General features: G+C 33.6%; 1 protein-coding gene and 2 long non-coding RNA genes across 6 annotated transcripts; 2 read left to right on the plus strand and 1 right to left on the minus strand.

Annotated features, from left to right (window-relative positions):
* Positions 1-45785: 45785 nt before the first annotated feature.
* On the minus strand, positions 45786-243068 carry LOC127170119 (leucine-rich repeat transmembrane neuronal protein 4). Of its 4 annotated transcripts, XM_051117912.1 has the most exons (4): positions 242957-243068; positions 226553-227137; positions 214413-215953; positions 45786-46507 (listed from the first exon to the last, which is right to left on the minus strand). In XM_051117912.1, exons 2-4 carry the CDS (start codon positions 226554-226556, stop codon positions 46286-46288), a joined length of 1767 nt encoding a protein of 588 aa, XP_050973869.1. In that variant the 5' UTR covers positions 226557-227137; positions 242957-243068; the 3' UTR covers positions 45786-46285. The 4 variants fall into 4 exon arrangements, with proteins under 4 accessions (XP_050973869.1, XP_050973868.1, XP_050973870.1 ...); XM_051117911.1 differs by lacking the exon at positions 242957-243068 and having other exon boundaries at positions 226553-227192; XM_051117913.1 differs by lacking the exon at positions 242957-243068 and having other exon boundaries at positions 46400-46507; positions 214363-215953; positions 226553-227192.
* LOC127170150 (uncharacterized) lies at positions 65303-69421 on the plus strand. Its single transcript, XR_007828318.1, has 6 exons — positions 65303-65599; positions 65998-66093; positions 66170-66243; positions 66967-67127; positions 68855-68912; positions 69031-69421. It is a non-coding gene; the product is annotated as an uncharacterized LOC127170150 (long non-coding RNA).
* On the plus strand, positions 88529-90713 carry LOC127170146 (uncharacterized). Its single transcript, XR_007828315.1, has 3 exons — positions 88529-89100; positions 89223-89290; positions 90213-90713. It is a non-coding gene; the product is annotated as an uncharacterized LOC127170146 (long non-coding RNA).
* Positions 243069-256094: the final 13026 nt, after the last annotated feature.

A 256094-nucleotide genomic window follows, 5' to 3' on the forward strand; every position in this document is an offset into this window, starting at 1 on the left:
ATTTGGTTAAATTTTCGGTTGCGCGCCAAAAAACAACGCTTAATGTCAACGTTAAATTGATGTCCAATACCAATGTCAGCTGACGCTGATATTTTGTTGTTTTTTTGTGTAACCAAAGCCTCATTAAGTCAGTGTCAAATTGAGCTACTGACGTCAATACGATTTTCATTCTCAACCAAAATGCAACATCTGTCTGACATCATGTCCAACGTCAACCTGACCTTATATAGACGTCCAGTGCCTCAATGAAGATGCAGACGTTTCAAAGGACAAATGGATTTCTAGCATTAAAAATCGCTTGCTGTAGCTCTGCTACTAAATTTATTTAAAAATGGCTATCCCTGTACAGCTATGATCAGTTGTTTCTCCATCTTGGCTGAGCTTTCAATGTTGTTTAGGGAAAGGATGAAGCTAATTGGTTGGTTCTTGTCACATGACCCGCGGTGCGCTTGCAGCATTCTGAAAAGTTGAGATGTCTTCATGTCGATGCTGCGCGGACGCGCCTGAAAAAAAAAGAGACAGCGTCGCTTCCGTTATGAGCGCGGCTGCCGCGCATCCACATTTGAAATAAGGAACTTGAGCGCGCAAAAGACGCATTATGTGAACGGCCCCTAAAAATGCATCTTCTCTAGTGAGCTTGCGCAGCGCGGCAGTTTGAACTTTGGTCCGAGCGGATAAACGGTCTGTATGGTGCGATTCAAATGAGTCGCGGTGTTTCGTTCCACTTTTGGCACATACAAATTATATCGAACATTTATCGAACTCCTCATATCGTTTTATCGAGGAAAATTGGCTGCGTCCGAAAGCTCTAAAATGCTGCCTTCGGAGGCAGCATTCCAAGGCAGGAAGGCATCAAGGCACGTCCGAATTCTAATTCTGCTTTACTTCCTGTCTCCGGAAGTTCCTTCTTCTGATGGAATTTTGAAGGCAGCATAGATGTATCCTTCGCTGCCTTCGATTTCCCACAATCCTGTGTGTGTGCGTCATATAGGCTATATAAATAAAGATATTCTGGTGAAATTAGACTTGTTACTTTATATAATAGATGAGATCTTGACCATGATATACTTTATGAATCGTAATAGTGTAAAAAGCATGATAAATAATATTGTTTGTAATAATAGTATTTAAAAAAAAATGTTAAAAGTGTTAAAATGAGTAGTGAATAGGAATAATATTTACAATATACTACCAATAATAACGAAACAGCCACTATTAACAATGACCTGTTCTGCAATATTACTTGCATCAGTGCTTTTATTTTTTTAAGCAAAAAGTCGCTGCCATTCTCAGTCGTCTTCTCCGACGCACAGACCTTCGGTGGGTAATGACACTGAGGTCTTTATGTATTATTAAAGCATTTATATATAACTGTATAAGATCGTTTTTCTACAAAATCTGCAACTTAACCGTTAGGTAACCTAGCATCTGCGTCACGTTCTGCTGCCTTGAAGTCCGTCCGAAACTGTTTCTAGAGTTGCCTTTGCAGCCTTCGAAGTCACTGCCTGATAAGGCAGCGAGGCAGCAAGTCAGCTGACAAGGTTTTCGGACGCAGCCAATATATCACGATAAATAGTTATCGAATTATCGCCCAGCCCTAGGTAAAATCATGGCGATCACTATTGATTTTCTGTGTTTTGGAAAAATATTTATTGTCCTCAAAAGGAAAGTTGTTGTGGACTAAATGTTGCTGTAAACATACTATAAACAATTAGTAATACAATAAAGACATAAAAAACAAGATAAACTCAAAGTAAATCAATATAAACTCTTGTTCAATAAACACACCGATACAGGTACAAAGGATTTCTTATATCGATTTAGCTTACACATTAGCTTACACAATGAACCCTGCTACAAATATAAATGGGATCGTACATTGCTCAACATATTAATATCAGGTTGAGTAATTTATATATTTTGTTACAAATACAAAATACAAATTCCCATGCTTTTAAGTGAGATTTCATGGAGAGATCACAGAATTTAGGAAGTAACCTCAGCCTCACAACTGAGTTTCTTCATTGATCCGATCCGTTGTAAACACTTGAGTCTGCTCTTTGAGACCGTTTCAATAGCTGAGCACAAGTGCATGTGTCCCTGTGTAAAAATAGTGGCGAAAGGCAGTTGCCTCAAGATTTGATCAGATTTCAAGTGGCCAAATCCACGGATCTCAGTATAATGGCTGAATAAGATTATTTTCACAACAAGCTCCATCTTTCAATCAGAAAGCTCCCGGCCGCTCCGCCATTTGTACCATTCGCACATGAGTGTGATTGTCTAGTGCTTGCAGAATGAATTCTATTTATGATCCCTCGCTTCATATATAGCCATTTTCAACCCACAGAAAATATGTCAGTCCGCAAAATTAGAGCTCAGCTGTTTGTGAATTGGAGAACTAATATTGAAAAGAAGATATGCCAGGCGTTTGTTTACCACCAAATGAAATGTGATGGTAATATTTGGCTTTCAATGAACAGTTTTTCTTTCTATGCCCTGAAAAAAAACATCAATGCAAGATTGTTATTTTTAATTCTCCTGGACTGAATGGCTTCGAGAATATTAAATTGCTTGCTGTCTGCACAATATATTTGTAAGAAACTTTATATTTCTTTAAACAAAACACCAACGTACTCTCATGCCTCAACATAACATGTATGAGGTTATGAAATTGCATGATATGCAAGAAAAAACTTAAGTAATTACAGAAACAGCATTAAAATGATTATAATCTATCGATTATTAACTCATTTTCATTCGTGTCATCCAGTTATTAGATTTTTAAAAAAAAATTATATACTGTGTGTAATATCCAAGGTAGACATTTCTATTAATTGAGCAGATAATTCTCATATTGTATTTTCAGAAAGTTTTGGAATATTTGTCCTCTCCCCAAATTTGTCACTACCAAAACACAGTAATATAATACAATACAGTAATTTAATTAGAAAGGTTATATTGACCTATTAAGATTTTGCTTACATCTAGATTGTAAATATATATTATTTGCTATTTTATAACATTTTTTTCAGAGGTAAATCCATAACAATTACATTTTTTACAATATGTAATTTATGAGTAATTTTATTTGTTGTATTTTGAATCCAATTTTTCTCTGTAAAAGGCAAAAAGTTGATCATACTGATTTCAAAGTTAAGGATTTATTCGTTTGAGTATACACTGAACCAAAAACTATCATAACATCTGAGTTGATAATTCAGTATACTTTATTTTTTAACAAAGCATCCCATGTTTCGATAGTGACAGTAATGCTTTGGTAGTGACCACATCACATTGCAGAATATTAACTCACATACTAAAACATACTAAAATACTAAGTAGCTTGCATAACTGTGCAAAATTTGTGTTTATTTCCCCAAAACATGAGGATTATGTGTTCCCTTTTGTCACTACCGAAACAATGACATGTTTCAGTAGTGACAATTCTATGGAATAATACCCAAAAAAACAAAGATTACTACTAAAATGCCACCAAATGTTTTACTGTCCCCATAAAAATAACTTAACATACAGCCATTATTGTAAAAACAGCTGGAAACAAAAGTGAGTACACCCTAAGTGAACTTGTAAAAACTTGTGTCCAAAGTGTCAATAGTTTGTGTTAGCACCATTGTTATCTAGCACTGCCTTAATCATTCTGGGCATGGAATTCACCAGAGCTGCACAGGTTGTTGCTGGGTTCCTCTTCAGATCCTCTATAATGACATTATGGAGCTGCTGGATGTTAGACGCATGGAGCCTCTCCACCTTCCACTTGAGGATGCCCCATAGGTGCTCAAACGGGTTCAGGTCAGATCACCTGCACCTTCCTCAGCAAGGCAACTGTCATCTAAGTGGTGTGTTTGGGGTCATTATCATGTTGGAAAACTGCCATTCGGCTCAGTTTCTGAAGGGAAGGCATCATGTTCTGCTTGTACATAAATGTACAGTACATAATGGAATCCATGTTTCCCTCAATAAACTGCAGCTCCCCAGTAGCAGCAGCACTCATACAGCCCCAGACCATGATGCTACCACCACCATGCTTGACTGTAGGAGAGACACAGTTTTCTTGGTACTCCTCACCAGGGCATCACCACACATTCTGGACACCATCTGAGCCAAACAAGTTTATCTTAGTCTCATCAGACCAAAGGACATGGTTCCAATAAATCAAGCTCTTGGACAGGTTGTCTTCGGCAAACAGTTTCTTCAGAAGAGGCATCCTTCTCGGATGACGGCAATGCAAACCGACTTGTTGCAGTGTGCAGCGTATGGTCTGAACAATGACAGGCTGACCTTCTACTTCTCCAACCTCTAAAGCAATGCTGGCAGCACTCATGCTGGTTTTCTAAAGCCAGGTTCTGCACCTGACGCACAGAACGAGCACTCAACTTCATTGATCGACCCTTGCGAGGCCTATTCCAAATGGAACCCGTCTTGAAAAGCCTCTGCTTGACCCTGGCCACAGTACTGTAACTCAGTTTCAGGTTGTTGCTGAACCTCTTATAGCCTTCAACCGTCTTTGTGGAGAGCAACAATTTTAATTCTCAAATCTTCAGAGAGGTCTTTGCCATGACGTGCCTTTGTTGAACATCCAGTGGTCAGTATGAGAGAATTGTAGTCAAAGCACCACATTTTAACTGCTCTAATACAAGATACACAACTTTGTATGGTCCTGTCAAGCAGACAAAAACATGAACATGATGAATAGGACATGTGGCTTTGCATGGTTAAATGACACAGTGCTGTTTTCACTTAGGGTGTACTCACTTTTGTTGCCAGCTATTTTGACAATAATGGCTGTATGTTGAGTTATTTTCAGGGGACAGTAAATATTTCATTTCTATAGTATTGTTCATTAAGAAGATACTAAAAACGTTACTGAAATGTGAGGGGTGTACTCACTTTTGTGAGACACTGTATGTTAAGCTTACTAATATGTGACCATGGACCACAAAACCAGTTATAAGTGTAAATTTCTCAAAATTGAGAAGCTGAATAAATAAGCTTTCCATTGATGTATGGTTTGTCAGGACAGGACAATATTTGGCCAAGATACAACTATTTGAAAATCTGGAATCTGATGGTGCCAAAAAATCAAAATATTGAGAAAATCGCCTTTAAAGTTGTCCAAACGAAGGTTCATAGCAATGCATATTACTAATCAAAAATTAAGCTTTGATATATTTATGGTAGGAAATTTACAAAATATCTTGATGGAACATGATGTTTACTTAATATCCAAATGATTTTTGGCATAAAAGAAAAATCTATAAATTTGACCCATCCAATGATTTTTTGGCTACTGTGCAACATAAGACTGGTTTTGTGGTCCAGGGTCACATATGTTAAATATTATAGTGAGTTTCAATAGATAATAGAAGGATCTTAATAAACATCTAAGATTTGAATACTTGAAAAATGTTTTTAAATGTGTTTTTTGGTTGTGGGACAGCAGTTTGCATCAGTTCTGTAGAATGGCCCATATACACATATGCACATGACACATAGAGACAACAAAAAAATGAATATTAATATTAAATGCATACACTGTAAAAAATAAAAAACACAATTTGTTGAGTCAGCTTAAAATAATTAGTTTCCCTGCTGCCTTAAAATTTTAAGTTCAGTCAACTAAAATAAGTTTAGTCAACTTGAAATGTTAAGTTGGACTATGTAACAACTTAGATATTTGTGTTTGCTAAACTTAACAGATGGGTAAGTAACCCAGCTGCCTTAATTTTAAGTTGATTCAACTCAAATATCTAAGTTGTCACAATTTAGTTGACTGAACTTAAAATTTTAAGGCAGCCAGGTTACAAATTATTTTAAGCTGACTCAACAAATTGTTTTTTACAGTGTAAGACTGGAAGTATAAAGTCCATTTAAATTAATAAAATAAAAAATTATATCACATTATAGAAATACATCAATACTGATGGGTAGAGTGTTTTGGACAAAAATTAAAAAATAATAAAGTTCACCCCAAAATTCAAATTTGCTAAAAATGTACTCACCCTCAGGTCATCCAAGATGTCGATGAGTTTGTTTCATCATCAGATCTGGAGAAATGTATCATTCCATCACTTGCTCACCAGTGAATGGGTGCCGTCAGAATGAGAGTTCAAACAGCTGATTAAAACATCACAATAATCCACAAGTAATCCACACCACTCCAGTCAATTAACATCTTGTGAACTGAAGAGCTGCGTGTTTCCAGGGAAAAAAATCTTTACTAAGTGCCGGTTCAGGCCATAATTTTGAGTCCATAATCATCTCACATCAAAATCCACTGACATGTTTGTTTAGAACAGTTTTGGCTCGTAAACGGTGCTTGATCTGCACATATTTCCCTTTAGATTCAGATTAGACACCTTTTTCACTGAACAAACCAATATTATGGATAAAACACTCCATTTTAGCCAGAAGCAATGGTTTAAAGTCAAAAACATGTTAATTGGATGGCCTGAGGGTGAGCATTGTTTTGCAAATTTTAATTTTTTGCTAAACTGTTTCTTTAAATGCTAATATTTCCATTAAAAGACTGTCATAATCTGGTTTAAAACTTCCCATTGCATGAATCCACCACTGTTAATGTCAAACGTGCTCTTGGCTCCTCAAGCCGAGGTTGATTGAAGTCTTCTGTCATGGTAATTCAAACAAGCGATAGTAACTTAAGCTTTAATTAAATCTCCAGTAGATAGACCGAGAATGTTGAAGTTGTATCGTGTTTTCAGGTGGTGCGAGCGAGCAGCCATTTAACTGCATGATTACAGTTCATAATTAGACACTGATATTGCAATTATGGGAGGAGCGTAAATCACACACATCATGGATTCACTTCTGGATTTACGGCCTTCCCTCGCGGTGCTTTGCTTCAGCATTAGTATTGATTGAGAAGAGAGGCTCGGTTATAAAAATGAGGCTTTTCATTTGTTTTTGAGGATGTTGTAAATCTGTTCGGGCAGTAACTCACTGACATCGTGCGTAAGTAAGCCTTTTAGGTGCGATTATGTAAATTGCGTCTCCGATTGTAGATTACGTACTGATATGTTATTGCTCTCCCCACGGGGACTGAAGCATCTAACGAGAAAGAAATCCTATCTGGAATTTCTCTGAATCTCATTATTGCTTAAGCAAACTTTTATCGGGTACTTCATCAAGGCTCAGATACCGGCTAATGCGTTACATTAATTAGAGATACATTTCATTAGTATCTATGGATTGCTGGCGGAGAGCAGATAATGGAGAAGGACACGATGAGCGTGCACGAGGAGCTTGTTCAAAACAAGGAGGTCTCTAATACCTGGAGAAAGCGATCCTTCGGCTTTCTCATCCATCTTGACTGGCACACAGTTGCTTCGTTTTGCTGCCAGGTTGTTTGAGCGAATCACACAAGCTGTAAATGTGACTAATCACTGTAGACCTGCAGGAAAAATGAAATTTTCAAATGCATATGTTTGATTTTGCCATTGTTAGGAACATATTGACAGAGAACAGACATTTAATTGTTTGAAAATCATAACAAGCGATAACCAACTTTGCAAACTGCTTCTCTCTCTAAATGCAGTAGAAAACAAATAAAGTAATTAATTGTAAAACAAACAAATATACACTACCGTTCAAAAGTTTGGGGTCAATAAGACTTGTAATAGTCTTTAAAGAAGTCTCTTATGCTCATCAAGGCTGCATTTATTTGATTAAAAATATAGAAAAAAAAAAAAGTAATATTGCAAAATGTTTTTACAATATAAAATAATGTTTTTTATTTTAACATACTTTAAAATAGAATTTATTCCTGTGATGAAAAGCTGAATTTTTATCAGCTGTTACTCCAGTCTTAAGTGTCACATGATCCTTCAGAAATCATTCTAATATGCGGATTTATTATTAGAATGATCAATGTTGGATAATATCAACAGTTGTGCTGCCAAATATTTTTTGGAACCTGTGATTTTTTTTTTTCAGGATTCTTTCATGAATAACAAGTTTAAAAATCACAGTGTTTATTCAAAATATAAATATTTTATAACAATGTAAATTATTTATTATTAACTTTTAATACACTTTTAATTATTAACTTAATACATCCTTGGTGAATAAAAGTATTAATTTCTTTAAAAAAAAAAAGAATAAAAATGTACTGACCCCAAACTTTTGAACGCTAGTGTATATATTAAACAACAACAACAACAACAACATGGTTACTACACTTTTACTATAATTAAACCATGGTTAGTTTTCTTAAGGGATTTGTGTATTCTTTCTTTCTTTTGTTTTTATAACTGCATTGCCTTAATGGTTTGATGTTTTAAACCCGCACTGAAGCCCCGACCTTGCAACACCTCTCTTTTTATGATGTTACTCTGAGGGGTTCAACAGATTTTTGATTTGTAGTGGTAAATAACACTTAACAAAACAAATGCTCTTTAACCCCATTTTATTTCCCCACAGGTGCTTATAAACATACCGCGCAAAAAAAAGGAGTTCATGAATAAACTCTTATGCGAATTCAAAGGTCTTTGTCTCTTAAATGAGTCAGTGACAGGATGAGAACTTATCGCTGTGATCTCCAGTCTTTTGAGTTGAAGTGACGACGATGATATAGTGAGATTTAAATCCAAAAGAAATTTAAGAGCAGTGCAATGCAATTATCCATAACACGACAAAAGTCCGTAATCAGCAGCGTTCGGCGAGTCCTTAAGGCCACGCGCTGTAACCCCGCAACCAGCGCGAACAGCACATGGTTTCCACACCCCTCGTATCCAAGAGATGCTTTTATCCAAATAGCGTTCATACAAGGAACACAAAGGTGATACGACACTAAAAGTCCTTTCTAGAAAGAAAGCAAATGGCTAACATCAATAATCCGATTATACAAATACAATGTCAAAAATACAAGACATACTTATAGTTGAGCATAAACTCAAGTGTTCTCAACAAAGGACTTTGAATGAGGCCACAGGTAGCGTGAGTTCACCACAATGGCAATGGTTTCCCTCTACCAAACGAACTGCTTACGGTAACTGAGCTTATATGCTTGATTACCTCTAGGCAATAGCGCCCTCAAGCGAGCAGCTAGAGGCACTACATGCGACCCATAGAAACACCATAAAAAATTAACAAAAATAGAAGTGCAAAATACAATAAAATGATTCGCGATCCGAAGCCTCGACCTAAATCAAATGATTCGCGAACCCGCACTGAAGCCTCGATCTAAAGTTCCGATCTAAATCAAATGATTCGCGATCCGAAGTTCTAATCTGAAACAAATGATTCGCGAACCCGCACTGAAGCCTCTAAAGTTCCGATCTAATCAAATGATTCCGCACTCTATCAAATGATTCGCGATCCGAAGTTCTAATCTGAAACAAATGATTCGCGAACCCGCACTGAAGCCTCGATCTAAAGTTCCGATCTACATCAAATGATTCGCGAACACGCACTGAAGCCCCGATCTAAATCAAATGATTCGCGATCCGAAGCCTCGACCTAAATCAAATGATTCGCGATCCGAAGTTCTAATCTGAAACAAATGATTCTGAAGCCTCGATCTAAAGTTCCGATCTAAATCAAATGATTCGCGATCCGAAGCTTCGACCTAAATCAAATGATTCGCGATCCGAAGTTCTAATCTGAAACAAATGATTCGCGAACCCGCACTGAAGCCTCGATCTAAAGTTCCGATCTAAATCAAATGATTCGCGATCCGAAGTTCTAATCTGAAACAAATGATTCGCGAACACGCACTGAAGCCCCGATCTAAATCAAATGATTCGCGATCCGAAGTTCTAATCTGAAACAAATGATTCGCGAACCCGCACTGAAGCCTCGATCTAAAGTTCCGATCTACATCAAATGATTCGCGAACACGCACTGAAGCCCCGAACTAAATCAAATGATTCGTGAACACGCACTGAAGCCCCGAACTAAATCAAATGATTCGCGATCCGAACACGCACTGAAGCCCCCCCGATCTAAATCAAATGATTCAAATGATTCGCGAACCCGCACTGAAGCCCCGATCTAAATCAAATGATTTCGCACGCAAAGCCCCGAACTAAATCAAATGATTCGGCAGTGAAGCCCTGATCTAAATCAAATGATTCGCGAACACGCACTGAAGCCCCGATCTAAATCAAATGATTCGCAAACAGGCAGTGAAGCCCTGATCTAAATCAAATGATTCGCGAACACGCACTGAAGCCCCGAACTAAATCAAATGATTCGCGATCCGAAATTCTAATCTGAAACAAATGATTCGCGAACCCGCACTGAAGCCCCGATCTAAATCAAATGATTCGCGAACGGGCACTGAAGCCCCGAACTAAATCAAATGATTCGCGATCCGAAGTTCTAATCTGAAACAAATGATTCGCGAACCCGCACTGAAGCCCCGATCTAAATCAAATGATTCGCGAACGGGCACTGAAGCCCCGAACTAAATCAAATGATTCGTGAACACGCACTGAAGCCCTGAACTAAATCAAATGATTCGTGAACACGCACTGAAGCCCCGAACTAAATCAAATGATTCGCGAACCCGCACTGAAGCCCCGATCTAAATCAAATGTTTCGCAATCCGAAGTTCCGATCTACATCAAATGATTTGCGAACACGCACTGAAGCCCCGATCTAAATCAAATGATTCGCGAACGGGCACTGAAGCCCCGAACTAAATCAAATGATTCGCGATCCGAAGTTCTAATCTGAAACAAATGATTCGCGAACCCGCACTGAAGCCCCGAACTAAATCAAATGATTCGCGATCCGAAGTTCTAATCTGAAACAAATGATTCGCGAACCCGCACTGAAGCCCCGAACTAAATCAAATGATTCGTGAACACGCACTGAAGCCCCGAACTAAATCAAATGATTCGTGAACACGCATTGAAGCCCCGAACTAAATCAAATGATTCGCGAACGGGCACTGAAGCCCCGAACTAAATCAAATGATTCGTGAACACGCACTGAAGCCCCGAACTAAATCAAATGATTCGTGAACACGCACTGAAGCCCCGATCTAAATCAAATGATTCGCGAACGGGCACTGAAGCCCCGAACTAAATCAAATGATTCGCGATCCGAAGTTCTAATCTGAAACAAATGATTCGCGAACCTGCACTGAAGCCCCGATCTAAATCAAGTGATTCGCGAACGGGCACTGAAGCCCCGAACTAAATCAAATGATTCGCGATCCGAAGTTCTAATCTGAAACAAATGATTCGCGAACCCGCACTGAAGCCCCGATCTAAATCAAATGATTCGCGAACACGCACTGAAGCCCCGAACTAAATCAAATGATTCGCGAACACGCACTGAAGCCCCGATCTAAATCAAATGATTCGCGATCCGAAGTTCCGATCTACATCAAATGATTCGCGAACACGCACTGAAGCCCCGAACTAAATCAAATGATTCGCGATCCGAAGTTCTAATCTGAAACAAATGATTCGCGAACGGGCACTGAAGCCCCGATCTAAATCAAGTGATTCGCGAACGGGCACTGAAGCCCCGAACTAAATCAAATGATTCGCGATCCGAAGTTCTAATCTGAAACAAATGATTCGCGAACCCGCACTGAAGCCCCGAACTAAATCAAATGATTCGCGATCCGAAGTTCTAATCTGAAACAAATGATTCGCGAACCCGCACTAAAGCCCCGAACTAAATCAAATGATTCGTGAACACGCACTGAAGCCCCGAACTAAATCAAATGATTCGTGAACACGCACCGAAGCCCCGAACTAAATCAAATGATTCGCGAACGGGCACTGAAGCCCCGAACTAAATCAAATGATTCGTGAACACGCACTGAAGCCCCGAACTAAATCAAATGATTCGTGAACACGCACTGAAGCCCCGATCTAAATCAAATGATTCGCGAACGGGCACTGAAGCCCCGAACTAAATCAAATGATTCGCGATCCGAAGTTCTAATCTGAAACAAATGATTCGCGAACCCGCACTGAAGCCCCGATCTAAATCAAATGATTCGCGAACACGCACTGAAGCCCCGAACTAAATCAAATGATTCGCGAACCCGCACTGAAGCCCCGAACTAAATCAAATGTTTCGCAATCCGAAGTTCCGATCTACATCAAATGATTCGCGATCCGAAGTTCCGATCTACATCAAATGATTCGCGAACACGCACTGAAGCCCCGAACTAAATCAAATGATTCGCGATCCGAAGTTCTAATCTGAAACAAATGATTCGCGAACGGGCACTGAAGCCCCGATCTAAATCAAATGATTCGCGAACGGGCACTGAAGCCCCGAACTAAATCAAATGATTCGTGAACACGCACTGAAGCCCCGAACTAAATCAAATGATTCGTGAACACGCACTGAAGCCCCGAACTAAATCAAATGATTCGCGAACGGGCACTGAAGCCCCGAACTAAATCAAATGATTCGCGAACACGCACTGAAGCCACGATCTAAATCAAATGATTCGCGAACGGGCACTGAAGCCCCGAACTAAATCAAATGATTCGCGATCCGAAGTTCTAATCTGAAACAAATGATTCGCGAACCCGCAGTGAAGCCCCGATCTAAATCAAATGATTCGCGAACACGCATTGAAGCCCCGATCTAAATCAAATGATTCGCGATCCGAAGTTCCGATCTACATCAAATGATTCGCGAACACGCACTGAAGCCCCGAACTAAATCAAATGATTCGCGATCCGAAGTTCTAATCTGAAACAAATGATTCGCGAACGGGCACTGAAGCCCCGATCTAAATCAAATGATTCGGCACTGAAGCCCCGATCTAAATCAAATGATTCGCGATCCGAAGTTCTAATCTGAAACAAATGATTCGCAACGGGCACTGAAGCCCCGAACTAAATCAAATGATTCGCGATCCGAAGTTCTAATCTGAAACAAATGATTCGCGAACCCGCACTGAAGCCCCGATCTAAATCAAATGATTCGCGAACACGCACTGAAGCCCCGATCTAAATCAAATGATTCGCGATCCGAAGTTCCGATCTACATCAAATGATTCGTGAACACGCACTGAAGCCCCGATCTAAATCAAATGATTCGCAAACGGGCAGTGAAGCCCTGATCTAAATCAAATGATTCGCGAACACGCACTGAAGCCCCGAACTAAATCAAATGATTCGCGATCCGAAATTCTAATCTGAAACAAATGATTCGCGAACCCGCACTGAAGCCCCGATCTAAATCAAATGATTCGCGAACGGGCACTGAAACCCCGATCTAAATCAAATGATTCGTGAACACGCACTGAAGCCCCGATCTAAATCAAATGATTCACGAACACGCACTGAAGCCCCGAACTAAATCAAATGATTCGCGATCCGAAGTTCTAATCTGAAACAAATGATTCGCGAACCCGCACTGAAGCCCCGATCTAAATCAAATGATTCGCGAACACGCACTGAAGCCCCGAACTAAATCAAATGATTCGCGAACCCGCACTGAAGCCCCGATCTAAATCAAATGATTTGCAATCTGAAGTTCCGATCTGAAACAAATGATTCGCGAACACACACTGAGATCCAGATCTAAATCAAATGATTCGCGATCCGCACACCGTAGTGATTCACGAACCCGCTCCGAACTTCTGATCTGAATCGCTTGAATGATTTGCTACTTCTCAAGGTACCTAGTTATTATTATTATTATTATTAACAATAGTAACTTTATTTTTCAGAACAACAGTAACATTACAATACTAATATTTACTAAATACTAAATCAAATGATTCGCGAACCCGCACTGAAGCCCCGATCTAAATCAAATGATTCGCGATCCGAAGTTCCGATCTAAATCAAATGATTCGCGAACGAGCACTGAAGCCCCGAACTAAATCAAATGATTCGCGATCCGAAGTTCTAATCTGAAACAAATGATTCGCGAACCCGCACTGAAGCCCCGATCTAAATCAAATGATTCGCGAACGAGCACTGAAGCCCCGATCTAAATCAAATGATTCGCGATCCGAAGTTCTAATCTGAAACAAATGATTCGCGAACCCGCACTGAAGCCCCGATCTAAATCAAATGATTCGCGAACACGCACTGAAGCCCTGAACTAAATCAAATGATTCGCGATCCGAAGTTCTAATCTGAAACAAATGATTCGCGAACCCGCACTGAAGCCCCGATCTAAATCAAATGATTCGCGATCCGAAGTTCTAATCTGAAACAAATGATTCGCGAACCCGCACTGAAGCCCCGATCTAAATCAACCCACCAATGATTTGCTGCGATAAACAGCACTGCAAAAGACACGTTTTTCTGTAGTATCAGTGGCGCAAGTAGTAAAAGACACAACACGTGTGCTTTTGACGCAATTGACCCGCGTTCGAAGCCGCCTTTTGTCAAACTCATGCTTCTCCTTTTCCCATCACATACCAGATCAGAAAGGCATTTATCTTCAATAAAAATAAAGTAAATATTTGAAAGGTGGAAATAAAACGCCTCATTAACAATACAGTGTTATACTGTAAGTTTAGGGAGTTTTTTGTGCCAATAAAGTGGCATTCATCTAATAAAATTTATATTTACACTCAATATGTTATTGCATACTGTTTTATAATGTACTACAGTACTGAATAATAAATAAGTTCCACCTAACTACTATTTACATGCTAAAGAAAACACTGCTATTTTAGTGTAAACAGAATTTAACATTATTTGCAGTTCTGTCCAATATGTAAAGTTCATCAACTATGAAATGAGTTCAATTGGGCAATATAGCATTGTTTACTAGTATGCAGCCTTATTAACATGGCTTTGTAAAAAGAACTGGTAGCGCATTTGTTTTATAAGGTAACAACCTTGACAGCTGTGCTGAATTAATGTTAAATGTTTGTAATGTGACAACCATACTACTCAAACGGGAGAAGGAGATGAACCAATGATATTATTATTGATGTCTTTCTCAGCTGTTTGGACTCTCATTCTGACGACACCCATTCACCCATTCACTGATGTAATGCTAAATTTCTCCAAATCTGTTCCAATGAAGAAACAAACTCATCTACATCTTCATAACCTGAGGACGAGCGCATTTTTAGCAAATTTTCATTTTTGAGTGAACTGTTCCTTTAACTAGAAGTCAAGGTATGCTGCTCCCTTTCAATGCAAACTCAATTATCTCTTTCACAATTGACTTTCACTTGCTTTGAAACCCACCCCGCTGCTACAAACCTGTTGTCGAAGCAAATTTCAAACCGCTAGCGCGCAGCATCCAAATGACAGATGGCCGTACGGCTCCCCATGTGCTCACATTAGCAGGGGAAAGGCTTTGGCATTTACGCTCTTCACAGCACTTCAAAGAGTCCCATGTCACATTTTGTCCAACAGACATTAGCTGGGCTTTGTAAACAGAGAGCACATGGGCGTCCCGCTCCCTCCTGGACCGGCACACAGCGGGTGAAAGGGAAAGGGGCAGGTGCTCTTGTGCTGATCCATCACAGATATAACAATAAACCCTCAGCGCAAATGCTGTACCTGCACAGCATCTGACTCAATGTCCTCTTCCTGCTCTCATTTTCGCTTTTCTCATATCAAGTCATCTGCTTTTCAAAGAGCCTCAAGAGGAACCCATAATCCCCCTGGGACCCACAATTCATTTTTGTCCTCTATAGAGGACATTTGTGCGTGTGTGAATTTCTCTAAGAGTTTTGTAGGCTTTTCAGAAATACCACGTTTTTAAAAAGGCTGACATCACAATGAGTTCATAGAAAGAGGAACAGTATGTTATTACGGATGAGGTACAAATATGTGATCCTGGATCACAAAACTAATCTTAAGTAGCCAGTGCTGGGGGTAATGCATTACAAGTAACGCAAGTTATGTAATATTATTACTTTTTCCAAGTAACTAGTAAAGTAACGCATTACTTTTTAATTGACAAGAAAATATCCAGTTACTTTCCCCCCATTTATTGATTAAAAGCTCTCCTGTCCCCATGTTGAGAAAAATCGGGAGTAAGATGTTAGTTCTAGAATAAATGTGAACATGCATTAATTCATCTCACTCACAAAAAACAGATTCAGAAATTCAACTCCAAATATATGTTAAATAATACAAATATCCTTTATGCATTTAATCCCATTTTACTAACTGATGTCTTTACTGTCGACCTTCGATGATCCAATTCAACCATACTAATAAGCAAAAATTACTCAATATAATCTAACATTTGTTTTCCTTATTTTTATTGCTGAAAGTTGATCTTTTTTCTTCTGTGGTCTACTGTACAGATGTGAATTTACTTTTCTCAAAGCCTAAGACTTTTGGTGTGAAAAGGCTTTTACATTTGCCAAAATGTAACTTTTATATTAAAAACAAACAAGCAACCCTGCCTAGATTTAAAATGTAACGCAACAGTAAAGTAATGCATTACTTTCCATAAAAACATAATTAGCTACTTTTTTTAGGGAGCAACTCAATATTGTAATGCATTACTTTTAAAAGTAACTTTCCCCAACACCGTAAGTAGCACGTATATTTGTAGCAATAGTCAACAATACACTGTATGGGTCAAAATTATTGATCTTTCTTTTATGCCAAAAATCATTAGGATATTATGTAAAGATCATGTTCCATTTTGTAAGCTTCCTACTATAAATATATCAAAACTTATTTTTTGATTAGTAATATACATTGCTAAGAACTTTTGGACAGCTTAAAATAAATATTTTCAATATTTAGATTTTTTTGCACCCTCAGATTTCAGATTTTCAAAGATTTTTCAGTTGTATCTTGACCCAATATTGTCCTATCCTAATAAACCATGCATCAATGAAAAGCTTATTTATTCAGCTTTCAGATTATGTAAACATGTCAGTTTCAAAAAACTGAACCTTATGACTGGTTTTGTGGTGCAGGGTCACATATATTCAATACGTATTGCCATATTCTACCACTGAGAATCAATATTTATAGTTTGATTGTATTGTATATAGTTTGAAACAAGGAATAGTATATATATATATATATATACATATAAATTATTTATTATTATTTATTTATTTATTAATTAGGGATGTCACAATACTCAGTATAATATCAAACCATTTGGTACGACATCTACGGTTCTGTTTTGCATTTAAATAATTTCCTTGTTTTATTTCTCTCGAAATTTGCAGTGTGAGTGCCTGTGATTTCACATGCTGAGATGAGAAAACGCCTCCCCGTTTATATCTGAAAAAGCAACACTTGCAGAGCATCTTTCCTTCTAATGAAATGCAATGATAAACCTTTATAAACTTGTTGTTGAACAAAAGAGAACATTATAACTTATTTTTACTTCACAGCATCAGTCGAGTGTTTGAAATAACTTCCTTTTGTGATCTGATGTGGCTTCTTATCATAGAATGAGGCAGATATATATATATATATATATATATGCAGGGGTTCACAATGAAACTGAAACACTGGCCAATATAGTGTTGGAGGTTTCATGGATATGTTTGCACAGCCTGGTGGCCTATCTTCACTGATTGCACACTGCACCAGTAAGAGCAGAGAGTGAAGGTTGACTATGTGCACCCAATGGATCAAACATTGTACCCTGAAAGTAGTGCCTTGTATCAGGATGATAATGCACCAATACACACAACAAGGCTGGTGACAGAGTGGTTTGATGAACATGAAAGTGAAGATGAACATCTCTCATGGCCTGCACAGTCACCAGATCTGAATATTATTGAGGGATGTTTTGGAAGAGCGAGTTAGGGAAAGTTTTCCTACGCCAGCATCACGTAGTGACCTGGCCACTTTTTTTTTTTTGCAAGAGGAGAATAGCTTAAAATCCTTCTGGCTACTGTGCAGGACTTATATTTGTCATTCCCAGGATGAAATGATGCTGCATTGGGCACAAAAAGGCTCAACAACGTACTAATTGTTTTTAAAAAAACAGGTGTTTCAGTTTTATTGTCCAACCCCTGTATATATTCTATACTGTATGTCAATTAGCAATGGCTTATAAATATACTTAATCATTATGAAAATACCTGAGATGGCTTGAAGAACACAGATAAACCATATATTATTGCAGACAAGTGTTTATTGTCCTTACATTTCATCATTCAAAACGTTTAACGTTACATCTTGTTATTATTCAGTTACAGCAATAGCGATGCTTTTATCCATATTAGAGATTTTCGTGGCTGGAACATCATCAGTGTTATCTCTTTGACGCAGATGTGAATTTCACTGGGATGGATCGCAGGGAGAACTTGTGGGGGATTCCCGTTTATATCATTAAACGCTGGCCATGAGCTTTTGGGGCATATTTATTTAAATAGCATAGTTTATTTTGATTTGAGATCAACTACAAACAATGTTTAAGTTATAAAGTTTAGTTTTGAAATGTAAGTCAATAACAATGGGCTGAAGCCAGAGCCAACGGGGAAAGTGTTTGCGTGACGAGACCCCGCCCCATTTTGGAGGTTCTGCCCACTTTTGGAGTTCCCGCCCCATTTTGGAGATCTCTGGTCTGCGGTTATATATACTTGTAAAAATCTGAAAAATAATATCTCTCTCAAAAAAAAAAAAAAAAAAAAAAAAAAAATTAAGCAGACATATAATAATCCATGCTTTTTCCAGTATACACAGGTTTAGAGGAGTATTTGTTGTTAATTAGACAAAAAAACAACAAAAAAAAAAACACACTGATGTGGCAAGCTATCAGAACCGAACCGAAGCGAAGACCATGGTTAAAAACTGAGGTACGTATTGAACCGTGGACAAACTGTGTTGTTGCATCCCTAATATATATATATATATATATATGTATATATAATACTATTATTTAATCATTAATCACACTTTATATTTCACACTTTTATTTTATTTATTTAAATCAAAAATATGCCAAAAAACAGTAATTTTGAAATATTACAATTTAAATAATGACTTTATTTTATTTTAATATATTTCAAAAATTTCAGCAGCCATTAGACTTCAGTATGATCCTTCAAAGGACTCAAATATTCACCATTTCAGAAAAAATGTCTTATTATTATCAATGTTGAAAACATTTATTTATTTATTTATGCATTTATTTATTTAAAATGTTATAATTGGAAACTGATACATGTTTTTAGCATTCTTTGTTGAATAGAAAGTATTGATCTTTATTTGAAATAGAAATAATTAGTAACACTACAATTGCCTTTTCTATCACTTTTAATAAATTCAATGCATTCTTGATGAAAACAATGAAATTATATTTACTCACAGTGTCTTGTCTTCGTTTTCTGAATAAATGAAATCATTTAACATTATAAATGTTTTTACTGTCACTTTTAACCAATTTAATGCATCCTCACTGAAAAATTTCTTTTTAAAGTGCATATATACACAGCTAGACACAAACACAGTGTATATATAGCCCAAAAGGAAATTAATAAATATCATTTTTAATGATGTAATTTTGTGCAGCGTTTTATGTGGCAGAATGCTGAAACACTCTTGTTTAGATAAAAGGCCTTTTAAAAACAGCGACTGAAATCACATTATAATATGAATATTACAGAGCCTGAAAGCAAAAACAGATTTCTAAATGGAAAACATATTTACCTGTAGCGTCTTGTCTTCATTTTCGGAATAAATGCGAACGGATGGTTACCGGGAGAGCCGTGGTCACGATTCCCTCTCACTGTACGGGTCTGGAACTGCATGAGAGAGAATAAATCATGACATAATTTTCATTTTAGGGTGAAAAATTCCTTTAAACACAAGCCTAAAACGGATGAAATTGCTGATCCTTGATATGGAGGCTCTGAGGGGCTCCTCAAACCTTCGGCTGCCCAGAAAATATTACAATTTCACAGCTTTATTTCATTTTGGTGACTCTTGGCACGCTTTAACAGAGGAGCCACGACACGGCTCTCTCCGGCTGATGGGGTTAGTGAGTGGTTTTTTTGAGGCTATACTCTGCAATCTGATTTCGGACTCGGGGAAGGTCATTGAGCATCAGTGGCCATCTCCAGATAAGAGCCACAATGGAGGAAAGTTAGCATAATAAAGTGAGTGACTGCTGCCAAGGACGCCTCGTATCTGCACCAGTGAGACGTGGTCCACGTAGAGCTTCATTAAGATTAATGCAATGCAAAGTTCTCGAATGAATGCGACAGACGAGAGAGATAAAGAGACAGATTCTCTGTCACGTATCCAGAATGACGTCCCGTGGTGCCAAACACTTCTTTAAAATAGATTTGACCCCTTCCTCTACGAGCGCCGCTTTGACCGTGAGGTTTAAATGTAATAGGATATAATCCTCAATATTATGAAGGTGCTTAGCTATTAAACTGGAGCATTATTTTCTTGTGCATGACACATCCTTGACCCGAAGGGCTGCTTGTCTTTGTGGAAGAATAAGAATGAACATTTTTTTAGGTTCATCTCTTTTGAGCTTGAGTCTCGTGCAGAGCGCAGCAGTAAAACCACCATTACACAATTATATACACTGATAACACATAAACTGTTCCAGAAACATAATCATGAAGCTATTTCATAGTAATAATAATAAAATAAGATATATGCTGTGGAAGCTTGCTTGACTGTTTTTATTGCATTTCTGAGATTACATCCCAGAATTCAAACTTTTTTCAGAATACAAAACAAGGCAGAATTGTGAGATAAAAAGTCACAATTATATTTGTTATTTTTTATTCTATGGTGAGGAAAAAACAGAATTATGAGATATACATTTGAAATTACAAGAATTCTGAGTTTTTGATAATATAATTCACAGTTCTTTGAAGAAAAAATTCAGAATTGTGAGATATAAAATCAGATTTACAAGATACTAATTCAGAATTGGAGCATATTCTTGCAATTCTGATAAGACTGGAATTGTGAAATATAAACATGCATAAATTACGAGAAAAAAGTCTTGAAAAAAGAACTGTGAGATAAAATTAGAAATTATTTTTTTGTTTCATTGTGGAAAAAAAAAAACAGAATTGTGAGATATAAATTTGGAATTACAAGAAAGAAAATGAAAATTCTGAGTTTTCATTTCACAGTCACAGTCCTGAGATGAAAAGTTATAATTGTGAGATATAAACTTAAGATATAAACTATAAACAAAAAATTCTGAAATGTGATAGTAAACTCAGAATTCAGAGAAAAAAAAAGTTAGAATTGTGAGATATAAATTTGGAATTGCAAGACACAAATTCAGAATTGCTATATAATCTCACAATTCTGAGAAGACTGGAACTGTGAAATATAAACGTGTGTAAATTATGAGGAAAGAGTCAGAATTGCGAGATTAAAAAAAAAAAAATCTGAGTTTATATCTTGCAATTCTGACTTTTTTCAGAATATAAGTCAGTTCTGAAAAGAAATTTAGAATTGTGAGATGTAAGTTCGCAACTGTGACAAAAAAAAGTCTGAAATGTGACAAGTAAACTCAGAAAAGTTAGAATTGTGAGACATAAACTCAAAAATGCAAGATACTAATTCAGAATTGCTATATAATCTCACAATTCTGAGAACAGAAATGCAGAATACAGAAATATGTAAAATTATGAGAAAAAAGTCAGAATTGTGAGATAAAAAGTCACAATTATATTTGTTATTTTTTATTCCATGGTGGGGGAAAAAACAGAATTATGAGATATACATTTAAAATGACAAGAATTCTGAGTTTATATCTTGCAATTTTGAGTTTTTGATAATATAATTCACAGTTCTGAGCAGAAAAAAGTCAGAATTGTGGGATATAAAGTCAGATACAAATTCAGAATTAGAGCATAATCTTGCAATTCTGATAAGACTGGAATTGTGAAATATAAACATGCATAACTTATGAGAAAAATGTCTTGAAAAAAGAACTGTGAGATAAAAAGTAGAATTTTTTTTTGTTTCATTGCGGAAAAAAAAAACAGAATTGTGAGATATAAATTTGGAATTGCAAGAAAGAAAATATAAATTCTGAGTTTACATCTTGCAATTTAGAATTTTAAGATGTAAATTCGCAGTTGCGACAAAAAAAGTCTGAAATGTGACGAGTAAACTCAGAAAAGTTAGAATTGTGAGATATAAACTCAGAAATGCAAGATACAAACTTAGAATTGCAATATAATCTCGCAATTTTGAGAAGACTGGAATTGTGAGGTATAAAATTGCTTCCCCCCCCCCCAAAAAAAAAAGTTTTGAGATAAAGTATTATATAAAATATTTAGTATTTTAAGAGGATGGGGAAAAAGAAACTGAGTTGAGAGATGTAAATTTGGAATTGCAAGAAAGAAAATAAGAATTAGATCTTGCCAATCACACTTTTCTCTTTGTAATTTTGAGTTTATATCCCAAAATTCAGACTTTTCTTCTCTCAATTGCAAGTTATGTCTCGTAATTCTATCATATTGTGAGAAAAAAGTCACTTTGAGAAATTGTGAGATGTAAACCCAGAATTGCAAGGAAAAAAGTTTGAATTGTGAAATAAGGAGTCACAATTACCTTTTTTTTATTTTTTTTTATTCCATAGCGGAAATGGGCTTCCATATATATATGCTTAGAAAACACAAGTGTATTTTTTTTAAATGAAATAAAATAAATAAATAATAATATAAAATAATACTATACTATCTAAACAGCACAGCAGCAAAAGTGTAATTTGGAGCAGGACATTCTTTTTGTCCAACTAACGGCTCATGGGAAAACACGTTCGAAAATTATTATTAGATTTGCAATTTCATTTTGAGACACTAGTAGCACTGAAAAAACACTTTTTAACTTTTACATATCTTTATTGTTATTCCTCTGAGTATTCCTGCCATTTACTAGAACCCTTTCCTGTTATTCAGCCCCGGTATAAAGACTTTTCTTTGCCTTCGTCTGTCACTATGTTTTAGCACTTACGCAATTACATCTCAAAGATGCATTGTGTGTGAAAGAGAAGATGACTTAGCGGGGCAACTAAATAGACGCTTTTGCATTCCTAAAACGAATGCTAGACTCTGCCATTTGTTCTGTGAAAAGCTGTTTTTAAAATCTTTCTCCATTAGGCCCATCTTCTCTTTTAATACTTACCTTTACTTCTCACTTTTGAAAATTTCAAAGTGTGCATTTTATGTTGCGGGAAAGAAAATCAATTCATCTTGAAGAACATGAAGTAGTTTGTTTACAGGAACAAATCTATTGACGCATCAAGGCATTCATCTCGCCTTAAAGGATGAATGATTTTGTGTGTCATACAGTATCACACCAGATGCAAAGTCTTGATAGAACAAAACTCAACTTCAGATAAAAACACTAGTAGGAAGTGAGCATGAAAAAAATCAAAATCTCCCCATCCACAATCTTATTTTTCATTTTGGCACACCGTGTCCTTTTTTACACCAACAAACAACACTTTTACTTCAGTTCTCAAAGACCCATTTCAACCCATTACAGAAAATTGTATTGGATTGATCACACTAAAACATTTTTGGGTCATATACTTTATATTATTATATTACAAACTTCTGCATGCATGTAAAATAAATGAATTAAAAAAAAAAAAAAAAAAAGTATATACATATTAAAATTTGTGACATTATTTTTATGACTAATAAACACTTTTCACTGTCACTGTTCTCAAGGATTCTTATTAGATCAACATAATCAAATAACACGGTATTTCTTTTATCATTATTTAAACTGGCATAAATTAAAGGCCGAACAACAAATATTTTACTATTAAATTATGGCAATAATTAATATATTAATATCTTAACAGGTGCACAATTTAGTTTTCTTTTTTTGGGTGAAATGCTGTTGAGAATTAAACGAGACTTCTCCACTGACTGTCACGGGTGTGTCGTTGTGTGCGGGGAATAACGCAGGAGGAGAGCGGAGATCCAACAAATGCAGCTTTATTAAATAATCCAACATGAACACAAACTCAGGGAAACACAGGGAACCAGCAACCACGACGAACGGAAGAACACTGAAGACAATATAATCACCGACCAGGGGAGTGAGGCACAAGGAACATTATATACAAGGAAACAGGGGAGTGGTTACAAACGAGATAATGAGGGGAAGTACAAATAAGGGCAAGACAAAACCAATACGCTAAACCAAAAGGGGGAGCAAACGGAACAAACCAAAAGAACTAGAAACACAGGGGAAAAACACAAGGAAAACAGAACAGACAAGACTATAATCCTGACATTAACGCCCCCCCTCCGAAAAGGCGCGTCTCGCGCCGTATACAAACTAAAGGGGGAGGGAGGGTGGGCGCCCTGGAGGCCGGTAGGCAGGGACACAGGAGACACAGGATACAGGGATGGCCTCCAGGGCGGATCACACAGTTCAGGAGGCCATGGAGGATCGGGGAGTTCAGGGAGCCATGGCCTAGCACACAGTCCATTGGGCCATGGTAGATCGGGGAGTTCAGGGAGCCATGGTCTAGCACACAGTCCATTGGGCCATGGCGGATTGGGGAATTCAGGGAGCCATGGCTGGGTAAACAGTCCAAGAGGCCATGGCTGAACAGGGGAGTAGCCCCCCCCAAAATTTTCTTGGGGGAATTTACGGTTCTGCCCGCCCTAGGGAGCACTGGATGAGGTGCTGGCTCAGGATGGCGTGCAGGAGGGCGCGCTGAAGGAGGAGCCGACTCAGGAGGGCGCGCAGGAGGACGCGCTGAAGGAGGAGCCGAGCTGGACAGAGCTCTGGCTCTGGAGGGCGAGCTGGACAGAGCTCCGGCTCAGGAGTGCACGCTGGAGCCCTCCAGGGCTGTGCGGGCAACCGCGTCAAGGACGGGGACCTGGAGAGAGCAGGGATAGAGGAGGTGGACAGAGAAAGGGGAGAAGCAGAGAATACAGAAATTAACGCCGCCTCCCTATGAGGCTCTACAGCCTGGGCTGACACCTCAGGAGGCATTGGCGCAGCTTCTCCGGCAAACGAGGTTTCGGGAGTGGACTTGAGACCAGACGAGAGTACCGCCTCAGGAGGGTGCGCTGGAGAAAGCTCAGGTTCTGGGGTGCACGCTGGAGGCTGTTCGGGCTCAGGAACCGGTCTTGTCTCAGGAGATGCACCAGGAACTTGACCTGACTCAGGAGATGTAGCCGTGACGTGACTTGACTCAGCCGTGACGTGACGTGACTTGACTCAGCCGTGACGTGACGTGACTTGACTCAGCCGTGACGTGACTTGACTTGACTCAGGAACCACAGCGGTAATGAGACTTGACTCAGGAACGCCCGCAACAACTTGGCTTGACTCATGGGGAACCGCTGTGACTTTACTTGATTCAGGAACGACAGCTTTGGCTTGACTTGACTCAGCCGCTTGACTTGACTCAGCCGCTTGACTTGACTCAGCCGCTTGACTTGACTCAGCCGCTTGACTTGACTCCGTATCTGCAGCTGCAACTTGACGTGACTCAGAAACTTGACTTAACTCAGAAACCACAGCTGTAACTTGACTTGACTCAGGAGACACAGCTGCAACTTGACTGGACTCCGAAACTTGACTGAACTCAGGAAATGCAGCTGTAACTTGACTGGACTCAGAAACTTGACTTGCCTCGGGAAACGCAGCTGCAATTTGACTTGACTCGGGGAACACAGCTGCAACTTGACTTGACTCGACTCGGGGAATGTAGCCGCAACTTGACTAGACTCATAAGATGTAGACTCTGGCGTGGCAGCCATCTTGCGTGCAGACTCTGGCGTGGCGGCGGCCATCTTGCGTGCAGACGCTGGCGTGGCGGCGGCCATCTTGCGTGCAGACGCTGGCGTGGCGGCAGCCTGAGATGCTGGGCTGACTTGGGGACACTCAGGAGACAAGGAGGGTGTGAGGTCACTGGAGTGATATGCGGAGGGCTCTGGCTGTTGGTGAGATGGGGCGATGGCATGTTTCCAGATGGGAGGAGGATTACCATCCTCCACCATGACTTGGAACGAGGAACCACATAAATCAAGAACAAAATTTATAAAATCTGCTACAGGACGGTAGCAATCATTAGGACTTATCAATTGAAACAAACTATCATCTTTGAGTCCCATCTGGAAACATGCATTAACCATCTCAAAAACTCCTCCACATACTCCTCCAGCGAACACTCACCTTGTTGCAGGTTTAGGAGGAGGTCCTCAGCCCAGGTCATCCTTTGAATTTTTGTGGTCGGTGATTCTGTCACGGGTGTGTCGTCGTGTGCAGGGAATAACGCAGGAGGAGAGCGGAGATCCAACAAATGCGGCTTTATTAAATAATCCAACATGAACAAACTCAGGGAAACTCAGGGAAACTCAGGGAAACACAGGGAAACACAGGGAAACACAGGGAAACACAGGGAAACACAGGGAAACACAGGGAAACACAGGGAAACACAGGGAAACACAGGGAAACACAGGGAACCAGCAACCACGACGAACGGAAGAACACTGAAGACAATATAATCACTGACCAGGGGAGTGAGGCACAAGGAACTATATATACACGGAAACAGGGGAGTGGTTACAAACGAGATAACGAGGGGAAGTACAAATAAGGGCAAGACAAAACCAATACGCTAAACCAAAAGGGGGAGCAAACGGAACAAACCAAAAGAACTAGAAACACAGGGGAAAAACACAAGGAAAACAGAACAGACAAGACTATAATCCTGACACTGACTTAGTAACTTTAATTTTAATGCATTTTATTTTGCAGTTTAACTATATATATATATATATATATATATACATACATATATATATATATACACACATACATATATATATACGTATATACACGTACACACATACATACAAATATATATATATATGTATATACACTACCGTTCAAAAGTTTGGGGTCAGTACATTTTTATTGTTTCTTTTTTTTTTTTTTTTTTTTTTTTTAAGAAATTAATACTTTTATTCAGCAAGGATGTATTAAGTTAATAATTAAAAGTTTATTAAAAGTTAATAATAAATAATTTACATTGTTATAAAATATTTATATTTTGAATAAACACTGTACTTTTTAAACTTGTTATTCATGAAAGAATCTTGAAAAAAAAATCACAGGTTCCAAAAAATATTTGGCAGCACAACTGTTGATATTATCCAACATTGATCATTCTAATAATAAATCCGCATATTAGAATGATTTCTGAAGGATCATGTGACACTTAAGACTGGAGTAACAGCTGATAAAAATTCAGCTTTTCATCACAGGAATAAATTCTATTTTAAAGTATGTTAAAATAAAAAACATTATTTTATATTGTAAAAACATTTTGCAATATTACTGTTTTTTTTTCTATATTTTTAATCAAATAAATGCAGCCTTGATGAGCATAAGAGTCTTCTTTAAAGACTATTACAAGTCTTACTGACCCCAAACTTTTGAACGGTAGTGTATATACAATTATATATAATTGTACAAACATACAATTATTATATATGTGTGTGTATATATATAATAAGTAATTAATTAATAATAATAATTCTTGTTTTTCTTATTTTGTAAGTGCTGTGATTATATATATATATATATATATATATATATATATATATAAAAAGTGACTAATTAATTTTTACTTAATTTGTATGTTTTTTAAAATTCTACTGCATTCAAGCGTTACATTTTTCAATTCATGCATGTATTTCCTGCAAACTGAATTGCTGAATATACAGTATGTCAATGATTGGCGTCAAGAAGATGCATTGTCTTCAAGATAATGTCACAAAATATTTCTAGTGTTAAAACAGTATACAGTAACAGCATAATTTAAATTTCTCACTTCTGTTTTTGGAGCGAAATGTTGTCGATAACTTACATGAGACTTGCCTACTGACCAACCTTGGCTCTGAAAAATATCCTGACAGTGACTCGGAGAGAACGAGGAGCCTTTGAAAGAGGACAGGGGCCTGTACAGACGAGTTTAAAAATAAACCTGATGGAAGTAGGACCGGTGTCATTCTGTAGGTCCACATCCTGTCTGTCTGCCGCCCTGCAGAGTAATCGGAGAAGGGGCACAGCATTTTCACTCTGTCTTTTTTCCTTCAGCTTCCCCGGGGAAATCAGTGGCTTTCAGAGCCGCCCTGCCTGGAGTCCCGTCCCCGCGGCTGGCTGTGACAGGACCTCGTACCCAACCATGAGGCAGCAAAGAGACTGGGGAAGAGACAGCTGACTTCCACTGCAGTACACCAACTGAAAAACAGCACCATCCACCCGGAGCTGATCTGAGCCATCAGTCAATCTGTAGATGTGCACTGAGCTCTGAACCCATCAGACTCCAACTGCTGCATCCTAAATAACTCTCAACAGCTGTTGGCGATAAAGGTAGTTCACCCAAGAACGAAAAATCAGTCATCATTTACTCATGTCGCTTCAAACACGCATGATGTTCTTTCTTCCATGAAACACTAAAGATAAAATTCTCAAGTATCTTTATGTTCAAATGTTTGGAGTCAATTTTTTTTTTAAAGAAATTAATACTTTTATTCAGCAAGGATGCATTAAATTTATTCAAAAGTGACAGTAATAACAATGAAAATGTATATATACATACAAGCAAACTCATTCTCAACTGAATTGAGTAATGGGTCGCCTATAATTTCTGTTTAAGTTCAGTCAACTTACTGCTCTTATGCACTTTACTTAAACTTTTAAGTTCACTTAATTTGTTGTTCAGGTTAAGGTTAATGAGATCGGTGATCGTTACTACATGATGATCACTACATGATGATTATATCATCAACAAGTAGCCAATATGATCTGATCAGCTTTTCCCATGCATTTGTTGTTTAAGAAACATGCTTTAGAAACAAAGTTAAAGCAGCCGCAGAAAAATTACTGTTTAAGAAATCAAGGCTGATTTCAATACTGATTTCTGTCGTAGTGACATCAAACTTTCACTACTTTTCACTAAAACATCTTAACCTTGGTTAAGTTTAAATAAGAACTTTTATGAAATAAATTCAAAATAAGTGAAGATGCTAAGATCCTAATATGTTTAATATTACACTGCTGTTTTTTTTCTTACAGACAAAATGAAGAGAAACCTGCCTTTTGTAATTATCTACCAATCAGTGCATTAGTTCCCTTGTTGCCAGGCAGAACTGCTTGCACGGCCAGAGCGAGCTGTTTTAATTAGTTAGGATTTTGAGTTGACAACACTTGAAATCTTAAAGGAGAAGTCCACTTCCAGAATAACAATTCACAAATCATTTACCCCCTTGTTTCGCTAGATAAGACCCTTCTTTCTCGGCTGGGATCGTTTAGAGCCTTTGAAGCTGCATTTAAACTACATTTTGGAAGTTCAAAATCGGGGCACCAATGAAGTCCATTATATGGAGAAAAATCCTGAAATGTTTTTCTCAAAAACCATAATTTCTTTACGACTGAAGACAGAAAGACATGAACATCTTGGATGACAAGGAGGTGAGTAAATTATTTGTAAATTGTTGTTCTGGAAGTGGACTTCTCCTTTAAGTTACACATACTTTTTGATTAATGAGACCAAAATGAAAAATGTTAAGTGATGTTTAGTCAAGATTACTTAATCATTTAAGTAAAGAAAACATTTGGGTTTACGGTTTTCCATTCATTAAAGAATTCCAAGAAAAAAAAAAAAAAAAAAAGTATTAAGCAACAACCAAAACATGAAGCAGCAGCCTGCATACAAGGAACATTCTCACAACATTTAGATGTTAGGACAAAATGCTTTTTCAGTAATGATTGTGGAACATTCTAATAACATATTCATATTTGATAAACACTCTCATAACATTGAGAGAACTTTAACATTCTAATCGGAACAAGAAAACTAAACATTTTAACAACATTTTTAGAACATTAAAAATAAACATTAAAATAAAGTTATCATTTAGGTGAAAAAGTTACTAGTAAACTGTTTTTGTAACCTTTAAATAATGTAATAATCACAGCAAGAAAACATTTTGACATTCTTAGATTCTTAAATATAAACATTCAAATAATGTTATATGGTGGGTAAAAATACAATTATTAGAATATTTTAAGAAATGTTTTCGTAGCAAGATTAACACTTTTTGAATTTCTCAGTTTTTGTAAATCCATGTGGGTTTCAGAGAATAATTTTTTTTTAATCAACTTTCATTTCACATTTGTCTAGTACAAATATGTCACTGTTTCATAATTACAGTGTATACGTTTTCATTATTTACCTCAAAAGAAATGTTATCTGATCGAATAAAACAAAATTATAAACTTTTAAATAAAATAATATTGTTTTTTAAGAATTAAAAATAATCTAATTTTGCGAAACACAGCTACACATTATAGTTCAAAAGAATGTGAATTAAAACACATTTAGACATTCAGAAAACACTCCCCTCCCTCCAAACACAGCTCTCATAGAACACGAGACACATGAATGAGCCAAAACGCTTTACATTTCTTGAAATAATAATTTCTGAACGTTAAACATCCATTGTCGGTCTTTATTCACCTGTTTATTGTGATTTCTTATTAAAATCCATAAAAGTAAATAGTGAAAATTACATCGCTAATGTCATAGAATAGCATAGCTTAATAGCGGGGCACATCATAATGCAGTGTTACAACATTCCCCATCAGCGCAACTGGAATTTAAAACTGGTTTGCTAGTTAGCAAAGCATTAATAAATCTAAACTGATAAATAACAGACTGGAGATTAAAATAATAGCAGATTTGTCTCATTTTAAATGCATACTAAAAGCTGAGATCAAAAATTTACTTTACTGAAGACTGGAGTAATGATGCTGAAAATTCAGCTTTGATCACAGGATTAAACTGCATTAAAAAAAAATTCCAATAGAAAATTTACTAATTTTACTGCATTTTTTAATAAATAAATGCAGCTTTGGTGAGAAGAGACTCGTTCAGAAACATAAAACTCTTACCAACCTCAAACTTTTAAATGTTAATGTAAATCTTTTCTGTACAACATCAGTCCAAAGAGGACTAAAAGCACCAGAAATGTAGTTCATATGACTCATGCACTATATTTCAAGCATTCTGAAATCTTTTAGGTGAGGAACAGACTAAAATGTAAGCTTTCAGATACTGATGCATGAGGTTTGACATAAAATATAGTGCACTATTATATGACGTTTTAAAAATGGATATTTTTCTTACAGAAATGCACCGATTTGCTACAGGAGGCCTTTATTCACCCCCTGGAACTGTGTGAGGCAGAAGAAGACTTGTTCAGAAACACAACAACCTTACCGAACTCAAACTTTTAAATGTTAAAGGGGTCATCGGATGTCCATTTTCCACAAGTTGATATGATTCTTTAGGGTCTTAATGAAAAGTCTGTAATATACTTTGGTTAAAAATTCTCAATGGTTGTGTAAAACAACACCCTTTTTACCTTGTCAAAATCAGCTCTGCAAAAATCATCCCATTCTGAGGGATTGTTCCTTTAAATGCAAATGAGCTCTGCTCACCCCGCCCCTCTCTACTCTCTACTGGACTGATGAGCCTGTTTACTTTAGCCGCATTTAGCGCGTTTAGCTGTGAAACTTGCTAACTAGCACATTATTAGGAAAGGTGATTGCAGAGATTCATAAAAAAAACCTTTATATTCACTTCTGCTGTAAGTGAAGCTGGATCACGAATGATTTGCACGAACATAGACGCATTTATGTAGATCGGGAGGCTCATTCCCTTCACAAACAAACGTAATCTACTGCATCTTCAGCGGCTCAGATGTCGGGAGTAAATGACGACCACTATGTTCATTATTACATCCAGCAACACAACACCTCAATCGCTCAATCTGAGATATTCTTGTCTAACTTACATCCCTGCTCCGGCATCGAAACAAAGAGGTTGGACTGTTACAGCTGATCTGAGGTAAAATGCTCATGTCAATCAACTATGGTGGGAGTGGCCTCTGTGGGTGTGACGCCACAATGACAGGCATCTGAGAACGGCTCGATTTGAAAAAGGGGATATTATTTTTACAGATTAATTAAAAACCACTGCATGGATTTTTTATCATTATAGGGTAGATTTGTACATACACTGCCAACACACATTAATGTTCAAACAACATGTAAATGTGAAGTTTTCATCCGATGACCCCTTTAATGTAAATCTTTTCTGTACAACATCAGTCCGAAAAAGGACCAGAAATGTAGTTCATATGACTCATGCACTATATTTCAAGCATTCTGAAAGCTTTTAGGTGAGGAACAGACTAAAATGTAAGCTTTTAGATACTGATGCACGTAAGTTATGTAATGTTATTACTTTTTCCAAGTAACTAGTAAAGTAACGCATTACTTTTTAATTGACAAGAAAATATCTGAGTTACTTTTTTCAAATAAGTAACGCCAGTTACTTTTCCCCCCATTTACTGATTAAAAGCTCTCCTGTCCCCATGTTGAGAGAAATCTGGAGTAAGATATTAGTTCTAGAATAAATGTGAACATGCATTAATTCATCCCACTCACAAAAAACAGATTCAGTATTCCTCAAAATGAATAAAACAGTGAAATTCAACCCAGAATATGACGCAAACCTGCAATAATTAAATGTGTTAAATGATACAAATGTCCTTTATGCACTTAATCCCATTTTATTAACCAATGTCTTTGCTGCTGACCTTCAATGATCCAATTCAACCATACTAATAAACAAAAATGACTCAAGATAATCTAACATTTGTTTTCCTTTTTTTTTTTTTTTTATTGCTGAAGAGTTCATACTTTTTTTCTTCTGTGGTCTACTGTACAGACGCGAATTTACTTTTCTCAAAGCCTGAGGCTTTTGGTGTGAAAAGGCTTTTACATTTGCCAAAAATATAACTTTTTATATTAAAAACAAATAAGCAAGCCCTGCCCAGATTTAAAAAGTAACGCAAAAGTAATGGATTACTTTCCATAAAAAGTAATGTAATTAGTTACTTTTTAGGGAGTAACTCAATATTGTAATGCATTACTTTTAAAAGTAACTTTCCCCAACATTGCTGATGCATGAGGTTTGACATAAAATACAGTGCACTATTTATATGAAAATGTTTGTCATACTGAGTTTACACCTTCATTTTACAAAAAAAGATCTGTCATTTTGTGTTCCACAGAAGAAAGTCAGACGAGGAAATTATTAATTAACAGTTCCCAGGTTACATTCCTCTAATGATCCTGGAAATGCATTTACTCATTTATTTTTTTGGAGTATATGTACATTGGCAACTTAGATCACACACCTGTAATCCAGAACATCCTGGTTTTCGCTGCCAAAGCAGCGCTTGCCCCATCTGCCTGGGCACATATGTGGTCCTAACGCGAACCTCTGCCAGGAGGAACCTGTTTAAGAAATATCCAGGGGCCGTCGAGCTGTCTTACCTCCAGCGTCCTTGAATTATTCTTAGAAAACGTCCTCATGACTTTGACATGTTCATAATAACATTTCACATTCACCAGGCATCCCTGGAGCAAACATGTCACACGTGCATATGTGAATCAGATTAGATTAACAGCATCAGTACGGCGTAATTGTTCCATATATAAACATTTTAAATGTATAACAGTGCAACTCAAGAAACAGACAATGTTTGACACCATGTGGAAGGGAATCAACTTCAACCCACGTCCAATTCATCTCATGGCAAGAGCCCGGAAACAACTTAGCCTGCAAATTAGATCTGCTGCATTCATATCTCGTAATATCTTGTAATATGCATAATATAGACTCAAATAGCTTTCGCCTCACAATTACATGATAGGACGTGTCTGCCACGAGTGTGTAGCGGAAAGTGTCTTGTCTTCATTTATATCATTTGAGCTTCCCAATTTAAGTTTTTCATATAATTACCTTGACTGATTGTAAAAAGGAGAATGTTCCAAGGCGCCGAATGAAACTATTTCTTATTGCGTTTTATGGCAAATGTAGTCAATGAAGCTGAAAAGCCAGTAAAGCATCTTGTGAAAAAGCTGTGCCCATTAAATTTCAGAACTCAGAGGAAAACAGCTGAGGCTTAATTTGGATGTGATGAGAACAGCAGAACTTACGCAGGATAAAGGAAGTTTTGATCCGACTTTAACAAGTTATAGTGCACCCAAAAAAGGAAAATTTGCTCATTATTTACTTACCTCGTGCCGTTCTAATCTGTATAACAGTATTTTTCTGTGAAACACAAAGGAGAAATGCTTAACCATCTTTATATAGATTTTGTTTTTTGTACAAGGACATAGATGAGTTCCAAAAACACAATAAAAGCATCATAAATATAATGTTCAAATGATTTTTAATAGGCTTTGTGTTAAGAACATCTAAAAATGTAAAGTTTAATAACAACTTATTTAGTATCAGCAAAGTGCAAAGGTATCATTTCTCAATCTTTAGAATTTAACTTTAAGTACTAAGATACATTTTTAAATTTAATTTAATAAAATAGTCACTAAAATAAAATAAAAAAATTTCAAATAAATAATATAAATGAGTACTATATAAACATCTACAAAAAGCAATACACAACAAAAATACTAAAACTTTAACTAAAATTAAAATGAAAACAGAAAATTTTAAAATAAAACCTTATTTAAAATATTTAAAAGACAATTACAAAATGACAAAAATGCACAACAAAAATACAAAAAACTTTAAAATTAAAATGAAAGCAGAAAAATATAAAAATTAAAAATAAAAAAAAATTAAATATAATTTTTAAATAAAAAAAAACTATTATAAAAATGACAAATACACAACAAAATACTAAATCTTTAACCAAAATTAAAATGAAAACAGAAAAATAAAAATGAATTAAAAATATTTAAAAAAAACTATTAAATCAAAATGAATTCAAAATATTTAAAAAAGACTAAAAAAGTTATTTATATATTTTCTGTTATGATTTTAATGTTAGTTAAAATCATAACAGAAAATATATAAATAAAAACTAATTAAAATAAAAACAATATTACAAAATAAAAACAACAGCAAAATACTGAAACTTTAACTATAATTAAAATGAAAACAGAAAATATAACAATAAAAACCTATTCAAAATATTTTAAAAAAACTACTACAAAATGACAGAAATACACATCAAAATACTAAAACTTTAAAATGAAAATGAAAACAAAATATAAAATAAAAACTAATTAAATTATGAAAAAACTATTACAAAATGACAAAAATACTATAACTAAAATTAAAATGAAAATTTAAAAAATATAAAAATAAAAACTAATTCAAAATATATATACATAAAAAACTATTATTGTATCTATGCATTGATGCTAAAATAACACTGGAGTAAACAATGACAATATTTTTGGTTTAACTGTTTAACTTTTCTCTAAAGATTCTGAAATGTAGTTCAAAGGGCTCAAATATGCCTGAGTTTTCTCTCTGCCAATATCTGGCACGAAACATCACTTTTTAACACGGTTACGAGGATATTTTACAAACAAACTCACTTCTAAACAGGCGCACCAGGCTGTAATGAAAGAAAGGCCTCATTTTGTAAAACTGCGATGTGATTTCAGAGTCATCCGGGAGAAAACCTGAGCTGTGTTAAAAGCCTTTACTACTGTATCAGCTTCATTTTGCTTGTGATCATCCCCACCGATATCCAAGCATTACAAACAGTGTTGAACTCAGATGAAAGTGTCAGGGTTTCAATCGGTTGCTTTTATAGAGAATAATTACTCTTGCTTTATGTTTTCCATGGTGCTGTGGGTTTAAATCAAGAAATGATAAACATGAATGGCACCAATTATTTAAGGTGGTATCTGTGACATCAATCGGCATTTTTATGGGAAGATGAAAGCACCATAAGATAAGAGCGTTTCAATCACCATCTCTACTGGTGTGAGAGCAATGCAAACTGGTGTGCATGCATAATGCAAGTAGGAACATGAGGAGAAAAAATCCTGCTGAATAAATTAAAAAAAAAAAAGAGAAAGCCTTGATTTTTCCCTGTTTTATGTCATGTGAAGGGCTAAAAGAACAGAGAAATGAAATCAAACAGAACAAAACTAACCTTGTGCTATACATAACCTTTCCATCTGACAAAAATATTTATTTTTCTGACCAAAATAAACTTTAGATATATGATAAATGTATATTGTAAGCAGTGCAGTTTAAAAAATATTTGAATGTTTTTTTAAATAAGCGTCTTCTGCTCACCAAGCCTACATTTATTTGATCCAAAATAGAGCAAAAGCAGCAATATTGTGAAATATTTTTAGTATTTAAAATAACTGCTTTCTATTTAAATATGTTTTAAAATGTAATTTAATCATGTAGTCAAAAGCTAAATTTTCAGCATCATTACTCCAGTCTTCAGTGTCACATGATCCTTCAGAAATCAGTCTAATATGCTGATTTGCTGCTCAAGAAACATTTTTTATTATCAATATTTAAAACAGTTGAGGGGGGGAAGAAATTATAGAAATTAATACTTTTATTTAGCAAGGATGCTTTAAATTGATCAGAAGTGATGATAAAGATATTTATTGTGTTACGAATGATTTCTATTTCAGATAAATGCTGTTTTTCTGAACTTTCTATTCATCAAAGAAACCTGAAAAAATTCTACTTGCAACATAATAATAATAATAATAATAATAATAATAATAATGATAATAATAATAATAATAATAAAAAACAATAATACATTTTTAACAATTTTTAAAAATGAATTTTAAAAATTCAGCTTTGAAATAAATTACATTTTAAAATATATTAAAATAGAAAACAGTTATTTAAATAGTAAAAAAAATACTTAAAAATTGTATTTCCTTTTAGGGGCAAGAAAATACTTGTACAATTTAAGAATAGCAAACAATTAGGCTAAATATCAAAACTAGATAAATAATTTGATAATTTTTTTTTTTTTTTTGCATAAATAGCATATCATTTAAAAAATATTTTAGCCAACATATTTCTGCCCATTTTTGGTATATTTGGAAATATTTTTTAAAATATGCTTGAAAACTGGCATATAAAACATACATTTTTAAATGCAAAATAAATGTACAACTGATTATATCTAATCCACCTTATTCCCACCCATAAGCTTACTTCCGGTTCATTAGCCGAATAACAACGTACAGTAAAAGTAAAACAGTTTGCACTACAAACCATAATTAAGATAATACATTAAAATAATATAAGACACACCAATTTGCAATATCAAGCAGCAAAACCAGCTGTTTTGTACAGCTAAAAATAGCTGGACACAGATTAGACTGAAAGACACAATCATAAAATTTACAAATGGCCTACTAATAAATAAATAAATATACAGTATTATATTATTATTATACTGTATTATATTCCATGATATGTTGATAGTATATACGATACATATTATGTATCTTCTAGGTAGAAAGATGTATTTGTGTGTCACAGTTAGCTTACTATAACTAGCTATATTTAGTAGCAAAATTAACTATTTTGTAAAAAACGAGTAGACTGGCTATAGGTTAACTTAAAGCAAATATAAGTACGTATCTTACCTTGAAATATCAGTTTCAAAGCCATTCTCATTAAGTTTTAAAGCAGTTTCCCCCATCACTTCAGTGTACATGAGTTACATCAGTCGGGCTGCTAATGTAAGTTTTTATCTCAGTTTCACTAAAGTCTTAAACTGAATGTTCTCCGTTTTTCCTCATACATCACAAGGATTCACTGTGGCACCGCGGTCATGTTTTTGCAGAGATACAGACTGTTGAATTAGTCTTTGTCTTTTCATGAGAAGGAGGATAACCGGATCATTCTGCAAACAAAAATGTCCCTTGAGTTTTCATGAAAAGGATATAATGTTTAAGAAACTTCATAAAAGACACAATTATATCTACAGTTGAGTTCAAAAGTTTACATACACCTTGCAGAATCTGCAAGATGTTAATCATTTTACCAAAATAAGAGGGATTGAACTAAATGCATGTCATTTTTATTCAGCACTGACCTGAATATTTCACATAAAGGACATTTACAAATAGTCCACAAGAGAAAATAATAGTTGAATTTGTAAAAATGACCCCAAGAAATTATAGAAATTAATACTTTTATTTAGCAAGGATGCTTTAAATTGATCAAAAGTGATGATAAAGATATTTATTGTGTTACAAATGATTTCTATTTCAGATAAATGCTGTTTTTCTGAACTTTCTATTCATCAAAGAAACCTGAAAAAATTCTACTTGCAACAAAATAATAATAATAATGATAATAATAATAATAATACATTTTTAACAATTTAAATTTTTTTCAGAAAACTTTTTTTTTTTTTTTTAGCAAATCAGAATATTAGAATGATTTCTGAAGGATTATGGTGTAACTGAAGTAACAATGATAAAAATTCAGCTTTGAAATAAATTACATTTTTAAAATATTTTAAAATAGAAAACAGTTATTTAAACAGCAAAAAAAAAAAAAAAAAAAATATTTACTTCCTTTTAGGGGCAAGAAAATACTTGGACAATTTTAGAATAGCAAACAATTAGGCTAGAGATCAAAACTAGATAAATGACCATTCGAAAGTTTACATATGCTTGATTCTTAATATTGTGTTGTTACCTGAATGATCCACAGCTGCGATTTTTATTTTTTTTTTTTTTGTTTAGTGATAGTTGTTTGTGAGTCCCTTGTTTGTCCTGAACAGTTAAACTGCCTGCTGTTCTTCAGAAAAATCCTTCAGGTTCCACAAATTCTTTTTTTTTGTTTTTCAGCTTTTTTGTGTGAGATCCATCTTTTCACACTGAGGACAACTGGGGACTCATATGCAACTATTAAAGAAGATTCAAACACTCACTGATGCTTCAGAGGGAAAAATGATGCATGAACAGCTGGGGGGTGAAAACTTTTGGAATTTGAAGATCAAGGTAAATTTAACTTATTTTGTCTTCTGGGGAACATGTATGAATCTTCTGTAGCTGCTGAAGGGCAGTACTAAATGAAAAAAAAACAGAAAGATATTTATGCAAAATATGAAAAATGTACATATCCTCATTCCGTTCAAAAGTTTTCACCCCCCAGCTCTTAATGCATCGCATTTCCTTCTGAAGCATCAGTGAGTGTTTGAACCTTCTGTAATAGTTGAATATGAGTCCCTCAGTTGTCCTCAGTGTGAAAAGATGGATCTCAAAATCATACAGTCATAGCTGGAAAGGGTTCAAATACATAAAAATGCTGAAAAACCAAAGAATTTGTGGGATCCTGAAGGATTTTTCCTAAGAACAGCCGGCAGTTTAACTGTTCAGGACAAACAAGGTACTCATAAACAACATCACTAAACAAAAAAACACATCATTCAGGTAACAACACAGTATTAAGAATCAAGTGCAAACTTTTGAATGGGGTCATTTTGATAAAGTCAACTATTATTTTCTCTTGTGGACTATGTAAATGTCTTTTATGTTAAATATCTTATTCAGGTCAGTGGTAACATGCATTTGAATATTTTGCAGATTCTACAAGGTGTATGTAAACTTTTGACCTCAACTGCATATAATAGCATTTGTACAAGTTATCAGAATGGAAGTTAATTATTCAAAAATAATCACTGAAATGATGTGCATAATCTAAAATGGATATTTACAAGCCAATTTTGTGATGTCATAAACTGTTTCCACCACATAGTGACACCCATGAGATGCTGTGAGTTGGTAGAGGAAAGAAACTGTTTGTTTGGCGCGATTCAGACGGCTGAGAAAGACGCTGACGAAGCAATTTCTGCTGCGCCAGGAACTTTCGTCCGCTTTCTCTTCCAAACTAGGTCCTGTGAATAAAGCAGAGGCAAATTGAAATCTAATAGTCAACAGGGACGAGGCGCTTACTGCCTATACGGTACAAAAGATATTTGTTAGTGTGCTGCTGTAAAGGCCTTTAGCATCTTTACAACACGGGCTCTTTTCTCTGCTGTCCTCACGGCTCACGACCGCTTTGCACCATTGACGACTGTTTCCCTCAGGAATAAAACTTAATGGGCGAAGAATTTGCGAATTTGAAGTCTCAGGGTGAGAGCCCAAACGTCAGATTGAGCGAGTACAAGCGTCTATGATTGAAGGTGATCAAACTGACAGCACAAAGCCCAGGGTTTTGATGGATGCACACGCTATAATGAAGTGTAATAGATGAAACGCCATATTGAACATGGAGGAATACATAACCATTCATCACCGACATGCCGTTTGTGCTTTTAACTTTGCTGCAGCGTACTTCTGCTTCCTTCATGTTCTTAATGTTCTGGATTGGTGCTTTTTTAGGTTGCTGTATTCATTTTCTAGTTGTATTTTTCTTCCTTTTCTGAGTGGAATGAGGGAATGAATGAAAATATCTAAAATGGACTGGATAAAATGTAAGGAAAAACAGCTAGATAGTGTGCAAGAGACACAAGAGAAGGGATAGTTCAACTGAAAATTCCATGTAATGAAAGTCAGTGGGAACCAGAATGGTTTGGTTTGCTTTAAAAAACATGAAGAATATTAAATGATAACAGAATTTTCACTTTTGGGTGAATCTCTTGTACATCTTTCCTAACATTTAATACACATGTCCCAAATTTACACTACTAGTCAGTAAGATTTTTAATGGTTTTTAAAGAAGTCTCTTCTGCTTACCAAGCCTGCATTTATTTAAAGTACAGCAAAAACGGAAAATTCTGAAATATTTTTACTATTTAAAATAACTGTTTTCTATTTGAATGTATTTTAAAATGTAATTTATTTCTGTGATTTCAAAGCTGAATTTTTTAGCATCATTGCTCCAGTCACATGATCCCTCAGAAATTATTCTAATATTCTGATTTGCTGCTAAAAAAAAAACAAAAACAAAAAACATTTATTATTGTTATGAACAGCTGAGTAGATTTTTTTCAGGTTTGTAACATTGTAAATGTTTATCATCACTTTTGATCAATTTAAAGCATCCTTGCCAAATAAAAGTATTAATTTCTATCATGTTTCACAAACAAACTAAATACACTGACTCCAAGCTTTTGAATGGTATAGTGTATAAAGTTACTAAAGCTTTTTATTTCATTTAAATGCTGATCTTTGGATCTTCATCAAAGAATCCTGAAAAAAGTACTCAACTGTTTTAAATATCGCTAATAATAATAATAATAATAATAATAATAAATGTTTCTTGAACAGCAAATCAGCATATTAGAATGATTTCTGAAGGATCATCAGAGTGGAGTAATGATGCTGAAAATGTAGATTTAATCACAGAAATAAATTACATTTTAAAATATATTCAAATAGGAAACATTGATTTTAAATAGTAAAAATATTTCAAAGTTTTACGGTTTTTGCTGTACTTTGGATCAAATAAATGCAGGCTTGGTGAGCAGAAGAGACTTTAAAAACATGATCTTACTGTTCAAAAACTTTTGACTGCTAGTGTACCTTATCCATTAATCCAAAAACTTTTTTTTTTCTGTCTGGCCTGTAATACTCAATACAAAACAACTGCAAAAACAGATGTTAAATTTATTCAGTTGGACAAAGAAAAAAAAAGTTTGACAACTTCGGGTGTCCATTGACTTTCATTGTAGTTTTTGTCATACAGAAAAGGTTTGGTTAAGAAAAGTTATACAGGTTTGGAAATGAAATGATAACAGAATTTCCCTTTTTGGGTGAATGTCTCATACATCATTGCTGACATTCAATACACTTGTCCCAGATTCATCTGCTTGATTAATTGATTTAAAAATCCCATGAAAAACTATTTTTACAGCTTGAAATATTGCCTGCAGTATTGAATGCAAAAATGAAGTCTAAGTTTATTCAGTGGGACATTTTATGTACTTATTCACTGCCAGTCAAAAGTTTTTGAGTAAGATTTTTAATGTTTTTTTTCTCTCTCTTTTGCTCCAAGCCTGTAACATTCTAAAATAGTTTTACTATTTAAAATAACTGTTTTCTATTTGAATGTATTTTAAAATGTAATTTATTTCTGTGATTTCAAAGCTGAATTTTCATCATCATTACACCAGTCACATGATCCTTCAGAAATTATTCTAATATGCTGATTTGATGCTTAAAAACCATTTATTATTATTATGTTGAAAACAGCTGAGAAGATTTTTTTCAGGTTGCTTTGATAAATAGAATATTCAGAAGAACAGCACTTATCTGAAATGTCTTTATCACTTTTGATCAATTTAAAGCATCCTTGCTAAATAAAAGTGTTAATTTCTATAATGTCCTTCCCAAAAAATAAACAAATAAATAAAATAATAATAATAAAAAAATAATTAAACTGACTCCAAGCTTTTGAATGGCATAGTGTATAATATTACAAAAGCTTTTTATTTCAGATACATGCTGATCTTTTAATCATTCTGTTCATCAAAGAAACCTGAAAAAATCTACTCAGCTGTTTCAACATAATAATAATAAATGTTTTGTTGAGCAGCAAATTAGAATATTATAATGATTTTATAAGGACTATGTGACACTGAAGACTGGAGTAATGATGCTAAAAAAATCACAGAAATAAATTACATTTTAAAGTATATTCAAATAGAAAACAGTTATTTTAAATAGTAAAAATATTTAAAAATGTTACTGTTTTTGCTGTACTCTGGATCAAATAAATGCAGGCTCGGTGAGCAAAAGAGAAACATTAAAAATCTTACTGTTCAAAAACTTTTGACTGGTATTGTTTTCTGATCCATTGATCTAAAAATCTCAAGTAAACCCCTGTTTTTCTTTCTAGCTTGCAATATTTGGTTAACAAAAGTTACACAAAAGTTGTAAAGGTTTAGGAAAATAAATGATAACAGAATTTATCCTTTTTGTGTGAATCTCTCATACATCATCTCTGACATTAATACACATAATCCATGGATTTAAAAATGGTTTAAAAAACTATTTTTGTGGCTTGAAATATGAAGTCTACGTTTATTTAGTGCGACATTTTAAATACTTATTTAATGTCAGTTTCTGGTCGAAGTTGCGTCTTAAAAACATGGTACTCATGACGTCAGACGGCAAAAAAACAACAAGCTGTTTAACGGCATACGAATGTAACGTGTAAACGGCACGTTGTGCATGGTACCAGTTCAACAGAAAATAAGAGACAATCAGACATATTAAAAAAACAAATTTACGCTTTATAACTGTTGAATAGACAAAATGAAATATTTCGACCTCATTGCTAAGATACAGGGAAACACAGTCAAATGCTTAAAATAATCATCACAATCTTGGCATCAGAACAGAAACTGGTCATTCCGTTCCACAGACGCAAGTATTGCATCGAAGGGGGTCGGGAGAACGCAAAACGTAAAAGTATATACTAGTTATCATCTTTTTTTTTCCTCACATAAATACTGGTATAAAAACATTTGGTTGGAAAATCACTGTAATCATTATTGGAGGACAGGTGTTTGACGCACCGTCCCACCTGACAGATGCATCGAACATATGTTGCAATTATGTAAAATCGCAAAGGAAAGTAATTTTTTTTTTTAACCAAACCAAAGTTCTTTTCAAACAGCAGGCTAATATTCTAACACAGCCATCTTCTCTGTCTTTTTCCATTCACACTTTCATGCATCCACACTAGCACACACACTTTCTCACTCTGACACACACACACACACATCCAATGCATGTACGCTTCCTCCTGGATTAAAGATAAGGCTCCTCTTCTAGGTAACAAGATTGTGTTTCTGTAGAAGCAAAGACATCCTTGTTTTAATTTACATAATATGTACAAGACAAGTAGTCCAGTCTGGGAAGTGTTTCGTTCACTTTATAGTCACTCCCACTGTCTTTTTTTTTGTACAGTTCCAGCTGGAATGTGAGTTGTGGCAAAACAGAAAAGTAATCTATTTCCATGTCAATTAACAGAGCATCCATGAATCTCCGAAATACGGGACCATAGACGATGTCCAATAGACGATGTTACCAGGACAGAGGTGCAAGATGATAATGAAGATACAGTTTATGGTACTAACGTAGTACACCACAACATACATCCACTTTCTTAATGGGTATATAAAGGTAGGGTGACCATATATCCTCTTTTGATTTCTAAAATGTGCAGGTTTTGGCTTTGTTTTCCTGTTGATGTATTTGGATTGCTTTGACTGTTCTTTGTAAATCCCGCCTCTCGCACACCATGATTGGTTGATTATGTACAGCTGAAATCAAAAGTTTACAACTTGCAGAATCTGCAAAATGTTAATTATTCTACCAAAATAAGAGGGATTATACAAAATGCATGTTATTTTTTATTTAGTACTGACCTGAATAAGATATTTCACGTAAAATACATTTACATATGGTCCACAAGAGAAAATAATAGTTTAGAATTTATAAAAATGACCCCGTTTAAAAGTTTACATACAGTTGATTCTTAATACTGTGTTGTTACCTGAATGATCCACAGCTGTGTTTTTTTGTTTAGTGATAGTTGTTCATGAGTCCCTTGTTTGTCCTGATCAATTAAACTGCCTGCTGTTCTTCATAAAAATCCTTCAGGTTCCACAAATTCTTTGGTTTTTCAGCATTTTTGTGTATTTGAACCCTTTCCAACAATGACTGCATGATTTTGAGACAACTGAGGGACTCATATGCAACTATTACAGAAGGTTCAAACACTCACTGATGCTCCAGAAGGAAGCACAATGCATTAAGAGCCGGGGGTGAAAACTTTTGGAATTTGAAGATCAAGGTAAATTTGTTTTCTGGGAAACATGTCAGTATCTTCTGTAGCTCTGAAAAAAAACCATGATATTTAGGCAAAATAAGAAAAATGCACACATTCTCATTCTTTTCAAAAGTTTTCACCCCCCGGCTCTTAATGCATTATTTTTCCTTCGAACCTTCTGTAATAGTTGCATATGAGTCCCTCAGTTGTCCTGAAAAGATGGATCTCAAAATCATACAGTCATTGTTGGAAAGGGTTCAAATACACAAAAATGCTGAAAAACCAAAGAATTTGTGGGAAGAACTGAAGAACAGCAGACAGTTTAACTGTTCAGGACAAACAAGGGACTCATGAACAACTATCACTAAAGAAAAAAACACAGCTGTGGATCATTCAGGAACAACACTGTATTAAGAATCAAGTGTATGTAAATTTTTGAATGGGGTCATTTTTATAAATTCAGCTATTATTTTCTCTTGTGGACTATATGTAAATGTCTTCTGTGTGAAATATCTTATTCAGGTCAGTACTAAATAAAAAATAACATGCATTTTGTATGATCCCTTGTTTGCAGATTCTGCATAGTGTACATAAACTTTTGACCTCAACTGTACAATGCCCTCTTTTCAGTCATTACCTTCAGCAAATATGAAAACAAAAGCAAAACAAAGCCAAAACTCAGACATTTTAGGCAATTTAGAAATAAAAAAGACGAAGTATAGTGACCCTAAGATACAGTAGGATACGGCCAACAGGCTTCAAGAACAAATGTGGGTCATTCCTGCTATGCTGGACATTTTAATTGTGTCTTAGTTGTTGGTAAAATGCTTGACATCATTTGTAGGGAAAACAACATCCTTATTGATTGAATCAGAAAAAACTGTGTTATATCATGGACACTTTTTCACCATGATGTTGCGATAATCATGTTAAAATTAAGCTTAAGTGCCTGATCTTGACTTTGTTAAATACCCACACGTTGTATTTCTTTTTAACAGTTCAGTGAGGCCTAACAGGAATGACCCAGCTGTTAACACCCTCAAACTAAAAAGGAAACTCAACATGAAAACCTCACTGATTGTGTCAGACATTTTCCACGGTCGGTGTAAAACAGCACTGATAAATGATGTCACAGCTGTCAGTGATATTCAGAGTAAAACCGGCACGGCACGATGGGCTCTTTCATCGTAATGCCGAACGATGCCAGCTCACCTTGAGGAATTAAATTTGGGCAATTTTATATCAAGCAATTATCGCTGACTTCACAGGGCAGGAGTCCTTCCGAAAGACTTTATTAGAAAGAGATGAAAGAGATTTTGATGCTCAGAAATTCCTCGAATCGCTGGTTTATGTTTAATTGCTTCTGGTTATGGGAGAACTTGGATTTTATGAGTATGCGTGCTGTTGAGTCAGTAAAATTTGATATTTATTTCTCATTTGAGACGTTAGCATGACGCAGGGTTGAGCTCACAAAATATCGGGATAAAATGCTTTTTTGCCTCCTGTTTGATTATTCCAAACACATCGATCGTACACCACTATGACGATTCCTGCGAATTCACGACAAAGACAGAGTCCTCTCCTGAGAGTCTGTAGTCCATCACGCTGTCCCATATATCTGTGATTCGGTCTGGCGATGGGTCATGTCGGGGGTAGAGCGTACGCCCTCCGGGGACGAGCGGACGACAGGGACGAGTCCATCTCCGGCTCACTGCGGTAGGGTGCGGATGTCTGACAGAGGGGCTGCAGGCACGGAAGGAAGGAGGCCAGCGGATGGGACGGCGCAGCGTTCTCGTGCCCCCAGCCCTTCGAGGGCCTGGGACGGGGGCTCGAAGCCCCTGTTCATGTGCAGGGGCTGGTGAGCCTGGCAGTAGTCCACGATGGGCTGCTCATACCTGTAGAACGCCAATGTGCCCATCTGTTGAGGGGCCTGAGAGAGAGAAAAAACACAGAGAGGAACACGGTTAGCATTAATGCTGGATTGCAGAGAGAGATTTGCTGTTGGGTCAAGGATGACAGCTGGATCTCGTATGTGGTGTTGCAGTTTATTAATGAGTCATTTCATCAGTTATTCCATTGCAATCATTCCATTTTTTTCAGAACAAATCGTAGTATGAAAAAAGTTGTGTGTCTGGGTGATTCTGTATTTGTCACATGTAAATACTGTCACATTGTCACATGTACTTGCATTATTAAAAAACAAAACAAAACAAAAAAAAACTCCTCTAACTACTTCTCTAACTGGACCAAAAACTAAAAGAAAAACAAACAACAACAACACAAAATAAAAGTTCTTTTTGCATTCACACTGTCATTGGAAAGTGGATTTACATCTGTTTTTGCTCCACTTAATATAACAACATAAACCTACTTGTATATAAAAATGCTAAATAAAATGATAAATATATAATTATTGCACATAAAAAAAATCAACAAAATTATTTTCCAATAATAATAAATAATAATAATTAAAATAATAATAATAATTATGCAACAATTTCTGCTGTCACCAATATTAAAAACACACACACACACACACACACACACACACATATATATATATATATATATATATATAAATTGAAATAATAATAAATAATAATAATAAATATAAATAATAAAAAATATGAAATAAAGCTATATTCAACTGTATATAAAATACATATAAAAAATATTATATCATTGTACGTAGAATTATTCTACTGGGACATTAGCAAAATAATAATAATAGTAGTAATAATAATAATAATAGTAATGAAATAATTTCTACTGTCAGCAATATAAAAAAAATCAAAATATATTTAAAATATAAAATAAAATAAAATCTAAATCTAAATTAAAAAACAAAATAAATCTACATTTAACTGAATATAAAATTAATATATATAAATATATAAAATATATTATATCATTATACACAGAATTATTCTACTGGGACATCAGCAAAATAATAATAATAGTAATAATAATAATAATAATAATAATAAATTCCACAGTGATTTTTGTCATCATCAATAATATTATTTAAAAAATATTCAAAATAACAATAACAACAACAACAATAATAATGCAATAATTTCTGCTGTCACCAAAATAATAATATAATATAAAAAAAATAAACTTGAAATATATTTAAAATATATAAAAAAATCAAAATCTAAATTAAAAAACTAAATAAATCTAAAAATTCAACTGTATATAAAATAAACATATATAAATATATATATAAAAAATATATTTTACCTAGAACATAAACATACATACATAAATTATATTATACAACAAATTATTCTACTGGGACATCAGCAAAATGATGATAATAATAATAATAATAATAATAAATTCCACAGTGATTTCTGTTGTCAATGTTTTAAAAATATTAATAATAATAATAATTATTTTTTATTTTTATTTATTAATTTAATTTTTTTATTATTATTATTCTTAGTCTTAGCCATTTGCTGGTTGTTGGCTGTTATTATATTTTTTGGCAGTGTGAAGACATCATGTCTTGAAAGAACCTAAATCGACAGGAAAAAACAGATATGGATCTGTCCCTTAGTGTAAACGCACCCTTAAAATGTGTCAGTGTCCAAGCGAGAGCAGTGCACACAAATAAAATCTATCTAAAGTGTGTGAAATGTATTTTCAGTGGACTGCAAATGAGTTCCCCTCTCTCGTAAGAGGCCCATGAGCTCCGCAATCAACCCCATAAATACATTCTCCATTTGCAGCAACAGGCCAATCAAAAGTTTAACACACAGCAAATGGAATGAGATTGGCAAGCCGGCCACCCGCTCGCTCTCCTCAACGGTGCCAATACAACCAGCGTTCGCAAATAACAGGAAACGCATCTGCCAGGTGGAAGACGGTGGGGAATGCTAATAACATTAGACGTGGCGTCAAGATCAGAAGATCACGCTGAAAGGGTGTTACGGTTTCGGTAATTAACATCACATTCACATTCAGATTTTTTCCCTCCAACAACCTTCACAAAAGAAACCCTAATTACTCCTTTGAGTCTAATTTGGCTGTAATTAGTACCTTTGGAATGCAGAATGTGATAACATCATTTAGAGTTCATCATCAGGGTAACCAGGGCTCACGAACGAACCGTTTTACCGCTTGCGCAAAGAGCTATTGTAACACGTCAAACGTGCTTTGTATCGGACGACAGTGATGCTGCAATACAAACACTGAATGAAAATGATATGCCTACTACGGCGTAAAACAGCGGGCGAACATGTGCGCTGCTTGTCTTAAAGGGACGGCGCACCCGAAATGAAAATTTGTGCTAAAACTAAATATATTTGGTCAAGTTACATTTATACAGATTGTTTCAGCAGCTTCACATTAAACAAAAAAAAACAAGTTTTATTATTGTATAATTCTATAATAGAAAGAATTCAGTTCAGTGTTGTTTCAGTACAGTTCAGGACAATAACTGTATCAGTGATGCACATTTTGTACTAAATCATATGACAGCTTTTTGTGAGGAACGTATACGTATATGGAAAGGTTGTAATAATGTTCTGCTCTGTAAATGCTTTTGTGTTCTGCCGAAGAAAAGATAAAATAATATTTATTATCCTAAAATAAATAAAGACATGAAGTCATGAAATGCATAAAGATGTGAGTAAATAATGGCAATTTAATGTTGTAATACTAATAAACATTTTATTATTATATATATATATATAAAAATATATATATATTATTTATTTATTTATTTTTACATTTTTAGGTTCCTTAAACTGACTTTAAAAATGACTTTTGTTGCTGGATAACTAGAAATTATCAGAAAATAATTAATAAATAATTAGAAATATTATAAAATACTATTATGTATATATATTTCAAACCATTAAATTATGTTTCAAAACATTAAATCAAAAAATCATGAAAATTTAAATTAAAAAATCTTATTATTATATCTTATTATATTATCCTAAAATGACTAAAAGCATAATTGTGAGTAAATGTTATTTAAACATGAATATATAATTTGTAAAATAATTAAAAATACCCCACAATTAAATAATTAGAAACCTTAAAAATACTTTTGTTGCTGTATAATGTAGACATGTTGATTCACTTCTATCAATTTGATCAATTATTAAGATATGATAAAATCTAAAAATATTATTATTATTTTTTACATAATATTATTCTTGAAAATAATAATAGTAATCATTAGAAGTACTAATAATTGGAACTAATTAGAAAATAATTAATAAATACTATATACTATATATATATATAATTTAAAAAATATGCATTCTGCATATATTATGCATTATTATTCATAAATGATGATGATTATTATTACCATAACGTTATTGTTTTAGAAAATAATAATAATTGTGTTTAAAATAATAATAAAAGTGTTTAATAATTAGAAATAATTAGAAAATACTATACTATAGAAATACTATAAAATACATATATGTATATATATATATAAATAAAATATAAAATCATAAAATGTAAAATAAAATAAAATATAAAATCATAACATTTAAATTAAAATAAAAAACCAAACCACTTATTACCCTGTAAATAATGCATCATTTACAAAATTACCCCAAAACGAATTTAAAAGGCTTTAAAAATACTTTGTTGCTGTATAATTTAGACATGTTGATTCACTTCTAGTAATTATATTATATTCAATTATATTAGTAAGATTAATTATATTATTAAGAAATTATTATTGTTTTTATTTATTATTATTATTATTATAATTAGAAGTACTAATAATTAGAAAAGAATTAATAAATAATTTGAAATACTATAAAATACTATTATTTTATATTCATGCTTACATTTAGACACCATTTAAATGCCCCCCTAAAATAAATAACATTCATTATATTTATTATTATTAATACTACTATTGAATTTGAAATTAATATTGTAAAAACATATTGTAATCATACCATAATAAACCAAGTGTGGTAGGTCTTACCAAATGAAGCAAAACATTTGTAAAGTGTACTGCAAATAATAAATAAATAAATAAAAGTCACTGCTGCGGATTTGGCAGACTGTTTCCATTCTTCCATCTGTGTGTGTGTGTGTGTGTGTGTGTGTGTGTGTGTTGTCGCTGGCAAATCAAGGATAGCGGGCCAAACTGCAGTACGTTTGACATTTAAAGCACAGAAATCACGGCACAAACACGGTTTAGCACAAACACACACACACACACACACACACACACACACAGACACACACACACGGACATGACATCTGTGATGGCCGCATCTTCATAAGCAGCATCTAAACACGGCAGCGGTCGGCGGGCCGCTCTGTACAGCTGATTTATATGCCGTCCCGGGCTCCAGAGAGAAAGCGCTTACATACCACTGCTTTTATTCTCTTAAATGGAGGGCTTGACTCCATTAAGTGGAGACCACTTATTGCATTACAGCCATTTTGCTGATACCGTGCGTTTGGCTTCCACCATCCCAACCTCTGCCTCACCACTGCCTTGAATTGTATATAATTATGTGCTAATTAAGTAATATTAGCTCCAGACTGTTTTAAAGGAAGCGCAACCGGCAATAATGCGCAATAATGCGTGAGATAAGCAGGTAAGTTCACGAACAACCAACTGCACAGGTTGATGCTTAGCATCTAGTTTATTAGGAGCAAATGAAGTCCGTTCTGAAAGAAAATAGCTGAAACACTACTTGACATAAACCCAGATTGCATTGCAATGATTGGTGTGGCATATCTAATGCACAACACGCTAATGACGCACGAGCTGATATGAGTATTCTCAATTGCACCTTTATTGCCTTAAACTACACCACAGGAATAGTTTGCATCATTTGCAAACACCTTTATTAAACATCTTGCAAACACTTTTATTAAAAACATCAAAAAAATGTTAGTGTTTTTGAAAGAAGTTGCATTTATTGCATTTATCCCAAGGTTGCATTTATTTGTTAAAAATACAGTGCATTTAAATTTATGTTTAAAACTGTTTTTTATTTTAATATATTTTAAAAAGTAATTTCAAAAGCTCATCATAAGGATCGTGTGACATTGAAGATTGGAGTAATGAAGCTGAAAATTCAGCTTTGCATCACAGGAATAAATTACATTTTAAAATATATTTACTAAAACTAACTAAAATAAAATAAAAAACAAGATGTAAAAATAAAATCTGATTAAAAATATTAATAACATTAATAATATTATTTACTACATTATTCATATTATTAATTTAGAAAATTGAAATTGTACTAATATTTATTATAGTTAAATACTATAAAATACTAATATTAATAATATTAATATTATAACAAAATAATTCAATATGAATGTCTATTTAGACTCTATTAAAAAAAAAGTAGAATATATATATATATATATATATATATATATATATATAACCAATATACTATTGGTTATATATACTACTACTACTATTGAATAACTTAAAACTTAAACTTCATAAAAACTATACAGGCATAAAATGACAAAAACACAAGTTTACTGAAACTTTAACTAAAATTACAATTAAAAAACTGAAAATGTAAATATAAAATCTGATTAAAAATACTAATTTTTGCCTTTATTTAGACGCCACTAAATTTATATTTCAATTTAGATGTAATTTTTTTTCCAACAACAAAAAAATGACTACTCCTACTACTACTACTACCCTGAAATAAAATCTAATTGAAATATTAACAAAATGTTTTAATAGTATATCAGTGATAAAATAACTGATTCATATAACTATATGTATATTAAATATATAATACAAATAAACTTAGTTCTAAAAGAAAAACTAATGATAAATGCAACCTGTAATGCAAATTAACTTACTAAAACCTATATGGAAATAAAAAATAAATAAATAAATAAAAATTAAAATAATAATAATAATAATAAAAATGACAAAAACACAAGTTTACTAAAATTTTTAACTAAAACGTTAACTAAATATTAATTTTCTAACATAAAAATGATGCCATATACATGCCTTTATTTAAACGGCACTAAATTTATATTTCAATTTAGATGTACTTTTTTTTTCCAACAAGAAAATTGCTACTACTACTACAACCTTGAAATAAAATCTATTTAAAATATTAACAAAAAATTGTAATAGTATATCAGCGATAAAATAACTGATACATATAACTATATGTACATTAATGTATGATACAAATGAACTTAGTTCTGAAAGAAAAACTAATGATAATAGCAACCTGTAATGCAAATAAACTTACTAAAAAGTATATGGAAATAAAAACAAACAAAAAAAATCTAATAAAAATAAACACACAAGTTTACTAAAACTTTAACTAAAATAAAAAACAGAACATGTAAATATAAAATCTGATTCAAAATATTAACGTTATAACATGAAATGGATGGCATATACAGACGCCACTACATTTATATTTTCATTTAGATATATTTTTTTTTTCAACAACAACAATAAAATTACTACTACTACTACTACTACTAATAACTAAAAATAAAATCTAAACTAACTAAAATATAAACAAAAAGCATAAAGTAATTTCACTGGATTATCTAAAAGCATCATAACAAATGAAAGAAAAACTAATGATAAATGCATTCCGCAATGCAATGATTGGTGTGGCATATCTAATGATGCACATGCTAATGTGAACAGGGACTGATATAACGCTTTTGTCAATTACACCTTTAAATGTCTTAAATGACATCATCACAGGCACAGGTTCCTCTGAGCGATTAAGAGAACAGAAATGCAATCTGCTGCGATTGATTAGCAGCGCCGTGGCCATCTGTGAACTCTCTAAACCGATCGCGTTAAAACCCGCGCATGCAAACGCCATGCAAACGCCGCGTCGTCCAGAGACATGCTGCGTGTTCCAGCAGGCCGCAATTGGATTGTGCTGCATTACCCAACAGAAGACAGATCGATTTACGACCAACGCTTGTCAGATTAAATACGGCCCTGCCTTCCAGTTGCAATGACGGCGACTGAGATATGTTTATGAAATTGACTTCAGGAAGTGGGCAGAGGAGTGTGTGTCTGTAATGGCACTCCATTTGTGCGTTTGCTTCCGTTTCCCATCCCGATTTCATTCAGCATTCGCCATTTGTAAGCTCCACAAAAAGTGTTTGAACACTTAAAAATGCATGCACTGCATTAGTGTGAAGGCAGACAGACATGTGGGTGTGTTGTCAGGTCATTTTTAAATAAATTATACTTGCGTAAAATATTAAAATGGGGGCATGAAGTGTCTACAAGACGTCATGCTCCAATGTACGGACACGTGGAGTCAAAAGCACACGGTTTACCAAGGCTTCACATAAATATCTTGTTCAATAAAGCCACTAAATTCAATTTTCTTCATTTTTTCTCAGTGTTTTGGTGTTTTTTATTGGATGTACAAAATCACATTAACTATCAGCTTGTTCCTCCAACTGCAAACAAACATTTTGTCAATGTAAAAGTCACTCAATGCTTTTTGTTTTCAGTTTTTAACACCTGATCTATTGTTTTATCATTTTCAACCTACAAAAATGTAAAAAAAAAACAGCCTTGCAAATACCTGGATGGTTTTGGGCAGATGCAAACACCACAATGAATTAAAAAAAAAAAAAAACAGAATGAATAAATAAATATTATTAAAGAATGATTAATTTTTTATATACTGAATAATATTAATTGATTATAAAATATTATTTAACGTATTTAAATATTTAAATGTTTAAATATAAATGAATAAATGAATGAATGAATAAAGAAAGAAAAAAGTCCCGAACAACTTTACTAGTGTTATATAAAATAAATAATTATATATATATATATATATATATACACACTACCGTTCAAAAGTTTGGGGTCAGTAAGACTTGTAATAGTCTTTAAAGAAGTCTCTTATGCTCATCAAGGCTGCATTTATTTGATTAAAAATATAGAAAAAAACAGTAATATTGCAAAATGTTTTTACAATATAAAATAATGTTTTTTATTTTAACATACTTTAAAATAGAATTTATTCCTGTGATGAAAAGCTGAATTTTTATCAGCTGTTACTCCAGTCTTAAGTGTCACATGATCCGTCAGAAATCATTCTAATATGCGGATTTATTATTAGAATGATCAATGTTGGATAATATCAACAGTTGTGCTGCCAAATATTTTTTGGAACCTGTAATTTTTTTTTTAAGGATTCTTTCATGAATAACAAGTTTAAAAAGTACAGTGTTTATTCAAAATATAAATATTTTATAACAATGTAAATTATTTATTATTAACTTTTAATAAACTTTTAATTATTAACTTAATACATCCTTGGTGAATAAAAGTATTAATTTCTTAAAAAAAAAAAGAAAAAAAAAGAAACAATAAAAATGTACTGACCCCAAACTTTTGAACGGTAGTGTATACATATATATATATATATATATATTATTAATGTTGTAACATTAATATTAATATTTTACAACTAAAAAAATAAACTAAAACTACTACTGCTGCTAATTTTCTTCTAAAAATAAATTCTAAATATGATTCAATTAATATTATTTAATAATATATAATATTATTTAATAATATTAATTTAGAATTATTTAGTATTTATTTATAAAATAATATTAATTAATTGTTAAATATTCAATGATTCAATTAAATATTATTGCATATTTAACACTTAAAAATATTACATATTTAATATGATAATATTAAGTATGATAATATTACACATAATATATATGTATTTTTAACATGGCGTGAAATAATGTGTGAATAAATCAAACAATATAATGCAACAAGTTATAGTAATATATATTAGTTATTTTATTGCTGATATATTATAATTTTTGTTAATATTTTAATTCGATTTTATTTTTAGTTAGTAGTAGTAGTAGTAGTAATTTTATTGTTATTGGGAAAACAATTATATTAAAAAAATTAAAAATTATCTCTCTATATATATAATTTAAGATGAACTTTATTATTGTTGCTTATCATTTTTATTATTATTTATTATTATTATTATTAAAAATAAGTGTAATGGTATCTGAATGTAGGCATGGAGATGGCACCATATTTTTATGTTATAATAGTAATATTATAATATTTTATAGTCCAACTAAAAATTAAAAATTATTTATTATATATCGTATTATTCAATAATAATTATTAAATAGTATTCAATGACTATTATTACCACATGATTATAAAATATTATTTAACATATTTGATAATTTTTTAATATTACTCAATATTTAACAATTAATATGATAATATTAAGTAAAAATATATGTATTTTTAATATGTATGAATCAGCCCTATACAGCAAACACTATATTGCAAAATAAATAATAATAATAATATATATAAATGTGCTTGTGCTCCTGTATTTTTATTTTACTTTTTATTCAATTCAAAAACATTCATATATTTTTAAGTATAACTTCTGTGTTCAAATATCTTTTGGCGCCACTGTACACCCTAAATGAAAAAAACGATTATGCAAATTTGCTAAGCAGGGGGTCCCACATAAAGGGCCCACAGAACAACTCCAAGGCTCAGTTTGCCTAATTACTTATGGAAATAAAGTAGTGAAAATGTTGTCTTAGAAGCGTTTAAATGAGCGTACGGCTCTATTGTGTTGAACAAATTGCCACTTTTTGCATGTTTACAGCCGTGTTGAGAGAGGACGGATCTAGACTTCAAGCAGCATTTCAAATGCGTAATCTCTTGCTAATTTCCTTGTTCTGCACGTCCTTTTACGCGCCTCAATTACGACCGCATTCTGGCAATTTAACAAAAGTGTTTTTTAGTATGTTCTCCAGGGCTTTCGCATGCGTTTTGAATGCTGCCGCGTTGGTATGCAGCTAATCGCATCTCATTGTTTACATAGGTGCGGATCTGTAAAATCCACAAGGTTAGATTCATCTTCATGCAGCGGAGTCGCATTCATCTGGGAACGAGAGTTAGCGATCGACCTTTGCTGGATACAAACCCCATTTGTACAGCCATGTCAATCCTGTTTCCGTTTAATGGACTGCTCGAGCGATCATTTGGTATCCAGCGAAGCAATCAATTATCTATAAATGTAAATGGGATTAAAGCTTAAGTGCTATCTTTTCTTTTTAAACCAATGTACAAGTGCAAAGGGAACAGCAGCCGTGCATACTGTACAGAAAACAGCATTTCTGATCACACTCGCTCTGAAGTGTTTGACTACGGTGTTGTTTCCTTCACAAACACCCTTCTGCTCCCTTTCCTTCTGGAAACAGGATTAAAGATGCTTGGGAGTGATGAATATTTTAAAAATAAAAGGCTTTTTGGCTTCGCAAACCCGTTGTCCATCCCGGTTTAATCACAAATATTGGGAGCTTTTACTTTTGGCTCCTGCGGTCGGAGCTTTTAAAGATGTGACTCATAGCGGCTTGCGTCTGGGCTCCTGCCAGCGCTCTGTGTTAAGAGCTAAGTGCAGTTGATGCACAGGATCGCACGCCTTAGAAACTCCTCGTCTTCACAATACACAGCTTTGGAGTGCATAACCACTGTGCTTTATATTCCAGTTTTATTTGAGAGCAGAAGGCACAACAAATATAGGTTATGTTTGGATGGAACCCTACTGCTTACTACTAGGAGTAAGACTGATATGACTACAGTCTTAAATCATGGCAATGGATATTGTTGCTGGAAAATGTTAGATGTTAAATGTATAGTTTGGGATCAGTACGATTTTGAATGGTTTTTAAAGACGGTTCTTATGCTCTTCAAGGCTGCATTTATTTGATCAAAAATACAGGAAAAAACTGTAATATTTCAAAATGTTATTGCAATATAAAATAATGGTTTTTATTTTAAAATTCTTTAAAATATAATTTATTCCTGTGATGCAAAGCCGAATTTTCATCAGCTGTTACTCCAGTTTTAAAGGAGAACTCCACTTCTAGAACAACAATTTACAAATAATTTACTCGCCCCCTTGTCATCCAAGATGTTCATGTCTTTCTGTCTTCAGTCGTAAAGAAATTGTGTTTTTTGAGGAAAACATTTCATCATTTTTCTTCATATAATGGACTGATATGGTGCCCCGAGTTTGAACTTCCAAAATGCAGTTTAAATGCGGTTGTAAACAATCCCAGCCAAGGAAGAAGGGTCTTATCTAGTGAAACAAACGGTTATTTTAATAAAAAGAACACAATTTCTATACTTTTTAATGCCAAACGCTCGTCTTGTCTTTATATGGAGAAAAATGCAGAAATGTTTTCCTCAGAAACATAATTTCTTTACAACTGAAGAAAGAAAGACATGAACATCTTGGATAACAAGGGGGTGAGTAAATTATATGTGAATCTTTGTTTTGGAAGTGGACTTCTCCTTTAAAGGGGTCATCGGATGCCTATTTTCCAGGCAGTTGACATGATTCTTTAGGGTCTTAATGAAAAGTCTCTAATATTCTTTGTTTAAAAATTCTCAATGGTTGTGTAAAACAACACCCTTTTTACCTTGTTAAAATCAGCTCTGCAAAAATCATCTCATTCTGGTTGAGGCTGCTTTAAATGTTAATGAGCTCTGCTCGCCCCGCCCCTCTCTTCTCTCTGTGGAGTGACGAGCCTGTTTACTTTAGCCACATTTAGCGCGTTTAGCCACTAAACTTGTTAACTAGCACATTATTAGGAAAGGTGATCGCAAAGATTCATAAAAAAAACCTATGTTCACTCGAACATAGACGCATTTATGTAGATCGGGAGGCGCATGCCCTTCACAAACAAATGTAATCCATTGCATCTTCAGTGGCTCAGATGTCGGGAGTAAATGACGACCACTATGTTCATTATTACTGTTACACGGAGTGAGGGACGAGAGGCGAGCGGATCCATATGCAAGCCTTTATTGGGATGAGACAAAGACATGGTCGTACAGGCAAGGTCGAGACGGGAGCAAACAGGAATAACAAAGGCGATCGAGAGAATAATCCAGATAACAAGAGCGATAATCCAAGGCAGGCGGCTAGACAGACGTAAACGAAAGAGCAGGCGAGAAGTCAAAAACACGGGAACCAGAAACCAGGGAACGCTAACACAACAACAATACAATCTAACAATCCGTGACTAGCATGGAAAGTCCGGGGCTTTTATAGCGCCGCTGATTGGTCGTGGGTCAAGTGTAATGGCTGATGGGAAATGTAGTCCGGGGTGTGGTGCAACAGTCTGTGTGTGAAAGGGCGAGAGTGACATCTGGTGGTGAGCGGACAGCGGGACACCGACCAGATTCGTGACATAGCCCCCCCAAGGAGCGGCTTCCAGACGCTCCAACAGAGTAACAGTCCAGGGAAGCGGTGGGGCGGGAGTGAGACAGGGCGAGGGCTGGAGGGCCAGGTTCCTGCGGAGGACCCGGTGATTGAGGCAGGACTGGCAGAGCAGGAACCCTCCAGGGTGGGGCCGGAGGCGGAGCAGGAGGCACAGGAGACCTCCAGGGCGGAGCCGGAGGCGGAGCAAGCGACGCCAGAGCCCTCCAGGGCGGAGCCGGAGGCAGAGCGTGAGGCGCGGGCGCCCTCCAGGGTGGAGCAGGAGGCGCAGGAGCCCTCCGAGGCGAAACAGGAGGCGGAGCAGGAGGTGGAGCAGCCCTCCAGGGCGAAACAGGAATCTGCGTCACGGTCTGGGACCTGGGGATAGCAGGGACAGAGGAGGCAGACAGAATAGGAGAAGGCGCAGCAGTCCTCCGGGGCGGAACAGGAGGTGGAGCAGGAGGTGCCGCAGCCCTCCGGGGCGGAACAGGAGGCACCGCAGCCCTCCGGGGCGGAACAGGAGGCTGCGTCCTGGTCTGGGACCTGGGGAAAGCAGAGACAGAGGAGCCAGACAGAATAAAGGGAGAAGCAGAGAGTTCAAAGGGAAACGCCCCCTCCATAGGAGGTTCTACAGCTGACGCTGACACCTCTGGAGGCATTGGCGCAGCTTCTCCGACGGGGAAGGCCTCTGGAGCCGACTTGAGACCAGACGGGACCTCTGGAGCAGACTTGAGACCAGACGGGGGCTCTGGAGCAGACTTGAGACCAGACGGGGGCTCTGGAGCAGACTTGAGACCAGACGGGGCTCTGGAGCAGACTTGAGACCAGACGGGGGCTCTGGAGCAGACTTGAGACCAGACGTGACCCCAGAAGCACAATGTGCAGCCCACACACACCAGATGGCAATAGCCATTAAGGGTAGAGCAGCAGCGGGAGGTTGTGGTGGGTCCAGGGCGCTGGCTATCCCGATAGGCTGTGGTCTTGGGATGTCAGACGAGATGTGACTTGACTTGGGGTCTGATGTGACTTGACTTGGGGACTGGGCATGACCTGACTCTGGGCCGTCAGACGGGTCATGGTAAGGCTCTGGGTGGCCAGACGAGACGTGGCTTGAGTCTGGGCCGTCAGGCGGGGCGTGGCTTGACTCTGGGCCGTCAGGCGGGGCGTGGCTTGACTCTGGGCCGTCAGGCGGGGCGTGGCTTGACTCTGGGCCGTCAGGCGGGGCGTGGCTTGACTCTGGAACAGCCGCCTTGACATTGCTCGACTTGGAAGCTTGACTGGACCTGGAAGCTTGACTGGACTTGGAAGCTTGACTGGACTTGGAAGCTTGACTGGACGCTGTAGCTTGACTGGACGCTGTAGCTTGACGGGACTTGGAAGCTTGACTGGACGCTGAAGCTTGACTGGACGCTGAAGCTTGACTGGGCGCTGAAGCTTGACTGGGCGCTGAAGCTTGACTGGAGACGGAAGCTGCATTATGACAGGACCTGACAACTAGGCTTGACTCACGAGGATCTGCAGAGGCCTGGCTTGCTTCAGGAATAACAGCTGTAACGTGACTTGGCTCAGGGACGACAGCTGTGACGTGACTTGGCTCAGGGACGACAGCTGTAACGTGACTTAACTCATGAGGAACAGCTGTGACTTGGCTTGACTCGTGGAGAACAAGAGCTTTGGTTTGACTTGACTCTGTTGTTTGACCGGACTTGGAAGCTTGACTTGACCCTGGGGTAGCAGCCGCGACGTGAAGGAGCGCCATTTTAGCTGCCCGTACAGCCATCAGGGGTGAATCCAGCACATGTGCCATCATGATAGGCCGCGATCTTGGGATGTCAGGCGGTACGTGACTTGACTCAGGAACCACGGCTGTGACTTTGCTTGACTCGGGAACTGCTTCAGGGAGGGCGGCCATGATGGGTGCAGACTCAGGAGCAGAAGACATGGCGTGAACTGGCTGTGACTTGACGGAGATGTCCTGAGCAGGCTGTGGTTTGGCTGACGTGGCGTTAGCGGGCGCCGGCCTGACTGACGGGGCTTTAGCAGGCGGAGGCTTTGGCGTGGCAACCATCTTGTGCAGTGGCTCTGGCGTGGCAGCCATCTTGACAGTGCTTGGCTCGGGAACGATGACTGTAACTTGACTTGACACAGAAACAGCAGCTGTAATGTTGCTTGACTCAGAAACTTGACTGGACTCAGGAAACAGAGCTGCAACTTGACTCGATTTGGAAACTTGACTTGACTCAGGAAATGTAACTGTACCTTTAAATGGCTTTTGTATGGCAGCTGTGACGTGACGGAGCTCTGTGATCGCCGCCATCTTGTGAGCGGGCTCCGCCGTCGCCGCCATTGTGTGGACGCGCTCCGACGCGGCCGCCATTTTGTGAACGGGCACCGCTGTCGCCGCTACTTTGTGCACAGGCTCTGTTGTCGCTGCTGTGGTATGAACGCGCTCCGGCGCGGCCGTCATCTGGTGAGCGAGCACCGGCACGGCCGCCATTACACGGGCCGGTTGCGCTGCCGGCGTTACCGCGATGTCGCGTTGCTTCCCCGCGACACCCACAGTGAGCAAGGAACCGCTGATCTGGAGTGCAATGTTCAGATATTGGCTTATCGTCCACTGGGGCTGATACATTGGCATTAAGGAGCCGAAAGGTTCAGAGAGACCTCCACGGAAAAATCATCAGACACAGATCACTCATCGAAGTCTGCTGTGCTAATGCGTAGAAGTCCATGACAAACTTTTCAACTGGTCGCTCACCTTGCTTGAGGAGCATGATCTGTACTGCGGGGTTCTGAGCTGCTGGATCCTTGTTGACGGATTGTTCTGTTACACGGAGTGAGGGACGAGAGGCGAGCGGATCCATATGCAAGCCTTTATTGGGATGAGACAAAGACATGGTCGTACAGGCAAGGTCGAGACGGGAGCAAACAGGAATAACAAAGGCGATCGAGAGAATAATCCAGATAACAAGAGCGATAATCCAAGGCAGGCGGCTAGACAGACGTAAACGAAAGAGCAGGCGAGAAGTCAAAAACACGGGAACCAGAAACCAGGGAACGCTAACACAACAACAATACAATCTAACAATCCGTGACTAGCATGGAAAGTCCGGGGCTTTTATAGCGCCGCTGATTGGTCGTGGGTCAAGTGTAATGGCTGATGGGAAATGTAGTCCGGGGTGTGGTGCAACAGTCTGTGTGTGAAAGGGCGAGAGTGACATCTGGTGGTGAGCGGACAGCGGGACACCGACCAGATTCGTGACAATTACATCCAGCAACACAACACCTCAATCACTCAGTCTGAAATATTCTTGTCTAACTTACATCCCTGCTCCGGCATTGAAACAATGGAGGTCGGACTGTTACAGCTGATCTGAGGTAAAACGCTCATGTCAATCAACTATCGTGGGTGTGTCCTCTGTGGGTGTGATGCCACAACGACAGGCATCTGAGAACGGCCCGATTTGAAAAAGGGGATATTATTTTTACAGATTAATTAAAAACCACTGCATGGATTTTTATCATTATAGGGTAGATTTGTACATACACTGCCAACACACAGTAACAACATGTAAAAGTGAACTTAACATCCGATGACCCCTTTAAGTGTCACATGATCCTTCAGAAATCATTCTAATATGCTGATTTATTATCAATGTTGAAAAATTCAGCCTTGCATCACAGGAATAATTTATATTTTAAAATATACTAAAATAAAAACCATTGTAATAACATTTTGTAGTATTTGCAAAAACAAATAACTCCATTTTTAACCATTTTCAAAAATCAATTTTTTTTTTTTTTTTATTGTGCATTCCAATTAACCTCAGTGAAACTGCAGTTGGGTAATTTTGATATAAAGTAAAAATAACTGAAAAATACAGCCAACTAATGCAATAAAACACAATAAAAACAACATATAAAAAAAACATGATTTTTGATCATTTGTTTTTGCAAATAAACTCTTCAAATATATATCAGGATTGTTAGCATTAACTAAAACTGAAACTATAAAAACATTTTCATTACTTGGGAAAAAAAACAAACAAACACACACACACACACACACACGCACAAAAATATATTTTATTTAATCTAGTTGTCAAGGCAATATTTGTAATTTTCCTTTAGTTTAAATTAACTAAACTAAATAAAACTATACAGACATACTGTATTAAAATATATAGCATCACTAGATTATTTTATTTATTTATTTATTAATAAATATAACGGTGCTTATTTTTGGATAATCCAGTGAATCAGTGAATCACTGAATCAATTCATTCAACCAATTCATTCAAAAACACAATTATTTAGGAGTGAACGATGACTGATTGAATTCTGAACTGCATACTAAGATACTACATTTCTTATTTTGCCATATTTATATGTCAGAAATATATGCTAGTATGGAGTTCTGAATTCAGTCAGTCGATTTGTTCACAGACACTGATTCATTCAGAAACAAACAACTGACTGTCTTTATAAGTAAGTTATAAAGTCAAATATTGCTTTTATATTTCTTTAATATATCATACATATCTTTTTTATTGGTGCATTTATTTATTTATTTTATTTATTTATTTATTTATTTTATAATTACTAAAAATCACGGTTCCTTTCCAATATGGAATTCAGCCATCAGACAACCTAAATACTCAATGTGTGAACAATTTTTTAAATGGAAAACAGTAATTTTTCCAATTACAAAATTTTTACACACAGAGAAATTAATACTATTTTATGTGTTACATCTATTTAAAATCAAGTCTAAAAGCTGATTCTGCATAAGGGTGATTCCCTCCTCATTGTGGCCTCACATGACCAGCTGAATAAGGCTCACATCACTTTGTTAAACTCTTTTCAGTTTGAATAAATGAATAGTGGGTGACAATTACGCCTGTGAATCTGGCATTTCCAATAGCTGAACCTTTGGTGTCGCGCGATGCCACACACAGAAACCCAAAAAGGCACATTCATGATTGTTAAGCAAATAATTGCCAATAGTGAGGCATTTTTTGGATGGTTTAATTGGGTTTTCTTGGAAAATGTCTCATGAAAAATGAATTGATTAATTCAAAGATTTTCAGTAATTACTTTCTCTCTCTAATGCTGCCCCTATTAGGCTGCCACGTTTAACTTTTCAGCATTGCAAATGATAAATGTTGGAAAAGCTACTTCAGCTGTGTGCGTCTGTTCAAATACCATTGACCGCTCTCTAATTACACAGCCATGCATCTGTAAGAAAACTATCAAAAAAGGCTTAATATTACTTAATTTGTTTGCTGCTGAGTTTTAAAAGAATTGAAAATTGTATGAAAAAAGCAGTTAAATGTCAATTATTTTTTCTAATGACAAAAGAGTATTCAATTACCTTACAATCTGCACAGGAAATCAGGATTAGGTACAAAATAATGGCATCAGAATCATTCATACGTGCGAAAATTGACTGAGAATTGAACAAACAGTCATAATCTGACTCAGAGGGAGACGTGACTCATGTTTTTATGGCAGTTTTTCTGCTGATTCAGGGATAATGCAAGATGCCATCAGCATACAAATGACTGTCGAAAGCAAGAATGTTATGATTATTTGAGAAAGTGACATGCTCAAGCAAAACAGCCACTGTTTTTGTAATCAGCAGGCCAAAAAAAAAAAAAAAAAACGGTAAAAAGTGGATATTAGTGGTACTAAGGTACTACATTAAGTGGATATTAGTACCTTAAAGTTACATATTAACAGTGCAGGGTAGTCATTTGAGTAAATAATCAGATTCAAAAAATTTAAATTCTTTTTAAATTACATTTCATTTTAAAACGATCAGATTACAGTTACTTTTTATATCTTACATGATTACATATTCACACAATGGCAGTAATTCATGATTCAAAATTTATAGATTCACCCCATTAAATATTCCTTTCTAAATGAACCTACTGTTCATATACTGTACATGGGACTAATATTTATTGAAGTTACTAAATTTCTGTGAAATATTGTGGCTTCATCATATTATATATATATATTTGCAGGTGCAAATTTTTCTGACGTTGGACTGGTCGCATTGCCAAATTTTAATTCATTTTAATAAGACATTTTTATCATATTTTTCATTAATTATTAGCTTTTCATCAACACTTGAGGTTTTTTTCCTTTCCACAAACCCCAGTTTGGAAAAAAACCCCTGCTGTAATGTAATGTTAAAAGCATTTTAAGATATTGATAAAGAATTTTTTCTTTTTAAAATCAATATGGTACAAAATAATCACATTCAAATCTATGTGATAAACCAGTTAAATCAAAAGTAATCTAAAAGAAATCAAAACGTAGTCTGACTATATTACCTAATCCAGATTTTTGTCATGCAATTTGTGCACAATTTGTAAGTAAACTACTAATAAAAAAAAAGTACTTTTGGAAAGTGTTCCACCCCAGTCGACAGATTTTGTATTTCTGTGAGTGTATACGTGACTACACTCAAAAAAATGGTTTTGTGCCACTGTTCATTTTACCCAGGTATTTATTGTTAAAACAACACAAGTGTATTTCTTTTTCCACCAAAACACTATTGTATTGTGCTCTATTAATTTAAACTGTTTAAGTTTCCATTTTACTTGATTATCAATCGTTAAACTAACGTAAACGGTTTAATTTCGCCGTTAAAAAAAACCGGATATGACGTTTCCAACGCATTTTATGAAGACGGCGCGAAGGAGGTGTATCATGGCGTCGGAGCTAGAAGTACCAGTCAGGTAAGAAAATCTAAAGACTTCTTTGTGTTAAGTCAAAAATTTTAATTTCTGTAAGTGTTTTAGTATGCTTTTAGTGTTGTTTTGCAGACGAGTGTAACTGGTATATTGCGCCGTTAATAGATAATTTCGTGCGGTTGGGATGTGAACGCGCATATGGACTGTAGTGTATTTGTACGTGTGCTTGTGGAACAGAGGATGCGGCGAAATATTAAAATTAGTGCTTTTCCGTCTTATTAATGATATATAGGCAGTTAAATAAAACCTTCCTGTGCTCTTTCTAGGCTACTCAAGTCCCAGTAAAATTAGCGTTAGCTAAAGCACGAAAGCAAGTACAAATAATGCCACATTCGACTGCTGCATACTTTTAACATTTTATCTGCTATTCGTTTTTATAACAGCATACATTGATCACTGGTTTCTTCATCGCTGCCTAATTTTGGCGAAATGAAGGAATGTCACAACTTTACTGACGGAGAAAAAAAGTTTTGGCTAAGGTAAGTGAACCGCTGTATTGCCTTTTCATCCTTTATAAACAAAAGTAATAAGGGTATTTTGCATTTTCTGTTTTAGAGGAATGCACGCAGTTGTAAATGTGAACTGGTGGATGGTTAAGAAGCTGATGTGTCTTCTAGAAATCTAAACAAGTAAGACACTAAGATATATTGATATGTTAATAAATGTATGTATGCATGTATTTGTGTGTGTGTATATATGAAGAGTTCATGTGTATATTTGTATATATTAAGAGTTAATTTGCAAGAACAGACAATTTTTTTTTTTTTTTTTTTTTTTTTAAATAATTATTCTGCATTCCAAGTAATATCAATCAAACTGTGGTTGGTTTATTTTGAATGACTATTAATAGCTCAAAAATACAGCTAACTAACACAATAAAACACAAAAAACAAACAAACAAAAAAAACAACACAACAAACACACACACAATAAAAAAAAACATGTTTATGAATATTAAATATTGATAAATATTAATAAAAACGGATTTATTTGTTTTTGCAAATGAACTCTTCATATGTATATGTTTGTTTGTGTGTGTGTGTGTGTGTGTGTGTGTGTGTGTATTTAATGGGTACTTTTGACTCATTCCTTTTCTTAAAAATGGTTTGAAGGCAGAAATGTGATGTTTATCATTTTATAAACTCAATGTTTTTGTGAAAAGCTGTGCCTGAACTATAAATCATGCTTTTTACAGTCATTTTATGACTTTAAATATACTCCAGATCATGTCCACCCTTTTGGAATAATATACATGACAATAATCACACAAATGTTTTGATTACTGAATTTGTCTTTGCTGTTAAACTATATATGGGTGCTCTTGTAACAAATTGTACTTCATGTGTTTACAGATTTGTGCAGAATATGAGACAGGCAGAATAACCATAGGCCCATTAGTGTCAACTGTCTTTGCCAATGGGTGGATCCACACTGCAAAACTTATGAAGATGATTGCAAACCGAAGAACAGTCCTTGGACAAAGCATTAAACCCTCTTGGTCCCCACTACACAGGTAAGAACAGCTACACTCAACAAAAACTTTTGTAATCATGTTAAAGGGGTCATCAGATGCTGTTGATATGATTCTTAGAGTCTTAATGAGAAGTCCATAGCATACTTTTGTTAAAATTTCTCAGTGGTAGTGTAAAAAACACCCATTTTACCATATCAAAATCAGCCCTTTTCAGAGTGGGCCATTCTGTTGCATGTTCCTTTAAATACAGTAATGGTGGTCAGACTGTTCTCAGCTCTCACTCGGCTCATTTAGGGCAGGTCTAAGATAAGACGTTCATGTAAATCAACTATTGTGGGAGCAGCCTTGATCGGTGTGACGTCACACCAACTAGAAGCTGAGAATGACCTGATTTGAAAAAGGGCATATTACTTATAATGATTAAAAAATACCACTGGGTGGATTTTTATCATCATAGGGTGGTTGTGTACACATTCTGCCAACATGCATATATGTTCAAACAACATGTAAAAGTGAGTTTTGCATCAGATGACCCCTTTAAAACATTGTTTCACCAGCCACTGAGTTTTAGGGTTATGGTCATAGGCATTAACAAAAAAGACAGATATAATAAGAATTGGATTATTAATATAGTAAATATAAAATATATGGTATTACTGTAAACTGACAGATATTGCGAATACATTATCTTCCCAAAAACAATACATTCTAAAGCAAGGCAGGCGTGTCAAACCTGCTCTTGGAGAGCCAGTGTTCTGGAGTTTAGCTCCAACACCCCTGCCTGGAACTTTTAGTAAAACTTTGATTAGCAAACCTGTAAGACCTTTGTTCATCTTCAAAATACAAATTAAGATATTTTTGATAAAATCAGAGAGCTTTCTGACCCTGCATAGACACCAACACAACTGAAATATTCCCAAGCCCCGAAACGTAGTAAGGACTTTGATATAATATCCATGTGACATCAGTGGTTCAACCATAATTTTACAAAGCTACAAGAATACTTTTTATGGGTAAAGAAAACAAAATAACTACTTTATTCAACAATTCTTCTCCTCCAAATCACATATTTTGCCATTATGGAGAGTATCACGATGCATGCACATTGCTTTCCTCTGCAAGCAAACAAGGCCCAGCGCATACATGTTCTACGTCAGCAGAACCACACGCATGCGTTATGCAAAGAGGTACTCTCGATAATGGCAGAAGACGCAATTTAGAGAAGAATTGTTGAATAAAGTCAATATTTTTGTTTTCTTTGCACACAAAAAGTATTCTCACTGCTTTGTAAAATTATGGTTGAACCACTGATTTTTACACTGTTTTACTGGTGTCCTTACTACGTTTCTGGGTCTGGGAGCATTTCAGTTGCATTACTGTCTATGCCGGGTCAGAAAGCTCTCAGATTTCATCAAAAATATCTTTATTTGTGTTCCGAAGATGAATGAAGGACTTGTGGGTTTGGAACGACATGAGGGTGAGTAATTAATGACAGAATTTTCATTTTTGGGTGAACTATCCCTTTAATTGGGAATATTGCTAAACTCTGCAGGACAGTGACTTTCTGTGCTGATCTGGTCCAGTACTGTTATAGTTTCATTTTCCACTGTAATGTTAGTTAGAATTCCATCTGAACTGCTTGCCTGTATTTCCCATAAGGAAATGATCAGACAGAATAATAATGACATTTTTCAAATGTTTTTTTTTTTTTTTAGAAAAATGTAAAGGCTAAATCTCATGAATTTTGTTGTTGTCTGCATCTTTAGACTAATGACGTTGAAGTACCCAAATGAAGACACTAGCAGTGTTATTATGGAGTATATGGTAAGTTGTTTTATTGATTAATTTATTTATTTATTGGTATTTTCAAGGATGATAAATGGTAAGGTAAATTTAATACGCAAGAATTTGAGTACTCCATTCTTTTAAATATCCTCTCTAGGATACAGACGTTGGCAGCACTCAGGAGGTGATCCAGAGGAATCATGGGAATCTATGTCATACGATTTGAAGGTGCAGACATTGAAGACAGCACAGCAGATGTTGGAGTGTTGGAAGATAAAGTTCTTCAGGACCTTAGCAGTAAACCCTATGAAAAACATGTTGCTGGGACTGATATATGGACTAAACTTGAACTCCTGAAATCAGGTACACATTTGGAGTATTGCAGAAGTTATTTCTGGAGCCAGTTCCTGTTCCTGGATTAAGGTTTGATTGGTTACCTTTATATGCCAATTAGAAAATGACAGTAGTTTAATATTTCTGTAATTTTGTAATGTGGTTGTAACTGTAATTGTTGCTCTTGTTTAACAAATACACTTGATAATTTGTGACATCTTGTCTTTTGTGATTCATTGCAAAATAATCACACAAAAAATGCTTCGTTGAAGGGAGTAACTTTAACTTGAAATCATTTAGTTAAAGTAACTAGAACCATGGATGGAACCGCTGTCCATAATTTAAATGAGTTGTCTGAAACAAACTTCCTTATGTTGATAAAGTGAAACATATTTAGCCAGTTTTTAATAAACCAAAACATGTTCACTAAACTTAACCGGTTTAAGTTACAGGGAAGTGAATAAATTGAGTTGGTTGGACATTACTATTTCACATAAATTCTTCCTCAATTAGCTGTGTTGTCACAACACAAAGAGTTTGCATAGATTCAAAAAATTCCATTCATGTTCATCAAAAACAATTTGGTTGTGTGGAACCACTGTCCATAATTGAATTAAGTAGGTTTAAAGAATCATTTTTTTGAGTGTACACTGTAAAAAATAAAAAACACAATCTGTTGAGTCAGCTTAAAATAATTTGTTACCCTGCTGCCTTAAAATTTTAAGTTCAGTCAACTAAAATAAGTTTAGTCAACTTGAAATGTTAAGTCGTACTAAGTAACAACTTAGATATTTGTGTTTGCTAAACTTAACAGATGGGTAAGTAACCCAGCTGCCTTAAAATTTTAAGTTGATTCAACTCAAATATCTAAGTTGTCACTTAGCATAATTTAACATTTCAAGTTGACTAAACTTTTTTTTTGAGTTGACTGAACTTAAAATTTTAAGGCAGCCAGGTTACAAATTATTTTAAGTTGACTCAACAAATTGTTTTTTACAGTGTAGGGCTGGGCGATATGGACAAAAAAATTATCCCAACATATTTATTTATACCAGCTGATTTGGATAATTATCACGATAAATGTCAAATTATTATTTGTGGTCAGATATTTTTTATGGTCAGAACATGACAAACACTACATGTTTTTGAATTCTTTACACTTTTCCAGACATTTTTCCTTAACAAAATAAATTTAAAAAAAAGAAAAAGAAAAATCTTAGTTCTACATGTTCTAATGAAGAAAACTGTTTCAAATCAAGAAACAGGTTTGTGTTGCCTCATTATATTAATAATAATATGCCTTCTTTTGTCTTATAGAAATACACATTTGATAGTCTAAATACATTTAGTACAAATGCATAATTGCTATAGCCTAATCGCAAAAAAATACTGTAATTATATTCCATTACTCCTCCATCAATACATTTAATACACATCTACATTAATAATATAATAAAATTCTGACTTTTTCTGTGTTTAAAGGAGAAGTCCATTTTCAGAACAACAATTCACATATAATTTACTCACCCCCTTGTCATCCAAGATGTTCATGTTATTCTTGTTTTTAACAAATACAACATGTGTGTATTTGACAGTTTAAGCGCAATGAGACATGAAAGAGAAGTACAGTACACACACGCTGTGTGACAGCCACTGTCTGTGTGCGTGCTTAGGATGTGCGCGCTTTGAACTTTGATGACCATCTTTAAATATCCACATAAAGGCCACAGTATTGAAATTGCATACATATGGATATTGTGTACTTTCACAATTTAACTGCTTCTATTCTAGAACATTTGTGGTTATCTAATCAAAATATAAAAATATGTTCGTCACACAATGGGCAAAAGTGCAGCGCCGCAGCTATAAGAACTCACACACACTGGACACGTCGCGTTCAATTCAAGTGGCGTCTACAAGACTTTATTTGATCACCAAACGGGCAAAAGTATACTGCTGTCCTTTCTCCACTAATGCAGCATCTAGTCAACAAATTCATCACTTAGTAATGACATGAAAACATGCACTACAGTATACTGTACACACCATTTCATTGTCGATGTTTTAAATCCGCCTTTGAAGTGTCCCGCTCTGTCACATGTCTAAACAAACGGGACGTGCCGTCAGTGATTTCCGCCACTAGAGGCCGCTCTTGTGCTGTATAACACTCTAGCAACAGACCCAACCTGGAAAAAACTATCGGCATGGATTTCTGCCGTTAACCGATAGTTCCGCCAATCAACTATCGGTGCCGATTAATCGGCAAAACCGATACATCAGTCACCCTCTACAGCGTGTTTCTGCTTCCACTCAAAATAGCCATTTTCAAAATTATATAATAAATGATCGGTGGTGTATTTTGAGCTGAAACTTCACAGACACATTCTGGGAACACCTGAGACTTATATTACACATTGTAAAAAGAGGCATAGTATCTTATTTAAAATGTAATTAAAAGTTTGCAATGGGCCGAATCTGATTATTTAATTCAGATTACATGTAATCAGTTACTAGCCAGCAATGCAAACCTCCCTTAGCAAGCACTACTAAAAATAGCATTCAGCAGACATACTGCAGAATAAGCAGTGTGCTATTTTTCCATTTCAAACACAGCCTGTGTACTCTCTGTCAAACATTTGATATTTCTAAGCAGATGTCAGTGTTTCTGGTAATATTCCCTTTTAGATAACACCAGCTTCACCCTGAAAGCACCTTCATTCATTCAGAGCGCTCATCTCATAGCGTCAGACGGCCCTGTCTGAGTCATTAGTATGCCACGCTGCATGCTGGGACACATGATGGCCAGCAATTCTAATAGCACGCTGTCCAAGTTTCCTCGCTGCCGCAGCGGACAGGCCCTACGCAGCGCGGCCGCACACTGAATGATCCCACCGACAAAGGGACGCCGCGGCACACCGTTAATATGCCAGCGTGTCGGCCGTGGGAGAACCAGCGCAACCTGTCTCGGGTTCGTTTCTGCCTTTTTAGCCCGTCCTTTATTGCCGACGTCTTTTTCCTTTAGCGTTTCCCTTAATCACTTAGGCGTACGTCGGCTGTCTCTCTTTCTATCCTCACCGCGGGAAAAGCTTTCGGCTGTGGCCTGACCCTTGATGCGGCGCAGAGGGAAACGATCTGAACGAGCAGTTTGATAAGCAATCTAAAGCTAATGGCTCTGAAAATGGAATTAATTGTGTTGCACAGTGACATTAAAGTGTTGATCGCCCGTGGTCTCACGGGTCCACGTGCAACGCTGTGTTTTTTCTTTCCCACTACTGACATGTTGACAAATCTTTATCCGCTGCTCACCAAGACTGAATTTATTTGATCAAAATACTGTAAAAACAGTGAAATATTATCACAATTTTAAATAACTGTTTTCCATATGAATAGATTTTAAAATGTAATTTATTCCTGTGATTCAATGTTGAATTTTTAGCATCATTACTCCAGTCACCTGATCCTTCAGAAATCATTCTAATATTTGGATCTGCTGCTCAAGAAACATTTCTGATTATTATCATTGATGAAAACAATTGTTTTCTGTATTAGATCATGTGACACTGAAGAATGCTGAAAATTCAGCTTTGCATCACAGGAATAAATTACATTTTAAAACATATTTAAATAGAAAACAGTTCTTTTTTGTAATAATATTTCAGAATATTACTGTTTTTACTGTATTTTTAATCACTTAAAGGAGAAGTCCACTTCCAAAACAAAGATTCACATATAATGTACTCACCCCCTTGTCATCCAAGATGTTCATGTCTTTCTTTCATCAGTCGTAAAGAAATTGTTTTTTGAGGAAAACATTTCAGCATTTTTCTCCATATAATGGACTGATGTAGTGCCCAGAGTTTGAGCTTCCAAAATGTAGTTTAAATGCGGCTTCAAACGATCTAAAATGTGGTTGTAAACGATCCCAGCTGAGGAAGAAGGGTCTTATCTAGCAAAATGATCGGTTATTTTCATTTAAAAAAATACAATTGAAATACTTTTTCATCTCAAACGCTCGTTTCCTCAAAAAACTATTTCTTTACGACTGAAGAAAGAAAGACATGAACATCTTGGATGACAAAGGGGTGAGTACATTATATGTGAATCTTTGTTTTGGTAGTGGACTTCTCCTTTAAATACAGCCTTTGTGAGCAGATGAGACACCTTTCAAAAAAAATAGTATCTAATTATTCCAAAGTTTGCACTGAATATGGTTCATGTTGTTCTAAATCTGTATGATTTTCTTCCTTTCATGCAATACAAAAGGTGGACGTTGAGGAATTGTACTCAAATGCATACAATTACATACAATTTGCATACAATTATAATGAATGGGAACACACTCAAAAGCATCATAACAGCATCACAAAATAGTCCATATGACAATGTGCACTGTATTTTAAGTCATTTGAATGCAAACGGTAGCTTTGTGTGAGGCAATATTTTCATGGTGCTTTTGAATCCTCTTTAAAGCCTCTTTAAACAGTTCGATTTTTCTAACAATGGGGCTAGAAAGAAAAAAAAAAGCTGACCTTTGCTTGTCTTGTCTCAAACAGAGCATTCTGTTCTTGTCTTGAGCAAGATAGCACATGATAGGACTATCTCTAGTGTGTGTTTTCTGCACACTGAAGAACAGATGGGCAAAAACGTGTGTACAGATACATCAACCCTCCACTGGCCTCATGCTGGATCTGATAGTGGGACTGTATGAACGCTAGCTGATGTCTCCATATACACACACATCACTGCAGGTTTCTGGAGGGAACAGTTCACTCAAGACTGGAAATCCTGTCATGATTTACTCAACCCTTATTGATCAAAATTATTTCTATATTTTTCCAACAACAACGAATTATGATTACAATTGCCATTATTAAACTGCCAATTATTACTTGGTGCCCTAATGTAAGCATAATTTACAATCATTTATACATATGAATATAATTTTAAGTTAATAATAATAATAATAATAATAATTTTAGAATTAAATTTTTTTAATTCTAATTTATAATTTAAAAATAATTTGGTGAATTAACAAGACACAATTTTCTGCAATATATATATATATATATATGTATATACATAGAATACATATTTATTAAAAAAAGAATAATACAATTTTGTAATTAAAAATAACACACACAAAATAAAGTTTAAAAATTATTACTAACATAATAACACAACAATAATAATAATAACAATAATAATATTTATTTTGTATTATTTTGTAAATTAAAAAATATTTTAAACACAAACATTTTAATAAAATGTAATACATATTTATAAAAAATGAATAATGATAATTACAACATTTTCTAAATTACAAATAGCAGCAGCTACATAGCTATAAAATTAGTATTTATAACAAAACAACTACAATAACAATAACAACTATTATTAATATAAATAATAACATAACTAATAACATAACATTCAATATTAAAATAAATATTATTTTCGACATTACAAAATAATAATTTATAAATTAAAAATAATTTAGTGAATTAACATGACACTATTTTTTAGTCATTTATATATCATTTTTATAAAATGTAATATAATACATATTAAAAAATAATTACATTTTTTAAATTAAACACACACACACATATTATAAAGTTAATATTTATAACAACTATTCTTACACACATAATAACATAATATCTCTTATTAAAATAATGAATAATTATTTTCTAAATAAAAATTATTTTAAAATAAAAAATTAATATAATACATATTTATAAAAAATAATAATAATAATAACAACGTCTAAATTAAAAATAACAGCAGCAGCTACATATAGCAATAAAGTTAGTATTTATAACAAAACAACAACAACAGCTATTATTACTAATATAATTAATAAGATAACTAATAACAGTATTTATCGTTAAAATAATTGTTAATTATTTTCCAAAATAAAAATAATTTTCTAAATTAAACGTAATAATAAAATATTAAAATATTTTAATATAGTTGAATCAGATCAGGTATAAATGACCACTTAACTGCCATTATTTATGTCTGAATTAGTTTTTTCCATGCAAAACAAAGAGATATGTTAAGCTGAAAGTTTACATAAAAAATGTGTGGTGCATATGGCTCATGCACTATATTTTACTGAAATCATAAATTGGCTTTGTGTGAAAATCCTGACCTCCACTTTAGTTCTCAAATCTTATCCATGAAAAAAGAGCAGCACAAACATGCACTGAAATACCTCATTTTGCGTTTGACAGAAGAAAGAGTCATATGGGTTTGGAATATGATTTTTAGTGTTAAATGATGACAGAAAACCATTGCTTTGAAACTACCAGCAGTGGCTGCATCAACGTTCCCACCATGTTTAAATATTCAGGCAGTGAATGAGTAAGTCTGTGAAACCAAACAAAGAAGTGCCCACATTTGCCAAAGCCCCGGAGAGAGCATGTCATGTATACGCACGGCATGCCAGCAGAATGAAAATGCGGGTCTGAAAGCTGTTTTTTGTGTTTGTTTGCTTTATTTTGTACTGACGGTCTCCTTATTTTGCTCCTTATATTAATCAGGCAGATGGTTCAATATCTTTAAGTGGCTTTTTGTTATTTCCTAAGTAGATAAAGAGATATATTCCAATATTTCAGAAATCTCAGAAGAATACACAGAGATAGCAAGAAAAATATCATCTGAAAGCGTTTTTATTTGTTCTTGCGACATGCATCGCTGTACCTGCAGATCTTGTTATAAAGTTTATTAGGCAAGATGCAGGCGGCAGCGTATGGATATTTTGTTGTTTTTTCCCTCCACGGTAGTTATGAATGTCGATTTTTTTAGCTCTCTGATGCATTTGTCCTGATATGACATGAAGGCAGAGGAAAAGTACATCAACTGAACATTTCATATGTATTGTTTGACTTTCATGTCCCTCAGTAAATTGATTCCAGACTCATATTTTCTCTTCTATCTGCTTGGATTTGTCAATATCTATTACCTCATGTTGTGGAAAGGCCAGTGAAAGTTTTTTTGGAAGTTTCTGTCTATTTTTTTTGCCAGCTAGTTCATATGACTGGAGACCACGATGGTCTAACATCGAAAATTAAATTCTGAAATTCTACTGTGTTGCTTTGATTAAAAAATAACCCTGTTTTGCAGTACATAGGAAAATTTATTTAGTGCCATACGCTAAGATAAAGCACAACTCTTACTGTTGGTCATATTAAACAAACCTCTAAAACAAAGTATTACACTTTGCTATGTAACTATTATTGCACATTTTGTGCCACAGAAAAGCCTCAAAAAAAAAAAAAAAAAAAAAAAAAAAAAAAAAAAAAGGGTTTGTGAATGGTGTACAATAAAAAGAGGTAAAATGATATCCATTTTCAGACATGTAGAGGTTTTAAGGTGATTTAGCATCACTTACATCCTTCAGAAAATGTATAAACAAGAGTTTAAATAGTATATGAAAAAATATGCAGCATATAAAATGTGATACAGAAGCAGTAGTAAACTACATGGTTGTCACATGACCTCATTGTTACATATTAAATTTACATATATTGTTAAAACTATATACTTTTACTATAGTAAAACCACAGCTAATTTTCTTGAGGGATTTGTATTTGTGTATATATTTCTTAATTTTTTATTTGTTTTGTTTTTATAACTGTACTGCCTTAATGGTTTGATGTCTTCTAAAAAAAAAAAAAAAAAAAAAAAAAAAAAAAAATCAAAAAAAAAGATGCACAAATCCGCTCCAAAGTACTGATCTGAATCAAATGATTCGCAATCCTGCACTGAATTTCCGATCTGAAGCAAATTATTCGCGATCCGCGCTCCAAAGTCCCGATCTGAATAATGATTCTAGATCAGGACTCGGATCGCGGATCGCGATTCATTCAATTCGTTAAATGATTCGAGATTCCTTTCCTAAGTTCTGATCTAAATCAAACGATTCGCAAAGTTCCGATCTAAATCAAATGATTCGCAAACCGAAGTCTCGATTTAAATCATTCACGAACCGAAGTCTCGATCTAAATCAAATGATTCGCGACACGCGATTTGAATTACCCGTCTGAATCAAATGATTCGCGAAGTTCCGATCTAAATCAAATGATTCGCGAACCGATCTAAATCAAATGTCTCGATTTAAATCATTCAATTCGCGACCGAAGTCTCGATCTAAATCAAATGATTCGCGACACGCGATTTGAATTACCCGTCTGAATCAAATGATTCGCGAAGTTCCGATCTAAATCAAATGATTCGCGAACCGAAGTTTCGATCTAAATCAAATGATTCGCGACACGCGATTTGAATTCCCCGTCTGAATCAAATGATTCGCGAACCGAAGTCTCAATCTAAATCAAATGATTCGCAAACTGAAGTCTCAATCTAAATCAAATGATTCGCGACACGCGATTTGAATTACCCGTCTGAATCAAATGATTCGCGAAGTTTCGACCTAAATCAAATGATTTGCGACAGTCTAAAGTCTAAATTTAAATCAAATGATTGGCAAACCGATTTGTCTCGATGTCTGAATAAAATGATTCGCGAACCAAAGTCTCGATCTAAATCAAATGATTCGCGACACGCGATTTGAATTACCCGTCTGAATCAAATGATTCGCGAATGACTTCCGATCTAAATCAAATGATTCACGCGAACCGTCTGAATCAAATGTTTCGATCTAAATCAAATGATTCGCGACACGCGATTTGAATTTCTCCGTCTGAATCAAATGATTCGCGAAGTTTCGATTTAAATCAAATGATTCGCGAACCGAAGTCTCAATATAAATCAAATGATTCGCGACATGCGATTTGAATTCTCCGTCTGAATCAAATGATTCGCGAAGTTTCGATTTAAATCAAATGATTCGCGAAATCAAATGATTGGCAAACGCGATTTGAATTACTCTGAATCAAATGATTCGCAAAGTCATCCGACCTAAATCAAATGATTCGCGAACCGAAGTCTCAATCTAAATCAAATGATTCGCGACACGCGATTTGAATTCTCCGTCTGAATCAAATGATTCGCGAGGTTTCGATCTAAATCAAATGATTCGCGAACCGAAGTCTAAATCTAAATCAAATGATTCGTGACACGCGATTTGAATTACCCGTCTGAATCAAATGATTCGCGAATGACTTGTGAACCGAAGTCTAAATCTAAATCAAATGATTCGTAACACGCGATTTGAATTCTCCGTCTGAATCAAATGATTCGCGAAGTTTCGATCTAAATCAAATGACTCGCGAACCGAAGTCTCGATCTGAATCATATGATTCGCGAACCGAAGTTTCGATCTAAATCAAATGATTCGCGACACGCGATTTGAATTCCCCGTCTGAATTAAATGATTCGCGATATGCGATCCGATTGGGCACTTCGAAACAGTGAATCATTTTGCGCGCAATTATGTAACTGATTCAGAGTTTCCAAACGCTAGTAGTTAATTCGCTTTAACGGAATGATCCAAGTCACAAGTTTGAATCAATCGGTGTGATTTCAGTGTAAATGACTCACTCAACTGAATCGTGTTGTCTGTTCCTCCGCTTTTGCGTCTTCAGCCATGTTTACACAGCTCTGTCAGTACTACTACTGGCTTTACTTACTAGTTTTATGACATTAACCAAAATAAGTGACAAAAGTATGATGTTTACAAATAAAATATCAATATTTCCATCCCAAATATATCATCCAACACCAAATCTACAAACATATTCAGGTGAGGTAACCAGTTTACTGCTAACTAGTGAATATGACAAGCTACACCTCAAAATACATGTTAGATGGAAACACTGTGCATTATGATCGAGTGTGTAGCTTAATCAACTATATTTGAAATAGTTTGACCACTACAGTTCATTTGATGACAATAAAAAATCACTTAAAAGCATCCAGTCATCCCATACTATTTAAGTAAATGTTAAATTTAATAGTATATATTGTAATAAATATTTGAGAAATTATTGTTGTATCTGTTTGTATTAGTCTAATCAGCAAATGGGAGAAGCAGATGAATACAAAACAGCATAACAACAAAGTTAAACAGAATAAACCGTATCAATCAACCAAACTGTGCACATATGTTTACTTCTCAGGTAATATCAATGGTATGACCTATTCAGATGCAGCTGAAATTACAACAACAGTGGTTACATACACATATATTGAATTATTTGATCAAAATTATTGCTAGGGACAATTTAGTAGTTGCTGGATATTAGGTACATGTCCCTAGCGTCCCGACTACAGTCACTGTATGAGTGCAGTGCTGACCATTAAACACATGCAGCAATAGCTCCCTTGTTGCTAGGCAATAACATGAGATAATGAGAAGATAAATAACCTATACCTAAAATGTAAAGCAGGCTGCTGCAGGGGGGGCCTCATTTATATGATGAATATATACAGCATGCCCTTAGGTTCACTGATTATTAGAGGAACAGCAATCGATTGTAAAGCACTGAACGATGAAACTCAGTATCTGTCTATTTATCATTATAGAAAATGCATGCATGTGGTCTGCAAGAGTTTAATCATATTATATGCGTCATACATTGGTGTTTATCGTTTGAACTGAGACAAGATTCTGTATATTTATAACAGGGGTGTCAATAAATCCAAACATTAATTATGACTATTAATTTTTTAATATAATTATTAAATAAAAGTAACTAAAGTTGAAAGTAAACTTTCAAGTCATTGTTAAATGAAATTAACACTGCATCAACATCTGTTAACCCTGTCCGCCTTCTTTCAAAACTACGGTGGCAGTGAGTTATCACACATAGAAACATCATTTGATGGCAGCTGACAGTTAACAAGTTCCTGACAAGCCTTCAGCCTCTGGCAAAATCACATTTAACAATCATTTAAATCTATTATTCAACACAGACAGTCTCTTCCTATACGAAAGCCCTTCAGTAAGCTTTTCCTCTTATTCGCCACAAGATTGCAGAAACATCTGATATGCTTTTCTTGTCTTTCTGCTTTTAGATTGCATCGGTTTGAATGTGATGAACGTCAGACTCTATAAACTCCAAAACATGTGGCAGATAACATCATCCGTTCACTGTTAACACCCAACGAACATTGTCTTAAATTGTGCGGTTTATGCGTTTGCGGGGCAGAAAACCGGCCTTTTGGAAATTCATGGCGGTAAACAGCTACGTCCTGCTTAACGGCAAGCGCTGCATTATTGCTGACGTGGCTGCTTTTTTAATTCACAATTTGATTTGAAATGTCAAAGTGGCTTTAATCCATCAGATGGGCAGGTTTATCTCCCCATAATGCCGTTCATCCCATTTACAGCTCGCCAGTGTCACCAAAGCGCAGCCCTGCTTGACCGCGCATGCTGTTCCCACCGACGTGGGCTGTCATCGTCATATTTCAGGATCCCTTCAATTTAAATAATCCATTTCAAAAAGGCAAACGCTCATTCAGGCAGAATCTGTGCAGTGTTGGTGAATTAGAGAATTACTCCACATTCACCTGGATACATTTAGACACCAGAATTAAACCTGTATATTAAATTGGATTACACTTTAATTAAAAAACAATCTACATTTAAGGTCAAAAGTTTACATGCTTCTTGCAGAATAAGAGGGATCATACATACATTCATGAGTCTCTTGTTTGTCCTGAACAGTTAAACTGCCTGCTGTTCTTTAGAAAAAATCCTTCAGGTCCCACAAATTCTTTGGTTTTTCAGCATTTTTGTGTATTTGAACCCTTTCCAACAATGAATATGATTTTAAGATCCATCTTTTCATACTGAGGAAAACTGAGGGACTCATATGCAACTATTACAGAAGATTCAAACACTCACTGATGCTCCAGAAGGAAAAACGATGCATTAAGAGTCAGGGGGTGAAAACTTTTGAATTTGAAGATCAGGGTAAATTTAACTTATGTTGTCTTCTGGGAAACATGTAAGTAGCTTCTGAAGGACAGCACTAAATGAAAAAAATATGACATTTAGGCAAAATAAGAAAAATGTGCACACCTTCATTCTGTTCAAAAGTTTTCACCCCCTGCCTCTTAATGCATTGTTTTTCCTTCTGGAGCATCAGTGAGTGTTTGAACCTTCACTGATCTCAAAATCATACAGTCGTTATTGGAAAGGGTTCAAATACGCAAAAATGCTGAAAAATCACAGAATTTGTGGGACCTGAAGGATTTTTCTGAAGAACAGCAGACAGTTTTCTGTTCAGGACAAACAAAGGACTCATGAACAACTATCATGGGGTCATTTTTATAAATTCAACTATTATTTTCTCTTGTGGACTATATATAAATGTCTTTTATATGAAATATTTTATTCAGGTCAGTATAAAATAAAAAAATAACATGCATTGCACCTACATCATCCATTCATCCGCGTTTTTCTACAGTTTAGAGTAAATTTCAAGTCTATTGATGATAATTGTATTTTTACAACAATTTTCTGAACAGAAATCATGTTTTATCCATTAAGGAAAAACACATTATAAGCTAACAAAATATCTAATAAAAATTTTGTGCACCCTATAATTTAGTTTGCTTAAAACTTTGTCTAATGTCCCTTAAATTACAGTTTTTGTTAAAGTTTTATTAAGTTCAAAATACTAAAATAAATACCAACATGCTCCAGAAAAGTTGTCCCTTAAATGTCCCTTAAATTACAGTTTTTGTGGGGTATCTTTGAAGTAAATGGGCCTTGAGTTCATCGTTTTTCCTTCTGGAGCATGGGTGAGCATTCAAACCTTATATAATAGTTGCATATGAGCCCCTCAGTTGTCCTCAGTGTGAAAAGATGGATCTCAAAATCATACAGTCATTGTTGGAAAGGGTTCAAATACACAAAAATGCTGAAAAACAGTGGGCAGTTTAACCATTCAGGACAAACAAAGGACTCATGAACAACTATCATGGGGTCATTTTTATAAATTCAACTATTTTTTTCTCTTGTGGACTATATATAAATGTCTTTTGTGTGAAATATTTTATTCTGGTCAGTATAAAATAAAAAAAATAACATGCATTTTGTATAATCCCTTTATATAAGGTGTATGTAAACTTTTGACCTCAACTACATCATCCATTCATCCGCGTTATTCTACAGTTTAGGGTAAATTTCAAGTCTATTAATGGTGACTGTATTTTTACGACAATTTTCTTAACAGAAATCATGTTTTATCCATTAAGAAAAAACACATTATAAGCTAACTAAATATCCAATAAAAATGTTGTGCACCCTGTAATTTAGTTTGCTTAAAACTTTGTTTAATGTTCCTTAAATTACAGTTTTTGCAAGTTCACGGCTCTTAAGTTCAAAATACTAAAATAAATACCAACATGTTCCACAAAAAGTTGTCCCTTAAATGTCCCTTAAATTAGTTTTTGCAGGGTATCTTTGAAGTAAATGGGTGTTCAAAATAATAATTGAAAAATGTCAGTCAACATTATCTAGATTCAATTCATTCTAAACAATGAAGAAAAACACGCTTAAAGTTGCTTAGATTTCCCTTAAATTACTTAAAAATCATTTTTACAATCTAAATACTTCAGAAAAAGGATACAAAAATAAGTTCAAATATCTATCTTTTCATCATCTACAGTTGTTAAAATATTTTTATTTATATAAAATATTTATTTGTAATTCTACTTCCTTACACATTTAAACTCAAACTTTCTACCTCAATTCAAATTCATGAACCGAACTGTAATTTAAATGCCATTCTCAATTGCACAACCCTGACACAGACACACACACACACACACACACACATTCCAGTGTTTACAGCACGCACGAGGACACACACCCCTCGCCGTGTGGCCGGACGCAAATGACACCGGCAAACGCTGACTGGCAAGACGCAGCCATTTCATAAATCTACAGAGATGCCTGTTTAGTGAATGGTAATTAAAATAGCCTCAATCCACAAATCCCTGATAAATATTTCATTAAGCCGCTCTCGGTGGCTGTTATTGTTATGGTGCAACTATATTTCAAAGGCTCTCTGGGTGAAATAATTCCAAACGTTGGGTGGGCTAGAGGGGAATTAACTTTTTGCGTGAATCGAGGGTGGGCGGCTGTGTGATTTATTCGGCGCTGGAGAGGGGGAAAAAATTCACTTCGACCTCTTACAAAATAATGAACGTGTACACAGACCCTGGCAATACATTACCGACGGCCTAAAACCACTGAACAGAGCACAGACCTTTATATATAAAAAGCACTTGTGCATTATTTATTAAACATCTCGCCTTCGGCCTCATGCGGTGGGCAGGTTTGCAGGGCCTGACTGAAGCGAGAACTTTTTATCTGCATAAAACATGACAAATATAATACAATTTGTCCAGAGCATAACATTGTCCTACTATAAAAGAGTTCTTGTGTGAGAATGTACTTTTGTAATTCACAAAAACTCCATTGCCCACTCATGACATTTTGGATACACACTAATGTTTTATGCATAGTATATGCACACAGAACCAAACAAAGAGACGGACTGTGCTCCGGTCCTGACATTCAAAGCAGTTTTGGTTAATGAAAGCCTCCACGGCCAAAACTTTTAAAGTATGCTCAAATATTCTCATGCATCTAGAATAAAAGCTTTTTGTTTCTGGCGATATTCTGGTCTCTAGATATGTTACGTGTTACAAATTACATAATGAAAATTGTAGCTACTAACAATCTGGATTACACATATTAGGTACTGTAGTCAGATTACTTTCTGAGACCTAACTTGTTTATCACATAGACTTAAATGTGATTATTTTGTACCACGTTGATTAAAAAACCCAACAAAAAACAAAAAGAAGAAAAATATATTTTATTATTTAATATCAATATAATGAAATGCATTAAACATTAAAGGAGAAGTCCACTTCCAGAACAACAATTTACATATAATGTACTCACCCCCTTGTCATCCAAGCTGTTCATGTCTTTCTTTCTTCAGTCGTAAAGAAATTATGTTTTTTGAAGAAAACATTTCAGGATTTTCTTCCATATAATGGACTGATATGGTGCCCTGATTTTGAACTTCCAAAATGCAGTTTAAATGCGGCTTCCAACGATCCCAGATGCGGTTGTAAACGATCACAGCTGATGAAGAGGGGTCTTTTCTAGCAAAATGATCTGTTATTTTCATAAAAATAATACAATTTATATACTTTGTAATGTCAAACGCTCGTCTTGTCTTACTCTTCCTGACCTCTGTTTTTGTTCCGGTTCACGACAGTTAGGGTATGTCGAAAAACTCCCATCTCATGTTCTCCCTCAACATTAAAATCATCCTATATCGCTGTTTTACCTTTTTTGTTAAGGGTTTGATCTTCTTTGCATGTTTGCAAAGACTGTGTCGTACTTCTGCAGTGATGTAGGATGATTTTGAAATGATTTTTGAAGTTGAGGGAGAAAATACGATTGAAGTTTTTTGACATACCCTAACTGTCTTGAGTCAGAATACACAGAGTTCAACGAGAGCAAGGCAAGACGAGCGTTTGAGATTAAAAAGTATTTAAATTGTATTTTTTAAATGAAAATAACCAATTGTTTTGCTAGATAAGACCCTTCTTCCTCGGCTGGGATTGTTTACAACCGCATTTGAAGCCGCATTTAAACTGCATTTTGGACGTTCATAATCGGGGCACCATACATTATATGGAGAAAAAATGCTGAAATGTTTTCCTCAAAAAACTATTTCTTTAAGACTGAAGAAAGAAAGACATAAACATCTTGGATGACAAAGGGGGTGAGTACATTATCTGTAAATTGTGGACATTTTTTTAAAGTACAGCTTGGTTCATCAAACTGGGGTTTATGAAAGAAAACTCTAGGGTGTTGATGAAAAGCTAATAATTAATCAAATCATATCATAAAAATGTCTAATTAAATTCCGACCAATGAGACAGAATAATACAGAATCATGTAATCCACTAAAAACATATCTGTAATCAGCAGTGTTGGGGAAAGTTACTTTTAAAAGTAATGCATTACAATTTTGCGTTACTCCCTGAAAAAGTAACTAATTATGTTACTTAGTTACTTTTTATGGAAAGTAATGCATTACATTACTTTTGCGTTACTTTTGTGTTACTTTTTAAATCTGGGCAGGACTTGCTTCTTTGTTTTTAATATAAAACAATTCTAATGTAAAAGCCCTTTTACACCAAAAGTGAAATGAATTCACCTCAGGCTGAAAGAAAAGTACATTTATGCAGGAGATCACTCTTCAGCTATAAAAAAAAAAAAAAAAAAAAAAATGAAGCACAAATGTTAGTTTATCTAAGCTGAACTGCATCATCGAAGGTCGGCAGCAAAGACACTGGTTAATAAAATGGGATTAAATACATAAAGGATATTTGATTTATTTAACATATTTAATTTTTGCAGGATTGCGTTATATTCTGAGTTTGCATTTCACTGTTTTTATTCATTTTGAGAAATACTGAATCTGTTTTTTGTGAGTGAGATGAATTAATGCATGTTCACATTTAGTCTAAAATACAGTAACATCATGTTTACTCACAATTTCCCGACAGGAGACTTGTCAATCAATAAATGGGGAAAAAGTAACTGGCGTTACTTATTTGAAAAAGTAATTCAGATATTTTCTTAGAAATTCAAAAGTAATGCGTTACTTTACTAGTTACTTGAAAAAAGTAATATTATTACGTAACTTGCATTACTTGTAATGCGTTACCCCCAACACTGGTCATCAGATTATGGGCATTTCAAAGCGTAATATAATCTAATTACAAGTAATTCAATTTTAGAATCTGACTACACTCTTAAAAATAAAGGTTCCACAAGGGTGTTTTTGCAGTGATGCCAAAGAAGAACCATTTTTGGTTCCGCAAAGAATCTTTCAGAGACCCTTCTTTAAAGAACCATTTTGAAGGACATTCTAAACAAAACCTTTTTTGTCTATAAAGAACCTTTTCTGCATTTGAAAGCTTCCATGGATGTTCAAGGTTCTCCATGGAACCATTGATGCCCTTTATTTTTAAGAGTGTAGCCAGCACTCAATATGACTAACTGAAAGTTTTTGGCTCTGTTTTATTCTCTGCCAGGTGAAAATCAAGTTCAATTGCTTAGAAAAGTAACAGCTCACCTCTCCGCATGATTTGAGGCATCGTTCAAGTTCGCAGGAAAAATGGTGTGGGAAGTTCAACAGGGTTTTGTTGGAAACTGAATAAGCACCTCAGCTACACCGCTTCAGTTTTCATGTGCAGTTTTTGCACTGTTAGGACCGATAAAACCTGCGAATTATCCGGCGAGAACAGTGTTTATGGTAATGTTTGGCTTCTCAAGCAAATATGCTCCAAAACAAAGCGCAAACTCCCAACAGAATGTTTAGTTCTTTGTGTTTTTTTTGTTACATTTCACATTCAGTGGGTTTCTTTGATGCTTTTTCTCCATAGAGACGTGAACGCTTTCTGGAATGTTTCGACTTGTTGTGGGAAACCGCATCTGTAGATCAACCTCTTCCTATCGCAGTCGAAAACTGAAATAATGCATAAATGAAGATTTTGCAAACACCGTATGTCAACACAGCAAATCTGTTCAGATTATGATGGATACAAACTTTGTGACAAACATAAACTGAAAAAGAATGGAAAAAGTCCTTACTTAAGCCAAAAAGGAACATTTTTTATCATATAGATGGGCTTACAGCTAAACTCCATGTACTAAAACTTCAGTTTTAATTTCATGGGATCTTTAAGTTATCAAAAATAAGATGTGTAATCTGACTAAACTGTATAATTTACTATCCATACATATTTACTATCCAACAGGGATCCAAAACCGGCATGTATTTGCTCATCAGCACTAATATAAGCTCTGATTACACCAGTTACGAAAGCTGGGAAATCTTCCATTGGCCCAACTTTCTATAATCTTTGCCCATTTCTACTCTGAAAACATGAAAAACCGATGTGAATGCATAAACATTAGATTATGACTAATTGTCAAAAATATTACTGATACAATGTTTTTATGCTTTCTGGACTGGTTGAGCATGCATAAGTGTTTACAGTGACACATGAGTGACAGTCAAACAAATGTTAACATTTATGCACGATACAATCACATTTCTGTACCAAAATATGAGTAATTAAATGTCACAGAGATTGTGTATATCATTATATAGCTATTTGTGCTTTTATTTTCACAGATATTTAGTTATCTAACAAAATATATTTTGAAGATATTTAAAAGAAGATATTTTGACGAATGCTGGTAACCAAACAAGTTTTTAAAGAATATTGGTAACAAAAGATATTTTTTTAATATATTAAAAGATATTTTGAAGATATTTTGAAGAATATTGGTTACCAAACCAGGGCTCGAAATGAACTTTTTTACTTGGTAGCACTAAATAAAATGTAGGAGCACCCAATGAATATTAAGGAGCACCACAACTGCCAACTGAGAGGAACGGCCAGCAACATCCTGATGATTAATAGCTTCACCAGTCAAACCTGATCCTGAATTCTTTACCACACACTTCTTTTAGTAATGCACTGATCTTGATTCTTCATGGCCGATGCTTTACAAACAAATGGGCTGATTTTGAAAGCCTTTTTTTTATATAATTATTTATTGCCTTAAGAAAGGGACAAGAAAGAATGAAAATATGAGTATGAGTTTTCGCTATTACAAGTCAAACTCTCTGTAGCCATTTAAATTAGAAGCAACCACTGCATTTTTAAAGTTAATCCACACAAAGATGCTGCATGCATGAGCCGTTTCTGATTTAAATTAGATTATAATTTCAATATCTGAAGCAAAAACAGAATGGTCTGACAGACTTTAGCTTTGTGAAATTATGCTACATAAAACACCTGGGCCAAACCACACGTGAAAGATAACTTACTCCAGTAATCAGGTGCTGTTTGACAGGCTTTTAATGTATTTATTTATATATATTTTTTGAGTGTGCACGCTTCAAATGTAAGCGCATGTCAGAATAGCATGCGAATGAAATGTTTAAGCGGCAAGGTTTAAAGCACATGCAAATAATGTACTTGTGTGATTGCAAATAAGTGCAGTGTTTAGTGAGTGGAATTCTGCTGCTGAGTAAACATTTGGTGTGAATGTCTGTCGTGTGAGACGGAGGTGCCAGAACTGCAACTGATAGAATGTGCGCTTCAGCGCAACAGACCTACTTAATTTCTTCAATAATAGCAGATCGTAAGGATATTTTAATCGTCAAGAATCAAAAATGTTCATATCGCACACCCCTAATTGCAATGCAGTGCAAATCGGGAACAGAGATTGCGCTGTAAAAAACAATTTGTTGAGTCAACTTAAAATAATTTGTTACTTGGCTGCACTGTAAGCCCGGATTTTGTATCTAATTAAACCATTTAATTACAATTGAACACAATATTTAAGTTTTACTGCATTGCTTATAAAATATAAGTAGATTCTACTAATTTGTAGACATATTTGAACCTGTGAATAAACTTAAGTTAAATTAACTCGTATTATGAAATTTATCTCCTGACCACGCCTCCTCCACCGGTGCTGCGAGTAACAGCGCCATTTTGTCACTGTGATTGTGTATGAATTTAAGCTGTGGATGAATGTGGAAATTTAGATTTAGATAGTTCTATTGGCATTGTTTTCCGCCATTTATCTTTTATCACGTCCCTCGAGAAACTCTTTGTGATCGGCAAAAGTTGTTGTTCGTCTAAACGACGGGACATTTCTCATCCGTTGATAGCTAGTGTTCTCACTCGCCTGCGCTTGAACCCCTGACTGGCGAGTTCGACTAACATTTTTTGCCTTTTTCTTTCAATGATTTCTTTTTCACTCGAGGAGCTGTTGTTTGTGAGGAGTGTAAATTTAGTTTTACTCATACAGTAGCCGCGATTCCAGCCGAGGAGCGACAAAGGTGGAGCTAATATGGTGAGTGCAGTACGTTAATGTACCACGTTTAATTTAGACATGGCTATTGTTTGAAAGCGTAAGTTTTCGTTAATTAGCGGTATAAATACAAAGGCGGATGAATATACTTCTGTTCTATCTAGGTTCAGAGTCCTCTTAACGACTATCTTGTTTTGGAAGAAAGAAGAAATGGAAGAGATGCTTTGAAAGTGTAAGTATGATCCTAATAACTGATAAGAGAGCACTGCTATTTACACATTTTCCTCCTGGTTTCACAGACAAGGCTTAAGGCCAGTCTCAGAATAAAATAACATGTTTAATAACATGACAAGGAGTCTTTACTGAAAATACCTTGTGATGACATATTTTAAAATATGTCAGTGCCATTTTTCTTTTCTCAAGATGCACACCAGTAAAGCTTTTAAGGTGTTTTTATAAAAGCTATTTAAGTATCTTAATTTAACTAAGGCCTAGTCCTGGCTTAAGCTAAGCCCTGTCTGTGAAGCCCTGTCTGTGAAACCCTGTCTCTTTGTTCAAACATGGAAATTATTCAAGAACAAAACAATTTCCTTGTTCACATTTATGCCACCTTCACACCAAAGTTCAAGATCAACTGTATGTCGTGGGTTAACTGAGACCTGTTCTGAGGATGATCACTTTGACTAGCACAGTGTGTGTCAGAAGATTATTCATAATGATGATGGTGTGAGTCTGTCCTGCACTCATTCCTGTTGTTTACAAGCTTTCCTGAATAACACCGATCTTCCTGACCATATGCCAGTAGTGTTTGTATGTGGATTTTACTTTAAATATTCTGTAGATGTACAATTAAACGTAAACCCTAAAGTCTAATTACCATCTGTAAACTGGAAATTTTCTGAGAGCTGTACCACCTAACCACTGTATCTGACTGCTCCAGATTAATTTAGACATTGATAGTGTTGCCATAGAAAAGCGCAATTCCCAGTCTATTGACATGAACAGCTCACAAGCTGAACATCACAATGTTGTCCTCTCAGAATTAAAGTAATTATGACATGGTGTGAAGGCAGCATATGACTTTGAGTATTTAACAACAGCATTGTCTAACTGACTTGATAATGTATTTGTCGTTCTGTTTCTTCCTCTGTTAGGAGGCAGCTGACAAGACAGACTTCAGTAAGAATCCTCAGCGTTGATCAAGAAAGTTCACAGCTCACCTCATCTAGAGTGGGAATCATCTTGGAAGAAAGCTTGGTAATGGATGAACTGACCAATCTCAGGCCTTCTATGTCCATTGTTTTCAGACTGATTTCCCTGCCTACACCTGGACTATCCTAAGTGTATGAAAAGTATTTTATATTTTTGTCGGGAAAAGGTGAGCTGACACCTAAAATTCAGTATTGCCAATAGTGTGAACTCAGAGTGTGGAAAAAACATATCGTTTTGATGCTGTTTGTTGCGATTCTGAGGAAAACTTGTTTGTGTGCTTAACGATAAGTTAATTTGTTGAACTAGTATCTTTTTGAACTTTTTTTTTTTCTCCCATGTTTTATGGGGAAATGTTTTCAGGATATGAAAAAATGGTTTTGTTGTGTTTTCAATTGAATATTTGTAATTGAATTGATTTAAAATAAAAGGGAAAATTGCATTAATGTTCCTTTATTTGTTTGCTTTTTTCTTAATTTTCTAGGTTAACAAATTGGAAAAATAAAACATTTGATATAGATTTAACTTGGAAATTAGTATATTTGACTTAAATATAATAGTTATAATAATTGCAAATGAAATTATGTTACAAAACATTTTAAGTTAAATGAAATGACCTTTGTAATTCATATTACAAAACATTTTAAGTTAAATAAACTTTACATTACTTAAATTTTTTAGGGCAACCAGTTTCCTCCAATTTTTTAAGTAAATTCAACTTATCCGGGTTTAGAGTGTGCCATAAAATTTTTAAGTTCAATTAAATTAAAAAAAAGTTTATTCAGCTTGAAATATTAAATTATACTAAGTGACAACTTAGATATTTGAGTTGATTCAACTTACCCATCTGTTAAATTTAGTAAACACAAATATCTAAGTTGTTACTTAGTACAACTTAACATTTCAAGTTGAAAACTTATGAGTTAACTGAACTTTAAATTGCAAGGCAGCAGGGTAACAAATAATTTTAAGATGACTCAACAAATTGTGTTTTTTATTTTTTACAGTGTGGTTGAAAGAAAATGGTTGAAGCAACACATGCACAAATGCTCTCAAATATATTTTGAGGTCACGCAGATTAAATTCGGGGAGCATATGCGACCAAAACTGTCACAATTTCGAGCCCTGTAAACTGTTATTTTGAAGAATGCTGGTAACAAAAGATATTTTGAAGAAATTTTTCAAAGGAGATATTTTGAAGAACGTTGGTAACCAACAGCTATTTTGAAGATTGCTATTTTGACAACAAAAGATATTTTGAAGATATTTTAAAGAATGTTGGTAACCAAACGTTATTTTAAAGAATGTTGGTAATCAAAACATATTTTGAAAGAAGATATTTTGAAGAATGCTGGTAACCAAAAAAGACATTCTGAAGAATTTTGGTGACCAAAGAATATATATTTTGAAAATAATTTAAAGAATGTTGGTAACCAATGTTATTTTAAAGAATGTTGGTAACCAAATAAGACATTTTGTGAGAAGATATTTTAAAAAATGTTGGTAACCAAATACGATTTGGAAGAATGTTGGTAACAAAGGAATATTTAAAAACATTTTAAAAGACGGTATTTTGAAGAATGTTTGGTAAACAGCCGTTATTTTTGAAGAATGTTGGTAATTAAATATATTTTGAAAGAAGATATTTTGAAAATATTTTGAAGAATGTTGGTAACCAACAGTTATTTTGAATTATGTTGATAACAAAAGATATTTTGAAGATATTTTCAAGAATGTTGGTAACCAAAGAAGATATTTTGAAGGATTATATTTTAAAGATTGTTGGTAACCAAATACGATTTGGAAGAATGTTGGTAACAAAAGATATCTTAAAAAAAACATTTTAAAAGAAGATATTTTGAAGAATGTTGGTAATTAAATAAATAAAAAAAAAATTGAATGCTGGTAACCCACAGTTATTTTGAAGAATGTTGATAACAAAAGATATTTTGAAGATATTTTAAAGAATGTTGGTAACCAAAGAAGATATTTTGAAAGATTATATTTTAAAAAATGTTGGTAACCAAATACGATTTGGAAGAATGTTGGTAACAAAAGATATCTTAAAAAAAAACATTTTAAAAGAAAATATTCTGAAGAATGTTGGTAACCAACTGTTATTTTTGAAGAATGTTGATGATCAAAGATATTTTGAAAGATGATATTTTAAGGAATGCTGGTAATCAGAAATGTTTTTAAGAACGTTTGTAACCAAAGAATATATTTTAACCCTTTAACTGTCACTCCCATTTTTGAACACAGACATAAAAATGCACTGTCCAAACTTAATTTTTTATAATTCATGAATGAAAACAGTTTGTAATATGATTTTAATGTACATTTTCTGTGGTAATGCAATGTCAGATTTTAAAATGCCTTTCAAAGGATGAATTTTGAGATTTTAGGTTTTGAACTGATATATAATTTCTTACGATTTATAAAACCTGATAGGGAAAAATGCGGTGAAGAAAGTCTTTTGTGACAAAGGTCAGAACTCATGTTATGATGTAGATTTTTTTTTAAGTTGCATTCTTGACATATATTAATCTATTACTTTTACTACATAATTTATAACACAAAAATATGGTAAAATATCTATTTAGGAGTCTTAGACCTTTCCAACAATGTATATTTTGTCATGATTAGATTAGGATTTATTTGTAATGTAGTGAAGTAAACTTAGGCGTCCCACAGAGGTGACGGTGACAGTTAAAGGGTTAAAGATATTCTGAAGAAAATAATTTCAAGAATGTTGGTAACCAAAGTTTCCAGTAGCCATTTTCATAATATGGGAAGAAAATACCATAGAAGCCAATGGCTACCGTCAACTGGTTTGTGTTTAGCATACGAAAGAAATGAATGCAGTTTTGGAATGACATTAGGCTGGGTAAAACAATGAGAGAATTGTCATTTTTGGGTGAACTATCCTTTTAAGATGGCAATTTCAGTACCAGCAAACAACTAATTTCTGCCTCACATTGTGCATGACACTCTTCAACAAGCTCTTCATCATCTCAACTACCATCGTCTGTACTCTTTAACCTCTCGCCTCTTCAACTCAGCACACCAGTCGTGGTGATTCACTCAGGACCATCATAAACACTGTTCCATCACACTCCAGGCTTATTTAAGGCTTTGAAATGTCAAGCTTGACTGATTAGTCTCCTTGCACTAACGTCATACCATTTATTTTGATGCTGTTGTGTTTTATTTCGCTCTAAACCTCCAGCACTAAAGCTGGAAACCATCTCTGCATTTCAATTAGACAGCATGAGGAAGAATAACCAGTCTCGTCGGACAAGGCCAATGAATAACGCTCAGCATTCAGGGAATCGGAGTAGCTGTCCGTCATGTCTGTTTTATCTTTGAAGGGCCCTTGTGAAGCAAATCGATAAATCTCGAAACCAATTTTGCAGGGATAATAATGTTGTACTCGAGTGCGCCTCATTTTCCACAAACACACATTATCCTTTGAGTAACTCTTTCGCGGCAGGCTCTTTTGCATGCACGTCCCGGAAAGTTATTGCTCGAAGTTTCTGACGTGATCAAAACAAGGCTCTTGGCACGAGTAAAGAACACAAGCCACAGGCGAGCACAAAACACACGCCGAGCTCTCTACGCTCACACTTCCGCACAGACGGGACGACGGCAATTCTGTAAGTTTGTGCCGTTTGTCAGAACGAGGCGTCCTGGGTGAAGCCGAGAGCTTACATCGTATTACAAACTGCTAAAAACAGCAACAGTGAGAACCTTTGACTCTGCTTAAATGCCGTTAAAGTGCTGATGCATATGAAAGCGGCTGATTGCGGGAAAAGACTAGCATAAGGAGACTCAGCGGGAAGCATCGGATCTCCCCAGACGCAATAAGCAGCTCAAGGGTAATGGAGATATCGCTCTGACACCATTATTTGCACTCACACTGCAGATTTCAGTGTTTATGTGGCTTCCAATGCTGTAAATAACAGCAATAATAGTGGCATGCATGACATTTAACATTTGCGCATTACTTGTGGATTATTGTGATGTTTTTATCAGCCGTTCGGACTCTCATTCTGACGGCACCCATTCACTGCAGAGGATCCATTGGTGAGCAAGTGATGCAATGATACATTTCTCCAAATCTGCTCCTATGACGAAAAAAACTCATCTACATCTCTTAGAAAGAAAACAAAAATGTTGCAAATGACTTAATTGCATGCATGTACACTGTTAAGTGTAGTTTAAGTGACTGTATTTTCTAAAAGTGCATAAAGCCAAAAGTGGCCATAGTTAAAGAAACAGCCAATTAAGTGAAACATTTCTGTGAGTGGACCCAGTGAGATAATTGCAGGTTATAGTAAAGTGCTTAACATTAGTATACTACTTTTTATCTGCAAAAAGTTTAGAAAGCTAACTGAAATGACATTTGTCTTAATTTGATTCACTTGCTGTAAATACCAAGGCTCAAACTGGGTTGTTTCATGGCAAGCTTTTAGCTTTGAGACATTTGCATTTATGAATAGTTCATTCTGTTCATGCAGTTTAAATGACTGATAAAAGCAAATAAAGCAAACAGAATGAGTAAATGTATTATTTCTAAGAAAAATATTATTTTGCAAATCGCGTGCATATATAAAAAACATCTTATTTACAGTTTTACACAACATTACAAGTGGTTTTTGCTAATCTACCTTTAAAAACTTTTAATTATATTGTTTACTACAGTTAACTGAAACTAAAATGGGAATTAAAAACATAAAAAACTTTTTAGATTTGAATTAATTTGTTTATTTTAATAATTTAATACAATAAATATGAACTGAAATAAAATCTAAGAAAAGAAAATTTAGTACTTGAACTACTAAAATAAAAACAAAAACAATTACATTAAGATTTCAGTGTTTATGTGGCCTCCAATTCTGTAAATAATAACAATAATGGTAGCATGCATGGCACTTAAAATATCTAAATATTAAGAATCAGTAGAATATTGTTATTTTTAAAATATTCATAATTTAACTTAAAAAATCATAAAATTGAGAAAAAAGCATTTTTTAGTTTGAACAATGAACAATAAAATGAGCGATTTCAATAACTGTGTGAAAAAGATTCATATCAAGTTCAGTGAATGGGTGCCGTCAGAATGAGAGTCCAAACAGCTGATAAAAACATTACAAAAATCAATAAGTAATCCACACCACACAAGTACAAAACACTTTGTTATATCACTGTATATATTATAAAAACTAATTATATTTTTACTATAGTTAACTAAAACTAAAAAAATTGGTACTTAAAATAAACTTAATGATATAAAAAATCTTTTAGTACTTCATGTGCTAAAATAAGTATGAAAAAAAATGTTTTTAAAAATACTACACACGACATATTACTGTAACTACAGCTAAAATAAAATATTAAAAACTATAAATAATATAATTATAAATAAATACATAAAGACGATAAATGCAAGACTGCACTGCTGTAAATAACAATAATAGTTGCATGCATGACATTTAAAATATATAATATTAATAATCAGTACAATATTATTTCATTCTTAGAATATAACAATTCATAAAATTGAAAAGAAACACACACACAAAACCCCAAGTGTTTTGCTAATAAATAAATGTTAACTAAAATAAAATGTAAAAAAAAAACAACCTTTTAGTACTTAATGTACAAAACTAAAAATAAAAAATGTGAAAATGTATTTAATTTAAAATGTATTTAATAAAAAAAATACTACATACTATTTTAACTATAGTTAAATAAAAAAACTATAAAAAATTCAAATAAAAACTATGAATGAATGATAATAAAACAACACTGCTTTTTTTTTTTTTTTTTTTTTTTTAACACAGCTTCATTTTCTCACTGCTAAATCCGAATGCTTCAGGCAAATGGAGGCCATTCCATTTCCAATGCATTAGCAATTAGCTTTAGCAAGTCAAATTGCAACCTAATGCGGAATAAGCGTCCTCCTCAGAGGTGCACAGAAATCCAGCCAACAGAATCCCCATTAATGTCAAAGCAACACTGATAATGCAATAGGCCCAGTTCCATCTGAAAGAAAGAGCACTGACTGTCACTACACCACATTCAAGCAGAAAATGAAAAGGAAAAGCCATGTTTCCAACATCAAAGCTTACAAAGGTGCAGCAGAGGAGTGCAAGTAACACACTTCGCCTCCGATACCTTTCATCCCCAGATATCTTTTTTATTACCCCCTCTTTTTTTAAATAGTAAGTGAGGACAAATACATTTGCCTGTTCTTTTTAGTTCGACACTTGGTTTTGAAGAGCTTTCAGCTGGGCAACGCTTTAGAAACGAAGGGGAAAAAAGCGTTTCCGCCTTTTGCTTGCTAAATGCTCGATCGCTGCGTTACAGATAAGACGTGACTTCCTTTGAAAAGGGCATTTTGTATTGAATCATGTTAAACAGCTCTTTGGAGCTGGTGATTATAGTACTTTAAAATGATGGCCGGGGTTGAAAGGCTGCTTTACACGTGTAGCTCAGCACAGAAGCACTTTACAAACGCGTTTCGCACAAAACTATTTCACGTCTGTAGTGTCGCTGGAGCGGCATTACCGCCATCGTTGTGGACAGACTGATGTGTTTTCTATACATTTCAAGCTGTCTGATTTTCACAACACTTGAAGAAGAGCTATCTCTGATCTAGCTTAGATAATAACATCACCCATTGTACAGGAATACAATGTACAGAGATTGCCTAAGATGTACTTCTTAAAAGGTTAGCGGGACGTGTTTTTAAATGTCTTCTTGTCTGCAAAATACCAGTGACCATTTTGATGTCAAATTGAGTGAGTGACGGTGTAATTGTGTGTTTGTAGTGAGGAAAAAAATATAGAGATATATTTTTGTGCCACAGAGTTTCCCGAAAGCTTCTCCTTCAAGACAACTTTAAAACCTATGAAATTAAAAAGGTTGTTTTTAGCATTTTAATCAGTGTCTTCTAGCTTTAAGGTCAGCTATAAGCTTGTTTAATTCTGAAAGTTGACAAAATGCAAACTTTTAGTTGATATATATAGATATACAGAGAGATTTTTTATAAAAAAGATGCAAAGATGCATTAAACTGATTAAATACATAGTTAAAAATATTTATATTTCATACAACTTCTGAACTTTCTAATCATCAAAGATTAAAAAACTACACTATTTTAAGCAGCACAACTGAAAACAATCAGCATATTAGAATGATTTCTGAAGGATCATGTGACACTGAAGACTGGAGTAAAGATGCTGAAAATCTCAGAAATTAATTACATTTTAAAATACATTAAATTTGAAAACAGTTATTTTGTAATTGTAATAATATTTCAGAATTTTTACTGTTTTTACTGCATTTTTGAAAAATACCAAGACTTGTGACAATGAAGACTGGAGTAATGATGCTGAAAATTCAGCTTTGATCACAGGAATAAATTACATTTTAAAATATATTTAAATTAAAAACATTTAATTTATATTGTAATATTATTTAACAATATTATTTCTGCATTTTGAGACATATGAGGACTTTTAAAAAAAGTAACATTTATAATAAACAGAAATGTTTCTTGAACAGCAAATCAGCATATTAGAATGATTTCTGAAGGATCATGTGACACTGAAGACTGGAGTAAAGATGCTAAAAAATTCAGCATTGCATCACACAAATAAATGACATTTTAAAATGTATTAAAATTGAAAACAGTTATTTTAAATTGTAATAACATTTCAGAATTTATACTGTTTTTACTGCATTTTTTGAGACATACAAAGACTTTACAAAAGTTACATTCATACAAAACAGAAATGTTTGTTGAGCAGCAAATCAGCATATTAGAATGATTTCTGAAGGATCATGTGACAATGAAGACTGGAGTAAAGATGCTAAAAATTCAGCATTGCATCACACAAATAGATTACATTTTAAAAAAGTATTAAAATCGAAAACAGTTATTTTAAATTGTAATAATATTTCAGAATTTTTACTGTTTTTACAGCATTTTTTGAGACATACGAAAACTTTAAAAAAGTAACATTCATAATAAACAGAAATGTTTCTTGAGCAGCAAATCACTATATTAGAATGATTTCTGAAGGATCACGTGACACTGAAGACTGGAGTAAAGATGCAGAAAATTCAGCTTTGCATCCCACAAATAAATTACATTTTGAAATGTATTAAAATAGAAAATAGCTATTTTTCTGAATTTTTACTGCATTTTTGAGACATACGAAGGCTTAAAAAAGCAACATTTATAAATGTTTCTTGAGCAGCAAACTAGCATATTAGAATGATTTCTAAAGGATCATGAGACACTTCAGCAATGCATCACAAAAATATTTAATTTAAACTGTAATATTATTTCATGGTTTTGCTGTTTGTAGTGCATTATCGAATAAATGCAGCCTTGGTGAACATAAAAGCCTTCCTGCATATACTACACCCTTTCCCTATTTCCACCTGACTATCAATAGCAAATAGCAAATCAAAGTTTGTTTGTGAGAAATAAATTGAATCTGTTGGCATGCATTTGTTTTCTCCAAAGCTCAGTCGGTTTAGGATGAGAGCGGTATAGAGCTGTATCATTTATGAGGTGCCATAAGAGTCTTTGAATGATTTCTAACCTTTTAGCGTTGACATAAATAATTGAGGCCCCGCGTCCTTAATAATTTCACAGCGAATCTCCCCTACGCCACCGGCGCAGCTTCATCCCGCAGTGCATCGTCGTCAACTGATGGAATATCGCAGGTATACAGCACTGAAATCAACTGGTTATGTTCCAAAACACACACATTCAGTTTACATTGGCAGAAGCGCACGTAGGAGAAACACATGTAGGAGGCTTGAATGCGGGCGCTTTGAAGAAGCACGCGGAATCACCTCATGCTGCTAGTTTAAGTGCTTCTGCGTTTTTGAGCTGTCAGAAATGTCTTTTGGCTATATTCATGCGTATGAAGTGCTCACAGGACATCTGATGCTGACAACCTCTGCATAAACTGCTTTGGTAAAACACGTTCTCGCAAAAATAACACACACGCACCAACACTTTTACATGCACAAGTAGACTAGATTTTATGTTATGAACTGTATAATGTTAGGGTGTTATGATTTGATGCTTTTTCAGTCTATTTTATCACGTTTAAAGTCACTTGATATCAAAACAGGCTTGTCTTTCTTTAAAACACTTTCCTGGACTTAGAGAGCATGGATCTTCATAATATTTCTGAAAAAAACTGGATGCAACATCACTCAAAATTTACTTTTTTTTATGTTTAAAGAAATTAATACTTCATCAAGCAAAAATGCATTAAATTTATCAAAAGTATCAGTAAATGTAGTAAATGCTGTTCTTTTGAACTTTCTATTTATTAAAGAATCCTGAAAAATTATGCAGCACAATTGTTTTTAACATTGATAATAATAAAATATACGTTTTAAGCAGCAAATCAGCATATTAGAATGATTTCTAAAGGATCATGTGACACTGAAGACTGGAGTAATGAAGCTGAAAATTCAGATTTACATCACACAAATTACATTTTAAAATATATTAAAAATGAAAAGAGTTATTTTAAATTGTAATAATATTTCAGAATTTTTACTGTTTTTACTGCATTTTTGAGACATACAATGATTAAAAAAAAAAAAAAAAAAAGTAACATTAATAATAATCAGAAATGTTTCCTGAGCAGCAAATCAGCATATCAGAATGATTTCTGAAGGATCGTGTGACACTGAAGACTGGAGTAATGATGCTGAAAATTCAGCTTTGTATCAGATAAATAAATTCCATTTTAAAATATATTCAGATTGAAACATTTATTTTTATATTGTAATATTATTTCACAATATTACTGATTTTTCTGCATTTTTGAGACATAAGACGACTTAAAAAAAGCAACATTTACAATAAACAGAAATGTTTCTTGAGCAGCAAATTCAGCATATTAGAATGATTTCTGAAGGACTTTGTGACACTGAAGACTGGAGTAATGATGCTAAAAATTCAGGTTTGCATCACAGAAATAAATTAAATTTTAAAATACATTCAATTTAAAAACAGTTCAATTAAATTGTAATAATATTTCAGAATTTTTACTGTTTTTACTGCATTTTTGAGGCGTACAAAGATTTTTAAAAAACGTAACATTGATAATAATCAGAAGTGTTTCATTTACAATAAAGAGAAATGTTTTTTGAGCAGCAAATTCAGCATATTAGAATGATTTCTGAAGGATCACAATGATGCTAATGATGCTGAAAATTCAGCTTTGATCACAGTCATAAATTACATTTTAAAATATATTCAGTTTGAAAACAGTTATTTTAAATTGTAATAATATCTCAGAATTTGTACTGTTCTTACTGCATTTTTGAGACACAAAGATTTGTAAAAAAGCAACATTTATAATAAACAGGAATGTTTCTTGAGCAGCAAAATCGGCATATTAGAATAATTTCTAAAGGATCATGTGACACTGAAGACTGGAGTAATGATGCTGAAAATTCAGCTTTTTCATCACGGTGATAAATTATATTTTAAAATACATTCAATTTGAAAATGGTTCATTTAAATTGTAATTATATTTCTGAATTTTACTGCATTTTTGAGATATATGGAGACGTAAAAAAGCAACATTTATAGTAAACAGACATGTTTCTTGAGCAGCAAATTCAGCATATTAGAATGATTTCTGAAGGATCATGTGACACTGAAGACTGGAGTAATGATGCTGATAATCTCAGAAATAAATTATTTTAAAATATATTCAAATAATAATAATAAAAAACAGCTACTTTAAAGTGCAGAATATTACTGATTACGTTTTTAAAAAACAAAAAAATATTACTGACCACAAACCTGTCACTAACTAATACTTTAAGATGAAAAGTGTGAAACAATAGTGGGCTCCCAAGGTCATGTGATCATAACATAGTCACCACAATAGTTTCTTTGCTCGTTTAATCAAACAGTACACTCAAAACACCAGCATGGGAGATTTGTATGACTTCTGTCGCTCCAGGGATCTGACAGTCACAACCTGAGCATTAACCTGGTCACACTTACATCTCTGAAGTGGTGGAGGATCTAAACACGCTTCAGGCTTTCTCCTGCGAGCCTAAGCCCCAGAGTCAATATCAATACCTCTCTAATATTGAAGTGTTTTTATGAAATTCCTCTCACAGTTCAGCAGCTGGAAATGAATTCTGCGGCGGCCCGAGATCGGCGCAGGGCTCAAGGAGGAATCGCAGGTCTCTCATCCTGTCTAAGGCCTGTTTGGATGGGTTCCTCCCCTCTGAAATAGTGCTCCCTGAACCAGAACGCAGATCCAAAATTGAACTCTGAACATTTCCAATAACCCCTGCCATATTTAATCAGTCTAGAGCGACCTGACACCACCTGAGGAGTAATGCTCTTTCTCTGGCGTGAAAGCAATGCTTATTGTCCTTCGAGAAGACGTGGTAAATGACTAATGTAAATTTTGTTGACTTTGTTTGTGCTGGGAGTTTGTCAAAGCGGTGGATGGAAGTGTAATAACGATAACCGATCATCAACCACCCAACCGGTTCATTTCCAAAAACTACGGCAAACATTTTGACTCTTATTTTACACATTTTAGATCATTTCAGAAGACTGAAGTCTTACATGATTTTATCTGTTGGTTAACAAATTTAGGCTTGGTAAATTTTGTAATGTTTTTGAAAGAAGAACTTTCTGCTCACCAAGGCTGCATTTGTTGGATAAAAAATGCAGTGAAAACGGTAACTATTTTCAATTTGAATACATTTTAAAATCTAATTTTTTTCTGTGATGCAAAGCTGAATTTTCAGCATCATTACTCCAGTCTTCAGTTACATGATCCTTCAGAAATCATTCTAATATGCTGATTTGCTGCTCAAAACACATTTCTGATTAGCATGTTACATTTTTTTTGTTATATAGTCTTTGTACGTCTCAAAAATGCAGTAAAAACAGTAAAAATTCTGAAATATTATTGTAATTTAAAATAACTATTTTCAATTTTAATACATTTTAAAATATAATTTATTCAAAATAAATAAATAAATAAATACAATTAAAAATAAATAAATGAAATAAATAAAAACAAAAAATTAGATACATTACAATACATAATAAATTAAATTAAATTTATTTAAATACATGAAATAAAATAAAATAAAATAAAATAAAATAAAATAAAATACTGACCCCAAACTTTTCAAGTGCATGTCGTACTGCTTCATATTTTTGTGGAAACCATGATATATTTTCTTTTTCAGGTTTTTTTTGATGAAAAGAAAGTTCAAAAGAACAGCATTTATTTGAGAAAGAAATCTTTTGCAACATTATAAATACTTTTCTGTCAGTTTTTTAGGAATCGAATGCATCTTTGCAGAATAAAAGTATTGATTTCTTTCAAAATAAATAAATAAATAAAATAAATAAATAACAAAAAATGAGATACATTACAATACATAATAAAATAAAATAAAATAAAATAAAACATAAAATAAAATACTGACCCCAAACTTTTCAAGTGCATGTCGTACTACTTCGTATTTTTGTGGAAACTGTGATATATTTTCTTTTTCAGGTTTTTTTTTAAATAGAAAGTTCAAAAGAACAGCATTTATCTGAGAAAGAAATCTTTTGCAACATTATAAATACTTTTCTGTCACTTTCTTAGGAATCAAATGCATCTTTGCAGAATAAAAGTATTGATTTCTTTCAAAATAAATAAATAAATAAAATTAAAATAAATAAAATAAAAAAAACAACAAATAAGATATATTTAAAATACATAATAAAATAAAATAAAATACTGACCCCAAACTTTTCAAGTGCATGTCGTACTGCTTCATATTTTTGTGGAAACCATGATATATTTTCTTTTTCAGGTATTTTTGATGAATAGAAAGTTCAAAAGAACAGCATTTATCTGAGAAAGAAATCTTCTGCAACATTATAAATACTTTTCTGTCACTTTCTTAGGAATCTGTCACTTTTTTAAATGAATTTAATGCATCCTTGCAGAATAAAAGTATTGATTTCTTGCAATATAGACAGACAAATAAAAAAAATAAAACAATTACAAATAAATAAATTAATAAATAAAACAAAAATAAAATAAAAAGGTAAAAATAAAATAAAATAAATAATTAAAATACTGATATGTGCTTGTTAGCTGAGAATTAATGTTGATTTAAAAACGTCCGAGTAGTCTAAGCATTACTCTAAGACAGGAGTAATGATGCTAAAAATTCAACTTTGATCACAGGAATAAATTATATTTTAAAATGTATTAAAATTGAAAATAGTTATTTTAAATGGTAATAATATTTCAGAATATTACTGATTTTACGGCATTTTTTCTGCATTCAAAAATCAGCAAATCATAATGATTTCTGAAGGATCATGTGACACTGAAGACTGGAGTAATGATGCTAAAAGTGTAACTTTGATCACAGGAATAAATTAATTTTAAAACACATTCAAACTGAAAACAGCTACTTTAAACGGTAATAATATTTCAGAATATTACTGATTTTAGTAGTCGATCTTAATTATAAAATCTTTCAAATGAGCTCCTGCAGGAACATCAAGTCACAAAATAATGATCTATTTATAGTGAGTTGAAAACAATGCAGGCGTGTTCATCTATGGCATGAGAGACAGAAAGAAATCAAGCGAGATTTGGAGAGCGATTGGTGTGTAATTGAATGGTTGTTCTGGAAATTTCCTGCGCTGGCTCCATCATAGCTGGGATTTCATTGTAATGCATGGCTAACTTCTGCCATAGCAGGACCTAATCAGAATTAATTCAAACATGGTGGTCGGCAGAAACGAAAGCTGCTAGAAACCATCACCATTTCACTTTCGAGCAGAAGAGACAGCTGTCGAGAAAAAAACACCACGCTTTTTCACATCAATCTAGACTCTTCCTTGCCAAAAACGGCGGCCCGTTTCGCATCAGCGAAATGGAAAGGAGCGCTAACGTTCAGATTTCTGATCTTACATTATGGCAGACATTGAGTGGGTTGCATTAATGACAGATAAAGTCCTTCATGTCACATAACCATCTGTCCGATTCATTTCTCGACTCAAAGTGCTCTGACGACCAGCTAAACTTGAACTGCCATCTGTATATACAAACACAGAGCACGCTTATGTTCAGAGCTACGCCACACATTACTTTTAATGCCAATGAAGCAAAATTTAGCCCCAAATTCTCAAACCATAATACTACCATTAAGTAGTTATATAAAATTATTTTTGTTATTAATATGAAATGAAATTGACAGCTAAATGAAATTATGAAGATTAAACAAAAAAATACTACAGTTTCAAAATACAATTGTACTGTAAAATACACAATGCTATAAAATGAAAAAAAAAAAACATTTATTAATAATAACAATTTTAAAAAATTCTAAAAATTAAACAGATAGATAAAAACTGTACTGTAAAATAAAAAAAATAAAAATAGTTTATTAGTAATAATAATAATAATAATAATAGTAAATTATAAATATTAAACAGATAGATAAAAATATTACTTTTGTACTGTAAAATAAACAATAAAATAAATAAAAATCATATTATTATTATTAATAATAATAGTAAATTAAACAATTTAAATAGATAAAAAATAGTTTTTATTGTACTGTAAAATAAACAATAAAATCTAATAAAATTTGGTTAATAATAATAATAATAATAACAATTTACATTATACAATTTTATAAGAAATATATTGTTTCAAAATAAAAATGTACTGTAAAATATATAACTACAATAAAAACAATCAAAAACACATAAATAAACAAGCATTTATTAGCAAATATGATGTTTCAAAGCACCTTTATAAATCTTAAAATAAAAATGAATATTTATTATTATTTTATTTTATTGTACAGAACAACTGTTAAATTACAATATTAATAAATAAATAAAAGGTTATTATTATTAACAATAGTAACTTTATTTTTCAGAACAACAGTAACATTATAATACTAATATTTTTGGCTGCCTTCATTTTTTCAAATGTTAAAACATTAAGTTCATTATGATTATTATTATTATTATTATTATTATTATTATTAACAATAGTAACTTTTTTTTCAGAACAACATTACCATTACAATACTAATACTTTTGGATGCCCTCATTTCTTCAAATGTTAAACCATTAAGTTTATTATTATTATTCTTATTATTATTATTTATTTATTTTTAGTTTTTAACAATAGCTGTATTTTTCAGAAGAACTGTAAAATTGCAATACCAATATTTTAGGATGCCTTAATTTTTTTAAATGTTAAACCATTAAGTTCATTATTATTATTATTATTATTAATATTATTATTAACAATAGTAACTTTTTTTTCAGAACAACATTACCATTACAATACTAATACTTTTGGATGCCCTCATTTCTTCAAATGTTAAACCATTAAGTTTATTATTATTGTTATTATTATTTATTTATATTTTTATATATATATAATATTAACTTTATTTTTCAGAAGAACAGTAAAATTGCAATACTAATATTTTCGGCTGCCTTCATTACTTCAAATGTTAAACCATTAAGTTTTCTTCTTCTTCTTCTTATTATTATTTTATTTGGAAAAACAAACATTTTATTCAACCAAATATTTGTAATAATATTCCTAGTGGTTAAAACACATGGCGTCTGGTTTTTGGGTGCATCTGAGGATAAGAATGAGTCATATTAAAATATTGACATGATTGACATGAATTCCCTGCTGATGTACCGTTTCAAACTGTATCACAAAATGTGTCACATTTTAATATTTCACCAAAAGACCCACACACATTGGAGTCGTGAATGTCCAGTGTCCCTCGAATCACCCCCGACGTCCCACTAAATACAACACAGTAGCCAAAAGCACCAATTAACACACACACACACCCCTGCACAAAATACAGCATCCTCACTCCATCCCAAACCCCAGCCTACGCTTCTAACTCGTCACTGTGTGTGTGTGTGTGTGTGTAGGAAAGCGTCCCAGCAGGCGAAGAGACCCCGATGCGTGCCAGTCCGGGTGTCACTCCGTCTCGGCTCCAGCACGTCGATATCATGACACGCGTCCCGCCGCCGCTTTCCACCTCAGTTTCCATGGTGATGACAGCAGACTGAAGACTGTATGTCTAAATCTATGGCAATAACTCTCACAGAAATTAGTGCTGGGCGAAGGTGAAGGATTGAAGAGGAAGAGGAGAGAGGAGGGGAGGAGGGGAGGAGGGGGGTCCTGAACCGCCGCCAGCCTCTCTTGCTTCCTGCTTGGCTGCATTAATGGAGTGCCTTGTGCGCTCTGAGGAGGCTTATGGAAGCTTATATCCTAATGTATTTATCCTTCATGCAAACCGCAATATTTACGCAGGATTTTCACGCCAGGATCCCACTCCAAGCCTGCTTTACCCACTGCGCTCAGCCATTTAAGAGCTGATCCTCTGCGTTCCCACCTCTAATGGAAGACACTTCCTGTTTCATTACAACAGCGGGGACTCCAAACAAAGTCATTCGCAACTTTCTAGTCTTCAGGATGATGAGAAACAACGTTCACAACACCAACCCATTCACTGCCGTCATGTGATGCACTTCACGATGCATCACACTGAAAGACAGAAAGAACAACAAAAAAGTAATAAAAATAATAATAGATTAAAAAATAAACCTTATTTATTTATTTATTTATTATTATTATTATTATTATTATTATTTATTTATTTATTTATTTATTTAATAACACCAACCCATTCACTGCCATCATGTGACGCACTTCACGGTGCATCACACTGACAGAGAGAAAGAAAAAAAAAAGTAATAAAAAATAATAATAGATTCAAAAATAAACTTTTATTTATTTATTTATTTATTAATTATTAATTTAACAACAACAACCCATTCACTGCCATCATGTGAAGAACCGTAAAGTTGCAATACATATATTTTGGCTGCCTTAATTTTTTAAAATGTTAAACCATTAAGTTCATTATTATTATTATTATTATTATTATTATTATTATTATTAACAATAGTATCTTTATTTTCCAGAACAACATTACCATTACAATACTAATATTTTTGGCTGCCTTCATTTCTTTGAATGTTAAACCATCAAGTTTGTTTGTTTGTTTGTTTGTTTGTTTGTTTATTTATTTATTTATTTATTATTAACAATAATTAACTATTTTTCAGAAGAACAGCAAAATTTCAATATTAATACATTTGGCTACCTTTATTTCTTTCATATGTTAAACTATTAAGTTTATTATTATTATTATTATTTATTTATTTTTTTACAATAACAATATTTTTCAGAAGAACTGTAAAATTGCAATACTAATATTTTTGGATTTATTTTTTCATTTAAACCATTAAGTTTATTTATTTATTTATTTTTTATTTACAATAACAATATTTTTCAGAAGAACTGTAAAATTGCAATACTAATATTTTTGGATGCCTTCATTTCTTCAAACGTTAAACCATTAAGTTTATTATTATTATTATTATTATTAACAATAGTAACTTTATTTTTCAGAACAACAGTAACATTACAATACCAATATTTTTGGATGCCTTAATTTCTTTGAATGTTAAACCATTAAGTTTATTTATTATTATTATTATATTAATATTTTTGGCTGCCTTCATGCATATTGTTTCAGAGCAGCTTCATAAATACTAAATAAAATAAAAATGAGTATTTCTTATTTTATTTTATTTTATTTTATGTTATTTTATTTTATTATTTTATAGAACAACAGTTAAATTACAATACTTATATTTTGTCTGTCTTAACTGTTGTTTCGTTTGTTAAAATGATAATTTTGTGAGAATAAAATAAAATGGTTTAAAATAAAATTAATGGATAAAAATGGAAATGTTGCAAGAATAAGAATGTAAAATTAGGAGATTAATAATATTACAATAATAAACAAACTCAAGTTTTAAGAATAAATTTGTAACATTACAAGATTATTCAATATTAACATTATTTTAATACGTTTTGTAGCTCTTATCAAAATGCATGTTGTTTCAAAGCAGCTTTACAAAAAAAAGTATCTTTCAAGACATTTTTAATAATAATTTAAGTAAAAGTTATGAGAAAAAATATTTATAATTTCATCATTTTATCTGCAACTTTAATGTCAAATAAGGCCTATTAGTCTCAAAACACTTTTTTCTCAAAAACAAAATATATATACATGTACATATAAAGGTAGAGCGAAATATTCAACCAATAAATCCAGAATTGACTGGCTAGTGAAAATTATGCCAGCTGAAAGGAAAGCCATTTTGAAGACTTAGCTAATTTTGATGAAATATTATAGAAAAAAAAAAAATACAAATTTGAAGAACAACATGCACCATTGAATCACTCACTATGAGGTTCAGCTTTGAGTCAGGAGGAAATATGTCGGTCGCTGAGACGCACACACAGGCAAATGTTCCCAAAGGGCACAAAAAGGTTGTGTGTCAAAGCCAGGGATGGACGATTGTTGGCACGCCGTGTGAAATTTGCACCAAGCTGACGCAAATAAGAGAACAAGTTATTAACGCACGTGAAGCGTCAATAAAAAGCCTGATCTGGAGCCTGAAGGAGGCCAGCGGCAGGTCAACACAGCTGTGCTTCATAATGACTCAACGCTATCGAGCTGAGACTCACAAAACTCGGTTCTACTACACACACTACAGACAAATCCATACTAGAGCGGATCAGGGTTTATGAAGGTACATTTAAAACCTTTTTAAATGACCAATTTAAGGAATTAATTAAAGGGAACACAACAAGTCAAGATGTTCTCTAGCAGTTCTCAAGACGTTTAGGAGCAGACAGTGAGCAATGCTGCTTGATACTGTTACAGTAATTTACAATTAGTATTTAATATTTGACTTCTGTTTTCATTTGAATTTTAGCTAGTTTAGTATTTTGTTGTGCATTTTGTCATTTTTATTGTTTGTTAGTATTTGCTTCTTTTGTTTTTTTTTTTTTATTTATTTACACAAATTTTTATTTCAGTTTTTGTTATTTTAGTGTATCAAGGAACTAAATGAAGAAGGGAAATGCAACCTTGGCAGCTTTAATTTAATTTAATTTTTAATAAATTTATTATAATACATAAATATGACATACAATCATTTATGTGAATTTATGATTAAAACAAGAACAAAAAAAAATCAACTTCAAAGAAAAAAACATTTTCATTTTATTTTATTTCAATATTTTTATTTTATTTTATTGTACTTTTAATTTAATTTTCAATTTAATTTAATTTAATTTAATTTAATTTAATTTAATTTACTGTTTTATTATATTGAGTTAAAATTTATTTTATTTCAAATGTTTTGGTTTTAGTTAACTATAACTGTTAACCCTGCTTTCAACAGATCTACATTACATTTTAACTCATTTTACAAAAAACAAACAAATAATAGTTTAGCTATATTACAATAGGAATAAATAATTTTATAAATTAATAATAATTTTATGTTACTTTATATTATTTGATTGTACTTTATTTTTCTTTTCTTTTACTTTCTTTTCTTTTATTATTTCATTATTTTAATTTAATTTAATTTGATTTTAACATATATCTTCCAACGGGCTCATAAACATCAACTTAACTCAAAGAAAAAATAAATCTATTTTATTTTAATTTATTATTTTAATTTATTTTATTTTTTCCCAATTTAATTATTTAATTTAATTTAATTTAATTTATATTCAGTTAAAATTTTATTTAAAATGTTTGGTTTTAGTTAACTATACCTATTAACCCTGCTTTGAACAGATCTACATTACATTTTAACTAATTTTACAAAAAAGAAACAAACAAATAATAGTTTAGCTATATCAAAATATGAATAAATAAATTATTTATTATATATAAGTATGACAAGATAAAAATTCACTTTTTTATGAGAAACTGATCAACATAAGAACATAATATCTGCAACAGGCTCAGAAAAAAAACTACTTTAAAAAAACATCCATTTTAATTTATTTTATTTTGTTTTTAATTTAACTTATTTAATTTATTGTTTTGTTTTATTCAGTTAAAGTTTATTTTATTTTTCATTTCTTAGTTTTAGTTTTCTATAATAACCCTGCTTTCAACAGATCTACAAAACACTTTTTTTTCATTTTACAAACAAACAAATAAATAATTAATAGCTTAGCTGTATCGAAATATTAATTTAAAAATTACATAAAATAATAAATTAATTAATACTTATTATTAATTAATTACTATTACTTATTAATTAATACTTAAGTTATGCCAACGGGCTAAAAGAAATCAACTTAATTCAAAGGAAAAAAAAATTCAAGCCCTACTGACAAAAAAAAATAATAATAATAAAATATATATATATATATATATATATATATATATATAAATATATATATATTTTTTTAACACAAACTCACCTAATATTGTCCACTTTCAGAAGATGTTTAGACATTTGTATTGGAAATCAAGAAAAATAAGATAGTAATGCATCAAACATTTAATGCCATGACTGAATGTAAGACTTACTGCTCTGATTTAACACCTTTTAAGACTTAAATTGTGTAACAGTGAATTAAGATAATTTCTAATTTCTACCGTAAAGCCTCACGCAGCTGTTTCTGCTGGACGGGGAAAGCGCTGGGCATCCGCCCCGGCACCAGAAACCCCTTCACAGTATTGATGTGGCCGAAAACTGGAGCAGACAGGAGATGAAGCAGCCAGATGTCCTTGTGTTATGATATTAGCACAGAAGAATGGGCGGTTGGAGTGGATTGTGATATGAGAGTAGGATGGGCTGTGTGATATGGATGCATGGATGGATGGATACATGGGCTGCTGTGGGATTACTGTGAACAAAAAGCTTGTGTGCACAACACTGAGAGAACCACGGACCAATTGAGCTCCTTCTCCGAACACACATGTATTACGTCAGCTGCACATTAGATAATTATGACCTATGCGATGTGGCACATGAGTCATGCTACCATTACATCCACCTACAAACAAGCAACATGCATGGAAAGCAGCATCTGACAAGCCATCAAGAAAACAATAGGCTGCATTTTCTTCCCTTGGAGTCGCTTAATGGATTCTGTTTAAAGAGCCATGGAGAACATGCTACTAAACTTCAATACACCTTTACATTTGTGTACTACGGAACCCCTAAAGGGAATAAATACAAGATGAGAGGGAAAAAAATATACTTCAATGCTTTCTCGCAATTACATCATTGGATAATTATACTGTATATAAATTGTGGCATCAGGGAGCTGCTATTAAAACGCAGGGCATTGGAATCACTTTTGAATGTGTGTTCGCTTTTTACTTTCACCGATTAAATACGCTGTAAAACTTTACAATAAGTTCCATTAGTTAACATTAATTAATGCATTAGCTAACATTAACTAACAATTTTCAGTACAATTGTTACAGTATCTATAAATCTTTGTTAACATTAATAATTAATAAAAATGCAACCGTTCACTGTTAGTTCATGTTAGCTCAGGTGCATGAATTATTATTAAGAGACAAAACTTTGAATTTGAATAATGTAATGTAAACGAAAACTAAAACTAACATGAAAACGATTGGTCAAAAAACAATTTCGTAAACTGAAATAAAATAAAATAACAAAATAAATGAAAAGCTAAAACAAAACAAAACTAACAACAGTTGCTGAAAAACTAACTGAAATAAAATAATAATGATACATTTTCGTAATGACTACTTCTCACCCGGTGGTGGAAAAATGTACAAGCTGTGTGGCGATTTAGGGAAATAGTCTACCTGTAAATGGCGCATCATAGATGTGAAGTTATCTGACGGATAGATGAGAACAGTTTTAAGGAGAAGTCCACTTCCAGAACAACAATTCACAAATAATTTACTCACCCCCTTGTAATCCAAGATGTTCATGTCATTCTGTCTTCAGTCGTAAAGAAATTATGGTTTTTGAGGAAAACATTTCAGGATTTTTCTCCATATAATGGACTTCATTGGTGCCCCGATTTTGAACTTCCAAAATGTAGTTTAAATGCAGCTTCAAAGGCTCTAAACGATCCCAGCCGAGGAAGAAGGGTCTTATCTAGCGAAACGATCGCTCATTTTTTTTGGAAAATAAAAATTTGTATACTTTTTAAGCACAAAAGCTTGTGTTGCACAGGCTCTGGGATGCACGTCCATGACGTTACGTACTATTGAATCACGTCAAAAGGTCACGCTTAACTACAGACCAAGACTATGAAAGTGCAAGTAAGTCAAACGCTGTTTACAAACAAAAAGAAACAAACAACAATGTCGGACGATTCTGAAGTTGTAGGAGAAAATAACGATGTGGTTTTTCGCCATACTCAGTACACAGACGATGAACTTGATTCGTAGTAGTGATGGGAAAATCAGATCATTTTACCGGCTCGGACCTTTCAGTCTCGTTCAGCAAAATGAATGAATCTTTTTGAGTCATTTCGTTCATTTTAGCAAAATGTAATTAAAATGTTACGTGTTACTTCCCTAACACATCTACTGCTTACACAAACGTTGATCACACTACAAACAAGACAAAACTATAATGCTGTAAGAAACAGAAAAGATTCATTCATAGGACTCCAAAAAACCGAAGACTCGAAACAGGTGAACTAATTCCAGTTCAGAACCTAATAGGATGTTGTGCATGCGCGACTGAACGAATCACTCCCCGAGACGACTCGTTCTTCCCGAGTCACATTAAAGATTCGCTCAAAATGAAAGAATCGTTCAAGAACGACCCATCACTAATTCGTAGTGTCATGGACGTGCATCCCAGAGCATCTGCTACACAAGCTTTTGTGCTTAAAAAGTGTACAAATTTTTATTTTTAGAAAACAATGACTGATCTTTTCACTAGATAAGACCCTTCTTCCTCGGCTGGTGGTGAGTAAACTATTTGTAAATTGTTGTTCTGGAAGTGGACTTCTCCTTAAATACAAGTACATTAAATACAAGTACATTGTATTTAATGTGATCACAATTTAATAAAGGTAAAAAGATTCATTGTTTCAATTCATAAGTCCGTTAAATACAGTCAATTTTTATTTAATAATGGCCCAAACATTTGTTACAAAAACATCCTATTTGCTAGATAAAGTGTGTGTTACAGTGTTTGTGCAAAACTGAAAATGATACATATTTATAAATAAAAGATAGGACCATTTATTGTATAATAATATGGAGTTTCTAAGAAAACAGGAGATAAGTCATCAATTCTATTGTTTGTGGGTGGAATGGTTGTTTTATACTAACTGCTATTATTATTTAATGTTCTTTCAACCCTCAACGCTTCAAGCAGAGCTTCTCAAACTACAGCATTATTGATTGGACTCGACGCAAACAGCTCTAGAGAGGAGATGAACTTTATAGAAAGCGCCGATGTCTGGTAGAAAGAACTTCTTTGTAACTGCTTTCTGTAACACTGTCTGCATAATTTCCTGCTGATGTGAGACTTTTCTTGTTGTTGCATTGAAAGAAAAGAGTCTGAGGTGACGCACAGTCTAGACACTGAACATTTCTTAAAACTAAAACAAAACTGCATTGTGCAGTAAACTTTATGGCAGGCCCATTAAAGTAGGGCCCTGTTTTATTTTTTCCCAAATTCCATTTTATTTTTTTTTTCCAAATTCCGTTTTAATTTTTCTGGATTCCATTTTTTTCCATTGCAATTTTTCTCACCTCCTTTTTTTAATGGTTATATCAAATTTTATTAATCAAAAAGCATGTCTAATTAATTAAAATCATGAAACTTATACAATTTCACATCAATTTATTAAAAGTTTAATAAAAAATAGGGCCCTATGAAATGTTTTTTTTTCCTCACCACGTTTTATTGTTATCAAATTCTGTTTTAGCATGTCTCATTATTTGAATGCATACTTAATTGATTCAAATGTATTCTTAAAACAGCCTTATGAAATGTTTTTTTTTCCCCTCAGAAATTCTGTTGTGTATTTAACATTTTCTTGAAGGCATAAAACATTAATTTAATTTATCTTTTAATTACTGAAAATTGGTAAACAAAGGGGATTTACTATTAAAATTAAACCATGGAAGAAATGTTCAGTGATAATACCCTAAAAAATAATGTTTGTTTCATTTTAATAGCAGTAGTACTGTAGTAGTAGTTCTACTGAACAATAGTAATATATGTCTTCAAGTTAAACCGGACTTTTATTTTCACATGTTGCTGTGAATACCTTTACAGTCCTGTGTGTATATGATATGAGGCTAGTTTTACTCAAATGAAACGGTGAAATGCTCATGAAGTGACTTCCAGAGCAGTTCTGGAGATGTTGTTCTTGTATTTTTGTCCTCATTTAGTACGACGACAGACGCTGAAATCACTGCGAGTGTCACGCATTTTAGTATGTGCGTAGTAAAAAAAAAAAAAGTGTGTCTGCGCCATTCATTAGCACAGCAATGCGGAATTTGCCGGATCCATATTTAAATGCTATTTTTGTGGCTTAATATTTACAGATACTAGTCCATATTGCGGTTTGATTTAAGTGTAATACTACTTTTGATTAATTAATCCAAACTTTGAAAAATTCCGTGACATTCCACGTTATTCAGTAAATTCCATTTTTATGACTGGATTCCGCAATTCAGTCCGCATTTTCCGCATCACGGAAATCATAGGGCCCTATTAATGTCACAATCATATTAAAAGAGAAGTCCACTTCCAGAACAATTTACAGATAATTTACTCACCCCCTTGTCATCCAAGATGTTCATGTCTTTCTGTTTTCAGTCATAAAGAAATTACGTTTTTTGAGGAAAACATTCCAGGATTTTTCTTCATATAATGGACTTCATTAGTGCCCCGATTTTGAACTTCCAAAATGTAGTTTAAATGCAGCTTCAAAGGCTCTAAATGATCCCAGCCGAGGAAGAAGGGTCTTATATAGAGAAATGATCACTCATTTTTTCGAAAAATAAAAATTTGTATACTTTTTAAGCACAAAAGCTTGTGTAGCACAGGCTCTGGGATGCACGTCCACGGGTTGTTCTTGACCGATTCGTTCATTTTGAACGAATCTTTAATGTGACTCAGGAAGAACGAGTCATCTCGGGGAGTGATTTGTTCAGTCGCGCATGCACAACATCCTATTAGGTTCTGTACTGGAATTAGTTCACCTGTTTCGAGTCTTCGGGTTTTTGGAGTCGTTCGTTCATCACGTGACCGCCCCATAAGATGAACGAACAACTCCAATGAATGAATCTTTTCTGTGTCTTATAGCATTATAGTTTTGTCTTGTTTGTAGTGTGATCAACGTTTGTGTAAGCAGTAGATGTGTTAGGGAAGTAACACGTAACATTTTAATTATATTTTGCTAAAATGAACGAAATGAACGAAATTAAGAAATGACTCGAAAAAGATTCGTTAATTTTGCTGAACGAAACTCAAAGGTCCAAGTCGGTAAAATGATCCAAACTTCCCATCACTACTGTGAATCACGTGTAAGTTCAACGTCTGTGTACTCTGGCTCAAAAACGTAGAGTATGACAAAAAACTCCATCTTATTTTCTCCTACAACTTCAGAATCGTCCGACATCGTTGTACCTTTTTATTTGTAAACAGCGTTTGACTTACTTGCACTTTCTTAGTCTTTGCTCGTTCGCTTTGTAAACACTGGGTCTGTAGTTCCGCCTACGTTCCACATGACCTTTCAATGTGATCCAGAACCTGTGCTACACAAGCTTTTGTGCTTAAAAAGTATACAATTTTTATTTTTCCAAAAAAAATGACCAATCGTTTCGCTAGATAAGACCCTTCTCCCTCAGCTGGGATCGTTTAGAGCCTTTGAAGCTGCATTTAAACTGCATTTTGGAAGTTCAGAATCGGGGCACTAATGAAGTCCATTATATGGAGAAAAATCCTGAAATTTTTTTCTCAAAAACCATAATTTCTTTATAACTGAAGACAGAAGGACATGAACATCTTGGATGACAAGGGGGTGAGTAAATTATTTGTGAATTGTTGTTCTGGAAGTGGACTTCTTTAACAATCAGCTTATTAACATATGACCACATATTTACATATCAATGCCTATTAATAAAAAACAGTAGCAAAAATCTGATTTTGGACCAAAAAACAGTATTAATGGGAAAAGAAGCAGATTGTGACCCTATACAAGCAAAGAGCAAATAATGTCTTTTTTCTTTGCTTTAGACACAAGACACCACCAGCAAGCAAAATAGCATTTCCTTGACTGTATCTTCTGTATTAATCACAAGTAGCGTGTGTGCTGGTCATGATGTCTTTGACATATGAGGCACATCTGGTCATCCTCACAGCCGTCAACTGCTGTTTTGGCCGGCGGCGTTTCACTGCAGCGATCTGAAGCACAGCCCGAAGGAAGCTCACGGAGGAAACACACCTGTACTGAGCTCAGCGTTCACACCACCGCCTCATACGCAGCTCATGTCCAGCTCAATCACATAGTACATACAGATCACAATAGCAGCGACTGGCAGACGATAGGGATGTGACACGATCTCGTGGCACGAGATCTCGCGGGATTATATTTTGCAGTGTTTACATTAGAGCTGCATGATTAATCCTTAAAAGATTGAGATCTTGATTCAAACACCCATGCGATCTTATTCCTGAATGACAACGATTTATGTCTATTTATGTCTATTAGGGCTGTTTCACATCTTGAGTGTCAGTGAAGCGTGAGAAGCAGGTTTTGTCGCTGCCCATGTTAATGAATCAGAGGGTCGGGGTAAATGTAAACGCAGAAAGAGCAACACAACCACATTCAACCACATTATAATCATTATTTCTGTGTTACAGACATTTAAATAATAGAAGTACTGGGATAAAAGTTTATAGTTTGGGTATAAACACTTATTATCTACAGTAGCGATCAAAACGGAAGTATCTTAAAGGAGAAGTCCACTTCCAGAACAACGATTCACAAATTTACTCACCCCCCTTGTCATCCAAGATGTTCATGTCTTTCTGTCTTCAGTCGTGAAGAAATTATGGTTTTTGAGGAAAACATTTCAGGATTTTTCTCCATATAATGGACTTCATTGGTGCCCTGATTTTGAACTTCCAAAATGTAGTTTAAATGCAGCTTCAAAGGCTCTAAACGATCCCAGCCGAGGAAGAAGGGTCTTATCTAGTGAAACAATGTCTTTTTTTTCTTAAAAAAAATTGGTTTACTTCTTAACCACAAAAGCTCATGCAGCACAGGCTCTGAGATGCGCGTTCACGACACTACGTACTATTGAATCACGTCGAAAGGTCACACGGAACTACAGACCCAGTGTTTACAAAGCGAACGTGCAAAGACTAAGAAAGTGCAAGTAAGTCAAACGCTGTTTACAAACAAAAAGGTACAACGATGTCGGACGATTCTGAAGTTGTAGGAGAAAATAAGATGGAGTTTTTCACAATACTCAGTACACAGACAATGAACTTAGGCTTGATTCATAGTAGTGATGGGAAGTTCGGATCATTTTACCGACTCGGACCTTTGAGTCTCGTTCAGCAAAATGAACAAATCTTTTTCCGAGTCATTTCGTTCATTTTAGCAAAATATAATTAAAATGTTACGTGTTACTTCCCTAACACATCTACTGCTTACACAAACGTTGATCAAACTACAAACAAGACAAAACTATAATGCTATAAGAAACAGAAAAGATTCATTCATTGTTTACCTGGGTCTTTAGTCTACGATTAGCTCACCTCACCTTTTATCTGACAAGTTTTCAGGTTTGAGTTGTTCGTTCATCACGTGACAGCCCCATAAGATGAACGAACCACTCGAAAAACCCGAAGACTTGAAACAGGTGAACTAATTCCAGTTCAGAACCTAATAGGATGTTGTGCATGCATGCGCGACTGAGTTACATTAAAGATTCGAAAATGAAAGAATCACTCCCATGAGATGACTTGTTCTTCCAGAGTTACATTAAAGATTTTGGAAGTTCAAAATGAAAGAATCGTTCAAAAACAACCCATTATTAATTATTTGTAAATTGCATCTGCTCCTTTAACACTTGTGTATAGTACGTGCATCCCAGAGCCTTTTTAAGTCACATTAAAATAGAAGTTTAATTTCATAAAGTTCAAAATGCACCTACATTTTGTATTTTCAGTTGAATAGAAGACTATTTTCCCTATATACTGTATTTCATTACTAAGGATTTTTAAAGAAAAGTAAAAAAAATCTTGTCTCATCTCATCTCGTGAACCCAGTCTCGTGTCTCGTCTCGTCTCGTGGGATGAGTGTCTCAGATGCAGAATCGACCAGACCGTCACACCGTCTGCTAGGGGTGTGACGGTCTGGGCGATTCTGCACTGTTTGCCAGCTTGAAATGTTAGGCTTTGTGTGTCAGAACCATGGCCAAGTGCTTAGTGCATTATCTGACTCATCTCATCCTGAATATACTTGTAAATATATAGATGTATATATACATACATTATATGCCTCCCATTAAGATATAAATAGTGCATTTTGTTGTTTAGTTCCAAAGTATAGACTATCTTCTCAAACAAAACAAAAAAGTTTGATATCAGCAGGAAATTATGCAGACAGTGTTACTGAAAGCAGTTACAAAGTTCTTTCTACCAGACATCGGCGCTTTCTATAAAGTTCATCTCCTCTCTAGAGCTGTTTGCGTCGAGTCCAATCAATAATGCTGTAGTTGAAGCTCTGCTTGAAGCACTGAGGGTTGAAAGAACAGTAAATAATAATAATAGTGGTTATTATAAACGAACCATTCCACCAACAAACAATAAAACCGATGACTTATGTCCAGTGTTTTCTTAACAACTCCATATTGTCTTAAAACAATATCACAAAACATTCCTGTCATTTATTTAGGCTATAAAAAATGTATCATTTCCATTTCTTCATAAACACTGCATTTTTTCCAGTCAGGACTGGCAAATAAGATGCTTTTTACAACATATATTTGGGCCATTATGAAAATGTTTACACTTTATTTTTAATTAAACTGTATACATGAAGGTGCGATAATAAATATAATAACAATAATAATAATGGCACCTTAATTTTATGTACTGTATTGTTATTTATTTATTTATTTTAACCATGGCACCTTATATTTATAAGTATGAATTTATATTGCATTTATATATTATATTTATTTACACTGACAATACTACTACTACTAATTTGTGATTATAGCACCTGCATGCATTTAATAGCATTTAAAACTATTAATTTATTTATGTGTAAATAAATAAATAAATAATGTATTATTTATTTATTTATTTTAACTATGGCACCTTATATTATGACCTTCATATTGTGTTTATATATTTATTTATACTGACAATACTACTACTTCTACTAATTTGCATTCAATATGCAATTGCATTTAAAAATGTTAATAATAATAATAATAATAATAATAATAATAATAATAATAATAATAATAATAATAATAATAATAGTAACAACAACAACAACAACAACAATAATAATATGAATTTATTTTGTATTTATATATTTATTTATTTATACTGATAATACTACTACTTCTATTAATTTGTTATTAGGGCACCAGCATGCAATATGCAATTGCATTTAAAAATGTTATTATTAATAATAATACTAATAATAATAATACTAATAGTAACAACAACAACAACAACAATAATAATAATATGAATTTATATTGTATTTATATATTTATTTATACTGACAATACTACTACTTCTACTAATTCGTAATTATGGCACCAGCATGCAATATGCAATTGCATTTAAAAATGTTAATAATAATAATAATAATAATAATAATAATAATGATAATAATAACAACAACAACAATAATTATTATAATAATAATATGAATTTATTATTGTATTTATACATTTATTTATTAATTATACTTTTTTTTATACATTTATACTAATTATTATTTTTTTATTATACATTTATACTAATTCGTAATTATGGCACCAGCATGCAATATGCAATTGCATTTAAAAATGTTTCTAAAAATAAACAACAATAATAATAATAATAACAACAGTTATAATTTTTTTTTTTTTTTAAAACTTAGCACCTTATATTTATAAGTATAAATTTAAATTGTATTTATTTATACTGACAATACTACTTTTACCAGTACTACTACTACTACTTTGCAATATAGCACCTGCATGCAATACAAAATTGAATTTAAAAATGTTATTTATTTACTCTATTTATTTATTCATTTATAAATACTACTATTACTACTACTACTACTACTACTACTACTACTAATTATTATTAATATTATTATTATTTTAATCAAGGCATGTTACATTTATAACCATTCCATTTTGGATTTATATATTTATTTATACTGACAATAGTACTACTACTACTAATTTGTAATCATAGCACCTGCATGCAATATAAAATTGCACAAATAAATAAATAAGCAAATAAATAAATAGATGTATTATTATTATTATTATTAATAATCTCCGTAATAGGGTTGGCCATTGTCATACCAATCCAGTTAAACAGGCCGACTTACTGGAACAGAAAAATAACGTGTCATCTCTGACATGTCATTTTGCCATAGTGCAAGTTTTGGTTAATTAACCTTTCCCTTTAATTAATTGATAGTATTCATATCAGTGACACACATGCAAATCATTATCACTGATAAATGTCTCGAGTGGCACGGAAAGGCTGAACTAAGACGTACACGATCCCGCACCTTTGATCAATGTTGGCTTTATTCACTGCATCATCCATCCTCTAATCTGAGACGTGGCCACAGTACAGACTAATTTAGATGAAGCAGCGGGACGGATATTCTGTCAGGCTATTCACTATTGGACAACGCAGGGTGTGGTCGTCATCGACAGGCTAAATAAAAGAGTCATAAAAGCTCAAGCGTCCCGCCCACACAGTCCAAAACAAACCGTGGTTGGTCACTCCACCTGTCAATCATAACAGCTACTTTTTCTCCTCGGCCACAGATGCCGTTCGGTCTTACGAGAGGCTCTCGACGCGGAGGGATGGGAGCCGAATCTGATTAATTAACCTCAGCTGTTTGACGCCCGAATCTGTCATTCCCACTGTGACAGGCACCTGGCTATCTTTCGACCCAGACTGGCAGTCCCATCGCGTAGATACGATCCACTGAAAGGTCAACGCGGGTGTAGCAAACAGAAAATCGGCCGGTGTTCTGTATGACACATCTGTCTGGACAGACATATCTGTGTGTGTTTCTCTGTTGGGATACCTGACGCTCTGTCGCTCTGCCTGCTATCAACACCGATGCAGCAATGCGTCAGTCTGACTTATAAATAGGCTCCAAAATTAACACACACGCACCAGTGCGGGTAAAAATGGCTTTGGCAAGTACATAAAAAGTTAGGAACTGCAACAAAAAGCTTGTCTGATGTGAACAGTTTGAATGAGTCAAATCAAGCAGTACAAACATTCTACTATTATTATCATATGCATGATTCAATTTTGCAATCACAAATTTATCCAGTATGATTAAAGGTTTTTGTTTTATCCAGAAATCCTGTGAAACGTGCAATATTTCTCACATTAACTCACCAAAACCAACATACATGGTGCAAAATCACATTTCTGTGATGTGTAGATTCATAGAGATGGACACATATATGACACACATATGAAAGAAAAACAGCTAAATAATTCAGCTTTCATATGGACAAAAATACATTTTTTATATTGTAATAAAAGGCACACACACGCATGAGCAGTATATATCATATTACACAGTATATACTGTATATTCTATTATATCATTACTACATATACTGTATGAATATGGATTGAACCACTGACAAAGTATAATGTGTTATTAGTTTTATTTAAAACAAACAAAAAAACATTCAGTAAGTTTTTTAAAAGAAGTCTACTTTGTTCACCAAGTCTGCACTTATTTGACACAGTAAAAATACAGTAAAAACTGTAATATTGGGAAATATTATTACAATTTAAAATAGGTGTGTTCTATTTGAATATATTGTAAAATGTAATTTATTTCTGTGATCAAAGCTACATTTTTAGCATCGTACTCCAGATCTTTCAAAAATCATTTTAATATGCTGTTTTGCTGCTCAAGAAACATTTCTGATTATCATCGATGATAAAAACACTTGTGCTGGTTAGTAATTTGTGAAATTTGTAATAATCATTAAAATAAATTATTAAAAAATTAGCAGAAGTAGTATTGTCAGTATAAATAAATATATAAATACAATATAAATTCATACTTATAAATGTAATGTGCCATGGTTAAAAATTATTATTATTATTATTATTATTAATATCAGTAATAATAATAATAATAATAATAATAACACAATAAAATAAAAAATGAAATGAAATAAAATCTTACTGACCCCAAACATTTGAACGGTTGTTTGTCTGTTTGCTTGTTTGTTTATTTCAATAATAATAATAATAATAATAATAATAATAATAATAATGATAATAATGATAATAATGAAAAATACAGCTGTCATGGTCAGTAAGAAATAGTTGTGGTCAGTAAATATTCTCCATTCAATAATTTTCAAAAAAAAAATAAAAAATAAAATAAAATAAAATAAAATAAAATAAAATAAAATAAAATAAAATAAAACAAAATAAAATAAAATTGTTTAGTAATTTGTAATATAGCACCTGCATGCAATATAAAATTGCATTTAAAATGTTATTTATTTATTTATTTATTTATTTATTTTATAATAATTATTATTATTATTATTAATAATAATAATAATAATAATAATAATTAGCATCATAATAATAATAATAATAATAATAATAATAATAATAATGAAAAATACAGTTGTCATGGTCAGTAAGAAGTAATTGTGGCCAGTAAATGTTCTCCATTCAATAATGTCCAAAAATAAAATAAAATAAATTCAAATAATCTCTATGTCTGTCTGTTTGTTTATTTCAATCAGAATAACAATAATAACAAAAATTAATTAAAAATACAGTTGTCATGATCAGTAAAAATTTCTGGCCCCAAAAGTATTTACTGACCCCAAAAAAGGCTGAAAGGTTGCCTGTCTGTCTGTCATGGTCTGTAAGAAACATTTGTGGCCAGTAAATGTTTTCAAAAATAAAATTAAAAATAATAAAATAAAATATTGTGGCCAGTAAATGTTCTCCATTAAATAATTTTCAAAAATTAAAAATAAAATAAAATAAAATAAAATAAAATAAAATAAAATAAAATAAAATAAAATAAAATAAAATAAAATAAAATAAAATAAAATATTGTGGCCAGTAAATGTTCTCCAGTAAATAATTTTCAAAAATAAAATTATAAATAATAAAATAAAATAAAATAAAATAAAATAAAATATTGAGGCCAGTAAATATTCTCCATTAAATAATTTTCAAAAAAAAAAAAAAAAATATACATATATATATATATATATATATATACACATATATATATATATATATATATATATATACACATATATATATATATATATATATATATAAATATAAAATAAAATAAAATAAAATAAAATAAAATAAAATTAAATTAAATTAAATTAAATCTTAGTGACCCCAAAAAAGGTTGAAAGGTTGCCTGTCTGTCTGTCATGGTCTGTAAGAAACATTTGAGGCCAGTAAAATGTTCTCCATTCACCCATCATTGACAGATCAGTACAAAAGTACAGTTTTGGCCCTGCTTATAAACATACACACTGAAAACCAACTTTCATGTACAGTTAAAATATCATCTCTAAAATTACGAATAGAAAATCCACTAAATCATGTAGCTAAACACAATCTTTTGATTAATTAATAACTCTGCATATGTTTTCAAGCTTCATCAATAATAAATCAATGTATTATTAGTTTTTGGAGCCTGTACATAGCAGCTCAACCCATATTCATACATTTTTAAAGATTTGTTATAGCCAAGTGCAAACAGCTTGATTTGGGTTAGATCTTATTTCCAGTGTCAAATCTTTCCCTTTTACGCTTCTCTTTGGCTTATTTCCCTCTTCAAAGACGATTTCACTTTCTGACGCCTGCAACAATGATCTTCATACGGCTTCTCAGTTTCTCATTTTCTGCTCGTGTCCTTGGAGAATTATTCCAACTATTCAAACCAATTTATAGGAGCTCAACTTGCATTTATTCCCAAACTAGTTTCACTATGATGAAATGAACACAAATGATCTCCTTTGACCTTATTTTCCCCCAAAACCCCTCTTAGGAATATTAATTGAAACTCTATAATAGAGCGTTCCATCCAGGAAAAAAAGCCTGCTGATGTAGGTCATTAGAAAACGTCTCGATAAATACGAATTACGGGAAGATTAATGCTTTTTCATCCTGCTTTCTCAGCGAGGGCTTCATGCGGCGATAGAGCGTTAATTGCAGAAGAAGCGGAAAAAATGATACACTATTATTTTCATAATCACTGAAGTTTTCCTGCTATATAGAGCAGCTGATAAACGTAAAACAAAGCTGCTACAACAATGGAGTCCAAATAAGCTCTGACGAAAGAAATTATTCCAAAGATGGAAGGCCGAAGAGTAATTGAAATATGCGTACGTGTGAAGAAAGTCAAATCAGGAGAATTAAGGCTCGCTGATATTTTACTTGTGCAAATGCAAATGTCTTGGGTTGTAAAATTGCAAATAAAGGGTTGATATAAATTCATTCCACTCAATTAAACAGTATTTTTATTGTTCTATAGCCAGTGACCTTAAAAATGCTAAGATATGTGTTATAGCCAAGTGCAAATGGCTTGATTTGGGTTAGATATTATTTTCAGTATCAAATCTGTCTAATCTTTATGCTTATATCTCTCTTCAAAGACAATTTAACGCCCTGATGCACTGCAACAATATTTTGCTTTTAAATAAAGCTTCACTTAGATTCTTTAAACTTTCTTGTAAGACAAGCATTACAGTCTAATGCAATGCAATAAAATGCACTGCACTAAAATTAAATTAAAATACATAAATTAAAAATTATACAGTACAGTACAGTGAAATAAATTAAAATAAAAAAATTGAATTAAAAACTATACGCAATAAAATGCAATGCATTCATTAAAACAAGTTAAATTAAAACAAAAACTAAAATGATGTAAATGAAATAATATAATCAAATTACTTAATTTTTGGAATATAATTATGCAATCCATAAAAATAAATGCAAATAAAATTAAATCAGAAAGACTAAAATTATGTAATGCACTGCAGTGAAGTAAATACAAATAAAAATAAAACAAACCTAAAATCATGCGATGCAATAAAAGTTAATGCAAAGCAATAAAATCAGTTAATTAAAAAACAGAAATGATGTAATACATACAGTGAAACAAATTAAAATAAAATTAAATAAAATTAAATTAAATTATTTTTTTTAAAAACTAAGCAACAAAATGCAATGCATTAAAATAAATTAGAAACAAAAACTAAAATGATATAAATGAAATAATATAATTGATTACTTAATTTTTTGAATATAATTATGCATTTCATGAAACTAAATGCAAATAAAATGAAATCAGAAAGACTAAAATTATGTAATGCACTGCAATGAAATAAATACAAATAAAAATAGAACAAAACCTAAAATTATACATGCAATGCAAAGTAATTAAATCAATTAATTTAAAAAAAAATTAAAATTAAAAACTGAAATTATGTAATACATACAGTGAAACAAAATAAAATAAAATAAAATAATTTTTTTAAAAACAAAATGCAATGCATGAAAATAAATTATAACAAAAACTAAAATGATGTAAGTAAAATGATATAATTAAATTACTTAATTTTTGGAATATAATTACGTAAATCTATAAAAATAAATGAAAATTATTTTTTTTACAATTAAATCAAAGTCAAAAACTAAAATTATGTAATGCACTGCAATTAAATAAATACAAATAAAAATAAAACAAAACCTTAAAATTATACAATGCAATAAAATGCAATAAAATCAATTAATTAAAAAAAAAAAAAAAAAAAAAAAAAAACTGAAATTATGTAATACATACAGTGAAACAAATTAAAATAAAATTAAATTAATTATTCAAAAAAACATAAGCAACAAAATGCAATGCAATAAAATGAATTAAAATAACAACTAAAATGATGTAAGTGAAATGATAAAGCCAAATTACTTAATTTTTGGAATATAATTACGCAATCCATAAAAATAAATCAAAACCAAAAACTAAAAAGATGCAATGCACTGCAAATAAATAAAGTAAAAATAAAAACAAAACCTAAAATTTTGCAATGCAATGAAATATTATAAATTAAAATAAAAATCAGAAACTAAAATGATATAACAGTACAGTGAAATAAATTAAAATGAATTTAAATGGAAAAAAAAACTATATGCAATACAATACAATACAATACAATACAATAAAATGCAATAAAATAAATAAAAATAAGAAATAAAATTATGTAAGTGAAATAATATAATCTAATTTCTATAATCTAATCGTCATTTTTGGAATATAATTATGCAATCTATCAAAATAAATGCAAATAAAATTAAATCGGAAACAAAAACTAAAATTATATAATGCACTGCAATAAAATAAAAATTTAAATAAAAAATTAAAAACCAAACCTAAAATTATGCAATGCAAAGCAATAAAATCAACTAATTAAAAGAAAAAAAAATTGTAATGCAATGAAATAAAGCGAAAGAAAAACTAAAAATGAACTAAAATGATGTAATGTAATTGCCATGCAAAAAAAATGCAATAGAATTAAATGCAATGCAACATAATAAATTCAAATAACTAAATGAGAACTGAGGCTCAGTGATGTTACGTGTCTTGAGTTGTAAATACAGCTTTGGTCCCAGATGAAGAGCTGATATAAATGCATCCCACTCAATTAAACAGCATTTCATTATTCCAGCCAGTGACCTTAAAAACGCTAACTCCTCATCTAGTACATCAGCGTATGATTACCGGCACTTCAAACACGAGCCGAAACTCCATTACGGGTGCCAGACAACACTGAGCGTCGACATCACAGTCCGAGACGTGAACAGAAGGGGAGTCGAGAATGACAAGATGCCAGATCACTTTCAATTAATAATTTGCTCGGACAGCCGTGCGGGACGCTCTCCGCGGAGTTCAAACCGCAGCTGACATTGCAAAGATAGCGGAGGGGGACAAGGCCACATATCAAAATGTATCAAAGGAGCACAGCAGGAGATAATTGGCAGGGGACCGCGGTCAAATTGACAGCTTCCTTAAGTCTCAGATTAGGCTTTGCCTCCGTCGTGCCGGCGTACCGGAGAGACAAGAGACAACTGTTTTATCGCGCTCCACCGGGAGGATGATCTGAGGGCTGTTTTGTCAAAGACGAGCAAAATAATGTCGGCAACTTCTGGCTGAAACGCAGATAGGGGAAGGAGGAAAACAGTCTCTCTTTGACCCGGAGTGCCACCGGCGTGATATTAGCGCCGCTCGTGGACCTTATGGGGTCCGGGCTCCTGCGGTTCTGGTTGACATTTTCAGCCGGGTCCATTTCTGACAGTCCGCTGCGGGAGACGGGGTCAATCTACACTTCTGTCATGGCCTGGAAAGTGATGAACATTTCACTTCACACGAATGCAAAAAACAGACGTCTGGGCTTTTCGGCAAGCTGGTGTCTTATTAGTAGTGTCACAATACTATACTGACAGTTTAGTGATGTGAACTGCAGAGATTACTTCTAGTCAATTCTAGTCAGTTACTGATTATAAATCACCTAACTGTACTAACTGTAGTAATTCCTATAACAACTTCTGTTTTTCATTATCAACAACATAAAGTCAGGGTTTCCCAAACTGGGGTTTGTGAATAAACTGCAACAGTTTTGGGACATGATGAAAATCTAATTAAATAAATAAGTAAATGACATGTAAAACTGAAGATAAAACAAATACTTTTACAATAAAATAAATAAATAAAATGTTGTTAAATAATTAAAATGTTAACTTACAATCTCAGTGAGACTTCAGTTCAATATTTTAGGTAAAAAATAATATAGAATCATGTAACCCTTAAAAAATGCAATGCAATGCAGTAAAATAAAAATTCTACATAAATTAAATTTGGTTTCTAATAAACTAAAATTATGTAATGCAATAAAGAAAACTACAATTATGCAATGCAATGAAATAAAATCAACATAAACCAAAAGTATGCAATGCAATGCAATAACATGCAATGCGATAAAATAAAATATAAAACTATAAAATAAAATAAAAAGTTTCTACATAAACTAAAATCTGGTTTCTAATAAACTAAAATTATGTAATGCAATAAAAAAACTACAATTATGCAATGCAATGCAATGCAGTGCAATAAAATGAAGTTGTATATAAACTTACATTTGGTTGCTAATAAACTAAAATTATGTAATCCAATAAAAAATTACAATTATGCAATGCAATGCAATAAATTGCAATGCAATGAAATAAAATTAAAACAAAAATCTACATAAACTAAAATTTGGTTTCTAATAGACTAAAAGTATGTAATGCAATAAAAAAAAAAAAACTACATCAACTAACATTTGGTTTCTAATAGACTAAAATTATGTAATGCCATAAAAACTAAAATTGTGCAATCCAATGCAATGCAATGCAATAAAAAAACAAAACTAAATATAAAATAAAATTATAGAATTAAATAAAAATGTTCTACATAAACTAAAATCTAGTTTCTAATAAACTAAAATGATGTAATGCAATTAAAAAATACAATTATGCAATGCAATGCAATATAATTCTACATAAACTAAAATTTGGTTTCTAATAGACTAAAATTATGAAATGCAATAAAAAACTAAAATTATGCAATGCAATGAAAAAAATCAAATTAAATACAAAAACTTATAGAATAAAATAAAAAAATATACATAAACTAAATTAATGTAATGCAATAAAAAACTACAATTATGCAACGCAATGCAATAAAATAAAAAAATCTAATTAAATACGAAAACTTACAGAATAAAATGAAAAAAATTCTACATAAACTAAATTAATGTAATGCAATAAAAAAACTACAATTATGCAACGCAATGCAACAAAATGCAATGCAATAAAATAAAATCAAAAACAAAATAAAATGTTCTACAAAAACTAAAATGATGTAATGCGATAAACATATGCAGTGCAATGCAATGCAATTAAATTAATAAAAGTAAAAAAATAGATTAAAAACAAAAGCTAAAATTATGTAACACAATGCCATGAAGTAAAATAAAAATGTAAAATGATACACAGAAACTAAACCAATGCAATGCAAAAACAAAGGCTAAATAAATACATAAAATGCAATGCAACAAATTAAAATAATAACTGACTCAAAAGCAAACCTAAAATAATTAACACAAACAAATAATCATTTTAGTTGTCATCAAGCACTCTTTACATGGTAGTATAGTCTGACCTTGCTGTCTGAAGCCTCAGGCAGTCTGAGGGCCCGGGGCAGATGCCAGTAATCCTGCACTGTCCATTGGAAAAGAAGGATACTATGACCCTTAGGACACCTGGAAGCTTGTTATATCAGTTTGCTTGCCTGCATAATTGCATGATGCGAATGTAGCTCTCTTATGGTCTGGTTAAAAACCTTTCCATATCTTGCCACTGTAGGTTATGCCAATGGCTCCCAGGGTCACACAGTATGTTTCGGTAACAGAATACAATCAAGAAAATTGGCACCAACAATGAATAGAATTAAACAGTTGTGTTTGGATATGAAACATACTGTACTCAATGCACCTAAAACGCCATATTTACTAGGAAACCCTTGCCTGGGTTTCTTCAACAAAGAGCTTATGTCAGGAGTGGTTTTATTGCAACGCAAACATCATTGTACTCGTTCAATCTGCTGTGTGCATTTGTTTTGATCTCAACCGGTTGACTGAATGCCAGACATTTTCACAGAGAAAGCTTTCTTTCTGACAGGCGCTCTGTGGTATTTAACCATGTTTTTTTTTAATTAAACGAGTCGGTCACACAGGACACAGTGTTGCATTTAAAAACAGGAACAGAACATGGGGTCTTAAGACATTTTTAAAAGTTGAACTACTTTTAGTTTGAAAGCATATGAAAAAGAGCCACTTTTGGCACAAAACACCAAGGTGGCAGCAAAACCATGCGTGGCATGCAACCAAATAATATAATATGATCTTACTTTTGTACTTTATGTACTACTGTTCAAAAGTTTGGGGACAGTCAGATTTTTAAACGTGTTTGAACAAAGTCTCTTATGCTTACCAAAGCTGCATTTATTTGATCAAAAATACAGAAAAATTCAGAAATATTATTAAAATGTAAAACGACTGTTTTCTATTTGAATACATTGTAAAATGTAATTTATTCCGTTGTTGCAAAGCTGAATTTTCAGCATCATTACTCCAATGTCACATGATCCTTCAGAAATCATTCTAATATGCAGCTAATATGATTTTCAATCTTGAAAACAGTTGTGCTCCTTCATACTCTTGTGGAAACATTTTTTAGGATTCCTTGACGAACAAAGTTCAAAAGAGCAACATTTATTTAATAAATACATTTACTGACACTTTTGATTCATTTAATGTATCCTTGCTGAATTAAAGTATTCATTTATTACTGACCCCAAACTTTTTAACTGCACTGTGAACTGTATTTTGAATATTTTGTTCCAATTTAATTTGACCTCTGGTGACCCCCGGGTTGCCAGATCCTCAAGAAGGAGCGCAACCGCATATGCATCTTTATTTCAAATAAGGTCTGCAAAACCCCAAAGCCTTGACTGCTGGGCTTATACTGTGCTTTGGAAATGTTCTGCATTAATGCTGCAGCAGGTTTTGCTCTCCACCTCACATTTTCATATGCCATGCTGTTGTTTCCCTTTACCCCGGGCTAAAGCCGCAGCCCTCCGCCGCACCTGTCCTACCTGATGTGAATTTCTTATTCCTCCAAAAGCCTTATAAACATTGAATGTTCACCACCACTATACTGGGGAAAAAAAAAAAAAAAAGATGTTTACTGAAATGGGCTGCAGTGAGAAGCACAACACAGCAAAGACCTACGGTGCTTTTCCCAGCGCTGAGGCCGTAGCACACTGAGATGTGAAGCATCCATTTTACTGATGGGGGATTTTATAATACACGCTGACCTTCATATCATCGGAGGGCCGCATGGCTGGAGTAATGGATTAGAGTGGGATATGTCACTCTGCCCTTCAGTTCGCCTGTGTCACACTATCAGTCATACTTTGCTTTCTTGCATTGATGCACATCGCTAAAACATGCAGTTGAATTGCACATTTAAAAATATGATTTACAATGCTAACAGTATGCAATAAAAGACTTTAGCAGCTTTTAGTTGATTCTTTAAATATTCAGCTAGTGTTGTCCTATACAGAATCTGCAAAATGTTACTTATTTTACCAAAATAAGAGAGATCATACAAAATGCATGTTATTCTTTATTTAGTACTGACCTGAATAAGACATTTCACATAAAAGATGTTTACATATAGTCTACAAGAGAAAATAGTAGCTGAATTATTTAAAAAATTATGCTATTCAAAAGTTTACATACACTTGATTCTTAATACTGTGTTGTTACCTGAATGATCCACAGCTGTGTTTTTTTGTTTAGTAATAGTTGTTCATGAGTCCCTTGTTTTTCCTGAACAGTTTTCATCATTTTCATCATCATTTTTGTGTATTTGAACCCTTTCGAACAATGACTGTATGATTTTGAGATCCATCTTTTCACACTGAGGACAACTGAGAGACTCATATGCAACTATTACAGCAGGTTCAAACACTCACTGATGCTCCAGAAGGAAACACGATGCATTAAGAGCCTGGGGGTGAAAACTTTTGGAATTTGAAGATCAGGGTAAATGTGACTTATTTTGTCTTCTGGGAAACATGTCAGTATCTTTTGTAGCTTCTAAAGGGCAGTACTAAATGGAAAAAAATATGATATTTAGGCCAAATAAGAAAAATGTACACATTTTTATTCTGTTCAAAAGTTTTCACCCCCCGGCTCTTAATGCATCGTTTTTCCTTCTGGAGCATCAGTGAGTGTTTGAACCTTCTGTAATAGTTGCATGTGAGTCCCTCAGTTGTCCTCAGTGTGAAACGATGCATCTCAAAATCATACAGTCATTGTTGGAAAGGGTTCAAATACACAAAATTGCTGGAAAACCAAAAAATTTGTGGGACCTGAAGAATTTTTCTGAAGAACAGCAGACAGTTTAACTGTTCAGGACAAACAAGGGACTCATGAACAACTATCACTAAACAAAAAAACAACAACACAGTACTGAGAATCAAGGGAATGTTAATTTTTTTTTTTTTTTTTAATAAATTCAACTATTATTTTCTCTTGTGGACTATATGTAAACATCTTTTATGTAAAATATATTATTCAGGTCAGTACTTAATAAACGATAGCATGCATTTTGTATGATCCCTCTGTTTTGGTAACATAATCAACATTTTGCAGATTCTGTTCTATATATTTATAGAACAGTTCTTTCTGGTCTTCAAATCTGACTGATTGAGAAGAGTGTGATATTCTAGTGAAAACAGAACACCAACTGTTTCACCGCTTGTATCACCTCGTTTGCGGTGTATCTCTCAGCGAGTGTAATGGCGGACACCCAAATCCACTATAATTGCAGAAACAATACTGATTTTATCACAGAATGTAGTTTTAAGAGTTTTAGGCGAGAATGTACTTGTTTAGACTTTAAATATGTGGTTTGTTAGTAAAGATCTAACAAAGACGTCTATTTAAATGTTTTCTTTGAGGTTTTCAGAGATGTGAGCTCCAAGGCGTCTGCAGGCATTCAGTGCTCATGAACCCGCTGAGAGCAGCCTTACCTCGGCCAGATGTTCTGGAATTTGCAGCTGACTTTGAGATAGTGGTTAAATGAGATATTATTCATTATGGCTAAATCTAACAGGCAGTCTTTGGTCCCATTAACCTATTAATTGTTTCAGAGCAAATAGTTTTGGCTGAGGGCAAAATCTCTTTCTCTCTTTTCAGAACTGACTGATAGTAGGTTTTATTGATAAATGTCATCCAATCCAATCAACCATTTCTAATAAAAGATTTCAGTAGCTTTAATGCTTTATCTTAAAATATTCAGCTAGTTCTGTGCTAAAAAAGTACAGTTGTACTATGCTGAAAATCCTTCAACTGATTTGGTGTTGCAGGTCAAAAATGGCTGATCTTTTAAAATTCTTGCAAATTTGTCACTTTATTACCAAATCTTGCATTTAATCTTTTCACCAACTTTGTTTCTTTTAATCAGCAAAGGTTTTGTATTCCTTTTTAAAACTGGCTGATTGTAGGCCTCATTGATCTGAGCTTAATTTTGGCAGTGTTCACTGAAAAATTGAAGTGCATGAGCTTAAATCGATGAGGCCTACGATCAATCTTTTTTAAAAAGAAATACAAAACCTGTGCTAACTGAAAGAAAACAAGCTGACAAAAAGATTGAATCCAAGATTGGGTGATAATATAACATTTAGAAAGATTCACAAGCAATTTTTGTAGACCGGTCATTTTTTATCAGGAAGTCCAAAGGTGATGCCCAAAAAATACTTTTTTTTTTTTTCTGGGAAGTTGTTATAAGTCAGTAGGTTTTAGTCTAATTTGATACCATGTGGATATATTGACATTTGGAACATGATGACTTTCTCAAACTTTTGTTGTTCTTTTTTTTCTTCCTATTTTTATTAGTTTTGTTTACATTTTTACTCTTTTAGGTTTACATTTCATCAAGGGCTTGTTTACATTTATACTTTTTTTATGGTACACTACTGAATGGCAAAGTTGCTAGTTAAATAAACTGTTCTTATGAAATAATTGTTTAGATTAACTGATTAATCAATAAATTAGTCGATAGATTAATCAAAATAAAAATATTCATTAGTGGCAGCCCTAGTTATCACCAAATCTTGAATTTAATCTTTTCACCAACTTCGTTTCTTTTAATCAGCAAAGGTTTTGTATTCCTTTTTGCAACAGCTTATTTTATTAACTGAGCTTATTCACCTCTTCAGTTTTTGAGTGAAAAAAGCATTATTTGTGGATAATTCTGGCAATGTTCACTCAGAAACTGAGCTTAAATCAGAGGGGCCTACGATCAATCGGTTTCAAAAAGAAATAAAAACCTTTGCTAACTGAAAGAAAACTAGCTGACAAAAAGATTGAATCCAAGATTGGGTGATAATATAACATTTAAAGGTCATTTTTACCAGGAAGTCCAAAAGTTATGTCCAAAAAAGTACTTTTTTGGGGGGGGAAGTAAGTTTATTAAGTCTAATTTGATACCATTAACTAGCATTTTTGGCAACAAGAAAAACCCCTCCAGGTCAAAATGACCAAAACACAACATGAGGGTTAATGAGAAACTGCTGAAAGCATAAAACTTTTTAGCCTTTGTATAATCCCACCTCATTAGACTGAAACATGCATGTTTTAAAATGGCACAAAATGACTATTTTAACTGTCTGAAAAGACATTTCATGCTCCTGCCTCATTTTCCTAACTCTTTGCAAGGACACGGTAAGAACATCAGAAATGTTAAAATTTAAAACGACCCATTTTCTAGTTGTGAACAGCAGAAGCGCTGTAAAAGCCAACGATGCACGACGGGCTGCTGTAGCGTCTGCATAATTTGCGACTCTAATTAAAATTATTTCAAAATGAATTTCACAGTTGGGAGAATGGACAACACTTGTTTCTGGAACATTACCTCTCGGGATACATTTTCCTCCTACGGACACGCTGCATTGGGAGACGTTCAAATACAAACACATGCGCGGCTACATCACGAAGCGCTCAGAATCCACCTCCTCAAGAACACACACCCATCCACCTCCTCACTCCGGCAGGGATTCGCCCAAGGCCAGGCGTCTACTAAGAGGCGTAATCAGTTAAGTTAGCGCGCCGTTGCGAACGCCGCAGCACATCTGACTTGACAGCGCTCGCGACCGGTCATAAATCAAGCCGTTCTTTCGCCCAAAGCTCAAGTGGCTCCGGTGAAGATTCTGCATGTGTACATCAACCTGCATTAGAGGTGAAGCGTTCAGAGTGCGATACCCCAGAGAACCTCTGCTGAAACTTCTCGTTATGTTTCGGGAGCTAAAAGCTGCTGCTTCTCGACGCCTTGAGCCTGGTGCCACATCCAGACACACAGCCCTCCAGCGCTGCAATGATATACAAGGATTGTGACTGACAAATCCAACGCACCAACAGTTCACAAGATGTTTTACTGCCTTAGCTGCAGCACAGCATTATTATTCTACATAACAGCATTGCAATTGTACTAGTTTCTTGCAGTGCATGTCAATGCACATCACTGGTTTATCAAGAGCAATGCATATCAACTTTGGTGCAACTTAAACTTTGGTGCATAAGTCATCCTACTTTATATACTCATCAAATTTCTAATATGCAAATGCACCATTTTAAAGGAATATTTCACCCAAAAAGTAAAGCTTTGTTATCATTTATGTACCTTTGCTTTGTTCTGATGCTGTTTTCTTTCATCCGGTAAACACATAATTAAAATAACTTAAATTTCTGGTTTGTTTCCTTATACAATTATTGTATATGACTTGAAATTCAGTGCACAAGCCATATGAACTACTGTAATGTAGGTTTTCGTCCTTTTGGTGCTTGACAAAAGAAAAAAATCCTTTTTTATTACTTATTTACTTATATTTACTTTTTTAATTATTTATTTTTCAAAAATTAATTTATTTTTAGTTTTATTAATTTATTTTTACTGTTTTAAAAGAATATTTTAGTAGAAAATACTTACAAATATTATTCTATTAAAATAATTTTCTATTAAACATGCTCAAATAATTAGTTTTATTCAATATATATATATATATATATTTTTTATATTTACACCTTTTATTTTCTTTCTTTCTTCAGTTTTAGAGAAGTTTCTGAGCTCTGATATAGGTTATAAGTGAAAAATGGCTTGAATTTTCTTCTCACAAAGCTACCTTATGTCTTAAAATGACTGATTATGCTGCTTTTTTTTGTCCTTTTACTTGGAAACACACCTTTCATTTTCATTGCATTGAAAAGAACTCTGAGAGTTTGTTCATAACATCATCTTTTATGTTTCACAGACGAAAGAATTTCACTCAGATCTGAAATGACATGAGAGTGAGTAAATGATGCCAGAATGCACATTTTTTTGGGGTAAACTATCTCTTTAACTAGCAGTTAGTCGTGTGAGTCATGTCGACTTTTTGACAAATGACCACTAAACATCTGGAATTGTGAATCCCCACATGTACCTGAACCGAAATACTACCTGCAGTCATGCATATCAGTGTCAGATGTGTCCGCTGGCGTGGGAAGGGAAGGACAGGTGTTTGGAGAAAGAAAGAGAGAAAGAGAGAGACAGACAGTAGAGGGGATTTGGTTTGGAGAAATCAAAGTTCTCCCTGATGAATTCGTAATTTTCTAGAGAATAAATTATTCATACATTGTGATTGAAACAATTACATCCAAATCAGAGGCTGCAGGAGCAGAATTACACTGTCAAAAATGGGATTGAGGGATGGGGGAGAGGCGGAGGATTTGTTATGTAAGAAATTACATAAGATGACATCAGAAGAGGACATGGCTGAAAGCACAGAAATGGCAGAAAGAAGGTGTAGGTGAGTACAGATACACAAAGTCGCGGTTGTGAAGTCTGCACTGCAGCAGAAAAACGTTCGTTTTCTCTGAAGAGTTTTCAAAAAATTCTGCAGTACTAAACCTTAAACCAAACCAAAATAAGCTCCAACGTGACTCACGACTTTCAGGGAAATAAATAAAAAAAATTCAGGGGATATGTAGGAACAAGCCAAAAAATGACAAAGTCCACATTAAAAATCACGAGCATGGAACTATCCAAAGTAATTAACAGCATTAAAACTAAACTTTTAGACACGTCAGTCACATGGCGAGTTTATCAAACAACACTGTTTCATCAGTTTTGTCAAATACGAATTTTACATTTTCTGTTAAAGGAGATGTCCACTTCCAGAACAACAATTCACAAATAATTTACTCACCCCCTTGTCATCCAAGATGTTCATGTCTTTCTGTCTTCAGTTGTGAAGAAATTGTGGTTTTTAAGGAAAACATTTCAGGATTTTTCTTCATATAATGGACTTCATTGGTGCCCCGATTTTTGAACTTCCAAAATGTAGTTTAAATGCAGCTTCAAAGGCTCTAAACGATCCCAGCCGAGGAAGAAGGGTCTTATCTAGCGAAAAAGATCGGTATGTTTTTCCGGAAAATAAAATTTTATACTTTTTAAGCACATAAGCTCGTGTAGCACAGGCTCTGGGATGCGCGTTCACACCACTACATACTATTGAATCACGTCGAAAGGTCATGCAGAACTACAGACCCAGTGTTTACAAAGCAAACGCGCAAAGACTAAGAAAGTGCAAGTAAGTCAAACTCTGATTACAAACAAAAAGGCACAACGATGTCCTCCTCTCAAGTTGTAGGAGAAAATAAGATTCAGATTATTTTACAGACTCAGACCTTTGAGTCTCGTTCAGCAAAATGAGCGAATCTTTTTGCGAGTCATTTCGTTCATTTTAGCAAAATATAATTAAAACGTTACGTGTTACTTCCCTAACACATCTACTGCTTACACAAACATTGATCAAACTACAAACAAGGCAAAACTATAATGCTATAAGAAACACAAAAGATTAATTTATTGTTTACCTGGGTCTTTAGTCTATGATTAGCTCACCCCACCTCTTATCTGACAAGTTTTCGGGTTTGAGTCATTCGTTCATCACGTGACAGCCCCATAAGATGAACGAACGACTCCAAAAACCCGAAGACTCGAAACAGGTGAACTAATTCCAGTACAGAAGCTAATAGGATGTTGCGCGACTGAACGAATCACTCCCCAAGATGACTCATTCTTCCCGAGTCACATTAAAGATTTGTTCAAAATGAAAGAATCGTTCAAAAACGATGCATTACTAATTCATAGCATTGTGGACGCGCATCCCAGAGCCTGTGCTACACAAGCTTTTGTGCGTAAAAAGTATACAAATTTTTATTTTTCGAATAAAATGACCAAACGTTTCACTAGATAAGACCCTTCTTCCTCGGCTGGGATCATTTAGAGGCTTTGAAGCTGCATTTAAACTACATTTTGGAAGTTCAAAATCGGGGCACCAACGAAGTCCATTATATGGAGAAAAATCCTGAAATGTTTTCCTCAAAATCCATAATTTCTTTACGACTGAAGACAGAAAGACATGAACATGACAAGGGGATAAGTAAATTATTTGTAAATTGTTGTTCTGGAAGTGGACTTCTCCTTTAATTACGGAAACCATAAAATTATGTGTATTATAATTTTCTTTGCCTTATAGCAATCATGACTAAATATCCTCATAATATTCACATGAAAGAAAAACAAACAAACAAACAATGAGGAAGCCAAGGAATTAGAATAAATTTTGCTTTTATACCTTATGGTTCAAGACTTATTAGCAGAAACATGAGTGCAAATTTGGCCTAAGGGTTTGAGTTAGAGACTCCAATTTTGCTGTGGTTAATGGTGATACTGTCCTCTATCCGTGTGTCAAATTTCATAGCTTTCTCGCAAGCAATTCTACAAGATTCATAATACATTAAAGCAGAGGTCTCAAAGGTCTAAGCAGAAGTCTCTAACTCACACCTGCTTGGAGGTTTCTACTAATCCTGAAGACCTTGATTAGCTTGAAAAGGTGTGTTTGATTAGGGTTGGAGCTAAAGTATGCAGAGCTGTGGGCCTCCACGAATTGAATTTAAGACCAATGCATTAAAGTGTTCGAAAAATACAGCATTTTACTGCATAGACAGAAACAGGGTTGCAAATTTGGTCTATTGGTGGCACTACAGAGTTCGAAACTCCAAAATTGTTATGGTTAATATTGAGACTGTTCTCTATCTGTGTAACTTTCTCGATAATATTTATAAGTGATTCTATAAGATTCATTATATGTTGAAGCGTTTGAAAAATGCAGCTTTTTACTGCAAAATTTGAAATGGTCCACGCTCAAAATGGCTGACATGGAAAAATTTGGTATTGTTTGATTCGGTATGCTACTCTAAATTTAACAAGATCAGTTATGATTTTTGGTCAAACGGTTCAGAAAATATAAACAAAAATGTAAGTTTTTATATATTTTGACCAGTAGGTGGCACTGTGCCGAAACTACTCAAATATGTTAACAAGCATTACAAAAACGGTTTTGCATATCATAAAGGTTTTGATACATTTTGCCAACATTGTCTAAAGACGATTTGAGCCAATTTTAGTGAAAATCGGACAAACCATCTAGGACGAGTTCGAAAAAGCAGATTTTTTGCAAAATTCAAAACTGCGAAAAGTCTTTAGCAGAAATATGAGTGCAAATTTGGCCTACTGAAAATTCATAAATTCATGTTTGTACAGTAGACCGCAGAAGAAAAAAATGTCAGCTCTTCAGCAATAAAAGAAAAAAGGAAATCAAATGTTAGATTATCTTGAGTAATTTTTGCTTAGTATGGTTGAATTAGATCATCGAAGGTCGGCAGCAAAGACATTGGTTAATAAAATGGGATTAAATGCATAAAGGATATTTGTATCATTTAACATATTTAATTATTGCAGGTTTGCGTCATATTCTGAGTTAAATTTCACTGTTTTTATTCATTTTGAGGAATACTGAATCTGTTTTTTGTGAGATGAATTAATGCATGTTCACATTTATTCTAGAACTAACATCCTTACTCCAGATTTCTCTCAAGATGGGGACAGGAGAACTTTTAATAAATGGGGGTAAAAGTAACTGGCGTTACTTATTTGAAAAAAGTAACTCAGATATATTCTTGTCAACTAAAAAGCAATGCGTTACTTCACTAGTTACTTGGAAAAAGTAATAATATTACGTAACTCGCATTACTTGTTTACCCCCAACACTGACCATGATATACTTTATGAATAGTAATAGTGTAAAAACATCATAAATAATACTGTGTGTAATAGAGTTCAAATGTGTAGTAATTAAGAATAATATTTACAATGTACTACCAATAATAACGAAACAGCCACTAATAACAATGACCTGTTCTGCAATAATACTTGCAACAGTGCTTTTACTTTTTAAGCAAAAAATGCCATTCTCTGCCATCTTTTCTGACGCACAGACCTTCAATGACAATGACATTGAGGTCTCTATGTATTAAGTAATGCATAACTGTTTAAGATCGTTTTTCTACAAAATGTACAACTTAACGTTACGCTGCCTCTGAAGTCAGTCCGTGTTTCTTGAGTTGCCTTTGCAGCCTTCAAAGTCACTGCCTGATAGGCTTTCGGACGCAGCCAACATTTCAGGGCTTCCAGAGTTACATCTGTATCAAATAATGCTTCAAACAATATCAGTTACTTTTTTTTTTTTTAAATGACAATGGTTGCTAATGGCAAGTCAGGACTGTTTCTATGGCAACTATAGAATGCTGGGCTGAAGCTGTGGTTACAATGTTACATTTTCAGAATCTCCTCTAAGTTTAGGACGGGTTGTTTTTCTCAGACTGTTTTCTGTGTGACTTTGTGCAAACTGCTCTTCTCGCTGGCTGCTGTAATGTGAGAAATCTCCTCAGAGAGCGACTTTGCCGTTGCTTTCCGCTAGTTATCTCCTGAGCTCCGCGGTAGCCGAGACGGGAGACTTGGCTTTGATTCTGTGTTTGTCTACAGCGTACCTGGCTGCTGGCTAACTCCCCGCTATTACTATGAGCCCTACGGCATCCCATGCCAATATCCATGGGAACAGGAGGCTCTGGTTTTTCCTCGATTGTCTAACGGGCGTCTATAGCTGCCGGTTCACCATCTGTTACAGCACAAGCCACTCTGAATCCTCTGCTGATCGGGATGGGAAAAGGGTGACTCAGCCTAGCATAGAAGCTAGTGGTTTGCTTCATCTCTGTGATCTCTGCTCTCCCAAACCGACTTCAAGAAACAAAAACAGATAAAGTACAAAAGAAAAAAAAAATGCTGACATACAGTATAGAGGTCTGGAGTCCTAGTAAAACTGCAAGAAAATAAGCATTTTAGTGCCATAGGTTGCCTTTACAGGAATTTCTACAATTTTAGAATAACAGTTTAGAAAAATAGATTATTAACTTCTATTAAGATACAGTCGCTGTTTCTTACATTATGAGATCTCAACTTCAAAATGTCATGTTTAATTTAATGTGTATAACTGAACTTCTTTTCCATTTAATTGTAAAATTTACTAACAATTACTGAAAACTGTTTGTACTGAATTGATTATAGGTAACAAAACTTTTGGATGAAGAAGCATGAGTTCAGGAAGTACCCAACCCATGATTCCCAGCTCATGCATAATAATCCTGCAAAGTCCTAAATCCAGTACTGAAAGCAGAGCTGATTGGTTAAAAGCTTAGACTATCTACAGTGCTAAAGAACACATGACCATACATTTACTAAGCCACATTCAGCTGCACTGGCCCAGTGTTATTTTAACATCACTGAGATCCTGAGATCATTTTCATTATTATTTTGGTAACACTTTCGTATAGGGAACAATTCTCACTATTAACTAGTTGCTTATTAACATGCTTATTCATAACATATTGGCTATTTATTAGTACTTTTAAAGCACATATTCTGCATGATCATATTCTACATCCCTAATCTTCTTCAATACCTAAACTTAACAACTACCTTGCTAACTACTAACAAGCAGCAAATTAGTAGATTATTGAGGCAAAAATCAGTTAATGGCTTGAGAATTGGACCTTAAAATAAAGTGTGACCGTAGTTTTTAATAGCAGTTTTTATAATAATTGAATACTAATAACTTGATGACACTTTACAAAGAGGTGTCATTTATTAACATTAGTTAATGTATTAAATAACATGAACAAACAATGAACATTTATTACTTTATTTATTAATCTTGTTAATGTTAGTTAATAAAAACACAGGTGTTCATTGTTAGTTCAGGTTTGTCATGTTAAACACAACTTGTGATTTTAATAATGCATTAGTAAATGCTGAAATTAACATTAATTAAGATTAATAAATGCTGCAAAAATATTGTTAATTCTTAGTTTGTGTTAACTAATGTAATTAACTAGTGTTAACTAATGCACTTTATTGTAACGTGTTACAAATAATTTAATTAAAATAATAAGTAATACAATTTATATATTTTCTGTTTTTATTTTCATTTTAAAGGTTTTAGTAATGTTGTGGTGTTCATTTATTTATTTTAATCTACAGTCAAGATCAAGTCTACATACAGTTTTATACATTTTTATTTCAATTTTAGTCATTTTAGTACATCGAGTTAAACAAAACAAATGAGAAATAAAATAAGTTTACTTTTTTTATATAAACTTTGATTTCAGTATTTCAATTTTTTTTTTTAATGGTTTTAATGGAAGTTTCTGAGCACAGGATTAGAACTAAACAGTAATTTAATATACGATTAGACTTATCTAATGAAAGTGTTTTATAAATGATAAATTATTTAAGTGTTTCATAAATTACGTTAAGTTTTACTGAAGATATTATAACACTATTATATTACTTCGGATACTATTATGAACATTATTAATTTAATTTCTTCGTCCATTTATTGTGCATCTAGAAATTGGCAATTGATTTAAAAGCACACAAATAATTTGGACAGGGAGTCAATATCGAGCAATGTTTTTTTTTTATTAGCAATTGGCAGCAGAAGAGAAATGGTCATCTATAACTCTACAGAAAGTAAACTGGAAACAATTTTTTGATCAGAGTGTTTGGATTTGGATACTGTGAACTGAAAATCTGCAAAATTTTCATTGCTAAGTAACGTACGTATGCTGAAAATAGAATTTTGTGTATGTGACCCTGGATCACAAAACCAATCGTATTTTTTTTAAATTGAGATTTGAGACGAATAAATACGCATTTCATTAATGTGTTTTTTTGTTAGGATAGGACAATATTTATCCGAGATACAACTATTTGAAAATGTAGAATCTAAGGGTGCAAAAAAAATCTAAATAGTGAGAAACTCACTTTTAAAGTTGTCCAAATGAAGTATTTAGCAATGCATATTACTAATCAGAAATTAAGTTAAATTCGTATATTTACGGTAGGAGACTTACAAAATATCTTAATGGAACACGATTTTTACTTCATATCCAAATGATTTTTGGCATAAAAGAAAAATCAGTCCTTTTGACCCATACAATGTATTTTCGGTAATTGCTACAAACATACCCATGCTACTTAAAGGAACACTCCGCTTAAAAAAATAGGCTGTTTAACTCCCCTAGAGTTAAACAGTTGAGTTTTACTATTTTTGAATAGGTAAAATATCGAAACTCTTTGGTCATTTTTGAGCGAGATGCTAATGGTCTAATCAGATTCAATGATCTATGCTAAGCTACGTTAAAAGTGCTACCGCCAGACCCGGAGATCGGCTGAATGGATTCGAAAACGATAAAACTCTAGGGGAGTTAAACAGCCTATTTTTTTAAAAAAGTGGAATGTTCCTTTAAGACTGGTTTTGTGGTCCAAGGTTACATATACTGGTGAATAATTTCAATGCTCAAGAGAGTATTGTTATTTTAACACAGCTATTTATGTTTTGAGCGATTAAATTGTGAGGTGGGGAAAAGGAGGCACTAAGGGATCTCACAAAATGGTCAGAAACGACCTTTGTTGGACACAGCTTATGCAATCAAATGCTTATTTACAGGTTCTTGTCCCATTTAAAAACTGTACATATACAGGCGCATGTATTTAACTGTGTTTTTGCGCTTGTGGAGCTTTAAATAATCACACTGCCCAGCACTGTCTCCTCTTCATATTACATTACTACACAGTACTTGTCTCAGCTGTCTTTTCCGACATGTGTTTTTGAAGCTCTCACTGTTTACATCTCACTCTTAAAGGGGTCATCAGATGCCCGTTTTCCACAAGTTGATTTGGTTCTTTAGGGTCTTAATGAAAAGTCTATAATATACTTTGGTTAAAAATTCTCAATGGTTGTGTAAAGCAACACCCTTTTTACCTATTAAAAATCATCCCATTCTGATGGTTTGTTCCTTTAAATGCAAATGAGCTCTGCTTGCCCCGCCCCTCTCTGCTCTCTGTGGAGTGACCAGCTGCTCTGAGAGATTGTTTACTTTAGCCGCATTTAGCGTGTTTAGCTGTGAAACTTGCTAATTGGCACTTAGGAAAGGTCATTGCAGAGATTCACAAAAACAACTCTTACACTCACTTCTGCGATGCCGGAGCAGCGATGTAAGTTAGACAAGAATATCTCCGATTGAGTGATTGAGGTGTTGTGTTGCTGGATGTAATAATGAACATAGTGGTTGTCATTTACTCCCGACACCTGAGCTGCTGAAGATGCAGTTGATTATGTTTGTTTGTGAAGGGAATGCACCTCCCGATCTACATAAATGCGTCTATGTTTGTGCAAATCATTCGTGATCCAGCTTCACTTACAGCAGAAGTGAGTATAAGGGTGTTTTTTATGAATCTTTGCTATCACCTTTCCTAATAACGTGCTAGTTAGCAAGTTTAGTGGCTAAACGCGGCTAAAGTAAACAGGCTCGTCACTCCATGGAGAGAAGAGAGGGGCGGGGCGAGCAGAGCTCATTAACATTTAAAGCAGCCTCGACCAGAACAGGATAATTTTTGCAGAGCTGATTTTGACAAGGTAAAAAGGGTGTTGTTTTACACAACCACTAAGAATTTTTAACCAAAGTATATTATAGACTTTTCATTAAGACCCTAAAGAATCATATCAACCTGACCCCTTTAAAAACCACTGCATGGATTTTTATCATTATAGGGTACATTTGTACATACACTGACAACACATTAATGTTCAAACCAGGGCTGGGGTCAATTCAGGAATGAACTCAACAATTCCAATTCAAAGAAGGAAATGGAATTGGAATCGGAATTGGAATTGAACAACAATTACAGGAAACAGAGTTGGAATTGAATTGGAACTACAGGAAGTGGAATTCAATTCAGGGAAATTCCACTGAATTCCGTTTATTGCTGTTTCTGAGCATTTATTTGTGATTGCATTTAGAGACATACATTTGAACTTTATTTATGATGCTTTACAAATACCAAGTAATGTATGAAATAGAGTTGATCAAATGCAAGTAAATAAAAATGAGAACTGTACATTATGAATTAATAATTGAATGACAGTGGTGATAAGTTTCTGGATGTACTATACATTCAATATATGATTACCACATAATATATGTCTCAACTCACAAAAAAAAAAGAGTCATGGTTATTCATGTATTTCATTCACTTTTTATTGCATCGAATTATCATCGTTTCCTGAAATTTGGCATCGCTAAGATTGCATCTCTCAGGCCTAAATATCTCAAGTGGAATTTAGTGGAATTTATTTGATTTCAATTCTGTTTCCTTACATTCCAATTCCATTTCCTGTCAGCTGCATGCAATTCCAATTCCAGTTCCATTCCAGGAAGTGAATTGGAATTTACCATTCATTCTCAATTCAATTCATGAATGGCCCCAACCCTGGTTCAAACAACAAGTAAAAGTGAAATTTGCATCCTATGACCCCTTTAAATATTTCAATCCAAATGCCACAAAATCCTGAATCATACATGAAGCTTTGGAGCTGACCGCTATGAAATATTACAAGTCCCTAAACCACTCTGGCAAAAGCTCACCATCTGACTACCTGATAGACAAATCACATGTAATTATATTTTTCAGTATTGCAAAGCGCTGAATATGCAACTTTCATGTATGCAAATGCGTTTTGGAGCAGGATTATGGGTCGATTATAAAGGGTTAACCGTGGCGTAAAGTATGACGACAGTTTGATTACTGCGAATCTGGCTTTGATCGAGCGTCTGCGCCACTGGGAAGCAAATAAGAAAACACACACTTGCATTTATCAGACCGGTGGTATTGTAGGGCACACATATCATCGCTATCGCCACTGCACGCTTTGATTAGCGCTTAATGACACTCCGCGAAACCGAGCAAAGATTACACAGACCGTTTAGCCCATAGCAGACGTCTAATGGATGATTTTTGAACGACTGTCGAGTAGCTTTAATAAGTCGGCGGGATATATCAGCGGCGCGCGTGCACGTAAAACACAACCGTGGCCTTAACAAGCTCGAGACGAGCACAAGACTTGATGGGAAAAGCACGTCAGAATAATCGATGACTCTTTTCCTCTGTGAAAACAAATTACCCTGCGCTGTTTCTTTGGCTGATTAAACACCATCCCGAATGTCATCTTTCTTCTTTCGTTCTCTCTCCAGTGGTCATAAATAGCGTTTATAAGAGACTTCTCTCGTCCGTCGCATGTTTCCAGGTGCTGGTTTCCTTATAAAAGCGTTCGAATCTCGACCGCTAACCTGCGGCCTGCGCTCAATGTCATTAAGACCTGACCTTTGAGGGCGAACAACAAACATAAAACATGAGTTAGAGAGCATGTCACATCTTTAATCATATCTTAAATGAATTTCAGCTGGGGATTTATGTGGCAGGGGCTTTATGGGGTTTTAAATTCATTTTAAGAGGACACATCTGAATTTGTAAAAGCAGGATTTGTCAAGGGCTTTACAAACTCGTAAAGAAAGCTTAAAAATGCTGTAAGTGGTAAATTTTGGACGTTAAATAACCCAGTGCCTCTGAGGATGGGCGCTTTAAAAGACCGCCTCAGAATTTAAATGAGATTTATAATGTCTCAGCCAGTGTATAAAGCTTTAGTGGGATCCTTGAGATTAGTTTAAAAGGCAACAGAATTAAGATGTTAAACACAAGCTAGATTTTTGCATCTTATGAGGAAAACGTGTCAGATGGGATAATGTCAGGCCGAACTTATAAACACGACGCACAACTGGAGTTGTCGTCCACGTTTAAGAGCGTAAACGCTGCTTGATGAACGACAGGCACGTGCCAGAATTCACTCAAATCACTAACCTAAATATGAGCAACAGCGTGATACTATAAGGGTTTGTTATCGGAAACTAAAACTATTAAACATTTTTGTTCATTTAAATAAAGCAAAAATAATAATACAGATAATAACAATAGAAATATTAATAATAATAACAGAAATATCAGATGAAAAACCTAATGCAAAAATAAGAAATGTTGCTTATGCAACTTGCTAAAATAAGCACTAAAATTACTAATTAGAAATGAATACAAATTAAAACTACAACTGAAATAATACTAATAATAAAACTTAGTTATATAAAAAAGAATAAAAAAATTACAAAAGCACATAACCAAATTAATAAAAACGAAAAACTACAACTGAACTAAAACTGAAATACTAATAATAAAACTTAAATAGTTATAGAAAAAAAAATATAATGACAAAAGCAGATAACCAAATTAATAAAAACTAAAAAACAACTAAACTAAAACTGAAATAATACTACTAATAAAACCTAAATAGCTACATTTTTAAAAGAAATAAAATTACAAAAGCACATACAACTTCTAAAGACAAAAAAAAAAAAACTGAACTAAAACTGGAATAAAAATAAATTAAAGCTAAATAGACATATTTACTTAAAAGACTAAAATGACAAAAGCACATATGCAGATAAATGACAAAAAAACTGAAATAAATTAAACCAAAATAGCTACATTAAAACAAACAAACAAAAAACTAAAACATAACTAAATTACTAGGAATAAATAAATAAATAAATAAATAAATACATAAATAATGAAAAATTACAAAAGTACACCACCAAATGACTAAAAACTAAAACTAAAATAATAATAATAATAATAATACTTAAATAGTTATAGAAAAAAATAATAAAAATGATAAAAGCACTTAACCAAATTATTAAAAACTACAAATGAACTAAAACTGAAATAAAAAAGTAAACCTAAATAGTTATATTTAAAAAAGAATAAGATCACAAAAGCACATAACACAGAAATAAAACTGAAATAAAAATAAATTTAACCTAAATAGATATATTTATTAAAAAGACTAAAATGACCAAAGCACATAACTAAATGACAAAAAAATTAATTAATAAAATAAATAAATAAATAAATAATAATGATAATAATAAAACAAATTAAAAACCTAAAACATAACTAAATTACTAGGGATAAACAAAAAAAACAACTAAAAAGTAAATAAATAAAACAAATAAATAAAAAATGACAAAAGCACATACAATAAATTACAAATACAATAAAATTAAACTAAAATAACTATTTATATATAAATTAATGTAAATTAAATTGACAAATTAATTTTATACTTATAAATATACCTATTAAAGTACTTGGATAGCAATACACTGCGTGTAGGTGATTACAAACACCAGTAACAACAACAACAACAACAACAACAACAACTCCTTAAATAAGCTTGGCTGACATTCCAAAAATACAACCCAAAGAACCTTCTTGAACTGAATGAATCTCAGTGGACACAGATGTAATTCCTACCTTCATACAGAATGAATAGATTATTATAAAAAAGGCAATATAAGAAATGGGTATGCAAGAATCATTAGCAGTGAGAACTATGAGAGCCACCCACGTCTCCACCGCGGCTTCCGATTCACATTTGCACGATATTTACTGATGGATTACATTAATTCTCTGATGATGAAAAGTCATACAGTGGACTGCGTTTAATTTCCATACGCATTAACTGCTGAGTCGCGTCTGACTAAATTACAGAACGTAAAAGCGCTTCGACACTTTCCAGGTCTATAAACGGTCTAATAATGCTCTTTAACAGCTAATGCATTAACCCAATCACGGCCCGAAGAGACAGAGAACCCGTCACACCTGGACCCGACCACAGAAAAGAATGGGTGAAGATGTTATTTGTGTAAAACGAGGGCTCTGTTTGCCCTTGCCACGGGTCTGCAGCATGGGACACGGGAAATAATCTAACAGTCCGAAATCACACACAAAGCCCTCCAAATGAAGGAGGAGGTGAAATTGATTGTGTGCTCGGGGCATCTCCCTCCGGACCGCACGGCACAGACGCTTTTTCCAGCTAGTCTGAGAAACAGAGCTCAGGAAAACACCCGTTTCATGATAATAATAGTGGCGTGTCAAGTTTTGCATGGGAATACAAGTAATTTTGGTTTATTCCCCGTACAATAGAAGAGACAAGGTAATACTATGGTATCTCTGAATTGCATTATACTGCTGTGAATAACAGTAATCAAAAAGTAGAAAAGCAGAACTGAGGTAAGGGTTCATAGGAGATGTGCTGACAAATACTGCATCATCTCTAAAGGGCTCGTAAAGGACTTCACACGGTTTAAACCGCATACTGCGTATGAATTTCAATGGCTGAATCTGAATTTGATATATATTGCATATTTAAGTTATATCTGTTTACCACAATATTTCAAGGAAAAATACCTTTCACTTTTTTTTCTAAAGCAACTTACAAATGAAAATATCACAATGTCCAGGGTTATGTAAGTAAATTAAAACTATAATCATAAAAACTAAAGTAATCAAAAAAATAAAATAAAATAAAATATCTATGTCAAAGGAGCAAAAACACACACACAGACACACAAAACTAAAAATTAAAAACTATACTAAAACTTAACTAAAACTGAAATAAAAATAAATGAAACCTACAACAGCTATATTCATTTAAAAAAGACAAAAAAGAGAAAAGCATATAACTAAATTACAAAAAACCCCCAAAACAAATAAAAATAAATTAAACCAAAATAGCACATAACTACATTACTAGAAACTAAAAGATGCATTAAAAAGAAGAAAAAAAACCTAAAACTACAACCATAAAAACTAAGCTAAACCAAACAAACAAAAAATAAAAATGTCTACAACAAAAAATAAATAAAACTGAAATAAAAATAAATTAAACCTACAAGAGTTATATTTATTTAAAAAGACAAAAAAAGAGAAAAGCATGTAACTAAATAACTAAAAAAATAAATACATAAAAATAAACCAAAATAGCACATAACTACATTACTCGAAAGTAAAATATACACTAAAAAGAAAAAAAAATACAATGATAAAACCTAAACTAACCCAAAAACGAAAACAAAAATGTCTACATCAACAATAAATACATAAAACTGAAATAAAATTATATTTATTTAAAAAAAGACAGAAAGAGAAAAGCACATAACAAAATTACTAAAAAAAACTTAAATAAAAATAAATTCAACTAAAATAGCACATAACTACATTACTAGATAAAAACTACTAAATAAAATATGCATAAAAAAAACAAAAACTACAATGATAAACCAAACAAAAAACATAAAATGTCTACATGAAAACAAACAAACAAACAAAAAACAAAGCAAAAAACCCTAAAATAAAACTGAAATAAAAATAAATTTAACCTAAATAGTTACATACTAAATAGACAAAAGCATTAATTAAACCAAAATATATACGATTTCAAAAAGGCAACTAAATTACTAGAAACTTAAATATGCACGAACATAAATAAATAAATAAATAAATACTTTATTTCTGCTACTTGCCTAGTCAACATTTCCATTTTCATTTAGTTTTTTTAAACTAAATGAAAATATACCTTTTAAACTAAATAAAAACTAAAATGAAAATGAATAAAAGCTATATTGACATTTAGAACACCAAAAAATAAATAAATAAATAACAATAAATAGATAAATAAATAAAAATAAAAATAAAAAAAATAAAAAAAAACTATTTAGTATTATAAAAATGTATACAATTATAAACGTTTCTTTGTAGCACCTTATTTGTATAGGCTCAAAAATACTTTTTTTTTTTTTTTCTAGAATCATCTCTCTTTTTTACGGTCAGTTATATAGTTTTATTTTGGGTCAGTTTCAAGTTTTGGGTCAGTATATTGGCTTCTGGGCTTTCTAAAGAAATAGAGAATAAAATGTGCTTGATCCTTATTTTTAACCCTAAATTGAACATCCATCCAACTATATATAGAGAAAAGAATATTTTAACATTTTTTGAAATGGTTGTTGTATCTGCTAAATGAATAAATGTATATATTCTGATCATGTGAGTTATTTGTTTCCCCCTTGGTTTTTATAGTAAAATATGAATGCAATTTGGAGCATTAGTACCCTGGTTTTCTCACATGGGGGTCAGAAATGCTTTCCCATCTGTTATCCATATATCAAATGACATCTAAGAACTGTTAAATATGTTCATGCTCAGATTTAGTAAGTAAGTAAGTAGCAAGCTGTCATTTAACAGATGCTTTTACACAAAGCCATTTATAGTAAACATATTATAGTGACAGTGACCCGAGGTTAGGCACACACACGCACACATACATTTGTGCGTTCCAGTGACGATGGGAGTTTTGTAGACACACGGGTGACACGGCCTCGTGTCCAGCATGCATTCAAGGGGTCGTGTTGGTTTAGCGGATCCGTTCTCAGTGGGATTGTGTTGGAGATCTCTGTGTGGCCGAGCATTCATGTCTTTGGCCGTATTTCTCTCTGTTTGAAAACATTTGTACCGCCATGCACGGTGACCCTCTGGATGTGGTGATGCCCTTGGGCAAGTGCCCAAATGCCCATATGGTCAGCGGTTTTCCACAAAGCAAGAAAGCCTGGTTCACAAAACACTGCTAAAACATAATTACAATGTGCTTTCACTGACAAAAGCTAAGTGTACGGTCTGTAAGTGTCACATAAGTGTACATAAGTGTACTACAGTATCACTATTGATACTACTGTAGTTTGTATTAATATTTAGATTTTTTTTTCTGTTTTTATTCACATTTTAAAGTTTTTGTAGATGTGTTTTTGTCATTTTAATTTTTTTAAATGCCTATAGTTATTTTATTTATTTATTTTACTTTAAAAAAATTTAAATCGTAGTTATTATAGTACATTAAATTCAACCAAACAAAAAAAGAAATAAATAATCAATAAAATAGTTTCCAAGGCAACATTTCACCCCAAATAAAATAAAATAAAATAATAAAAAAGAATAATAATAAAATAGCTTTCAAGGCAACATCTCTTTTTTAAAAAATATTTTATTTTATTTCATTTATTTTACTTTTTAAAAATTTAGATCGTACTTATTATAGTACATTACAATTCAACTATATAAAAAAGAAATAAAAAATAAAATAGTTTTAAAATAGTTGGGGTTAATTTTATTTTTAGTTAACTACAATACCTAGAGAAAAAACCTCAGTAACTTCAACTTACAGTACTAAAATAACTACAACTGAAAAGAGTAATTATATCGAAATTTAAAACCTAAATTAATTAAAAATAAAAAAGGCAAAACCGCACAACAAAATGACTAAACCTTTATGTGAATGTAATGAAAACAAAAACCATAAACTTAAACATCAATTAATCAATCAATAAATTAAATAAAATAAACTAATACTAATTTTATTTTTGTTTATATAAAAACTAAAACTGAAGAGTGACTATTTAAAAATTAAACAATGAATGAATGAATTAATTAACGGTGAAGCCACAAAACAAAATTAATAAAAATGAAATAAAAACAAAAATATCAAAGCAAAAAAAGTTTAAATATTCATACAAACTACAATAGTTTATCAGTGATAATAAACTAAAGCTGTATCCAACATATGCATAAATGTAAATTATGTACCGATGATCTAGTTTGCAGCATTATGTAAAAACATGTTCCTAAATGCATTTGAAAAATCCAAATAATTAGCAGACAATTCAGTTGCAAAAAGTATGATTTGATGTCATAACAAAAAAACACAAAAAACATACCCAATGCTACACGACAAACAGCATTTCGTTAATTCTCACCCAGACACGGACGAGGATGAGCTACAAAGCGATCAATGTCTAGAACAAACCACAAACACACAGTGCAGAAAAAAACAACAACAACAACAGCACTTAACCTGGGGGACTTGTTAATAAATGACAGTCGATGGCGAGATAGAAAAAAGGCTGAAAAATTCATCAAAACCAGGCACGCCACGAGACTCCCACAGGCGCTGGTTCTACACCATGTTAAAGCCGTTTCTATCAGAGGTGAGGGATGGGACGTCTTCAGTGAGGATCAGCTTTGCCAGAAGCTCTCTCAGGACCATCTACTTCGCTCTATCACCAGACGTACGCAACTCTCCCTCGGAGCCAAAATTGATTACGAGGCCTTAGCTACAGACAGCTTATTGTGCATTGTTCTCTATCACTCTCAACATGATAGTTCTGGGAAACGTCGCTGGATTAGATGCTCGGTTTTTCTTCTTGGTTGTTGGTTTTTTGAGGGATGTTTTCACTCATGCAGTTATTAGTGTTTGGATAACAGAAACCACTTAAAAATACACTACTCTCACAAGTTTGGGAGCAGTACGACTTCTGAATGAAGACTTCGGCTCACCGGGGATGCATTTATTTGATCAAAAATACAGTAAAAACAGTAAAAATGTGAAATATTTTTACTATTTAGATTAAGTGTTTTCTATTTGAATATATGTTGAAATGTAATTTATTCCTGTGATGGCAATGCTGAATTTTCAGCAGCCATTACTCCAGCTCACCCAAAATTCATTGTGCATGAAAAGTCCACAACACAATCCAAATAGGTGGACAATAAATAAATAAATATAATATATAATATAATATATAATAAATAAATATAATAAATATAATATATTATATATATAATATATATATATATATATATATATTCCAGACACTATGAATTGTGTCCAACACAGTAATATTTTAGTACATTCTAGTTTGTATTCATATTTTTATTATATATATATATACACACACAAAGTTTTTGTTAATCTGTTGTGTGTTTTTGCCATTTTTATTATTTTTTCATATGTCTATAATGTTTTTAAGTTGTTTTAGTACGTCAAGTTCAACTAAATACATTTTTTTTGCCTTATTTTATTTTATTTTTTTTATATTATAATTTATTTTACGTTAAAGTTTGTTTAATTTCAAGTAAAATTTTTTTATGGGGTTCATTTTATTTTTAAGTAGCTACAGTAACTAGAAAAAATGGCAATGGGAAAAATTAGGAAGAATGCATATGGAAAATGCACATATATGCAATATACAGCACATATAAAGCATATTTATATGCACTTTCTTCATACGATTTCCTTAATTTTTTTAATTAATTTAAATTTTATTTTATTTTTAAATTGTAGTATATCAAATTCAACTACATAAAAAGAGAAATTTTTCTCTGAAAATATTTTATATTTTTTAATTTTTAATTTTTTATTATTTTATATTCAATTTCAGTTCAATTTGTGAGGTTTTTTATATTATTATTATTATTATTATTATTACATAAAATGCTTTTAAATTTTAAGTTACACATCTTTTTATGGGGTTAATTTTATTTTTAGCTAACTAAAACTTGAACTTACAGTACTAAAACAAGCAAAACTGAAAAGAGTAACTATACAGAAATTTAAAAATAAATCCATAAATAACAATAAAAAAGGCAAAGACAAAACAAAATTACTAAAACTTTATATAACTTTAAATCAACTGATATATATATATATATATAAAATGTATTTATTTATTTATTTTATATATAATATAATAATTTTAAATATTACATTTCAGTTAGTTGCCAACATTGCTAATTTTCTTTACTTTTCATTTACTTTAACATACAACACTGAAATCATTAAAATTGAAGAGTAACTTTATAGAAATTTAAAATAAATACATTAAAAAAAGGCAAAAACAACACCAAATTACTAAAACATTATGTGAAATTTAAAAGAAATCAAAAAAAAAAAAAAAAAAAAAAAGTTATTAATAAAAACTACAATAGTTCTAAATATTAATAAAATAACATTGTATCCAACACAGATTTTTTTTTCTTCAGGTGCAGTGAATTATGGGTGATTTTTATATGCATTTAACATGCATAAATGTAAAATATCATTATTTATATTGTACCATCACATACAAAAACATTCCCATATGCATTTGACAGTAAATGCGAGAGAAATCCAACTAATTAGCAGACAAATTAATTTTTTCAATGTTTTCTTTTTTTTTGTTGGTGCAATTTTTTTTTTTTTTTTTCAAATTTGGTGCTCAAGAAAGATTTTGTAGAACCGTTCTCTTTTATTTTATTATTATTATTATTTTTCAGAATTCTCTGATAAATAGAACACATTTATTTGTAATAGAAATCTTTTGTAACATTATATATGTCTTCACTGTTACGTTTGATCAATTTAAAGCGATAGTTCATTAATAAATAAAGTTTAGTTTCTCCTGTACAGTTTCCAGTAGCCATTACCATAGATACTTTTTTAATATACTATGAAAGTCAATGGCTACCGTCATGTGTACAGAAGGGAGAAACTCAGGTTTGAAATAACTTGGGCGAACTATCCCTTTAAATTGATTGATTGTGATTCTGTTTTCCTTTTGGGTGAACTACAATGCATCATTGCTAAATTAAAGTATTAATAAGAAAAAATAATAAATCAAAAACGCATCTCTGCGCACTTGAGACGGTTAACAATGTGATCGATCAGAATAGTGAACAAGTGTAAATTCCCTCTCTTTTTTGTCTTTGTAAATGGATTTGCATGTAAATGTTGTATTTGTTGGCCCACGTCCACCTAGCAGCATTTCAAGCTCGGGTAAGCAGATTGATAGGCGGGTGTGGGCTTTATTTATCATTGTGCAGAGGTCCTACAGTGCATTTGATTAATGTGTCCTCCATACTATCAATCTCAGGGATTGATCCCTCAAATAGAAGCACCACAGGCTCTGGTTTCCAATCACTTGCGATTTTCATGACGCTGTTTATGAATCTGTGAGGGTAGAAATAACAGCATTGCAGAGCATGAAAAAAAAAAAACTGATGAGTTTTTCCTCTGACAGTGTAATTTTAAAGGCACGAGTACCTGCGGAACAGAAAATCAGTCCTAACATCTCGTTACAGACAGAGAGGAATGGTTCGAGAAGACGGCTCTTGTCATAATTAGCGCTGGCAGCTTTAAGCAGATATGGAAGACAAATGTCACACTCAAGACACCATTCGACGATATTTGATGGAAAAAACTGTCATATTTGCAATTCCAACTGTTCCAGTTTTTAAAGAGCTTTTAGAGAATGAGACATTAAAAAGCTTCTCAATACAATAACAAAATCGGTCAAAACATGCTGCAATGATGCCAGAAGCTTGCTAGCTGTAGTTGCAAAGGTGATCTGGCCAGTTGTTTGCAGTTCATGTTACCAACTATTGTGAGAAGTTACCAGTGTCACTTAGCGGCCTATACAAGATGACAACCCTAAAATAAATAAATAAATAAATAAATAAATAAAAAATAAATTAAAAAAAATAGCAAGCAAAAGGTCATGGCTATTTAAGCCAACATGTGACCCCTCAAATAAATAAATAAATAAACAAATAAATAAATAAACAAACAAACTAGTACTACTAAAAATAATTTCTGCCACAGTTTTATATATATTTATATATATTTTATATACACATTTTTACTTTCAAAAAGGTCATGGCTATTTAAGCCACAATGTGACCTCTCAAAAATACATAAATATAAATAAATAAATATATAAAAAAATAAATTAAAAAAAAATCTAATTATTATTAATAATAATAATAATAATAATAATAATAAAAATAATACTTTCTGCCACAGTATTTTACATACACACTTTTACTTTCAAAAGGTCATGGCTACTTAAGCCACCATGTGACCCCTCAGAAAATAAATAAATAAAACTATTTAAAAAATAAATAAAAAGAAATAAATATATAAAAAAGAAATAAAAAATAAAAATAAAATTAATAATAATAAATAAATATAAAAATATATAATATAATATATATAAAATAAAAATCAAATTAATAATAATAATAATAATAATAATAATAATAATAATTTCTGCCACAGTATTTTACATACACACCTTTCACTTTCACAAGGTCATGGCTACTTAAGTCACCATGTGACCCCCTCAGAAAATAAATAAAAATAAATAAATAAATAAATAAATAAATAAATAAATAAATAAATAAATAAATACTACTACTACTACTACTACTACTACTACTAACTTCTGCCACAGTATTTTACATACACGCTTTTACTTTCAAAAAGGTCATGGCTACTTAAGCCACCATGTGACCCTTAAAATAAAATAAAATAAATAAATATTTATTAAAAACATTAATAAAGAATTATTATTATTATTAATAATAATAATAATTTCTGCACAGTATTTTACATGCACACTTTTAACATTAAAAGAATTACAATAGTTAAGATTCTAATTAATTTTAAGTTTGAGAAACTAAATTATATGACAATTTGCACAAAGCTTTGACTACCATAATAAGCAGAGATAATAAACAAATGTTTATCAGTAATACTGTTAAAAGGATATGAATTGAAGTAATTCTGAATATTTTTTGTTACTGAAATTCCCTGGGGGGCCTTCCCAATTATTAATTGTTTACAGCTGTATTTGTTTGAAGATCAGCAGTAAACTGTAAAATTGTGAAATATTATTTTAATTTAAAATGCCTGTTTTCTATTTGAATATATTTTAACACGTAATTTATTCCTGTGATGCAAAGTTGAATTTTCAAAACGGTTACTCCAGTCTTCAGTGTCACACGTCTAGCAAGCAGCACTAATAAGCCATGAGAAGCTGTGCATTATAGTGACTTTACTATGATAACACAATTTTCTCTACACAACAACTACTGAAAGCATGATGCTACTAAACTGATTATTCCCCTTCTACATAACTAGGCTGTTTATGAGGTCTTTGACCTGCAGGTAATGTTCCAGCATTCACTTAGGTAAAACATTGATTCATTGATGCGGCTATGACTTAAGGGGCGCAGAAGCGGCTGTCTGTTGACAGTCAATCAATGATATGCCTCGGCTCTCATAAAGAATCGCGGTGCCAGGATATGCACGCCAGCACTTCCTCAGGAAACTCATTATAAAACGAGAAACGTGAAAAGAAAGAAAGCTCTGTGGTGATCTATGCCGAACCGAGAATACATTTTGTTGTCTGGCGTGAAAACAAATGACGGGATCCTAAATGGAAGTTTCGTTTAAGATTGCCGACGCGATTCGGGAAAAGTGACTTTTTTTAAGTCATAAACCTATCATAAGACAGCACTTCATTTACTTTATCCTTTTAACAAATCACTGATTAACATTTATCTCGCTCCCTAAGCCCACTTATTATGTTAGTCAAGGCTTTGTGCACCACAAATTGTCATCATTTAGTTTATCGTGACCATCTTCAACCTTCCCAACCTTAGAATTAAACAGGACTTTAGCTACTGCATGTTTAAATATTAAAAACTGTGCTATTAAATATAAAAATATGCATACGATGCACCATGCATATGCATACATTTATACTGATTTAAAATTCTATTAAAAAAAATGACACAAATGAATGGGAAGTAAAATAAATAAACTAAAATAATCAGAAATATAACATTTTAGTAGTCATAATTTTTTGTCTAATTTAAAGAAAATAGCTGCAATATTAAAAGAGAAATCAACTGTCCTGAAATGAAATAAATTGGATAGTGCACATTCACATTTCAAAAGAGCAGGAAAAATCCTCTTTTATTATGACGTAAGGCCACAGCTGTCTTCAGTCTCTGTGTTGCTGTTGGAGATTTGAAGGTTATTTTTCGTCTTTTGTTTCCTTCAGCTGAAGTGCTGAAGTGAGTTTTTCACTCTGGAGGTAATGGGGCATTTGTTTGGGAAATGCAAAGACAGTGAAATGGAAAAGCCATTGAAAAGGCACAAAAATAAATAAGAGCAAAAGTGGACGATGAATGACAAGTATTGTGCTTTCTCGTGCTATTATGTCTCCTTTTACAATCCGGTGAGCACTTTTTAGTTGAAACATTTTTGAGATGAACTGAATCAAACATGTTAGGTCAAATTAAGCATGCAAAACTAGATTCACAAAATACAACTCAACTTCTTATAGAAGCATGTTTATAAAAACACTTAAATGGTTTTTTTTTTTTTTTTAAAGTAAAATAAAAATAAAATATATTAAAAAAGGCAAAATATAATAATGACTTTATCTTGTAATTCTGACTTTTTCTCAGTACTGAAATAAATAAGAAACTGCATGCCATAAAGCCAGAATTGCTAGATATAATCTCGCAATTGCAAATTCTAAAGTCAGAATTGCATGGTAGAAACTTACAATTGCGAAATATAAAGCCCAAACTGCGCAATATAAACTTGCAATTGCATGCCATACATTCAGAATAGCGTGCTATTAACTCACAGTTGCAAATTATAGTCAGAATTAGTGTTGTCACAATACCAAAATTTTTAATTCAATATTACACCTGACTAAAATATCACAATACTACTACTGAACCGATACTACGAAGAAAAAAAAACATAGAACAGGAAAAGTAATTGAATAACAGATGATCCAAATGGAGATCATAGTTATTTTATCTATTAAAACAAAGCATTTCATCCCCCCTTTAAAAAAAATAAATAAATAAATAATCACATGCCAGTTTTTTAAAAAAAAAAAAAACAAAAAAAAAAAAAAAAAAAAATATATATATATATATATATATATAAAAAGCATGTCTAATTAATTGAAATCATGAAACATGCAGAATTTAACAGCAATTTATTAAAAGTTTAACAAAAATTAAGTTTTTAAGGCCCTATGACATACGTTATATTATTTTTCTCAAATTCAGTTTTGTTTGTGAATCTCTGTTTTCCATTAACTTTCTGGATTCTATTTTAATAGATTCATTACATTTTAATAATCAAAAGCATGTCTAATGAATTTATAAAGCATAATTAGATAATAGCATAATTTCTTTCTTTTTTTTTTTTTCCAGAAATACTGTGTTGTGCATTTACAATTTTCTGGTAAATATTTTTTTTCCTGGTAAAAATCCTTTAAACATTGTTTTCACAATATTTTTATTAGTAGTAGTAGTAGTAGTCCTACTATCTTTAGATTAAGTAATATTTTAATATATTTCTGACTGTCAAGTTAAAACCAAACTTTTATTTGGACAGGTTGCATTTAGGGTCTTCATTATATGATGATAGTTTTCTGCAAAAGAAACGGTAAAATGCTGATGAAGTGACTCTCAGAGCAGTTCTAGAGATGATGTTCATGTGTTCATGTGTTCATGTTCTCATATACTGATGCAGATGCTGAAAACACAGCGAGCGTTAGGCGTTTATGTGTAGTAAACAAAACAGCGTCTGCGCCATTATTTAAAAACACCAAATATATATATATAAAAAAGTCAGAATTACGTGATAACTCACAGTTGCGAGTTATAATGTCAGAATTGCGATATAAACTCAGTTGCAATTGCATGTCATACAGTCAGAATTGCGCAATATAAACTCACAATTGCGAGTTATAACATCAGAATGGCGATGTAAATGACAGAAACTCACAATTTTTTTTGGAGAACTGGCCCCCCGACTGAGCCTGGTTTCTCCCAAGGTTTTTTTCTCCATTTGTCACCGATGGAGTTTTGGTTCCTTGCCGCTGTCGCCTCTGGCTTGCTTAGTTGGGGACACTTTCTCTTAACACAATATTGCATTTTATTTTATTGTTTTTGATTAACTACCTTTACCTATAATGTGAGTGTTTAATGTTGCCTTTGGCATTGTTGATGTACTGTTTCCTATTTAATACTGTACAGCCGCCTTGTCACAATTCTGTATTGTTAAAGGCGGTATATAAATAAAGGTGACTTGACTTGACTTGACAATTGCGAAATATAAAGTCGGAACTGTGTGATATAAATTCATAGTTGCAAGTTATAAAGTCAGAATTGCTATAACTTCAGTTATGTCATACAGTCAGAAGAGCGCAATATAAACTTGCAATTGTGAGTTATAAAGTGAGAACTGTGATGTAAAATTGCAATTGCATGCCACACAGTAAGAATTGCAATATAAACTCAGTTACGTTCAGTAAAGTTAGAATTGCGGTCGGCGCCAATAGCCTTGAGGGAATTGCGTCGACATGCAGCGCCGTTGTGCTTTGGGCATCCCGTGTTCAAGTCCCAGCTTGCAGACCTTTCCTGATCCCGTCACCTCTCATTTCCTGTCTCACTACTGTCCTATCAATAAAAGGCAAAAACGGCAAAAATACATATATATAAAAAAAAGTCAGAATTGCATGATACCTTACAATTGCAAGTTATAAAGTCAGAATTGCAATGTAAAACTACAATTGCATGTCATACAGTCAGAACTGCGCAATATAAACTCTCAATTATGAGTTATAACATCAGAATGTTATAAAGAAAAAAAGTCTGAATTGCGTGATAACTCACAATTGCGAGTTATGAAGTCAGAATGGCAACTCAATTGCAATTGCATGTCATACAGTCAGAATTGTCCAATACAAACTCACAACTGCGCGTTATAAAGTCGGAATTGTGATGTAAAACCACAATTGCATGTCCTATAGTCAGAATTGCGTGATATAAACTCAAAATTGTGAGTTCTAACATCAGAATGGCGATGTAAACTCACAGCTGCGAGTTATAAAGTCAGAATTGTGATATAAACTCACCAATTGCATGTCATACAGTCAGAATTGTGCAATACAAACTCGTAATTGACTATCACATTTGTAAGTTCATATCTAGCAATTCAGACTTTTCTCATAATTGTGAGTTTATATAATGCAATTCTGACCTTGTAACTCTCAATTATGAGAAAAACAGAACTGTGAAATAAAAAGGTGCAATTACCTTATTTTTTATTTAGTGGCGGAAACAAACTTCTATATCCTGATTACATTTGTGTATGAAGTGTGTTTTTAAGAGTATACTTCATGTAATAGTCTGTACCCATCTTGTCAATTCCTATATGTGGTTAATTGTGTAATTTTGAGACAAGAAGTCAATGAGAAGGACATTAATAACAACCCAGCATTTTCCACAGATATGGCTCCCTAAAGTTTGGTCTTGGCTGCTGAAATGTCTTGTTTTGTCTATCAGCAAAGGCTTCAGCGAGCTTCTCTCCCTGTCTATCTCCCTTCTCCAGCATCTTTAGACACAGTCAGACATTAGTATTCCAGTGCGCGCTCCTCGCAGCAGTAGCCGGTGCCAGCCACTTAATTTGTCATTTATTGCTCTACGACAACTGAAGTAATTGAACCTTTTGCCCACGGAACGTCACTGGCAACCTGGTGGCCATTTCTCCCAGTCAGCCTCACGGTGGCCACATTTCGGAGACCTTGGGTGGAAAATGGAGGGCAGGGATCTCATTTATAGAAAAGCCGAGATGGTTAGTAGGTATCTTCACCTCTCACCCTGCTCTGGACTGACCCGAACACCTCAGATGCCTAGCAGCGATGATAGGAACAGACAGGGATAGAGGAAGGTTATGACACTTCAACTAGCCCAAAGACAGGGTGATATGTTCCTAATGAAACTCTAAAGCACTGCATACTGTTCTGGATATAGGTGAATCTCATGAACACCTAGCCAGGTCATATTTTAATGGAAAATGAAAAGAAAGAAATAAGAAAATCTGAAAAAACTAAAGCCAATTTTCATGACAATCAAAAATATTGTTAGTAAAGGACATTTTTTTTGTAATACATAATTACAATTAAACAAAAATAAAACAATATATTTATCCTGATTTTCAATTAAATAATAAACATAATGATTGGAGGAAAAAAATAAATAAAAAAAATAAAAAATATATATATATATTTTTTATTCTCCCATATACGTCCTAAAATACTTAGTAACACTTCACTTAAAGCCTTTATATATAATGCATTTAACAATGGCAGTTTCAAAGCATTATTTTACACCTTAAAATGCACATTTATAAAACATAATACTTATCTATTCATTCCTAACCTTAGAAAGTATAATATATTAAAATAAATGAAGAATAAATCTTCAAATATTATAATGAATTTTAACTTTACAATTATTCATTTAAAGATATAATGTATTAAAACGTACATCATGAATACCTTTCCTCTATAATGCATTATATATAAATTGGTATATTTTTTTTAAATGCAATTCAGTGGAATTGCATGTATTGTGGATATAATGTTATATTTTAAATTCAATTTTACGTAAAAATGTCATAACTCCCTAGCAGTTTGACCAAAAAAATCTAGTCTAGAAATAAAATGGGATCACAGTGCACTGAAAAAAAAAATGGCAGAAATTGTAAAATAAGCAACAATTAAACTGAACATAAAATTAAGTAGAAAAAGTTAAATAGCATTTTCTTGTAACACATGCTCCTATAACCTTTTAAAACTTTGAAAAATAATGTTTTTTACTTAAGCACAAAGTGCTCTAACTGCATACTGAACATTGAAAAAAGTATCAGGTTTTACAAACATTTCACCTGAAACACAACTCCAAATTTGTTTTGCATCTGCTAAATAGATTTCTGTGCACAGTACTCCAAAAATAGTACAAGTAGTATGGTAGTATGCCATTCCGAACCTAGCCTCGGGTTCGACACAGCGTGCTTCATTCGTTTAGGTGCTGTCATTCTGGCACTACTGGTAAAACCATCTTTCAAAGGCGTGAAGGTAATTTACGTAAGCTGATGTAATGGACTGAAAACCTATATGTACGTAGGTGACTGTGACTTCAGAAGATGATCCCTTTAAAGGGTTCAAAAGCTCGATGGAGCTCATATGTTCTCTTGTTAACGGAAATTCACAAAGCTTCAGCAGGCAGACGCCGGGTTTGAAATCAATCAGCCGTCAGAACTCGATATGACACGAGAACACCGATCAAACCCAAAGAATGGCCTTTTCTTTGAAACATACCATGATTTATAAATAAAACAATTCACCTGAAGCTTTCGCACTGAGATCGCGTACATACTTCTGTAGCGTGTTCAGTTCGACTGATCCGATCATGAAAAATGCATGCACATCTACATACCGTATGATGAATGCACTTCATATGCTGGTGAACAATCAATGCAAACCTAAGGAATATCAATGCAAACACTCTCACTGCTGAATTTCATCTAAAACTTTGACTCCAGAAATCAATGTCTGCTAATTATTGCATTGCATTTATGATGCATTTACTGCATTAACTTGAAATCAATCAATCTGCGTCCTTGGTAATAAACAAACAAACATGTTTGCATTCAAATAAAAGAGGTTACATGCTGCATTCAATACTTTTGTGTCACATAAATGCTCACAGGTTCATTTTTGTTTTCATGTCACGTCACAGTGTCACAAACATGTTAGGACCGGGACTGAGAACCAGTGAGCGCATGATGCATACTTGAAAGGTGTAGTAAATACTTAATATAAGTTGTCGGTGGTTTCTAGCGCTCCTCAATCAGATTTTATGCAAAGCAGACATGAACGTCATCCAAAACTATGTTCAAATAAATTGTACGAGACATGCCATAAGTTGCAAATAAAGCCCTGTGGCAAACAATATGAAATAGTACGCCACGTCAAGAATATCAATAACAATCCTATATATCCCCTCATGCAGGTAGAGAGGTACTCTGTCTTCACCAGGATGGAGAGCAGATCGCATTCTTTTGCTTTTTACCTGGAAAGATGGCAGGCATCCTCATGCCTAATTCAGGAGGTGCATCTATGGCAAGTCTCTCTCTCTTTCTCTCTCTTTCATCAGCATGCGCCATGCACCCTCCACGCTGCTCGCTGCTTTTTGCCCACACAGCACTTATTTGATTTGATTCGTTCCCAAGAAATTGATGGATGCAGCATCATTGTAAAAATAACTCATAGAAAGAGCCTATCACCTCTCCACCCCTGAAAATGTCAGAGGGCCCGCTGCGCCGGCTCTTTATCACTGAGGATGAAGGTTTTTGGATGGATCTCATCTCTGGTGTTTACAGGGCAACTATGAGCGAAAGATCAACGCACGGTTTTTGTTATTGTGCACTGTTCATCACGTTGTGACTGTGTTTAACGGTACCATTAAAATATGAAGAAAAATTTTAGGTTGAGGCTTAGATAGAATGATAGAACGATAGATAGAATGATAGATAGATAGAAAGAACAAACAAATGATGAAACAAACAAATGACAGATAACAGAATGATGGAACAATAGAATGAATGAAAGAGAATAGCTACAATGAATGAACGTTGGAACAGACCAAAAAATGAACAAACAATAGATAGAACGATATATTAAAAGAAAGATAGAGCAGTAGAATGAACGATATAGAAAAAGAGCTAGAACGAGCAAATGATGAAATGAACGAATGAACAAACGAACGAACGATAGATAGAACAATAGATAGACAGATGAACAAATTATGGATGGAACAAACAAATAATAGATAGATAATAGGATGATTGAACGGACCAAAAAATGAACAAACAATAGACAGAACAATAGATAAAAAGAATGATAGAAAGATAGAACAATAGAATGAACAAAATAAAAAAAGACCTAGAACGAACAAATGATAAAACGAACGAACGACAGACAGATAGATAGACAGATAGAATGATATAATGAACGATAGCTAGAATGAACGAATGATGGAATGAACAACAGATAGATAGATAGAAATAGAAAGAGCTAGTGAACGAACAAACAAACCAATGAACAAACCAACAAATGAAAGACCCTTAGAATGATAGATAGATAGATAAGATAGATAGATAGAAAGAACGACAGAATGAACGAAACAGAAAAAAAGAGCTAGAACGAAGAAACGAAGAAACGAACAAACCAACAAATGATAGACCCTTAGAATGATAAATAGATAGATAGTTAGAAAGGTAGAATATAGATAGATAGATAGATAGATAGATAGACAGATAGATAGATAGATAGATAGATAGATAGATAGGTAGATAGATAGGTAGATAGATAGATAGACAGATAGATAGACAGATAGAATGACAGAATGAACGAAATAAAGCTCGAATGAAGAAAAACAAACCAATGAACAAACGAATGATAGAACGAACGTTAGATGGATAGATAACTATATACGATAAAACGATAAAATAACGATAGAACAATAGAATGAACAAAAAAGAAAACGAACGATAGAACAAACGATAGATAGACAGATAGATAGACAGATACAGCCTAATAGATGGATAGATACATACATACATGCATACATAGACACATGATAGACAGAACTCTACAATGATTGAACGATTAATCAACAGAATGATAGAACTATACAGATGGACAGAACAATAGATAGAGAGTACGACAGAGAAACAGAATGATAGGAAGAACAACAGATAATTTTGAAGCTCTAGAGGAGACACATGAGATTACTGGGGTCTTTTTCTCAAGAGAAAGACCCGAGAAGCAGGAAAATTAAGCAGAATTCTCCATCTGCCCTTGACTCAATCTTACGGCAGTCTAGGAAATATAATTGACATATTAAAGAGATCTCATTTGTGATTTTCCCTTTCTGTCGGTTGGATTTCAGCATGACAGACGTCAGATTGCGGCTGCATATCTGCCATCCTGCCTTTCTAAAGATGGCTGCCTGTAGATCAAGTCTTGGCTGACAGCACAGCATGAGCACAGAGGTCCATTTTATGTGCTGCTGCTCAGGATGTGACTGCTGGGAGGACGGAGAAGCAGAAACAGGATGGAGATTATATTTCTCTACAGCTTTGTACAGCTATTATAAATTATTTAAACATATCATTTGGAGGCCAACAACATGACACTTGTTTTTTTTTTACACTTATTTTGCCTTTATGAATGTATTAAAAAAAAAAATTCACACAGAAGGATTTGAAGACCTTAGGATAAACATGCTTGCAATTTCTGAGTTAAAATTAACTATAACGCACAGATCAATAGAACGACAGATAGAACTAAATAACAATAGATAAAATGAAAGAATGAAAGATAGACCGATGGAACGATAGACAGATAGATAAATGTTAGATAGAATGATAGATAGAATGATAGAATGACAGAGGGATAAAATGATAAAACGACAGAAAGATAATAGACAGAGATAGAATGACAGAATGACAGATAGAACGATAGATAGATAAATAGAGATAGAACGATAGAATGATAGTTTGAACGATAGAACGATAGGTAGAGATAGAACGACAATGAAAGAACGATAGATTGAACGATAGAACGATAGACAGAACGATAGATACATGGATAAAACCTAGAACAATAGGACGGTAGAATGATAGATAGATGGATAGACAGATAGATGGATGAACGTTAGAACAACAGACCGGTAGATTGATAGATAGAATGTCAGATAAAACATTAGAACAATAGAAAGAACGATAAAAGAATGATAAACAGAACGATAGATAGACAGATGATAGATAGAAAGAAAGACAGACAGAGAGATAGATAGATAGATAGATAGATAGATAGATAGATAGATAGATAGATAGATAGATAGATGGATGAATGTTAGGACAATAGACAGAACGATAAACTGAACGATAGATGGATAGACAGATGGATGAACGTTAGAACAATAGAACAATAGATAGAATGACAGATGGACATATAGATAGATAGATTACATAAAACGTTACAATAGAATGAACGATAGATAGAACTGTAGATAAAACAAAAGATAGAACGATAGATAAACATTAGAACAATAAAATGACAATGATAGAACGATAGATAAAACAATAGATAAAACGATAGAACGATAGATAGAAAGATACAAAATGTTAGAACGATAGAACAATAGATAGATGATGGATGATAGATGGATAGATAGAACGATAGATGATAGATAGATAGAAAGACTGATAGAATGTTAGACAAAACATTAGAACAATAGAAAGAACGATGATAGATAGATAGATAGATAGATAGATAGATAGATAGATAGATAGATAGATAGATAGATAGATAGATAGATAGATAGATAGATAGATAGATAGACAGAATCATACAGACAAGGATTTGAAAAACTCCTGCTGTCAATTTCAGATTTTTTTTGTGGGACAAAAAGTTTAAAAAAATATCTGAATTGCATAACTATCCATAATCTTTGCATAATCTTTCATTATTAAAAGTAGTGAAGCCTTTTGTAATGATATTTGAATACCTTTAAATCAAAGCCTGTATGAAGCTAACATGAATACTAATATTACTTCTCTAAGAACCTGGTGCACACAGTATGTTTTAAAGGAGATCATTTGTCACGCTTTACATTTCACCGTGTGAGCTGTAGTTGTCAGTATAGATTTATTGCGCTATAGAGAAAGCGTCTACTACAAAGCAGGCTTGCCTCCAGGGTTAAAAACGGCGGCTTTACGTATTTGTCGAGCTCATGTAAATCCTCCGCTACCTCTGACAGATATAAAGCTGCTGTGACCAAGAAACGTCGGAAAGCTTCGCCGATTCCGTGTGGAAAACAAAGCCCGTTGATCGCTTCCTTCTGACTTTCAAACAGAACGAACAGGTAGATGATGCCTTGAGGGGGAAAAATAAAGAAATACACAATAAGCATATTTGTTGTGGCTGAGGCGCTGAATTGCCAGTAAACCGATCTATCTTGGGACGGGGTCGACTTTGCATTTCAGAGAGGCTGTCCATTTGCACTTCTGAGCTCAGATATGTTTACGGCATTTCCCTCCGCCGGTCCCCAAACTAATTGCTATTGCTTATGCTCGGCCGCGGCGCTCTTGGAAGAAAAACACGAGGAATCAGGAAATGTCAGTCCAGTTCTAAAGCTCAGCATGCTGAAATACCATGGAAACACATAAAGCCCTTCCACTCGGGGAGATTCACTTCGGGTTTGCTTAAGCATCCAAGGTTATGCTGCGTAAGAGCACACGGGTTTATCCGTAAACAAAGACTCGAACGCGTCTCGGCGCTCCGTGATAAACAACAGGCAAAGCTGCACTCAATATGCAGAATGTTTGACTGGAAACACACAGGATATTGGCAGCTGTCAAGCGATAAGTGTGAAGCTGAGAACAACCACAGGCGAATAACATCCAAGCGTCTGGGCTTCATGCAGCAGCCACACAAACCGGATTTGGACATTTTTTGAATAAGCAAGAGAAAATCGTCTGTGCAAAACGTGCATGCTAGAATGAAGGCCCTAAATGTAACTTTGGAAAAAAGTGTTTGGCAAATGATAAATGCAAATGTTCATTTATGAGTCCAGCTGATGAAAAGCATTTCAGCTCAACCTTGAGTCAACTATATCACATCTCATCAGAATGACACGCGGAGGCTACAGCAACACTTATTCAATACACCATTTGAGAAGACAAATGCAAATCCTGTGCAGACATGATCAGGGTTATGTGGATTAAAGGATTTTGACATGCACTCATGGTTTTGCTTTTCCTGTTATTTCCTTTATGCTTTGACGTAAAAATGACTATGTTCTGTATGCATTATATCATTTTATCAATACAAATACTTTCTCTGATTTCTGACTCTGATTGGATGAGCTGTTTCAGTCGTCTTATTTATAGCAAAATCACTTTGACACATGAACTTGTTGTTTGGTGCTAATTACATAATGAAAGATATTTAAAGTGTTTCCAGAGGCAAGGAAGAAAGAATGGAAGAAAGGAAGGATATATTAAAAATTAATTTATATAAAAAATGTAATATTACAGATCACAGATCAGTAGTATATGTATGCACATATATACTTATATAAAAATGCTGCATTAAATTGATCAAAAGTGATAGCAAAGATGTTAATATTACAAAAAGATTTCTATTAAATGTTCTTTTGAACTTTCTATCTATCAAAGAATCTTAAAAATGTATCATGTTTTCAACACTGATAAGAAGAACTCTTGAGGAGCAAATCAGCATATTAGAATGATTTCTCAATAATCATGCGACACTGAAGCCTGGAGTAATGATGCTAAAAAAATCAGCTTTATCATCACAGGAATAAATTGCATTTTAAAATATTTTCAAATAGATAGAAATAGAGTTATTTTAAATTGTAACAATATTTTAGAAATAATACAGACTTTGCTGTATTTTTAATCAAATATATGCAATCTTGTTGAATATAGGCAGCTTCTTTCAATATATAAGTTAAGAATATATACACTACCAGTCAAAAGTTTTTGAACAGCAAGATTTTTAATGTTTTTTTTTTTAAAGAAGTCTCTTCTGCTCACCACAGTACAGCACAAACAGTAAAATTGTGAAATATTTTTACAATTTAAAATAACCGTTTTCTATTTGAATATATTTTAAAATGTAATTTATTCCTGTGATTTCAAAAAGCCGTTTTTTAGCATCATTACTCCAGTCACATGATCCTTCAGAAATCATTCTAATATTCTGATTTGCTGCTCAAAAAAACATTTATTAATATTTTGATGTTGAAAACAGCTGAGTAGAATTTTTCAGGTTTCTTTCATGAACAGAAAGTTTAGAAGAACAGCATTAAATCTTCTGTAACATTATACAAAATCATTTAAAGCATCCTTGCTAAATAAAAGTACTAATTTCTATCATTTCTTTCTGCCCCCCCAAAAAATCATGTGACACTGAAGAGTAATGATGCTATAAATGTAGCTTTGTCCACAGAAATAAATTACATTTTAAAATATATTCAAATAGAAAGCGGTTTCTTTAAACAGTAAAAATATTTCACAATATTACTGCTTTTGCTGTATTTTTGATCAAATAAATGCAGGCTTGGTGAGCAGAAGAGAATTATTTAAAAAGTATTAAAATTATACTGTTCAAAAACTTTTGACTGGTAGTTTATCTATTGTATTTTCTTTGAATGTACATCAACTACTGATTTGTGAAGCAAACTGATTTTAATCAATGCTATTTTATTGCTGACACATTAATGAAAGCTAATATAAAGTGTTACAGAAAGGAAGGAAGCAAGAAAGAAGAAATAGGGAGCAGACAGCAGCACAATGCCGATCTCTATTTCACAGCTGTGCTCTCGGGGGCCAATCCAATAACCCAGCAGCACACGAGGGCTTGTCCAGCGTGCTCAGCGTGTGACATGTTTACGGCGGGCCGCCGTGTGACGGCCACTGGTCCGGCGAGCTGCCGTTACAGGGCAGAGCTGCTCTCTTCTCCAGCAAACTTCAAGTGCTGATTCACTGGGCCTGACCTTCAGAGAGACTGGGCCAAAGCCAGTGTCTGTGTGCCATGATTAATGAGAGAGGCCGAGTCCAGACAGAATGAAGGCGGAGGACGGGAAAGAGTTTAAGTGCGCGAGACGAGTGTGGTGAAGAGAGACAGGGAGTGAGACAGAAAAAGCAAAACAGAGAGTTATAACTCAACTGATCTCTCCTGGTGAGGTTTCTAAATTACTGGTACTCACAGACAGATAGTCAATTCTCGAAGCAGACCCCGGATCTCAGTAACTGTGCGCTGCTTTCATTAGGGTCCAATATCAGCGCCGGCCCTTAAATCTTGCCTTCATATTTTTCCCATATTCGCACTCCTCTCGTTTAATGGTGAATTCCCTACATGGAAACACTCAGAACATCACAAACCACCTTATCTCAAACCTCTTACTAGAGGGACATGAAACACTACATTACAGAGCCCATTACTATCTATGAAATAGTGTTAATTTTATTAACTATGACAAAAAAATATATATTAGCTGAACATCTATTGCTATATATATATATAGATATATAGATATAGATATATTTCAAAATTTCTCTATATTTACATAAAAAAAACAAAGACAGCCATGAGTTTTCATGTATGGGGTTGCCAGATGTATCAACATGCAATATTGTTGAAGCAAAATTATGAGACTAAATTGAAGTAAAAAAAATAAAATAAAAAATTCTCTACATTTAAAAAAAAAAAAAAAAAAAAAAAAAAAAGACCTGCATGAGTTTTCATGCATGGGGTTGCCAGATGTCAGTTTAAACCCCTATCACAGCTTCTTTCTTAAAAGGACATATACTGCCCTGTGCTTTACTTTATTTGTGCAATCTGGCAAGCATCCACATGCACTATTACTGCAGAAAAAAGGCTGATAAGCTGAAAATTTCAACAAAATTTCATAAACTATGACGAAAAATATTCTCGACGATTAAGCGCCCACTTTGACTACCAACATGCAAGATTGCTGAAGAAAAATTATGAGACTAACTTGGAAAAAAAAAAAAAAAAAACTATATTCATACTTTCTCTACATTTAAAAAAAAAAAAAAAACACTCCATGAGTTTATGCATGGGGTTGCCAGATGTCACAGTTTAAATTCCCCATCACAGTTTCTTAAAAGACACATTTTCTTCCCTGTGTTTCACATTATTTGTGCAACCTGGCAACCATTCCAAGCACTATTTCTGCAGAAAAAGACCTGCATGAGTTTAATGCATGGGGTTGCCAGATATCATAGTTTAAATCCCCTATCATAGCTTCTCTCTTACAAGGACACATTGTGCCCTGTGCTTTACTTTATTTGTGCAACCTGGCACAAAAATAAATAAATAAATAAAAAATAGACCTCCATGAGTTTTCATACATGTGGTTGCCAGATGTCAGTTTAAATTCCCCTATCAGAGTTTCTCTCTTAAAGAATACATTTTCTGCCCTGTGTTTCACATTATTTAAACATCCTGGCAACAACTCGCATGCACTATTTCTGCAGAAAAAAAGGCTGATACGTTAAAAATTTCAACAAAATTTCACAAACTATGATGAAAAATATTTGCTAATGATTAAATGCTCACTCTGACTATCAACATTCAATATCAGTGAAGGAAAAACTGACACTAAATTGTACTTAAAAAAAAAAAAAAAAAAATATATATATATATATACACACACACACACACACACACACACACACACACACACACACACACACACACACATATATATATATATATATATATATATATATATATATTTCAAAATGTTTCTATATTTACTCAAAAAAAAAACCAAAATACATAAATAAATAAATAGACCTCCATGAGTTTTTACGCATGGGATTGCCAGATGTCATAGATTAAATCCCCCTATTAGAGCTTCTCTCTTAAAAGGACAAATTTCTGCCCTACGCTTTGCTTTATTTGCACAACCATTTGCATACACAATTTCTGCAAAAAAGGCTGATGAGCTACAAATTTATATATTGTATACATTACAAATTATCTGTATTCAAAATTTCTATATTTTTGCTAAAAAAAAAACAAAAAAAAAACATAAGTTTTCATGCATGGGATTGCCAGATGTCAGTTTAAATCCCCCTATTAGAGCTTCTCTCTTAGAATGACACATTTTCTGCCCTGTGCTTCACTTTATTTGCACAACCTAGCAACCATTCACATGCATTATTTGTGCAGAACAAAAAATTGATGAGCTGAAAATTCTCACACTCACTTGGCACAACATGCAATATCGTTGAAAATTTTTTTAGACTAAATTGTATTTTAAAATATAATGTATCTATATTTACATAAAAACAGACCTCCATGAGTTTTTATCCATGGAGTTGCCAGATACCAGAGCTGAAATCCCCCATCAGAGCTTCTCTCCTAAAAAGACATTTTCTGCCCTGTGCTTTACTTTATTTGCACAACCCGGCAACCATTCACACACACTATGTCTGCAAAAAATAATACTGCAAAAATACAGATGAGCTGAAAATATCGACAAACATGTATGTTGGAGTTTAGTGATCTACACTGAGATATTCTGCTCAAATGAAAGTGAAATAAAGCCAGCCTGCACTAATAAATGCTGAATAAATGCACTTATGCAACCTCTGTGCCACAATACAAAGTCTTTCTTGTTTTTTAGTGAAGAAAATCTTCCAGGTTTATAATCTTCTATATAAAACCCATGCACATAATCATCAGTTGCTGTTTGTAGGAATCTGATTTGAACTTAGTGAGAGTGAAATAAAACTGTCTGAATCAATAGATGCTGTTTGCTGTCTGTCTCTGCTTTCAATTTCCTCCACTAACCAATGCTGAAACAGAGGGTTTCAGGACTCTTTAGTCATAAAACTTCCTAAAATTGGTCTGACTTATGAAAATTATTGCAGGCATACATATGAACAGATGAACAGGCAATCATCCTTGAAAAACACCCATTTTGAATCCACAAAGACTTGCGTTTCTTAATACAGTCACCTGTTGGTCGTGCCACCAGGGAATTACCGGATTCCTTGGATTCAATGCAGGAACTCCAGGCTATTCAATTAGTTCAAATTAATTTCACACATTTTTTCATAGCTTCTGAGCCCCAGCGGACCCTCTCCCTTTATAATTTATTAAACAAACACCGGAATATTTGTTCTTCCATTTCTAATGAGAAATAAGAGCCAGTTTATTCCTTCACTCCTGGCAAAAGACTTCAGAAGTTTCTGTTGCTTACGTTTACGCCTTCCGGACGCTCAGAGGGAAAACCGGAAAGCAAACACAGCCCATGTCTGTGGATTAATGACCAATTTTCTTAAGAAATATTATATTTAATCCATTAAAAAGACACTGTTTTCAGTTTGCTTGAACTTGGCTTAATGGGCCTTGAGTCTTAAATTCAAAATGAATAAAAATAAACTGAAGATTATCTATATTAAATTTATTTTGGTAATGCAAATACCTTAAAAAAAAAAAGATCAAATATATTACATAAAAAAAAAAAAAAATATTATTAAAAGTAATATTTAAAAAAAACCCGAATAAAATATATTATATTAAATTTTATATTTCATCCAACCGTGGACATTTTAAAACGCATTATAGTAAATATTGTCTTTATTTTTTCTATATGTGATTTCCAATGACCTTTCGTCAGGGAGTACATATTAACTGCCTGTCAACTTGGGTACATTGCTATGGTTTTGCAATATTTTTATGATTTTACTTCAAATACATATTAAAATTTGAGGTTAACCTGATCCGTAAAATAACATTTGGTTATTGCCATTGAAATCATGTGTCAAAATGGTGAGATTGTCAACTATGTCACCTGTCAATCCATACAGTTTGAACATAACATCGTTGACAAACTCGCCATATGCAAAGTACAAATGCAAACAGTTTATTTCTGCATGCAATTACAGGAAACTTTTTTACCTCACTGAGAGAAAAATAAAACTGTCTGATTCGCTCGGCAGATGTGCAGCGCTCCAAATCGTTGCCCAGACTGCTGCTTTTCCCCTAGTAGATCACACAGCCAGTGCGAGTGGTAATAGCGTGTGATCTACAGTCATAGGAGGAAAAAACGCAATCGAGTGCGGCGCACATCTGCTGCGGCGCAGCTTTCCGGTCGTCCCTCCGTCGCGTCCCACGACTGCTGGAAGCAGCGGGTTGACACGGATAATAAAGATGAGCTTTCCAAAAATTCAGAGGGGAGCTTGAATGACAGCTGCTGCAGGACACGACGCCAGGAAATATGGGGTGGCAACTGTAGCTCAAGGTCCCCCTCTCGATTTTTGGAGGGAAAGTCAATGGCGAAGCAACTTAACCGAGCAGACTTGAGCCCCACCTGAGGGTTTTCTGATTAAAGCGTGCACGAAACGGCCACCTGTCTCCCCACGATGAAATCAATCCAGCCCGCCGAGAGCCCCCGTGCCTAAATCGAAAGTTCTCTCTTTGCCATCAATCAGCAGAGGGGTATCTGACAGCCCTTTGAGTGGCATCTGGTGTCTGTGCACATTTTTATGAGCATCAAGGCCATTATTTGCCTGTTCGTGGGTCCTTGCCTGCACTCGGCTCACCTTGGGCTCTGCTAATTTGGCATTGCTGAGCAACGTTGACATCAATCACTTGAGAACAACCAATTAGCCTCTTAGCCTTGGCTCTCCCTTGCTCCCATTACGTCTCGGTGGAGAAGCGCCGTGCCAATCAGCGACAACAGATTTCAATCAAATGTGCTCAAGAGTTACCCGAACAAGCTTTGGGGATATGTCGACTCAAAAATCTGACCCCTACCAGCACGAGGAACGGCCAATAGCCGAGTGAGGTTTATTACAGCCGCTAAAGCGATGTGTTTAAAACAAAATGATCAGCTACTTCGGGATGCACGCAAATGGTTTCTGCGGGGACATGTCGCAGTGCTGGCAAGATAAGACATGACCAAAATAAAAGTAGTGGATTTACTTAGTAGCATTTAGCAGTTCCTGCTTCATAAGATTTATTAGTCTAGGTGGTTTCAATTAGCATGGGTTCAAATCCATTTGAAATGTTTTTTTCCCACTTTTGGAACACAAAAAGAGTGAATTAAAAAATAAATAAATAAATAAAAGTAATTTAATTACATTTAAAAATAAAATCTAAAAAGAAAAGAAAAAAAGAAAAAAAAAAAAATGAAATGAATAAAAATAAATTAATAAAATAAATATTCACCTATAAGGTTTCAGTTAGCCTGGGTTCAAATTATTTAGACTCTTCCCCGCGTTTTGGAACATAAAAGGAGTATTCAGAATAGAATAGAATAGAATAGAATAGAATAAAATAGAATAAAATAAAAAAATAAAATAAAATAAAATAAAATAAAATAAAATGTGACTTTTCCCCACATTTGGAACATAAAATATACAATAAAATATATATAATATAAATATAATCTAATATAAATATAATAAAATAATAAAATAAAAATATGTATTAGTCTAAGAGATTTCAGTTAACATTGGTTCAAATTTGTTTGATTTTCCCACACATTTTGAACACAAAAAGTGTTAGCAAAATAATATTAATAATAAAATAAAACAAAATAAAATAGTCTATAAGGTTTCAGTTAAGATAGGTTCAAATCAGTTTGACATTTCCCTGCATTTGGAACATAAAAAGAGTATTCAAAATGGTAAAAAAAATAAATAAATAAATAAATAAATAAATAATAATAATAATAAATAAAATAAAATAAAATAAAAAATAAATACATAAATAAAAAAAAAAATAATAATAATAACAATAATAATAATAATAATAAACTAAATAAATAAAATGTATTAGTCTAGGAGGTTTCAATTAACATAAGTTCAAATTTGTTTGACTTTCCCCACACATTTCGAACACAAAAAGTGATAGCAAAATGAAATAAAATGAAATAAAATGAAATAAAATGAAATAAAATGAAATAAAATGAAATATTTGAATTAGGATGGGTTCAAATCAGTTTGCTTTTTCCCCGCATTTGGAACATAAAAAGAGTATTCAAAATGGTAAAAAATAAATAAATAATAATAATAATAATAATAATAATAATAATAATAATAATAAATAAAATCTTTTAGTCTAGGAGGTTTCAATTAACATGGGTTCAAATTAGTTTGACTTTCCCCACACATTTCGAACACAAAAAGAGTTATCAAAAAAATTAATAAATAAATAAAATGAAATATAAAATAAAATATTATAAATCATCTCTAAATTGTGCTCTAATTGGTCTATTGTGCACCAATCTTAATTGATAATCAGTCAGTGAAGCTATAAGAATGTCTGCTGACTGCAGATTTAAGGTGTTCACAATTATCAAAAAAGAAATCAGATCCAAGTTTAATCCAATAATCAGGCAATCTGACAAAAAAAAGTGACATCTGTCTGTACAGTACACTACCATTATTATGCAATCAAAAAGAAAATCAATAATGCTGGTCTTCAAATTCAAGTTACCTGTGACTAAGCTGTATATATCCAACTAGACAGCCAGTGATTGTCATGCTTTTTCATTGTATGGAAAAGCAGAAATGACATTTTGATAACTCCCTTTGTGTTCCACGAGGAGGGGAGTTTTCATAAGAGTTTCAAGGAAAACAAGGATGGGTAAATGATGACAGAATTCACAGTTAACATGATCTGTGGAAGGCGCAACGCGATCGGACTGACACATTTCTTCTTGTATTCTTGAGCAAAGCATTCAAAATCCTTTGCTCAAAAATCATAGCGGGGGCTTTTGTCGATCCCTGTTGATTTATTCAAGACAATTCAATTACCTGTTTATCGCCACATAATTTATGCTGTCACTTTAATGTTTACACAGTTGGATGAGCGTCTATCATTGTCGTACAAATCTTTATCTCGGGGCTCTCGCGGGGATACGGAGGTTCCTGCCAAAGACAAACATAAACAAAACACCACCGAACCTCACTGCTAGAGTGAGTCTTTGATCAAATGAGTGAACACGGCGTGAATTCAGTATAGGCACGTCAGACCGTGCGTACGGAGCTCATTGAGCTGGTTTTGGCAGGACATAACAGCTCACATCATAACGCTGTTTGATGTCTTGATCAGAACAGTTTTCTTTAAGATGCTCCCAATTCCACAAACACGTCTTTGGATTTCTGAGATGGGATTGATACTGAGATGATCTTAAGTGTCTGAAAGGGACAGTTCATCACAGAATGACAATTCTCTCATCATTTACTCACCATCATGTTGCTCCAAATCCATTTGCACCTCTTTCTTCTGTTGAACACAAAAGAAGATAATTTGGGGTCTAACCAACATTGACTTCATTGTTCATTTTTCAAAAGCTCTTTTTTTTCTGTTTCTGTCATACAGGCAAAGTAAACGATGACAGATTTTTCATTTGTGGGTGAACTACCTCTTTAAAGTTACAATATGACTGTGGTTAGCTTCTCATTTCAAATGCAAAGATGGCAGCCAATCACAACAAAGCGTATTTACATATACAAGTCTATTCTTAAAGAGATGTTTTACCACAAAATGAAATGTAATTTCACATTCCTTGTGCCATTCCAGATCCACAATACTTTCTAAACTTTCTTTTTCCATTATTTTTTGTTTTATTTATGGTTTTTGTCTTGATGAAAATATCATTTAGTCAAAATTTCATCATGTCATATTTATAATTTTTAATTTCCAGTCTACAAAAATATATTTTCAGTTGAAAGAAAATTAAAAGTAAAGTAAAAATAAAAAATAAAATGGAGGAAAACATTATTTATATATAAATGTAAACATGTATAAACTTAAAAATAAAATTGTCCTTATTGTTGAAACCCTGAAATATTACGTAATGAATACATGATTATGCATACTTTTATTATGCATAATTTATTTATTCATTGTCCAAATCTGGTGGAGGGATAATTAAATAAAAAATGAATGCTACAGTAGTATATAATGAGACTCTTTGATCAAATGAAATGAAATAAAATAATATATAAAATAAAAATAAATGGTACAGAAAAATAAAACAAATAGCAAATTTGAAAAAAAAAAAAAAAACAAATAAATAAATGCAACAAAAGTATAGAATGAAGCTCTTGACAAAATAATCAAAAAAAAAAAAAAAAAAAAAATAAATAGTACAGAAAAATAGAACTTAGCACCTTTGATAAATAAATGCTACAAAAGTTTAGAATGAGGCTCTTGACAAAATAATAAAAAAAAAAAATAAAAATAAAATAAAATAAAATAAAATAAAATAAAATAAAATAAAATAAAATAAAATAAAAAGTACAGAAAAATAGAACGTAGCACATTTGATAAATAAATAAATGCCACAAATGTACGGAATGAGGCTCTTGACAAAATAATAAAATGTAAAAAAAAAATAATATAATATAATATATTACAATAAATGGTACAGAAAAATAGAAGGTAGCACCTTTAAAAATAAATAAATAAATAAATAAATAAATAAATAAATAAATAAATAAAATGAGGCTCTTGACAAAACAATCAAATCAAATAAAAAATCAAATAAAATAAAAAAAAAATAGTAGAGAAAAACAGAAATGCAGCACCTTTGATAAATAAATAAATGTTACAAAAGTAAAGCATGAGGCTCTTGACAAAAAATAAAATAAATTGTACAGAAAAATAGAAGGCAGCATCTTTGACAAATATATAAATAACTAAAGGAGGTTATTGACTAAATAAATAAATAAATAAATATAAAAGTATAGAATGAGGCTAATAACAAAATATAAAATTATTAAATAAATAAATACCAAAGTACAGAATGAGGCTATTGACAAAATCTAAAATCTAAAATAAAATAAAATAAAATCATGAATGACACGGAGTGCATCACCTTTGACAGATGATTTATAGATAGATAGACACATACTACAAAGTATAGAATGAAACAAATAAATATATAAAAGAATGCTATAAAAGTATACAATAAGGAACATATGATAAATAAAAAACTACCAATGACGATAAACAGATAATAAACAAACAAACTAATAAAGTATAGAATGCAGCACTTTTTAAATATTTAAGACTTGGCATTGGCTTTTCCATCAGCCAATATCCATAAAGATGACAGGGATGAGTCAGGCACATCTCAAAGGACTTTCATAAAGCACAGCGGTGGCCGTCGCCTGAACGCGAACAAACCTGCCACTGGACAGGTACTTAGCGCTCATTCTCCCTGTGATCAGACCAAATGTTGGTGAGAATGTTGTCCACAAGCCCTTTATTGACTAGAGACCAGGGAGGCCCTTGACAGGGATTAGGACAGTGGAACAGTAGAGACCGAGCTTGGGAATATCAAAAACACACGCCTCTTGAGAGAGCACGAATAAAAGATGTGGAATCACAGCCCGGGGTGCCACCTCAGGATCTGCCATCTCCGGCCGGTCGGCTAATGACCTTCCACAAAGAGAAACCCTCCTGCGCGCTTCTTTGGGATGATGGCTTTCAATCTCCCATCACAGAACCACACCGCAAAGACAACCGCTGTGTCTCAACAGGTCCCGCTTGATAACCGTCAGAGCGGAGGAAGAAAAAAAGATGGATGGACGAGGTGGAACAAGTATACGACTCAGATCAGCTACATCTGCTGATGGCCTTGGATCGTAATAGACTTTTGGGGGGTTTGACGTGGCACCTAATGCGACTGGCGGTTATTTATAGTGTTTCAGAGCACTGCTTCTGCAAGAAAAATTAGAGTTTGCTACGATTTATCAGGGGCCTCATTAGACACTGGACTGGTGGGGCAAACAGCACAGCCAAGACTTTGCATTCACAATAGATACATTTACATGAACCCAAATAATACATATTGATGACTCGACTGGATTGAAAAGCTTCATGTAAACACTTTAATCAAACCAAATGAGCTCGATCTGAAAGACATACACGGTGTAAACCAGAAATCATCTGATCAATAGGAAAAAAGTATGCTTGTAACCACTTGAGATTTAACTATTATAAAATAAATAAAAAAAATAAATATATTAAAATGCTTGCAAGGACCAGGTTTAAATCATTTTACAAGCCAAATAAATAAGATTTGATACATAATAAATCTGTAATTTTTATTTTAAATACTTTGAAAATATTTTTAAATACTTTAATGATGTTTAAATATTATAAAAATTATAAAATGAAAGTACATATACATAAAAGCTTGCAAGGACCAAGTTTAAATCATGTTACAAGCCAAATAAATAAGATAACAATTTATATTTTAAATACAAATATTATTATACAAAAAAATTACAAATTAAATATTATACAAAAAAATAGATAGTAGAAAAAAATATATTATAAAAATTATAATATAAAAATACATTTTAAAAAAATGCATGCAAGGACCAGGTTAAAGTGATGTTACAAGCCAAATAAATAAGATTTGATAATGAAACTGTCATTTTTATTTTAAATATTTAAAACTTGAATATTATAAAAATTATAATGGAAAAATATTATAAAAATTATAACATATAAAAAAAAAAACATTTATAAACATGTTTGCAAGGATCACATATAAACATGTTACAAACCAAATTAATATGATTTGATATATAATAAAACTCAAATTTTTATTTTAAATATTTAACATTTAAATATTATAAAAAGCATAACAGAAAACAATATTATAGAAATTATAATATAAAAATACATACATAAAAAATGCTTGCAATGACCATGTTACAAGCCAAATAAATAAGATTTGATATAATAAAGTTTTTATTTTAAATATTTAAAATTTACATATTATAAATATTACTATACATACATGAAAGCTTGCAAACACCAGTCTTAAATTATGCACATTAAATCATGTAATATATACAAGCCAAATAAATAAAATTTGAAATACAATAAAACAGTTGTTTTTAAAAATAAATACATAATTTGTTTACATATTTAAAATTAATAACTAAATTACACAAAATGGCATATAATTACATTTAATTTAATTATATATTTAATTATATGATTATAAAACTCATAATAGGGGAGTATGCGGCACTATTTCTATGGCTTTCTCGTTCTGAACATGGCGACTGGACACTGCATGCGTTGAAGTTTAGTTCGAAATACTAAATGTGTACATGCATGTGTAAATGAATATGTGAATCAGATTTCTAAATCTAGGGTCCACATAAGCAGAAGGTTCAGAATCTGCAATCACTCCGGATTATTCAGATTGACAAAAGTTTCTGCATGCAAACGTGTGCTTTTCATAGAAAGACATTAGCCATGCTTATTCTCATCTCATTTTCTGATACTTCTAAAAACCAATCTAAAACCAATTTTCCTCGATTTGTCTACAAAGAGCCAGTTCCTTGAAAGTCTGTCATTATTTCCCGGCCACTTAAAAGCAAAATTCCGAGTTTGCGGTTATGCAGATGTTTGCGCCGCTGGCTGGTTAAAAATGCGTCAGAGTTACTATCTTTTGACAAGCAAAGCAAATATGAAGCCCTCGGGTCCCTTTTCCGTCAATTGGAATATCTAGCAGGAAAGAATATCTCGAAAACGGTACTCCAGGCAAACAATGAAAAGCGCAGGGCCTCGTGAGACACCCAGGAACATGGCGGATCTGGGACTCGATTTCATAAAATCAGCCTCTGTGCGCCAACGATAAGCAAAAGCGAGGGGAAATAGTGTGCTTTAAAACAATCATAAAACACCAGAGGTTTCACGGGTCTCTGCGCGAGGCTCCGCGGCTGTTATTACACGTCTGTGTCTGTGTCGGTGTACGCGCAGAGGGAAGGCTTGCAGAAGGCCAGACGATACACAAACGAGTTTGAAAATGAAAGTCACTGCTGCAGAATTGGAATTTGAAGCGGCGCATTAAAAGATGTCAGACACATACGTTTCCATTCCTCTGGCCTTATAGAATGACACGTGTTCAATATTCAATTTAGCAGGAGCTTCCCTCACTCTCTTCTTTTATTCAGTAATTATGCTCTAGGAATCCTAATAGAAAACCTTCCATTGCCATGGTAAACAAACCCGCCGTTTAGACTCGAAACACATAAATACTAGAAAGGAGGTCTATAATACCAGGAGAGTTAGTACCATTCATCTTAATGGCAGTGCACAATCTGAACTTTGCAATCATAGCACACTCACATCAATTCTGGATGCTGTTTCTGAGCCGATAATCTGAGCCGCAAATGCCATGTGACTAATTACTCTGTAGCTGCTGGACGATGATGTCATGACTTAACACTGATTGGCTGATAGCAACACACACACACACACACAGTTGCAAACAATTTACTAATGAGTTTCCAGAGCTGTGATGTTAAAAGACAGCAGACAGGGAAAAAGATTTACTTCATGCTTTTAAGAACCTAACCAAAATCTGAATCAGAATTTATAGCCAAATATGTTTGCATACAAGGAATTTGTTTTGGTGACAGGACAACAACAACATTAAGATAATAAGTGAAGACATGTAAACAAAATATACATATGTTTGTAAGTGTATGAGAAAGAGGGAGAGAGAGAGAGAGAGAGAGAAAGAGAGAGAACAGAATAGAAAAAGAAATGAATAGAAATGTAATGTAATGAACAATAAATATTTTTTGCATCATGTCATACAAAAATATTTATTATATTTAAAAAAATTGATAGATTTATATATTGTCTGACAAAATAAGTATATCAATTTATTGACAATAACAAACAAATTTGTATGTACAGGAGTGTTCTATAAATAGAATAGAAACAAATGTATAGAAATGTGACTAATAAATCAATATATATATATAATCTAATGTAATAATACAATAATAGTAAATAATGAAGAATAAATAAATGTTTTTAGTATCATTATATGATACAAAAATATTCATTATAGAAAAAAAAAATGTATGAAAGATTTATATATTGCCTGACAAAATAAATATATAAATTTACTGACATATAAACAAAATAGACAATTGTGTATGTACAGGAGTGCTATATAAATAGAACACAATTGAAATAGAAATGTGACTAGCAAAATTATAATATAATATAATATAATATAATATAATATAATATAATATAATATAATAATAAAAGCTTATTGTCATTATATCATACAAAAATATTTATTATATTAAAAAAATGGACAGGAGTACTATATAAATAGAATACAAATAGGAATTAATAGAAATGTGACTAATAAAACGATATAATATAATACAATATAATATAATACAATACAATATAATATAATATAATATAATATAATATAATATAATATAATATAATATAATATAATATAATATAATATAATATAATATAACATAATATATAATGAAGAATAAATAATTTTTTTTAGTGTCATTACATCATACAAAAATATTCATTACATAAAAAAATTTATTGAAAGACTTATATATTGCCTGACAAAATAAATATATTTAGGAAAGTTTATAGAAAGTTTATTGACAATATATAAACAAAACAGACAAATGTGTATGTACAGTAGTGTGATATAAATAAAATAGAACAGAAATAGAAATTAATAAAAATGTGACCAGCAAAACAACATAACATAACACAACACAACACAACACAACACAACACAACACAACACAACACAACACAACACAACACATAACATATAATAATGAAGAATAAATAAAAACTTTTATCATCATTATATCATACAAAAATATTTATTATAGAAAAAAATGGATGATAGGTTTATATATTGGCTGACAAAATAAATATATAGATTTACTGACAATAAATAAACAAAATAGACAAATTTGTATGTACAGGGGTGCTATATAAATAGAATAGAACAGAACAGAATAGAAATTAATAGAAACGTGACTAGTAAAACAATATATCATGTAATGAAAAATACATATTTTGTGTCATTATATCATACAAAAATAAGTATTATATATATAAAAAAAATGGATGACAGATTTATATATTGCCTAACAAAATATACAAATTTATATAAGTCCAAACACATGCAATTAAATAGCAAAAAATGTGTGTTGAGTTGATGATAAATAATATAATATAAAACTACAGATTATAGTGTTGAAAATGAAACAAATGTCACAAAATCTACTGTGGTTTTTATATAAATATTAATATTTCACCAAGTGTAAATAATTTTAAATTGCCATTGTAAATTACTAAATTGCATTATGCTGCAAAATATGGCATAATATTGGAATCAGTTGATCATTCGAGTCCTGTGTCGCTTTTATCCTGTCAAAAAAGTCTAAATAAATAAATAGATAGACAGATATTTTGTTTTACAATGTAAACTATAATATAAAATCTAAAAATGTAAATAAGTTAAATAAATCGCACCATACAGATAATCATGAATGGGTATATAGTGCATTCTGACATGCTTAAAGCAATGTAAACATGTAAACATTTATGCTCCAATCAAAGCTGAATGTAAAATGGGCTGTTATTCATTCATCACCGCTGTTGTGCCTAATAGTGACAGGATGTTGCACACTGACTCGGTCTTGACCCCGACTACACTGTCACTACTCAGACTAGTGGACAAATGTGACATGACAGGTGTGCAATGTGATCTGAGTGTCAAGTAAAGCGCTTCGGACAGAGATGTCCACCCATGTCCTAATTAAGACTGGCAGTTTGAACCGTCACGGCTTCCGGCATAAACACACCCTCAGCCGTACAGTGTTTACGACGCATGTTTGAAAGCATTGATCATTTAATCAAAGCGAACGACAATTGGCCCTTTCTCCTCTCAGCGTGAAAGGCTCATTGTTCACTCTCTGATGTGACGGACGTATGCGGCGTCGCTCTAATAAGGATATTTACTATCGTGCATCTGCTTAAACAATCCTTAATCAAAACCTGATTGGCAAAAGGCTCAGCGGCTTCGAACGCCATTGGCAGAAAAGAACTAAATCAGCCGGCTCTCCTTCAATCTTTTATTTAACGCATTTTCAATCAGCCGAGCGCGATGCGGGGACCGCTAAATGAAATGCGCGAGGCAGAGAGATGCAGCCGGTGTCAAACATGCGGCACAGCCGTGGAGATCGATACCAGCTCCTGATCTGCAATTGATGAAAAGCTTCTGCTCTCTGCTCTTGTATAATCTCAGATCCTGATTTATCTGTGTAGGGAATGTTTTACCGAACATGCGATATCGATTCGCCGTCCCATCAGCCTGTGTCTCTCATGCCTGGGTTTTTCTCGCGTATCTATTACTCTTCTTTTAGTTGCATTTTCTTTTCTATTGCTTCCTTTTGCATTTGCATTTTCCATTATGCTGTAGAGTCCGTAATGACCAGAAAAAGTCATCCATCTGCTTGTTTTTAAGAATTAAGAAGTGTATGAAATTGACTCTTACCAACAAGGACTTTGCAGCATTTATTAACCTCCAAAAATGGGTGAACTGATTTATTTTTAAGAGTTAAATTGTTGCCACCTGCCACTCTCTTCAAACACATAGCATATTTTTTTATATTTTTAAGAAGATTTCTCCGGAAAGTGCTCTTACTGTTCCTCTAGACAGTCGGGAAGGAAGAAAAGGGTCAAAATTCAAAGGCTTGTTTGAGTCTCTCTCTATTTACACAGCAGCTGCTGGCAGATGGGCTGTAAGTATGTCCTATCCCTTACTAAATTGCTTTTACCGTGATATAGCACTTCTGGGTATCATTTTCACAAGACTTTGAAGTCTTTTTTACTTTTTCACTTGGCGGCAACCTGTTCCACTTCTTCTTGCACCCTTGGTCTCAAATCAAGTGTTATCAGCAGAGAATATTCTCAGTTAAATTCAGCACTTCCAATCTAGCCAAAGCTTCTTTTATATGCTACGGTTAGTGGAGTATTTATTTATATTGCAGAATGCCTTGCAGGAGCATTTAAAGCCTCAATGTAGCATATTACAAATCCTTTAAATTCAGTTTCTTTCCTGATATTTTAAAGGATTTATTTAGTTATTCCACAAACTTTTAAATAAAGAGCAAACAAGGGATATATATATATATATATATATATATATATATATATATATATATATATATAAATGTTTTAATAAAATTAAACACACGTGTTTGTGTTTATTGAATTTTATATAATCAATTTTTATATCATCAAATATAATTTAGATAAATTCAATCATTTTTATGATTATTATAAAATATAAATAATTTTAAATCAGTTTTCTCTAATTTCACAAAGGATTTATTTTGTTATTCCACAAACTTTTAAATCTAGAGCAAACAAGGGATATATAAACTTTTTTTTTTATAAAATTACACCCACACCCACGTGTTTAATTTAATTTTATGTTATATAATTAAAATTATGTAATCATCAAATATAATTTATATCATTTGATACATTTTTATAATTATTATAAAATATAAATCCTTGTAAATCAGTTTTCTCTGATTGTGTAAAGGATTTATTTTGTCATTTCATAAACTTTTAAATCTAGAGCAAAAGATATATAAACACTTTTTAAAATAAAATGAAACAAATAAAATGCTTAATTTTATTTCATTTATATCATTAAAATGTTTATATAATCACTGAATGTAATTTATATATATTATATAATTTTTTTAAATAATTATTATAAAATATAAATTACTTTAAATCAAGTTTCCTCTGATTTTGTATAGGATGTATTTTGTTATTCCACAAACTTTTAAATATAGCAAATATTGTAAATAAATAAATAGCAAATAAGGGATATATATTAAAAAAATTCAATAAAATTACACAAAATTAAGCACACCCACATGTTTTATTTAATTTTGTATTATTCAAATCGTTATATAATCATTAATTATAATATTACTATAAATATATAAATCCTTTAAATATTTTTTACCTGATTTTATAAATGATTTATTTTGTTACTCCTCAACTTTTACGTATAGAGCAAACAAGGGAGATATTAATTCACTTTGGTTTGTTTCATTATATATTTTCTGGCGAATATATATTTGCTATATATTGCAACATTGAGACTCCAATATGTCGATGAAAATCGAATATACAAAAGTTTAGATTTTAAAAATATGCAGTTTACGATACACATTTATTGCATTTATTTAACGAGACGGCCTTAATGAGAACTCAACTTATTAATAATTACTACAACTACAGTAGCAGGTTTTTTAGATAAAAACTCTGGACAAAAATGTCATTATTTATTTTGTAAAAATCAAGGACAGCTGGAAGATTAAACGCTTTCAAAAGACTAATTAAATGCTCACAGAAAATTCAGCCTGGCGTATAAGGAAATGTTAACAGTAAAGCGATATGTATTCATTATATTTATTTTGCAAAAGTGTTATGTTAGAAAGAAGAAAAAAATGTACAAAATAATAATGAGACGGCTTTAACAAGAACTCAATTAATTAATAATTACTACAACTACAGTAGCAGGTTTTCTAGATAAAATAAAATGTTCTGGACAAAAATGTCATTATTTATGTTGTAAAAATCAAGGACGGCTGGAAGATTAAACGCTTTCAAAAGAAATAAAAATGAGCACAAAAATATCCCTGCGTTCGCTTGTCAGGGAGTGTTTGGTACATCAAAACAACTACATCCTTGGTTGTCTCTCAAAACTCACTGAGCGAATAAAAAGCAGACTTGTGAGAGAAGCTTCAGAGAGGCCAAAGATGACTTTGAAGGAGCTACAGAGTCCAAAAACTGAACGGATGAAGGTGGACCAGTCAACCATATACAGACTTCTGTGTAATACCTCTCTATATGAAGGACACAAAAGAAGCCATTACTCAAAACGAAGCGTGCGAAAGCACCTCTAGAGTTTACCCGAAAGCATAACAGTGACCCAGCTGCACTGTGGGAAAAGATATTGTGCTCAGATGAGACCAGGATAGAGCTTATTTTAGCCACAAATTCAAAGCTATATGTGCAGTGCAACTGCAATGCTGCCCACACAGAAAAACAGCATCCGCACAGTGAAGTATGGAGCTGTTAGCATCCTGCTGTGGGGCGACTTTTCATCAGCAGGGACTGGACATCTTGTTAAAGTGGAAGGAAGAATGGATGGTGCAAACTTCATGGAGCTATTGCACGAGAATCAATGTCAGAATCTTTCAGTGGGATACACACGAGGCCAAATTAACACTGGAGTTGCTACAGCCTATAGTTTTGTCAATGCACTTGGGGACGTACAGCACTGTTCAGAAACCGCAAAGCAAACCTCCCTGGAAGTGAGACAAAATGGCACCTGTGTACTATGCAAATGTAATGCATACCCTAAGAACTGCCACTGATGCATAACCAAATGATAAAAAGAGATAACTACTGAGGACTAGCGTTTACACTTCTTTTCAAAGAACGCGACGGAAAAACACAAGGCTTTGCAAAGTTCACACAGCCATAAGATCAAAAAATGAAAGCTCATGGCATACTGCATATTCCTGTCTGTCACACACTCCATCAAACACAATTAATGAAACATTATTCTGTTTCAGCGGCCTTGCGTGTCAGCTTTTGACTTTCGTTGATATTTCCAAAATCACACCAAGGAAAATTGAAATTATAAATATAAAATATATGTCAATATTTATTTAAAATATTTATATTAATGTACATAAAAAAAATATTATATTTCAAGTTTATTGAATAGCTACATACAGCGATCTCGAGTATTTATACACATAAAACACACCATTCTGAATATCTGTGCATTATATGCAACCCTGACCACAAAACCAGCCATAAGTAGCACGGGTGTCCAATATATTTGTAGCAATGGCCATAAAATACACTGTATGTGTCAAAATTTTTCTTTTATGTCAAAAGTCATTAGAATATCAGGTAAAGATATTTTGTAAATTTCCTACTGTACATATATCAAAACTTCATTTTTGATTAGTAATATGCATTGCTAAGAACTTCATTTGGACAACTCCAAAGGTGATTTTCTCAATATTTAGATTTATTTGCACCCTCAGATTGATTTTTTGATTTTTTGCTTATTTATTTTAAAAAATTGACCATTATGACCGTTTTTGTGGTTCAGGGTCACATATAACAAATTAAAAAGCCAACTGACCCCCTTAGTTACTGTTGCTATGTCCAACAAGCCACGGTGCCCTCTCGCCACACATCAAGTTCTCACACAAACAAAAAGACATCGCCGAGCAAAGAGGAAACTGACAACACGCCGACATATAAGTCAGAGCAGGTTACTTATGGTATGAAACACAGTGTTAGCTTTCAAATTGACATTTTTCAAAGAAATTTACACAATAAATACCATTTTGTGGCTCTTTGATGCGTCGTGAAAGATCCTTACTTCAAGCGGCACGCCAACCGATCATATCTTCCTATTTAATAGTTATAGCAAGACATAAACATGAATAAACATCAGAAGGTACCTTATTTCAACCACCATATATTTTCAGCACTTTCCATTACTTTCTTTAATGTAAATGCCCTATATACATTTCAAAATGATTAAACAAATAATCATTTACTCACCCCCTTGTCATCCAAGATGTTCATGTCTTTCTGTCTTCAGTCGTGAAGAAATTATGGTTTTTGAGGAAAACATTTCAGGATTTTTCTCCATACAATGGACTTCATTGGTGCCCTGATTTTGAACTTCCAAAATGTAGTTTAAATGCAGCTTCAAAGGCTCTAAACGATCCCAGCCGAGGAAGAAGGGTCTTATCTAGCGAAATGATCAGTCATTTTTTTTCGAAAAATAAAAATTTGTATAATTTTAAAGCACAAAAGCTTGTGTGGCACAGTCTCTGGGATGAGCATTCACGTACTGTTTAATCACATCAAAAGGTCATGCGAAACGTAGGCGGAGCGACAGACCCAGTGTTTACAAAGCGAACGCGCAAAGACTAAGAAAGTGCAAGTAAGTCAAACGCTGTTTACAAACAAAAAGGTACAACGATGTCAGACGATTCTGAAGTTGTAGGAGAAAATAAGATGGAGTTTTTCAACATACTCTACCTTTTTGATCCAGAGTACACAGACGATGAACTTAGACGTGATTCGTAGTAGTGATGGGAAGTTCGGATCATTTTACAGACTCTGACCTTTGAGTCTCGTTCAGCAAAATGAACAAATCTTTTTTCGAGTCATTTCGTTCATTTTAGCAAAATCAGCATCACGTGACAGCCCCATAAGATGAACGAACGACTCGAAAAACCTGAAGACTCAAAACAGGTGAACTAATTCCAGTACAGAACAGGATGTTGCACATGCACGACTGAACGAATCACTCCCCGAGATGACTCATTCTTCTTTCTTGTTCAAAAGGAACGAATCGTTCAAGAACGACACGTGGATGCGCATCCGAGAGCCTGTGCTACACAAGCTTTTGTGCTTAAAAAGTATACCATTTTTTATTTTTCGAAAAAAATGAACGTTTCACTAGATAAGACCCTTCTTCCTCGGCTGGGATCATTTAGAGCTTTTGAAGCTGCATTTAAACTACATTTTGTAAGTTCAAAATCGGGGCACCAACGAAGTTCATTATATGGAGAAAAATCCTGAAATGTTTTCCTCAAAAACCATAATTTCTTCACGACTGAAGACAGAAAGACATGAACATCTTGGATGACAAGGGGGTGAGTAAATTATTAATTACTTTAAACAGTTTTGTTCACTAAATGCATACGATTACTTGCTTTTTATATTTTATTTGAACTAATTATTATTGCCTCACTACTATTATATATGTATTTTAAGTTATTTTAAGGCAACTTCACACTTAGATCTTTTTATTAGGCTACTACAAAAAAAAGTATAATTACTCAATTAATCGTCAGAGTAATTGACCGATTAGCAAAATAATTGTTAGTGACAAATTAAAATAGGTTTTGTTAGTTGACAATGAAAACAAAAAGCATTTGGAAATCAGACTGTCAAACGTTATAATGAACGTGTTTGTTCTGCAAAAAGCTTTGGCATCGTTTGTTTGCAGATGCCACCTGTCTTGATATTTTGTTTGTAATGCGATGACACGCATACATTTTCAAGATTGCAAATACTATATATAAAGGCATATTTAATATGAATATACAGTACATGACCCTCGAGCTATGTAAAACAGTCTCCTGTTTTATATTCCATTCATTGCCCTGGTTTCCACACGAAGGGTTTTCCTCAGCAAATTCATATTTATCATGCAGGCTGTCAAGCAATCTCACAAATTATACGGCGGCGTGTACTGTAGGAATGCTCGGCGCTGACATGTCCCTCTCATGAACCGACACACTCATTCTTAAACACACCCTCTGGCTGAGGGGATCTGGTAACCACAGTAACTGATCGAGCTCCCGCTATCTCCACGGTAGCACTCGATGATCTGTACGCCATTGTCTGCGCTGGCACTGATGTTCTCCCAGCTGCCAAGAGGAATCAGTTTACTGAGAAGCCCGCCAGACAGCGTCCCTTAAAGCCGGCCTGTCACCGAAACTTTGAATCCTCCCCAAATGGAGGAACAAAAGCCTCAAAAAATCTTCTGAAAAGACGCCTGTGGAGTGAATCCTGCAATTTAAGTGATACCCTGCGTGGCGTCCTCTTTGGTGTGCGTGTATGCGAATTACACAACCCTAAAGGGATGGGAATTAATGGACTTCATCTTCCTATGGCGTGTTTGAAAACAGCGAGCAAATAAGTGCTCCGAGTGTTTTCGCCGCTGATTGTGTCGAGTGTTTTCTGGGGTCACTGGCTGCGTTTCGAGTGGAATACTAGTGCATTGCTTAATGAATATTGTCCAGTATACTGCCAAAGGTTTTTTTTTTCTTCATTGAAAACATTTCAGACAGCTGCATGCTACATTGCTGTTCACACTTAAAAGAATTGCTCTGTTGTATTACTTATAGATTTTGGTAAATGTTGTACACAGTAATACAGTATGTCGCAAGCATTATATTCTGAACACAGAAGAGAGGGTTTATTTCTAATCATCGTTTATACAAACACACACATATAAAATGACAAAATAACAACAACACCAAAAAAAAGCTAGCTGGTTTTTGGTTAACATATTAACTAGTAGCCTACATGGCCGATGTGATGTCAGTCAAAAAGGAAAGTTGTTTCTGAGGCAGAAAACATTGAATTATGATGAAATCTGTATAAAATATGAACAAAACCGAGCATTAAAACAGTAAAAAGGGACCATTTTGATGCTATAATGGCTGAAAAAAATATATCCAAGCTCTCTTAAAAATATAATATAAATAATAAAATACTTGTCTGTTTTCCAGATATTATACTGACTGCCCAAGCTCTTGAAAAAACAAAAAAACAAAAAACAAAACACACACACACACACACACACACACACACACACACACAATTTATCACTGCATGCCATTCTACAAATAAATTAATAAATAAATACAGTAAATTAAATTTAAAATGAGCTTTTTATAGCTTTAAATTAAATTGTAAATTAAATTAAATGTTTAAAATGTTTAAATGTTTTTAAAAAATGCACATTAAGAGCATATAAAGACCAGAACTGACTAATAATAAATGGTTTTGATGTTATTATACACAATTAATCAGTGTATGGTAAAATTAACAATAATAATAGCAATAATAAAATAATAATATTAATATACAAACATTTAATTTTCTAAAATTTTTACTTAGTAAGACACACACACACACACACACACACATATAAAATGAAAAAAACAAAACAAAACAAAACAAAAAAAAAACCAACAACAAACAAACAAAACAAATGAAAAAAAAAAAAGGCCAGCTGGTTATTGGTTAACATATTAACTTGTAGCCTACATGGCTGAGGTTACATCAGTCAAAAAGGAAAGTTTTTTTCCGAGGCAGAAAACATTGAATTATGATGAAATCTGTATAAAATATGAACAAAAACAAGCATTAAAACAGTAAAATAGGAACCATTTTGATGCTATGCTGGCTGAAAAATTATGTCCAAGCTCTCTTAAAAATATAATAAAAATAATAAAACACTACTTGTCCGTTTTCCAGATATTATACTGACTGCCCAAGCTCTTGAAACATACACACACAATTTATCACTACATGCTATTCTACAAATAAATAAATACATGCATACAGTAAATACAATTTAAAATGAGCTTTGTATAGCTTTAAAATTAAATTTAATTAAATGTTTAAAAGGTTTTAAAAATGCACATCAAGAGCTTATAAAGACCAGAATTGACTAATAATAAATTGGTTTTGGTGTTATTATACACAATTCATCAGTGTATGCTGAAAATAATAATAATAATAATAATAATAATAATAATAATAATAATAATAATAATAATATAAAAACACACACACACACACATATATATATATATATATATATATATATATATATATACACATATATGTATAGACCAATTATATATATATATATATATATATATATATATACACACACACCGAGACCTTCTAAAATTTTTGTTTGTTATACTATTCACCAGTGTATGCTACTGTCATAAATAAATAAATAAATAACTTAAAAAATGTAAAATATGCACCAAGAGCTTCTAAAGACCAAATGATAATAAAATACACAATTTATCACTATATGCTATTCTAAAATAAATAAATAACATTTAAAATGAGCTTTTTTATAGCTTTAAATTAAATTAAATTAAAAATGCACATCAAGAGCTTATAAAGACCAGAACTGACTAATAATAAATGGTTTTGATGTTATTATACACAATTAATCAGTGTATGCTAAAACTAATAATAATAATAACAATAAAAAAATAATAAACAAACATTTTACATTTTAATTAGTACGGTATATATATACACATACACACACACACACACACACACACACAATTTATCACTGCATGCTATTCTACAAATAAATAAATAAATATATACATACAGTAAATACAATTTAAAAATGTATAGCTTTAAAGTTAAATTAAATTTTAAATTAAATTAAATGTTAAAAGGTTTTAAAAATTCACATCAAGATAAATAAATGGTTTTGGTGTTATTATACACAATTAATCAGTGTATGCTGAAAATAATAATAATAATAATAATATCAGTTCATCACAATATATACATATATATAGATAGATAAAACATTTGAAAACGTGGATCAAAGCCATGTATATTTATCAAAGTTGTCTTTGTAAAATTCGGGATGCAAAACACCGGGAGAGACTGCCTTTATGGCGAGAGAATTACAAGGATACGGTACAAAATACTTAGATTAAAAAAAAGAAGTATATATCATATTAATTAGATGTCATTTTCAAAATGTTATTCGCATATTACAAGAGCTTGTCACCCAGTGATAAGCACTGTTATTTAACAAAATTGACATTAGATAGCGGAATAGTCTTACAGATCCGAAACAGGGATGACGTTTTTTATGAGCGGTTCAAGTGTCAGTCTATGGAGCCATGGAATAAAAGAATAAAAAAAGGTAAATTTGATTTTATATTTCAAAATTCTGACTTTGCCCCTTAGCTCAGAGTTTATATCCCACACTTCTGGCTTTTTTCCCTCAGAGTTAACAAATTCACTACAAGCTTGCTGTAACTATAGGGCTAATACAGTACATCCCCTATAAACAGCATGTGAATATTATGCAGACCTATTGTTTAAATCAAATTTATGCTTTAAAAGTAGAGTAATCATAGCAGTTTTCATCCATAGCATGTCCGTTTAAACGTCTGGGTTTAGCTTCAAATGGCGTCTTTGACTACAGTATTCTATAAAAATTATTTACATTCTAATTTTGACTTCAAAAGGCAAATTCAAAAGGTGTGTGTGTGTGGCGGTTGTGATTTATTTGTTTTCACTGAGCACAACAAACAGGCTCTCTATTGTGCTGTGCTGTTTAAACGATGGTGGCCAAAACTCACTGTAATGAAGAGCTTTGCCTCTTGTCTCCACTTTCAGGCACTCGTGATATCCGGTGCGTCGCTGCTCCACGCCAAGAAGCGGCACAATGAGAGCATGAGAAGTATCCGCGCGGGCTCCCTCACCTCTGGAGAGGCACAAAGATGAAGTGGAGCAGACGTTGAATTGTTTTGTCAGAATGCTTGGCGGCACTTAAAAACAAGTGAGGCGTTTACAGCATGCAAAATGCTCACGGAGCGCTCAGAAGCAACACAGGTTTGAGCAAAGTAGGCCAGGTAATTACTCTTTTGCGCTTCGGGCTTGAAGTGAGCGTCAAACGCTTCATCAGATTTTTGCTTTGTGTCTCGGACAGATCTAATTAAAGCGAGAATATTTTCGTCGGTGAGAAACAAAACACCTAAATTGGGGCCGTACTTCCACAATCCTTTCACTTTCTTTGAAAAATTAGTTGACGGCATTTTAAATTTCCAAACTTTAGCCATGGTTTTTGAAGATAAGTTTTTTTGGGTGATACCAGGATAAATATCACATTAAGTGTACACTTCAATGTAAGTTTACTTCATAAAATCCCTAATTAGTATTATTAAAGGTTATTGCCATAACCTTTTTTTTTTTTACATTAGCATCCACCAGCTACTATGTTAAACAATGGATTACCTACAACAGGAGTCTAAAACATATTAACTAGTAGCCCACGTGGCTGAGGTTACGTCCATCAAAAAAGAAAGTTATTTCAGAGGCAGAAAAGGAACATTATAATAAAATCGGTATACAATATGAACAAAAATTTGCATTAAAAAAGTAAAAAGGGATTATTTTGATGCTATATTGACTGACAAATTATGTCCAAGCTCTTTTAAAAATAAAATAAAAATAATAAAATACTGCTGTCTGTATTCCAAATATTATACTGACTGCCCAAGCTTTTTAATAATAAAAAACACACACAATTTATCACTGTATGCTATTCTAAAAATTAAATAAAATAATAAATTTGCTAAAATACAATGAAATAATAAAGCAAAATAAAATGCACGTCAAGAGCTTTAAAAACCAAAACTGACTTTAAAACTAAATGTTTCTGGTGTTACTGTACATAACTACAGTGTATAAAACAATAATAAATGAATTAAAATAAAGGAATAACATATGCACCAAGAGCTTCTAAAGTCCAAAACCGATTTTAATAATAAATGTTATTGGTCTTATTGTACACAGTTCATTGATGCATGCTATTGTAAAAATGAAAAAAAAAAAAAAAAAAAAAAATAAAATAAAATAAAATAAAATAAAATAAAATAAAATAAAATAAAATAAAATAAAATAAAACCCAAGAGATTCTAAAGACCAAAACTGACTTTAATAATAAATATTATTATTGGTCTTATTGTACACAATTCATCAATGTATGCTGTTGAAATAAAATAAAATAAAATAAAATAAAATAAAATAAAATAAAATAAAATAAAATAAATGCCCTAAGAGCTTCCAAAGACCAAAACAGACTTTAATAATAAATGTTATTAGTCTTATTGTACAGAATTCATCAAAGTATGCTACTAAAACATTTAAATAAATAATAATAATAATAATAAACTAAAATAAAATAAAATATGCACAAGAGCTTCTAAAGACCAAAACTGACTTTAATAATAAATGTCAATCAAAGTATGCTATTGAAAAATAAATAAAATAAAATGAAATAAAATAAAATAAAATAAAAAAAAAAAGCAACAAGAGATTCTAAAGACCACAACAGACTTTAATAATAAATATTATTATTGGTTTTACTGTACACATATAAATAAAATAAAATAAAAAAATAAAATAAAATACAATAAAATAAAATAAACAAAAAAAAAACACAAAGAGCTTCCAAAGACCAAAACGGACCAAAATGTTATTGGTCTTACTGTACTTAATTCATTAATGTATGCTAGCTAAATAAATAAATAAATAGCCCAGAGTTCTAACTGAAGATAAGTTTTAAGGTCAGCAGAAACTCCTACTATCCCATTTGTGCCAAGATCTGATTAAAATACATAAATTCCTAAAGAAAAGTGGATAAAAACTTGAAAAGCTGAACTAGTTAAATAATTCAGAGACAAATCTATGAATCACTCTCTCAGACTGAGGGCAAAGAAGGACATAAATGGAAGAAAGGGAACAGGAGGTTTGTAGGACTCACCTAAAAAAAAAACTGAGAGGAGCAGAGAAAGAAATAAAAGGCAGAAGGGTCTCTTGCAGCGAGTCTAGCTGCCCCGCTCTGGGTCGCATCATTAAATGCGCTCGGGTGCAAAGTGACTCATCACTCGTTGACATCCGACGGCGGTTCTAAGCCACAGACTGTTGTTTTTTTGGGGGGGTTTTACAGCTAGAAGACGTAGGAGCAGGAACGTGTGGGCCGGAGAAAGTGTAAAGGTGGGACGGATGACAAGAAGTCAGTCCATTTGACACTCCTGCGTACATAAAGTGCCGTTAAAACTTGAACGGGCTCATTTCCAGGTCAAAACCAACGCAGTCGCCTTTCTAGAAGCAAACCAGTGAGAGCTGCTTCAAGCACAAAGGATAAAAAAGATCTTATTAGGTTTTAACAGCCCCGTAAGGAGACCTAAAGCACAGAAAAAATGCGAAAGATGTAAAAAAACACAGATATTAGTTATTCTAGCCAGAGGAAATACATTTAGGGTCTCACGTTCATTAGTCCCATGCTGCATTCCCAAAAGAGAGTCCAGATTGATATACGCTCCACTTTCTCACCAAAAACTCTTCTGGATAGATTCAACACGTTGCGTCTCTTTTGATGGCTGCCGTGCCGCCTAGATGTTAAATAATGTATGATATCGCTGAGAAACATCTTTATCACATTTGTGCATTGGCATAAAAGTGCGCTTGATGTTTCATGATATAATCACGCGGCTCTGAAGTCAATGAGAGAGATGTTTCTTTAAGAGAGCAAAATGAAATATTACTCAATAGGAATATCACGGCATGAATAAATAATACTGTCATCAAGTTGTCTTTATCACACATACATATTCTCTTTCAAAACTATCTGATGCATTCAATCTAATAGATGCTGTGCAGTCAGAGAACATGTCAAGACTCGCCGCGGTTAGTAGGGCGAGAGGCGGTTAACGCTTGACTTGCTCTGGTCAGGACTGGATCAACTGGGGGTTCGGGTCCTAAATTAAAATGAAATCACCTTCCTGTCAATCAAACCGGTGGACCTCGACAGAAAACCGAACGCGGTGCTGATAGAAGAGGGAAAATGACATGTGAGAGCATTTGAGCAGAGAGTCCAAGAAAGATGTCGTATGTGAAGAGAACCACGACCTAATTTGTACCAGAACAAGACAGATCCAGAACCAAAATGCAACATAACAGTTTAGGTTGATAAACAGCATGCTAAATAGCATGTACTTGAGTGTTACCTAACATCAGGACATTAAAACATGCACCATATAGACAAAATAAGTGACCCTGGACCACAAAACCAGTCGTAAGTAGCACAGGTACATTTGTAGCAATAAGCAAAAATGCACTGTATGGGTCAAAATTTAAAAAAAAAAAAATTGTTATATTTCCTACCATAAATATATCAAAACTTTAATTTTTTATTAGTAATATGCATAGCTAAGAACTTCATTTGGACAACTTTAAAGGCAATTTTTTTTTTTTGCACCCACAGATTCCAGATTTTCAAATCTTGTATCTCGGCCAAATATTATACTATCCTAACAAACCATACATTAATGGACAGCTTATTTACTCAGATTCAGATGATGTACACACATATATATATATATATAGGTGTCTAATTAATAGTGAGCAGAATTATTTATTTGCAGTGGTGTAGTGCAGGCGTATAGCCACTTCTTTATCAGTCAGCTTTGCGTACACACAATTCTAAATCAGAGATGCGCATCATTCGGTAGTGTCCTGCATTAGCCAAAATCATGACAGTCCACCACATGAATAGCTCTTTCAATCGCATGTGAATAAATGCAAATATTCCCTAAAACAAGACCGTGGTGCCGGCTTCCTTCGAAATATGTTGATGACTGCGCCTGACGCGCCCGCTCCGTCCACTCCTCCACCCCAAATGCTGCCTGTTCATATGCATGAGCATGTCAGGGGAGGGGCGCAGGCTAGTATAATAATAATTATTATTATTATTTACTAATTTGAGTCATTGAAACGAAAACAATACCTTAAAAATAAAAAAAACAACAACAGGTTTTTACGATCAGAAATGTCTTAAACCAGTGAATAATTTATCCCGTATTCCCACTTCTTCTGGCACCACTACACCACTGTTTATTTATATCAAATGTATACTAAATGTAATCGTTTAGATATCATAATATTTATAATATGTGACCCAGGACCACAAAACCAGTCATAAGGGTCAATTTGTCCAAACTGAGATTTATAAATCACCTGAAAGCTGAATAAATAAACTTTCCATTGATGTATGGTTTGCTATAATAGACCAATATTTGGCCGAGATACAACTGTTTGAAAATCTGGAATTTGAGGGTGCAAAAAAAATCAAAATATTGAGAAAATCACCTTTAAAGTTGTCAAATGAAGTTCTTAGCAATACATATTACTAATCAAAAATTAAGTTTTGATATATTTACAGTAGGAATTTTACCAAATATCTTCATGGAAGATAATCTTTACTTAATTTCCTAATGATTTTTGGCATAAAACAAAAATCAATAATTTTGACCCATACAATGTATTTTTGGCTACTGCTACAAATATACCCCAGCGACTTAAGACTGGTTTTGTGGTCCAGGGTCACATATTATAAATCTGGTTGGTTTGTATTGAGAGAGAGAGAGAGAGAGAGAGAATAACATTATTTATTAAGTATATTAAAAAGTGCATTTTACACTGAAAAACAACAACAATTTTGATAGAAAATTTTCACAAATAATTACAGAGAAACAGCATGTAACTTTTAATTAAATGTAAATTTTTGAAATAGGAAGACTGAAATAGTATTTTCTCTTAAAACATACACCAATAATCTGTTTTACTTTTCAAAAAAATAAATAAATGAATAATAATAATAAATACAAAAAGTAAATTAAAATAAAAAAAATAAATTCATTCATTAATTAATTTTACAGTGTAGGCCATGAAACCTAAAGTAGCTAATGTTAACAAATTTACCCTTATTGTAAAGTGTTATCCATATATCACAAAATATATTTTCTGTCATTTCAATTCATGCAATCAAATGCACTGCTGTTTTTTTAAGTTTCTTCCGCTCATCATTTATTTGATCAAAAATGCAGAAAAACTGTAATATCGTGAAATATTACAACAATTTAAAATAACAGTTTTCTGTTTTAATATACTGTAAAATGTAATTTATTCATGTGATGCAAAGCTGAATTTTCATCAACAGTTACTCCACGATCCTTCAGAAATCATGTTGGAAACAGATTTTGCTGCTTAATTTTTTTAAAAAAATCTGTTTACTTTTATTAAAATTTTCTGTTTACTTTTATTCATCAAAGAATCCTAAAAAAAAGTCACAGTTATCAAATTAATATAAATCAGCAAAAACTGTCTCTAATATTGGTAATAAATCAGCATATTAGAATGATTTCTGAAGGAATGTGTGACACTGAAGACTGGAGTAATGATGCTGAAAATTCAGCTTTGCATCATAGGAATAAATTATGTTTTAAAGTATATTAAAACAGCAAACCATTATTTTAAATTGCAATAATATTTCATAATATTACTCTTTTTTTTCTGTATTTTTTTTAATCAAATAAATGCAATTTTGATGAGGATAAGAATCTTTGAATCTTGCACAAAATTCATCATCCAGTCTGTCCTGGAACTGAATAACTTACAAATGACGCACTAAAGAGAACAGACCTCGCCAACAGACCTTCCCAAATGCAAAAACCTCGTTCAACTGTCATTTTCTGCATTGCACTTGAAGCGTAGTTAGGATAATACCGCTGAACTGTTATTCTCTAATCAGAATATACTCAACTAGTTTCCATCAAAGCGTGCTAAAAAACTAATCGGTTCCAGAAGAGGTGCTCTCGAGCTGCTTTACGCGTGCAGCTGCGGATCTGGATTCAATCCCACGCTCAATAAAGGCACCTGAGCCGTGTGGCCAGCCAAAACAAAGCTTTTACACTCAACTGCAACAATGAAGGCTAAAGCGATGCCCTCCTCACAGCTGCGTGCCGCTCTGCCAGCAAAGACAGCACAGATAGACAAGGGTGCAGCTCCACCACACTGTCTGCCACACTGTGTGTGTGTGTGTGTGTGTGTCTCGCACTGTTTATCACACTCCAAAAACACTGCCAAAATCAGGACGGCCGCAGGAGAGAAGCGACAGCGATGGGAGGGGGGTGTATTTACTTTCTTATCTTGTCCCTTGTGCATTAATGGGTCTTTAAAGGGGGTCATACAATGGAAAACCAGGTTTTTCTAGCTATTTTGAAAGAAACTAGTTCAATCCAGTGTGTAGATGTGTACTAAATTAAATATTCACAATGCAAAGCTTTTCTCCCAGTCCATCCCATCCAAAGAATTTACTGAAAATGAATTGTCAAATCAACTTTATGTACTCTAACATGTAAATAATATAATGTAGTCAATAAAATGGTCTCTATTTACATTCTTCATTCACATTTTTGGATTTACAACCCCATCAATTCCCAATGAATTATATTAAATCCTGGCCACTTTTCCCCACTTTTCCCCACTTTTTCTGACTGTAATGATAAATATTGCTGGTTTTAGGCTACATATTGTGTGTGTTAATAAAATAAAACAATGAATTTGAACATAATAAAATAAAATAAAAATGAATTTAAAACTTAAAAAATAAAATAAAATAAAGAGATTACAAAGACCAAAACTCTGACTTTAACAAATGTAATAAATGAATTTAATAAATGTTTCTGGTCTTACTTTACACAATTCATCAGTGTATGCTATTAAAAATAATAAAATAAAATAAAATAAAATAAAATAAAATAAAAAATGAATTTGAACATAATAAAATAAAATAAAAATGAAGCTGAAACATTAAAATAAAATAAAATAAAATAAAATAAAATAAAATAAAATAAAATAAAATAAAATAAAATAAAATAAAATAAAATAAAATAAAGAGCTTACAAAGAGCAAAACTGACTAATTTAATAAATTATTTTAATAAATGTTACTGGTCTTACTGTACACAATTCATCAGCGTATGCTATTCAAAATAAAATAAAATAAAATAAAATAAAATAAAATAAAATAAAATAAAATAAAATAAAATAAAATAAAGTAATGAATTTGAACATCCTAAAATATTTTCTTAAAACATAATAAAATAAATAAAATAAAATAATGAATTTGAACATCATAAAATAAAATAAAAATGAATTTAAAACATAATAAAATAAAATAATGAATTTGAACATAATAAAATAAAGTAAAAATGAAGCTGAAACATTAAAATAAAATAAAATAAAATAAAATCAAGAGCTTACAAAGGCCAAGACTGACTTTAACAAATGTAATAAATGAATTTAATAAATGTTTCTAATCTTATTATACACAATTCATCAGTGTATGCTATTTAAAATGAGATAAAATAAAATAAAATAAATAAAAAATGAATTTGAACATAATAAAATAAAATAAAAATGAAGCTGAAACATTAAAATAACATAAAATAAAAAATGAAGCTGAAATATTAAAATAAAATAAAAATGAAGCTGAAACATCAAAATAAAATAAAATAAAATGATGAATTTGAACATAATAAAATAAACTAAAATTGAAGCTGAAACATTAAAATAAAATGAATAAAATAAAATAATGAATTTGATTCAATCAATCAATAAAATAAAATATGCATCAAGAGCTTATAAAGCTTATAGAGCTTATATTCTGCTCCACTCAGAAATGGAGGTAATATTAATGTTGACTTAAATCTAGTCTGTATGAGCTGATTTCACACTACTAGAAATCACTAAAAACACATAACTCAGGCAAAAATTGAGGAGTAATGATCCTAAAACATTTGACGGTTTGTCACCTAATGCAATGAAATTTTGGCAGTTTGACTAAAGCATCTAAACAGCACTGTATTTTCTAAACCGCACCATTATATTCTATATCCGTGTTCGGATTATGAGATTCAGAGATAATTATGTAAATCACTTCTGTAGTAAAATGGAAAACAAACTAAATGAGAACAGAAGGGATTCATTTGATTAGGCGCATCTGTAGAGTTTGGTGAAGTGTAACCAATCCAGCAGAATCAAGTGAATGATGAAATCTCTCATGGACTCACCTAGAATCAATATCACGAGCGCTTTCATCCCGGTTCAGCCATCTTTCTGACAGTAACAACAGCGTTCCAGTCATCTGGGGTCAAGACTTACGACGGCCGCCTGAATGATACCTTTTGTCCCGAACGCTCGCCTGAATGGAACTGTATAATTGAATTTCATTATCAATTCATTAATTCACTAGAGGTCTGGCTTTGCCTGAGAGCCACCGCTAAAGCTCGGCTTTAAACACCCATCAGTGACTTTTATTTTATCTGACCTGACAGGTCAGTGCTATAAAACGCTCTGTTCTTTTACTTTATAGAACTACAGAAAGAGAAAAGAAAAAGTAAGTGAAACTCTAATGCCCTTGTTTAGTCAAGAGCGGTTAAAGACCAAAACTGACTGTAATGATAAATGTTCCTGGTTTTATTGTACCGAATTTATCAAAACCGACTTTAATAAATCGAATATACGACTTTAATAAATGTTTCTGGTCTTATTGTACACAATTCATCAGTGTATGCAAAATAAAATAAAATAAAATAAAATAATAAATATTTTATTTTATTTTAAAATTTATTATTTTATTTTATTATGTTCAAATAAATTATTTTATTTTATTTTGCATAAACTACCAGAAACATTTATTAGCCATTTAATAAAATATATTAATCAATTTTAGTCTTTAAGCTTCTGATGTGAACAAAATAAAATAAAATAAATTAAAACAAAATAAAATAAAATAAAATAAAATAAAATAAAATAAAATAAAATAAAATAAAATAAAATAAAATAAAATAAAATAAAACAAAACAAAAAATTAAACAAAAAAAAAAAAACAAGATAAAACAAAATAAAACAAAAAAACCCAAAACGGTCTTAATGTACACAATTCAATAAAATAAATACAATGAAATAAAATAAAAAATAAAATAAAATAATACAAAATAAAACAAAACAAAACAAAACAAAACAAAACAAAATAAAATAAAACAAGATAAAACAAAAAAACAAAACGGTCTTACTGTACACAATTCAACAGTATTTGCTATTCTAAAACTACAATAAAATTAAATAATCCAATAAATTCCTGGTCCCGCCCTACATGACACCAACTCTCAGTATAACATCCACACACATGCATTCGGCCGGAGGATGCATTATGACTGTTTGTACCCGGCATTGCTTTTACAATCAAGGTCAGTGACTGAGCCCTAAATGATTCTGCTTTCGATTTCTTAGCAATTTGTTCTTCCAATCCACAGAAAAGCCTTCAGCATCCTTCACTGGCATGTTTCGTTTAACAAGACACTAACAACCCAAGCTGCATCGCCTCCAGGTTATATTTTGTTACCTTGCGGCCTAGTTTTGCACATTTAAAGTTGGTGAAATTTAAAACATCTGTTTAGGTGCTTCCTTCCAACTTTTCCACCGCAGCAGGATCGCTCTCACTTCGCGTTCATAAAGGACTGTTTGTAGCTGACATATGTTCATTTAGCACTGCATCCCAGATGTCAAATGAACGAACATACTCTTTATGCATTCATATGTCATCTCTTCCCAGAGAATTTCACTTTTTATTAGAAATACACATCAGCTCGGTTCCAAAAGCTCGTGGGCCGCCCTGCTGTCTCCTGCCTACTCGAGCAGATGTCGAACTCAATTGGAACCTTATAAATGTATGATTTGAAACACAAGACGTGCACAGGACACTAAACTACAGTTTGTTATTAGCATGTTGCAGTGTTTAACAATGCAATACTGCAAGCACAGTACACACAAAGAGTTCAGTGGTCTATTTTAGATGACATTTTATGCATAAACTGTATATATGAGCAATATGATTAATGATATGTCATGGCAACATATGTTTTGCCATAACAGTAACTCATCATTTCATTAAACCTTGAATTCAGCTCCATAGTAGTTAAATGACTTGTATTTGATTATACTTACATATTTAAGGCAGCAACTGAAATTAAGGTTTGAAGTTAAATTAGATGAAAATTTTTTACATGATAAAAAAATTAAAATAAATACTGAATAAAATAAAATAAAATAAAATAAACTACTGTATAATTAAAAATTATTTTTTTTTACAATTATATAATTAATAAAAATATAATAAATACAAAATTATAAAATAAAAACGGATAAAAGTCAAATAAATACTTTTATTCACTTTTATATTGTAATAATATTTTACAATTTTACCAATTTTACTGTACTTTTGATTTATTATCAAATAAATGCAGCCATGGTGAGCAAAAGAGACATCTTTCCACAAAATAAATAAATATATAAATAAATAAATAAATAAATAAATAAATAATTTCAAAAGTTTGACTGGTATTGTGCATGTAAATAAAATAAAACCAAAACTCATTTTAAAAACTAAAATATAGCTTCTAAAGACCAAGCTTGGCTTTAATAATAATTAATAAAAATATAACCAATACATATTAAAAAAAAATAATAATAATAAATAAATAATTTTATTATTATTTATTTATTTATTTATTTTTTACCAATAACTCATTCAATTGATCAAATAAATGCAGCCTTGGTGAGCAAAAGAGACATGTTTCCACAAAAAATATTCTAAAAACTAAAATATAGCTTCCAAAACTGAATTTAATAATACTTAATAAAAATAGAATAAATGCAAATTAAAAATTAAAAAATATATTTTTATTCACCAATTACTCATTCAATTGATCAGAATGACAGCAGAGACTTTAATAATGTCAAAAATCCTGAAAACATCAAATATGAAACAGCACAACTGTTTTCAATATTGACAATAATAATAAGTGTAAAAAAATTATATTAGAATGATTTCTGAAGGATCATGTGACACTGAAGACTGGAGTAATGATGCTGAAAATTCAGCTTTGATCACAGCAATAAATTACATTTTAAAATATATTCAAATAGAAAACAGTTTTTTTAAATTGTAATAATATTTTACAATATTACTGATTTTACTGCACTTTTAATCAAATAAATGCAGCCTTGGTGACCACAAGAGACATCTTTAAAAAACAAAAATCATTCCAGTTGATGTATAAATATCTGCATAATCCGAAAATGCTGTCCAGGTAATAAGCTTGCTAGGTAATTCTTGGAACAGAGCTGTTTTGTTCACCGAAATCCCTGCAGAATCATATCCAGACTGAATATTCATAGCAAAAGTCCTTGAAAAAGAGATGCGCAACCACATGGATACAAACACGCGCATTAATCTCCAAGTCCCAGCTCTGTGTTTGTATAAAACAACCATCGAGTAAAGGTTGGGCTGCCCGGGACAGTTACGGTAGAAAAGGTGAAGCACCGCGGCTTGGGCCAGAAACACCGGGAAGCCGTCCAGAACTCAAGGACGAAGGCTTCGCCATTTGGAGCAAAAGGAGCTGACCCAACAGAGAGCTCTGGGAGGGCCCTGTTCTGCTAAAGAGGACATTTGTAGTTTCAGGGAAGCTGTTGTTCATTTTAATACGCTGAAACAATGATGCCAAAGCCCACTGGCTTTTTACAGTAGCTCTGCTTCTGGAGAAACGCCAAAACACGGTCACAATGATTAAGCAGGGACTTCACAACGGCGTTACATACCAATCGCTCATTAATACATCTGCAATGACAGATAGGAAACTGTTTCTTCATCCTCACTTTTTTTTGATCTGGCCAAAGAGTTATCAGAGTGGAAGCTGCTCCTAGTTAGTTACTTATGAAACTTACATCATTACCAAAAAAGTGTCAAAGGAATTTCACACCAAAGCAACTGCACCCGAAAAATGAAAATTCTATCATCTTTGCTCACTCTGATGTTGTATCAATTCTGTATGACTGTCTTTCTTTTTTTAGTGCAGAACGTAGGTCACTTTTTCTGCATACACGGTTGATGTCAAAAGTTTACATACACTTTGCAGAATCTGCAAAACGTTAATTATTTTAGCAAAATAAGAGGGATCTTACAAAATGCATGTTATTTTTTATGTACTACTGACCTGAATAAGATATTTCACATGAAAGATGCACACATATAGTCCACAAGAGAAAATAATAGTTGAATTAATATTAAATGACTTGATTCTTACATACACTGGATCCACAGCTGTGTTTTTTTCTGTTTCAGAAAAATCCTTCAGGTCCCACACATTTTTTGGTTTTTCAGCATTTTTGTGTATTTGAGCTCTTTCCAACGACTGTATGATTTTGAGATCCATCTTTTCACACTGAGGACAACTGAGGGACTCATGCAACTATTACAGAAGATTCAAACACTCACTGATGCTCCAGAAGGAAACATGATGCATTAAGAGCCGGGGGGTGAAAACTTTTGAAAGGAATGAGGATGTGTACATTTTTCAGATTTTGCCTACATATCATATTCTTTTCATTTAGTACTGCCCTTCAGAAGCTACAGAAGATACTTGCATGTTTACCAGAAAACAAAATAAGTTACATTTACCCTGATCTTCATATTCCAAAAGTTTTCACCCCCCTGCTCTTAAGGAAAAATAAAAATTTGTTTACTTTTTAAGCACAAAAGCTTGTGTAGCACAGGTTCTGGGATGCACGTTCACAACATACTTTTGAATCATGTCGAAAGGTCACACGGAACGTAGGCGGAACTACAAACCCAGTGTTTACAAAGCAAACGTGCAAAGAAAGAAAGTGCAAGTAAGTCAAACGCTGTTTACAAATAAAAAGGTACAACGTGTCGTATGATTTTGAAGTTGTAGGAGAAAATAAGATGGAGTTTTTTGCCATACTCTACCTTTTTGAGCCGAAGTACACAGATGATAAACTTACACGTGATTCGTAGTAGTGATGAAAAGTTTGGATCATTTTACCGACTCGGACCTTTGAGTCTCATTCAGCAAACTGAACAAATCTTTTTTCAAGTCATTTCGTTCATTTTAGCAAAATCAGTGTCACGTGACAGCCCCATAAGATGAACGAACGACTCGAAAAACGTAAAGACTCGAAATAGGTGAACTAATTCCAGTACAGAACCTAACAGGATGTTGCGCATGCGCGACTGAACGAATCACTCCCCGAGACGACTCAGTCTTCGCGAGTCACTTTAAAGATTCATTCAAAATGAACAAATCTTTCAAGAACGACCAGTGGACGTGCATCCGAGAGCCTGTGCCTCGACAAGCTTTTGTGCTTAAAAAGTATACAAATTTTTTATTTTTCAAAAAAAATGACAGATCGTTTCGCTAGATAAGACCCTTCTCCCTTGGCTGGGATCATTTAGAGCCTTTTGAAGCTGCATTTAAACTATATTTTGGAAGTTCAAAATCGGGGCACCAATGAAGTCCATTATATGCAGAAAAATCCTGAAATGTTTTCCTCAAAAACCATAATTTCTTTACGACTGAAGACAGAAAGACATGAACATCTTGGATTACAAGGGGGTGAGAAAATTATTTGTAAATTGTTGTTTTGGAACTTCTCCTTTAATGCATTGTGTTTCCTTCTGGAGCATCAGTGAGTGTTTGAACCTTCTGTAATAGTTGCATATGAGTCCCTCAGTTGTCCTCAGTGTGAAAAGATGGATCTCAAAATCATACAGTCATTGTTGGCAAGGGTTCAAATACACAGAAATGCTGAAAAACCAAAGAATTTGTGGGACCTGAAGGATTTTTATGAAGAACAGCAGCAGTTTAACTGTTCAGGACAAACAAGGGACTCATGAACAACTATCACTAAACAAAAAAAAAAACACAGCTGTGGATCATTCAGGTAACAGCACAGTATTGAGAATCAAGTGTATGTAAACTTTTGAACAGGGTCATTTTTATAAATTCAACTATTATTTTCTCTTATGGACTATATGTAAACATCTTTAATGTGAAATATCTTATTCAGGTCAGTGCTAAATAAAAAATAACATGTAGTTTATATGATCTCTCTCATTTTGGTCAAATAATTAACATTTTGTAGATTCTGCAAGGTGTATGTAAACTTTTGACTTCAACTGTAGTGACCAAGCTTCTCATTTCTGCCAAACTACAATTGAAATACATGCCATCCATTTATAAAATACATCAAAACTCATATTTTCAAATACTGACTGCATGTGCAAAATGAAACAGAGCCTTCGTCTCTTATTCCCCATCCATACGACTTCTGCGAGTGTGCAAGGCAGTCCGCTCCACAATCACACCATATTATCAGGCCAATGTTATTCTATACCTCTTCTCTTCTGCGGATGTGTGCGTACGAGCAATGCCACTGACCGCGGACACAGGAGGTCACAGGTTATCACCGCTCGATAAAAATTGCTTTCTGACAGCCGTAGCTTTATGTCTCTGATCTCGCTCTTTGACACTTCCAATTTTCCGAGATAGAATCACCATCCTTCTTGCCTGTAAATATGGCCAGCCTGACTGCTCACAACATCAAGGGGCTTCAGTAATGGCCCACTGCCTGGACTTCCTGTGGTTCTGCCTTGTCAACAAAAAGATGTCAGGGACTCATCTAACTCAAGCAGGAGAGCAGGCAGACTATAAAACCTTGTAGTTAAAGATAGATTCCCACAGTACAAGGATGCAACCAAATATGCACTACCGGTCAAAAGTTTTTGAACAGTAAGATTTTTAATGTTTTTTTTTTTTTTAAAGAAGTCTCTTTTGCTCACCAAGCCTGCATTTATTTGATCTAGAGTACAGCAAAAACAGTAAAATTTTGAAATATTTTTACTATTTAAAATAGCTGGTTCTATTTGAATATATTTTAAAATATAATTTATTCCTGTGATTTCAAAGCTGAATTTTTAGCATCATTACTCCAGTCACACGATCCTTCAGAAATCATTCTAATATTCTGATTTGCTGCTCAAAAAACATTTATTATTATATCATATTATTATATTATATCAAATTACATCACTTTTGATCAATTTAAGCATCCTTGCTAAATAAAAGTATTAATTGCTAGTTCTTTTATATAATTATTTTCCCAAAAAAAAAAAAAAATTATACAGACCCCAAGCTTCTGAATGGTATAGTGTATAATGTTACAAAAGCTTTTTATTTAAGATAAATGATCTTTGGATCTTTCTATTCAAAGAATCCTGAAAAAAAAAAATACTCAACTGTTTTAAATATTGATAACACTAATTAAAAAATGTTTCTAAAATCAGCATATTAGAATGGTTTCTGAAGGATCATGTGATACTGAAGACTGGAGTAATGATGCTGAAAATGTAGCTTTGATTAAAGGAATAAATTACGTTTTAATATATACACAAATAAAAAGCAGTTATTTCAAATAGTAAAAATATTTCACAATATTACTGCTTTTGCTGTATTTTGGATCACATAAATGCAGGCTTGGTAAGCAGAAGAGACTTCTTTAAAAACATTAAAAATCTTAATGTTCAAAAACTTTTGACTGGTAGTGTAAAAGATTGAGGTGGAACAAACATCCCTTGAATCTCAGACTGTAGCTATAATGTGCTAAAATTATTAGGATTCAGTCAACAAACTAAAGTTAACAGGTGGTAAAGATACATATGAGCAGTATTATTTAAGATATTAGCCTAATATTTTACCTACCTGACCGGAAATGATAAGAACAAACACGAATGTTATCAAGATTCGTGCCCTGGAAATGCTGGTTCAGTTTGGCCAACCACAAACGCCTTTTGTTCCTCAGACAGTTTTTTGCACTCATCTCCCTGATTTGTTATAACTTTTAATACTTCAAAAGTTTTTCCTGGTTCGACTGATTAGAACAGCCCAAAACATGACAATAATTGATCATTTTCAGCAGCAATAATCAGCAAAATATGCCAGATTTGTTCAGATCAGTGGCATTGTTTATGCTCAGTGCCACCAATATGGTCGATTGATGATGTGTCGTGAAAAAAATCTCTATATGGATTCACTTTTCAGGAACATCTCTAGTGCATTTCTCATATATTCTGGTGTTTAGCATGCTATGCACCACAAAAATACTTTAATGTGCAGCTAAAGTCAATAACAGTAACTAAAAAGACATTATCTGTCTCCTATCATTATGTAGAACACATAATACTGTACATTTTATGATATGCTTTCCCTTTCAGGCTCATAGCAACAGGAAAAACACGTTTCACATGAGGTCATACACACAAATCACCCAATATCACTGTTACACATTAGCAGTAAGGGTTGCAGGGTTCAGTTTTACATTTACTGAAAAAATTAGTAATTGTCAAAAGACAGGAAAACACAACAAGAGGAGCAACAAAGGGGGCAAAGGACATGATGGATGCTAACAACAGAAAAACCATAAAGCAAATGAATCAACACGGCAACAGTACACAAGCGGAAAAGCATAGCACCTTGTTTACAATGCAGATTAAACCACTAAAATAAAATATTACCTTTTACCGGTGCGAAAGCAAAGACAATCACCACAGCACTTCCAAACAAATCGCTAAGCCTCTTAGTCAAACACTTTTCAGGTGAATTTCATTAATTCAACTTAATAATTATTTAATCTGCCCTTGTTTCATGGAACATATTTCCTAAAAACAAAATCAGCTTTATCATATTTTAGAGTTGCAATCCGCTGAATCAACAAAACAAAACAAAATGACGGCTGTCCTGTAAGTTAGACTCCCTACGGAGCTCAAACTTGTTCTAACACTTCCGGTAATGTGATGGAGATGATACTCAAGATGACCTTTGCTGAAAGCCATGCATAATTAGACCTTCGAACACTGAATTTATTTCAACCATGAAGATTGCCTTTGCTTTTGCTGTTCTGCGGCCTGAATAAAAATTTAATTTGTCTTGTATGTGTGCTTTGACTCTCCCGAGTAGCCGCTTTGTGGCAAAAGGCTTTACGCTTATTTTCTCAAGCTGGACCTGTGCCTTATCATATTTCATGGGGAGAACCTATGACACTGCATAAATTACGGGACGCAATTGCTAGCCAAAAGAGTAGCCATGTGGCAGGATTACGTACAAGGATCAGCAATGTGTACCTTTAATTACGTCCTGAATTGGTGATTTGTCTGACAAAGTGCATGATTAAGGGAAATCTCTCCAACCCCTCAGTAATCTGGTCACTGCTACCTTGAATGCAAAATGAGGCAAATATTTATCTTGGAACCAGACCGACATATTAGCTCTCACATTTCATCAATGTCTTTTTTCGGTCTCTTTCCTCTAACCAAGCAGGCCACCGCAATTTATTTAACTCAACAGCCATTTGCCTGGGGTGTTGCATGTTGATAATAATGCGAAAACACACAGAGGATAGGAAAGGAGCAATGCATAGAGACTTGACCCAGTATTTGAAACTACAGCAATTTCTCGAAGCCAATCAGAGGTGTTTTTTTTTAAAAAGCAGTACTCAATGTTTTGCTTTAAGCCAGCAGAGTAAACAATCCCCAAACCGGTGCTGGTGTTTGATATATAACAAGGTGTTTGGCTTGTTTTATCTTACTATACCTGAGGTAAAAGTAGGGAACAAACGTTGATTACAAGCCTGAGAATGACTCAAGTTGCCATGCACTGACCCATGTTTCCTACCCATTAGAGGGGAACAGCTAGCAGCGGAAAAGGGAGGGAGACAACACAACTTTTTCGCCTCACACCGACTGGACATTTACCTCTTGTTCCCCGCAGTGGTAATGGATTTTAGGAGGGCGACGGATCATACCTCACATTCTCGGGAGCCGGAGATGGTGTAGGTACAGGGTCCTGTCCCATTGACCAGTACGTCCATGGTCTCAGAGTTTGTGGGTTTGTAGTCCACATAATATTCCTGAAGCGGGGAGCTGAGGGTGCGCTCTGTCTCCCGCGCCTTTTTCCGGCGCTTTCTCACCATGGAATGCTGCTGCAGTTGCTTCATGCTGCTGGGATAACGCTTCCAGGAGACGTAGATCACTAGCAAGATCATGGCCACGGATAGAAAGAGGGCGACGCTGCCGGCAATTATCTTGTGGAACGAAACATGCTCGAAGTCCTGCTCGGGGACAGGTGGGGACGCAGCCGTCGGGGAAGGCGCGACAGGGTTGCCGCGTGTTATTTTCTCATTCACCCTGAACATGGTGGGCAGGGGGAAGCGTCCAGCTTTGGATGGGGAGCTTACAGTGGAGGAGATCGGCTGGTAAGGAGTGGGGGTCGTCTTACAGATTCCATGCGTGTCAACAGCCTCAATGACTTTCTCACCCTGGACCTCTTTTGGTGCAGCACAAATCATAGTAGTCTCCTTGTTCCCCTTGAAGTTTCTCAGCCAAGCTACGAGGGGGCATAAGCTGGGACTGCATTCCCAAATGTTCCCCGCAAGACTGATGGTAGTTAGAGAGATCCAAGCTGAGATGGCCTCCTGAGACACGTTGCTTAGCTTATTGGAGTCCAGATTGAGAGTCTGCAAGTTGGGGAGACACTGGAAGATGCTTGAATCCAACACCTGGAGGTCATTCCCGGAAAGATCAAGCTTTTGCAAAGAGGTCCAAGTCCATGTAATCCCCTGCGTTATCGACTTTATCCGATTCCACTGCAGATACAAAGCACGGAGGTTGTTCAGCCTTGGGAAATGAGAAAAATTGATCTTTGAGAATTGGTTGTGCTCCAAGTGTAGCTCGGTCAGTTTGAGAAGTCCTGCGAACGCGTTACGCGTGAGGCTTCGCAGTCGATTGTAGCCCAAATCAAGGAACTCTAGGTTTCGACAATCCTGGAACACTCTCATGGGAACCGTCTTGAGGGAATTCGATCGGATGTGGAGACTCAAGAGCTTGCGCAAGCCTTGAAACTGATTCGGCTGCAGGACTTGAAGTTTGTTGTAGGAGAGGTCCAGGTTGCGCAGGTTGGGGATCGAATGGAACGTGCTGTTTTCCAAATGCGTGATCTTGTTGGAGCTCAGGATCAGCTCCTTTAGTCTTCGAACACCCTGAAAGGCTTGTTTGTCCACTGCGTTGATGTAGTTGTGGTCTAGGTACAGCCAGACCAACTGGCTGAGGCTGGCGAACTGACCAGCCCTGAGGTTCACCAAGCTGTTGTACCGCAGAGAGAGGCCCTGGCATCCGACGGAAACATTCTTTGGCACGTCGCGGAAGGCATTTGACTCGCAATATACTATTTTGCCATCGCAGCGGCAGCTTCGGGGACACGGCTTCTCTCGGACTCTGCCTTGGGAAGCCAAAAGCCAGGCCTGCACGAGCAGGGGGATCATCAGCCAACGGGATCTCACCAGGGATCCTGCATTAAACACAAAGAGAAAGCAGGGATAAGCCATGATTCGGTCAATGCTCAATCCTAGTCCTTTGCATTTAGTTGAAAACTGATGATAACTTACTTATAAGGATTAGCACATACTTAATTAGTCCCGCTGCACAGTTTGCACAAAGCAGGTTATCAAATTACATAGCCAATGTTTACTGAATTCAGTACGTAGGAGGAAAGTATGAACTTATTTCTGTTGCTTCGAGTCAGAATTTTATTTACCTTCTTTTCATTTTATATTAATGTGATTACTATGCGTATCATTGCTTTAGAACATTTTCCGGCATTTCTTAAAATGCCGGCATCAATTGATTTTCCTACTTCATGTACTTTAATTAAAAATGAAAGCAAATATACACCTTTACCTTTAAGCAACCAAAGGAACTCTAACTTTATTCAAATAAGGGAGTAAAAACATTCCCCCCTTAAGGTTTCTTTAACAGCCATAATTACACATTGGATCTAATAAACAGTCTCTGTGGTAGAGAAACCAGACTGTTGACTTTAAGAAAATACTCATGGTTCACAGCATGAAAACAAAATGTACTATGAAAAAGAACATGGAAAATCTTCAGATAAAAAAGACTACAGTGTCAAGCAAGATAAGCTACAGATGAGAAAAAGAGACACAGAGAGAACTGAGTGATGCCAAGATGTCCTTGTGATTGTTTGTGTTTTCTAAATGAAAATAGTAGAAGCAAATATCCGCTGCCACAAAATGCAAACTCTGATCGATTATGCTTGATTGTGCTGGGTACTTTTGCTGGGTAAATAGTTCACCTAAAAATGAAAATCCTCATATTTCTTTGACTTACTTTCTTCTGTTTAACATGAATGAATAAGGATCGGAGCCACAAATTGACAAAATATTGACAAAATATGACTTCTTACCAGATGGAAGCAGATTGAAATTTAAACAACTCCCTAAAAATCCCGTCTTTGCTGTGTTGTCACGATTCACGAGCGAATCATTCTTTTGAGTCTGATGAATCGGTTAATCCACTTCACAACTGAGTGACCGAAATAATTTGGGATTCAAATGACTCGTTCGCAAATTGGACTGGTTCTCAAGCTCAACTAACTGACTCAATGAGCCGGTCGCAGAGGTTAACAGCTCACTGGAGAAGATGATAATTAGTGAATAATGATGTAAATCTAGGTCTTTTCATAACACAAAGCAATCGAATGACTTCAGAAGACTTGGAACATACAGCATGTGTCAGACTACTTTTGTGATACGTTTTTTGTGGTCCTTTGTGTTCTTTATAAAGCTTGAAAGCTTCAGCCCCATTCGCTGTAATTGCAGGGAAAACAGCAACCGGCAGAGTTTTTCCTCCTTTTGTATTCCCTAGAAGAAATATGGGTTTCATACTGTAAATAACGGACAAATAGATGACTAAATTACTATTTCGAGAAAATATTTGAAATCAATGAAAACATCTTTGCCAATCAATGAAGGACAGTGAAAATTTCCATTTCCTCTTTGGCTGGCTCAGTGTCTCTTTATGCTTTGTTATCTGATTGAGCTTTTTCCTCGGTTTGGGCAGAGATGAGGTTTTTTTTCAAGCTAAGGATGTGCCAAAATTGATAACAGTCTTTTGTCTGCTGTTCTTGGAGCAAAAACAGGAAATTATTGGTTTATCTTGAGTGGCCAGCACAAAGGCTTACCATCTGAACCTTTAATCATATTACAACTATTGAGTAAATATAAAAGTAATTGTATAAATGTGCAATGGTGAGCAGCAATGCGTTTGAATCATCCAACCCAACCACTGTTTACCAGCCTCCAGATCTAGATCTAATCGAAACATTTTGTGTAGGTCAATCGAATGAAACGGGCTAATCTAATAGTCTTGAAGACAGAGCGTAGGCCGGCCGAACAACCTGTTATCTACAGGACAATCGGTTCAGTGTGGCATTGCAAATGGCCTTTGAATTCATTTGAAATAATGAGAGAAAAACACAGTCCCTAATCTTCCTGTGAAAAGTCTGAAGTAGATGTGTTACAGTGCAAAGTAGCCGAAGTTTATGGTTATATAACTTAAAGCCTGTTTCCCAGTAAATGTACTCAAGAGTAAAAGTTTTCCTAGTAAAACGCCATGCTTGTAAATCCAAAGTATGAGAATATAGTGCTCTATACAGTACAATATAGCCTGTTTTGAGCACTGAGCTTTATAAAAACCTTACAACTGGACACGATAAGTAGCTTTACCTCTAGATGCGCTTCTCTAGGCCCATTTTCACATTGTAAGGCAATGAAGGTTATTTGCTCATATGAAAAATTAAAAGATATTAGACCAATTTCCATGTAATCCATCACCGATTCCAAATTACATCACAACAATTGCACTAGGGCTGAAACGATTCCTCGAGTAACTCGAATACAAAAAATGATGCTCCCCACAGACCGTTATTACTGACGCACAAACCGATAAACGCTGGACATATTTAAGACTGTAAATTAATGGTGGTTAGTTATGATGTCCCTAAGTTAGCTATGTTTTGTGAAAGACTAAGTGCTATTTATTGTCTCATGCATGATTACAAATGTGATACAGTTTATCAGTAAACGAGAAGTTAATATTAAGAGACTTACATTTTAGACAGCATATTGCCTATTTTTGCTCTATTTCGCAGACAAATAACCATTCCAAACACACACTGTTTTGCGTCTTCGAGCAACATGACAGTGTTTCATTCTTAAATTAATCACCAGTTAAATGATTCAGTTGAATCGCAATGACTCACTTACAGTGACAGTGACTTGCTGACACCTATTGTGGGTTTTGATTTTACATTTAAAGCATCTTCATTTTAAAAATACATATAAATATCAGTATTCAATGTCTTGGTTAAAATAACAAAATATTATTTATGCATTTGTAACTGCAAGTTAAATGCATTCATGTCCCTATTTGCATTTTAAATATAATTAATTAAAATGCATTAAATGGGTTTAGTTTTCATGGTTATTAATGTATGCAATTTCAGCAATAAAAATGTACATTTTTCTAAAAAGGAAACAAATTAGCTATTCATTTTAAGAAACCTATCTTATTTTCTCTTGTATATTTAATATTGCTCTTTAATAAAGAAAAACGACCTCTTATCCGATTACTCGATAGAATAATTGATAGAATACTCGATTACTAAAATAATCGATAGCTACAGCCCTACATTGCACATTGTAGGTAATATAATCAGTCTACTTTTTGAATAATTTTAGATTACTTTTCACCTAACTCATTTATCACATTGATTTAAATAGACAAAAAAATTGACATATAGACATAAAAATACAAAGAGAGAAAATATATTTGCTGAAGTGCGTTAAATGTTATATTACATCTAAGTTTCCCAAATTGGGGTTTGTAAGTTTAATGAAAAGCTAATAATTAATTCATTCATAAAAATGAAGAATTAAAATAAATGTTTTTAAAATGACAACAATCGAAATGAATCACTTAATAAAAAACATGAATATTATACCTCTTCACCTGCATGTCATGTGACCATGTGAATAATATGTAATCATATAATCAAAAATTAAGTAACTGTAGCCTGATTAGGAGTATTTTCAAATGTAATATAATCTACAGTGGCATGCAAAAGTTTGGGAACCCCTTGTAGAATCTGTGAAAACATAAATAATTTTAACAAAATAAGAGCGATCATACAAAATGCATGTTATTTTTTATTTAGTACTGTGCTGAGTAATATATATTTACATAAAAGATGCTTACATATAGTCCATACGACAAAAATGTTGGAACACTTGGTTCTTAATACTGTGTGTAATTACCTGAATGATCTACGATCTTTTTTTTGTTTCTTTGTTTGTTTTGTAATAGTTGTTCATGAGTCCCTTGTTTGTTTTGAACAATTAAGCTGAGCACTATTATTCAGAAATCCTCCAGGTCCTGCAGATTCTTCAGTTTTCCAGCATCTTTTGCATATTTAAACCTTTTCCAGCAGAGACTGTATGATTTTGAGATCCATCTTTTCACACTGAGAACAATTGAGGCACTCAAACACAACTATTAACAAAGATTCAAACATTCACTGATGTTCCAGAAGGAAAAACAATGCATTAAGAGTCTGAAAACTTTTGAACAGGATGAAGATATGCAAATTTTTCTTATTTTGTTGAAATATCATTTAGTGCTTCCCTTCGGAAGCAACAAAAGATACTTGCATGTTTCCCGGAAGACAAATTAAGTGCAAATTACCTTGATCTTCAAATTCAAAAAGTTCTCACCCCCGACTCTTAATGCATTGTGTTTCTTTCTGGAGCATCAGTGAATGTTTGAATCTTTGTTAATAGATGTGTTTGAGTCCCTCAATTGTTCTCAGTGTGAAAAGACAGATACTTTTATCCCAGTGTTCGCGCAATTTCTCGCCAGACGTTATGACGGATATCAGTGTCTTCATACTCGTTTAATCTAGAGTTGTGGATACCAGCAATACGTGCCTGTACCAGTGTAATAAAAATGTGCCACGGTCATTTATTGTATGTGTTTTATCGCCACTCTCTGGACATTTCACATTGAAACTGCCGTGAAACGTGCAGTAAGGTATGTAATTACGGTGTTGTAGAAATATATATAAAGGCACGTATTTCCAATGAGTGTGGGTTGTTGTAATGCGTTACCCCCAACGCTGATTATTTAATTTTTTAATCTGATTACGAAATCCAGATTACATGTGAAAAATTCACTACCAAAATGAATAGTTGTTAGGGTATTAGTGTTTTTAGCATGATGCTACGATGTTGGTTTTCATATGTGAAAAATCCCATAGACCACCCAGAACACGTTTTTAGGCTAATGTAAAGAATTCTAGCCCTTAAAATGGCCAACACGTCACTTGGGAAGGCCAGAACAGCCTAATTAGAAAAAGAGAGACGGGTAAATCAATTTAGTCTCTGCAATATTACCAGCTACACAGAACACCTTGGGCAAGATCACACGAAGTTATGCAAAGGTACGCAAGGACACAAGGAGCAACTGTACAACCCAATAGGGTTGCATGCAAATTCCCAAAGTTTTAATTAACTCTCACAGCGTAACGGCTGGAGTCACCCTCATGAGTCACGCTTTAAGTACAAAAAGACCCAACCTGAAAACCTCTATTTAATTTGTCGTTCTCTCCGCATATATGCATGATAACATAAGTGCATCTTGGCCTCCCCCACCTTCCTACATCCAATTCATCACGATAAAGGAACGGCAGCCAAGATGCAGTCAAATAGTGCGTGTAAACCAGCCCTTGATCTTAAAACTCATTCATCATGCCACCAACATTAAAACACGTCCAAATCCAGGGCTCAGAACCGCAGTTTCTGCAAAGCCTTACTTGTGGTAAAAGCAATCTCACCAACTGGATGCTAGACACCCATGGGAAAGAAAAATCTAAATGAGATCCCTTTAATATTGCAATTGTTTTTCAACAGCAAAGGGACGGAATGATGAGCAAAGAGACACTTTTAGTGTAATCTCAGTAATCTCATGCATGTCTCTTTTATATCTCAGTATCTAAAAAGACGGCTGTGATCAAGTCAAATTCAAGCATTTCCAATCAAATTCTCCCAAGGTCAAATGATCTGAGCTGCTATACACGTTCATTTTATAGCTCGATATTCTTGCAGCACGACAACTGTTAACTCTCCAAATGCATATTAAGAGAAATGGATTCTTTGACTTCTGATGGTAGACTTTTGTTGAGATCTTCTCTTACACTCTTAAAAATGAATCTTTATGCGCATCAGTGGTTCCATGAAAAATATCTACAGAACCTTTATATCGGACAAAATTTTCCTTATAGTGCAATAAGGCTCTTTAGATTCATAAATATTCTTCACACTAAGAAAATAATGGTTCTTTTGAGTGCTGTTCCCTGAGAGGTTCTTTGGGGAACCCAAATTGTTCTTCACTCTTAGAAATAAAGGTTCAAAAGTGGGTTTCTGCATCAATGTTAAAGAAGAACCATTTCTGGTTCCCCAAGGAAACTGCGAGTGAACAGTTCTTAAGGGATTAGTTCACTTCCAGAATAACACTTTCCTGATCATTTACTCACCTTCATGGCATCCAACATGTTCATATCTGTCTTTCTTCAGTCGAAAAGAAATTAAGTTTTGAGGAAAACCTTCCAGGACGTGTCTCCATATAATGGACTTGAGCCAATGGGTTGAAGGTCCAAATTGCAGTTTCAAAGTCTTATCTAGCAAAACTATTGGTAATCACCAATCATCAATCATTTTACTAGATAAGACCCTTATTCCTCAGCTAGGATTGTGCAGAGCTCTCTGAAACTGCATTGAATCTCCAATTTGGACCTTCAACCCATTAGCTTTGACTGAAGTCCACTATATGGAGAAAAATCCTAGAATGTCTTCTTTATAAACCTTAATTTCTTTTCGACTGAAGTGAGTAAATTATCAGAATTTTTATTCTGGAAGTGAACTAATGCTTTAAAAAAAACATTATATTCTTAGTGTGAAGAACATTTTAATGATTTAAAGAACCTTTTGTCCAATGGAAAGGTTTTATGGACAAGCATTGATGCCATTAAGGAACCTTAAAGGGGTCATCGGATGCTAAGTTCACTTTTACATGTTGTTTGAACATTAATGCGTGTTGTCAGTGTATGTACAAATCTACCCTATAATGATAAAAATCCATGCAGTGTTTTTTAATTAATCTGTAAAAATAATATCCCCTTTTTCAAATCAAGCCGTTCTCAGATGCCTGTCGTTGTGGCGTCACACCAACAGAGGCCGCTCCCACGATAGTTGATTGACATGAGCATTTTACCTCAGATCAGCTGTAACAGTCCGACCTCCATGTTTTGATGCCGGAGCAGGGATGTAAGTTAGACAAGAATATCTCAGACTGAGCGATTGAGGTGTTGTGTTGCTGGATGTAATAATGAACATAGTGGTCGTCATTTACCGCCGACATCTGAGCCGCTGAAGATGCAGTAGATTACGTTTGCGCGTGAATCATTCATGATCCAGCTTCACTTACAGCAGAAGTGAGTATAAGGTTTTTTTTATGAATCTTTGCATTCGCCTTTCCCAATAATGTGCTAGTTAGCAAGTTTAACGACTAAACGCAGCTAAATGCAGCTAAAGTAAACAAGCTCGTCACTCCACAGAGAGAAGAGAGGGGCGGGGTGAGCAGAGCTCATTTGCATTTAAAGCAGCCTCAACCAGAATGGGATGATTTTTGCAGAGCTGATTTTGGCAAGGTAAAAAGGGTGTTGTTTCAACTACCACTGAGAATTTTTAACCAAAGTATATTATAGACTTTTCATTAAGACCCTAAAGAATCATATCAACTTGTGGAAAATGGGCATCCGATGACCCCTTTAATTTCTAAGAGTGGATTCTTTAGAAACAAATCTGAGATCAAGTCTTCAGTTGCTTTCCCATTCAGGTCATCGCTGACTAAGTGAAATTGGTGATATACAATAGCAATCTTATTTTGATTTTCCTTTCTCATTTGTGACCCTGGAGCACAAAACCAGTCATAAGGGTCAAATTTTTTTTTTTTAAATTGAGGTTTATACATCTGAAAGCTGAATAAATAAGCTTTCCATTGATTTATGCTTTGTGATTTGGCCGAGATACAACTATTTGAATATCTGGAATCTCAGGGTGCAAAAAAATCAAAATACTGAGAAAATCACCTTTAAAGTTGTCCAAATGAAGTTCTTAGCAATGCATATTACTAATCAAAAATTAGGTTTTGATATATTTACAGGAGAAAATTTACAAAATATCTTCATGGAATGTGATTTTATTTAATAATCCTAATGATTTTTGGCATAAAAGAAAATCTATAATTTTGACCCATACAAATATACCCGTGCTGCTTATTTTGTGGTCCAGGTTCACATATGGCATTATCTATCTAGCATTACAGACAAACATACATTCTTAAAAATAAAGATTCTTTTTTGCCATCTATGGTTCCATGAAGAACCTTTAACATCCATGAAATCTTTCCATTCCACAAAAGACTCTCTATAGTAGAAAAAGATACACTCTTTACACTAACAAGAAAAATAGTTCTTTTAAGAACTGTTTACTGAATTGTTCTTTGTAGAACACAAAATGGCTCTTATGAAAAGCTCCTTTTGAAAGCTTCATTTTTAAGAGTGTACAGTAGGAATCCAGTGAGGAGCTATGAAAGCAACAGAATTTCCCTCTTGGTAGACGGATTGATTTTTATGTCTTGTTTATGTACTTTCTCATTCAATTTCTTTCACTGCATAGCACATAACCTACAAGCGTAATTTAAAGCATATACAGCATCACCAGAGGCCTGCGGAAAAGCTCGCTGTAACGGTGGCCAACTTTTCCAGCGCTAATCCCATCTGTGATTTGTTTCTGTGTGAGTAGGAAAAGCATAATCCCAAAACAGCAGTGCTAATCTCACACAAAGATAATCTGACACAAAATTGAACAGCTCTGAAGTAATCCCATCACATTCACATAGGAGCCCACATGCAAAAGTCACAAAAGAGATTTCATATCTACATTTTTTTTTTTTTTTATATATTCCTCCTATCAAACTTAATGATATTCCATTACCCACATTTTAATTTCCCCTGACGCAACGGGTCATAACTGAGAATTCGTCTTCACAGTTTAAGCAATCAAAATCGAGAAACAGATATGGCTACTTCCTGCATCCATTTCTCATCCGCTGACACGTTTTCCGTCTCTCTCCACAGTTATCTGTTTTGACACCCTCTCCACTCTATTACCTAGAAAAGCTCTTGGACATTTAATAAGGGACACTTGATGTGTCCAGATGTCTTTCAGCGGGCTGCGGTAACGCGAGACAGGTAGCGAGGATGAGAGGAGGGGGATTGAGGAATTAGCTTCGGGTCTTATCCTTTCTGTAGCGCTGTAATATCGCTCTGAGGTATTTAACAGGAATATGACAGTAAGTAGTTGTTCTTCATGCTGTGCTATTATCATATTTCTTTACAGCTTGTTTAAGCGTGCCAGCATGGGACAATGGTATCATCTTAACCGAGTGGCAGATACGGCAACATTACATGCTACTGACATTTTTTTGGATTCATTTTTTTTTCATTATACATTGTTTTTTGTGATACATTTATGCATCATCACTAGCCTACTATACTAGATAAAATAATTACTGTAATAAAACAATATATATATATATATTATTTAGATAGTAAAGTGCATGTGTTAATATAATTGTTGGATAAAATTTAAACTATGCTGATTATCCTAAATAAAATCATTGTGTGTACACTCAGGATGATTACTGTATTACAGTAATGGGAATGTTTTATTTTATTTATTTTTTTGCACATTAAGGTAATGAAAATAAGACGGGGGTGCTTAATTGTCATCATAATGTCCTGAAAAATATCTAAAAAATAATTTCTTTATGCACCATTTTTTTTTTTCAGCGTATAAACTGGTCTTTTCATTTTACATTTACATATTTTATTATTTTGCCAAGCTTTATTCTTAACATCCATCTTAGGAAATGTCACAGAACGAGCGTGAGCTGGACGAGTCGAGCGAACAGCACACCTGTGAGGCACAGAAGTGAACATCCACCTACATCATCTGCTCAGTAAACAGCCACACTACGACACCCAGCCATTATGATGACAATACCCATATTCTGAACACAAGCATCACATTTGTTTCCGCTCTTACACACTTCCAGCATCGTTTCATTAAGTCATACTTGACTGAACGACTTTTCCATACATTGTACACTGGAAAAAGGAAGGGGGGGGCGGGGTGTTATTTATGATCTGATTATGATTATTTATGATGGGGACAACCATCTGTGCTCTAATAATTACAGAATGATTTTAAAAGCATCTAATGGGACGATATCCCCTTAAATTTCAAGAGAAAAAGGCCAGCAGAACATGCAACAGTTAAGAGACCACAACAAGACCCCTGCACTCCAAGCAACATGAATGACTGCATAAAATCAAACTGTAAATCACAGCTTTCCTCTATGACAGCATCATTTGCCCTGAAGCATCAATCAAAATCTGGAGGGTTTTTCCTTCTCTTGAAGGATGCAAGAACTGACACAGCATTACTGCAGGTTTTACCTGCCCTTCATAAAATGCATAGTTATTTGGGTCCCACAGTGAACTGTGAAAACGCAAATGCATGATTCCTCAAACGAAATCTGCAAGGACACATTTGAGGCAGCACAGATTCTCTCCAACAGATGTGAGTTAGAAAATCTACGAGCATCTGAGAATCCAATCAGGACGGCTAAACATCAGATACAAAGACAGCCTGTTGATCACACAACACTCTTCATTTAATGCAATAAATTGCGTTCATTCAATGTGATGTCTGCAGGTACGCGTGATGAAAGTTGCACGCTATCAAGGACGGACATTCACGTTCATTTGACACATGCAACGCACTTATAAATCCCACAGCAATGCTATTTTAAGACACGATCTTTGGGTTCGACATCCTAACTGTATCCAAACAGCCAAGAGAGCACAGAGAACCAATGTACGGATTCGTGCAAATCAACTAAAACATACCCATCTCTGCGTAAATGTCGCGTTTCCAGCAGGTTTTTACAGCCCTTCGATGAGGGATTCCAGATTCCGCATGGCACCGTCTTCAAACACACTCAGAAAGCAGCACCTGCCCAAAGCTGCGGTGCCCGAGATGTTGGCGAGGTTCGGAAAACTCCGGCAACAGCAGCGTTATTTCAATCCCGCAGTTGCGCCGCTGCGCAACATGTCCAAGTGAACAACGGAGAAATCCTAAGAGCTCTTCCCGGCGTAAAAGACGAACATTAAGGGTTTACTTAACGGGAAGGTCCATAAAAGAACATTTCCAGAGAGTACTTGTGTGTATCGCCTATATCCTTCGGATCAAAATATCCTCCACTTGGTTGGAAAGTTTGGAGAGATTTGCGCAAAAGCGCACCATCGGATGTTCGCCAAGGTGCGCAGCTATGAAGAAAGCCAAGCGACGGATGCAAACATCTTTCTCATGTCCTGTAAAAAGCAGAGCTGTGCTCGGGATGAGTGATGTATTCCAGATATCTGGCGATCTCACAGGCGCGCAGAGCTGGTGCTGTAAGCCTCATTCAGGGCGCTTTTCTTTCCCCCGAACATCTGTCAAAAACAGAAGAAGGTTTTAAGAGGAGTGTGCGAGTGTGATTGCACTCAGCACTGGTGCAGTCATTGCTTAACCTTCTTTTGCAAGTGCTATGCATCGGATTGCCCTCTTCTGGTGGGAAAAGGCGACATGCATCGCCTATTCAGAGCGGTTGCCCGTAAATAGCGAGGCTAAGTATTCTTGAGCGCGTCTTTCAATTGTCGGCATAAAATATTAACACGCGGTAATTGCATTTATAGGGCTACGCATGATTCGTTATGCCTTAGAGACGTAAATTTAGCGTTTAAGGGTATTCATATTTATTCTGCAATGCCTCTTTTAAAGAGCTTAATTAATATTATTGTATATGTCCTGAATTAATTACTTGAAGGAATGGTCTATATATATATAAATTAATTAACCTTGGTTACAACGTGGCTTATAGACCTACGCATTACATGCTTGCATACTGATTTTATTTCTGTATATCAAGTGGTTCTCAAATAATATATGAACACTACATTTTTGGCTGAATAAAATCACACCAAAAATGCACAGAATCCATTGAAATTCAAGCATTTTCAGAATGAAGACAAAAACAAAACAAAACAAAACAAAAAAAAAAAAAAAAAAAAAAAAAAAAAAAAAAACAACAACAACAACAACAACCAATTGAAAACCCTTTTTTCAATAATTAATTTAGCTTATAATAAATGGTTTCTCAGTGCATTTTATTTATTACATGTCCAGTCAAAAGTTTTCAGACAGTAAGATTTTGAATGTTTTTTAAATGCATTTGTTTGTTTCAAAATACAGAAAAAAAACTAAAATTTAGAAATATCTTTTTCTATTTGAATATGTTTTGAAATATAATTTATTGCTGTGATTGGAAAGCTGAATTTTTTTACTATCATTACTCCACTCACATGATCCTTCAGAAATCATTGTAATATTCTGATTTGGTGTTTAAAATAATAATAATTTAATTATTATTATTATGTTGAAAACAGCCAAGAAGAATTTTCAGGTTTCTTTGATCAATAGAAAGTTCAGAAGAACAGCATTTATCTTAAATAGAAATCTTTTGTCTTTATCATCACTTTTGTCAATTTAAAGCATCCTTGCTAAATAAAAGTAATAGTTTCTGAAGGATCATGTGACACTGAAGACTGGAGAAATGATGCTTAAAATTCAGCTTTGATCACAGGAATAAATTACATTTTAAAATGTATTAAAATTGAAAGCAGTTATTTTAAATAGTAAAAATATTTCACAATACTGTATTTGGGATCAAATAAATGCAGGCTTGGTGAGCAAAAGAGAATTATTTTTAAAAAACATTACAATTTTTTTTTCACCATGCAGTCAACTAATAAGAATTTAAAACAAGTTCTTCCCAGAAAAAGAAGAAAAAACAAGAACACAAAGAAAAAGAAGAAGAGCATTTAAGAGCAGATGCCACTCAGCATAATATTTCATTATCCAATGCAATGACATTCAGGCATTTTCAAGTGTATCTAAATACGTTTTGTGGCCACTGTAGATTTAACCAAACTGCTGAGAGCACGAACAAGGATTCATCAGTCTGGAAAGACGAAAACTATTGCTGAGCAACACTGAGACCTTTATATGTTGTGACATCAGCTTGCAAAACAGAGCAGGAGGTCTTCACAAAGACTGCCCAGCTGTGACATAAAAGCTATTTATCTGACAATCCTTCATTATAAAACCCCTTTTAGAAGCAAATGATCAAGCTAAACATGGGGAAAAGCATCTTTAAAAGCAACAGCGGTTTACATAAACAGTTCATTTCTGTTTGTAAGCCACTTTAACAAACATCCCACTCACCTTATGAAACAGTTCAAGAGAATATGACCTTCTAATGTCATTCTGTGTCAGGGTCAACACCATAATTTTCAAAGTGGCTGTCTGTATCTGCCCCGCACGGTCCATCTAATTAGAGATAATGGACACTTGAGCTCATATCTGTAATATGCTGTATTTGGCTCCAGAAAATACAGCTGGGAAGCACCAATCACGCCAAATCCGCCACTCAGCAACAGGCTGGACGGGTGAGGGAATCTGTCCGTCGCGATTGAGGATACAGATGATCAAGGACAATAAGGCGACAGCAGGTTCAGGCCTCGGTGGAACAGAGCGTTTGTGTTGTGCGTCTGTTGTTTGCACGTTCAGCTTCACAGAAGGCCCATCTCTGTTGTGATGATGAGCTCTGGACACACTGCGGCGATGCATGGAAAACAAATGCAAACGAGTGCCAAATCCACATCTTCACGGGTGGTGTGCACAGCTAGAGGTATTTGAGAAGACGAAGAAGGGAATTTACAGCATTGGGATAGGAATTAGACTGAATAACCTAAAATGAAAAATCACTGATAATTGAATCACCCTCAGGCCATCCAAGATGTAAATGAGTTTCTGCATCGCAACCAATTTGGAGAAATGTAGCATTTCATCACTTTCTCACCAATGGATCCTCTGCAGTGAATGGGTGCCGTCAGAATGAGAGTCCAAACAGCTGATGAAAACATCACAATAATCCACACCACTCCAGTCCATTAATTAACATCCTGTGAAGCCGAAAGCTGTATGTTTGTGTAAACAAATAAACCATTATGATGTTTTTAGCTTCAAACTTTTTAGCTTCTATCCATAATATTGCTTTCCTGAGCAAAAAAGCCATTTTGAGGCTTGTCTAAATACAAGCAAAACCGTCCAAAACAAGTTCTAATCAAATGTGTGGGTGGATTTTGATGTGAGGGGACAACAGGAGACAGACTTTTTCACTTGATAAAGCATTATAATTAATACAGAAGTGATGGTTAGAAGTTAAAATGCTTTAATGTTGTATTTGTTTCTCACAAACACGTAGCTTTTGGCTTCTCAAGATGTTAACTGATGGACTGGACTGGTGTGGATTACTTTTGGATTATTATGATGTTTTTATCAGCTGTTTGGACTCTCATTCTGATGGCACCCATTCACTGCAGAGGACCCACTGGTGAGCAAGTGATGCTAATTTTTTTAATTTGCTGGAAATGTATTTACCCTCAGGCCATCCAAGATGTAGATGAGTTTGTTTCTTTATCAGTACAAATTTGGAGAAATTTATCATTACATCACTTGCTCACCAATGGATCCTCTGCAGTGAATGGGTGCCGTCAGAATGACAGTCCAAACAGCTGATAAAAACATCACAATAATCCACAAGTAACCCACACCACTCCAGTCCATCAATTAACATCTTGTGAAGCCAAAAACTGTTTGTTTGTGAGACACAAATCAACCATTATAACGTTTTTAGCTTCAAACATTTGCTTTCAGGCTAAAATACGTGTCCTCTATCCATAATATTGCTTTCCTGATTGAAAAAGCCATCTTGAGGCTTGTCAAAATACAAGAAAAAACAGTCGAAAACAAGTTCTAATCAAAAGTGTGGGTGGATTTTGATGTGAGCGGACAACAGGAAATGGACTTTTTTCACTTGAGAAAGCATCATAATTAATACAGAAGTGATGGTTTGAAGTTTAAAATGCTTTACACAGCTTTTGGCTTCTTATGATGTTAATTGATGGAATGGAGTGGTGTGGATTACTTTTGGATTACTGTGATGTTTTTATCAGCTGTTTGGACTCTTATTCTGATGGCACCCATTCACTGCAGAGGATCCACTGGTGAGCAAGTGCTGTTCAATTTTTTAAATCGCTGGAAATATATTTATGCTCAGGCCATCCAAGATGTAGATGAGTTTGTCTCTTCATCAGTACAGATTTGGAGAAATTTAGCATAACATCACTTGTTCACCAATGGATCCTCTGCAGTGAATGGGTGCTGTCAGAATGAGTGTCCAAACAGCTGATAAAAACATCACAATAATCCACAAGTAACCCACACCACTCCAGTCCATCAGTTAACATCTTGTAAAGCCAAAAGCTGTTTGTTTGTGAGAAACAAATCAACCATTATAACGTTTTTAGCTTCAAACAATAGCTTTCAAGCTAAAATACGTGTCCTCTATCCATAATATTGCTTTCTTGATTGAAAAAGCCATCTTGAGGCTTGTCTAAATACAAGCAAAAACAGTCCAAAACAAGTTTTAATCAAATGTGTGGGTGGATTTTGATGTGAGGGGACAACAGGAGATGGACTTTTTTCACTTGAGAAAGCATCATAATTAATACAGAAGTGATGGTTAGAAGTTAAAATGCTTTAATGGTGTATTTGCTTCTTATAAAACACGCAGCTTTTGGCTTCTCAAGATGTTAATTGATGTTCTGGAGTGGTGTGGATTACTTTTGGATTATTGTGATGTTTTTTTATCAGCTGTTTGGACTCTCATTTTGACGGCACCCATTCACTGCAGAGGATCCACTGGTGAGCAAGTGATGCTAAATTTCTCCAAATCTGCTCCCATGAAGAAACTAAATCTTCTCGAACTGTCTGAGGTTGAGCACACTTTCTCTTTTTTTTTTTTCGTTTTTTGATCTGTTCTTTTAAAAAGTTGCTCTATGGAACAACACTATAAACCCTAATTGGAAGTTCAGTTCTTACGAGTTTATTTAAATTGCAGAAACCTAACCCATAAGTGAGTGTCTATGAAAGATGAGGATGTTTTGATTTGACTCATACCAGTTCTAAAGTGCAATCTTGTTAGCTGTAACACTTCATAGTCAAACTGTTCAATCCAAATATAAAGTATATATTGCATGCCTTTTTTAAATATTGTTTTGAAGCTACAAGACAGAATACAAAGGTGCAGATTATTCATAGCAAACTTGCCTGAACTGTAATGTATAATAAAGTTGCCGTATTCACAGAGGATGAAGTGAAATCTGGCAGTGATATCTGTATTTCAATACATATGCCAATGACCTCAATTGCACTTATGCTTCTTTAAGCATTACACAGGCTGATCATTGCATCTGTTTTTATTTCAGCTGGATAAAACAATCTACTTTGCACAAGAAAAAAAAAACAGAGATGCAAATAAGGCTTCTAGTTTTTTTCAAACTAACAAATGTCAGTTTTCTGTCACGCAGACAGTTTATCTGCAAATTATGGAAAAAATAGTGTGCCAAAAATTGCATGTAAAGAAGTCTTTTTAACAAAAATGGAAAATTGAAAAGACGCCCACTAACGCTCGCACTATTTTCCTGACAGACAGATTTTTTTTTATTATTACGAACATCTCTAGTAATTTCAAATCAGATTTATGATTATACCTTTGCACTGACTAATTCAGCTCCGGTATTCAGCCATCACTGTGACACGTCCATTTTGTGAGCTGCATGAAAAATCCTCCAAGGTTACAACAGAAAATGGAATTTGCTCAATGGCATCGCTCGCTAATTAACCTTATTGTACTAATAAGGATGTTGCTTGAGCTGCATCAGCGGCCACCCATAAAGACGGCGTAGGAAAGCTAGCAGTCATTAAGAAAGGTGGCAAAAAGGCCAGTGGACTTATAAGTTATAAAATAGCCACTGGCAGGTTAGGTTGGGAAAATGAGTTTATTAACTAAACTATTTGCCATGGACTTACAAAAGAAGTAATAAAGGCCAGTCATCCATTTCATTTCTAACATTAAATGTTAGCATTCTTGGATGAGAACTTAAAGGAGAAGTCTACTTCCAAACAACAATTTGCAAATGATGTACTCACCCCCTTGTCATCCAAGATGTTCATGTCTTTTTCTTCAGTCATAAAGAAATTGTTTTTTGAGGAAAACATTTCAGGATTTTGCAGTTTAAATGTGGTTTTAAATGATCCCAAATGCCGAGAAAGAAGGGCCTTATCTAACAAAACGATTGGTTATTTTCCAAAAATAATACAATTTATATACTTTTTAATATCAAACGCTCGTCTTGTCTTGCTCTGCCTGGACTGTTTTTGTTCTGGTTCATGACAGTTCGTGTATGTCGAAAAACTCCCATCTCATGTTCTCCCTCAACTTCAAAATCGTCCTATATCACTGTTTTACCTTTTTTGTTAAGGGTGTTTGATCTTCTTTGCATGTTCACTTTGCAAAGACATTTAAACTGCATTTTGGAAGTTCAAACTCGGGGCACCATACCAGTCCATTATATGGAGAAAAATCCTGAAATGTTTTCCTTTAAAAAACATCATTTCTTTATGACTGAAGAAAGAAAGACATGAACATCTGGGATGACAAGGGGGTGAGTACATTATATGTGAATCTTTGTTTTGGAAGTGGACTTCTCCTTTAAAGATTTACCAAAAAAAAAAAAAAAAAAAAAAAAAATTAAATATATTTTTGAAACTAAATCTTACAGTGCCCTGCATTTAGGACAGAAATCAAAACTTCTACAAATTTCTAATAATTTAATGAGTATTTTTTTTTTTTTTTTTTTACATTTTGTAATTTATTGATTGGTTAATTGATTGATCGAGCATTTAAAGCATGTTCCTTGCTGATTTTTATTAAATCTGTAATAAACAAAGTTTTTCATCAATTGTGGCATATGTGAATATATTTTCTTTAAATAAAATATATGAAGATGACTTTAAATTTATATTTTTATTTTGTAAACAGACTTGCAAAAATTCTAAATAAATAAATGCATTTTTTCATATATATGTATATTTTAAAGTATATTTAAATAATAAAAACATGTACAGCCAAATGGCATGCATGCATGCTTGCATAAATGAAAATACATAAATGTTCCTTGCTGATTTTTATTAAATCTGCTATAGACAACAACAAAGGTTTTCATAAAGTGTGGCATACAATAATATATTTTATTTCTTTAAATGAAATATATGAAAATGATTTTGAAATAAATAAATAAATAAAAACAAACATTATAATATATTATATATATATATATATATATATATATATATATATATATTATAAACGTTACATATTGTAGCTAATATATTTTGGTCATTTTTTGTATATTTTAAAATATATTTAAAAACTAAAAATGTGTACAGCCAATCATGCATAAATAAATGCATAAATAAATAAATGTTCCTTACATTTTTATTAAGTCTGCTATAGACAAAAAAGGTTTTTTATAAAATGTGTCATACGTGATTATATTCTCGTTAAATGAAATAAATGAAGAATATATGGAGAAAAAAAAATATATATATATATATATAAAAAAAAAAAACCCTGCATGCATACATAAATATTAACATTAAATGTATGCCAATATTATAATTATATGCTAATTATTGTTGTAATGTTGTAAACAGTGAGGTTCAGTTAAGTATATTTTTGAAACTGAAATCTTACATTTAGGCTAAAAATCAAAACTAAATTTATAATAATTTAATGTTCAATTGTTTAAAAGGTGTTGTAATTTATTTATTGATTGCGCATTCTAAAGCATGTTCCTTGCTGATTTTTATTTAAATCTGTTATGGACAACCACATTTTTCTTTAAATGTAGAATATGTGAATATATTTTCTTTAAATTCAATATATGTAGAGCAAAACACATATTTTAAAATGACTCTAAAAATATATATTCACACACAAATATATACACATTTATTTATTTGCAAATATGATTAATTGCAAATATTTTGAAATATATTTACAAATATGTCTGAATAAACAAACAAACAACTCATTAACTAACTAAAAAAATAGCTTGCCATATGGGAATTTACAGTGCAATAAAAATACTGTATTTGTGAAAAAATGTATTTGTACAGCAAGAATTCCCGGGACCTTTCAGCAAGGAAAGAGCTGTTTGGTTTTTACAATTAGCAGACGGTTCCTTGTATTTTAGTCTGAAGGTTGGACAGGAGGAAAAAAAAAAAAAAAAACACATTATTTATAAGGATGTTTGCTTTTGAAAGGTCCGAAAGGTCATTTCAAGACATCGTCTTTTAGTAAATCCCATGCAAAATTCATTCCGGACAAACAAACCTTCGCCATTTCTGTCCAGGTGTGTTATCTGTGTTTGTATATGCCTGACAAGTAAATGCCAAAATATGGTTCTGCTCAGCAGGCACCGGATCCGCCGTGGCAGCCATTTAACGCTCCCTCCCCTTCCTACCAGCTGTCAGAAGGAGCCACGCGCCCCCGACTCCCTCAGTCGTGAAGATACATTCAGAATAAGCGGAGTGTTTGCGTGAGGTTAAAATGAGCGCTCGCCTGTCAGAGTGCAGGGCTCCGTGAGGGAGTTCTGGGTGAAATGCTTTGCTCGACTGTATTTCTCTCCATCAGGCCCCAAAACGGCTCTTCCTTCTGCTGTCATTCTGCGTCCGATGGGGGGACTGACATCTCACAAAACATAAACAAGCAAAGGATGATGCTGATAATCAACAGGCAGTACAGAGAAGGAAAACAACCACTGCAAAAGCTCCTACAGCAGAGACATTCTTTACAAGTGTGCCTTTCTTCAACTACAGCCACATTTATATTTATTGTCTTCATTTGGCAGATGCATTTATCTAAAGTGGGTTACACTGCATTCAAGTTTTATTAGTTCATGCATTCCCAAAGAATCAAAACAAGCCCTTACTCTACTGTTTAAACTACTAGAATGCCTTTTAAGTAACATGGATTGGTTTTTATTCAAACTAACAGATTTTTCATTTTCATTATATGAAAATATTCTTAGAAACATTGTACTTTTATTTATTGCTACTTTTCAAATGCATTGTACTTGCCTCACTAATGCTCCTTTTTTTCTTTTGAAAGTTAGTAAACTTGTACTTGGTTACAAAGTATATTATAAAAATAAATCATTTCAACTTGGTATGTTGAAATTAAATTGATATGAAGAAATATAACATGTAAAAGAGTGGTAATGAATGAAAGTGAAAGAAAATACAGGTAAAATCAGTTATTTCAACATCAAAGTCAAACTATTTGTTGTTTTTAGGGTAAAATTTGATAAAATATTTACATGATATAATACATAAAATACTAGCTATGAGTCCCAAAATTAAATTTCCACCAGAGAATAGTGGGTTTTTTCCCCCATTACATTTTAGAGAAAAGATATACTGTAAAGCAGTACTAGACAAATCAAAATATTATTATAAAATATTATTTATTTATTTTACTCTTTAGGAAAAAATATTAGAATTTAACAATAGTTCAAAATGTAATTTCCAAAACGTAACAGTGATTTTTTAAGACATTTTAAAAGAAAATATTGAAAAACAGTACTAGACAAATTAAAATGATTTACTTTTTTGTATTTAGGAATAAAAATTGTTTCCAAAATTTCTAAAATAGTAGCATGATACACAAAACACTAGCTATGAATTTAGTTGTACTATTGAAAAAATAGACAATAATAGACAAATTATAACAAAAAAAATAATAGACAAATTATAATTATTATAATTTTTATTATTTAATCTATTATTATTTATTAGTTTATATTTGGGAAAAAAATACAAGAACTTATAAAATACAAGCAAAATGTATGTAAAGGTAGGAAAAAGGATATTTTTTCAAATATTTGGGGGGATAATATACTTTGTAACCAAGCAACAGTGTATGATAAAATTAAATAATTTCAACTTGGTAAGTTGAAATTAATTTGATACGAAGAAATAATACATGTAACAATGTATTTCTGTAAAACATGTAAAAGGGTGATCATGAATAAACAAGATGTGAATGAAAATAAGTAAGAAAATAACATATGTGTGCATCCAATAATGCGGCACGTTTATACAATTATACAAAAGTGTAAACGTATTTTTTAATTGTTTCTATTTAGGGTAAAATATAAAAAACTATTTACTTGATACAATACATAAAATACTAGCTATGAAATTAGAGTGCCAAAATTACATTTCCACCAGAAAAAAATACTGTAAAGCAGTACTAGACAAATTAAAATGTTATTTACCTTTTTTATGAATTTAGGAAAAAAAATCTAAAATACTAGCATGATACATAAAATACTAGCTATGACATTAGTTGTACTATTGAAAAATAGACCTAGACAAATTATAAGATAATTTTTACTATTATTACTATTATTATCTATTATTATTTATATGTTTGTATTTAGGAAAAAATACCAGAACTTATAAAATACAAGCAAAATGTATGCAAAGGCAAGAAAAACAAGTCAATCAATGATTACATTGAAAATTACATTTTATTCACAACATTTTAGAGGAAATACTGAAAATTCTATCAGTCAAATTGAAATATTATTAAATTGTTTGCATTTAGGATAAAATTTTTGAATAAAATAGTAAATATAAAAGACTGCCTTGATGCATAAATTACTAGAAATTAGTCTTAGTATAAAAAGGCTGTTATGAAGGGAAAAAAGTCATTTCCATCACAGAGATGTAGTGATTTGTTTTAATGTCATTTTAGGAATAATATTGGACACTGTTACTAGACAACTTAATTAAACTAATGAGTTTGAAAAGTGTATTTTCAGAGGGTTCAATAAAAAAGCTCATAGTTTACAGGGTTTTATGCTGTGCAATCACAGCCACTTGACTCCTGATCAATACATTTATCCACTGACCTACAAACTCCAAGACTAGCAGATGACGGATGTAATGATAAAGCTGTCAAATGAAGAATGTTAGACGTTGTGATACTGCTGTTTACATGATTTTTTTGGACATTTCTAAAGTGGTGCTATTATGCTTTTTCACTTTTTGAACTTGGTGTGTGGTGTGTATCTTTGGGCACAAAAAAGATCTACAAAGTTACAAATCTCAAAGTCTCAAATATCTCAAAGGGAGATATTTCGTTTTTTAAAAAATCCTTTTTCAAGAGCAACAACGAACGGCTCCTTTGGACTACAATGTTTGTTTTCCATACGCAATGATGTCACAACGTGGTCCATTAGAATATCATTAAAATAAATCCCCTCAGGCAAATTCAAATTGTTGGAGGGTGGGTAGGGACGAGGTGGGGGATTAGCCTAACTTTAGCGATGCAGCGCGGAGAGCCGCTTCAACAAGCCGCAACGCAGCGGGTATAAACACAAGCATTGACTAGAGTGGCCGCTTCAGAGCAGTAACGCGCCACTGACGTTTGCAGTACAGGGGGTCGAAACACATGCCAAAGCCGCGATCTACTCCGGTTGCACGTCTGGGGCCGGTTGCACCAGCTGGGCGTACGCCCGGTTGTAAGACTAAGCTGGACGTAAAATGCGCTTTAAGTCGTGCGTAGAATTTATACCCGTTGCACCATCTCGGCGTAGTGCTACGTCTGAGACTAAATTTTACGCCTAGTCAAAGCTAGGCGTAAAGTGAAAAGTCACGATTTGCTCGGACATGATTCGTTTTTTAATTACCTATTGCAGATGCCAACTGTAACGTTTATGGTCTTTTCGGGTAGGATAATGTGGCCTATAAACAATTATTATAAGGAGGGGTCAAGCAACACATGCAAGCAATGCGCAAACTTTGCGCAAGAATTATAAAAGTGAAAGTAAAAAAGAAACTACGGCTAACACTATATTAACCGCACAAATTCTCTCAGAGACAACGAGAGACGAATCTACTTTACCATGCTGATAACGGTATATAACTGTCTTTAAGTAACCCCTTAATATTTCTATTCGACATCTTGCTGGGACAGTATAAATGCTTGGAAATACTTAATGTCTTTAATTCATCTCATCATTTGCAGCGTTCCTGCCATCCAATAATCGCAGTAAGTTTTGTGCTTACTTTTTAATCAGAAATAAAGTATCAGCTTTCAAATTCTGTCAATTCTATCACAAACTCTACAATTTATAAATGTGGTTTTTCAGCCACAGAAAGATGTCAAGAGGCTAAAATTAGAGATGCACGATATTGGATTTTTGCCGATATCCGATATGCCGATATTTTTTCATCTCATTTTGGCCGATACCGATACCGATACCGATATATATCATTTTATTAAAGTTAGTTTTTAACAATAACTTATTCGTTAGGATTAAATAAATAGTAATGAACGGTTTACATTCAACCCCTTCTTTTTCATCAGTAGACTAGCATTATTTATGATCTGAATTTTGTAAATTAAGTTCACTTTTGCTATGTTATAAGCCGAACTTCGGATGCTTTCACTTTCGAATTCGCAATCTGAATATGACATTTCAAAACGAAAACAGAAAAGTAGAACTAAACTGGGTGACTGTGAGGGTGCTTTGCGGGACATGAACAGGACATAATTCATTGCTACAATTTCTTAATTTGTTCCTATGATTTATTAATTTATTAATTTGTAAAATGAGGGAACGAATTAATATGTAGTATTAACGAATTGTTAATTTATTTCCACGAAATATTTTATTTCCCACCCGCAATTTATCACAGTAAGAGATACGAAAACATGGATTAAAAGTGAATGACAAGAAAATAAACCTAAGAAATTAAAGGGTGAGACGGTGAGGATTTGGGAAAATAAAAATATTAAGTTATGTCGCAATTCGTGACCAACTGGCAAAACAGTACACTTTTTTTTGCACAAGAATACCAACATGTTTACCTTCTCTGGTTTAACAAGCGGTCTTTTACCCTACTCGAAAACCAAATCCTCCGTCCGCCATCGTTTCCAGAATAGTCGCGTCCTTATTGCCGTCACCGCCTGGCTCGTGCTGACACTACAAATACAAACCAGGCTCTACACCCGAAGCGCTCACAACGAAAACTACTCTTCGCGTGATCAGTGAAATCCTGAATATGCCACGGCTTTGTAACTCTGTAACCCGCGCTGTATGGAGCAGTGCGACCACGTCAAATTTTAACTTGCACATTTAAAAAAAAAAAAAAAAACATGTGACAGTTTTGATCAGTCTAGAGCCCTGCAATACAAAGGCATTCAACATGGAAAGAAAGTAATAGAAATGTAGTCACTAAGTCATGTTTAATTATAATTTCTAATTATTTTATATGGTGCACTGTGCTCTGACAGGGCTGCGGGACACGAACATAATTATTTCCTACAACTTGTTAATTCGTTCCTACGTTTTATTAATTTATTAATTTGTAAAATAAGGGAACGAATTAAAAAGTCTTATTAACGAATTCTTAATTTATTGCCACGAAATCTTTTATTTCCCACACGCAGTTTACCCGCATAAATGATACGACAACATGGATTAAAAGTAAATGACAAGAAAACAAACCTGCGAAATTAAAGGGTGAGACGGTGATGATTTGTGAAAAGAAACTATAAATATTATTAAGTTTGTGGCAATTCGTGACCAACCGGGAAAACAGGACACACAGCCGCTTATGGCTTTAAATGTATTGGCTCGAACGGCATGAATCCAAAAGTATGGTCGCTACTAACATTTGCCTGCTAACCAATTATTTAACTTATAAAGAATGCTTTATACCTCACTTGTGTCATATTCACGAAAAATGTTTCATATGAGCAACAGTGTGTTTTGCCCTTGCGCCGCCGAAGAAAGAGAATTTTACTTTTTATTTTAAATGCAGATCATGTCATGTGCAAACACAGCCATTGGGTTTCAAAATACAACAAAGAGCACCATAAAACCATTTAAAATGTGCATTTAGCGATCTAGTGACTGGATATGAAACAGGCAACAGTAAATTATCCCAAATGGAACAACGGCGCGTTTTCTCCTATAGCCTCTGCTGCCACTGCACGTGCTATTGCTATGCATCATTCTGTATGTGTATTCTCAGTTTAAATGCATCGATCCAAAACAGTGAATCTACTCCTCATTCAGTCAAAACTTTGCTTCAAGAATGAGCCACACTGCTGACATGATCTAATCCCTAGCACACCCTTAGCACATGTGAGTTAACATATTCATCTTATCGGCAAAACATATCGGCATAATTTTTCATATCGGGCCGATGCCGATATTTACATTTGAAGTCATTATCGGCCGATTCCGATATCAGTCCGATAATATCGTGCATCCCTAGCTAAAATGCACAATTGTCACGTAAATTCACATTTACCTCAGGAAAGATTCGTTGTACATAAACTCAATAGCAAGAAAAAAAGATATAGAAAGAAGCATTGTATTACATTAATTATATTTTACTTAACCTGTCGCCTTTATTTTTAGTGTTAGTCTGAAAAATTATGTCATGGGAATGTGCAGGGAGACCTCAGATACAAAAACGCGGACATTAGAATATATTCAGTTAATAAAATTATTTCGCGGTGGCTTCACTTGTTATGATGTCTTGAGCAATTCAGTTTTATATTAGTAGTAGCCATTGCAGAGTGGGTGTCGTCTCAACTATCACTGCGGGAGAATGTGTTTGCGTGCATCCTCTACGCCAGGTGTAGTTGCGCCTGGTTGTAGTTTTAGCTGGTGCAACAGGTGTAAATATTTATCGTAAAGTTGGACGTTGCAAAGCCCAGCATAGGGCTTACACCCAGCTTTTTTACGTTTAGCTGGTGCAACCGGCCCCTGAGCCGCAACGCGCCGCAGACATGTGCAGTGTGTGGTAAGAGATTTATTCATCATACAGTGTAGATAGCTTCACTTATAACGCCAGTGTTTTTTAAAATGCATAAACTTGCATTAGAATAGGCTAGGCTAATCAGTGATGATGTTCTTTGATAATGTTAGGCTGCTTTTAGCCTTATGCTGGAGCTGGTTTCGGGCAATGAAACTAAGTATGTAAATAATTACATATATTAGCATCATAACATTATGTACTGGCGATCTCGCAGGCTGATGACAGGACCCAACACTACTGTAGCGTATTATTTACTCACCCTCCATGCATCCTAGGTGTATGTGACTTCCTTCTGTCAAACGAATGCAATCAGAGTTACATTAAAATTTATCCTGGCACTCCCTCCGGGGGGTTAATAAAGGCCTTCTGTACTGAATCGATGCGTTTTTGTTAGAAAAATATCCATAGTTAAAACGTAAGAATCACTTTAATCTAGCATGCGCTAACAGTTGTACACAGAACTTGCTTCTTTGACAAGGGGCGGGGCAGTACTGAAACACCATCAAAGCTGTTCGCCAATCGCAACGCAGTGAGACAGCTAACCAATCACAACACATCCAGTAACTTTCCCTTGTTTTGATGCCGGAGCAGGGATGTAAGTTAGACAAGAATATCTCTGATTGAGCGATTGAGGTGTTGTGTTGCTGGATGTAATAATGAACATAGTGGTCGTCATTTACTCCCAACATCTGAGCCGCTGAAGATGCAGTGGATTATGTTTGTTTGTGAATGGAATGTGCCTCCCGATCTACATAAATCCGTCTACGTTCGCACGAATCATTTGTGATCCAGCTTCACTTACAGCAGAAGTGTGTATAAGCGTTTTTTTTATGAATCTTTGCGATCGCCTTTCCTTATAACGTGGTAGTTAGGAAGTTTAGCGGCTAAACGCGGCTAAAGTAAACAGGCTCGTCACTCCACAGAGAGTAGAGAGGGGCGGGGCGAGCAAAGCTCATTTGTATTTAAAGGAACAACCCCTTAGAATGAGATGATTTTTGCAGAGCTCATTTTGACAAGGTAAAAAGGGTGTTGTTTTACAAAACCATTGAGAATTTTTAATTAAAGTATATTAGAGACCCTAAAGAATCATATCAACTTGTGGAAAATGGGCATCCGATGACCCCTTTAAAAATAATGCGTTTTTTTGAACCATCAAGCATGAAAGCATGTTCTAGTACACCCCCAAAACAAAATCAAGACTGTAAAAGAGCATAATAGGACCCTTTTAATCGTAATGTTCCAATTTGATTTAGGAGTGAGCAAATTATCTTGTTCAGACAGGACACTAGTCAATGAAATTAAATATTGCATTCAGTTGTCTGTGCATAACTTAATACTCAAGAGCCAACCCATCACCATTTTACAACAGCAAAAGCAGCAGGTCTGCAAACACCCACCTCACTCCGCAGGACTTTTTAAAACAAAGTGACGACCCTGGTTTCCGGCCTTCTGCTTTGCACAGGAAGCTGTCACCGGCCGAGGCTAATGGAGCGCGAGGACTGAGACGGATTCACGGCAGACACACAGAGCCGTGTGTGGGCTCGCATGCTGCGCGGAAACAGAGAGCAAGAGAAACAGGTGCGCTGTGGTCATGTTCAAATGCGGAGATAATCGTGGAATATGACAGGTGTAAGCAAACGCTGTGAAATGCAGTTTTCTTTAAAGGTGAGATGTGTGCACTGTGCTTTTCAGAGCATCAATTAGATTTACAGCAACTCCAGCCCACAGTAAATGAAAACGTACACACTATGAGCAAATACATGACCAGTTACTGCAGCTGCTGTCTGTCTGCCTGAGCTAAAAAGAGAACAACTAAAGAGGAGGAAATAGATCTTAAAACTTTCCATTAAAATCCGCAGGTGGATGGTTTTGTTTTTTGTTGAAGCATGAGCAAAATCTCTTAAAAATCTTAAAAATCACAACAAAACCAGATCATGAATAAAAGTAAATACTCACCCTCAGGTCATCCAAGATGTAGATGAGCTTGTTTCATCAACGCAGATTTGGATTTGTAGCACTGCATCACTTGCTCACCAATGGATCCTGTGCAACGAATGGGTGCCGTCAGAATGAGAGTCCAAACAGCTGATAAAAACATTACAAGTAATCCACACCACTCCAGTTCAAGGGTGTAAAATAATATCCAGTTAAATATGTGTATGTAACCACTGTTGTTGGCATTCAGACACATCTGTAGTAGGTCATTTCAATTGATATTACCTGAGAAGTTTACATGCAAGGTAGTCAAAGTGTGCATGTGTGCACAGTTCAGCTGAAAAATAATGTTTACCCTCTTTAACTTTGTTGTTATGCTGTTTTGTGTTCATCTGCTTCTCCCATTTGCTCTTTTTACATCAACTAGACTAATACAATTAGATACAACAATAATTTCTCAAGTAATTATTACAATATTGATAAATTTAACATTCACTTCATGGTGAGATGACTGGACGCTTTCAACTGAACTGTGGGGGTCAAACTATTTAATATATAGTAAATTAAGCTACAAACTCGATCATAGTGCACAATGTTTCCATCTAACATGTGTTTACCAGTTAACGCTTACCTCACCTGTTCGTAGATTTGTGTTGGATGTTATCTTTGGAATAGAAATATTAATGTTTTAATTGTAAACATTTTCGCTAATTTCAGTTAATGCCATAAAACTAGCGCGCTAAGCCAGTAGCAGTACTGACAGTGTGGCGTAAACACGGCAGAAGACGCGAAAAGAGGAACAGGCAAACTGAATCAACTAAGGGAGTCATTTACGCTGGAACCGCTCCGAATGATTCAAACTCGTGACTTTGATCATTCAGTTCAAGCGATTCACTAGCAAGAAACAGTTCAAAAGAGCCGTTCATTTTCGAATTTCGTGTAATGACTGAAACGGAGCTTTTCGAAACTCCGAATCAGTTTTTGCGTCTGTTTCGAAGTGCTTTGGAGTAGGTTCGTGAATCATTTAGTCAATTGACTAATTCCCGATCTGCGCTCCGAGTCCTGACCTGAAATTATGGTTCAGGAATCATTTAGACAATTCAATGATTCGCGATCCGCGCTTCGAGTCCTGATCTGGTTTGAGAATCATTTAATAGATCGGAACTGCGCGGATGGCAAATCATTTGATTTAGATCGGAATTAGAGCGGGTTCGCGAATCATTTCTCGAATTGAATGATTCGCGATCCGATTTAATAGATCGAAACTTCGGAGCGCAAATCATTTGATTTAGATTGGAACTTTAGCAAATTAAATGATTCGCGATCTAAAATTATGGTTCGCGAAGCATTTAATAGATCAAAACTTCGATGCGCGGATCGCGAATCATTTGATGTGGATCGGGACCTTAGAGAGAGTTCGCGAATCATTTGATGTAGATCGGAACTTTAGAGTGGGTTCGCGAATCATTTCGCGAAATGAATGATTCGCGATTCGCGCTCCGAGTCCTGATCTAAAATTATGGTTCGCGAATCATTTAATAGATCGAAACTTCGATGCGCGGATCGCGAATCATTTGATGTGGATCGGGACCTTAGAGAGAGTTCGCGAATCATTTGATGTAGATCGGAACTTTAGAGAGAGTTCGCGAATCATTTGATGTAGATCGGAACTTTAGAGTGGGTTCGCGAATCATTTCGCGAAATGAATGATTCGCGATTCGCGCTCCGAGTCCTGATCTAAAATTATGGTTCGCGAATCATTTAATAGATCGAAACTTCGATGCGCGGATCGCGAATCATTTGATGTGGATCGGGACCTTAGAGAGAGTTCGCGAATCATTTGATGTAGATCGGAACTTTAGAGTGGGTTCGCGAATCATTTCGCGAAATGAATGATTCGCGATTCGCGCTCCGAGTCCTGATCTAAAATTATGGTTCGCGAAGCATTTAATAGATCGAAACTTCGATGCGCGGATCGCGAATTATTTGATGTGGATCGGAACTTTAGAGAGAGTTCGCGAATCATTTTGCGAATCAAACGACTCGCGATTCGCGCTCCGAGTCGTGATCTAAAATTATGGTTCGCGAATCATTTAATACATCGAAACTTCGATGCGCGGATCGCGAATCATTTGATGTCCCACTGAGCAAAAGTACGTCCAAACGACGTCATTTCAACGTCTTTGTCGGACGTTGAAATGACGTCCCCTGAAGAGCCAGAATGAAAGTTTTTACAACGTCTTTTCATGACGTCTTCTGGACGTCCAATAGTGACGTTCACAGGACGTCTCTAGAAGGTTAAAATTTAGTTCAGATCTGGTCATTATGGACGTATTTTCAACGTCTTAGAAGGTCAACTGCAGTCTCATTTAGATGTCATTTATACTGTTTCTGGACATAATATATACACTCTTAGGCTGCATTCAAGTAAAAATCATGTTTATTTTATTATATTTTTTTTATTTGTACTTGTAAATAAACTTACAGACACAGTGTACAAAAACCATGAAAACATTTAAATTTTAACTTAAAATAAATATTAATTGTAATGAATGAGTAAAAGTACGTCCAAACGACGTCATTTCAACGTCTTTGTCGGACGTTGAAATGACGTCCCCTGAAGAGCCAGAATGAAAGTTTTTACAACGTCTTTTTATGACGTCTTCTGGACGTCCAATAGTGACGTTCACAGGACGTCTCTAGAAGGTTAAAATTTAGTTTAGATCTGGTCACTGTGGACGTATTTTCAGTGGATAACAACTGTAACAAATAACATACAAAACATACATTATGTTCACCTGTTGGAGCTGAACTGAGGGGGAAAAAACGTCTAATTCTGACACGAGAAGTTTAAAACCTTCTGTACATACTAAAAAAATAGTTTAGCAGTTTCAGTATCATATTAAATAAGTTTGTGATAGGCTTAATTTAAAATAAATATTGCTTGTAATGAATGGCTCGTTTTGTCGATGCCCATGTTAATGAATCAGAGGGTAAATGTGAACGCAGAAAGAACAACACAAACAATCTTTTCAACCACATTATAATCATTATTGCTGTGTAACAGACATTTGAGTAACAGAAGTACTGGGATTAAAGTTTATAGTTAGGGTATAAACACTTATTTTCTACAGTAGCGATTAAAAACGAAACTATCTTGTATGTATAGTAACGCTTAACCTCTTCCGCCAGGAGGTGGCGACAATTGCCCATTTAAAAAAAGTATGTCATTGAATCATTCATTCAGGAAATTTCAATAGTCAAACAAGTCTTAATGAAGTGAGACACTGACTCCCTTCATTAAATGTTTTTATTATTATTATTATTATTTTGTTTAAATGAATATGTTTTTAAAAAGTCTTAAGCAGTGAATAGTTTGTCAGAACCACTAGTAAATTGTTATTTTGTTTAGTTTTCCAATCTTTTTTCTCTAGAATCGTGATCTCCAATTTATTAAAAACAAGTGGGATTTGCAATTTATCCAGAATCGTGAAGCTCTTGTTTAAATGTTGTTTATTACTGCATATTATTCCATTAAAATGGAAGTTTAATTTCATAAAGTTCAAAATACACCTAAATGTTTTTGCATTTTGTCTTTTTCAGTTGAATAAAAGACTATTTTCCCTATATTTTAATCATTGAGGATTTCTTAAGAAAAGTTTAAAATTCTCGTCTCGTTCTCGTGAACCCAGTCTCATGTCGTCTCGTGGGATAAGTGTCTCATCACACCCCTAATATATATATATATATATATATATCTGTTCTGAATGGCAATTAATTTAAATGATTTGGAAAAGTAAATTACATGTTTACATTGTTTATAATGTTTGTTAAGTTTATTAACATTTGTTTTATTTATTATTTTAAAATGTGCCTTATACACCAATGCAACTTATGCATGTTTTTTTCCTGACCTGGTGTAAAGTCTGGAAAATATGGTAAATTAGGCCTATATTGTGCTGTATTATTAAACAGTTCATATAAAATAGGGACAATTTGCACCAATAAAACAATTATATTATGTTCATTATACTCCTATCCACATTAACTTTAGCCTTAAACACTGTTATATTTATGAGGGGGTCCTTGGAAAATCTTCTTCCCTGCAAGAGGTCCCTGGCTCCAAAAACCCATGTGCTAGTGCACAGGCCTCCATATACAGCAGAGAGTCTGGTGTGGCAGGTGAAACTTCTGTCCAGGTTGACAAAACATCTCATCTCGTCTTCATGAACTGCCCTGAAAACAACATTGAAATATAAACGATTATTATTATTTTAACTACAAATATAGCTTCACAATGCTCATTATGACCGCTTTGGTAAACATATGATCAGAAAAAACTGCCAGACTGATATTTAGTCTTTAGTGAATTTACTGAAAGTCTATTTTACTACAAGAACACACACTTAACACAAGATAAAGTTTTGAAAATCTTACATTATTGTGAAGTTACGTGTTTTAGTGACTAATTTAGACAATTAAAAGGGATCAACATAAATTTACCTCAGACTGTAACTTCACTGACCACTTTACTCGCAAATTAACCAACAGGGAGATATAAAATTTACAAAAAGTTGAATTTGAAATCGTCATAACACAGAACAAAATACATCTAAAGTGAAATTTAACATTAGATTGACAAAACAACGAATAAAGGTACATTTATATCGCTTACCTTCGGCTTAGCACCCGTCCGTGTCTCAGATGACCGTTAGAGACCGTTACTGTTTAAATTTCCAAATAGCAGCGTTGCGTTGTAAAGGCTGTTCGTTGGTCAACTTGGGTCCCATCCTCTGTAGGCTTTATAAAGTGTCCTTAACGTAAAGTTAAATAAATTACACGACGGATCTATCGTGGTGGTTATATCTTCAGTCTTTGGTAATACACAATATCAATATCTTCCGTCTTCGCGGCTGCTTGCGCCATCACGTTTACGTCACTACGTTAATGCCCCTCACGCCAGCGCACGTTTAAATATAGATCTATTTATTAAATTAAATTTAAATGTATTTATTAAATATATTATTATTATTAAAATATATAATAAACAATAATATTGTGTTAATATTCTGTATTATTATTCAATATTTAAATATATTTATCTATTATATTTAAATCTCTTTACATCTATTTAACTTAAACTTTAATTAACTTAATCACACACACATAGATGTAAGCGGCTGTTTCTGTCAATGTCCTAGTGAAAAATACTACACATAAAAAAAAAATAATAATAATAATATTAATAATATTAATAAAATAATTAAATGGCCGCATTATGTTACTGACATGATGTTTTTATACAAATATTACACTGTTTTAACACGTAAATGTTTTATAAAAATGATATTTACATTTTTTTTTAAGTCAGAACTTTGTCATGTTTAATTGTATAAAAAGTTCTTAAGTCGATTTCCTGAACCTGTTCTGCACGTTATACAGACGTCCAGGAAAACCCCTTAATAGACGTTCAAATTTTGAACTGCATATCTACGTCCAAGGGACGTCGTAGTCCGACGTCCAGATACTGTACTGGATTTGCACGTCGTGTAGAAGTACAAATATGGTCCTGGACCGACCGACGCAATATAGACGTGATCTGCACGTCGGGTGGACGTCTCATGTTTGTTGGGGTGGATCGGGACCTTAGAGAGAGTTCGCGAATCATTTGATGTAGATCGGAACTATAGAGAGAGTTCGCGAATCATTTGATGTAGATCGGAACTTTAGAGTGGGTTCGCGAATCATTTCGCGAATTGAATGATTCGCGATTCACGCTCCGAGTCCTGATCTAAAATATGGTTCGCGAATCATTTAATAGATCGAAACTTCGATGCGCGGATCGCGAATCATTTGATGTGGATCGGGACCTTAGAAAGAATTCGCGATTCATTTGATGTAGATCGGAACTATAGAGAGAGTTCGCGAATCATTTGATGTAGATCGGAACTTTAGAGTGGGTTCGCGAATCATTTCGCGAATTGAATGATTCGCGATTCACGCTCCGAGTCCTGATCTAAAATATGGTTCGCGAATCATTTAATAGATCGAAACTTCGATGCGCGGATCGCGAATCATTTGATGTGGATCGGAACTTTAGAGTGGGTTCGCGAATCAATTGATGTAGATCGGAACTTTAGAGTGGGTTCGCGAATCATTTCGCGAATTGAATGATTCGCGATTCACGCTCCGAGTCCTGATCTAAAATATGGTTCGCGAATCATTTAATAGATCGAAACTTCGATGCGCGGATCGCGAATCATTTGATGTGGATCGGGACCTTAGAAAGAATTCGCGAATCATTTGATGTAGATCGGAACTTTAGAGTGGGTTCGCGAATCATTTCGCGAAACTAATGATTCGCGATTCATGCTCCGAGTCCTGATCTAAAATGATGGTTCGCGAATGATTTAATAGATCGAAACTTCGATGCGCGGATCGCGAATCATTTGATGTGGATCGGGACCTTAGAAAGAATTCGCGAAACATTTGATGTAGATCGGAACTTTAGAGTGGGTTCGCGAATCATTTGATGTAGATCGGAACTTTAGAGTGGGTTCGCGAATCATTTCGCGAATTGAATGATTCGCGATTCACGCTCCGAGTCCTGATCTAAAATATGGTTCGCGAATCATTTAATAGATCGAAACTTCGATGCGCGGATCGCGAATCATTTGATGTGGATCGGGACCTTAGAAAGAATTCGCGAATCATTTGATGTGGATCGGGACCTTAGAAAGAGTTCGCGAATCATTTGATTTTTTTTTTTTTCGCGAATCATTTGATGTAGATCGGAACTTTAGAGTGGGTTCGCGAATCACTTCGCGAATTGAATGATTCGCGATTCATGCTCCGAGTCCTGATCTGAAATATGGCTCGCGAATCATTTAATAGATCGAAACTTCGATGCGTGGATCGCGAATCATTTGATGTGGATCGGAACCTTGGAGAGGGTTCGCGAATCATTTGACGTAGATAGGAACTTTGTAACGGGTTCGCGAATCATTTCGCAAATTGAATGATTCGCAATGTGCGCTTCGAGTCCTGATCTGAAATGGTGGTTTGCGAATCATTTTAGAGAGGAATTTCAGAGTGCGAATCATTTGATTTAGATCTTTAGAAAGGGTTCGTGAATCATTAATCGGAACTTTGGTGCGGGTTTGCGGATCATTTGCTTCAGATCGGGACTTCGGAGCACGAATCTTTTTCCTGATTTATTTTTTTTTAATTAAACATTAGAAAACATCAAAGGCAGTACAGTTATAAGAAAAATAAGACAAAGAAAAAATAAAGTATACACAAATACAAATCTCTTAAGAAAATTAACCATGGTTTTACTACAGTAAAAATATAGCAGCCATGCTTTTTTTTTGGTATGACCACAGTTTTACTACAAATACCATGGATAAACTATGGTTATTGTAGTTAATACAATAGTATAGTTTAACTTTTTATTTTTATTATTTATAAGGAGTAAGAGATGTGTTGCCAGATTAACAAAAAAACAAACAAACAAAAACAAAAAATATACACCTTAAAAGGACACAAAGGATGAATACAGAGATACAGTTTTCACTGCTTTAGGATTAAATAAAAAACTTTTAGATTTTTTCTAGATACCTTTTCTAATTACTTGTCTAGATAAACTTAAAAAAAAAAACAAAAAGAAACAGAAAGAAGAAAAAAAAAAACAGTGCAAAGTTATATTTTACTATATTCTCTTTTGAACAGTCAAACAATCTAAAGAAATCATCTTTAAAACAAGAAAAGTCACTTACAAAATGAGATTGGATGAACATTAGAAAATCTGACCAAAATGTGTGGGTACATTACCAAAACAAGTGAATGACATCTTTATCAGAAGAGTGCCAAAAACTACAAATCACTTCAATGTCTGACTTATAATTATAATTATAATTACGTCAGTAAGCTTTTTGTGAAATTTGGATTAACTCATCAATATGTTGTTTGGCCTCTTTATTTTTTCAAGGAGAGAACTCTACTTTCCAAAATCAGACATGATTTGTTATGATTTTCAAGGGTGTAGAATTTAGTAGAGACACTATGACATATCCCTATGGTTTATGGATGCATTTTAGCAGGAATCAACTGTTTGAAGTTAAAACATTTTAATGATGGATTTGTTTCTTACAAAACAGCTTTTTACTATATAAGACATTAATTGATGGACTGGAGTGGTGTGGGTTACTTGTGGATTATTGTGATGTTTTTATCAGCTGTTTGGACTCTCATTCTGACGGCACTGAAGAGGATCCATTGGTGAGCAAGTGATGAAATGCTACATTTCTCCAAATCTGTTCTGATGAAGAAACAAACTCATCTACATCTTGGATGGCTTGAGGGTGAGTACATTTTCAAATTTTCATTTTTGGGTGAACTATTCCTTCACAGGATTTTAAAAGAATCATCTTAGATTTAAGACTGAAATTTATACTTCAATGAAATGCACTATATATGATCGAGCAACCTGAGTGTTAAACATGGGCAGATCACCATTGCAGAATAAGCCAGGTTTTACTCATTCTCTCATTCTTCGAACACTGTTTTGCTCTTGTTCATGTCATAAAATCAATAAATGTGACTGCTACTTTAAAATACATCACCAGTGTGCTGTGAAGATCAAGATTAATGTAAGCACGCATAAAACACGCGCCCTCATGAACTCACTGGCTTTGTTGATTTTCCGCACGACTCCTAAACATTGTGGGATATTTAGTGATTTCTGCATCATGTGTCTAATCAAACGACCCATCTAGTCTATTGACCTCTGGAGGGCCGCCATCTGCTCAAGGATAATTAGACCCCTCCAATCTATCGCATCCTCTTAAAACCCTTCATTCATTTATCAGCTTGAGCCACAACATAACAACAAATAATTGCATATGAGCTATTATTCAATACGGAATGGACAGATGTTTTGATGTGTTTAAAGGTTACGACTTAAGACTTCAACAGAGCAATTAACTGAGCATTTGTAAGACATCACATTGTAAAAAATTCCCTGATATTCGAAAAGACTGCTATGCAATGTAAAACATTATCTTTTTCTGAAAATGTTTTTTTCTTCATATAATGGACTTCATTGGTGCCACGATTTTGAACTTCCAAAATGTAGTTTAAATGCAGCTTCAAAGGCTCTAAACGATCCCAGCCGAGGAAGAAGGGTCTTATCTAACAAAGCGATCAGCCATTTTTTTTGGAAAATAAAGATTTGTATACTTTTTAAGCACAAAAGCTTGTGTAGCACAGGACCTGGGATGCGCGTTCACGTACTATTGAATCACATCGAAAGGTCACGCCAAATGTAGGCGTAACTATAGACCCAGTGTTTACAAAGTGAACGCTCAAAGAATAAGAAAGTGCAAGTAAGTCAAACGCTGTTTACAAGCAAAAAGGTACAACGATGTCGGACGATTCTGAAGTTGTAGGAGAAAATAAGATACAAACAAGACAAAACTATAATGCTATAAGAAACAGAAAAGATGAATTCGTTTACCTGGATCTTTAGTCTATGATTAGCTCACCTCACCTCTTATCCGACAAGTTTTTGGGTTGGAGTCGTTCGTTACGTGACGTGACAGCACCATAAGATGAACGAACGACTCGAAAAACCCGGAGACTCGAAACAGGTGAACTAATTCCAGTACAGAACCTAATAGGATGTTGCGCATGTGCAACTAAACAAATCACTCCCTGAGATGACTTGTTCTTCCCGAGTCACATTAAAGATTTGTTCAAAATGAACGAATCGTTCAAGAACAACCCATCACTAATTCGTAGCATCGTGAACGCGCATCCCAGAGCCTGTGTATACAAGCTTTGACTGCTTATGACTGAAGACAGAAAGACATGAACATCTTGGATGACAAGTGGGTGAGTGAACCATTTGTAATTTGTTGTTCTGGAAGTGGAGTTCTCCTTGAAGAAGAATACAAAGAAGAACACGAGGTATACAAAGAAGCAGTTTTATAGTAGTTTTAAACAACAATTTGCCAAAGTGGTAAAATAAACCTAATTTACGATTTTCTCAGAAGCAAGAAGTTGATGTTTTGCATCTCAAGTGAATGTATTTTGTTTCTGAAGCAAAATGTTATTTTAGGTAAGTTTATATTTTTTACTTTGAACCGCCACCATGCATGAAACATGCCTATAAATAAACCTGCCTAATGATTTCTAGTCATTATGAATTGTTTGAGCATTCCTGTACAAGCACGTCTGAATGATCCAGCAGTAAAGGAATTAAATCATGCCGTCCCTACAGCATCCTCAGCTGACTCGAACCCAAAGAAAAGCGCCACTGTAGTCGCATAATGCTGTGTTTCTCTGCCCTCTGTGATTTCAGTGTTGTTCTAGCATGCGGGAACATCACATCCTTGATTACTGCCAGCCACGTTTCTACGGGGACTATCAATCTCCCTGGCAACAGCACTAATGTGAGTATGTTTCTGTGTTGCTCCTTGAACATTGCTTTAGCCGCACACCTCCTACAGCGGCAACACTCCCCTGGCGTCTCTGGCTTTTTCCTGTGCAACCCAAGAAAAACAATGCATTACAAATAAAGAGAATGCAAGTGATATAAATAATTCACTGCAAAAATAATGCTTTGTTTTGATTGCTTGAGGAGGCGCTTTAAAGCATAAAAAGTGCTGCTTTCACTTACAAATAATGTTTCTTTACCAATACAAATGCAATACTCATTCTTGATACTAAAACATCCATTTTAAACAATTTGGCAACTAAAATAAATACATACTGCTCAAGTTGACTATCATTATGAGTAGCACCAGCTGAAAAATAACATTACCAATGGTTGGAAAAATGGGCGATCACTTCTGTTCTGCTATAGTAGGGCTAAGCGATAAATGATATTTAACGATAAGCTGATTTTAATTTGATATGAATTACTGTAACAGCCTATCATACAGCAGAAATAAAGTCAGCCAATCAATGCATGTAGGATGCCAGAGAGCATGAAAGCCCATTTCCACAACTGAAATAAAAGGTTATTGTGACTTTTTATTAGGATTCTGACTTTTTGCATGATACAAACTTGCAATTCTGACTTTTTTTCTCAAAATTATAAGATTTAAACTCACAATTGCGAGTTATAAAGTCAGAATTGCAAGACATAAACTCTCAATTCTGACTTTTTTTCTCAGAATTGCCTGATATAAACTAACAAATTGTGAGAAATAGTCAGAATTGTAGGATAAAAACTTGCAAATGCGAGTTTATATCACACAATTCTTTGTTTCTCAGAACTGAGTTTATATCTTGCAATTCTGACCTTATAACTTGAAATTAGTTTATATCAGATAATTCGGAGAAAAAAAGTCTGATTTGCGAGTTTCTATCTCGCAATTATGACTTTTTAACTCACAATTGCAAGTTTATATCATGCAATTCTGACTTCATTTGAGTTTATATCTCAATTCTGAGAACAAAAGTCTGAATTGCGAGTTTGCATCAAGCAATTATGAGGAAAAAAAAAGTCATGATCGCAAGATCTAAACTCACAATTGCGAGAAAAAAATGTCAGAATTGTGAAATAAAAACACTGCACAAACCCAAACACACACTCTTTAAAAAGGTTCTTCACAGCCATAGAAGAACCATTTTTGGTTCCACAAAGAACCAGTCAGTCAAAGGTTTTTTAAAGAACCATCTCTTTCTTACCCTTTTATAATCTGCAGAACCTTCTTTCGCCACAAAGAACCTTTTGTGAAACAGAAAGGTTCTTCAGATGTTACAGGTTCTTTATGGAACCATTTAGACAAAAAAGGTTCTTCTATGGCATCGTGAAGCACCTTTATTTTTAAGAGTGCACGTGACGCTTGCTGTGTTTTCAGCATCTGTTTCAATATATGAGGACATCAACATATTGACTTCATGCCCAAAGCTGCTCTGAGAGACACTTCACCAACTTTATTACATTTGAGAAAAACTATTGTGAAATACAAAATGAAACCAAAGACACTTCCTCAAAGATCTTTGCAACAAACTGCCAAAATGAAAGTATAGTTTAACTTGAAGAAATTCTGAGAGAAATATATTACTACTGGATACAAAAATTTACTTCTCAAAGTAGAAATAATAATAATAAATAAATAATTCAAAAATCATATATATATACGAATATACGAAATATATGAATATACGAAAAAGTGTAGGATCAGTACGATGTTTTTTTTTTTTTTTTTTTTTAAAGAACTTTATGTCTGTCAAGGCTGCATTTATTTGATCAAAAATACGGCAAAAAAACATAATATTGTGAAATGTAATTACAATGTAAAATAATACTTTTCTATTTGAATATACATTAAAATCTAAATTATTTCTGATCAGAGCTGAATTTTCAGCATCATTACTCCAGTATTCAGTGTCACATGATTCAGAAACCTTTCTAATATGCTGATTTATTATCAGTGCTGAAAACAGTTGTGCTGCTTAATATTTTTTGTAACCTGTGATACTTTTTTTTTCAGAATTATCTGATGAATAAAAAGTTAAAAAGAACAGCATTTATTTAAAATAGAATAGAAAACATATATATGGTAGTGTAAGAATACACTACCATTT

This window comes from Labeo rohita, chromosome 8 (genome assembly GCF_022985175.1).
Source record: "Labeo rohita strain BAU-BD-2019 chromosome 8, IGBB_LRoh.1.0, whole genome shotgun sequence".
Classification (NCBI taxonomy): Eukaryota; Metazoa; Chordata; class Actinopteri; order Cypriniformes; family Cyprinidae; genus Labeo; species Labeo rohita.

Coding starts and splice junctions, on each gene's coding strand:
- LOC127170119 (XM_051117912.1), bottom strand. Junction 46,508..214,412: donor CCGGCTCCCGAGAATGTGAG/GTATGATCCGTC, acceptor TCTCTCTCTCAG/GCCCCTCAACAGATGGGCAC.